The sequence below is a fragment of the Cavia porcellus genome, unplaced genomic scaffold, assembly GCF_034190915.1.
Source record: "Cavia porcellus strain 051 isolate PalLab524CR breed Dunkin Hartley unplaced genomic scaffold, mCavPor4.1 scaffold_6, whole genome shotgun sequence".
NCBI classification, from domain to species: Eukaryota; Metazoa; Chordata; class Mammalia; order Rodentia; family Caviidae; genus Cavia; species Cavia porcellus.
Genome location: NW_026947489.1, coordinates 91,279,977 through 91,484,665, shown reverse-complemented (window position 1 = coordinate 91,484,665; position 204,689 = coordinate 91,279,977). Strand labels below are relative to the sequence as shown.

The 204,689-nt window shown below is 53.9% G+C and overlaps 11 protein-coding genes, 3 long non-coding RNA genes and 1 pseudogene across 30 annotated transcripts; 6 read left to right on the top strand and 9 right to left on the bottom strand.

Annotated features, from left to right (window-relative positions):
* Positions 1–12,885: 12,885 nt before the first annotated feature.
* Positions 12,886–13,911, bottom strand: LOC134476548 (uncharacterized). The gene is made up of 2 exons (XR_010048324.1): positions 13,710–13,911; positions 12,886–13,430 (listed from the first exon to the last, which is right to left on the bottom strand). It is a non-coding gene; the product is annotated as an uncharacterized LOC134476548 (long non-coding RNA).
* Positions 13,912–14,229: 318 nt separating this feature from the next.
* On the top strand, positions 14,230–42,947 carry Kpnb1 (karyopherin subunit beta 1). Its single transcript, XM_003467064.5, has 22 exons — positions 14,230–14,415; positions 14,514–14,572; positions 16,499–16,681; positions 21,732–21,932; positions 22,841–22,993; positions 24,497–24,556; positions 25,122–25,211; positions 25,668–25,778; positions 26,678–26,779; positions 29,566–29,790; positions 30,734–30,925; positions 31,542–31,672; positions 33,409–33,556; positions 33,999–34,070; positions 35,278–35,422; positions 36,355–36,437; positions 36,922–37,029; positions 37,354–37,497; positions 37,607–37,712; positions 38,408–38,522; positions 39,108–39,269; positions 40,066–42,947. Coding segments are annotated over exons 1-22 (2,631 nt in total). The 5' UTR covers positions 14,230–14,375; the 3' UTR covers positions 40,067–42,947.
* A 6,037-nt stretch (positions 42,948–48,984) lies between these two features.
* On the top strand, positions 48,985–62,551 carry Tbkbp1 (TBK1 binding protein 1). 2 transcript variants are annotated; one of them, XM_063251442.1, is made up of 10 exons: positions 48,985–49,122; positions 50,695–50,933; positions 51,197–51,319; positions 51,551–51,655; positions 52,262–52,442; positions 52,897–53,072; positions 53,162–53,223; positions 59,583–59,701; positions 59,842–60,533; positions 61,259–62,551. In XM_063251442.1, the coding sequence occupies exons 2-10, from the start codon at positions 50,724–50,726 to the stop codon at positions 61,385–61,387; spliced, it is 1,797 nt and encodes a 598-aa protein (XP_063107512.1). In that variant the 5' UTR covers positions 48,985–49,122; positions 50,695–50,723; the 3' UTR covers positions 61,388–62,551. The 2 variants fall into 2 exon arrangements, with proteins under 2 accessions (XP_063107512.1, XP_063107511.1); XM_063251441.1 differs by having other exon boundaries at positions 50,695–50,948.
* A 13,292-nt stretch (positions 62,552–75,843) lies between these two features.
* On the top strand, positions 75,844–90,753 carry Tbx21 (T-box transcription factor 21). 3 transcript variants are annotated; one of them, XM_063251439.1, is made up of 7 exons: positions 75,844–76,074; positions 78,677–80,440; positions 88,088–88,242; positions 88,443–88,564; positions 88,927–89,085; positions 89,197–89,258; positions 89,396–90,753. In XM_063251439.1, exons 2-7 carry the CDS (start codon positions 79,947–79,949, stop codon positions 90,012–90,014), a joined length of 1,611 nt encoding a protein of 536 aa, XP_063107509.1. In that variant the 5' UTR covers positions 75,844–76,074; positions 78,677–79,946; the 3' UTR covers positions 90,015–90,753. The 3 variants fall into 3 exon arrangements, with proteins under 3 accessions (XP_063107509.1, XP_063107508.1, XP_013004884.2); XM_063251438.1 differs by lacking the exon at positions 75,844–76,074 and adding an exon at positions 77,506–77,872; XM_013149430.2 differs by lacking the exon at positions 75,844–76,074 and having other exon boundaries at positions 77,986–80,440.
* A 4,979-nt stretch (positions 90,754–95,732) lies between these two features.
* LOC111755934 (F-box/LRR-repeat protein 20-like) lies at positions 95,733–96,914 on the bottom strand (annotated as a pseudogene).
* A 303-nt stretch (positions 96,915–97,217) lies between these two features.
* Positions 97,218–102,407, bottom strand: LOC134476546 (uncharacterized). Its single transcript, XR_010048322.1, has 4 exons — positions 102,280–102,407; positions 101,239–101,389; positions 98,362–98,410; positions 97,218–98,165 (listed from the first exon to the last, which is right to left on the bottom strand). It is a non-coding gene; the product is annotated as an uncharacterized LOC134476546 (long non-coding RNA).
* Positions 102,408–103,835: 1,428 nt separating this feature from the next.
* Positions 103,836–104,959, bottom strand: LOC134476545 (uncharacterized). Of its 2 annotated transcripts, none has more exons than XR_010048321.1 (3): positions 104,804–104,959; positions 104,559–104,661; positions 103,836–104,209 (listed from the first exon to the last, which is right to left on the bottom strand). It is a non-coding gene; the product is annotated as an uncharacterized LOC134476545 (long non-coding RNA). The 2 variants fall into 2 exon arrangements; XR_010048320.1 differs by having other exon boundaries at positions 103,836–104,179; positions 104,804–104,957.
* Positions 104,960–105,092: 133 nt separating this feature from the next.
* LOC100722423 (E3 ubiquitin/ISG15 ligase TRIM25-like) lies at positions 105,093–126,418 on the top strand. Of its 2 annotated transcripts, XM_063251435.1 has the most exons (5): positions 105,094–105,794; positions 109,646–109,741; positions 120,979–121,212; positions 122,986–123,136; positions 125,822–126,418. In XM_063251435.1, exons 1-5 carry the CDS (start codon positions 105,189–105,191, stop codon positions 125,935–125,937), a joined length of 1,203 nt encoding a protein of 400 aa, XP_063107505.1. In that variant the 5' UTR covers positions 105,094–105,188; the 3' UTR covers positions 125,938–126,418. The 2 variants fall into 2 exon arrangements, with proteins under 2 accessions (XP_063107506.1, XP_063107505.1); XM_063251436.1 differs by lacking the exon at positions 109,646–109,741 and having other exon boundaries at positions 105,093–105,794.
* Positions 126,419–141,841: 15,423 nt separating this feature from the next.
* Positions 141,842–143,938, top strand: LOC134476333 (WW domain-binding protein 11-like). Its single transcript, XM_063249768.1, has 4 exons — positions 141,842–141,847; positions 141,966–142,244; positions 142,345–142,444; positions 143,331–143,938. The coding sequence occupies exons 1-4, from the start codon at positions 141,842–141,844 to the stop codon at positions 143,633–143,635; spliced, it is 690 nt and encodes a 229-aa protein (XP_063105838.1). The 3' UTR covers positions 143,636–143,938.
* Positions 143,939–147,166: 3,228 nt separating this feature from the next.
* Positions 147,167–160,029, bottom strand: LOC134476332 (axin interactor, dorsalization-associated protein-like). Its single transcript, XM_063249767.1, has 6 exons — positions 159,976–160,029; positions 159,688–159,720; positions 154,926–155,106; positions 149,066–149,188; positions 148,021–148,138; positions 147,167–147,895 (listed from the first exon to the last, which is right to left on the bottom strand). Exons 1-6 carry the CDS (start codon positions 160,027–160,029, stop codon positions 147,802–147,804), a joined length of 603 nt encoding a protein of 200 aa, XP_063105837.1. The 3' UTR covers positions 147,167–147,801.
* An 860-nt stretch (positions 160,030–160,889) lies between these two features.
* Positions 160,890–171,938, bottom strand: Osbpl7 (oxysterol binding protein like 7). 5 transcript variants are annotated; one of them, XM_023563874.2, is made up of 23 exons: positions 171,742–171,938; positions 170,505–170,643; positions 170,290–170,415; positions 170,093–170,146; positions 169,457–169,570; positions 168,610–168,705; positions 168,404–168,521; positions 168,087–168,190; positions 167,801–167,893; positions 167,593–167,725; positions 167,426–167,520; positions 167,255–167,350; positions 166,582–166,719; positions 166,067–166,178; positions 165,113–165,345; positions 164,874–165,011; positions 163,425–163,488; positions 163,238–163,316; positions 162,549–162,693; positions 162,298–162,442; positions 162,091–162,217; positions 161,867–161,989; positions 160,890–161,780 (listed from the first exon to the last, which is right to left on the bottom strand). In XM_023563874.2, exons 2-23 carry the CDS (start codon positions 170,562–170,564, stop codon positions 161,672–161,674), a joined length of 2,502 nt encoding a protein of 833 aa, XP_023419642.1. In that variant the 5' UTR covers positions 170,565–170,643; positions 171,742–171,938; the 3' UTR covers positions 160,890–161,671. The 5 variants fall into 5 exon arrangements, 4 of the variants coding, with proteins under 4 accessions (XP_023419642.1, XP_063107489.1, XP_063107490.1 ...); XR_010048307.1 differs by having other exon boundaries at positions 161,716–161,780; positions 162,091–162,173; XM_063251419.1 differs by having other exon boundaries at positions 160,890–161,989.
* Positions 171,939–173,883: 1,945 nt separating this feature from the next.
* Mrpl10 (mitochondrial ribosomal protein L10) lies at positions 173,884–179,323 on the bottom strand. Of its 3 annotated transcripts, none has more exons than XM_013149581.3 (5): positions 179,228–179,323; positions 176,731–176,900; positions 175,825–175,989; positions 175,466–175,610; positions 173,884–174,696 (listed from the first exon to the last, which is right to left on the bottom strand). In XM_013149581.3, the coding sequence occupies exons 1-5, from the start codon at positions 179,277–179,279 to the stop codon at positions 174,440–174,442; spliced, it is 789 nt and encodes a 262-aa protein (XP_013005035.1). In that variant the 5' UTR covers positions 179,280–179,323; the 3' UTR covers positions 173,884–174,439. The 3 variants fall into 3 exon arrangements, with proteins under 3 accessions (XP_013005035.1, XP_013005036.1, XP_063107492.1); XM_013149582.3 differs by lacking the exon at positions 179,228–179,323 and adding an exon at positions 179,173–179,193; XM_063251422.1 differs by lacking the exon at positions 179,228–179,323 and adding an exon at positions 177,242–177,264.
* A 233-nt stretch (positions 179,324–179,556) lies between these two features.
* Positions 179,557–184,239, top strand: Lrrc46 (leucine rich repeat containing 46). Its single transcript, XM_003467059.5, has 8 exons — positions 179,557–179,743; positions 179,861–179,963; positions 181,329–181,437; positions 182,431–182,477; positions 182,664–182,773; positions 182,956–183,025; positions 183,409–183,548; positions 183,794–184,239. The coding sequence occupies exons 1-8, from the start codon at positions 179,734–179,736 to the stop codon at positions 184,147–184,149; spliced, it is 945 nt and encodes a 314-aa protein (XP_003467107.1). The 5' UTR covers positions 179,557–179,733; the 3' UTR covers positions 184,150–184,239.
* Positions 184,240–184,522: 283 nt separating this feature from the next.
* Positions 184,523–187,602, bottom strand: Scrn2 (secernin 2). Of its 5 annotated transcripts, none has more exons than XM_013149579.3 (8): positions 187,488–187,602; positions 187,097–187,270; positions 186,657–186,838; positions 185,917–186,116; positions 185,458–185,673; positions 185,215–185,380; positions 184,935–185,115; positions 184,523–184,791 (listed from the first exon to the last, which is right to left on the bottom strand). In XM_013149579.3, the coding sequence occupies exons 2-8, from the start codon at positions 187,268–187,270 to the stop codon at positions 184,630–184,632; spliced, it is 1,281 nt and encodes a 426-aa protein (XP_013005033.1). In that variant the 5' UTR covers positions 187,488–187,602; the 3' UTR covers positions 184,523–184,629. The 5 variants fall into 5 exon arrangements, with proteins under 5 accessions (XP_013005033.1, XP_013005032.1, XP_013005031.1 ...); XM_013149578.3 differs by having other exon boundaries at positions 187,453–187,558; XM_013149577.2 differs by having other exon boundaries at positions 187,396–187,536.
* Positions 187,603–190,752: 3,150 nt separating this feature from the next.
* Positions 190,753–196,151, bottom strand: Sp6 (Sp6 transcription factor). Of its 2 annotated transcripts, none has more exons than XM_013149457.3 (2): positions 195,930–196,151; positions 190,753–194,017 (listed from the first exon to the last, which is right to left on the bottom strand). In XM_013149457.3, the coding sequence occupies exon 2, from the start codon at positions 193,959–193,961 to the stop codon at positions 192,831–192,833; it is 1,131 nt and encodes a 376-aa protein (XP_013004911.1). In that variant the 5' UTR covers positions 193,962–194,017; positions 195,930–196,151; the 3' UTR covers positions 190,753–192,830. The 2 variants fall into 2 exon arrangements, with proteins under 2 accessions (XP_013004911.1, XP_063107488.1); XM_063251418.1 differs by lacking the exon at positions 195,930–196,151 and adding an exon at positions 194,594–195,239.
* Positions 196,152–204,689: the final 8,538 nt, after the last annotated feature.

Here is a 204,689-nt window from a genome sequence, read left to right as displayed (position 1 = left end):
AGGCTCCTGGGAGGGAGAGCATGGGGGTGGTGACAGTGCAGATGGGCCCAAGCTACCTGGGCCATTGCTGCTGTTTTGCTGGGCTCCTCTCCAGGCTGTGGAAGCCGTGTCGCTCGCACTGGGGTGGCATTAATTGTGGAGAAGGAACGGGATTTACTGTTGCAATTTGCACTGTCTCCGGAGGATGGCAGCAGAGACAGCCTGGAGGGAGTGACCGAGCACTGCTGGGATGGCCTGGGTAGGCCAGCTCAGGCCACTGGGACGCTGCCCCCACCTCACACAACTTTAACCTCTCATCGATTTGACACTGCACAGTGATGGAGGTCTTTTATTGAGCCTGGTATCATGCCACACGTCCCTGTAATAGCGCTTGGAGGCTGAGGCAGGAGGATGACAAATTTAGCTTCCAGCCAGGCTACATAATGCGTTCAGAGTCAGCCCTGCACTGGCCAGCCTTCGGGAAGTGGCGAGACCTTTTCTCAAAACAAAACTTACTAGGGCACTGGGTACCTTCCAGTGTTTTCACTAATCTCCACGTTCTGCTCCTTCTCAATGTCTGTGCTTCTAAAGAAGTTGAAGAGAGCCAGGCGTGGTGCCGAACGCCTGTAATTCTAGCTTTTGTGAGGCTGAGGCAGGAGGATCATTTGCAAGTTTGAGACCATCCTGGGCTACAAAGTGAGCTCAAGGTCAGCCTGAACTGCATAGAGAGACCCTGTCTCAAAAAAAAAGAAGACAAAAAGTTGAAGAAGAAAAATCTGTAGACTGAATGGCTCATAGATCAGTGAGCCAAGTCTCGGACAGAAATACAGAATACAAAATACTGGTGGGGACATGGAGAGAGGCTTGCTTTTTGTTTTTTGTTTGGAGGCAGGATTTCACTGTGTAGCCCAGGCTGGCCTCAAACTTTCAGTGACCCTCCTGCCTCAGCCTCCTGAGGGATTATGGCATGGGCCACCATGCCCACACACGTCTCTGCTGACTGGACAGCCCAACAGTACATGACTTTTTGGTTTTGGTCCAGGAGTCAAGCACCCCTGGCCACCACTCTGAGGCTGCCACCCGCCCCAGGGAGGTTCTGTCTGTGCATCCCACACAACAGCTGCTGGCGCTGTGCTCAGTCCCCGCACATGGCTGAGGCCACTGCGTTAGAACGTGTGAAGGAGACCGTACCTGTCACCCGCAAACCAGGGCACCCTGTCCCTCTCCAGCACCTACAGGTTGGTTTCTGTGTGTGGTGGGAAACTGCTGCCACGCTTTGTCGGCTTCAGTGGTTGGCACTGGAGATTGGGCCCAGGCCCTCCCCACTGAGCTGCGTCTCCAGCCCTCTTCCTGGTTTATTTTGAGCCAGGGTCTCATTAAATTGCTAACACACCTAGGCTGGCCTCAAACTCACAGAAGTCCTCCTGCCTCAGCCTTTCCAGTGCTCAGATGACAGAAAGGCCACCACGCCTGGCCCCCTGTGGTTTTCCTCTTCAGCCTCGATGTAAAGAATGGCTCTTCAGGGGCTGGGGATTTAGCTCAGCAGCATAAGCACCTGCCTTGCAAGCAGGCGAGCCCCGGTACCGTTAAAAATAAAAAAGACAAAAAAAAAAAAAAGAATGGCTCTTCCTCCGAGACCATGGCGTCACTAACCCTTCCTGGTTTCAGACCTTCCGAGGGCACAGAGCTGTGGCTGGGGGTGCTCTGGATGGGAAGCGAGGGCCACTGTGCACAAGGCGGTGCAGAGAGGGGCCCTGAGCCACTGCTAGCAAGCGCTTACCGGACAAAGGACAGGGTTGCTGCTGCCCCCAGGGTGAGGCTGATGCTGACCTCACATTAGGATTTGGAGAAGATGGTCCACGAAGTAGGGTGTCGGTGCACCCCAGAAACCCGCCTGGAGGGGCCCAGGTCAAGGATCCGGGGACATCAAGGGTACAGCTGACCCATCGCAGCCTTAGGGCTCAGGATACTCCTGTGCCACTAGGGCCACCACCCAGGATGCCTCAGGTTCTCCCATGGGGTCCCCAGGTCCAACACCCCACATGGTATGCGAAGCTCCGCAGAAGCCCAGTCCAGTGGCCTCCCACGACCTCTCCTGTGGCCACTCTCAGGCCCTTCTGGAGCCCAGGCCCCAGGGGCCCACCCCTCCCCTGGCAGGTCTCATTTTCCTTCCTCCTCACACACCCCCGGTATCTTCTTTTTTCAGACAGGGTCTCGCTATGTAGCCCAGGCTGGCCTCCAGTTTGCTGCAGTCCTCCTGCCTCAGCCTCCTGAGTGCCGAGATAGTGCCACCACCACCACACCTGGCTTCCCCCAGTGTCTTTTCCATCCTTGGTCCAATCTGAGTTGCTGTGGGTTCTCGTGGCCCAGGCACTGACCCTCTCAGGCTTCCCCGCCTCCCCTGTGTGATGGGAATTTTCTCCCAGGATTTTTTTTTGTCTTTTTCCTTTTTATCGGTACCGGGGATCGAACTCACAACTGCCTGCTTGCAAGGCAGGCGCTTATGCTGCTGAGCTAAATCCCCAGCCCCTTCTCCCAGGATTTTTAATGTTGGTCCTAGGTGTCTTTACAGCACAAAGAAAACTGTACTCTATGTTTACAAACAAAATAAAACTTTTAATCTATTTTTCCTCTCCAGTCCTGGGATCAGCGAATCCTCCACCGAGCCACCCTCCCAACCCTTGCATTTTTTTTTTATGTGAGCCAGGGTCTCACTAAATTGCTAGGCTGAATCTTGCAATCCTCCTGCCTCGGCTTCCTGAATAGCTGGGAGGACAGAGTCCCTGCTGCATGAAGTTGTGCCAGGCTCTGACAGGTTCCCCCAGAGCCTGCCAAACACGTGCCTGGGGCCCCACCACCTCCCCATTTTCCCCTCTCTCTCTCCTCCTCTGCTTCCCCCTCCCATGGCGGGGGCGGGCTGCTCTTTCCAGCCGGGCTTCCAGAGACAAACCAGCTGCAATGGAGGGCATTCACCCGAGGCCAACGTGCCAGGCTCAGGTCCTGGGTCGCAGTGTCCCATCTGCTGGCGCCTTGGAAAGGCGACCAGGAGAGCGCCCCCTGGCAGATGTCCTGCTCTGCCAAAAAGCCCTATGACCTGCGCGTGCACTGAAGTCCAAAGAACCTGACATGGGAATTCTCTGGGGAGCTTTAAGTGTCCCTGTCGCCTGGATGTGGTGGTGCACACCTAAAATACAAGGCAGGAGGACTGCGAGTTTGACCCCAGCTAGGTTGCATAACGAGGCAGTCTCAACAAAATACACACCAAACCAGAAACGCCCCTGTCACCTGTGGCTCCTCTTGCCCACGCCCTGCAGACTGCTGGATACAGTGCCTGAGCCATGAGCATGGGAGCAGCACAGCCTTTCTCCTGTCTCTGAGGGATGGGACACGAGCTCATCACCCACCGCTGTGCCCGGCGTGCACCTCGGTCCCTGAGGATGGAGCCTCAGGGTGGCGCAGCTCCAGAGCAGACTCGGGTGCCTCTGCACCCATCTGGCATGGACTATACCGCAGGCAGAGAGAGGGTTAAGTTGGTCCTTCCAGAGCTAAGGATCGAACCCAGGGCCTCGCCCATGGGGGAGAGTAGCTTCCTGCTGAGCCGATCCCAGCCATGGTTAGGTAAGTTTCACTCCAATGTGTCCATTTATTATCTTTAAAAAAAGAGTCTGGTGGAGAGTGGTGGTGCACACATGTAATCCCAGCATTTGGGAGGCTGAGGCAGGAGAATCTCTGAGGTCTAGGTCAGCTTGTGCTACAAGGTAAATTCAAGGCCAACCTGAACTGCATAGGGAAACCTTGTCTCAAAAAGACAACAAAACAAAAACCCAAAATAAAGTAAATAAATTTTTAAAAATGAAAACTAAGGGGGGGCTGGGGATTTAGCTCAGTGGCATAAGTGCCTGCCTTGCAAGCAGGCAGTCGTGAGTTTGATCCCCAGTACCGATAAAAAGGAAAAAGGCAAAAAAAAAAAAAAAAAAAGAAAAAGAAAAGAAAACTAAGGTCTGGCTATGCTGCCTCAGCTAAACTTAGACTTACGGGTTCAAGTGATCCTCCTGCCTCAGCCTCCCCATGAACTGCTGCTATAGGCATGCGGTCATTCACCATGAATGCCTTATACTGAAATTTCAGTTAAACATGAAGTGGGTTTATTTAGTGCATTAATTTACTGAGTTTCATTCATTCAACTCCTATTTAACCACAGGAAAGCCGGGATAGTTGGAACACAGAGGTGGCCAGCCAGTAGGAATGCAGTCATTTGGGCTGGGGTGGGGGCACGCCTGCTGGGGCTGATGGAAACCAGCTCATTCTCTTTACCCAGTTATGTCTCTGACAGCTGAGCAGGTCAGTCTGCCTGCTGTGTTACGCTGTTTCTTTTTCAGATTTTTTTTTCCCCCCAGTAGTGGGGATCTAACCCAGGGCCTCCCAGACCCTAGGAAGTGCTCTACCACTGAGCTACAGCCCAGCCCTGAGTCTCTTTTTGATATCCTGGAGTCAATCATAAATAAAAATAGTGCCAGGCATAGTGGTGCATGCCTGGAATCCCAGCACTTTGGAGGCTGAGGCAGGAAAATCATTTGCAAGTTCGAGACCAGCCTGGGCTACAAGTGAGGCCAAGGCCAGCCTGAACTACATAGTGAGGTTCTATCTAAAAATTAAAAGACAAAAAATAAAAATCTTTCCATGGGGATGTAGCTCAGGGTTAGTACATATGCTTTGCATGTATGAGGCCCATGGTTCAATCCCTGGCATCTCCACTTTAGGAGTCTTGAGGGCATTTTTGCCTGGCATGGTGGTGGCACTTGGGAAGCTGAGGCACTTGGGAAGCTGAGGCAGGAGTATCAAGGCCAGCCTGGGCTACCCACTGAAACTTTCTTTTTTTTTTTTTTTGTCTTTTTCGTTTTTATCGGTACCAGGGATGGAACTCACTATTGCCTGCTTGCAAGGCAGGCGCTTATGTCGCTGAGCTAAATCCCCAGCCCCCCCACTGAAACTTTCAACAAACAAACAAACAAACACATACTTTTTATGCCTATTTTTCAGCTTGACATGGGATTGAAGGGTAGGTAATTCCTTAACTTCCCAACCTCTGGCTGAAGATAATAATGTACTTTTAAAATGTTTCAGCAAGGTCCGGTGGCAAAAACCTGTAATTCTAGCACTCTGGGAGACTGAGGTAGAAGGATTCCAAGTTCAAGCCCAGGCTTGGAAATTTAGTGAGACCTGTCTCAAAACAAAAATCCGGGCTGGGGATTTAGCTCAGCAGCATAAGCGCCTGCCTTGCAAGCAGGCAGTCGTGAGTTCAATCCCTGGTACCGATAAAAAGGAAAAAGACAAAACAAAAAAACAAAAATCCGTTATATGAGCTTGTTATGGCGGGGTCCAAAATAATCCCCCAAAGCCTCACGTGTTGGAGTGTTGGAAGGTGAATGGATGAGGGGAGGCTGCAGGTGAGGGAGGGAGGCATGTGGTGACAGGAGATGGGTGACTGGACCACGCACTGCGGAGGTGTTACCTTGTCCTTGAATTCTCTGTCTCTGCTTTCTGGCTGCCAGGCTCCGACACTTTTTCTCTACTGTGTCCCTCTGCCGCGTTGGGTCGGCCCCAGAGGCAGCCAAGCATGGATTGGAATTGTGAGTGAAATACACATCACCTCCTTTAAACCCTGGTTGTCAGGTATCGTCAGTGCCAAGCAAGTGGTGCACAAGTGGAGGAAGTTTGGAAAGGGCTGGAGGTGCCATCTAGAGAAGCCCTGGCACGCTGTAAACTGAGCCCAATGAGAGATCCTGGCTGCATCTCGGAAAACCAAAATGCTGGTAGCAGTGCAGACAGCAAAGGTCACGCTCCGGAAGTTTCAAACAGAAACCAGGACTGTAGTGGAAGCTGGGCTGGAGCCATGTGCGTTACAGTGCGGGAAGGAACTACCTACACTTCCCCCAGCCCTAAGACTTTGTGGGAGGTTGCACTTAAAGATGCCGACCTCATCTAGTGGAGAAAATTTCCAGGCTGCCCAACATCCAGGCTGCGGCATAAACAATGCTGCTGGCTGCATTTACCCACATCTATAATGAGAAGGGGAGCAAAGGCCAAGTTGATCAGGAGGGTGAGCTGGGATCGTAGTGAGTCTGAGGCTAGCCTGGGTTACATAAATGAGTTCAAGGCCAGCCTGAATTGCATGGTGACAGCTCGTCTTTAAAAAAAAGGGGGGGGGGGAGCTGGGGATTTAGCTCACCGGCATAAGTGCCTGTCTTGCAAGCAGGCAGTCGTGAGTTCGATCCCCGGTACAGAAAAAAAGAAAAAAAAAAGGGGGGGGGGGCTGGGGATTTAGTTCAGCGGTATAAGCGCCTGCCTGGCAAGCAGGTAGTCTTGAGTTCGATCCCCGGTACCGATAAAAAGGAAAAAGACCAAAAAAAAAATGTGAAGGTAGTGGATGAAAATTTGCAGTTTAGCCAGAAAGGAGCTGGCTGTGAAATCTGGGACGTGGAGGGTGCAGCACCAGAAGCTTTACCTTACCAAGTAGTTTGTATCACATTAATAGGAAAGGTGGCCTGGAGGCACCAGCAGTACCCCACCCATCACAAGTTGCAAAAAACCTAAACCTTGCTTTGAGGAGAGAACACCAGGGAGCCTCCCTCACGCAGGCCGGGACCCCCTGCGAAAGTGCTCCCTGGAGTTCAGCCATTTGGGCAATTGGAAACTGCTGCAGCCATGGCCCAAGGGGACCCAGCTACTGCTTTTACTGGCAGTAGATCCTGGCACCATCCCCATCATGCTGATTTTCAGGCGTGCAGAATGCAAGAGGTGTGAAGTTTCCTAGGCTTCCACCCAGGAAAAAAGGCCTGCAAGGCCGGGCAGTCCACCTGCGATAGAAACTCAGGAAGCTGTGAAGCCAAGAGTGCAGTGAAGAGCAGTAGTTGAGAGAATCCGGGCAGGCAGCTAGCAGAGGCAGCCCAGGAGAGGCCAGGAGGGCAGCAACCTCCAGGCCGCAGGGTGGGGCTGTCCAGTTCTTCTGGAACACACTTCAACAATTAGCCAGTGGTGCTGGGCAGGAAGCTACAGGATTTACTCTTTGCTGTGCTGGGTTTTGTTTTGAGGGTTTCACGATGCAGTCCAGGCTGGCCTCAAACTCACTATGTAGCCCATGCTGGGCTCAAACTCACATTGATCCTCCTGCCTCAGCCTCCTGAGTGCTGAGATCACAGGTGTGTGCCACCACACCGGGCCATTTTGTTTTGCTTTGGCCTGATTCTATTCTTATTTCTCCCTTTTGGAATGGAAATCATGACTGTGTGCCATTAAGTATTTATCTGATTTTTACAGGAGCACACAGCTGTGTACCCTTGAGTCTCAGAAGAGACTGAACGTTTTTCAGGAGTGCTGGAACTACTGACTTTGGCAACTCTTAGAGATGGACTATATGTCTTTTTGCATAATGAGATTGACCTGAAACTTTTAGGGGCCAGGGACAGAATTTTTTTTTTCTTTTTGAGACAGGGTTTCACTATGCAGTTCTTGAGCTCCCTTTGTAGCCCAGGTTGGCCTTGGACTTGCAGTGATCCTCCTGCCTCAGTCTCCCAAATGCTTGAATGAAGACATTCACCACTACATCCAGTTCCTGTTCTGTTTTAGAACTAAGATGTCCCCCAAAGATTTAGCTCAGTGGCATAAGCGCCTGCCTTGCAAGCAGGCAGTCTTGAGTTTGATCCCTGGTACTGATAAAAACAAAAAAGACCAAAAAAAAAAAAAAAAAAAAAAAAAAAAAAAAAAAAAAGATGTCCCCCAAAGTCTTACATATTTGAGAAAATGACTGGAATAAGAGGACACTGAACATGAGTGGGGGGCCAGGTCGGGCCTGAGGCGGGGCCCTGGTGTCACCCGGAAGGGGATATTCGCCTCGCCTTTCTGCTTCCTGGCAGCCAGCCAGCCACAGCTGGGAACTGTGGCCAATCCAAGCTGCTCTTCTGTTCAGCTGCAGGTCTGGAGTGGACTAACATACCTCTCTACCTGATGGGCTTTTGTTTTCTTTTTTCCTAGTCATACTGGGGATTGAATCCTGAGTCTCGGCACCATTTTTTTTTTTTTTTAATGTGGGCTTTTTTGAGACAGGGTCTCACTATGTAACCCCAACTGGCCTAAGACCTTCCTGCCTCAGTCTCCTGAGTGCTGGGATTACAGGTGTGTGCTTCCACACCTGGCTCTGAACGCTTTTTTCGAATTCTTTTTCCAGGTAAGCAATCTCCACACCTGAAAGCATCTCCTGTTTGCATTTTTGGTGTTGAGGCTGGCCCATCTGAATGTGGTCTCATCGCTGAGCTACAGCTGCAGCCCTTTCAGTGTGAGCCAATTGAGCCAAGCTTTTCAGGCTGGCTTTGAACCTGTGCTCCAAGGCTGACGATTTGGCTCAGCGGTACAAGCGTCTGCCTGACAAGTGCGAGGCTGAGTTTGATCCTCCAGTTTTAGGTGCCAGTGCAGTTTTTGTGGACTCCAGGCAATCCCAAGACCATATGCCACTTTGCTTTTTCCTTCCTTTTTTTCTTGTACGAAGACTCAAACTCAGGACCTCATGCTTGCCTGGTACGTGCTGTGCCAGGAGATGTACCCCGGTTCCTTGCTCTTTCAAGTACTGGGAATTGAACCCAGGAGTCCTGAGCTACATCTCTATCCTTCTAGTCCTTTCTGCAGTCTTGCTAAGTTGCCCATAGTGATCTCAAGCTTGCAGTCCTCCTGATTTGGCCTCCCAGGTAGTTAGAATGAAAGGCATTCACCAGGTCCTACACATGGAACTCTATCACTTTTATTTTGAAACAGGATCTAAGTGGCCCAGGTTGGGCTCAGACTTGCGGTCCTCCTGCCTCAGCCTCCTAGTGTGGTGGGACTTTATCTGACCACCACCACTCCTGGTTTGTGCTTAGTGATTCATGAACATTTTCTGTGATTAGAGGCTGTGACAGCACTGTATGTATGCTGGACACCAGGGCCTCTCCCCAAGCCGAGACACACCCGATCCCAGCTATAATGGGGTGTGTGTGTGTGTTTTCAGTCCTGAGGTACAAAACCAGGGCCTCACACGTTAGGCAAGTGCATTCCCGTTGAATGCACCCTCATTCACCTCCCTGCACAATTTTTTTTTTTTTGTATTTTTACCGATACCAGGGATTGAACTGACAACCACAGGCTTGCAAGGCAGGTGCTTATGCCACTGAGCTAAATCCCCAGCCCCACCTGCACAATTTTTAATGGCTATAGAAATAGGGCAGTGGGGCTGGGGATTTAGTTCAGTGGTATAAGCGCCTGCCTGGCAAGCACAGGTCATGAGTTTGATCCCCAGTACAAAAAAAAAAAAAAATTGATATCCAGAAAGAGGCAGTAATGTGGCTCAGTGCAAAGGCCTTGGGTTCAATTCCCAGCACCTCAAAACAAAGTTAGGCCTTCATGAGTCTTCTTCTATTTTTTTGAGACAAAGTCTCACTATGCAGTTCAGGCTGGCCTCCAACTTGCAAAGATCCTTCACCTAGACTTCCAAGTGTTGGGTTGGTGCGTTTTTTGAGGCTGAGTCTTGCTATGCAGCTTAGGCTGGTCTCAAACTCACTGCAAACCTCCTGCCTCAGCCTCCCTAGTGCTGGGACTACAGGTATACACCACCACATTAGGCTGCATGATTCTTAAGAAATAGATGTGTATCAACTTATTATTATTTTTGTTTTTGGAGAAAAGGTCTCAATATGTAGCCCAGGCTGGCCTTGTTCGTGGAGATCCTCCTGCCTCAGCCTCCCAAGTGCCGGGATGACAGGCATACAACATCATGCCCTGTTGTATTAGAAATGCCCTGTGGGGTGCTGAGCCACCCAAAAATCAATGGAGTTGAAGGAAAACATTCACCTGACTCTCCAGGGCAGAGAGGAAAAGGTGGGTATTCTAGGCAGGGGGCAGGGCCAGGGTGGACAGACAGTGCTAGCCTGCCTGTCACAGAGCTGCAGTTGACCTCGGAGGCACAGGTCGTACTGTGTGTTCAGCTCTGTTGTGTGCTCGCTGTGTCTCCCAGGGACTGACTGTGAGGGCAGAAGACACACAGGACCTGCCTTCAGGGGGAGGCGCACGTGCACCTGTCCGCAGGTCACTGTGGCCACCCTAAGGCTCAGGGAAGTGGGAGGAAGGACACATGGCTGGCCAGGTGACCACCTGTGGGCGAGCAGGGAATGCCAAGGTCCTGGGGTGACAGGGAACAGAAAGAAGGCTGGAGTGTCCAGGGCAAAGGCAGAGGTGGCAACAGAGAAGGATTTTTGTTTTGCTTTGTTTCTCTTGAGACTGGATCTGTGTAGTTGGGGTGGGGGGTCCGAGTTGCAGTGATGCTCCAGCCTCAACCTCCAGCACCCAAGGAAAATGCTCTACCATTGAGGGGCATCCCAGCTCCACTAGACAACTGCAACAAAGACCCAGGGAGAAAGGCAGGTTAGTCAAGCCGTGAGTCAGACAGGAAGTGACAGTGTCAACAGACTCCAGCAGCAAGGTGACAAATCCCAGGAGTTAAGGAAGTGATAAAGAGCCAGCCAGGTGGCCACATCAAGGCGCCGAACTGCAGACAGAGAGAGTTGAAACTCAAATGGCTCTTCCAGTCCAGAGTCACACAGCAGGCATGGTGGTGGGGTCGGACCAGTCTACAGTCCCAGCACACTGGAGGCTGAGGCAGGAGGATCCAAAGTTCAAGCCCCACTGTGGTAACTTGGAGACTGTTCCTAAATAAGTAAGAGAGTGGGCGATGTAGCTCAGCGTGAAGCCCTGGGATCTGGGGCCAGAAGGGCAGCCAGCCTCCCTGCTTTGGTCTGGGGTCGCCTTCCCGAAGTTTTGCAGGAAGTGTCTAAGCAGCCATGCAGCTCGTCCTATTCCCAAGCAGGTAACTGGGTCTTGAGTCTCATTCCCCCCAGGCTTCCTCTGTGCCTCCTTTCCTGGTCCTCTAGCTTTGTGGGGGCTATCAGGGGCTGGGGCTGGGCTGGGGAGCCATGAGCTTCAGGATTGGGGGGCAGGGGTGCTGTGCTCTTTCCCTAAGGGGCTCCTGTTAAGGTGCAGAATTCCCAGCTCCCTTGGTTCTCCCAGCTCTCCACTCTCCGATGCAAAGGTCAGGCCACTTTCCCACAATCAAGCAGCAGAGGTGGCAGAGAAAGACTGAAATCCAGCCTTTTGCTTCAAAATCAGAATTTGAAGCAGGGTCTCATGATGCAGTCAGGCTGTCCTTGGCACTCCAGCAAGGCCCTGCCTCAGCCTCCTGAGCCCTGGGAGTTGTGCACCATAGTGCACAATTTCGAACTTGTTAGAGATGAGTTGATTGAACTCTAACCTCCCTAATAAGACAAGGACCCCAACTACTAGTTTAGCACAGCGTGCATCTTAAACAGGGCCCAGCAATGTGTGTTCCAAGCACCCCACATATTAATGTCAGATCTCCTGGAAGTCCCTAGGAAGGCACAGCTCTTGGGCCCACCAGGCCTTTCAGGACGGTAAATCCAGCCCACCCAGTCTGGGAGAGCTGGGCAGACTACTGCTGGGGTTGGTGCTCAGTGTGCCCAAGCTGTGCACCCTGCTGGAGGTCAGGGTCAGGGTCAGGTGGGAATGCTATGGGTAGGAGCTAAGCAGCTCCAGCAGTAAACCGCAGGTCACCTGAAAACACCTTTCATTCTGCGTGACCTTAAGGATCTGAGGGTTGAGGGTAACTTTGCTGCTTGACTTTAATCTTCCTGGCATCGTTTCAGCTACTTAGTTTTTTCTTTTTGAGAGTGTCTGGCTATGCAGTCCTGGCTGGCCTTGAACTATGTAGCCTGGAACGGCCTAAAACTCTCAGTCACTCTCTTGTGTCAGCCTCCAGAGCGCTAGAATTCCAGGGGGGTGCCACCATGTCCAGCTCAACCCATCTGGGCCTGGGATATAGCTCAATGGTACAGCACCTGCCAGGCAACTGCAAGGTACTGAGTTCAATTCCCAGTACCAAAACAAAATAAATAAAATACCATTCAAGCCTGTTTGTGGTCAATGTTGCTGTGGTACATGTCTGTCATCACAGCACTCTGGGGGCTGAGACAGGAGGGCTGCATGTTCAAGTCCAGGCTGGGGCTTGAGAGCCTGTCTCAAAATTTTAAAAGGGGAGGGATACAGCTGGGGGCAGTGCTGGTCTGGCGCGCCCGTGGAGCCCTGATTCTGAACCGCAGTGCCTGAGAACACAAAATCCGTTGTAGTCACCGGTGTGTGTGATCCCGACCAACGCCAAGGCAAGAAGAGGTGGCTAGGCAACAGGAGGCCAGCCTGGGGACGCGCTGTGGGTCAGGGTCAGCGGCAGCGTGTGCACATGCACTGCCCGCAGCTTGGAGCCTCAGGCTTGGCTCAGGGCGCCCCAGGGTGTCGGAAACTGCCAGGTCCCAAGGTGGTGTGAGGAGCGGAGCCCAGACCCGTTCCTTCCGCCACACACTGCAGTCTGCAGAGTTATCTAGCATCAAAGGGAGCCGGCCAAGCCCTCTTTCGCAATTCTGGAGTCTCCCGCCCTCAGCAAAGTCGGATTTCCTGCCCCGCCTCCCCAAGACCAGCCAGCGAGTTTCACCAGCTCAGCTGTAACAGTGAGGAGTTCCCAAACCAGCAGCATCTACCTAACCCTGGACCAGTCCGACAAATTCTTTACGTATCTAACTGCTTCAGGGCATTCAAGTAACCGCGGCTTTTACTGGGTATAGTGGTGTATAAGCTTAGCACTCAGGAGGCTGAGGCAGGAGGGTCGCTGACAAGTTTAAGGCCAACCTGGGCTACACAGTGAATTCAAGACCAGGCTGAACTAGTGAGGCCCTGGCTGTCTCAAAAAAATAAAAATAAAAAAAATCGTTCGTGAGTTGACCCAGAGCTCAGAACTAAAAAGGACCATAAACCATGACCCTTTTTGGCAGAACACATTTATTGTGGCTTAGGATCGTGCTTTTATTCCAGCACTCGGGAGGCTGAGGCAGAAGGATCGCTGCAAGTACGAGACCAGCCTGAGCTACAAAGTGAGCTCAAGGCCACCCTGAACGACACAGCGAGAGTCTGTCTCAAAAAGGCAAAATAAAATAAAAAATTGTGTCTTTATAGGAAAGCGGCGCGGGACAAGAGATGAATCATTTCTGTTCCATCAGGTCCCTGATGACAGGGGACGGTGGGTTTAAACCCGGTCCTATGCGGGACTCTACTGTGACAACGCGAGTCGCAGACCCTATGCTCGGGCCCAAGGCGACCGCGTGGGGCGATGCTGCGCGAGGGCCGAGGGCATCGGCAGCGCGGGAGCCCAGGCCGGACCGAGTCACTAACCGGCTGTGTGACCTTGGGCCAGCTGCATACCCTCTCTGGGCGTCCGCACCGCACGCTGGCGGTTGAATCACGTGGTCCTCAAGGTCCTTCCAGCCGACCGCCTGGTACCTAGCCGCCTTCGCCATTCAAGTCGCTTCCTGTGGGCGCGGCCCCAGTCTGTAACGGTCCCCTCCCCCGCGCAGGCCCGCGAAACCTCGCTTCGCACGGCCCCTCCAGTGACGCCGCCCCGACCGAAGCCCGAGCTCAGCTCCACCCTTTCCCGGGGGCGTCCCAGCGTGCCCCGCGCCAGGTTCCGAAAGCGGCCAGGCGCCTCCCGCCTTTGCGCGCCCCGACCCCGAACTCCTCTCAGTTCTCCCGGGCACCCTGACCTATCAACGTCCAAGACCCCAGCCAATCACGAGAGCTCGCAGCCTTACCTCCGGCCCACCCTCTTCCTCGCGCTCAGCCGGTCTGGGCGCAAAGCCCTTACTATACCTACCCAATCGCCGGGCGGCTCTCAGCTGCCCCACCCCAATGTCCCCCCCTCAGCCAATCCCTGCACCCCCATTCCTCGGCCCGCCTAGCCAACCCGGGACCTTGAAACCCACGGGCGAATGGGCGCAGGGCGGTCCTTCAACGCCGGCCGACTGGCCAATTGGGTATTCCGCGTGGCCATGGCGGCAGCCAATCGATGTGGAGCGCGGTGCCGCCGCGGAGAGGTCCGGCCCGAATATCCCTCCGCCTTCCTCCCGCCCTCTCTCCCCGCCTGCGAGCCGCCGCTCACTTACTGCCTCCCTTCTTTCTCCCTCCGCCGCTCAAGCACCAGTCGCGCTCCTAGCTGCCCCCGGGGTCCCTCCCCCGCCGCCAGAGGAGCAGCCGCCGCGCCACCAGCAGTAACTTAGGAGGGCGGAAGGCAGAGAAGAAGGGAGGAAGGGAGCCCGAGCGCCCGCCCGGAGGGAGCCGGTGAATGGGCTTGTGGTGACCCCCGCCCCCCACCCCACCCTCCCTTCCCACCCGACCCCCAACCCCCATCCCCAGTTGGAGCCGCCGCCCGAGAGAGGCCGGGCCGCCGTCTAGGGAGGAGTCGCGTCGCCACCTCCGCCATGGAGCTGATCACCATTCTCGAGAAGACCGTGTCTCCGGGTAGGACGCGGGGGTCGGGGGGTCGGGCCGAGGTGACCGCGGTGGGGGAGGGGGCCGTCCCCTGACCCCGCTCCCGGCCCACTTTCCTCCCCCTCCAGATCGGCTGGAGCTGGAAGCTGCGCAGAAGTTCCTGGAGCGCGCAGCCGTGGAGAACCTGGTGCGTGCGCCCCGCTGCGCCCCATCCCCTGCGTGCGGCCCTTCCCGCCCTCCCGGAGGCCCAGGCCTCGGAACCCACCCCGCCCCATCCCGTCCCCCTCCCCCCTGCCCGGTTCAACCTAACCCCGCCATCGGGAAGCCGGTGGGTGTGTCCCGCCCCGGGCTGCGCGGCTGGCCAATGGTGCGGCACGGCGGGGTGAGCGCCGCCCAATCGGCGCGCGGTCTGAGGGCGGCGGTGCGGCGGGAGGGAGGGAAGGGAAGTTAGGTTGCGCCGCGCTGCGTGTTCAGCAAGGGTGGGGGCGGGGGAGCCGGGCCTAGGGGCCATGTGGGAGCTCGGCCCGGCTACCCGCGCGGTTTGGCCGGGGTCGGCTTCTGCTTTCTGCCCAGGCGCCACTGCAGCTCTCTGCGCCAACTTCGCAGAGAGCTCTCTGGTTTTCTTGATCTGTGCTCATGGCACCCGATTGCCTCTGAACCCATTTCCACTGTTTGTCCCTCGTCCTTCCCGCTCATTCCTCTCTCTGGAGGAGAGAGATGTGTGCAGATTTGGACTTAGGCAGGGACCAGAACACTGAACATCTGCAACCAAACCGCACCCTGAAGCTCATCCTTAAGCTCAGGCCTACTTTACTGATGAAATCACAGAAGAAAGGCCCCCATTTTTCCTAGCTTCCAATGTACAAGGTCCATAAAAAAGTCCCCTAAAGATTGGACCTTAGGGAGCTTGGTGCCACCAGTCCCAGCCATGTCTGGTGTCCCTCTACTCTTGGGCGTGGGTGGGGCGCAGGAGGAGGGTGGAGGATGCTTGAGGTCTTTTTAAGGTAACAATTCTAAATAACATTGTAATCAAACGTGCCCTTTTGGGATATCGTGGCAAGAAAACAACGACAAGGTGTATCTTAGGAAGATTTGTGTGTATGTGTCTATGCTAGTTTTTTCTAACCTTTAATCCTTAACTTCGCTCAGAAAAGATTTTCCTACTAAGCCTGAAGACTGACCCTTCCATTTAGGGTACTTTTTTGCTTCTGGTTTTGTTAACTGGCAAGAAGTCTATTACGTTAGAATTTCTAACATTCTTTAGGGTTACATAATACAATTTGGGAATTACCTTAAGTGATTGTTGTGAGCTGTAAGAAAATACATTTTCTCCTGGTTACCCTAGTTTACTTTCCCGTTTGGGCAGGTCATTTTTGATGGGGAGAAGAACTGTACGTGCTCATGTTTTAACAGAAGGAGAAGCCTTTGAGACCTGTGTGTTAGAAACCTTGAGCACACTTTCAGGGATCCACCATTATTTAGTGGACAGCTCCAGAAATGGTATAGGAAGCTTTAGTGCATTAGCTGTTCACTGTTAAATGTAAAATCTTTTTTTTGGAACAACTTGCCTTACTGTATATTTTTCTTTTAGATTTTCTGTATTTGTAAATATCTCTTTTCCTGCATTAACTCTCTTGGGGTTTCTTTTTGGGGTTTGTTTGTTTGGGTTTTTTTGCTGCATAACCTTTTAAAGTGTGGAAAAAAGATTAAGATTTCTGAATCTGAGGCAAACCTGTGTTTCTTTTTTTGTGAAAGATTATCTGCTTGTTTCATGAGGTCAGAATCACCCTGCATATCATTCTTGAAATAACTTTTTTTAATTTAAAAATATTTTCGCTTTTCTTCCTGTTCGATTAATTCAACAAATACTGAGTGCCAGGCATTGTTTAAGTGCCTGGGACATTTCATTGCCCTTGAAGGAACCCTCTAGCTACTAAGGATGTCAAGCATGCTTTAATTCCAGGAACCTAATTTGAAGATTGAGGTACTAAGTAACCCTGATAGGCACAAGCTACCAAGGCCAGTCAAGTACATTCCTACAGTGTGTGTGCTATGTTCTGCAAACTTTCTCCCCCAGTAATTTCATGCTTTTAACGGAATCTTCTCTCTACAGCCCACTTTTCTTGTGGAACTGTCCAGAGTGCTGGCAAATCCAGGAAACAGTCAGGTTGCCAGAGTTGCTGCTGGTCTACAAATCAAGAACTCTTTGACGTCGAAAGATCCAGATATCAAGGCGCAGTATCAGCAGAGGTGGCTTGCTATCGATGCTAATGCACGGCGGGAGGTCAAGAACTATGTGAGTGACTTTCCCTCGTAGTCATGTTGCCTGGGAACAAGACATGGCTTTGCTAGTGTTTCTGTCATATTTGCCTGGGACAGAGCTTAGGAATGGTAGATTGCTAGGATCTAAGCTTCACATGAAGATAGAAATTATATTTGGTTTATATCTGTCTCCATTGAGCTTGTCCGTTGATGGACTGGAATTTTTTTTTTTTCAGATGACTAAGGCAGCTTGCATGGGTTTGAAGGGAAGCTTTAATTGGATACTTTGATGAGTTAGAATAGGGTGTCAATTGGTTCTGCATATTATCTTTCTGAGGCTGAGGGTTTTAGCTCAGAGTAGAGCATTTGCCTAGCATGGGCAAAATCCTGGGTTAGATCCCCAGCAGCTCAAAAAAGTGTGTGTGTGTGTGTGTGTGTGTGTGTGTGTGTTCATAAATTCACCAGAAACTCTGGTTTGGAGATCCAAAATGGGTGTCAAAGATGTTTTTTATGTTTTGTCTTTCTGAGGCAAGGTTTTACTATGCATTTCAGGCTGGCCTTAAACTCAAGGTGATCCTCCTGCCTTCCAAGTGTAGGCTGATGTCCCCCGGCCTAGGGAGATTTTTCAAGCTGTCCTCCCAAGGTGATCCTGTCACCATCAGCCAGCTCTTGTTTAACCCCTGCTACAGATAATTCTTCTTTCTTGGTGGGTTATGCATGGCACTGTGGAGACAGAAGGAACATTAAATGGTCTTGCTAACCCAAGGAAGTTGAGTAATAGATTTATGACATTAATGGTTTTTGCAACTACTTAACAAATTGTAAAAACGTATTCTTTAGAAGCTTTTTGTCCCCATGATGTCAGCTGAGTGAGGTGATGGACTTGGAGGGCTGTCCTCTGTTGCTGTGTGTTGTGGTTTCTGTGACTTGTTGGAGTAGAGATCTGTATTAAGCTCTTTTTTTTTTTTTTTTCCTTTTGTACTCGGAGTTGAACTCAGGACCTTGTGTTTGCCAGGCAAGTACTGCACCACTAAGCTGTATGCCCAGCCCCTGGATTAGAAATTTGTAATTGCAGCAAAAGAAAGGATTGAAGAGTAAATAAATCAATAGATAGGCAAGTTTGTTTTTTCCTCAGTGAGGGTCTTGAGTAGCCTTGTTACATGTATAAGGCCCAAAGAGAATTTCAGTTAAGGGGCTGGGGATTTAGCTCAGCGGCGTAAGCGCCCGCCTTGCAAGCAGGCAGTCGTGAGTTCGATCCCCGGTACCGATAAAAAGGAAAAAGACTAAAAAAAAAAAAAAAAAAGAATTTCAGTTAAAATCTGTGGTTGGCATTTTGACCTAGGTTTGTGGTATTTTGGTTTGTGTTATTTTGGGGTACTGCAGATGAAACTCATAAAATTGGCACTGAGCTACGTCCTCACCTCTTTTTTATTTTGAGACAGGGTCTCGTGTGTTGCTAAGTTGTGAATACTGGGTTCAAACTCAGGCTCCTCCTGCCTCAGCCTCCCAGATGGCTGGGTTCCAGGCCTGAGCCACCATTCTTTGGTCACCCTGGTATGTAAGGGGAAGCCAGGGGTGCATCCTCCACTTGCACTTGGTCAGTCATGGTTATTCGCATCACATTTGCTGTTTCCTGTGGATGTGGGTGGCAGGCAAATGAGTGCCCTTAGGCAGCTACTTCCCTTTCTGCTCTTCACCAGTCATGCCTGAAGGTACCTATGACAGGAAACTGACTTAGCGTGACCAGGTCTCAAAGTAAAAGAGCCGCCCACTTTTATTTTGGAATAGTTTTTGGAGCATAAAGCAGTTTCTATTGAATGTCTGTGATATCTTCTATCTTTTAATTTTTTTTTTTTTTTTTTTTTTGTCTTTTTCCTTTTTATTGGTACTGGGGATCAAACTCACAACTGCCTGCTTTCAAGGCAGGCGCTTATGCTACTGAGCTAAATCCCCAGCCCCTTAAAATTTTTTGATACAGGATTTCTTTTTATTTATTTATTTTTTGGTACTGGGGATTGAACTCATGACCTTGCATTTTGCCAGGCAGACCCTTGTGCTGCTAAACTAAATCCCCCGGCCTCCATTCTTTTTATTTTTTATTGTTTGGTCTTTTTGACACAATGTCTCTATGCAGTTCAGACTGGCCTTGAGTTTTTGTGACCCAGGCTGGTCTCAGAGCTGCCTTGGTCCCTCCTGCCTCAGCTTCCTGAATGCTGGGATGACAGGTGTGTGCCACCATGCCCAGCTTGATGTGGAATTTCACTATGTAGTGCAAGCTGGCTGTGAATTTGCTTGGTTAGCCCAAGCTGGCCTTGAACTCAGGATCTTTCTGCCTCAGCCTCCCGTGTGCTGGGATTAGAGGTCACCATGTCCAGCTGTGTGATCTTTTTTTGTTGGTGATATTTGGGATTGAACCCTGGGTCGCCACTCTAAGCCCTGGCCTTTTTAATTTTCTTTTTTCCCTTTGAGACAGGGGTCTCCCTGTATCGTCCATGCTGGCCTTGAACTCCTAGACTCAGGTCATGCACCTAGGCATGTGCCACCGCCTGGTTCATCCCTGGAATTGTTCATTGCGGGGAGGGAGGATACCTGGGATTGAGCCCAGGGCCTCCCCACTGAGCTCCATCTCCAGGCTTTTTTTTTTTTTGTACTAGGAATTGAACTCAGAACCTTGCACTTGCCAGGCAGGTGCTGTGTCATTAGCTGTATCGAGACAAGATCATGCTAAGTTGTCCAAGCAGGGTTTGACCTTGTGCTTCTCCTGCCTCAGCCTCTCAGAATGTGGCGATTGCAGGGGCCTCCTGGCTTCTCAATGGAACTCCTGATCCTTGTAATGTCCGTTCAGTTTCTCATATTCCTCTAGTTTCGTAGTGCTTAAGTAAGTAAGATAGGACATAGTTTTTTTTTTTTTTTTTTTTTTTTTTCTTTTTGTACTGGGGATCGAACTCATGACCTTGCACTTGCCAAGCAGGTGCTTATACCACTGAGCTGAATCCCCAGCCCAATAAGACATAATTTGAACTCACTTGTATTTTTTGACACTTTGCTTTTAACACCAAAATTTTTGAGAATTGTGTATTGGCAAGGTTGAGGCCTCTTGGCTTGAAAAATTAGAATGAGCCAGGCCGTGATGTGTGCCTGTAAGTTCCAGCTACTAGGGAAGCCGAGGCAGGGAGATCACTTGAGCCCAGGAGGTAGGGACCAGCCTGAACAGTGCTGCATGACCTTTTATGGTAGATCTGATAGCTAATGTTGTCTCTCAGTGCTTCTGGTCTAATGGGGTTTATTTGAAGTGAGGTCTCACTGGGTAGCTCAGGTTGGCCTCAGCTCATTGTGATCCTCCTGCCTCAGGCTCCCGAGTGCTGGGGTTAGAGGTGTGCACTTGGCTTCACCTGAAATAACATTAACTGAGAGCCTTCTGCAGCGCTTTTAAAGCAAAAGTGAACGGCACTCAGGATGCTACTCAGCGCCACTAGGAGACAGTGTAGGAGACACCCTGGAGGAAGGAGAGTGTGTGCTGGGAGGTCAAGAGGTGGGTGTTAAGTTATGGCTGGATGGGAGAAAGAGAGAGGTCTGAGGTGGTATCGCAGTCGGGTGACTGGATGATGGTAACATTCTGTGCATTTCAAAAAACTAACGAATAGGATTATAGGTGTCTGGACTACAAAGAAATGACAGTGCCTGAGCAGGTGCCACAGACAGGTGTGTACCGATCTGAACCTCACCCATGGTGTGCGTGTGTGAGAGCAGAGCAGCACATGGGAGCTGGCTGTGGTAGCACAGGCCTGGGGTCCCAGCACTGGAGGCTGAGGCAAGAGCTTTGTTATGAGTTCAAGGCCAGCCTGGGCTACAGAGCAAGACCTTCTTTCAAAACAGCAGCAACAAAAAACATCACATGGCCTCTCATATCTATGATTTTTGCCATTTAAAATTTTTAAAATTCATTTCCCCCATCCTCCCCAAAAAAGAAAAGAAACACTCCCAACTTGAGCTTGATTTAGACTTGAGCAGATAGCTGTTCAGCTGCCGGCATTTGGTCAGTTGTCCTCATCCCCCAGCTCTTCACCTTGTCTTGGACATAAAGTTTTTGTTAAGGTGCATCCTGGGTGGAGTCGTGGTTATGGGGCAGGTGGAGAGGGTGACGTTTCACCTGGGACGGAAAGCCCAGGGGTCCGCCGTCTGCTCATAACTGCAAAGCAGAGTGCCAAGCGTCCAGCCCAGTGGGCAGCCCCGGCTGGGTGTCTGGCGCTTCTGTGTCCCGTGTTCCTGCCAGGGACGGTGGAGTTTGAGAGCATGGTGGCTCTTGGTGAGTTCACTGACGGCATTAGCTGCTGGAGGTGATGGAGCTGGGTCGTGTGTGGCTTCCTCTGTCTGGACCGTTCTTTCCACTTACACAAGTGTCTGTGCTTCCCACTGCTGGAGAGACGGGCTGAGTCCCGAGGGTGGTGCCGGAGTGGGTACGTCCTTTGGTTCTCATTCTCGGGCACACAGAGCAAATCCTTGCAGGTTGGAAGCAGAGGGATGAGGGGCTTTAGGTTGGCAGCATTTGTAACTTTGTTTTTATGTTGAGATCTGTTGCCTGAGGGAGGCGTGTCTAAACAAGCCATGGTGGGTACGTGGTGATGACCCCGAAGGTTCTTTTCAGCTGCCAACAGGAGATCTCCTTTGAGTTAGGCAAACCTTGTGTGGATCAAACCCACCTGAGGCTTGACAGTTACCCTTACTCTTAAGTGGGGTGGGGCATCCTTCCAATGCACCCCAACCAGGCGCCTGCAAGCTGGATTTTGTGCGTTCCCCTTTCCAAGCCCACGTACCTCCCACCTGCTGGTTTTCCCTGCTTGTGTTGAATGCAGAATTGGGGTGTGTGTGTTAGGAATTCCCACTGGCAGCAGAGATGGTTGGTTTTACTTTCAGGTTCCAGGAGCTGTTGGTTGTACGGATGATGATAGTAGGCTGGCTTGGGTTTTTTGTTGTTTTGTTTTTCTTTACAGAATTTAGAGCCAGTGATATAAAGGGGGTTGTTTTAGGCAAACTATGCTCAATAATACTTAACATTGATATGCTTTATCCCTGCTTTTTTCCAGGTTTTGCAGACCTTGGGCACAGAGACGTACCGGCCCAGCTCTGCCTCACAGTGTGTGGCTGGTATCGCTTGTGCAGAGATCCCAGTAAACCAGTGGCCAGAACTCATTCCTCAGCTGGTGGCCAATGTCACAAACCCCAACAGCACAGAGCACATGAAAGAATCAACATTGGAAGCTATTGGTTACATTTGCCAAGACATAGTAAGTGCTGAGGAGGTGCATCTGACGTGTGTTTTCTGATTCCTCTAGTAATGTGTGTGGTGTTGATGGCAGTCAGGTCATGAAGAAAGCCAAGTTGCTTAATTTCTGGGGGATCAAACCTAGGGCCTTGCATCCCATGCAGGGGCTTTATCAGTGAGCTGTACCCAGGTGAAAATTTGGAAGCGAGGATGTGCTCACATGGAACACACCTGACCCCATTCTTTTTCTTGGGGTTCTCAGCGTCCCTTGTGTACTATGTGCTTGCTTCATTCACTTGGTTTTTTTTTTTTTTTTTTTTTCTTTTTCCTTTTTATTGGTACCAGGGATCGAACTTACGACTACCTGCTTGCAAGGCAGGCGCTTATGTCGCTGAGCTAAACCCCCAGCCCCGCTTCATTCACTTCGATATCAGCTCACCCTGCATTGGTTTCGTCACTGGAGCTACAGCACAGTGTCCTAGGTGCAGCCCCCCTGGGGCCATAGCTGTGATGGAGAGCCTGCTCTTGAGTTCTGTCTCAGCATGGACTTACGGAGCACAGACCCACAGCACCTGCCCTAGCCCTAGACATGCACAGTATTGTGCTTAGGTGCCAGTCCTTGGCCCTCAGCCAGTTTATTTGGTACAGATGGCCTGGCACAGAACTTCAGACTGCTCTACCCTTTGCACAAAAGGTGTGCAGGGTCCTTGTACAGAGAGGCCAGAGAAGGACTTGATGACTCGTGCCTGTCATGGTTGGGCCTGCCAGCCATGTGGGCACTGTATAGGTCCTTGGCACAGCCGGCCCCTCACGGGTATGTGAGGGCAAGAACACAAAGCCTTGACGCTCACAGTGAATTTTGCAGTTGCAGGACTGCTGATTAGTCATGAACGGATTATCATGTTCACTGCACTTTTTGGCTGGTTGCAGGACCCAGAGCAGCTGCAGGACAAATCCAATGAGATTCTGACTGCCATAATCCAGGGGATGAGGAAAGAAGAGCCGAGCAATAATGTGAAGCTAGCTGCTACTAATGCACTCCTGAACTCGCTGGAGTTCACCAAAGCCAACTTCGACAAAGAGGTTAGATTTCTCCCGTCACGCAGCCCCTGGTCAGAGGGCACAGAGTGAGAGTGCAGTGATGGTAGGGTTTGGAGATGTACAGAAGCATCCCCCTCTGCTCTGGATGTGGGGAGACGTGGCATGAAGTGGGTGTTAGTTTGCCCATCGTTGCCCCCCACTTTGTGACGGGGTCTCAGTAAGTCACGAAGTTGCTGTGTTGGGGTCAGGCTTGGAGTCTCGCCCCAGCCTCCTAGTGCACTGGGACTCGAGGCATGAGCTGCCCTGCCTGGCAGGGTTACTTACCCGTGTGCAGTGAGCTCAGATGCCTGCGGTGTAAACGGCACGGACTCAGCGGAGGCAAGGCACGTACCTGCAGTCCCAGCCACTTGGGAGGCTGAGGCCGCTTTGGAAGCTCCTAGGCAGCTTGGCGGGACCTGATCTCAAATTGGGTGTGGCTCTGATGGATGGTGTCTCTGCTGGCCGTTCCCAGTTCTACCGGCAAAACAGAACCATATTCTGGCACAGAGTTGAGTGGTTTTGCACTGCTGTGGCACTGATCTCCAGCACTGTGAACATCTCCCTGCTTTTTCTTCCCCAGCTGCAGACAGCCCTTCTGGACGCTGCCCCTGTGACTGACTGCGTTAGATGTCACGTATAGAGACCCACAAGCCTACCTTTCTGTGACTGCATAGGTCGCTTAGCATAATGTCCTCAGGGTGGGCCCAGGGTGCTGGATGTGCCACGATCTGTTTTTGAGGCCACGTAGCATTTGTTATGTGTATGCACCATGTTTGTGTGCCGCATCATCTGTGTGCTCCCATTTTTTGGCTATTGGCAATAAGGCTGTTATGAACACGGGGGCACAGATGCCTCTTCAGGTCCTAACGTCACTTCCTGTGGAAGGACAGTGTCCCCAGAAGTGCGGCAGCCAGATCAGAGCCTGCGAGTATTTCAGTGTTCTGTTTGTTGGCACTTCGGCTGGGCTTCACGCTGCTTCTCGGCCTTTAAAGAGGTGATCTGGGAAGGCAGAGCGAAGTACAAGTCTGCTTGCCTGATTTGGAAACAGGAATTTCCTTTTGAACTTCAGAAGATTAGGGAGGACAGCAAATCAAGTCCATTACTCAGCACATTCGGTACAGATTTTCCGTCTTCCACAAAACAGATTTGGTCTCTGAAGTAAAGCAGATGTTTTGAATTCTCATAGTTTTATTAAATATAAGAAAAACAGCTTTTCCTAGATGTAGGTTTTTGTTGTTCTTTTAACTGTTTTTACCTGCCCTTTACGGCCTACATTCTCCTGTTGGCCTCCTCCTGAACCCCGGTAGCGGAGCTGCACTGGGGATTAAGAGCTTAGGGGCTGCCTGCCCAGCTGGCTCTGCAGCAACACCTTGGGGAGAGCCACCGTGCCGGCCGTGCTACACAGGCACAGAGGAGGGACCAGTTTCCTTGTGCAGAGAATCCGGAGGTCTTCAAGGGTATAGCTTGTGCTCGCCTAATTGTCCCTTGTCTTCATTTCTCCTGCAGTCTGAAAGGCACTTTATTATGCAGGTGGTCTGCGAAGCCACCCAGTGTCCAGATACAAGGGTAAGTGTGAGAGCGCGTGGGAAATGTCTGTCTTGCATTTCCCTGGCAGAGGCAGGCTCTGTCATGCAGTCTGAAATGAGGGGAAATCAGTGGGTTAAAGAAACAGGTTTGACAGATTGTCAGCAATTTTTCTTTGATGCATTAGAGAAGATAGAACGGCACTCTCTCAAGAACAGTGCAAATTGCTGTCCTCTGCAAAGGTTTTTCAGGAGGCTGAGGCAGGAGGAACACAAGTTCAAGGCTGGCTGGGATACAGAGCTCAAAAGTGGGGGTGGGGTGGGTCGAGGCATGTGTTTCAGGGGTCATTCAGGTGATCATTCTCAACTGTAACCTTTGACACCGCTGAAAGTATCAATCTAACTAGGGTTAGTGGGTTTAGTCCTGTGGGCTTCCCGGCTCCTTTGAAGGAAAGAACAAATGACATGTAGGAAGACACCGTGGAAATTACGGGGTGAGATTGGCCAGAGAGAAAAATAGCCTGAACCGTGTCTACCGTGAGAGGTGGCTTGGAGTCTACCTGAGGTTGCACTGCTGTCTCAGTGAGCTGTTAATCTCTGCTTAAAAGGTACGAGTGGCTGCTTTACAGAATCTGGTCAAGATAATGTCCCTGTATTACCAGTACATGGAGACCTACATGGGCCCGGCCCTGTTTGCAGTGAGTACCTTACACAATTTATGTTTGTAGCTAATTGCACAGCTGTGTTATCATCCTGTGACTTTGTACTGACTATGAAATGAAAGCTGGGTGCCATGGCTCTCACCTGGAACCCCAGCACTTGGGAGGCTGAGACAAGAGAATTGCTGTGCGTTCAGGGTCAGCCTAGGCTACAGAGTGAGCTCAGGGCCAGCCTGAACCTTGCAGGGAGGCTCTGTCTCAGAACATCAACAACAACAACAGTGAAGTTTCCCTGAGTGTTGAGTGCTGTGGGGTGCCAGAACCAACTTTCTGTCTTGTGTGCTGAAAGGAGTGGGTTTTGAAAATACATGCCTTTTCAGAACTGGTTTTTGCATACTGTGGTTTGGACACTGAATGGAGTATCTGGTTAAGAAGGGGTCTAACGTGAGTCTGTGCTTACTTGGGGCCTGGGGTCTTGTATTTTTTTCTCTGAAGATCACAATCGAAGCAATGAAAAGCGATATAGATGAGGTGGCCCTACAAGGAATAGAATTCTGGTCCAATGTCTGTGACGAGGAGATGGACTTAGCCATCGAGGCTTCCGAGGTGAGTGCAGGAGAGGGTAGGGAGAGCTGTCCTTTGCCTGGTCATTTGGAAGGCTTATTAGTTGGGGCTGAGGGTCATCTGCTGGTAGAGATTCTAGCTTTCTATTAGCTAAAGCTGTTACATTGGAGACAGCTTGGTACAGAGGGAGCCGTTGTTTGCACTGATTTCAGGCATCATTTATCATCCTTGCTGATGCTTGGTCCAGGGGACACCAGGGGGCAGCAGGCAGGCGGTTTGTCCAGGGGACACCTAATGCTGCTGATTTGCTTTCCAGGTCCTAATGCGAGCATCGGATGTATAATTGATAGTTTACTAGTGTTGGGGAAGGGTCTGGTATAGGGAAGAGTTACTTTGTACTTGAAAGTAAGCTTTGTGTGCCACCTTGTCTGTTCCTGCACATTGAAAAGTACAACCTTATTTTTGGCACTCTTACGTAAACTTCGTACATCTCTTGATTTCAAAGAACACTAGATGTCAAATTGTTAATATGCATTGAGCTGGTGAGAAAAGAAACAGAATTATTAAGGTTGCCTTGGTCTTTTAAGGAAGATTATATTATGGTCTGAGAAAATTTCATTGAAGGAGACCAAAAAACAAGGCCCTTATTTGTAAGCTAAGCATGGTGCTGCACGCCTGTAATTTCAGCTACTGGAAGGGCTGAGGCTGGGAGGGCTGCAGGTGGGAGGCTGGCCTCAGCAGCTCCGGTGGCCCCTGCCTGGTGCTCCGAGGTGGAGCCCTTGCCTAACAGGTACAGGGCCAGCGCTGGAGCTCCAGGCCCAGCAGGGAGAGAACACAGCGAGCACCAGCTTTTGCCCTGTGTGTGTTACAGATCCAGGGCAGCTCTGGCTGCACCCCTGAGTTTGCTTCTGTCTGACTGACACCTGCTTTCTCCTTCTCAGGCAGCAGATCAAGGACGGCCCCCTGAGCACACCAGCAAGTTCTATGCCAAGGGAGCGCTGCAGTACCTGGTTCCCATCCTCACACAGACGCTAACGAAGCAGGTGAGGCCACTGCCCCACCTACGCAGGCCAGGGAGCCTCAGGGTGGGTCAGTGGGCTGCGGACTGGTTTCCCTGGAGGACTCTGGCAGCCCATCCCATCCTGTTGCTCCTCCGTGGCAGACGACTTAGGAGTGTTAGGGCCAGGCCTGCAGTTTCCTAGACTCTGGGGGGTCTGGAGGCTAGGGTCTGAGTGGCTCATGAGTCTTCACTGGGAACAGCCAGTCCCTACCCAGTGGTTTGCTGAGGGAGGCCAGTGTGAGCTGTCCAGGGTGTCGTTGTGAATTCATTGGGTGCAACTGCGTTTTTGAATACTGATAAGGTGTTGGGTTTGGGCTATTGGATCCAGTGATGGACCACAGCCCGAGGAAGGGCACCTCTGCTGACCCACAGTGCTCATCTGCATCAGCTGTGAAGATCTGGGACCACGTAAGAACCAAGGCTTCACGCAGCTGCGGGTGGTGAACAGTATAGGAGCTCCTTTGCTAAGAGTGGCTCCTTCTCGCTGCTCTCTTCCCTCTGTGTGTCACATTTTTTCCTGGTGGCATTTGGGGAGGTTTCCTGCCACCACATCTGTCTGGCAGCACCTGGAGAGACAGTGATGATAGTTTGGAGGCTGGAGAATTTCTGTGTACACAGGAGTGTAACTTTAGGCTTGCATGTATTTGAGTATAGTGGTCTCGGAAGATTAGTAGAGTTTGACTTGATTGGAAATGGACCAGGTGTTCTTTTAATTTTCTTTTTTCTCCAACTGCACCTTGTATTTTCATTTCCTTGGTTTTCCGGTGTGTTGTTTTTGTTTTGGTTTTTTTGAGACAAGGTTTCACTAAGCAGTTCAGTCTGACTTGAACTGACTTTATAGACCAGGCCGACCTCGAACTCAGTCCCACGCTCGGCTCTTCTTTCAGTTTTACAGTGACAACTTTTCATCTTTGAGTATTTTTGCTTTTGTATATTTTGTGACACTTGGCCTACTTACGAACAGACCGTTTTTTTATGTGTCTAATTTTCTGGAATTGAATAGGCAGTTTGCCTGTAATTGTTGTGTCTGGAGACTGAGCCGGGCATGGCAGTGCATTGCTAAACCCAGCACTCACCAGGCCGAGGCAGGAGGGTTGCATTGTCTCAGAAAATAGAAGGAGCTAGAGCTGTCAGAGGTAGAGCACTGTGGGCTTGATCCCTATTTTTTATTTATTTATGTATTTTGTCTTTTTTGAGACAGGATCTCTATGCAGTTCAGGCTGGCCTTGAGCTCAAACTCACAACGATCCTCCTGCCTCAGCTTCCTGAGTGCTGGGATTAGCGGTGTGAGCCACCACACCCAGCTGGTTCCTATTTTTTAAGGTGCATCTGGAGCCTAGTGTAAGAAGAATCTGAGTAGAATGTGTTTCGTGTGTTCTTCTTTGTGACGGTACTGGGGATTGAACCCAGGGCCTTGTGCTCTACCATTGGAGAACATCCCTGACCTCTGTGTGTGTGTGTTGTGTGTGTGTGTGGTACTGGGGATCAAACTCACGACTTCGCACTTGCCAGGCAGGTGCAGTCTCACTCAAGTGCTCAGGGTGAGCTAGGGTGTACAGCTCACTGAGGCTTCCTGCCTCAGCCTCTCAGGTAGCTGGGGTTCCAGGCATTCATTACCACACTCAAGTGTTTTTTTGTTTTGTTTTGTTTTTTTGTCTGTTTTTGAGACTGAGTATTGCTGTGCAGTTGAGGCTGGTCCTGGAATCGCTGTGTGGCCCTGGCTGGTCTAGAACCTGTGGCAGTCCTGCCTCAGCCTCCCAGTCCTGGCAGTACTGGAGGTTGAACCCCAGGGAGTCACACACAACAGGCAGGCGTACCAAGCACTGAGCCACATCTCCAGCCCTGGTTTGCTTTTCTTTTCCTTTGTTGTTTAGAGTCAGATGTGTCCCTAAGTTGTCACCAGGGTGGGCTTGCATTTGTCTTTGCTGTCTTTCTGCCTCAGCACCCAGAGTGCTGTGATAAAGAGGAAGGGGAGTGTGCACTGCCACACGCAGCTCTGTTGGCCTTTTTTACGTCATTCTTGCTGTTAAAGTTGAAGTTTGTTCACTCTTGTTATATATCATACTGGGGAGGATCTTCTCTCTGAATCTCAAGTTAACAGAGACAGTGAGGGGCGGAGTCTGTGCCAGCTGGAAACAGCAGTGGTTTTTCATGTTAGTTTCATGGTGCCTGAGTGTTAAGGCTACATGAATACAAGACTTTTGGGAGAGTAGAAATAGTAAGTTGTTTTTGCTTTTGGTTTTTTGTGCCAGAGATCAAATGCACAACCTCACCCTTGGGAGGCAGGTGCTTGTACCACTGAGCTGAATCCCTGGCAATTTTCCTGCTCTTAAAAAAATCACTGAGCCAGGGATTTAGCTCAGTGGCACAAGCACCTGTCTGGCAAGCACAAGGTAGTGAATTCGATCCCCGGTACCAAAAAAAAACCTGAAAATTTCTTGGAACAGAAGGAATGGGGAATAGGATAGCTCCTGAGAGACAGCGAGGGTCCTGAATGGATTTTGCCTTTTTTTTTTTTTTTATTCTTTGATACTGGGAATCGAATGCCATTTTGTTTGGTTTTGGTTTTTTGTTTGTTTTTTCTTTTAGTTTTTTGAGAGTCTTGCTGTGTAGGCTGAACTCCCTGTAGCCCAGGCTGGCCTGAATCTCTCAGCAATGCAGACCCTCCTGCTTCAGCCTCCCGAGTGCTGGGATCATAGGCATGCCCCACACGCCTGGCCAAAACAGTGATTTGAATACCAGCTTCCCTTGTCACAAATTGTCTCACAGGACGAGAACGATGATGATGATGATTGGAACCCCTGCAAGGCAGCCGGTGTGTGCCTCATGCTTCTGTCCACCTGCTGTGAGGACGACATAGTGCCGCATGTCCTCCCCTTTATCAAGGAGCACATCAAGAACCCGGACTGGCGGTACCGGGATGCCGCCGTGATGGCCTTCGGCAGCATCCTAGAAGGCCCAGAGCCCACTCAGCTCAAACCACTAGTCATACAGGTAAAGTAAGCTGTGCCGATTGCTTGAGTGTGTTGTAATTTTGTTAAAAAAAATACTCATCTGTAAAAGTTACTTCCAGAGAGTCATGTGATATTGGTAGGGGCAATGTTTTTATATACTTTTTTCTCACACTATTGGGGATTGAATCTGGGGTCTTCTGCATGCTGTCTGGCAAATGGTCTACCACTGAGCTCCCCTCCAGGTCATTTTTGGGGGTAGGGGTTGATGATGGTCTCACTATGTAGTCCGTGCTATCCTCGAACTTACTATGTAGCCCAGCCTGGCCTCGAACTTGCAGCGATCCTCTTGCCTCAGCCTCCCAAGTACTGGGATTATAGGTGTATGCCACCACATCCAGCCTAAATCTTCTTTCAGACAAGGCATTCCCAAGTTACCCAGGCTGACCTCAGACTTGATTGTTTTTAAATTGCATTTATTGGTACATTTTCCACGTAACATGATGGTCAGTCATCGTGGGGAATTCGGAGTTGTACTGACTTCAAACCTTAAAGCTTGCCTCGCTCAGCCTCCCAAGTAGCAGGGATTATAGGTGCACACCATCTGCCTCACAGTTGTTGATGAGTGCATAATTATTCCGTGCTTTGGATGAGATTGACATTGATGTGATGCTGATTATGTTGCCAGTGTAGGGTGTAAGAATGCATTTTAATTGCATCTCACACATACAGCACTCGGTTTCATGTTGTATCAGCTGCCATCATGACAGGGTCTCGGAGTCTCTACCCGAGTAACTGTGCATAAAGTGCTGAAAATCCGCCCAGGCTTTTACTCGTACTCTGGGGTTGGTGAGGCGTGCGGGGCTCTGCACAGCACACTGCTGAGACTTTGAAGTCTCAGAACCACCTTGGAGTGAACCCCATCTTCCTCTGAGTAGCCGGTGCCCACACACGGTGTCATTGGGGCTCTCTGTGCTGTGTTTCAGGCTATGCCCACCCTAATAGAATTAATGAAGGACCCCAGCGTGGTCGTCCGAGACACAACTGCGTGGACGGTGGGCAGGATCTGTGAGCTGCTCCCCGAAGCTGCCATTAATGATGTCTACTTGGCACCCCTGCTGCAGTGTCTGATCGAGGGCCTCAGTGCCGAGCCCCGCGTGGCTTCCAACGTGTGCTGGGTGAGGGATCCTGCTCTCCTTGGCAGGAGAGGGGGCGGTGCGGGAGGGTGCGATGTGCTCTCCTGGAAGGCCTGTTCGGAGCGGTTGCCTTTCTGAGTCTTGGATTGAGATGTGGGGGAGATGCCAATTGCAGGAGCCCACAGGGGCCGTAGACTCGTGGTGCCCAGTCCCAGAAGCGCTTAGAGCAGTCATAACCCAGCAGGGAGACTTTTCTTCCTTGAATTGCTCAGGGACAAAAAGTCCTGACTGAAGTAAAGTGGTTGGTCACAAGAAGTGCCACTGCTGAGTGAGGGTTGGGAGGAGGACAGTAGGTGGCCAGCCACTGGGCTGGCGTGGGCTGCGTGGAAGGTGGGGTTTGGCTGGTGGCTTCCTACGAGCAGAAGGATGGATGGTGGCTGGCGCTAGGCAAGGTGCTCTGCTGCTTGCGGTTGCAGACTGGCAGGCTCTGTACAAACACTGTAGACGAATAAAGATTCCTGTAAGGTGTCACTTGGATTACCTTGACCAAAAAATTTGTGGGTCCTTTGGAGAAGAGCATTGATGATTGTGCCCTAAGGGACAATGAGGTGACCCTTGGGGCTTCTTGGGAGACTAACACTAATCCGTGTGCATCTAGGCTTTCTCCAGTTTGGCTGAAGCTGCTTATGAGGCTGCTGATGTAGCTGATGATCAAGAAGAACCAGCCACCTATTGCTTGTCCTCTTCTTTTGAGCTCATAGTTCAGAAGCTGCTGGAGACCACGGACAGGTAACTGAGCCCACGGGAGGGAAGGGAGGCAAGGCTGCGAATTCAGGGGCCTTGATGGAGTTTAAATAAAAGAGGGGGAAGACTAAGTGGAAACTATGCCTACCCTGGGATTGTGAGGTCACTGTCACTTGCGACATTGGATGAAGAACTTAAGTGTTCAAGTAGCTGGTTTATAAAGGGACTCGTCTGGGAACGCCCTGTAGTCCTTCCTGTGTGATGGAAGCTGTGGGTAAAGCGAACTCAGGAAGGCCTGAGCGGCAGCCTTTCCATGCTTGGCTAACTCGTCCTTGCTATGCTCGGGACTCCACAGCAACATCTCTTGCAGATCTGCTGCTTGCAGTTGCAGACTGGCAGGCTCTGTACAAACACTGTAGACGAATAAAGATCCCTGTAAGGTGTCACTTGGATTACCTTGACCAAAAAATTTGTGGGTCCTACTTCATAGTTACCATGTTAGCTTTCCATCCCTGTGACCAAGGAACCAAAAGAGACTTAGAAGAGGAGAAAGGCTTGGTCTCCCGATGCAGGGGTCTCAGTCCATGCTTGGTGGCCCCTTGCGTTCAGGCCTGTGGTGAGGCAGGGAGGAGCAGAGACACGGGCGTGGTGGGGAAGAGCTCAGCTCACCACAGCCAGGAGGCAGGGAGCAAGCCAGCCTGGCAGAAGGGGTGGACCAGGTGAAGTCCCTGAGAGTTGCCCCCATGCATACCCTTCAGGAGGCGAGTTTCCGTCGCCTCCTGGTCACAGCAGAACATTATAAATTGACCTTCTGATGAAGTTAAAACCCTGGAGATCCAGTGGCCTCTCTGTGCCCCGCCTGCACTCTTGGGTACATTGGGATCTAGCTCTCAGGATGGGTCCTTCGGAGATGCTGGTATGTGAGCCGAGGCAGCAGCAGTCAGGCAGCCACTTGGCTGTTCCACCTGGGTCCTTTGCCACCTTGGCCCGTTCCACCTTTTAAATACAGTGTTTTCCCCAAGGGGCCGTTCTGAATTTTAATCAGCTCCAGAGACCATTGTAAACATAGCCATTGGCTTAGAGGAATTAAAATTTTGATTCTTGGGCCTGGGGTTTAGCTCAGTGGTGTAAGCACCTGCCTGGCAAATGCAAGGTTGTGAGTTTGATCCCTGGTACACAAAAAATAAAATAAAAATTCAATTCTGGTTCTTAAATCAAGCAATAACAAATGCTGGAGGGGCTATGGGGACAAAGGACCCCTTCTTCACTGTTGGTGGGAGTACAGACTGGTGCAACCACTGGGGAAATCAGTGTAGTATTCCTCAAAAGTCTAGTGGGGGGAGATCCCATTCAACCCAGCTAGTCCCCTTCTGCATGTCTTCCCAGAAGAGTTAAAAACGTCACACCCACTGTGGTGTGTGCACACTCACGTTTACAGCAGCAGTCTGCGATAGCCGGGTCTAGGGAGCAGTCTAAAATGTTCACTGACTGAGGCATGGGTAAAAAAGACGGGGTGTTTCCGTACAGTGGAGGACTGCTAAGCTGTAAAGAAGACTAACTGGGCACTTTGATAGATAAATGGATTCGACTTGAATATACTCAGTGAAATAAACAACACCTGTGTTAAAGAAGATTGATTCTTAGATACTGGGTTGTCAGACTCAAGTCTGTTTGTTTCCTGTTTCTGGAGAGAGAAAAATCTACATTACCACAGCGTTTCCACTCCTCCTGCTCAGTCCTGGCAGTTGAGGCTTTCAGGTTTTGATGTGTGTCCCTTACAGGCCCGACGGCCACCAGAACAACCTAAGGAGCTCCGCATATGAATCGCTCATGGAGATCGTGAAGAATAGCGCCAAGGACTGCTACCCTGCAGTCCAGAAGACGACTCTGGTCATCATGGAGCGGCTGCAGCAGGTGCTGCAGATGGAGGTAAGGCCCGGCTCACGTCCGGGAGCGGAACTCTCCTTGCAGGGCTGCTACTCTTTTTCGGTGTTTTAAGTGTGTATTTTCTCAGGGATTACGTGTGTGAAACAGCCTTGAGGAATGGTCCTGTGTTGACTCCTCAATACTAAAAACCAGATTAAAACAAATCATTGTCTTTGGGCATGGTGATGCACACCTGCAATCCCAGCACTTGGGAGGCAGGGGCAGGAGGATTGATGTGAGCACAAGTCCAGCCTGGGGTACAGGCGAGACACCCTGATTTGGAGAAGAGAGAAAGACCACTGGTGTTTAATATTTACATTTAAGTTGTCACAGTGTGTGTGTTCACTTTCCTACTTTGGCATTGGTGAGGATTTTAAGGCTCCTGGGCAGTCCGGCAGAAGTGGGGAGTTTCGTCAGCCCATGGTGTTTTCTTCTTCCCTTGCAGTCACATATCCAAAGCACATCTGACAGGATCCAGTTTAATGACCTGCAGTCTTTACTCTGCGCCACGCTCCAGGTAGGACAGGTCCTTGCCCTTGACGTTTCTTAGCCGTCCGTCTGAGCGGGGCAGCTCTGGACCATGTGGGTGCTGCTGATGGAGAGAGGCCTTGCCGGGTCCCTTTCCCAGTGCCCAAAAAGCCCTGTGTGTCCTCTGCAGGGCAGCAAGGAGGCCACTCAGATGCTGGGCCCTCCCTGTACGGCCGGGCAGGGCCGGCAGCCTTCAGTCTTGCTTTGGGGAGGCTGTCAGGGCTTGGGTCACATTTGGTTCCCAGCTACAGCTCCTTTAGTTGGAGATGCAACCTGGGCTGCTGCTGTCAGCTTTTGACACGTTTGCTGTCAGGAGCTTTCATATCATGGCACGTACAGTGCCTGGTGTTCACAGCAGAGAGTCTTTTTCAAGTGACACTGGGAAAAAAGGAAAGTGAAATGTGGCTCTTGGCCTAGGAATTAGCTGAGGAACTGTTCCCTTTGCTAGCAAAGGACAAAAGGAAAATTCTGGAGCTGCTTGTCTGAAGCTTGAGTAGGGCCTGGCTTTTCATGTTCAGCGAGCTAACTAGGGCAGCCTACCTGTGCACTCTCTCTGCCCAGACTTTGTGTTTGAAAGCGTGAGCATTCAGAGAGCCTATTTCTCATCAGATAACTGTAGGGACAGTTCGGGGACAGGAGCTGGAGCAGACAGACAGGAGATGAGAGGGAAGTGGGACGAGAATGCATGCACTTGGAAGGGACCAGGTGGTTCCCGTTGGGTGTGGTCACCCAGCTGTGATCCCAGCTGCCAGGAAGCTGAGGCAGGAGGATAGCAAGTTTGAGGCTGCCCTAAAGATAGTGAGAGTTTGTCCAAAATAGAAAGGACTGGCGATGGAGCTCTGTCCCCAGGGCTCTCCATAAACAAGAGCAGCACACTTCATAGACCATCATCTCTAAAGGGGTCAGCACCAAGAAGGGCTGCTTTTTGTTTGCTTTGTAAGATTCTTAAAATGACTTCCTCTAACACTGAGATCACTGAACAGTTGTGCTTGTGAGACTTGGATGCAGGGGTTACAGACAGGGATTTGTCCCACAGACACGGATGCCAAAGTGGTGGCTCCACGCCCTGAGGATTAGATCTCATGTACCTTGGTCGGTTTCTGTCTCTGCAGCGACTTCTGGCCCGGGAGGGACGGGCGCAGTGTTGGGGTGGCGGGTGTGCGGCCAACGGCTGCCATACTGTGCTCCTCCCACAGAACGTCCTGCGGAAGGTGCAGCACCAGGACGCCCTGCAGATCTCTGACGTGGTCATGGCCTCCCTGCTGAGGATGTTCCAGAGCACAGCCGGCTCCGGGGGCGTGCAGGAGGATGCCCTGATGGCTGTCAGCACCCTGGTGGAAGGTGGGCCACGGTGCTAGGTGGGGCAGGTGCAGTCATGCCTTGAAAGCGTCTGCAAAAAATAGTTCTTCACTGGGTTGTGAATGACTTCCTAACCAGATCCAGCTTAACCCCGATCATACGGCTACAGGGCTAAGTCATTGTGGAGCCAGCCTGCCCCTAAGGTTATTGACTTTCTGAGGGGAACTTAGCTATGTGTAGTCCTCCAAAGCCCTCCCCATTAAACGCACCTTGTTTTGGAGGGCTTGGGCTCCTGTCAGGATTGGAGAAGGCAAGATTCTAGGTCTTTCCTGCCACCTGGTACTGCCTGATTTGGTTGTGTTGCTTGGGACTTGGGTTTCCTGACTCGGCGGTGCTTGTGTGGGGTGCAATGCAGCATGGAGTGGTTTCCAGGAATCCAGCGGGTTTGCTGATGGTTCCAGGTCTGGCCATGCACAGCTCAGGGTGGGGATTTGACTTGGATTCTCTGAAGGCCGCTCAATCCCGTTATGGAGCACCTCAGTGGCCTGCTGTCTTCTTCAGGAGGACTCGGGAATGTGTCACTGAGGCCACCACCTAAAGGCAGCTGGCCTGGCAGCGTGAAAAGGACAAGGAAGTTAATTCTGGTTCCTGGGACGGCTGGGGGCCTACGGAGCCCTCTGGGAGGAGCTGCCTGGGGCCCTCAGGCAAAGCTGAAGACCTTGTAACCAGATGGGTTGGGGAAAGAGGCTGTGTCCAGGCCCAGTTCAGAGTGGCCACCCCGCCCTGCCTAAGTCCCTTAGGGCCGTGCTGCTTTGTTTTAGCCAAAATTACATTGCACCCTGTGCAGGGTTGGTATTGTCGGTGTGAGAATTGGGGTCCTGGACGAGGTAGCCACCAAGCTGTCCTGCAGAGAGTGTGTTTTGGGAGATCTGATAGCCTGCATGGGTCATCAGTTAAAGTTTGTTTCACTGCAGTGTTGGGCGGCGAGTTCCTTAAATATATGGATGCCTTCAAACCCTTCCTGGGCATCGGTTTGAAGAATTATGCTGAGTACCAGGTAGGCTGTGCTTTTCAGAATAGGCCGTTTGGTTTTGGTGGTGCTGGGGATCAGCTCTGAGCTATGTCCCAGCCCTCAGTAGACCCTCATTTCTGACTGGTCATCAGGATGGCACAGAGAAGTGGGGTTCTGGTGCACTCCGCAATTATTCCTCTGTGATGTTTGTTGTCTGCCTGTCTGGCCAGTGAGGAGTCTGGAGCGCAGGCTGTGGGGTCCACCAGGAGAGGGACCTGAGGTCACTGCCTGGGCAGTACTGAAGCAAGGGTGGCCACAGAGTTAACACCCTCAGCACCCTGAAAAACCAACGCCTTCTCTAAACTACCACCATACCCCACTTTGGCCCCACTGGTGGCCTCAACGGTGTTTCCACTGGCCCTAGTCCCTGCTCTCCCAGGTCTCGGGGGAGGGGGCTCCTGCTTCTGGGTCTGTTGGTAAAGCAGTGGGGAAAAGGCACGCCTCGAGATGACTTCCTGGTCCCTTGCAGGTTTGCTTGGCAGCCGTGGGCTTGGTAGGAGACCTGTGCCGGGCTCTTCAGTCCAACATCTTACCTTTCTGTGATGAGGTGATGCAGCTACTGCTGGAGAACCTGGGGGTGAGTGTTGTGTGCTGCCATCGAGCCAGGCTTCTGAGCAGGGGTCAGGATCCACCACGGGGAGCCTCAGGGTCCCAGGAAGTTGACTTCGGATTAGGAAGAAGAGAACTATTTGTCTTCACAGTTTATTATAAAGTTTGTGAAGTCATTTAAAAGGACTGTGTGCTCTATTTTAGGGAGGGACAGAAAAAGACAAAGGAAAAGAGAACATTTCACCTCACTATCCAACAATGGCCGTTAATTTTTGTGTACATACACAGTTTCTGGGGTCTGTGGACCAAATGGATTTTGACATTTGTTAATTGAGTGTTTTTATCTTGCCAGAATGAGAATGTCCACAGGTCTGTGAAGCCGCAGATTCTGTCGGTGTTTGGTGATATTGCTCTTGCAATCGGTGGAGAGTTTAAAAAATACCTAGAGGTTGTGCTTAATACTCTGCAGCAGGCCTCCCAAGCCCAGGTGGACAAGGTAAGCGTGGTGCTGTCTGCTCCTCACGAAGTCAGCTCTCTTGGAGGAGTAGGACTCTCGGCTGACAGAGTCCCCAGTACGTGGTGTGATGGAGCTTTCTCTCTTCCAGTCGGACTATGACATGGTGGATTATCTCAACGAGCTCAGAGAAGGCTGCCTGGAAGCTTACACCGGCATCGTGCAGGGACTGAAGGGAGACCAAGAGAATGTACACCGTGAGTGCACAGCCCGCCCCCCCAGTCCCCGGCCCTTGTGCATTGGCCAGATGGGGTGTGTCCTTTGGCGTGGCCTGTTACTCAGGAGGAGAGGGAGGCATGGGCATGGTACAGGTTGTCATGTTTCTTCTCCCCTTTCCTCTGTTTTTCTTCCCATTGCTTTTTTGTTCCTTGAGACAGGGTCTCCCAGTATGGTTCAGGCTGGCCTCAAATTCCCAGTGACCCTCCTGTGTTGGCCCCCCGCAGTGCTGGGAGTACAGGCGTGTGCTGCCACCCCCAGCTATTTTGAACTTTTTTTTTTTAACTTCTTGAGCCTTTGCACAAAAGGAGATCCAGCAAGACTGTTCAGCAAAAACGGCAGCAGAACTGCTGATAGCTTTTGGACCAGCCACGAGTGGCAGTTGTTGAGTGACTGCTCCCGCTGTGTTTCTGTTACCAGTGGGGAGATGCTGGTGCCCTTGCTCCTGATCGTTGAGGACTTGGAGGAAAGCATTGCATTTGTTCTCTTGGAGTGACATCTGCTTATTTCAGAGGGATATTCTTTTCCTCTGCTGGCTTGTGAAATGACATCCTAGGCTGAGGAATCATGCAGTATCTGTCTGGGGGTCCTGTGCCACGGGTAGAGCAGCTGGAGATTGTGAGGAGAGTCTTGCAGACTGCGGAACAAACTTGTTACCCTCCTCTTTCTTCCCTAGCGGATGTGATGCTGGTACAGCCAAGAGTAGAATTTATTCTGTCTTTCATTGACCACATCGCTGGAGACGAAGATCATACGGATGGAGTAGTGGCCTGTGCTGCTGGCCTGATAGGGTAAGCTGTCCCCGCTTCCGGGGGCTGCATAGGGATCAGTGCCCATGGGAAATGAGAAGGCTGGAGCAGTGCAGGGGGCATCACCAGCTCACCCCTGAGGCGTGGAGGGTTTTTGTTGTTGTTGTTGTTGTACTGGGGCTCAGCTCAGGGCCTTAGTGTGCCAGGCAAGTGCTCTATCATTGTGCCACGTTCCAGGCCCCCAGGAAGTGTCCTTCCAGAACCCATAGTGTCATATTTTGGGTACTCTAAAATGATGACTGATTCCTTCATTCTCCCCGCTGGACTGTTTAGTGTCTTTTGAGCATTTCTAGAAAAACACTGGTTTTTAGCTCTCACAGACCTAGATACCAGTTGTGATTCTTTCTTTGTTTTTTACTGTGAATTAGCTGATTAACCTTGGGCAGGCCATCCTGCCCCTCTAAAGTGGCCCTGTGTTTATCTCTAAAGTGCCTTCCGCCTTTACAGAGTAAGTGAATGCTGAATGAGGAAGAAGCCCACAGCCAGCTGCTCAGCACTGGGCAGGCGCAGGCCAGGGCGCCGGTGGGACGGGCGGGAGCTCATCCTCGGGTGTGTTGGTTTATACAGGGACTTGTGTACAGCCTTCGGGAAGGATGTCCTGAAATTAGTAGAAGCTAGGCCAATGATCCATGAACTGTTAACGGAAGGGCGGAGATCGAAGACTAACAAAGCGAAAACTCTTGCGACATGGGCAACTAAAGAACTGAGGAAACTGAAGAACCAAGCTTGGTGAGCGTCTCCATCGCTCGCCCTAGCTGTCTGGGCGGCAGTGGTGTTTTCCTCAGCCCTGCTGTGAGGCTGCCTTCGCGTATTTTTGTATTCTTTCCCACGTAGTTGCCTTTGCTCTAGTGGCAGTCAGGCAACCTCAGTCTTTCCTAGAGCCAAACATTGGATTCATTGTGGTGATGGACAGCAGAACTTACAAGGTCAAGGGTGAAATTCCAAGAATGTGTGGGCCCTAGGAAGACCATTGGCCAAGGCATTCTCCCATAATCCTCCTTTGTGCTTCTGCTTCCTTCCTGTGAACCCAGGACTTTGTCCTTGCCAGTCAAATACTGTACCCAATGCTCTGCCCTTGGCCACTCTCTCCTCTTGGGTTTTATTTTGTGATGGAGGTTGAACCCAGCGCCTTCACCCTGAGCTACATCCCCAGTGCTTTGTTCCATTTTTATTTGGAGACCAGTTCTTGCTACGTTGCCCATGCTGCCCTCCAGCTTTGGCCCTCTTGCCCTAGCGTCCTGAGTGCAGGGGTGCCAGGCCTGTGCTGCCCCAGCTGGCCTTGTCCTTTTACTGCAGAGCTTGTGGACACTGCTGAGCCCACCAGAAGATGCTGTCTAGGGTGTCTAATCTATCTTTGGGACGTAGGGTTTCCCCTACTCTGAGCGACCCTTAGTTAGGCTAAAGGGTCCCGGTACAGCTGGCCGCCTGCGGCCTCTGTGCTGACCGGCGCTGCGGTGTGGACACAGTGAGAGGGTACTGGCATTCCACACTCCCGGCGCTAATCTCCTTCCCTTTCTGTTTCTAGATCTGCTACCGTTGGGATGACAACCTGAGACCCCCACTGGAAATCTCCAATCTTTTGACAAACCCGGAAGTGAGGAGTGTGCACGGATGCTGAGTGTTTGGGAGTGAGAGGGTGAGTGAGTGAGGCTTGAAACACACCACATTGAAATCCTGCCGCAGCAGCCGCCGCCGCAGCCGCAGCGCTGTTGGGGAGCTCAGCGAGCACTGACTTCTAGGAGACCCCGACAGACGAGGCCAGCCTGGAGGAGAGGCGCGGGTGTGCCGGCGACGCTGGCTCTTCGGAGGCTGGGGCTGGCTTCTGTGTCTGCGGCGAGCCGAGCGCCGCGGCTGGGTCGGGCGGAGGCTGGCCCTGCTGCGTGCTGTGCTGCGAGGCGGCCTGGCTGTGCTACTGAGGAGAAGGGAGCTGGTCGCGGGCGCCTCCGCTGTCCCTGTGCGCGGGCCTGTGTGCCTGTGGGAGGAGGGGGCAGGGGCACTAGGGTCTGAGAATGAGTGTGTGTGAGTGCGGCGGGACCCACATTCTCAACTTCAAGTCATTGCGGTTTCTTTTTCCCAGAAAGCGAGGGTTAGATGTTGCATTTCATAAACTAACCGAAGTTCTGTCTACTGATGCAGCACAAGAGATGTTTAAAAGGAAAAAAAGGAAAGACGCTGTTTAGGTTTGGTTTTTGTTTGTTTTTTTAATTACTCTAGGGAAACACTGACCACCATCAGGGCTTCTACCTGGTATCTCCCTCAAAGCGCCTTTCCTGAGAATACGGCTCAACTGTGAATGTAGGAGGGGGGAGAAGGAACTCCGAGGTAGAGGGTAGAGGAAATTAAAACGCAGACTTCAGAGACTAAAGAGCCACAGCCCAACCAAATTCTAAATGCTCAAAATTGGCAGCAGAAAATCAAAGCTCTCTCCTGACTTGTATTGTGGCAGTCTGAATGCCCCCAGCAACAATTGTGCCAAAGACATTAGAAAAGAAATACATGATAAAAGTAAATAGACACACACACAAAACAGCCAACTTCAGGTCACTATTTTGGATTGCAAATGAGGATAAATTTAATGTTCAAACAATCTGATAAAATAACCATTTGGAAACTGCTTGGCCTTCTGTTCTCTTTTCTTTGATTGAGTACAATGCGGTATTGGTCTCTTGCTGCACTTTGAAAACCCTAACCTAACATAAAGGGCCGGAGTGGGCGTGTGTGTCTGCACACCGCCCAGAGCCTAGCGGTGCAGTGGCGCTCGCCCAGGAGTCTGTCTGTCCACTAACGTGGAGGTCATTGAAGCGGTGTCAGACATCCCGACTCACACGCTTTAGTACTTTTTAAAAAGTGTGATGTGCTGTGCTGATCATAAATCAGAATATTTTCCCTTTTACAAGGGGAACAGGGCACCCTAAATTTTAGAATCTTAGCAATAAGAAGGAATGTCAGTGAGCTTTGATCATATCTTTGAGTTGAGCAGATACTAGGTTTTTTGCTGGCATTTTGAATATGCTGCTTTGGAAAACATCACAGAAGTTTTTTCTAAATTGCTTCCTGGTTAATAGGAGGATTAAAATCAGGACCTCATGCTAGCAGAGGCTTGCATTTTCCCCCATGTCTTTCTTTTTGCCCCTCCCCGCAGCCTTCGTTCCTGAGTGGGATTGGCTCGGTTTTGCTCACCTCATGGCAGCATCTCTAATAGCTCTTGTACAGGGTATCAGATATTGTGCCTTTTGGTGCCAGGTTCAAAGTCAAGTGCCGATCTATGAACCAGTGTACAAAAAAAAAAAAAATCCAGGTGTTTGAAGGAGGGCCACTCCATGGTGCCGAGGAAAAGAGCCGAGGACACCAGCTCCCCAGCCCCACTGCACTGTGCTGGGGGCCTGGGCTCTGCTGCCTTGTTTTAGTTTCTCTCAGAAGCAGGTGTTAGACTAAGCATTCCTGATAGTAGATAGGGCTGGAGCGGGCGTAGGGAGGAGGGGCAGGAATCTTGTGAAAGGCAAATAATCTGATCATTCCTCAGTGCTACCTGTGTCTGTCCTGTGTGAGCTGCTTAGCTAGACAGCAGCAGGAGAATAAAGAACACCGAGAACCGCAATGAAAACAAAACCTCGCGTGTGCTTTGTCGTGTGTGGTTCCAGGGGAGCAGCTGGTGCGTGCTGTGGTGCACGCGCGCTCCCAGGGCCCACGGCGGCTGGACAGGAGACCACGGCTGCTTGGATTGTGGTCTTGGTGCCTTGCAGACGTCTGCATTGGTTTTGCATTTAGCCCTCTCTCCTAGCTCCCTGTCCTTAGTCCTCGGCACTGCCCACCGCGCCTGGATGCGGGTGTACCCTGCATGCGCTTGGCCGGGCCCCCCACCCTGTCTCCTCGGCACATTCCTTCAGAATGTCCTGACAGTCTGCTTGGGAAGATGTCGGTGCAAGTGGGAAGAAAACGGGCGTCGGACTAGACTTGGGTTTGTGGCGAGTGGCAGCTGCCTATACAGTTACACTTATTAATTTTGTTCTTCATTCTCTCCAGTTGCCCTCAGCCCTCCTCTGTTGAAATGTTGACATTTTAGCTGTCAGAGGCAACTATCATTGCCCTAGGGACTTGGAGAGAAAGGGCAGGGAATCGCTCAGTGTAGTGTTTTAACTCTCTGAACCAAGCAGTCTCATTTAATCTTCCTATTTAAGAAGCGTGTTAGTCCAACCTTAAGAGAAATCCAAACTCCATCAGCTTTCAATAGCGTCTTGGTTTTGGAAGCATCTTTGATCTGTAATTGGCATTCAGAATGCCTTTGGCATGCCAGTCTGTGTGATGGCATTAAAGACCTGTTAAAACACTTGAGCCCAACTTTATTAACCAAAACTGATCCCACCACCTTTATCTTCTAAATAAAGTCCGCTTTATTTTTATTTTCAACCTTTTGCTGCTGCTTTTCTTCGTTGCAGAAGGTGTTGCCTCTGGAGGTGAAGTGATCGGTTTGAAAGGAGCCAGAGTGCGCTGTGGGTGTGTCTGCTGGCAAGCAGGGCTCTTGACCCTGCGAGTACAGGCAGGTGTGGGTTGGGGTTTGCCGCAGCGGTTCGGGCTTCCTCAGTTCACGCTGGGCGCGCAGGTGAGGGCCAGCCTCGCACACTGGGCCTCGGCCCCTTTGGCCTTGCTGACCACTGTCAGGATGAGACTTGGACCACGTGCTCTGGTGTGCTGTTGCACTTGTACTACTACTGTACTACTGTAATCAAGACAAAGACATTCAAAAGCAATTATGTGAGTTAACTATAAATAGAAGTTCTAGTATTTTTCTGCCCAACTCTGGAGAGACTGGCTTAAGGAAGCAGCTTGCAGTTCTGCGTAGAATCTTGAGCAGCGATAGCACCAGGGTGCCACCACTGTCACTAGCACACACTCAGAAACGCGGTGCCTCAGCCCCACGGCCTCAACCCACCCTGTGCAGCGACTCAGGCCAGGAACACTGGGTGCTGGGCTTCACTAATTCTCAGGACAGCTTAGGGACCACCAGACCCAGGTCACCAGGAAGACACAGACCCCCACCCTGCCTGCCACAACACCTCACACTTCACAAGTGTTGCACACGCTTGCTGTGGGCAATGCTGCAGGCACTGTCACACTGCAACAGGTTCCCCTGAGCTGCTCCAGGCAGTGTCTAAAAGCAGACACTAGACTAGGTGAGTTGGCCCCTGAGGCTACAGTGGCCGTGGCTGTCTTGGCACTACATGCCCTACTCAGAGCTGCACCCAGCATTCGGCAGATTCGGTAAATGTGGGCCGAGCTGACAACCTGGCAGTGCAGCACATCACAGTGCAGGCAGTTTCCAAAACATTGCTTGGTCCCGGAAGAGAGCCACAAGTCCAGAAACCTGGGAATGAGCAGCAGGGCAGGCTCAGGCCCTCATTTGCTGGGGGACTCCTGGGGGTGTTCCTGCTGGCTTCTTAGCCTTGGGTTGACTGGGGAGGGAAGAGGATTAGCCAATCATCAGCCGTTATTTACATGGCAGCCCATTTCTGTACTTAGTGGATGGCAGGTCCAAAATCTGCACACAAAAGTGATGGAGTCTGCCTGCATTTGCCTGATGCCAAGACCTGCCGCCTCAGTTCCATTTTACAGATAAGTGTGCAAGCGAAGGACCCTGCCCAGAGTTGTGCAGCTGGCCCCACCTGGCCTCAGGCTGTGCCCATCCCTCGGGCTCCCTTGTGCAGACCTGGCCATTTTGTCTTAACTCTGGGAGGTCTATGGGGAACCTCTGGGGGACACCTCTCGTATGTATTAGGGATTGAGGCTTTTGCAGAGAGCTATGTCCCCAGCTCCCCCCCCCCCCCCTTTTTTTTTTCCTATCTTTTTGAGACGGTCTCTGTGCAGTTCAGGCTGGCCTTGAGCTCACTTTGTATCCCAGGCTGGTCTTGAACTCAAAATGATTCTCCTGCCTCAGCCTCCCAAGTGCTGGGATTACAGGCATGAGCCACCACTCCTGGCTTCTCCCATATTTGAGACAGGTTTTCATTATTTGCCCAGGCTAGGCTCAAAGTTGGAATCCTCCTGCCTCAGTCTTTCAGAGTGGTGGGGTTACAAGTGAATGCCACTACATCTGACTTGCCAAACTCCTCACTCAGTGGAGGGTGTGTGTGTGTGTGTCTGTCTATGCGTGTGAATTCTCACTTCCTGACTGGAATTTGACCTAGACCATCTTCCTGCACTTACTGGACCAGGCTGGGGGAGGGGTGGCTTCAGGTGCCTGGTGGTTAGAGAGGCCACAGAGCCGCTGAGTAAGCTCCCATTGGATTCCCCTAGCCCATCAGCAGATCCTGTGCCACATGGGCCTGCGAGCCCTGGCAATAGGTCTCTTTCCCAGGTGCCCCCCTGCAGTAAGTCCCCCAGCAGAGCTGACCTCATGTGAAACGGCTCCGCAGGCCTTCAAGGGCTCTGCTGCAGACAGACACGCTCCCCAGGGCTGGGATTGTGGCCTGCTGTTTTACCCACTGCCCTTCCAGGGGCTTTAGCCTTCTAAGTTTGACCTTGGCAAACTCATCAACTTTTTTGATCCTCAGTTTCCTCATTTGTAAAACGCATCCCAGTGAAAGGTAATGCATGTGGGGCCTCCCCCACAGACCAGCGTTCGGGACAGCTATTTGCATCTGCACGTCACAGGCTACAGTGCTACACTAACCCTTTCCTGTGGAGCTCTGGCAGAAAATACATAACAGCTATCCAGTAATCCCTAGTCCTGAGGAACGAACCCAGGACCTTCACTGAGCTACATCCTCAGCCCTTCATAAAATTCTTTTCTTTTCAGGCAGCATCTCACAAAATCACCAAGCTGCCCAGGCTGAGCTCAAACTTGTGACTCTCCTGCCACAGCCTTCCACACTGCAGGGATCACAGCTGTGCACTATCACACCCGCTCACTATAATTTTTAAAAAATGCCACCCGGGCTGGGGATTTAGCTCAGCGGCATAAGCACCTGCCTTGCAAGCAGGTGGTCGTGAGTTTGATCCCTGGTACCGATAAAAATGAAAAAGACAAAAAAAAAAAAAAAATTGCTACTCGGGACTGAGAATGTAGCTTAGTGGTACAGCATTTGCCTAGTATGTGTGAGGTCTGGAGTTCAATTGCCACTTGGCGATTTAGCTCAGAGGCACAAGTGCCTGCCTGGCAGGTACAAGGTCCTGAGTTTGATTCCTGGCACCAAAAAAAAGCCTATATAGAATGATGGAAGAGCAAGCAATGCCTCCCATGTCCTCCCAAGTTCTGCTAATACAGTTAGAAGCTGTACATGACCTCTGTGGGAACTTGGGGTGTTGCTACAGGGGTGAATTCCCCCCACCGTACCAACCCCATCTTGGGTGCTCCTGATGGGCCTCAGTGGCTGTGATTCCTAAGGTCGGGAACCAATGGGGGGGGCCTGGGGGTGATAGGTTGTCACGTGTTAATCTTCTTACCCACTACATTCTGTTTGAGTCTCCTGGTTTTATTTTGATCCAGTCTAATGCCACCACCTACTCCTCAGGCAAGAATGGGTCAGGGAAAAGTTTCTCCAGAGAAGCCAAGAATGTGGAGAGACTCCCTGAGGGTTTCCGTGCAGAAATTTGTCTCTCCTCGATAACAATGGGCAGGGGCTCCCTGCTTCCCCGCTTCCGAGCCTGGAGAGGCCAGCATCCCCTCAACTCTCCCACCTGAGCACCATCTCATCTCCCCTGACACTGCTTTCTACCTTCCTCTGTCTCCTCCATGAGGAGGTCTTAGCTGAGCATGGCAGTGCACGCCTGTAATCCCAGCACTCAGGAGGCTGAGGCAGGAGGATCACCTCATTTGGGACCAGCTGGAACCACATAGAGGGGCCCTGTCTCAAACAAATGTTGGGGATCTTAAGAGATTCACACAATGTCCAGCTTTCGTAGAGATGAACCAACTACTTGTGAACCACTTGGCTTCTTTCCTTTACTCCCTCAGCAAACACCCTTACCTTCTAGGGCAGTGATGGCAAACCTGGCAGAGCGTTCAGTGATAACAAGCAGCTGCTGTAGCACAAGTGCCACCCGGTCTCCACCACCACCTGAGGGTCCCCTCTCAGTGCCTGCTCCTCAGGCATCCTCCTCGTATGACTGAAACAGATCCTGCTCACCTTTACCTCTTTATGTTCCTTCTGAGTTACAGCCCCACTCCTTTTTGCGTTTTTTATTTTTTTGGTCTTTTTTGAGGTAGGGTTTCACTATATGGCTCAGGCTGGCCTTGAGCTCACTTTGTAGCTCAGGTTGACCTTGAACTCACAGCAATCCTGCCTCAGCCTCCGGAGTGCTGGGATGACAGGCATGTGCTACTGCACCCAGCTACATTTTTTTTTCCCCATTGATACTGGGGCTCGAACTCACGACCGCCTGCTTGTAAGGCAGGTGCTTATGCCGCTGAGCTAAATCCCCAGCCCCACCCAGCTACATTTTTAAAATTTTGAGGCAGTGTCTACCTAAATCATTAACTCCCCAGGCTGGGCTCCAACTTTTGATCCTCCTGCCTCAGTCGCCCAGACTGCCGGGAGTCCACCATCCCTAGCCCTTTACCAAAGTCTGTAATTGCCTTACTGGTTCATCCATTTCAGAAACACCGATTCATCTTTTTTCTGTTTCTGACCATGTTTCTGTTCTTTGGGACTGAGGCTGTGACTCAGGTAGAGTGAAATGAGTCGAGGCTCCCTGCTGGCAAGGGAGACACACACATGCACTCATGAGTTCTCAGCACCTGGCCCAGCACAGATGTGGATGGGGCTTGGGGCCACAGCTGGAGGGACACAGGCCCTGCCCTCAGACCTGTCCACCGTGCACAGAACAGAAGCCGGGAGAAAGTTCTGAGGATTCGCCCAGCACAGGGAGGAGAGCAAGGGTGAGTTGGGAGGGACCCAAGCTGGCGTAATCGTTTTGGGCTTTTGCCACCAAGAACCTGGGACTGGCCGGGGGCTGTACCCTGCCAGGCAACTCACTTGGGGCTTTCTGTGAGCAGCCAGGCAGCAACAAGTTTCCAGGACACCCAGACAGCAGCTGAGAGGTCCCTGCCCTGCCTCGGCCTCTCCTAGCAAGGATAGGCTCACTGGTGGGTCCACACCCACCCAAAACAACCCCAACTTCTCCCTTTGGCCCTAGCCTCCAGTCTGATCTGATGTCCTGCTTCATCATTAGGGGAACCCTGCCTTGACTGTGGGGTCAGTGGGTGACAGTTGTCCCCTGCACTCTAGAGGGTAAGAGGCTTGTCCCAAACAGCTCAGGGGCAGTGAGTGCTCCCGACCCTAAAAGGGAGCAGACCAACAGCAAGCAGAGGAAGCCAGGGGACCCCATCCTTAGGAGAGAAGACTCTGGTCCAGGGGGCTCAGCTGACCCAGCCCAGTGTGCCCCCTACAGTGGGCACCCATCATCTGCCGGTGCTTCTTGGAGTTCACAAGGGCAAGAGTCCTTTCCTCCATTCCTCCCTTCTCTCTCAGATGCACCATAGATCCAGAAGAGCCAGAAAGGCTAGCTTCTGCGGGTTCCCAGCAGCTTGGGGTGGGAGTGGGGGCCAGGTGAGCCCTCTCCCAGCCTGTGCCCCTGGGTGGGACTCTCCAGTTTCCTCACCAGGCCCACACACCCGGCTCACCCTGTCTCTGTGCACAGAAGTCATTCACATCCCCAGGCCTTTAGTTCTGACCTCTTGCTCTCCCGAATGAGAGAGACAGTCACCAGGGATGTCCAGGCTAACTCAGAGAAGCAGGGAACTTGCCAAGGTCACTCAGTGGCAAAGTGGCAAAAAACTTGCATCTCCTGCTCAGCAGTTTGGCAGGTGCTGGAATAATTTCTGTGGAAAGGGTGAAACACGCTGTTTACTGTTTGTTCATTTCTCTGGCCTGTGGGAGCTTGCGCGTGATGGGGGCCGGGTGTGTGTGTGGGGGTGTCCTGTCCCTAAATGAACATTTGACCTCTCCACTCAACCTTTCCAAGTTACAAATCGAACTGATCTCCCCCTCCGCACCCCGCATTCAGTGTACAATCGCAGCAGTGCCCCCTTCTCCGCGCGCAGACTACGGAGGTCTAAGGAGCAGATTTTAAAAAATAAAAATAAAAACAAATCAGCATCAAATCATCGTCCCACTTCCTCCCTGGTGGCACAGTCGGGATCGAAGGCGCAGACGCCCCCGCGCAGCCCCCGGCAGCGCCACCACGCCACACTGCGCCGGCCAAGGAGGCGGGCAGGCCTGCAGCCGGTGGGCGCCGGGCGCGCTGCCAGGTCCGGCCGGGCGCACCGCGGGGGGCCGCCGCCCCTCGCCACGTGGCGGTGGCAGCGGCGGGGTCCCGGGTGCCTTCCCAGCCGGAGCAGCCCGGAGCAGCCAGGGAGGAAGAGGCGGAGGAGACGGCGGCGGCGGCGGCGGCGGCGGCGGCGGCGGAGGAGGAGCGGGGCGGGCGGGAGCGGGTGGGGGAGGGGTGGGGGGCGGGGAGAGACCCGGCGGCGGCGACAGGGCGCGGAGCGGAGCGCGGTGCCAGGGGGGTGGGGGCCCGGGGCCCGGCTGGGGCGGGCGCCGGCGGAGGGCGTTCGCTGTGATCGCACGCAGGAAGCGGAGCCGCTGTAAGTGCCCGGCCGGGCCGCGGGGGTCGCGGGGTGGCGGGGGGCTGCCGCGCGGGGCCGGAGAAGCTGGCATCGGGTGGCCCGGCGGACAGGGGCCGGTGCGGGCGGCGCGCAGCCCCCCGGTTCCGCCGCCGCCCAGGCCGCGCCGCCTCGGAGCCCCCGGCCCGGCCGAGAGGGCGCGGGAAGGGGGCTGCGTGGCCCCGGCCGGGAGGGGAGGCCCACACTTTCCTCGGGCGAGCTGGCGGGGTTAAAGGACGGCTCTTAAAGGCGCCGCAGGAGGGGCCCTGGCGGCGGGGCACCCCCTCCCCAGCCGCCTGCCGCGGCGCTCCGCCGGGCCCCAGGCCGGGAGGAGGACGCAAGGGGCGGCGCGGATGCGCTGTCCGGGCCCGGAGCCCGCCAGGGGGTGGCCTGGGGCGGCGGGCAGGGGTCCGGGAGGCGTGGCCAGCGCCCAGCGGGAGGGGGGGTGGCGGCGTGGGCAGCACAGGGTTAAAGGTGGGGCCGGCACTACACACGCGCGCTCCTTACTCAGCCCGGCCACACGCGTCTCCCTGGCTCTCAAGAGTATGCTAGAGCAGGACGGGAGACGTGGGGCCTGCATCCCAGCCCGTGCGCCCCGCGTGGGACCCCCACCGCCGAGCCCCTGGCCCAGGCGCACACATTCCACGCGCACACACCTTGGACATTCCCATAGTTCCTCACGTGACATGCGGCCCGAACGTGCCCATCCGCTCCACACGCTCACGCACGCGTGGTCACACGCGCGCGCACACACTCAGCCTCCCCAGCTGCTTCCCAACTCGACCCCCACCCGCGCCCCGCAAAGGCGCCCATTGACGGTGACACACCTCCACTCATTCACAGACACACTCCCCCACGCCAGCCAGCCTGACACACATTCACAAACAGGGCCCAGAAGTACACATGCACCCCCTCGCTGCCTACTCTCTCTTTAGGAGCCCTGAGTCATCCCTGCCCCCTTCCAGGGCTCCCTGGTGTGCCACCACACAGGGACAGGCTGGGGATGCAGCTCCTCCCCAGCCCCCTTGCCCAGTTTGACACTGCGCCAAGGACTTCCTGTAGGTCCAGGTCAGGGGCTGCGTCTGGACGTTGGCCACAGCCCCATCGCAGGGGAGGCACTTCCCTTTCCTGAACTCAGATCCTGCGAGAGGAAGCAACGTTGGCCATGGGCTGGCAACGCCCGCTCTGCTCCAGGAGCGAGCACTGGGCCTTCTTGCGGAGAAGCTGGGGTGCCAGGGGCCTTGAGAGGGTGGCCTGGTACTCAGGAAGGGGACTGAGGGAGGAAGGCCGCCCTCCTGCGGGTCCACACATCTTCCTTGCTTGCTGCTGGCTGGGCTTCCTTGTCCCTGTGTGTCAGCTGTCCCCCAGGCCTCGCCTAACTCCTGCTCCTTCCGCCCCAGAAAATGGGGCTTGGTGGTCTGAGCTGCGCTGCAGGAGCCCCCCACCGAAAGGTGGACAGGAGGCACCCAGGCCTCGTCAGGGGGAGCTCCTACCGGCTGGGGTCTGTGTGAGGGGTCTGGGCCCAGGTGTTCCTCTCCTGTTCCTGCTCCCCAGGAGGCTCGAAGTGGGCCAAGGCCGCTCCCATGGAGACCATGTTTGAGGATGACATCAGCATCCTGACCCAGGAGGCCCTGGGGCCCAGTGAGGTGTGGCTGGATGGCCCCGGAGACCCCTCGATGGGGGGGGACATGGGCTCAGCCTCCCACTTCGCCCTCATCACGGCTTATGGGGACATCAAGGAGCGACTGGGGGGCCTGGAGAGGGAGAATGCCACCCTCCGCCGCAGACTAAAGGTCTATGAGATCAAGGTCAGGATTGTGGGTGGCAGAGACTGGGGTTCAGCCACAATCCAGGGGTCCAGAGGAGGGAATGGGGCAGCTGCTCTGGAGGCAGAATCAGAGCCCAGCAGCCACTCAGGAGAAACGGCTTTTGGGGCTGTGGATTCTGCCAGAGGACAGGAGGACAGCCGGGGACTTGGGAGATGGGAGATGGACATGGGTGGGGAGCTGGCTCCAGCCTTCCTGAGGACCCGCCCTTCTTCCGTCCCCTCCTGCAGTACCCGCTGATCAGTGACTTCGGTGAGGAGCACGGCTTCTCTCTGTATGAAATCCAGGACGGCTCCCTGCTGGAGGTGGAACAGGTCAGCCTGCAGCAGAGGCTCAACCAGTTCCAGCACGAGGTGAGTCCAGCCTGCTGGCGCCCAGCTCCCGGCGGCCCCCTGCCCAGCCTCAGCCCCGTGCCTGCCCATCTGAGGTGGCCATGGTGCTCCTCCTGCCCCTCCACAGGTTTCTGGGAGTGGGGTGGTTGGGTGTGGTGTGTGTATGTGTGTGTGTGTGTGTGTGTGTGTGCATGCACGTGCACGCACACACGCATGCACCTGACTCTGGAATGCCCAACTCGGCCTATGCAGTTGCAGAAGAACAAGGAACAGGAAGAGCAGCTGGGGGAGATGATCCAGGCTTACGAGAAACTCTGCGTAGAAAAGAGCGACCTGGAGACGGAGCTGGGAGAAATGGTGAGGCCAGGAGGTGGAGGTGCCTTGGGCACCCAGCTCATGCCAGTGTGCCCCCATGAGCACCAAGGGCATCCCACTTGTGCACATGTACACCTGAGTGCCACCTGCACCCTGCTTGTGCGCATGCATCCCTGTGAGTGCCACCTGCACTGCACTCGTGGGCATGCGTCCCCCTGAGTGCCCACTTGGTCTAGGTGTTGTGGTTGCATGTGTCATCCTGGCAGTGGGTGACTGCACAGGATCCATGAGTGAGGATCCATTCCGTCAGGTCGGCCTGTCGCAGTAGGCTGGGTGTTGGCAGGTCCTTGTGGAGCCACGCATGGGAACACAGCCTCTGCCAGTTCCCTACTGTGACCCTGGTCAAATCACTTAGCTTCCATCGCATCTCTGGAAGCAAAGGAAATGAAACGGCCTTCGTGTCGGAGCGCTTTGCTCTATTAGCATCTGCGTCGCAGCTCCTGGGGAAGGAGTCCTCGTGCCCACAGCTGCTTGGAGAGGGGACGGGGGAGGGGCAAGCAAACGGGTGACCTCTGCCCCATGTGGAGGGTGACAGCTGGCCAGAGGTGGGGAGTCCGGGACCATCAGTGCCTGTGCCTTCTCCCGCAGCGGGCTCTGGTAGAGACACATTTGCGGCAGATCTGCGGCTTAGAGCAGCAGCTGCGGCAGCAGCAAGGTCTCCGGGATGCAGCCTTCTCCAGCCTGAGCCCCCCGCCAGCCCCCACCCCACCCTGCACCGACCTAGACCTGCATTACCTGGCTCTGCGAGGGGGATCCACCATGGGTCACGGTGAGTGCTCAGCAACCCCTGTCTTCCTGATGCTGAGTCCCCTCAGGCCTCTTCCCCATTGCAACACCACTGGACACCTCTTGCTGACTGAAGTCCTTGTTGTAATAGCTTAAATGTTTCCCATAGTCACCCGATCCCTGTTCCCAGACCTCAGCCACTCTTTCCCCAGCGTCACCGTCTCACCTCGCCTTGTAACTGGGCCCCTCTCGCCTAGCAAGTCCGGCCGACCCGTTGCAGTTCGCAGGTGTGCCAGCAGAGGGCGCCCCCACCCAGCGTGTGGGGCCTGTCTCGGGGTGCTTAGGGAAGGCCCGAGGATGCTGCAGACCGAGCGGCCCAGGCTGTGTTACCAAAACGAGGCCTCCAGCAGGCAGCCCGTCCTCCTCCTGCGGTCCCCACCCGGCCCGCCTTAGGCAGCCGGGCCGGGGCCTCATGTTGACCTTGTTCCATTGGACAGCGGCCTGGCCGGGGCCCTCGCCGAGTGTGAGCGAGCTGGAGCGGCGGCGGCTGGAGGAGGCGTTGGAGGCGGCCCAGGGCGAGGCACGGGGGGCTCAGCTCCGGGAGGAGCAGCTGCAGGCTGAGTGCGAGCGGCTGCAGGGGGAGCTGAAGCAGCTGCAGGAGACGCGCGCACAGGTACTGAAGGCAGTGGGCACGGGCAGCCTGTAGAGTCCAGCGTGCAGGCACCTGGCAGGGAGCACTCACCTCTCTGTCCACTCCTCCAGGACCTGGCCTCCAACCAGTCAGAGCGGGACATGGCATGGGTGAAGAGAGTTGGTGACGACCAGTAAGTCATGCCTGTAACCCTGGCCATCTTAACCTCTTATGTTTTGTTTTGGGGTTCTGATTGGTTTTGTTTCAAGATAGGGTATCCCTGTGTGGTTCAGGCTTGTCTTAAACTATGTGGCCCACCTGCCCTTGAAGTTGCAATGATCCTCCTGCCTCAGCCTCCCCAGCACTGGGATGGCAGGCGTGTATCACTGTGTTTGACCCTGTCTTAACCTGGGACAGAGGGTTGTGTCCCTATTAAGTTTGCTTTTGTAATTTGTCATTATTTGGTTTTGTTTTCTGAGACAGGGTTTCATTATGCAGTCCAGGCTTGGCCTTGAATTCACTATGTAGCCCAGGCTGGCCTTGAACTTGGGGCGATCCTCCTGCCTCAGCATCCCATGTGCTAGCATTATAGGTGTGTGCCACCGTGGCCAGTGCTCTGTGTTGTTTGCGTGACCTCTCTTCCGGAGCCTCAGGGTAGTAGTGTGTCCGGGTGTCTGTCCCAGAAAGGAGATGAGTTGTGAGATGCTGTCTGCCTTCCTCTGGGATGGAGCCCATCTCTTTTTGAGGTGTTCTGAGGTTTACACAGTGTCATAGTGTATGTGCTATGGTGAGTTTGGGGGAGCCTCTCTGCGGCTCCACTGTCTATACAGGAGCAAGGCTCAGATAGTCAGGCTTACTGTCCCCTCCTGGTGAGGACGGGCCGGGTGTGATGCCTTGTCTGTCTGTGGTCTCAAGGGTGGAACCTTGGAGGCAGGAGGGGCTTCCCTGAGGTCACACAGCAGTGGCTCAGGACACAGATGCACTTAGGGATCCTGCAGGCAAGGGCGGCCTCAGGAGTAGGGCGGGAGGGGACCGTGGGGCCCTGCACCCAAGCTCGTCCTCTCCCACTTTCTGAGAAATAGCTCAAACCTCCTTCCGCCTAAGTCCTTCCCCTCTGAGGAGCCGAGTGGCACACACGTCAGGGTGACTGTGTTCACTGGTGGGGAGACTGAGGCTGGGACCTGCCCTGCATCCCACAGTACCCCACCAGGACCCAAGGGGCCCTCCCAGTGGACAGGTGGCCTCCCCATCCTTCTTGGGCTTCTGACCTGCGCCCCCCCACTCCTGTGCCTCCCTCCCTACCATGGGCCGAGGGCCTGGGTGGAGCTGTGGCAGCTGGGTGAGAACTCAGGCTGCGCGATGGTGGCTGCGACTCCTGTGCTAGGCTGCCGAGGGCCACTGTGGCCTTTGCAGAGAGGGGCTACCCTAGCCCGTGTGCTCAGCGTCGGGGCGCACAGGAATGCCAGCTCCCACCAGGAGCGAGACTGGCCAGCTCAGGGAAGGATTCGGGGTCCCTGAAAAGCCTTGTGTGCTGAGTGGGACAGAACTGCGCCACAGGGGCCTGGGGACCGCCTCATCCCTCCCCACCTGGCATCCTTGGCACCTGGCCCATGGGGTCCCCCAAGGCCGAGCCTCTCTTCCCCAGGCCAGCGCTCAGTACTCGCAGACAACAGAGAGCTGTCAGGAAGTCCTCCCTCCCCCGGAGTTTTATTTTCTCATAAATGCAGCTCCTTTTGGTAACAGGCTCTTCCCGAGGAGGGCTCCCTCTCGTCCTCCCACCCAAGGGAGCCTCAGTCACGTGCACTCCGGGTCCCTGACCCTGTTCCCCGCTCCACCAGCCTGCAGTGCCTTGCAGAGCTGCTGCCCCTGGGCTCAGGCTTTTCCAGGAGCGCAGTGTGGGAGCGGCGGAGGGGTTCACAGTGCTGAGTGTGGCACGTGTATGAGGTCTTCTGGGCCCTGGAAGGTGCCACCCGCTGGTCTCAGCTAGTATCCTGGGGCTGTGGGAACCACTTGGGGAAGCCTCGCTTTAATCCTGGTGCTGGTCCCACCTCTGAGTCCATGCAGCAGCGCTGGATGCCCCCCTCCCTGGCTGCCCAGGTTCCCTGTCTAAGGGTCACTCAGGGGCCAAAGCCATTGCAGAGGAAAGCGAGGTGCAACTCACCTGCCCCCGAAGTGAGGAGCCTATAAGGGTCCCCTGAGGTGAGGTGGGGGCACAAGTGGGACTTTCTGAGGATGGGACCAGTGTGAAGGACTGGGCAAGTGTGAGGGGTGCTGTGGGAGGGACAAGGCCCAGGGGGTCCTGAGAGGGACCTGGGCCCAGAAGGGAGGGTGCCCTTTGGGGTGGCCCTTGGTGAGGAGCCCATGCTCTGTGAGCAGTGACAGGGCGGGACTGTGCACCTCGCACAGGGGGCTCAGTGCTGTGGCCTGGCCCTTTTCCGCCCACCCATCCCCTGCCCCCCTCTCCCCACCCACAAGCCTCTGCGTGGGCTGCGGTTAGCGGTGGGGCTGAAGTGTGAACTCGGAGAGAGAGGGTGGAAACTCTGCTCGGAGGTCAAGGGCAGTGTGAGCTGGGTCAGGACGGAAGTTGGAGACCCCTGCGTACCCCAGCTTAGTCCCATGCCCCAGAACCAGCAGGCGCAGGGCCTCCCCCTCCAGGCTTCTCACCCCCTCTACTTCCTTTCTGTCGAGGCTCCTGTAGCCCCGGCACCCTGTGCACACAGGAATTAACCCCTGAGCACTCACAGCGCAGGGCCCTGGCTCCCCTGAGCAGGGCTGAGACTGGGCACTATGGGGGGGTCTTGACCCTGTGCTAACCAGCCATGGAGCCCTGGCCGGGTTGTCTCCTGGATGAGGAACGCTTCCTCCTCCCCTCCTCTTTTTGTTTTCTTGACATAGTCTGGCTATGCAGTTCAGACTGCCCTTAAACTCACTATGGAGCCCAGGCTGGCCTCCAAATCACAGTGATCCTCCTGCCTCAGCCTCCCCAGTACAGGGCCCTTCCCTCCTTCCTAAGCCAGATCTGAAGCTGGCATCTCCAAAAAATGAGCTTGCTCCTGTCCCCACCAGTCCCCCAAGCTTCCCAGGATTCCTCGTCTATGCAGCAGGGTCCAAGCAGGTGGGGTGAGGGGACTTCGTGGTGTTTTCCCAGCCAGGTTCTCCTGCAGGTAGGAAGCTCTTCTGTGAGGGCAGCCATGTGATCTGTTGACCGAATCAGATCAATCTGAAAGTGAAAGAGGCACTGTTACTAATTACGCTGGGCACCTAAGGAGCATGAGGCCGGACAGTCCTGGGTGAATGGGGAACCCTGGCTCCCATGCCCGCCGTGAGCCCCAGGAGGCCTCTGGACCCCGTTGGCACCTGGTTGTGCTGGAAGCATGGCGGGGAGCGGGCACAGAGAGCCAGCTCTGGGGACTGGGGCTCGGCAGCCGCAGGGGAGCGGAGGGCTCAAGGCGCAAAGGAAGTGGAGGCGAGTGACTTCCTCCTCCCCAGCCCGCAACCTCAAGTCCGCGCCACAGCCCGGTGCCTGTGGTCCCCTCCCCAAGGGTCGGGCAGGCGGGAAGGCCGATGCTGGGTGTGCCTGTGGGTGGTGGAAAGTTCGCCCCCCGAGTTCCCCCACAGGGCACAGGGCGAGGCAGCCGGGCCAGCTGGGGGCAGCGGGGGGCAGCGGGGGGGCAGTGGGGGAATGCTGGGTCCTCTTTCATGCCCAGTTCTGAATCAAATGGTGATTCTCAGCGCCCAGGCTGCTGGAGTCCTGGCCTCAGCCCCGACCCTGAGGCTCAGCCTACCCCCAGCTCTGAGCCATTCCAGGGTGACCCCGCTTCTCCTCACCCTGAGCCCTGGCCCCGCCACATCCTCTAACCTGCCTGCATCAGTCCCTTTTATCAATAATGGCACAGATTATTGTCTCAGGGAGTCTTGGGGAGGTGCCTGTCTTCTGTGGAGAGGATGAATGAAAGGGAGGGTGACTGGAAGCCAAGTGCCCTCCTCCTGCCAGTGCTGCCCACCTCTGGCTGCTCCAGCTCCTCTGAAGGTGTCAGCCTCTCGGGCTCAGGTGCCGAGAGTTCAAATCTCGCTCTGTGCCACCACCACTGTGCCGTGATCTTGAGCCAGCTCTCAGCGGCTCTGGTGTCCTCCTTCCTCCTCCCTCCTCCCCAGACAGGGCCAGCAGTTCTCAGGGCCACTTCAGAGGTCCCCAGCCGCCTGTGCCTCCTCCTCTTCCAGAGCAGGCAGGAGCCAGAACTTCGCCTCCTCCAAGCGGGCACGGCTCTGCCCTTTCAGCTGTAGCGCTGGTGAAGCAGCTTGGCCTGTGAGCCTGTTTCTTCCTCTGTAATACTGAGGTGATGACCATGACAGCATCACAGGGCTGCACTCATGCAGGTCATCTGTGATCCCACTGTCCCGGAGTCCCTCCCCAGGGGAGTGCCACTGTGCCACCTGCAGCTCCCCTGCAGGCTCTTCCCAGAGCCCGGATGGCAGGAAACGCGGCCAGTGGCCAGCGCTCAGGCGGAGGCCCGAATGCAGTGTGTTGAAGTGCAGTGCACATGTGTGAAATTGGCTTTTTCCACTGAATTGGCAGTGAGTCACATGCATCCTCCCTGAGGAGGGGACAGGGCCATGGTGTCAGGTCTCTGCACCCCAAGCTGGGTCTTGGGAGTCTGCCTGCTTCACAGCTAGGAGCCGGGCAGGAGAAACTGGGGCGGCTCCCGATGGGGGAGAGCTGGGGCCTGCAAACCCGGGGTGGCAGGTGAGATCTTGAGACAGAGTGTGAAGGCAGCGACCTGTATCTGTCACCTGAGATGCAGCCCCCAGGCAGACGGCAGCAGCTGTGGCTGGGTGGGGCGGAGGATGGCAGTCTGTCGGTGCCTGGCCCAGAGCACCGTCCATCCCTCCGCACAGCTGAGCATATGGCCTGACCCTCCCTCCTGGAAGCCCTCAGGTCCTGGCTGCAGGTCATCCTGGGTCTGAAGGGGGAGGCTTCCCAGGGGAGTCCCCAGTTAGCAGATAAGGGGTCCAACGACTGGGATCCTGTGAGGTTCCCTCCCCTGATGTAGGCTCCCCGCCCCGCCACCTGGCGCCATCCCACGGTTGGTAAGGGTGGCAGCCAAGGGCCAGGGCGAAGGAACACCGTCACCTGCCTGCTCTACCTGGCTGCTCTCCCCTGTTCCCCTCCTCTCCTGCAACGTTGCAGGTGCACACTCTGCCCTGTCCCTCACTGCCCCTCCCCCTCACATCCTTAGCTAGAATGGGGAGAGACCCGGTCCATGGGGCTGGAGAACTTTGGTGGCATTCTGACCTCTGTCCTGGCACGGGAGGGGAAGCCTGTGGGAGGTGATCTACCTGGGGTGATATCTGCTACTACTGCCCACGACCTCCAGCTTCCAAGGTTCCAGGGTCCCTCTGGCACCAGGGAGACCCAGGGAAACCAGACCCCTGCCCTGAGGGAGGTCTCCGGTTTCCGTCCAAACCCGACACAGAGGTGAAGGCAGCAGGGCCTGAGGACACAGCAGAGGCTTCTAGGGGTGCCGTGATCGGTGCAGAGTACATGGCTTCCTTCCATGGCTCTGGACTCATGGTCACTCTGGGAGAAAGGGCGCCATGAGGTCCCTTGCTGAACTGAGACCCTCCCAGCTCTGTGAGGGTGGGTGCGCCCGGGAGGCCTGAGCTGGCAGGAAGGGAGGAAGTGAAGTGGTCGGACGCAAAGGCTCAGCTTGTGGGCCACTTGCTGACCGTCTCCTGGGCACCAGGAGCTGGGCATTAGCACAGCTCTCTACTCCTGCTCTCAAGGAGCTCGAAGCACAGTTCCAGAGCAGGCACCTGTGAGAGGTCGCATGGGCAGTGCCCCTGCAGGCTCTGGACACAGAGCAGCTCTCTAAGCTCCCCAGGGACCCTGCTCCCTCGAGACCCTGCTCCCTCGAGCCGTGGGCCGGGGTGTGAGGTGGAAAGGAGGCCAGAGGCAGCCTTGGGGTAGAGGCAAGAGCAGTGAGCTGGCACCGCCGACGGGGGGCCAGGTTTATCACTGGGCACCTCTGCTTCATAGGGAGCCAAAAAAACAGGGACAGTGGCGACTATAAATTCAATGCAGCTGCCGGGTGAACAAACCTGTTTCGTCTGCACGAGCCCTGCATGGATCTGGGAAAGGTTACCTCGTACCTGTAGGAGCTGTTTCCCAGCACTCAGTGCACGCAGGGATGCAGGGGCCCCCGGGAATCTCTCTGCACCCCTATTCTGCCCCATTGGGACACAAACCATCTCCCCCAGCTGGGGACTGGTTCTTGGGAAACAGATGGAGGCTGCCTGCAAGAGGTGGTATTTGAGGTGGATTTATTTTTGAGACAAGGTCTTGCTATGTAGTCCAAGTTGGCCTTGAGCTTTCAGAGATCCCCCTGTCTCAGCCTCCCAAGTGCTGGGATTCCAGGCCTGGTGGACCTTAAAACCTTCAAGAAGAGTCCTGCATTTGAAGCAGGGACAGACGATACTGGGCTGAGCTGGTTCTTCTTCCATGGCTGGAATATAAAGCCCCTCATCCCACCTCCTCTGCTCCTACAACCTCAGGGTGAATTTGGCACTGGCCTACACGGAGCTGACGGAGGAGCTGGGCCGCTTGCGGGAGCTGAGTTCCCTGCAGGGGAGGATCCTGAGGACCTTGCTGCAGGAGCAGGCGCGGAGCTGCGGTGAGCTGGGGACATGAGACGGGGATGCCCAGGGGGGAAGGGGGCCAGGCGACTGCCTTGCCAGCCGTCCAAGTTCCAGCCACCACTTCTGACGTCTCCCGCACACCCGGGCCGCCGCGGCCCGCTGCTCTCTCCTGCAGGCCAGAGGCACTCGCCGCTGTCGCAGCGCCACTCCCCGGCCCCGCCATGCCCGTCGCCGTCCCCGCCGGCCCGCGCCCCGCCGCCCTGCCCCCCGTGCCCGTCGCCCGTGCCGCAGCGCCGCTCGCCCGCGCCCCCGTGCCCGTCCCCCCAGCAGCGCCGCTCGCCCGCGCCCCCGTGCCCGCCGCCCAGCCCGCAGCGCCGCTCGCCCGCGCCCCCCGGCGGCCCCGCCCCGCAGCCCCGGCCCCCGCCGCCGCCGCCCCCCGCCGACCGCCCGCCCGCCCCCGAGCGCGCCTACGCGCGGCCGCCCGCGCAGCTGGCCAAGGCCGGCTTCCAGGGCCGCCGCAGCTACTCCGAGCTGCTGGAGGGCGCGGCTCTGGCCGGAGCCGTCCCCGCCTGGCTGCAGGCCGAGGCCGCCACGCTGCCCAAGCCCCGCGCCTACGCCGCCGCCACCGGCGCCGAGCTCTACGGGCCCGGCCGGCCGCTCAGCCCGCGCCGCGCCTTCGAGGGGCTGCGGCTGCGCTTCGAGAAGCAGCCGTCGGAGGAGGACGAGTGGGGGGCCGTGCCCGCCAGCCCGCCCAGCCCCGAGGCCGGCGCCATCCGCTGCGCCTCCTTCTGCGCCGGCTTCCCGATCCCCGAGTCGCCGGCTGCCTACGCCCCCGCCGAGCACGCACAGTCCTGGCCGTCCATCAACGTGAGTGGGCGGCGGGGGCGGAAGCCCTGCTTTCTGGGGGCTCCACACCTCCCAGGCACGGGACCTGCTGCATGCACCCCCAGCTGCAGGACAGACCCCTGCCCTCGTCCCCTCCCTCCAGGCCTGCACCCTTGGGACTTATGAGGCGCTACCATTAAGGTGGTGACGCTGAGTGACAATCCTGGCCCTGATTTCTAGTCCTGACAGTCCCCTCACTGCAGAGTGGCACCCTTGGAGGGTGCTTAGGAGGAGGCGTGAACCAGAAGTGGAGAGCACCCTGTCAGTCTCCGGTACACTGGGCTGGCAGAGGGACAGGCCTACCCACCCTGTGTTGTCCTGCTGGCCAGAGGACAACCCTGCCACGGGTCTGCAGCACCCAGAGCCACAGGGAACTTCCCAACTATCTCCCTGCCCCCTAGAGGGACCTACGTGTATTCCACAGCCAGAGGGAACATGGCAGATTGGAGGGGGTTGCGTACTGTGTAGGGGGCCCCTCCTTGCACTGAGTCTCTCTGCACCCTGGTCTGGGTGTCGGCTACCCTAACTCCTGCAGGCGCCCGAGCAGGCTGGGCAGTGACTAACTCCTGTACACCTTCTGGGGACCCCATATCTGGCGGTGGGGGACCCCTGCTGCATGCTGCAGTGCCCACCCCCCTCCTTGGAAAGGGGGGCAGAGATGCGGGGGCGGAGCAGAGACCATCCCTGACTTCCTTCTCTCCCCACAGCTGCTGATGGAGACGGTGGGCTCCGACATCCGCAGCTGCCCCCTCTGCCAGCTGGGCTTCCCCGTTGGGTACCCGGACGATGCCCTCATCAAACACATTGACTCTCACCTGGAGAACAGCAAGATCTAGGCGCCTCCCCGGCCGTCACCCCGCTCACTCTGAATGCTGCATGAATTTTATGGGGGTCCCTGCTCCTCGCAACCCCCAGATACCTCCACTAGCTCTCGAGTCAATATGTGTGCCATCTTCCCTGGTCCAGGCACACGCAGCTCTGGCTCTTCGGGGCGGCGCTCCCAGCTTCCTGGGGAAGTGGGGAGCTGGGCTGAGACAGAGGGGTGACGCCCCAGCCCCTCCCTCTGCCTTTGTTCTCAAACAGGGTTGGATCCAAGGTGTCTAGTGCTTGGGGAGAGGTGGGGATCAGAGGTTCCCTAAGCCCCTCCCCAAATGCCCACCTTTCTGGGAGCACCGCCCTGTGGGGTGCCAGAGGCTGCCCCAACACTGACGCCAGTTCCTCCATCCCGTGGCCCAGATGGGAGGCTCCTGGCACAGGTGGAAGAGGCGGCAACGTCCCGCAGGCCAGCCTGTTCTCCCCCTCTGCCCACCCTGGGGAGCAGGGAGGGTGGGAGAGGAGAGGGAGGACCCAGCCCAAAGAGGCTGCCAGGGCACTGCACTCCTGCGCCTCCCCCACCCAGGCGCAGATGATCAAGGCAGGTGCCCCTCCACCCTCCCCTACCGGAGCCCACCGGGACCCAGCCTCTGTGTGCTGGGTGGGTGTCATTGGCCCCTGCTGCCTGGGTCAGGACCCCAGAACCGGCCCCGGGTGCTGTGGAGGTCAATTTCAAAAGAGCTAACCCCCTTCCCGCACCTCACGGACCCACATTCCCTCTGTGAAATCTACCTCAGAGTTGTACCCTTAGAAGGGTGGAAGCAGGAGGCTGAGGGGGGGGCCCAGGGCTGAGGTAGGGAGCCTCCTGCCGGGGAGCCTGATGTCCACACCAAATGCACCCCTCACTGCGAGCCTCCCCTAGGCCTCGGCCAGGCTACCGCCTGCGCATGCTCCGTTCTGATCCAACTCTTCCAGGCCTCCCCTCTTCGCACCCCTCCCCTCTTGGTGCCGGGGAGTCAAGGGGTGCGGTGGGCGGGGAAGGGGCCACCGACTCCAGAGACGCGTGTCTGTCCAGTACCTTGAGTGTTCCCCCTGGGAGGGGACATGGGGAAGGGGCCAGGAGGGGGCGGGGCCCGTGCCCTCTGAACAAGAGGGATGTCCGAATAAAGCTGACCTGTCCATCTGCACTCAGCATGCACGCCTCCTCCCTGGCTGTGGTGGGGCCGCAGCACCTGGGACCCCGGGGTGGTGGAAATAGGCTGAGAGCCATTCCCTGCTGTGGGGCTGACAAGCTGGGCACACATGGGACATTTGCATTTACAGCTGGACATGTGGGCAGGTGACAGGTGACCGGCAGGTGGCATTCATTCAGAGCAGGTATAAAGTGGCCACCTGCCTCAAGAGGTGACAGCACCTTTTCTTTCTTTTTTTCTTTTTTGCAGTTCTGGAACTGAACTCAGGGCCTTTGCACTAAGCAACATCTCCAGCCCTTTTAAAATTTTGAGCCAGGGTCTCACTAAATTGCTAGGTTGTCCAGGCTGGGCTCAAACTTGCCATCCTCCTGCCTCAGCTTCACAGAGTGCGGGGTGACAGGTATGTGTCACCACACCTGGTTTAAATGGAGGCAGGGACTTGAACTTTGCTCCCAACACCCTGCTCTTCTTGGTGGCCCCTGTTTCTTCAGTGACTGACTCTGGCGGACCAGATCCCGGCCAGACCTCTCGGAGGAAGGACCTCCAAGGTCTGCACAGGGTGAGCTCAGGTGGGGCTGGCTCCGGGCACTGGGGAGGTCAGAGCTGGGTCATGAACTCCTGACTTCTGCCCCAGCCAGGGTTGTGCCCTCTGCAGAAAGGGCCTGGGTGCCTTGTTCACCAGCTCCAGGTACTCTGGGCGGCCGAAGGTCCGACCCCAGGCCGAGGCTGATGTCCTCCTGTTCTGGGCCCTGTGGTAGCCCCTGTCCCCTGGGCAGTAGCTGACCAGCGCCCATGGTCAAGACCTAAACGCCAGCCCCGGAGGGACCAGCCGGCCCTCAGGCTGGGCTCGTAGGTATGGTCAAGGTTTCAGCCTGTGCCCATGGGATGTTGGGGTTTCCTGTGGCTCCCCCACTTCTGTCAGCTCCCCAGAAGATGGTGGCACTCAGGTTCTCTGGAGCATTTGTTGAGTGGCAGGCATGGGCCCCATGAGGCGAAGAGACACCTTAGCCCTAGAGGAAGGGACAAAGGGTGGGGGTCTAGGGCCCCAGAACCCTGAGCTCAGTCCTCAAAGCGTGCCACAGGTGTGGGAGAACCCAGGCATCCTGCAGCGCGGCATCTCTGTCACCAGAGTGAGGGGAGCGTGGGGACAGAGGGTGCAGGGTCTGGCAGCCTGTCTCCTCGATTTCTAGGGGCCTGGGAAAGAGCTCCAGTGAGGACGCATAGTGCTGGGGGCTGGGAGGGAAGCAGGGAGGGGGAGAAAGGCAGCCAGCCGCGGTCTCTCATCTGCTGTCCCCAAAAGGGGAGGACCGGGCTGAGGACCTGCTCTTGCTGATGCCTCCGCTCTGGCAGGATGGAATGTAATGGGGCAGGACACTTGCTACACGCTCCTCTCTGGAGCCAGGAGGGGCACAAAGGCCGGGAAAGACACACCCCAGGGGGCCAAGCTTGTCCCTAGCAGAGACCCCAAGCCACGTGTGGAAGAAAGGGGGCTGAAACTTCAAAGGGCCTCAGGCTTCCTCAGACCCCTGGCCCCGGACCAAATTAGAGGCCACCGCCCCACCTTTCCCCAGGGTTTCAGGCCTTCCTAAGCCGTGGGAAGCCCTGTCCGGGCCCGGGGCCCCATATAGTCTGCAGCAGGTGACCCTCCTAGAGGGCAGCAGTGACGAGAAGGACCAAGTGGGGGAGTCTCTCGGCAACGTCTTTATGTAGGATGGGGGACCGGACAGCTGCCTTGCTCCCATCTGTCCCTCAGCAATGACAAGACTAGGACACCTTTGGGTGACCACAGGAACGAATGAGGTCAGACACAAATGAGAGGTTGGGGCAGGGAGAGGGGTCCTCCCTGGGCACCTGGGGCAAAGGCCAGAGGGTGGGGAAGACTGAACCCTCCAGTGCCTCACTCCTCCCCTGCTCTCCCCACACCTTTCCTGCCTGGACTCCCGGGAATTTCACAGCACTCTGAGGCTCCTGCAGCTGCCTGGGTGCCCAGGGAGCTGACCTCATCTGCAGACTGCCCGCGGTCTGAGCAGCCTCTGGCTGGGACCCCCGGTGCCCATCGTCCTGCAGCCCAGGCACAGGGCTGAGGCAGCCATGGGTCAGTGGCATTCACTGTCCCTCTAGATGCCACACAGCTCTGTGTTCATGACCCAGGAGGCCTGGCAGAGCTGAGGCAGCCAGGACCTGGGGCAGGGATGGCTGGGCAATGAGAGCCTGGCCCTGGCCCCAGCATCGGCCACCCTCGGTGCCACCTGAGCCCAGCGCAGGGTCTCCAGGCCCTCTGGGCGACGTTCCAGTCCGCTGTGTGAGCGTGGGCACAGGGGAGGCTGGGGAGGAGCAGGATGGGTGTCACCAGCACCTCCAGCATGGCCTCATTTGCATTACCACTGACACCCTTCTTGACCAAGAAAATGGGGCCAGAAATAACAAAGGGGGAGGTGACTCCCAGGCAGTGGGGTTCTCTTTCCCTGCCTCCAACTCTCCCACGGTGCCGGGGGTTAGAAGGTCACCCCACAGCTGGCGCCGGGAGGAGGAAGTGCACCCACTCTTGCACATCCGCCCTCGGCTCGGGCAGACACCCCACTGCAGCAGCCCCCTACTGCCCTGGGTCCCCAGCACCCCAGTGGTCCCCCTCACTCCTCCCAAACCCCCATGTCCTGCCTGCGTCTGGGAGCCGTGATGGCTCCAGCACTGCTCACGTGGGGGGTCACCTCTGCCAGTGTCCAGGCTGTGTCCTCATCAGGGTGGGCATATCCCGGGGTCACCGTCCAAACCTTCCTGGCTGACTCGTTCTGTGTGGGACAAAGTCCGAACTGTAGCAGCTGAGTTTGGGGTCAGGGTCTGGAGATCCCAGCCGGACAAAGAGGGACCTTTTCCCCTGGGACTCCTGGCTGCCAGAGGCCTCCGTCCGCTTCTCCTGGGAGGAGGTGGCCAGTTGTCAGGCCTGGGAGGAGGCCTTGAGGAAAGGAGCAGGGCTGCTCCAGGTGGGCTTTGTTGGGCCGGGATTTAGCTCAGTGGCACAAGCACTTGCCGGGCAAGTCGAGGCTATGAGTTGGACCCCCAGTACCAAGAAAAAAAAAATCACTGAATCAGTTGGACTTTGTTCGGAGGTGCTGGGAATTGAACCCAGGGCCTTAACATGTGCTGGGCCAGGACCTGCACCCCTGGGCTGTACGCCAGCTGGAGCACGGTGTCTTCCTCTCCTGCACCTTCGATGAATACTGCCGAGGCCCTCATGGCCGTTTGAGCTCAGCTTTTGTGCCCTGAAGTCACGGCTGTGCCAGAGAGTGGGGAACAGTGTGCCAGCCTCTGCCACCGGGTGGCAGGGGACAGCGGGCTGTGGCGTGGAGGCTCTGTCCCTGGCAAAGGCTTCCTGGGACCCGGGAGGGCAAGGGGGTGCAGGCTGCGGTGGCCGAGGAGCAGAAGGGCCTGGCAGGGAAACCAGGTCGCGAGAGACAGACAGCGAGGAGAGACAGCGGGAGAGCTGTGAAGACGCCGTGGGAAGCAGCTCCTGCCGCTACCCTCCTGAGATGCTATTTAGGGGGAGAGAAAATATGCAGCGAGGGCTGGGAGTGGGGGTGGATGCTAGCTTTTCAGGGGTCAGCGGGGCCACCTGCCACCACTGCCATGGTCCCCAGCAACTTCATTGCCCTGGCACCCCTCCTGGCCTCCCCACCAGGATGGTCTTGTTCCCTTAAGTGAGAGAGCAGAAAGTAAGAGCCAGGGTCCCTGCAGGTGGCAGCCTCTTGGCACCCTCTGGCCTGTCCCAGGGGCCTCAGACCCAGGGAGATGCTTTATTTTGATCTCTTCCCTGGAATGAAAGGAAGCGGGGCGGCCCAAGCACTTCCGGCCTCTGACTCCATACCTCGGTACTCTGCACACCCCCAGCCCCAAATGCAGGGCCCGAGTCGGGCATCGAAGATGGCCGGAAGCTCACACCCTAGATGGAGAGACTGATCTTGCTCCTTAGACCAGAGGAGGCGGGAGATGGGGTTTGCCATTGAGCAGAGCCCTCGGTTGGCACAAAAGGAAATTCCAGCACCCTCAGTGAGTCCCCGAGGGCCTCCTGACTCATCCTGGGATGCAGGCCCCAGTGCCCCGTGGGTTTCTGTGGTAGCTGGGGGCAGAGGGAGGGTAAGGTGGGTAGAAAGAGCACCCTGGGGATGAGCAGAGACTTTTATTTTCGCTTTTGGAGCTGGGCTGTTTCGGTGCCCACGGCGCCCAAAGGAGAGGATTAGCTGCCGCAGGAGAAGGCCTGACCCCGGCTCTGAGCCCAGCGCAGCAGAAAGAACCTTAGGTTCGAATTTACTTTTTATGTCTATTTTTCTTTTTCTGAGACAGTGTCTCACTAGTAGCCCAGGCTCAAAGGGGCAGTGATCCTCCTGCTTCAGCCTCCTGGGATGACAGCCTTGGGTCACCGTGCACAGCTAGGTTAGACTTTAGGAAGAACTTCACCGTGCAGACAGGGGCATGTTTCAGAGATGGACGGAGTGATTCTAGCCCTGCCTCTGAATGTTCCAGGGTGCTCCCCACGCCCCCCCTGCAAAGCCTGGGAATTTGGCCTGGCTCTGGGTGGGGTAGAACAGAGGTGGGGAGGTGAGCTAGGTGATCCGCTGGCCCTGAAGATCACTGGCAGGAGAGGTAGGTGGGTCCAGGTGGCAGAACTCAGGTCCCCAAGCCAGTGCAGAGGTCAGGAAACCATCACCAGCCCAGGCCCTCTCTAGGTCCTGCCTTCTTCGAGTCTTTCTACTTCCGGCCTTACGGGAGGGGGCAGGAAGGAGCCATTCTGCTGATGGGGACCTTGGACCCAGAGGCCTTCACACTCCCTGACCATGACGAGGTAGGGTGGGGAGGAGCGGAATCCTGGAGCCAGATCCCCCTGGTCAAGGCCGAGCATCACCCGCACGGTCACCATCGAGGCCTCTGCAGAAGCCAAGATGCCCCCTTCCTGGGCTCTCGCCCTCCCCCACATGGCAGAGGCAGCGAGGATGGGAGGTGAGGGGGAGGATCCAGAGATGGTGCGAGCAGATAGCTGCTCCCTGCAGGGGTGCAGCAGGGCAGGGCTGGGACAGTGCCCCCTGGTGCTGACCCAGTGCCCTCTTGGCGGAAACCTGGTCACTCTACGCTCCCCAGAAGGGACAGAGCTGGGTTTCCTCCTCACGGGTGGCCCAGGCAGATGCTTGGTCCTCCACACATATCTGGTTCCACCTCTCCGCCAAGGAACCCTGGAGAGATTCAGCTGTGCCCTCTTTGCACCTCCAGCCTCCCGGGATGCTCACTCCCAGCACATGCACACACGTGCTGCACACTCCCAGTCTCACTCCACAGGACCAGGGTGCCACCCATGGGTGTCCTGGGGGCCACATGGACCTGGGAACAGTGCACACCGATGCACATGGGTATCCCAGGTGCGGGTGCAGCTATGGGCCCAGCACTGCGCACCAGGGGGAGACACAGCCAGGGCTCCCAGCCATCGCAACCGCCAGGGTCTTAGCAGAAATCACGTGAGGAGCAGGGCCCCTGCTTCTTGCCTGCTCTCTCTCCTCCTCTGCCGCCCTGTCCTTCAGGGCCCTGAGCTGTGGCTGGCACTCAGACAGCACTTTCTCTCTAGCTCTCTCCTTTCTGTACCAATGCCCATCGAGGGCCAGGCCCAGAGCTGAACTGAGGGGCAAGGGCCTGGAGGGTGATCCCCAAATACTAGCACTGTGCCTCCCCAGACTGTCCCTGGCTCCTCGAGCCCACCCATCTCTCCTGGGCATCTTCTCCCTGGTCACCAGGACACTGGGTACCCGGGCAGCGAGGCCAGGTAGTTCCAGCTCCGAGTCACCTCTCAGAGCCTCTGCTCGCCAGCAAGAAAACACAAAGAGACTGGACGGACGGAGTGGGTTAATTTCCCTCTCAGTGCTGGCGTTTTGGGATTCTCTTAAACTCCACTCGCTGGGGAGATTTCTTCAGACCAATCTTTGTCTCTTTCCACATAGCTCACAGGGAAGGCGAATGGATGTGGTCTGGTGGTCTGGGAACTGGAGTGTGCCTGCCTCGGAGAGAAGATGGGGAGGGGAGAGAGAGAAAAAAAGCAGAAAGAGAAAGCGAAATGGCATGATCTTAAAGAAAAGAGTGGAGCTGGGCTTAGTGCACACCTGTAATCTCAGCACTTGGGAGGCTGAGGCAGGGGGGTCACCATGCATTCAAGGCCAGCCTGGGCTAAAAAAAAAAAAAAGAGGGATGAGGAAGGGAAGAGAAGAGGAAGGAAAAAGGAAGGGAAGAACCGGGTTGGAGAGAAAGCAGGGGTGTGGGATGCAGTCAAGCTGCAGGCACTTGCAGAGAGGGGAAGAAGTTTCTAGTTGTTATGACTTTATCCTTCCTGTGCATCTCCATGAGGTGGGGCATCCTGGTGGCCGCTAGCTGAGGACCCCAAGGAGATTCAGGACAGAGCCCCCTTCTCTGCCCAGGGCCCAGGCTTTGCTGCTCCTGAAAGCTGAAACCACAGAATTGGCTTGTGGTTGGGTGATTATCAGTCACTGCCACTCAACCTAGCTCGTAGGATGACTAAGGAGTTGGGAGCCCTTCCCATTAGCCCCCCAAATTATCAGAGAGAGACACCAGAGGCCAGGATGGAATTGGTTTTGTTTGTTTGTTGGTTGGCCGGTTGATTGGTACTAGGATTTGAAGCCAAGACCCTCATGTTAGACTACATCCCCAGACCTTTTTTATTTTTAATTTTGGGACAGGGTCTTTCAAAGTAACTAAGTAGCCCAGACTGGGCTTGAACTTGTGATCCTCCTGCCTCAGCCTCCCAGAATGCTGGGACTGTAGGCATGTACCACTACATCAATCAGCTGGAAATTTAAAAAAAGAATGTTTTTTTTTTAAATGCTATTTTCTTTTCTTTCTTCCTTTTTTTTTTTTTCTTCTTTGATCTTTTTCATTTTTATCGGTACCAGGGATCAAACTCACAACTGCCTGCTTGCAAGGCAGGTGCTTATGCCGCTGAGCTAAATCCCCAGCCCCAAAAAGAATGTTTTTAAACTGGGTCAGGTGGCTCATGCCTGTAATCCCAGCACTCAGAAGGCTGAGGCAGGAGGATCCTTTGGAGTTCAAGACCAGCCTGGGTCTCAAAGTGAGCTCAAGGCCAACCTGAACTGCATAGTGAGACCCTGTCTCAAAACACACAAACAAAAATTTTTAAAAAAATTTTTGGAGCCTTTTGCTAGGGGCTGAGTCCTGGGGGCAGAGCTTGCAGGGTCTGCAGCTCAGAGTTTGGGGGGACCCTGGTCGGGTGACATTATTCCTGGGCATCCTCACCAACAGCTTGAAGTAAGGAGGGTCTGGAGTGGGAAACACTTGGATCCCTGAAAAGTTGACTCCAGTCTGCCTCGGCCAGGTCACTGGTAAGGACTGGGCATGGTAGGTCCTGCCTATGGCCTGGGAACCAGCCAGGTGTCCTGGGACTGGAACTCCAGGTTGGAATTCCCCTGCCCCCTTCAGATGGGACCAGGACACATCCCCTCCCCTTTCTGGGTCAGGTCTTGCTGGTGGTCTTCAGGCAGTGTCTCCAGCTTGGGCTTCCCAGCATCTCTCTCTCCATCCTCCCGGAGTTGGGGGGCTGCTGTGTGTAGGGAGGTGGCTAGGAAGAGTCTTTCCTGTGCCCTCCCAGACCCTCAAACACTGTGTGCTCAGACCAGACAGGCGCGCAGAGAAGCGGGGAGCAGCTCCCCGATATCGTAAAAGCACCCTTTGGAAAGTTTGGCGGCTGTTACTGAGCAGTGACCAACCAAGCCCTTGGCGCTTGCTATGCAAATCCAGCCACAAGGCAAAGTCTCCAGTCTGGCCTCCCTGCAGCCCGGACTCCCTCGGAGGCCAGTGGAGCTGCCCCTGGAGGGGAGCCCCGAGGTGGGCCCGCCCGGACTCTTGTTCCCTTTTGGTGACTCTGAGACCAGGTTTAGCCTCAATTTCCCCTTCTGAGAGAATCGGCTTCTTCGGTCCCGCTGACGTTTAGCCTGCTGGTGAGGAAAGGGAAGAACTGGTCCCTGACCCTTCCTCACTGCCCCGTCACCAGCGCGGCACCTGGACTCTGCCTCCCGCCCCCGGCGCTGCCCCGCGCTCTCCTTCTGACTGTGTCTTCCTCTCGGTTTCTCTTGGTCCTTCCTTTCTCTCTCCGTCCTGCTCTCTCGTTCTCTGTCTCTCCATCTCTTTCTGTTTCACCCCTCGCTCCTCTCCCCTCCCCGCCATCCTCCGGTTCTGGGAGGGCACACGGGAGCGCCCCAGGGCTCCAGCTCCGGGGAGCCTTCTGCTGCTCCTGACCCACCCCAGGCTCCAGCCCACCAAGGTGCAAGGTGGGGGGTCCCTGTGTTTGCACCCGTGCTTGGGCGGGAAGACCCAGGGTCTGCAGGGCACGGAGAGGTCAGGGAGCCCCGGGATGGACCCAGAATGTGTGGGGACTGTATATGGGCACAGTGTCTCCTCGCCACTCTCCCCTCCCCTGGGGGGTCCAGGGCTCAAGAGCCCCCTAGGCACTGGCCACACACGTGTTAAGTGTGTACACACGCCCACACACACACACTCACACACCCCTATCAGGCTGCAAGAGCAAGGAGCAGGCTTGGGGGAGGGGAAAGGACCCGAGGGAGGGACAGGAAGGCAGGGAGCCCCTCCCCCGCCGTGCCGATGCCCACCGGGTGCCTCCCCAGGGCTGGCTGGTGAGGGCTCTGCCCCCTAACTTTTCCCAGCTTCGAGGAAACACCCCGCTTTAGGGGAAAGCGAGGCGCTGAGGGAAGCACTGACTCTCGGGCAGAGGCATGAGCCTGATTTTCCAGTCAGGCCGGGAGGAGGGCCTGGCACCGGGGACGCCCGGGCTGGGGGCCCTGACTCAGAGCAGGAACCACAGGGCTCCGCCGCCGTGTTGTCGTCGGGGAACAAGAAGCCACCAGGTTTATAAGAAACTGCAATTCATCTCTGTCCTCTTCCACTCCTCTGCAAGGATCAAGGTTTGACCTGAGGAGGAATTTACAGCCCAGGGCAGGAAGGAACTCACCCAAAGATGGTTTTTTGGTTTTTGGTTTTAAATTTTAGTTTAGACAGAGCCTTGCTGTGTAGTCCAGGCTGGCCTTGAACTCACTATGACCCTCATGCCTCAGCCTTCAGAGACTTCACTGGGCAGAGATAGGGGAGCCTCAATAACCAGCAGGAAATGTCCCTGATGGCTGGGATGTTGGCCAGCATCCTTGGTTGCTAGGCAACAGAGTTGGGAGAAGTGAGGGATGCCTTGCCTGCATCTGGAAACTGGGAACTCCACGTTTCTTCCTGTCTGGGTCAGCTTTCTTCACTGTGCCTGGCCTGGGTTTTGCTGTGCATCTGACCGGCCCCTACCCCTTGAGCACCTCTGTCTGCATTCCCACCCCACCCACTTCATATAGGGGTCCAGTTCTGCACAGCTACCAGTCAGAACAGGACCATGGGAGAGGTGGGAGAAGGGTGTCAGGGAGACTCCTCAGAGCATAGCAGGACCCTCACCAGGAGACCAGGGGAGGCTTGGGGAAGGACGCAGCCAGGGTGGTTTGGGTAAATGGCAACCTGGGCATCTGGTGGCCCCCTGGAGCCTCCCGGCTGTGCAGTAGGAATCACAGCAGTGTCCTGTCCAAACTGGGGCTCGTCCTGTGTCACCAGCTGTGAACTCAGTAAGGTGTTTAACTTCTCAGTGCCTCAGTTTCCTTGTCTGTAAAATGGGAATAGCAGTTCCTGCTCTTTGATCTCAAACCATTGTGAAGGTGCCCAGGATGGGCATTGGTGCCCAGGGTGTGGCTTGCTGGGAGGTGGTCCCTTGTCTGCTCCTTGTCCCCACCCCCCCAAAGTCTCCCAGAAGCAGTGGAGCCTAAGCAGAAGATGGCAACGGATGGAGCAAAGTCCAAGCTAAATGTCCAGGGTAGTGGGACACAGCTTGCTGGGGACCCTGAGCTGTAGGCAGTGGGCCTGAGTCACTGGGTGTGTGCCTGCATGTGTGGGTGACCCAGTATGTCAGCTCCAGCTCCTGGTCTAGGTGCTAAGGACTCACTTGACGCAAACCATCTCTGACCTATCCCCAGGGGGTCAGGTCCTGATGCCCATGACCCTAAGAACTGGACGCAGGTAGTGAGGGGAGGGGCAGCCACATCAGCCCTGTGCCTTCTTTGGCCACAGATGCTGTCCTGGGGCCGACTCAGGGCCCTGCACACAGCGCCAGCTGCCCATGGGCCTGGCGGACAGAGGTTGGTTGGCAGGGCACCTTGTGACACTTGCTGGGTGACAGAAGGGGGAGCAGACAACGTCGGGCTCCCGGGGAAATCACAGGCCTGTGTGTCACAGTGGATCTGCCTCTGAGGTGTAAATGGGGTTAAACTCAAGGTCAGACCCACCTTGTCCATTTTCACTCAGCATGGCCCTGGGTGCTCTCCCCAGTGGTGGTTGGGACCCAGTGCCCATTCAGCATTGGGGGATGCCCAGGGACAGCTGCCCGTCTCTCCAGGGAAGCTGGTCACCTACCTGCTTTCTGCCCGAGACTGGGATTCATGAGGAATAGAGGCTGGGGGGCTCCAGGCCACCCAAGCTCCCAGCCTTGGGTGCTGTCCTCTCCTTGAGCTTAAATGGGGATCTAGCTACAGGGTGAGGGGCCACAGGGAGACACCTGCCTGCCCAGCCTTAAGTGGGTGGCTGGGAGGAGGCTCTAAACTATCGGGGACCTCCGGTTTCTTTTCATTTTCTCTTGAGGTGGTGCTGGGGATTGAACCCAGGACTGTCTCACTCTTTGTAGTTTTTATTTTGAAACAGGGTCCCCTTAAGTCATCAGGCTATCCAAGCTGCTTTCTTTTCTTTTGTGACAGAGTCTCACTGTGCAATTCAGGCTAGACTTGAACTCATTTTGTAGCCCAGGCTGGTCCTGAACTCACAATGATCCTCCTGCCTCAGCCTCCTGAATGTTGAGAGTACAGGAGGGCACCACCACACCTGGTTCAAACTGCTTTTTGAGATCCTCCTGCCTCAGCCACTCTGGATGCTGGGATTACAGGGGTGTATCCCACATCCAGCTCAGGATCTCAGATTTCTGCACAAACCAGTAGTTAGCCCCTATCTGCTGTGTCATGGTCAAGGCACCCAAGGCTCTTGGAGTCCCTGACTTTCCCAAGTCACTGTTGGAAAGTGAAGAAGGCCGGGAGGAGTGAAAAGCTCTGAAAAGCAGCTGGAGGGGGAAGTGGACCCCAAGCAGGATGTGGAGTGGGAAAGGTGGGAAAGGCGGCAAAGGGGAATTGGGCAAGAGTGGGCAAGAAATGCAGGCTGAACTGGGCATAGAGGTGCACACCTGTCATCCCAGCACTTGGGAGGCTGAGACAGGAGGATTGCTGCAAGTTCAAGGCCAGCCTGGGTTACATAAAGAGACCCTTTCTCAAAAAACAAACAAACAAACAGGAGCAAGAAATGTAGCATAAGTCTACAAGTTTGCAGCATAAGAAGCCGAGGCTGGAGGGAAGGTGGGAGGAAAGGGCTTCCAGACAGGCTGCTGGCCTTGCCTGTGTGGCAGGTGGGGCAGGCGTGCTGAGGGTCTGCACGGGGCTGCCTTCGAGGAGGCAGATGGCCAGGCAGGAGGACGGGTGGGGCTCCAGGATGACTCTGCGAGCCAGAGCTGGGGAGGCCAGACCAGCTGCTGGGCCTGCAGCCCTGCTGTACCCACTGCCGGCTCTCCCACCCCTGTGAAGCCTCCCTTGCTCAGCCCCAGGGACACATGGCCCTCTCACTGTGGGCCTTGTGCCCGCTGTGGCTTCTTCGTTCTGACCTAATTTTAATCATTTGATAGGATCCCCCCAAACCCAAGCCCCGGCCCCCGGGCCCGTCAGCTCTGCCACGTGTCAAAACCACCCCTGTCACTTCGTGTTGGTTTCTCGGTCCTGCAGCCCCTCCCCTCGGGGCCCGAGAGCAGCAGCTAATTACCCAGCTGCTGAGCGCCCCCCGCCCCTGCACCCGCACCTCCAGTCCCACCCAGGGGCCCTGGAGGCTTTGAGGAGAAGCTGTGGCCTCCACACCCTCCTCAGCCGGGTGGAAGTCCTTCCTGCAGTCTCACGCCCTTCCTCTGTCCCTCCACCACGATGCCGCTGGCCGAAACTAGGAGAGACATGGGGGGTTGCCTTGAGAGACAGCAAGGGGCCAGCAGCACCTTACCAGAGTTAGGGGTGTTGCTGCCACCCGGGATGTCCCACAGAACTCGCTGGCTCATTGTACAGAGCAGAAAACTGGACCGGGGTAGAAAGGGCCTGGCCTTGGGTCCTCCGGGATGGGCATGGGGCCAGGATCTGAGCTCTGAGTCCAGGCTCCTCCATCCCAGTCCATCTTGGATTCAGAGCGGGCCCCCACCCAGGTCCCCAGGCCCCCTCAGGAACCCGAATCCTCTCTGCCTGCCATGTGCACCTGTTGTCTCCTCCCTGGCCAGGCCAGTGTCAGCGGCGCTAACCCGAAGGACAGTCCAAGGACCCGGGGCTAGGGCCAAGTGGTCCAGAGCAGACTCGCAGGCTGAGACCCAGGCCTGGGCAGACAGACAGACACATGGGACAGCCACACCAAGCACTGACAGACACATCAGACGCTGACAGTGACGTGGAAACACAGAGACAGTCACAAACACAATGGCAGCTCAGAGATAAACGCTGGAGACCAAGAGGCTGGTGCAGAACCTGCCCCCGGGACCTGTGCAGTATCTGCAGCTCCCCAGATGGAGGTGCACAGAGCCCTGGGAGCCCTGGAGAGCAATGAACCCCGATCAGTTCGGCTTGCAGGAAGCAGAGAGGGTCTTGGGCAGAGCCAGGGGCTGCCAGGGGCTGTGCAGGGCTTGCTTGCTGCCCTGGGGCCGGAGGCCCTGGATTACAGGAGCCCTGGCCAGCAGCGCCTCCCTGTGCCAGGAAGCCAGGCCAGGGGCAGGGCGGGAACAGAGGACCTGGCAGTGGGGGTGAAGCCTGCAGTGCTGTCTCCCGCCAGCGCCCTTCCCTGGCTCCCGGGCCCAAAGCCCTGGGAACCCTTCCCACCCTCACCACCTCCCCCCACCCCATCCAGTAGCCAAACCCTGCTTCCTGCCTGAGATTAAGGCCAGTGGGGTGGGGTGGGGATGCCTCTCCCCAGGCCTCCCTGAAGCTTGCCCCTTTGCCGTGTACCCGAAATCTTGATGTCTCTTGGAAGCATTAAAGGGGAGCTGCAGGCTGAGCACTCCCTCCTTGGGGGATGTGCCGTGTGAAGTGGTACATGATGGCACGTGGGTCTCGTGTGAAAAGCTGCTGAGAGAGATATTTATTTATTTTTGCCTTTTTTGAGACAAGGTTTCACTATGCAGTTCAGGCTCGACTCAGACTCACAGCAATCCTCCTGCCTCAGCCTCCCAGAGCATGACAACTGTGCATCACCATACCCCACCTGATGAGAGATTAAGCAAGACGGGAGAGATCTTCAGAGTTAGGGGTGCTGTGGAGAGTGGAGAGGAGGACCAAGCTGTGGTCTGGAGCCCAAGAGTAAGTGCCCTCCAGCTGGGAGTGCCGGAGGGGTGATGGGTGGCCCAGCATGGGAGTGACAGCCTGAGCCCTTGGCCTTGTCCACACTGACCAGCCACCTGGCGCTGGGTGCCAGGGACTCGGAACTCTTGCAGCTGTCATGGTGGGGGGTGACCTACAGGTGCCGGTTTCTCCCTTCCCCCACTCTGGCTGCTAATCCGATGGTTCCGGCCATGCTATCCAAAGGACAGGCAGTCTGGGCCAGGGAGGATCAGTCGGAATGGGTGGATGGATGGACTCCGATGCCCCACGAGCCCTGGCGGCTAGATTTGGGGACCAGGGGACCAAACTTCTGTAGGGCAGCTCTGAGAATGTGTGTGCGAGACCGTGTGTGCCCTGGCAGGTGTGTGCCCGTGAGAACTCTGGCTCCTGGGTGTCACGTCACTAGCAAAAGCTCATTTGAGGGGCAATCTTCATTTATTTGTGGCCACCAGTCCCAGGGAGCTGGTTTGTCTCTGGTTCCATTAAGCTGTAGAGGCTGGAGGCCAGCCTGTCCCTTTCTGAGACCAGAGTCTTGGGGACACTCAGGCTCATCTGAGGCCCACGGCTCTTCGTGAATCTGAGGGACCCTTTGTGGATCAGCCCTGGAGGCCAAGGGCAGAAGAGGCAGGGTGAAGAGGCAGGAACTTCGAGGGGAGGAGAGAGGGACAATTCTCCAGCTGCCTGGGTCAGTGAGTCTGGGCCACTGCTCTCTTAGCTCTTTTGCTGACAGAAGCCAGGGAGTTCCAGCTGCTCCAAAGGCCCAGGGACCCTAGAACTCCCTGCAGGCCTCCCTGCCGTCCGAGTCCCAGAAGTCCACATGCTCATGGCTTAGGCCTGGGCTAGGCTCAGACAGTCTGCAGTGCGCGTGACCTCAGGTGCCCTGTTATTCTGAGTCTCGATGGGAAGCAACTGGAAAGGGAGCCTTGGGCACTCACAGGGGACAGAGGGTGAGGTTTTCTGAACCTGCACCGAGGGACCACTGGGCACCGTGCCCTGTGAGGATTCCTCTCCTGTACGTGGGAGGGGCCTGGCCCAGGAGTCTTCCAGCCCTGGCTCAGTGGCAAGCGGAAGGTGTCACTGTGCTGTCATGTCTGCCATCCAGCCTGCCTGTAAAATCTGTGTGATCGGGGGCCATCTCTGTCACCCTGGGCACCTGCTCCACCAGGGCCACCCGGTAGGGGCTGTGCATGCCGCCGTTGCCACCACCACCGGGAAGCCAGGGGATCCCAGGGGACCTCGCCCCTCTTCTCCCACCTCTCCAGCCTGGGAGTCTGGGAAGGAGGGTGAAGTGGCAGCAGGAAGAGGAGGTGTCACTGCCAGGGTTCTTCTCACCCAAGCTGGCAGAGGGGCGGGACTGGCAGTGGTGACACCAGGGCCACTCAGCCCCCGCTTTTCACAAGCACTTTCTTTTTTGGGTTGAGGAAATTGGAGGGAGGAGGGAGTGTGAGATCTGGGGCTGCTGAGCCTGACTGTGCGACCCTCTAATAGCCGGCCATCAGGCAGCAGAGAGACCACTTCAGCCCCCAGTCCTCCAGAGAGAAGTCCCCAGAGCCTCCTGATGCTGAGACCCACTGTCCCTCCTCCAGGGCTCCAGGGCTCAGTCAGCCCAGGCAGAAGGAGGGGGCTGGAGCCCTTGACCTGGAGGTTGGTGGGGGGAGACTAGGAAGAATCACAGCTTTGGCCTTCCTCAGCCAAGCACTTAGCAAAAATGTCGCCTGAAAAAAAAAGATGGAAGCATTCAACAGTCTCAGGTCTCCAAGGGAGGTCAGTCATTCAGGTGAGTCTTGTGGAAATCTCTTAGGTTTCACCAAAAGACATCCAAGGGAACAAAATCACGTTCCTTCAAGCAAGGCTGCCCTCCTTCCCACAGCAGGGAGAAATTTGCAGGTTCCTCAGGGCCTGGGGAAATGGGTGGTAAAGGGTTGTGTAGGAGCCTAGAGCCTGTTTCTGGTGTTACTATGCATCTGGTCCCCACCCTAGGGGACGCACTGCCCCTCACTCACTCTCTGGGTCGCGCCCGCCTGCTGGGATCCCCTGCTTCAGCTGCCTCTTGTTCAGCTCTAGTTGGGAGCAGAATGTCCCCGTGGGCCCCTATGGGTGAAGCCCTGTTGGGCTAGGAAGAAATGAAGAGATGGGACAGCCCCCAGGGGAGGACCAGAGAGGGCAGATGGGAGAGAGGAGAAGACACCCTGTAACACGGCGAAACTGTCAAAAAGTCTTTCAGAAACACTCTTTAACATGTAAACTTTATACAGGGACATGCAAAAGTCTCTGTGACACCTCACTGAGTGAGAAAAAGGAAAAAAAAATCATGAAATGATGTGTTTGTGTGCATGCAAAAGACAGAGACACAGTGGTGTGACATCTGGAAGTGAGTCCACCACAGTGTTGGTCCTGTCTTGCCTTCCAGGGGTAGTATTCCGGGTCATTTACAGAACTGTGCTTTTGCTTTTCTGTTCTGCTTGCTTAGAGTGTGTGTGCGCTTGTTTTTTTCCGTGTGTACCTGCATGTGTGTGAAGCCTAAGATTTCCATAAGACTCACCTTCTGATTTTTAAAATTTTGTTTTATCTTCACACACAGGAAAACTCCCAAAGGTGCTATTTTCATTCTGGGGGGAGGGGAAAGGATGCTCCTCATCACAAAAGCACGATTGCATCACTCAGCAGAGAAGGAAGATGGAGGCCCCTGTCCTCCCTGCCCGCCAGTTCCAGGTCTTTCTCGAAGCAGTCTTTCACCCGGCTGCTGTAAGCTAAGTGCCAAGTGTGGCACGCTAGCAACTAGGTGTAAGGCTCACGGCTCGCCTGAGAAGTAGATGCATTTGTCTCCCCAGTTCCCTCCAAAGCTCCATAGCTGACCCTCCAAGCCAGGGAAGCGAGTTGCTCTGGACATCTAGACCTGAGTCACCGGCAAAGCCAGGCCCAGAGTGCTGTCCATGCCTGCGGCAGCCCAATACCACATACAGGGCCTGAGTGCTCAGCCCTGTGCCAGAGCTGGCATGGTGGCTGCAGCTCGGCCCAGGCCAGGGCTCTACCACCCCAGCCTTGGGTGGGGGGTCCTGAGGACAGGCTGCTGCGATCCCCTTTAAGGAGCCTGCTGCCCACCCAGTTCTGGTCCACTCAAAGACTGAAAGTGCCAGATATTCAGACATGGCCCAGCGGGCCTCTGGCCTGGAAAAAAAGGGCCAAGCTCTGTGCAGCCACGCAGCACAAGGCTGGAGCACACAGTAGGCCCCAGTGAATATCCATGCCTGCTCGTGCTGCAGCAATGCCCAGCTGGTGCCATCTGGGCCGTCGTCACCCAAGGTTTCCTGTAGGACAGGGCCTTGGAGCTGAGCCCTCAGAGATGAGTGGGACTTCCCCAGGGTGCCAGGGACAGCGACGGGGCCGGGGCTTGAGGCGGCACGGCTGAGTTTCCCAGAAGGCATGCTCTTGGAGCACGAAGGACGCAGGGCACAGAGGCCCAGGGACCGCTTATCTCCACCGCGCGGCTTGGGGGGCGCACTCCTCGACGACCGCGGCGGCCCAGACTTCGCCGGGTATTGGCCAGGAGACAGCGGGCGGGGCGGGGCGAGGCCGTGGAGGCGGGTGGGGACCCGGAGAGCTTCATAAAGCGTCGGCGGAGGTCGGCGGGGCGCTAGTGACAGCGGCCCGCGGGAGAGGGAGCCCAGGAGCCGCGCGCCTGCCGGACGCGGACGCGGGCGCGGGAGCGAGGCGCCCCAGCCCAGGCCGGGGGCGGTGCCCCCTCAGGCCCCGCCCCGGCGCCCCCAAGTCCTCTCGCCCCCTCCTCCCGCGCGGAGAGGACCGGTCCCCGACGGCGGAGCGGAGCGAGGCAGGCGCCCAGCGCGCCCCGGATGGGCGTCGTGGGGCCGGGCTGCCGAGAGATGCTGACAGGCACCGAGCCGATGCCGACGGGCGACGAGGGCCGCGCTCCAGGCGACTCTCAGCCGCGCTACTTCTACCCGGACTCGGGCGCGCCCGACGCGGGGGACCGTCGCGGAGCCGGCGGCCTCGGGGCGCCCTACGCTGGGGGCGCCCTGGTGTCCGCGCCCCCAGGCCGCTTCCTCGGCGCTTACGCGTACCCGCCCCGGGCCCCGGCCGCCGGCTTCCCGGGGGCGCCCGAGCCCTTCCCGCCGCCCGCGGGCGCCGACGGCTTCCAGCCCCCTGCGGACGGCGCCTACGCGGCCCCCGACCCGCGCGCCGGGCTCTATCCCGGGCCGCGCGACGACTTCGCGCTGCCCGCCGGGCTCGAGGTGTCCGGGAAACTGCGAGTCGCGCTCAACAACCACCTGCTGTGGTCCAAGTTCAGCCAGCACCAGACGGAGATGATCATCACCAAGCAGGGCCGGTGAGTGCGGCCGGGGACCGGCTTCTCCGCTCCTCTTGCCTTTCTCTCCAGACCGCGCCGGTGGTTGCGGCCTTCGGCCTGGGCTCGAGCTCCGGCGGGATGGCGAGCGGGCTCGCAGCGAGGCCGGGGAGCCCTCCGGGGGGCTGCAGAGGCGGGGGCAGCCCGAGGGCTCCCGCAGGCTCGCGGGGAGCCAGGGCTAAGAAAGGCCGCGCTGGCGTGCGCCCCGTGCCCTTGTGGGGGTCCCGCGGCATCGGGAGCGCGCATTGGGGTCCGATGGGCTGGGCGCCTCTCAGGACCTTTGAGCCGCGGACTGGAGCGCTGGGGTGACACCCTGACCACCGAGGCCCACCGTACCTTCTGCGTCTCTGCTGCGCGCTGGTCTAGAGCAGAGTTGGTAGTGGTGCTGGGTGGCAGAAGGGGATTTGGTGACATCGAGGGGCAGTTGCCAAGTTGTCTTTCCGGTGTAAGTTTGAGATCATATGTCGTGTGTGTGTGTGTGTGTGTGTGTGTGTGTGTGTGTGTAGTGCGGGGGGGGGGGGACAAGGAAGGTTGTGGAGGACACGGATCCATTTACCCCAAATGGCCCAGGCCTAAGCAGGTGGCCCTCACCCAGGACCCGAAGTGGTGGCCAGCCTGCCAGGGCTCCCTTTGAAGCTGGTCCCTGCAAATGTGCGCACTCCTCTGCCCAGTTGGTCACTGACTCACCCTGGGGAAGTTGGAAGGGGGAGCCCGTGACTCTAGGGGTCCCCGATCCTGGGACATCAGCTGTAGCGTTCAGGGCTGGGGCTGCTGCTTCCGGATAGAGGCTTCTCAGTTAGGCAAGAAGGAGAAACAACCTGCGTGGTGTTTGTTTAGTGAGCAGCACCCCGAATGTGCCTCCACCCTTCCCAGGGGTTCCATGGAGGTAGGGGGCCAGCCGGGCACTCTGGATGCAGGGGTGATGTCCCTGGTGTTGAAGAGCACCAAGGGTGGGGCCAGGGACAGGTGCGGGGAGGCCTTGCCCAGAGGGCACTCATTGTGGGCCTTGCTGGTGCATTGTGGCTCCAGGCAACATCTGGGGGTTCATCCTGGAGAAGGCAGCTCAGCCCCCACCACTGAGGCCTTCTGTGCCAGCCCCACCCAGTCCCTCTCCGGTGTCCCCAGAGACAGGCTAGGTGTCTGGTCCCCGGATGTCCAAATTGGAAGGGACCCGGAAAGATCCTATCCATTCTCCCATTGCACAGACCAGGGAGGCCAAACTCCTGGGAGATTCCCCAGGCTCTGACTGACTCAGAGCCTGGGTTTCTTTCTGTCCCTGAAGCCGCCGGTGAAGACAGCCAACCACGCTGTCGTTGGCCTCAGTCATGGGCTCAGGTGCTTTCACTTCCATTATTTCACTGCACCAGGTACATGATCGTTCTCTCCATTGTAACACCAGGGAGGGACAGCTGGTGGCTTGCATCCCTCAGCAGAGGGCCAGTGTGAGCCCTGCCATGGCCCCAGCAGATGTCCCCACAGCATCACCAGGCCTCTGCCCCTTCCTAGATGGCAGGGTAGATGGGACACCAGCCAGGACTTTGGGTCTGGTCGGGGCTTGATTGGCACCTGTTGGTCCATTCAGGGGCTCCGGGGAGGCACTTCTGGGGCATGTATCATCCCGGCTTTTCATCGGAAGATTCTCACTGCCTCGCTTTTAGATCCATGGGCTTACCCTACCTTCTGGTGGAGCTAAGGATGAAACCTAGGGCCTCATGGACGCTAAATTTTTTATATGAAAAAAAATACATCGGGGAGCGGTGGCGTGCGCCTATAATCCCAGCACTGAGAGGCTGAGGCAGGAGGATTGTTGCAAAGTGAGTTACAAAGTGAGCTCAAGGCCAGCCTGAATTACATAGGGAGACCTTGTCTCAAAAAGACAAAGAAACTCAAAAGACAAAAAAGTCTCAACACATACAAGAGTGGACAGAACAGTTTACCAGGTTTTTGTCTTTGTTAGTACCGGTCCAGCTTTAGTCTTCTTCACTGCTTCTGTGACTGCACATGGATTAGTAATTTAGTGACTAACTGATAAATCTAGGTGTTGTTTCACCCTTAAATCTTTCTCCCTGCACCTGTGGAAATGAATCATAAAAAAATAAACACAGCGACCATCATCTTAGCCCTGCAGAAAGCTGAGGTGGGAGGATCTTGAATTCTAGGTCACCCTGGGTAAGGTAGCAGGATCTTGTCTCAAAAACAAGCAAAGGACAGCCTCTGCGGTCCTTAGCAAATTCAGAAATTCCTGAGCATCACCAAGTTCTCCTGTTTCACAAATGTGTGCCTGTGTCAGTGTGTTTTGTAACTTTTTTATTTTTTATTTTTATCGGTACCAGGCTTTGTAACTTTTGACTTCATTTTTATTTCTTTGGTCCTGGGGATCCGAATCAAGGCCTGTGCACTGAGCTACATCTGCAAGCCCTTTTATTAGTGTTTGTTTGTTTATTTGAGACAAGGTCTCCCTATGCAGTTCAGGCTGGCCTTGAACTCATGCTGATCCTCCTGCCTCACCCCCGCCACCCCCAGTGCTAGCACACATCTGGCCTTCTGTTTTATTTTGAGTCCCTAAATTGCCCAGAATGGACTTGAATTTGCAATCTTCCTGCCTCAGCCTCCCAGAGTGCTGGGATGACGGGTGTGGCTACCCATCAGGCCTTACACTTTAATCCCTTTTATGGGGCCATTTTTGGGTAACATGGGGTCCCAGTTGGAAGGGGCTCACAGATCCTCACCATTTCCTTTGGTATCGCCCTAGTCCGGCCTCAGGGGCTGCTGCTGGGGAGGGGGGAAGGGATAGAGTTCACCCCACCCCCAGCCAGCATGGCCCAGGTCTTCTTAGCTTGGGCTTCTGAGAGCTGGGAAGTCTGTGGCCATTTCCTCCCCACTCAGGCTTTGGGGCTCAGATAACGCTTCCTTTCTGTCCTCCATTTTGGCGGGCTGGCTGGTGCCTCCGTGGGTTCCAGTGACCTGGCAGTCACCACCACGTCACCCACGAACTTTTTCCTTTTTGAAAACTTCCTGCACCCCAGGCCCGGCCGCAACCCTGCAGCCCATGGCCTGGGCTGACTCACCCTGTCCTGGCCCCTCCTCCCCTGCCCACTCGGGCCACCCTGGGCCTGGACCAGCCGGTGGCCTTGGGCCTTGGGTGGGAACAGATGGGGAGCAGAGGAGGATTGGGGTGCAGAGAGGAGCCACCGCCTCAGCTCAAGTCAGGTCAGGGGGGGGGCTAGGCACAAAATGGTAGTGGGGACCCCAGGGAACCCCTGGGACCAAGTGTGTGTGAAGCCTGAGCCTCGAATCTGCACCAGGCAGAGAGCAGCCTTGCTGAGAGGAGGAGGAGCCGTGTGTGGGTGTGGATTAGTGGCTGGTAATCCCCGCTCTTCTGGTGTGATTGGCTGATTATTGTAATTAAGGTAACTTTGAGGAGCTCTGTGTTCAGCAGCTCAGTTTGCACTTGGATTCGTGGATGTGAAGTTGGGGGCTGGGAAAACAGGGGTTCTGGTCCCACAGCGCCCTGGCCAGCTCTGCCACCATCAGTATTTCATTTCCCCCGCCACATTCCCAATTCTGAGAACTGCTTCATGCCTTTAAAAAAGTTATTTTGGGCTTCAGGTTGCTTTCTTTCAGGGCTGATGCCCGTGCTTTCTTTTTCAGCAGGTGGGGAAGTATCAACAGCTTGCTTTCCTTCTTGCTCGCTCTTTCTTTCTTTCTTTCTTTCTTTTTTTCTTTCTTTCTTTCTCTTTCATTTTCTTTTTAAAAGATGGAATCTCAGCCTGGACTCCATAGTGAGTTCAAAGTCAGCCTGAACTATATGTAGTTCATAGCGAGACCGTATCCCAAAAAAACAATAAAAGAGGGCCAGGTGTAGCGGCACAAGTGCTCCCTGGCAAGTTTGAGTCCTGATACAAAAAAAAAAAAAAAAAATCGGGGGAGCAGGGAGATGAGATCTCTGTATGTTGCCCAGCAGGGTGGGAAATCCTGGGCACAAGTGATCCTCCTGCCTCAGCCTCCTTAGCATCTAGGACGGCAGGAGCCTCCCCCTGGGCCCCACTCAGCTTTGATTTTTTTTTTTTTTGTTTTTGGTGGCTGGTTTGCAAATGGCCACTTGATTTCTGTGAAGCAGGTCCAAAGTTGGTTGGAGGAGGAGAAAGACGCCTTGAAGGCCCACTTCCTGGCATTTTGCATTTTGGCAGACACAGAGCATCGGCAAGATGGCTTCTCCTCTCGTTGTTGTACTGTGGCGTGAACTCAGGGCCTTCAGACTACATCCCAGGATTTCTTTCTTTCTTTCTTTTTTAGTTTTTTTTTTTTTTTTTTTTTTTTGGTCTTTTTCCTTTTTATCGGTACCAGGGATCGAACTCAAGGCAGGCGCTTATGCCACTGAGCTAAATCCCCAGCCCCTCTTTTTTAGTTTTGTGATAAGGTCTTGCTAAGTTCTCCAGGCTAGGCACTTTAAAAGGTGGTACCAAATCAGGCATGGTGGTAAACACCTGTAATGATAGCACTCTGGGAGGCTGAGGCAGGAGGATTATAAATTTCACCCCAGTCTGTGTGATTTTTTTTTTTTTTTTTGGTCTTTCTTGAGGCAGGGTCTCATTATGCAGTTCAGGCTGGCCTTGAACTCATTTTGTAGCCGACGGTGGCCTCAAAATTGCAGTGATCCTCCTGCCTCAGGCTAACGAGTACTGGAATTATAGGCATGTGCCACCTCACCAAGCCTTGGCTCAAAATTTAAAAAATAAAAAGGGTGAAGGCCCTAGGTTTAATCCTCAGTACCACACACAAAAAAAGTAGTAAATAAAAATAAGTACCAGTTTATACCCCACCGATAGTCACAAGATGGCTAAGCATTCGGTGAACAAAACTATCTATCTCTTTGTTTAATTCACGCAGAAAAATGGGGACTAGCAGTCGGGCATATTGGTAAATATCTATGATCTCAGCACTCAGGAGGCTGATACAGGAGGAACACTGTGATCCGGCATACACGGTGAAATCCTGTCTGAAAAAAACAACAAAAAAAATTGTGGCTGGGCCAGGGCAGGAGCTGGTGACTCGGGGAGCAGTTATGGTGACCCCGTGAGCAGCTGGAGGTAGAAGCTCTTTTGGGGTCCACAGCAGTTGAAGCCTTGCTCTGTGGGGTGGGGTGGTCAGCAGTTTGGGGGACTCAGATCAGACCCATCTCCATTCTTCCCAGTCAATTACGTAAACCAGAAGCTGTTTTGGGATTCCAGCTGGTAGACTTCTAGGGTGAACCAGAGAACCCCTGTCATCTTCTTGTGTCTCCTCCATCTCATGCTATAGAAATAAAAGAAAGACAAGGACCGCACCCCGACTTTGCTCGTCTACCAAGGGGCTCTCACCAAACCTTTCTGAGCCTCAGTTTTGCCAAATATAAAATAAGAAATCACATCTCGTGTCTCAAAAGCCTGGCTTGATAAACTGGCTGGGCATGAGCAGAGGTTCAACCAGGGAGTTTCAGGGTGGGGGTGCAGCTCTGGGGTACAGCACTAGCCTAGCAGGCTCGAGGCCCTGGGGTCCATCCTTAGTGGTTAAAAAAAAGAATGTTCCCGTCCACTTCTTTTTTTTTTTTTGTCTTTTTCCTTTTTATTGGTACCAGGGATCAAACTCACGACTGCTTGCTTGCAAGGCAGGCACTTACGCCGCTGAGCTAAATCCCCAGCCCCCCTTCCATTTCTTTATTTGTTCCTACAAGTTTGGACAGGAACTGGTTACAAAATAGGAAACAGTGGCTTTACCACTGTCAGAGGTTGAGATGGTTTGAGAAACGGGTGAGAAATATTGTTTTTTGTGTTTTTGAAGCAGAGTCTCAGAGGCCCAGGCTGGCCTTGAACTCAGCTCAGATCTCACCCCTCAGCCTCCCAAGTGCTGGGTTGACTCCCAAGGCCCGGCTAAAAATGTTTAATTTCAAGACACAGTCTTTCCTGTTGAGTCACTTAGGTGCCCAAGCTGGGTTAGAACTTGGGATCTTCCTGCCTCAGCCTCCCAGAGTGCCGGGACTATACGTGTGCACTTGTGTATTTGGCTTGAGTTTTATATCTTTTGAGCTTCAAAACAGTCTGCAGAGGACAGGTGGACCAGAGTTAATTAATATGTGTATTTAGAACCTGGTGTGAGGGCTGAGGCAGGAGAATCACCGTGAGTTTGAGGCCAGCCTGGGCCACATAAGCAAGTTCAAGCCCAGCCTGGACACTATAGCAAGACCCTGTCTTAGAAATAAATAAACAAATAAATAACCATGTAGTTGTAGGTGAAGACACTGAGATCTGGCTTGGGAGTGCTTAGCCAAAGTTGTGGCACCAACATTTCTGTGTTCGGAAATCTCGCAGGAATCTCCCAGGCCCTCCAGGGGGACATTTCAAGATTGACAGGGGTGTGGTTTGGGGCCCTTCTGGGGACTGGCACCCATCAAAAAGTGTTTGGAGACCCTGGAACCTTTCCTCCCAGGATTGCTGACTCAGACACCCGGGCAGGGGGGAGGAGGAGGGGGTGAGGGAGGGAGGAGGGGGGAGGGATGAAAAGCACTTCCCACAAGGCTTTGCTTCTAACGCTCTGAGGACCCTGCTCTTCCTGCTGGGGTTTGAAGAGAAAGGCGGCCACGGGAGCTGGCCACGCTCTGGCACTGGTGGCTGCTTCCAGAGTGGCACGGTGTGGGGCGTGGCTGGAGGGAGGGCCTGGTCAGGTGTTGCAGGCAGGGCATTGTGGAGGTGAGGAGCAATGGCTGGGTTTGGCAAAGTCGGGGGAAGGGGGTTCCTGTAGCCATAGCGACCTGGCAGCCGGCCAGGGTGGCATGGATGGCGGAGATGGCTCCCAGCTGATGGCGGTCGTGATAGTGGAGTGGTGGTTTGGAGGGTGGAGATGACGGGGCAGAGACGGTGGAAGTGGTGGGGCTGGTGGAGGCGGAGGTGGCTTGTTCTCCAGTAAACCGTGGCCCAGTATGGGCTCTGCAGCGTGGCACCCTGGTTGCTGCCCCTGGGAACCAAGTCCCCAAGGCCACCTCCTGGAGGGGCAGATCTCCCTGTCCATGCAGTGACTTCCCCCACAGCCTGGACCTGGGCAGGCCACCGAGTTGGAGGTCACAGGGGGTGGGGGGAACTGGGGCTCCATCCGTGCAGGGCTGCGGTTCACCCTTGTCCACCTGAAAGCACACTATGTTTAGGGGCAGGGTGACACTGTAAGAGGCCAGCACACACAGTGCCCCCAGGGGCTGGGAACGTAGCTCAGGGGCACAGCAGCTGCCCAGCAAGTTCGAGGTCCTGGGTTCCATCCTCGGTAGCAGAAAACAGAAAGGGGGGGGGGGCAAAAACAAAACAAAAACCTAAACCAGGTTTGGTGTCGTGTGCCTATAATCCCACCACCCGGGAGGCTGAGGCAGGAGGGTCAATAAGAGTTTAAGGCCAGCCTGGGCTACAAAGACCTGACCTAAAAAAAAAAGTAAAGTTCGTACCGCATACGTTGTTCCTTATGCCTGCCTTTCCCACCTGGCCAGCTGGCTTCTTGGGCTTCTGCCCTTGGCTCTGGTGAGCAGCAGGAGGCCGGCTCGGGCTTGCCAGGTGGGCCTGGTGACCAGCCACTGCGCGGGGCAATAAGCCGGGGGTCCTCTCCTCACAGGCGGATGTTCCCATTCCTGTCTTTCACCGTGGCCGGGCTGGAGCCCACCAGCCACTACAGGATGTTCGTGGACGTGGTCCTGGTGGACCAGCACCACTGGCGGTACCAGAGCGGCAAGTGGGTGCAGTGCGGCAAGGCTGAGGGCAGCATGCCAGGTAGGGTACGAATGGAGCCCAGGAGTGCTGGACGCCCCCTGGTGGATCCCCAGGCCCACTCCGCTGCCCACCCTGCCCCTCCCCGCCGCTTCCCTTTGGCTTCCCTTTCTCTCCAGCTGGTCCCAGCATGCACCCCGGTGTCACGCCCACCCCTCAGGAGCGGGCTGGCAGGGGCCAACGCTGTTGCCGCCCATCCGCAGGGAACCGCCTCTACGTGCATCCAGACTCCCCCAACACCGGCGCCCACTGGATGCGGCAGGAAGTCTCCTTCGGGAAACTGAAGCTCACCAATAACAAGGGCGCCTCCAACAACGTGACCCAGGTCAGTGTTCCCGCCCTCCAAGGCGGCCATCCCCAGGAATCAGAGACCCCTCTGAGACCACAGGAAGGGTTGGAGGAGGGCCTTGTGACATTGTTAGGTCCATTATATATATATAATTTTGAGAAGAGTCTCGCTATGCAATTCAGGTCTTGAACTCACTTTATAGCCCAGGCTGCTCTCAAACTGGCAAAGATCCTCCCGCTTCAGCCTCCCACATGCAGCACTATGCCCAGTTTAAATGTCCTGGCTCTTATGCTGATAACTTCGGTCACAGTGGACTTCTAGGGATGGGAAAGGGGACCAGAGGGATCCCTTGGGCTGGGAGCAGGACCCGCCATGGTCTGTCGTCCCCCGCTCTGCAGATGATTGTGCTGCAGTCCCTACATAAGTACCAGCCCCGGCTGCACATCGTGGAGGTGAACGACGGGGAGCCCGAGGCCGCCTGTTCTGCATCCAACACGCACATCTTCACCTTCCAGGAGACGCAATTCATCGCCGTCACCGCCTACCAGAACGCGGAGGTGACCCAAGCCAGGGACCCAGGGGCAACCGTGGGCCAGGATCTCCCGTGGGAGGGATCTGGGGAGCTTCTGGACGCAGGGCCCAGGTGACCCTGTGTCCCCTCTCTCCAGATCACGCAGCTGAAAATTGATAACAACCCCTTTGCCAAAGGATTCCGGGAGAACTTCGAGTCGTGAGTGTCACTGGGTGCTTGTTCGAGGGTGCGCCAGGTGGAGGCTGGGGCCAGGAGGGAACCTGCAGCTCTGGGCTGGCTCCTGGGTGGCCAGTTCTGCTTGTGACCCCAGCTTTCTCACGTCCTGTTCTTTTTAGCATGTACACGTCTGTTGACACCAACGTCCCTTCTCCACCTGGACCCAACTGTCAACTCCTCGGGGGAGACCCCTACTCTCCTCTCCTCCCCAACCAGTACCCCGTTCCCGGCCGCTTCTACCCCGACCTGGCTGGCCAGGCCAAGGATGTGGTTTCGCAGCCCTACTGGCTGGGTGCTCCCCGGGACCACGGCTACGACTCGGACTTCCGAGGGGTTGGCGTGAAGCCTGCCTTCCTGCCCCCCGCGCCTGGGCCCACCATGCCCTACTACTGCGGCCAGGAGGTCCTGGCCCCCGGGGCCGGGTGGCCCGTGACCCCCCAGTACTCCCCCAAGATGGGCCCAGCCAGCTGGTTTCGCCCCATGCGGACTCTGCCCATGGAACCGGGACCTGGGGCACCCGAGGGCCGGGGGCCGGACCAGCAGGGCTCCCCGTCCCTGTGGACTGAGGTCACCGCTCTCCGGCCAGAGCCCGGTGGCTCAGGACTGGGTGAAGGAGACTCTAAGAGGAGACGGGTGTCCCCCTACCCTTCCAGCGGTGACAGCTCGTCCCCTGCAGGGGCCCCCTCTCCTTTTGAGAAGGAGGCCGAAGGCCAGTTTTATAACTATTTTCCCAATTGAGTGGAGGGTGCAGGGCCACGAATGGGACAGATCCAGTGCCATCAGATGAGAGGCTACCGTCTCACCTGGGAGACAGACCCCATGGAGAAGCCCCCTCCTTCTGTTGCCTTTCCTTTGGTGATTGGTTGGGGCCCAGGGAGGCCAAGAAGGATTCTGGGGTTCCTCGCTGCATCCTGGAGTATCTGTCCCCAGGTCCTTCCCCTGCCCGAACTGTAGCCCCATGCCCCATGGGGGACAAGAAATGATGCCAGGAGGCCTGGGACCTGGGGAGCTGGGGAGGGGCTGGGACCCGGCCACCAGCTCTCCTCCTCCGTGAGGTGATGCAAGTTCTGTTGTCATGTGTTAGTCTGAGCTGAAGGGAAGGACACATGGACTCTGGAACAGTCAGCCAGCCTGGGCCGGGGACTCAGCTCAATGGAACAGTGCCTACCTTGCAAACCTGAGGTTGTGAGTTCGAATCCCAGTGCCAGAAAAACCCAGAATCTGATAAAACAACCAGCCGGCCAGCCTCAGGGAGGGGCACGGGACTACAGGGAGCTGGCCGGGCCCCTACCTTGGGAGACAAGCCTGGATACAGAGGAAGCATCTGGGCCAGCCAGGGCTTGTTGGTTGTTCATGCGTGTTTCTTTCTCTGTATTTTTCTGAATGGGGGAGGCTATTTATTGTGCGGAGAGTGGTAGCTGGGGACCTTTCCTCTGTCCCCATCACTTTCTGGAAATAAACATCAAGCTGTCAAGTGTCTCAGTCCCTGTCGGTATGGGGGGCTGGGGGGGGGGTGGCTCTTACTGGGGGAGACAGACCCTTCTAGGAACCAGGAGTGGCTTCATTGCTCAGGCTTTAACTGACAGAGAGGCTGCCCATCCTGCCTCAGGGCTCATCGAGAAGGTTGAGGCCTCCTGTCAAGGCTTCTGGGACAGAGGTGACTCTCACCCTGCGTGTGCACCCTGAGCCAGGCCTGAGGACCAGGCCAGGGGACCCAGTTGGGGGTTGGCGGGCTTCTGTAGGGATCATTCTGTATGAATCCACTGCCCCCTGCCTTCGCTTCTAAGGTTGTCCAAGGATTAAAGGGCTAAATAGAAACAACTGTGTCGTTTATTTTTGTTGTTTTGAGACCAGTTCTCACTGTGTAGCCCGGGCTGGCCTTGAACTTGGAGCAACCCTCTTGCCTCAGCCTCCCGGGAACTGGGGTTACAGGTGTGCACTGCCACAGTCAGACAGAAAGGAAGGGGAGTCGTGGTCCAGCCTTATGCTGCCATCTTTTTCCAGAACTCAGGTTGTGTTCTGCAGATGCTGTTATCTGGCTCATGAAAGTTCATTATTTTATTTCTTCACAATTAAAAATCTTTTGGAGTACAATCTTTTATATGCTATACAATTCAAGAACTAAAATGACGTAATGATTACTAACATATTTCCCTATCCTACTGTCTTTCAGAAAAAGTACCTTGAAATTTGCATTTATTATTTTGTTTTTAATATATATAGATATAGATAGACAGACAGGTACTGGGAATTGAACTCAGGACCTCACACTTGACATGCAGACACTGTGCCACTGAGCTGTATCCCCTGTTCCTTGCATTTACTATATTTTTTTTCTTTTAAAATAATGTGATGAATCTGGTGTAGTGGTGCACATCCATCATCTCAGCACTTGGGAGGCTGAGGCAGAAGAATCAAGACCAGCCTGGAATATATAGTCCCTATCTCAAACTTCCTCCCTCAAAAAAAAAAAAAAAATACTGAATGTGATGGTGCTATAATTCCTGCACTGAGAAGGCTGAAACAAGAGGATCACACCAAGTTCAAGGCCAGCCTGAGCTCCATGGTGAGTTCAAGGTCAGCCTAGAATATATAGTGGGTGTAGCTCAGGAGGAAGGCCCTGGATTCAATTCTCCCATCCCCAAAAGAAAGACAGAAAAGAAAAAAAGAGCAGGTGAGCCATGTTTAGGAGAAAACTGAGGGCTCGTAGAATTATGGAAAGGATTTTAATTCCTTAGGCCCAGGGTTGTAACAATCATAGATTGAGAAGTTTCTCTTTTTTTGTACTGGGGATCAAACACCACCTTACAGGCACTTACACCGCTGAGCTAAGTCCCAGCAAGAAGTCTTTTTTTTTTTCTTTTTCTTTTTCTTTTTTCTTTTGGCCTTTCTTGCCAGGCAGCTGCTGTGCCACTGAGCTGCACATCCCTGGCCCTCATTTGGTTAGATTTCAGGGACTTAGTGAGATGTGTGGATCCTGCTCTCTTTCCTATTGTGGAAAGCATAACTCTTGGGGTTCTAGTGTAATTATTAATTCACACTAGTATACAATTTAAAGGATTTCAGTGTGATATTTCCCTGGTTTACTGTTTCTCTTATTTCCAACTTACTCATTTTGAACGTTTCAGTACTTTTTTTTCCCGGTGCTGGCGCTCGAACCTGGGGCTCCCCATGCTCTACCTTGGAGCAGCAGGCCCCGGGCCCCGTCCTTCAGCTCCTCATGAGACTCCTGTGTGACTCCGCTGAGCAATCCCTGGATTTGCCTTGATGTTATTGTTCTTAATTTCTTTTTTTTTTGCCTTTTTGGTTGAGACATGGTCTCGCTTTGTAGTTCAACCCCGCCCTGAACTCTCTATGTAAGCTATGCTGGGCTCAAACTGAAGGCAACCCTCCTTCCTCAGTCTCCCAAGTGCTGGGATGACAGGCGTGCACCACTATGCTGGGGTCCTCTCATTTTGCTAAACAACATCTTCAAGGAGTTCCTAGTGCACAGAAAGCAAAGCGTTCAATGCATCTTTATTTGACATACAGATTGGTACTTTGAGCCAGGATAGACGTCTCGGGTGGAACCAGAATGTGGTGTGGTGTGGCGTGTCTGTAATCATATATAATGTAATCAATCATAGCACTCAGGAGGCTGAGGCAGGAAGACTGCCCTTAACTCCAGGCCAGCCTGGACTACACAGTGAGAGCCTATCTCAAAATAAATAAAATAAATCAAGTAAGTAAGACTTCTTAGGAGACCTGCACATCTCAGGAGGAAAGATCTCTACACCCTAACACTGTGGGAACCCCAGTGACTCCCTTTTAGGTGACCCAGATGTGCTTAGTTTCCTCCCATCCACACAGGTGCTTTCGAGCAGCCTGCCTGCCTTGCTATTAAACCCGAACCAAAATCAAGGATCACTGTGGACTTGGGTAAAGACTGGCATCTGAAAGCGTCTAAAATAAACAAGAAAAAAGGAACTTTGAGAAGACAGTGATCCTTCAAGCAGCAAAAAGAAAAAAAAAACAAAAAAACTTCCCCTTCTAGTGAATATATTTAGAGATATGTAAAAGACATTTCCATTCATAAAACAAGAGCGTGGCTCTCACAAACACTTAGAGGGCACAGGACATGGAATCTGCGGGCAGGGCCACGCTCGGGGGTGGCAGGGCACTTACCCAGCCTGTGCAAGGCCCTGGCTTTGGGGCACAGCATGGGGCAGACAAGGAGACGAGAGGGAAAGGAAGTGGATGTAGGGCGAGAGTGGCCGGGCAGGGTGGTGCCTGGAGTTCCCGCTACTTGGGGGCTGAGGCAGGAGGATTGATGGAGCCCAGGGGTTTGGGAGCATAACGTACCATGCGAACTGGACGTGCACATTGAGTGTGGTGTCAGCACTGTGACCTCCCAGGAGCAGGAGACCAGTAGTCAACCCAGAGGGTGACCACACCCAGGCTGGCACCAAAAAAGTTCAAAACTCATGTGCTAGCCAGGTGCAGAGGCGCACACCTGTGATCTCAGTGTTCTGGGAGGCTGAGGCAGCCTGGCAACACACCGAGACCCCATTGCTTATTTTCTGTAGGGGTACTGAGTATCGAGCTTATGACCTTGATTTGCTATGCTTATGCTGCTGAGCTATATCCCTGCCCCTCCCCCCCATTTCTTTGTTTGTTTGTTTCTTTCTTTTTTTTTTTGTCTTTTTGAGACAGGGTCTCACTATGCAGTTCAGGCTGGCCTTGGGCTCATTTTGTAGCCCAGGCTGGTTTTGAACTTGAAACGATCCTCCTGCCTCAGCCTCCCGAGTGCTGGGATTACAGGTGTGTACCACTATGCCTGGCTCATTTCTTATTTTTTAAAAATGAAAAAACTAAAGAAATTTTCTTTCTTTTCCATTTATTTATTTAGAGACAGGGTCTTGCTGTGTTCTGCAGGTTGTTAGTCACTCTGTAGTCCAGGATGGCCTCAAACTCATGGGGGTCCTCCTGCCTCAGCCTCCCAATAGTTGGAATTATAGGCATGTGCCATGAAATTCCAAGCCTGGCTTTTTTTTTCTCTTTCTTTCTTTCTTTCTTTCTTTCTTTCTTTCTTTCTTTCTTTCTTTCTTTCTTTCTTTCTTTCTTTCAACAGATTTCTTTTATTTCTGCTGAATGGTTCCCTGGAATTTCTTGTTGAATCCTAAAATGCCAAGACAGTTGCACCGGGTAACTTGCTCTGCGCATCCGCACTATTAATTACAGATGAGTGACTAGTTGGGACTCTAACCCTTTTGGGGCGTCTGTCCCCACGCCTCCCTCAAGAAGAGGCCCCGCAGTCCTCCACTCAGCCTCTGCGCGGGGTACGGGGTGGGCGCGCCTGGGCAGGCTGTGGGAGCTTCGTGGTCCCGGGGAGCTCAGCGTCCTCGCAGCGCCGGAGAAGAAATGCAGCGGGAGGGGAGGCCGGGCTGTAGGAGCCAGTGGGGGCGCCAGCATCGCCCTCCGTTCCGTCCCGCGTGCCTTCCCCTGCCTGTGAGCACAGCCTCGCCCGCCCCTTCGCCCTGAGTGTCCTGTCCAGTCCTGACAGGCAAATCACACCGCGCCCTGGCGGCATGCGAGCTCCGCTCAGGCCCAAGGAACAATATGACAAAAGATATATACAAAAGTGAGATGAGTGTGTCTGAGTTGGCATTTATTTTTTTAATTCTCTCCCAATACTGGAGACTGAACACAGAGACTGGGCCAAATTGACATTCCCAACACTTTATTACATTTTTTATTTATAAATTCTATGTGGGGCCAGGATAGAGAAAGGTCCAGAGTTCAACTCCTGGTACCAAAGAAGATGAATTCTGTGTTCAATCATCTTGATGCCAGCACACATGATGCCAAGTCCTCACTGGAGGACTTGCTACATGGACATAGCACCTTAGTTATGTTCACCCCTGCTCCCCACCCCACAATGAACACCTCCTCAGCGAGGGGATGAGTTCCCCCAGGCACCTGAGCGACCTCCAGCTTGCTCCAGGGCCCAGGCCACACCACAGGGCTCCCAGGCCTCAGTCAGTAGCTGGGGTCCTTGGTGTCACGGGCAGCAGGAAGTTCTCCTGTGGACAGATTTCTCCCTGCACACACAGGCCCAGAGCTATTAGATGGGGTATCCATGCCTCATCCACTCTCTGCTTCTCACTGGGTGCCCACTGGACCTCAGCAGAGTCCAGCCCTGCCCACGGGTGCACTAAACTCCCACAGAAGGCAGAGAAGAACATGCATGAGAGCAGGAGAACAGCAGGCCGCTGCAGGGGCATCACAGTCCTCAGGCTGCCCACGCCAGGTCCCCCGACAGCGGCTCCCTGCCTCCAGCAACAGCCAAGTCTGCTGAGCTCATCCAAGGGCTGTGCACGAGCTGCAGCATCAGGAGGCCCTCGGGAAGGTCCCCAGGTTCTCCGCTGCCCAAACTTTTGCTCGCTGGCCCATACCACCACTGCCTCAGCTCCTTTTGAAAGGTTGGCACTGCCAGGTGTGGTGGCTCACGCCTTGAATCCCAACACTCTGGAGACCGAGGGGACAGGATTACTGAGTTGCATGGCAGCCTGGGCTACAGAGCAGATTCGGGGCGAGCACAACTGTCTCAGACAAACAGACCAATAGACACACATTTTGAGGGGAGTCCCCCTCAAAACGGCACATTGCCAGATTGCCTACCCTAGTTGTGAAGTTTCGATCTTCCTGCTTCAGCCTCCCACCAGTGTGACTGGGTGATGCAGCACCACAGAGGCGCCTTCTGCTGCCCCGGACTGACTGGGGTGGAGTGACAGGTGTAAAGCAGATGTGGGCTTTAATGTTGGCTGAGTGAGTCCTGAGTCTCTGCATCCCCACAGGAGTGATCTGCTGACCGTGGCAGAGCTCACCCAGCTCCGCCTTGTGGCAGGTCTTCAGGTACTTCAGGAACACATCTGTGATGAGTGGGCAGTGATCCAGCTGGGTCACCTCCTGCTGGGTGGCTCCTCAGGTGGCAGATGCTGTAGTCTGTGGTGAGCTTACAGTGGGACAGGCTCTGTATCTGAAGTCCAGGACGGTGTGTGGAAAGCTGGAGGAATGTGCCACCATTTATCTGAGCGCGTTCTCTCGCATCCATCTTTTCAAGCTGATGGCAATTCCCTGCCAAACTGATGAGTGAAACCCACACTTGTCACCTGACCTAGGGCATTCATTCAGGATGGCATCTGTGACATTGGAGTGCTCAGAGGGACTGCAGCCTTCAGCACCCTCTGCACGTAGCAGTGAGACCTTCACCTGCAACCGGTAAGCAAGTCTGTGAGTTTGGAGCCACCACTCAGGATAAGGTGCATCTATGTACTGAGACCTTCATCTTCTAGCCATGTGCAGCCTCTTAAGCATATGGCCTTGAGCCTCCAAAGCCTCTCACTAGTGCTTGAATGCCACACTTAGTCTCTCCAAGAATTGTTTGGTTGCTGGAGCCATGGACCCCCCTCACTCGGAGCTCTGAGAGAGAGAGGCATGTTTGTTATCCATGTACAGGAAGCCAAGTCAGATGCTTGAGTTTGGAATGGAACTTGCCAAGGCTAGGACACTTTGCATCTGTCTTCTGTGCACCCCCCATTTAGCTCCTGTACTTCAGGGTCTCTGCAGTTTTGTGCAAAGGTCCTTACTCGAAGACATCCATCAAGACTCACCTCTCCTAAAAACCCTCCGTTTGTTTTAGAGCAGTCTCCACTACCCGGCCCTCTGTAATGCTGTGGAGTTTTTGTTCCCTGATTAATAAGTAATTCACTGGATCTTGTGACACAGCAGTGTAATTGGTTGCGCCCAGCCCGTTAAGTCCAGATATGCATCAGACACCTGGGTGTGTGGACCAGAACATCCAGATCCGCCCTTCCCATAAATGTTCCTATTTTGGGATGCTAGATAAACCGAGGTTAAGGATGCCAGCCCTATGCATTGGTCAGGAGTCCTGCTTCCCCACTGGATCAACGGCAGCTAAGTAACTATACTTGTAATCTTATTGGTGAATTATATATTTTTAAAAATTTTTTATTTTTTTATCTGTACAAGGGGTCGAACTCATGACCGCCCCCTGGCGAGGCAGGCACTTAAGCCACTGAGCTAAATCCCCAGCCCCTTATTGGTGAATTATAACTGAACTCACATTGTGGCTTTGCTATATAAATTACTCCTGATAAAAGGCCTTGGGGGCAACCCATTGAGGACCCTCCTGTCTCTCAGGAGCCATTCCTACTCCCCAGGAAAGCTTTAATGCTCTTTTTTTTTAAACCAGGGATCTAATTCATGACTTTGTGCTTACCAGGCAAGGGTTTGAGCCACTGAACTAAATCCCCACCTCTAAACTTTGCTACTCTTAAACTCCTTTGTCCTTTGGGATTTATTCCTCGAATTGAGGGAACACAAACTTAGCACATCTAACAGCCAGCAAGATGGGAGCTGCATTTCTCCTGTATCAAAACGACCATGTGTACACCGTGGGCTGTCTAAGGGGAGTCAGGCGCTTTGCTTAGAAAAGCATTTCTCAATGGATCACCTGTGAGTGAGCATGTGGATTTTAAATATTGAGGCTTGAGTAAAAGTTTTTTATTTTAAAAATGATCATTTTCTATGCAGTTTTATTTATTTGCTTATTTTTGGGACCAGGAGTCAGACTCAGGACCTTGTGCTTGCAAGGCAGGCACTTGTGCCCTCAGCTCTGGCCGCACTGTGTAGTTTTATTGGAGACAGCTAAGTCAGGTACACATATTGTAGGCAGCCAGACAGGACTCGGACCTTGAGGGAGTCAGTGCAGAGGGTGACAGCACATTACAGCTGTGGCTGGAAGAGCATCTGTCGAAGGTCAGTCCTCCATATAAGACGGAACAACTAAGCCTTGTACTTCCCCAGAGGTAAGATAATTGGTGTCACCTGGTCCAACAGAGTTTAGGCATCAGTCACCCAGGTGGGAGACCACCTCCTCTTCACCCATCCCTTCCTAAAAAGGGCTTTATTCTCTCCATGTATACTTGTCACATGACCTGCTTTCCATTGGATCAGGGTTACCTGGGTGGCTGTACTTGTAATCTTATTGGTTGATCATAGTTTTGACCCACATTGTACTCACCTTGTGATTTTGCTCCATAAAACTTCCTTTGAGCCATTCACGGCCTGTGCTGGGAGAGAACAAGGACTCACCAAGAAGCAAGGCCCCTGTCCCACGAACCAGTGCCATGCACAGGCCCTTGCCAGTGTGGGGACAGCAGACCCAAGCCTTTCCCTGTGAGTCAGCACCATTTGTAGACTGTGAGGGAGAGAGAACAAGGACTCACCAGAAGCAAGCCCTCCCTGTGAACCAGTGCCATGCTGCCAGTGGGGGGACAGCAAGACCCCAGCGTCTCCTAGCCCGCAGGCTTTCAAACGAGAAGAACCAATCCTCCCCTACCCCGTAAGTGACCAGCTGATCCGGAAAAACACAGGCCGTGATGATAGCCATTGAGGTGAAATGCAGTTTGATGCTTGTGGTGTTTGGTGCTTCACTGACCTTGCAGGTCTAGGGCCAGTGGTCAGATCATCTGTTCAGAGAATAGCGGTATGCAGTGTGGCATCTGGGGGAATCTCCTTCTGAGGATGGTGGCCATTGTTAATGCCCTTTTGTCTTGTTTTAAAATCTGTATCAATTTCTTTTGGGTTGGGTTTTGTTCTATTATGTTTTGTGTGATTTTGTTATATCAAGTAGTATGAGAGGCTATTTCAAAGATATCAAGATACATTATGATAGCCATTTTAGATTTACCATTGTCTTGTTTTGAAGTCCTTTATTGTGTTCATTGTTTTTGTTTTTATTGGCTCTATTCTATTCTGTTCTGTTTGATTTTTACTTACTATGTCTGAAGGTATCTGCAGCTCTTTTGAAGACAATAAGAGGCATTATGGTAAACATTTCCTATTTTTTTGAAGTTCTATATCACTTACATTGGTTTGTTTTGATTGGTTTTATTTTCCTTGGTTTTATCTTCTTTAAAATAGAAACAACCTTCTTTGGGGAGTGGGATCATTCGCCAGCCACTTTTGGGCCCCCTCCTTTCCCTTAGGAGCTCACTCTATTTCTCTCAATTTTCCTCTTCTTTTTTTTTTTTTTTTTTGTCTTTTTTTATTTTTATCGGTACCGGGGATCAAACTCACGACCCCCTGCTTTCAAGGCAGGTGCTTATGCCGCTGAGCTAAATCCCCTGCCCCAATTTTCCTATTCTTAACCTGTGTTGCTTCTTAGAATTCGTTCGTTGATTTTGGGGAGCAGGAACTTGGCACATCTGACATCTGACAGGTTGAGAATTCTGTTATTTCCCTTGTATCAGTTTTAAGGCAGTGGACTAGTGCTACATGAGTATTAGTTCCTTAAAAAGGTGTCAGTCTGGGTGCTTTGTAATCCCAGCACTCTGAGGCAGGAGGATCACTGAATTTCAGGCCAGCCTGAGATACATGGTGAGTTCAAGGCCAGCCTGAACTACACAGTGAGACCCAGTCTCAAAAAAACCTAAAAGAGGCAGAGCACCCTGTGGACTCAGCAGAGTGTGGGCACCATCGCGGTGGTGTAGTCTGGCGACTCCTGTAGTCTGGCACTTTCAGCAGCGTGCCCCTGGGCTCTGAGCTGCCACCACCATGTTCCATCATATCAGATGTATGGCCTCATTAAACCTCATTAGTTCGGCAGTGGCATTTTTGATAAACATTGAGTTCTCTGATGGAAGAATTCTCTTGGAGCATGAAACCAAAAAGCAGATGTCTCTACTTGATGACCTGGGCATGGAAACTGGTGATACCTGCACAAGGTGACTCAGTTGCAGGTGAAGAAGACAGCCTCCTCCGGCCATTAAAGCTCAAGACTGATCATACTTGTGGGGCCAAAGCAAGGCCAGCCCTGCAAACACAGTGAGCCCAAAACGAGCCACATAAACAAGCTGTTCCAGCTCCAAGGAGGCACAGGGCCCAGGCCAGCCAGGCAAACAAGTTGCGAGGCAGCAGGGTTAAACCCGACATCCTCACTCTGAGTTATCAATAAACATGCTGCCGTGGTCGAGCACTTCCTTTTCTCCCATCAGGAGAAAGGGCTGCACTTGACCCCAGCTTTGGTCTCTTCCTTATTTTCTCATCCTCTCCTGCTCCTTCACTACAGAAACCTCTGGAGCTGCAGCTGGTTGCTACAGTATATGAGGAACAGGATCGGTTAAGATCTCCAGCTGGGCCCAGCAACTGCTTCCTTGCTGACCCGGGTGGCACCGTAGCACATGAAATCATGCAGAAGTATGGCTTCCCGGAAGGCGAGGGTCTAGGGAAGCATGACAGGGACTGAGCACTGCGTTGTCAGTTCAGAAGACCGGCAACAGGATGGCAAGATCATGGTGGGTGATGCCACTGAGAAGGGTGAGACTCAAGATGCATCAAAGAAGTCAGATTCCAATCCACTAACTGAAATACTGAAGTGTCCCTCTGAAGTGGTCCTACTGAGGAACATGGGTGGTGCAGGAGACGTCTATGAAGACTTGGAAACTGAAACCAAGGAGGAATGTGGAAAATATGGCAAAGTGAGCAAATGTGTGAATTTGACATTCCTAGTGCCCCTGATGATGAAGCAGTATGAATATTTTTAGAATTTGAGAGCCAAATCAGCAATTAAAGGATTGGTTAAATAGCCTCCAAATAGACATCAGAATACATCCGTTTGATGAATTTCTACTCTCAATTATTCTGAAATCAAATGTGTGTTTTTCCACATCAACAAGCGGTTTTGGAACTCTCCAGATGCCAGACGGGCATCCTACAGTCCAATCACTTGTGATGCTACCGAGAGTGCCTGGCAGACACCATAGGTTCAAAGGCTTGGTGCCACAATACCTGAGACAGGCCTGCATACCCAGTGTACCCACACTCATCTCTGCCTTGGCCACTGTATCAGTCAGGGTGTACTAGAGAAAAAGATACAGCTCAGGATATATTGGCTTACCATAGTCAGCTTCAAAGTCAGATGAGATACCTGCAGAGGGTGTCTGCATGCAGGAGCCTGAAGGGTCCAACCCCAGGGCTGGAGCTCATGCAGTGTCCCGTGGAAGTCTGCATCAGGAGGCTGATGGGTCTGCGATGGAACACTGAAGAGTCTATGAAAGAAGGTTGGAGAGTCCCAAGGGGGAGCTGAGCAGTCTGTGCCACAAGCCAGGAGACATCCAAGCTGAAGGCCAATGCCAAGCTCCTCTGAAGGACCAGCAATCAGGCCCCTCCTCATTTGCCTTTTATTGTAAGCAGGCTGCTCCCCTCCTCCCCTCGGGTGGGGGTGGGAGTAGCCCTCACACCATTTGTGCCCCTCCTCTGGCAAAGGCTGAGAGTGTTATACTAAGGCCCCCTGCTGGGTCACTTGGTTAAAAGTGGGGTGTGGCGGCTCACACCTGTAATCCCAGCACTCAGGAGGCTGAGGCTGGAGGATCCTTGGGAGTTCGAGATCAGCCTGGGCTATAAAGTGAGCTCAAGGCCAGAACTGCATAGTGAGACCCAGTCTCAAAAACACACACAAAAAGGGGGTCTTGCTATGCAGTTTTGGCTAGCCTTGAGCTCACTTTGTAGCCCAGCCTGGTCTCGAACTGGCAGTGATCCTTCCCCCTCAGCCTCCTGAGTGCTGGGATTATAGGTGTGAGCCACCACGCCTGGCTCACTTGGTTAAACTTCTGAGCTTCTCAGATTGACACAGTGAACAATATTCTAGAATGGTAATGCTTGTCCTCTATAACCCCTCTCCGCCTTGTACAGCTGCTGAGTTACTTAGTTAAGTTTCTAGACTTCCCAAATTGATACAGTGTATAAACCCTAACAACTACAAAGCCGGAGGTTCCCACATGCAGCTTGTTTCATGTTCAGTAACATGGTGGAGCAGCTCACAAAACTGAAGGAGCTTACTGTTATGTCTGTTTATTATAAAGGATATAACTCAGGAATTGACCCGAGGGAAAGATGCATAGGGTGAAGTAAGTGGAGGTGGAGATGGGCAAATACTTACCAACACAGAAGCTCTCTAAATTCCCTCTCTATGGTGTACAGGGCCGCTTCATTACATAGCTATGAGCACTGGTGAATAACTTAACTCTAACCACTCTCTCTTGGAAGGTCAGTGCTTTGGGCTTGAAATTCCAAAGCTCTAATCATTCCTTGGTCTCTTTGGTCTTTGATCACAGCCTCTCATTCTTACGTCCTCCCTCTCCACCCCATCTCATTGGCAAGGAAATGACATTCTTATTGCTCTGGAGATTCCAAGGAGTTCAGAGCTCTGGGCCGGGAACTGGGATCAAAATCCAAAGGGAATATAAACTTTTTATGGTCTCACAGTCACGCATCCCTGTAAACACATGAGTCCCTGAGGATAAAGGTTCAAACTTGAAGGACTAAGAGTCTACCACAGAGAACCTGTGCCTGGGCTTTACTGTGACCTCACCTTTGGGAAGTGTGAAATGGTACTCTCTTTATCTGGACCTGCTGCTCTTAGATAAAAGTTGGCTCCCAGGGCAGTTAAAGGCCAGGGAGCTAAGTTCACATCTGCTTGACAAGGAAATTAAGGCAGAGAAAAATATAGGCGAAGTTGACTCTCCATCTGCCCAATGAGTCCCACTCCTGGGTCCTCTGGCCCAGGCTGATGCCCACGTGCCCAGTGGTGGTGGTTGGAGAGTGCATGACTCAACCTGTACACTGTGCCCACTACACAGCGGCGGTTCCCAGTATCCATGTTCCCAAGCCAAGTGACAAGATGTGCTCTGAGGCCACAGTCACTTCTTTCTCCCTGGTGTCAGCTCCCTTCAGTATGCAAGACTAAGAAATGATTCTGATTAAAAGAAGAGATGACACAGGAAGAGACATGAAGAGAAGAGAAAGCAAAAGTCCACCACGCCTTTTCACAGCAAAAGAAAAGAAAAAAGAAAGAAAGCAAGGAAACGTATGTGAGGTCAATAAAAGAAAGCATCAGCATTTGTTTCCTCAGGGGGGGTCTCTGCAGTTTTGTACTTCCTGATGCTAGCAGGAGTCCCATCTGTGGGGCTGGCAGTTTCTGTTTTGCTTCGTTGTCTGGTGGGCAGCCAGACAGTAATCAGCAGCGCTGGGCACCACCACCCACCTGCAGGAACCAGCAGCTTCTAGGAAAGGAAAGAAGCAGGAGTGGTAACTCCCTGCCTGCTGCAGGCCAGTGGCTGGAGGTCAGAAGTCCACACTAAACCTGGTGGGGGCTGCACAGCCCTGGTAATCCTAGCTCTTGGGAGGCAGAGGCAGGAGGGTTATCTTGAGTTCAAATCTAGCTACAGTGTCAGCACACAAGCCCAGCTTATTTGAGTATTTTCTTTCTTTTCCTGGAACACAATAAGCCTCGGTGCTTCCCTTCCTCCTGGAAATGAGTCCCCGCAATCTCTTTCGGATTGAAAACAGTCCACCCTCTCCTATGAACAGACTGCTTATCCCGTTAGACCACCTTTGAAGCCATCCAGATGATGTTGTGTTACCGGGTTTTGGGGTGCAGGGGTCTCCTTCTGGAGATGATTTCTAGGTTCCAAAAGTGCTGAGTAAAAGACTTGGTCAAGAAAACCACAAACCAGCAAAGTTTTATTAGAGATAGGAAAAGAAACAGGCTCTGCACAATGAGTTTGTGCCAAATAAAAGCAGGAAAAGAAGAACACGCTACTGCGTGCGGGTGGGCCACCATGCAGGAGAACACAGCGCAAGACCTGGACCTGGACTGTCCTTCGGGTGGCGCCCATCTTCAGAATGAGGTCAGAACTCCACTCTCATGTAGAAAACCTGCAACCTGCTGGAGTTCTCCGAGATGTCCACAGTGCAGGCCTTGGGATCTGCTCTGTGCACGTGCTGGGATCTTGTCCCGACTCCTTTTCCAGACACTTTTGGCAGAGCTGGCTTTTCTGCTATAGAGGATCAAATGCCGCAGATTTCCACTGCCAAAAACGTATCAAAACTTCCAGCTGTGCCTGTCCTGTCGGGGCTCCCAGCTGTGAACTACAGCTGGTCTCCTTTCTCTCATTATCCACATTTCTCTCCTCAGTGAGCCCTAAATCTCCGCTTAGTAAGTCCCTTGCTTAACTGACATTTCCCGATGGAGTCAGTGAACCTAGGACTACTCCAAAAGGGTGGGTTAAAGTCCTCAATTCAGCACATGGCAGGACTTGGGGGACCACAGTAAGAAATAATATGCGTGCCTGGTCTAACACACAGGAGGCATCCCTGAAGTAGTAGCTGTCGTACATAGTCTAGGACATTTGCCCTCTGCTCCTTTTTGTTACTCACCCTGTGCTGATGTCCTCCAATGCAAATTCCAAGGAACCTGCTCCAAATGCTTTGGCCTTGCCATTCACAAATCCTGCACCCAGGCGAGAGGGGGGAAACAGCACTTAGAAAAAAAAAAAGTAAAAGATACGTTAACAATTTTGAGGGGAAAAAAGTTTAGTTTCCCAAGTTGTATGTAAGAGACAGTGAACATTTGTTCAACTTTAGTGACCCCAAAATCCCAGAAAAATAGAAATGTTCTAAACCAGGCTTGGTGTTGCCGGCCAGCAACCGAGGACTTCAGGGAGACTAAGACTGGAGGAAAGCAGTGGCCACAGGAAAACATTGCCTGCAGGGTCAGGGAGTCCTGGGTCTGCAGAGCTGAGCGCCACGCCCTGCCCCGCCCCGCCCCACCTGGCCTCACCCAGGGGAGCTCAGGGCTGTGCGGGTCACAGTCCTGGTCCCCAGCACCTGCAGGTTGTGCAGGTGACCCAGGAGAGGGCCCTTGTGGCCCTGCCCCACGTGACTTCATGAAAGGCTGGCTCTGCCCCGCCTGCTGGGTTTCCTATGGGCTGCTCGGGCTAGGGTCAGTCGCTAGTCTCTCACTCTCAGCAGCTGCTGTTTATATCCTGTCGGGGCTCCGCGAGTGCCATGGCCGAACTGTGCCCGCTGTCCGAGGAGCTGTCGTGCTGCATCTGCCAGGAGCTCTTCAAGGACCCGGTTACCATCCCATGCGGCCACAGCTTCTGCATGTCGTGCCTGGACAGGACCTGGGTCTTCCAGGGCGAGCCCTACTGGTGTCCCCAGTGCCGCACCTCCTATACTGCGCGCCCGCTGCTGCACAAGAGCACGGTGCTGTGCGCTGTGGTGGAGCAGTTAGTGCAGACCAGTCAGGTGCAGGCCGAACAGGAGCAGGCACAGGCGACGGCCTGTGACAGGAAGCCAGCTGGCTGCTCCGAGGACAAGGACTGGCTGCCCTGCAATCAGTGCCCCAGGGAGCAGGCTGTGATGACCTGCCTGGAGTGCAGGGCCTCCTTCTGCCTGGTGCACCTGCAGCCGCACCTCAGCGACCCGGCCTTCCGGGACCACCCTCTGCAGACCCATATCCCTGATCTGCAGCTCCACAAATGCCCCCAGCACTACCGTCTGCAGGAGTTCTTTTGCCCTGAGCACAGCAAGTGCATTTGCCAGAGCTGCCTGGTGGAACACAAGGTCTGCTCACCCATAACCCTGAGCCAGGCCAGCACTGACCTGGAGGTAAGCTGGGGTGGGGAGGTGGCCATGGGCCCGGGACCCTGGGTCAACATGCGATCCTCTAGGGGAAAGGCTCTGCTGATGGGCTCACTGCATGAGATCTGCCTCTTTCCAGGCCACCTGTGGCCGCTGAGCTGGGCTGGGGGACACCATGCGGAAGGGAGGGGCATCCCAGTGAGAGAGCAGAAAGGAGCTGGGAGATTATGCAGCCTTCTCCTCTCCACCTCATCCATTGCCTGCTCTCCACGTGCCCCTTTGGCAGGGCCCAGGTAAAGCTGCCTGCCAAAGCCTGTGTTTGTCTGATGGTGTTTAGGCTTCCGTGCCCCCTTAAATCCTGGTGCCACTCAGGAGGTTCCTATTAGTTCCATTTCATAGTTCAGGGCTCCTGAGGTTCAGAGAGACTAATGTAGCAGAGCTAATGCAGTAAATGGCCAAGGGGACCCTGGGGCCCAGACACTGCATTTTCCCCCCACAGAGCTGACTCCTAACCAGAGTCTAGAACGTGGGACATTCTTGGGCAAAAGGCTTTGTGAAGCTGAAGAGTTGTGGTGGCCAGGGAGGGCAGGCAGAGCCCAGGAATACCCAGATGGGAACCAAGGAGGGCTGGGCTCTTGCACCATAGTGCCCTCAGCCTGGTGTGTGCCTTTGAGCATGGGATTCATCCCTGGGGACCTGGGTAGAGGGATGATGGGGGCTAGCTGGAGTCCTAAGGGTCCAGAAGGTCTGGGGATGCTTGTGGTGTTGGGGCATGTACTTTCCCCGTGGGTTCAAAGCGGAGGCTGGAGAGGTGTAGCCAGCCCCAAAGCCAGCATAGCAGGAAGAGCAAAGTCTGGTCTGGGTGTTGTCACCGCAGACTTAAGCCCGGCTGAGGTCACAGTGGGGGAGGGTGGCTCCAGGACCAGGGTGCAGGCCTTGCTCCCTCTGCCTTGGCCCTGTCCAACCCTTCCTAGCTCTCTGGGGCTGAGCTGGGCTCCTTGGGAGCTTTTCTTCTGGGTGTCAGCAGCTAGACTTCAGGGCAAGGCCTTTGAGCTCTGTGGTCACCGCAACTTGGGCACACACGGTGTGATCCAAAAAGGTGGTGAGTGGATGAATGTGCAAACATTTTATTATGGCAAAAGACACGCTGCTGTTAATCCTCCTCAGAACACCCCCCCACGCACACGCACACACACATGCACACACACACACACACACATACACACTTGTCCCATCACCCTTGCCACTTTCTGGAGCAGTTCTGGAAGTCCTCCTTCACCAGTGTCTTAGTGAGTGTTATCAGAATACAGTGGGTGCTGCTGCTGAGTGCCATCCAACAGAAAGGCAGACTTGGAAAACATGACAGCAGTGTATCCGCATCCAGCTTATTTGCCGGATCTGACACTGTGCGACTTCTGGCTCTTCCCCAAAGTCAAAAGAACCGTGAAAGGTAAACACTGTGAACAGATTCAGGACTCAAGGCAGCCAGGACTGCGCACCTGGAGACAGTCATGAAAGAGGACTCAGAACTGCTTCAGAAAGTGGCAAGAATGTGGGGAGACGTGTGTGCAAGGGGAAGGGGTGTATTTTGGGGGATTAATACCAATATGCCTTTTACTGCCCTGATTATCTCTGGCAGAGTGGAGCATTCACTGTATGTTTGCTGCCTGTTCCAGGAGAGAACCCGCCCAGCCTTTGGGACCTGCAGCCCTGCTTTGCCCCATAGAGCAAAGGGCTTTTGATTGAGTCCCTGCAGTCTCAGCCTGCATTTTCTTATTTGGGACCCCACCTCTAGAGGGGGAGATTAGGGGCTCTGGGGAAGCACCTCAAGGGCAGGATCCAGGGTTTACCAGGACTTCAGCCTGAGGGGCCCTGAATCATTTTTGGTCCTGGGAATGGAACTCAGGACCTGGCACTGGCCAGGCAGGTGTTTATGCAGCTGAACTATATCATTGGACCAGGGGCCTGCATCTTAAGTTGGCTCCCAAGCTGATAAAAAGGCAACACCTTGGGTGTGTGGGGACATTTCTTTAATTCCTTTGGGAGGCTGAGGCAGACTGACTGCAAGTTGAAGCCCAGAGGCAGAAATTTAGCCACTTAGTGAGACCCTGTCTCAAAATAAAAAATTAGAAAGGGCTGGGATGCAGCTCAGTGACAGGGAAAGGAACCTGGGCTCCTGGAGGGACACTCAGGTTCTTCCTCTTGGGCTTCAGTCCCCTTGGGGCTGAGAGGCCTGCATGGCCCTGAAGGACCTCTGTTCCTTGCAGCCTCTGCAGCAGCTCTGGGTGTCACCATTCCTGATTCCTAATCATTGTATCAGGGTTCCCCCTGTTGGGCTGGAGGGGAGAGGCAGCATCACAGAAGTCCATTCAGAAACCTCGGCAGTGACTTGGGCTTTCCTGATCAAGGACCTGTGGCCCTGGGCTCTGCGTTCCGCTCTGACACGTGACTCAGTGGCTTCTTCAACTCCAGATTCAAGGTCAGGGTCGGCCCTGATTGTCTCTGGCACGGGGGGAAAGGAGAGAAGTGGAAGGGAAGGTCAGAACTCGTTAACCAGCTACTTAGAGAGAGGCAATGTCTTTGTTTCTTTTTCTTTTTTCCTTAGAAGTTTCCAGCATGTTCAGTTTGGTCACATGGCTATAATTTTACTTTTTGAAATGGGATCTCATTACAAGCTGGCCTTGAACCACTGTGTACCAGACTGGCCTAAACCCATGCAATCCTCCTGCCTCAGCCTGCCTAGTGCTGGGATTACAGGATTAATACTAGAACCTTAGCTGTGCCAGGAAACAGCACCATGGTCTTGCACAAGGCACCTAGCTGCTCTGTGCTGTGGTGTTCTTTTCTGTAAAGGTTGGAAGATTTCATCCCCACAGTGTTGCTCTTAGCTTGCTTTAAATAAATTAGTATGTACAGGGCACTAGGCCTGTGCCTGGCACACAATAAAAACTACTCGCTGCCCTTCTCATTTCTCTGCCCCAGCACAGAGCACGGAGTGTGGATGTTGGAGCTTCAGATACTGCTAAGACTCTGTGTGTGTGTGTGTGTGTGCGCGTGTGTGTTGCTGGGGACTGAATGCAGGATCTGAGTGACATCCCCGGCCCTTTATCCCTTTATTATACTTATTTTTAAATGCTGAGACAGGGTGTCACTAAGTTGCCAGGTTGCTTGAACCTCTCTTGTGCCTCAGCTTCCCAGAGTGCTTGGCTTATGTCTCCTGGCTGGACGTGACATCTTTGAGAAATAATCCGAGGATGATGTTAAATTCCTGCCTCATTTCCCTCTGGAGTGTCTAGGAGCCAAACTAGCCTGAACCACCTTAGCTGGGGGACTGACTAGATTTGCAGCTGGGCTTCACCCCTGTGGCCTGGCTCATCCTACCTCCAGGCCTTGCGGGTCCCAGCCTGGGGTGGCCGGATGAGTCCAGGGCCCTGATTTCTGCTCCCTGCCCTCCTGAGGCTGATGAAGGGAGTCCTAGCTTCCTCTGGATTGGCAGGGCCCCTGGAGAAGCATCCCAGATTCAGGCGTATCCAAGGGGGTCCCCTTCTCCTGCGTCTTTTTCATTTTGGGCTTCTGGCTGGTGCCCTGCTGTGTAGCAGGAGGGTTGTCCCCGTGGCCGAATGTGCCATCGTGGAAGCAGCCATCCTGGTGTGGGCAGACACGTCACTGTCGGCTGCTCCTTGATTTCAGCAGCTGTCACAGGAGGCGTGGTGAGCACAGTCACCAGCACACCAGCTGTCAATAACTGTGGTCCAGAGCATGGACACCTGTGCTGTTGACTTAGCCTCAGGAGCACCAGAGAGAAAGATTCAAGGGTGGTCTGGATGAGGCTGGGCCAGCCCAGCAGGGGCATCTCACTACTGTTTGCCTCCTCACAGAACAAGCTGAGGCAGAAGCTCAGCATCATGGACAGTGAAATCAGCAGGGCATGCCTTGCACTGGAGGACATGCAAGCCAGGAAGCAAAGAGTGCAGGTGAGCACCACCCCTGCCCCACAGCTCCTCAACCTCCCAGCCAGACAGACAAAGCTGGACCTGGAGGGAGCTGAGGCGCTCCAAGCTTCAGCACTGAAGGGGATCCTGCCAAAGCATGCGGAACGCCCTGTGTCTAAGAAAGATGCATTGCGGACCAAACTGAAAGCCGCCTGGAAACCCAACCTTGCTAGGCATGGTGGTGTACTTGGGAAGCTGAGGTGGGAAGATCGCCATGAGTTCAAAACCAGCCTGGGCCATGTAGCAAGACCCTGGCTCAAAAACACCCAAAACAACAGTAATGTAGAAAGATGGTTATAGTTATGAGGGAGGCGGAATTAGGAGGCCAAAGTTCATGCTCACTAGGGTTGCATCTGTCTATGCAAAGGACACACAGTTTGTCGATGTCCGCTCCCGGCCGGCAGGAAGGACACACGACAAAGTCTGGTAGTGGACAACCTTTTCTTTTTATTTTCCTTCTCCGTACAGCCTGCCCTGGGTTCTCCCAGCTGAAGCCTCCTCTGGTCCGCTCCCCGCGGCTCCTTTTGTGCTTCAGTCTGCCCCAAAGCCTCTACCGGTCCGCTCTCCGCGGCTCCTTTTGGGCTTTTACTTCTGGGCTTCTACCTGGCTTCTTCTTCCGCCCAGGGGTGGCACCGGTATATATACGGGTACAGTGTCCAATCATGTTAAAGTAAGCAAGGCAAGCTGATTGGCTAACATCATCAGTTGCCAGGCAGACTATATTGTTGAGCGGGTTGTTTACGCGGTAAGCAGGAAACTAACATATTCGATGGGAGGGGTAATCTACCTCAGGCTTTGCTCTTTACCACAGGCCGCACGTCCGCCGCGCAAGGCGAGCTATCACAGACGCGGCTCCCAACAACAGTTGTTTCCCAAAGCTGCTGTGAGAAGTTATCACACACTGTGTAGCTTCTAAGAACAGATTTAGATTCTGTCACAGTTCTGGAGGCCGGAAGTCCCCAGCCAAGGTGTTGTAGGGCCACCCTCCCTCTGCCCAGCTCTTCCAGCTTCTGGGCCTTGGACGCTCCTTGGCCCGCAGCTGCCTTGTGCCAGTCCCTGTCTCCATCTCTGCGTGGTCACCTCCTCTCCTGCACCTCTTCTTCTGTCCTTGGATTGAGGGCCCACCTGGATAATCAGGATGGCCTCACTTGAAGATCCTTCATTTAGTTAGCTCTACAAAGGCCCTTATTCTTGCTGATCACCTATAATCCCAGCACTTTGGAAGCTGAGGCAGGGGCATCATCATGAGTTCAAGACCAGCCTGGACTATATAGTGTGTTCAAGGTCAGCCTGGACGACATAGTGAGACCTTGTCTCAAAAACAAAACCAAAGCAAACAACCAAAAGACTCTTGTTCTCGCTGAGGTTAAGATCACAGACTCTGGATTGTGGACTTGTCTTTGAGAGGTCAGCATTAACCATTCCAGAAAGTGTAGGGAAACACTGGGCAGAAGTCTTCTCGGGTAAGGGTGGAAATGGTTTTCTGGATTTGTTTTTGTTTCCCCTTTGTTTCTCTCTCTCTCTCTCTCTCTCTCTCTCTCTCTGTCTGTCTTTTGAGACCGGGTCTTGCTATGCAGTGCTCAGTCTGGCCTTGATCTCACAGTGGTCTTCCTGATTCAGCCTCTTGAGTTCTGGGATTATACGTGTGCACCACCTTGCTTGGCTTCAAAATTTTTTATGATACTAAATTCTCTTCAATTGAAAGAAGCTTGGATTTTTTTTTTTAACATGCTGAGCCGTGGTGTCTCAGCTGTGGTTTACTCAGGGATGCCCGCTGGGTAAGGCTCTAGTGCTGTGGTCAGCTGGTCAGGTCCGGAGCCTTTGTTTTTCCCTCCGCACAATGGAATCTCACCTCCTTTCTGAAGGAGATCTTGAGGCTGAGTGAGGGGGAGGGATGAACATGTAATTGGTTAAACTGCTGCAAGGATAAGTGCCCCCCAACTCAGAGACTGCAACCAGATAGAAGATGACTGTGCTCACGGAGACAGCACAGCCCCCACAGGAGTCACTCAGCCTGGTGGGGTGGCTGTGTTCCTCGTGATCATTCAGGGACCCAGCCCCCTTCCTTCTTGTCATGCTCCTGCTCCATGTCGCATTATCTGTCGCTTTTTGTTTGAAGCTGGGTGTTTTCTAGCTTCACCACAAAGGGAAACGGGCCAGCGGATCAAGCAAGCGGCAGATCCATCAGGGTTGTACAATGTGCGAGGTGTCAGGACCTTGGCACAGAGGAGGGTCCTGCGGCCTCGGCCCACTGGCATGCGCCTGCCTTTTTTGATACCTGTTAGTGTGTCCGGGCTTCAGTGGCCCACATAACACACTCGCTGGCCGGCTTCGTGACTCTTTCTCCTGTGGGGTTTGGGATGTGTGCCCGGGTGACCTGGAGGGTGGACCCTAAGTGATGACCAAGATGGCAGCAGTCGTGTCAGGCTGCGTTTCTTTGCTGGCTCAGTGTTACATCCTTGTTCTAGCTGTGAAAAGGGGGTGAGAAGGAAAACAATGATTTCCTACCTACCTTCCTGCTCCCATCTTCCCTTCCTTCTATCCTTTCCTCTCCTCTTCCTTCTCTTCCTCTTCTTTCTCCTTCTTCTTTTCCCCGTGGTGCTGGGGATGGGACCAGGACCTTCTCACTGAGCTACATCCCCAGCACTTTTAATTTCTTATCAATTTTAAAATTTTTATTTTTAAATAAGTTTATGTTTTTTAAAATTTTTCATTATTTTGAAGGTAGTAAAATACAACAGAACAAGATGGAACAAAGCCAATTTAGACAGTGTAAATGGTACAGAACTTCACAGCAGGTTACTAGCATAAGAGTAATAGGTTCTATAGTATATCGTGGTACTTTTATTTTAAATTTTTTTATTTAAAGAGAAACAAAACAAAACAGTAAAAGGATAAAAGTAATACAGAATTTAAAAAAATAAACAGTAAGGAATCACTAGTTAACAGATTACATATTGTCATCTTAGAAATAGTTGTTCAAGTTACAAAATTAAAGCATACAAAGCGGACATTCAAACAGTGAGACTGCAAACAGTTGTGTTTACAACAAAAACTTAGTAATATGGTTTTTCTATCTTACACACTTAAACATACATGCAGTTGTATCCTTTAGAGCACTTTTTTTTCCTCTCTTTTTTAAAATTACAATTATATATTTTGGGTTTTATTACTCCCACAGTTCTTATTACTATTTTTTAAGAGAATAAAACCAAATGTGACAAAACAAAATGGAGTCAGTCAAAACAAAAGGATGGACATAGTACATGATGTGAAAACAGAATACCAGGTGATCGACAATGGTTACCATAGTGCCTCTTGCTGTCTTAAAAAGAGTTGCCTATATCATCAGGTATAATAAAATTGAACAAAACATACAGAACAAAACCAATAAAACCTAAACATTGGAGACATTACAGGACTTCAAAAGAAGATAATAGTCAAACCAGAATGGGCATCATAGTGAACCTTATTGCCTTCAAAGTAGTTGCCTATACCCTCAAACTTGATACTATCATACAAAACAGAATAGAGTAAAAGGAGTCAATACAAGATGGTGAGAGCAACACAGGGGTTCAAATCAGGGTAATAGGAAAACAAAAAAGTTACTATAATATATCCTGCTATTTTTAAATTTATTTTTCCCTTAATTAAAAAAATAATAAAAAATAATTTGAAAACGAGGGGAGATTGACATAAAAGAGGACATAGCAACACAGGTCAGAACAGAACAATTTAATCAACATAGTGTTTCACCACCAGATAACCTGACATAATAGTAGTTACCATGGTGTCTCTTTCCTTGAAATATTTGAGTATAACTTCATATACTATAGCATCAAATGTATCAAGACAGTGAGAAACCATTCAAAAGAATGAAAGTATTACAGGGTATTTAGAACCAGCTAAAAGAAAACAAACAATGGTTTCTATATTATTTCTTTGCCTATAAAAAATTTTGTTTATACTATCACATATAATAAAATCCAATAAGATACAACATGATAAAACCGATGGAGACAGAAGAACAATAGTTTGATGGGACTTCAAAACAAGAAGATATTAAATCAGCACTAGCTATTATGATGTCTTGTTTTCTTCAAAATAGCTGTTCATACTATCACAGACAATAAAATCAAACAACCCAAAATAAAACCATTCCAATTAATGAGTGAAAACATTATAAGGCTTCAAAGCAATATAATGGGGAATCATGATTACCACATACTTTTATGTATTCTTATCATTTCTTACACTATGGAAACAATTCAGTATTTATACAGGTGAGTTTGATTTATTTCACTTATGAGTATGGTCTCAAGCTGTGCCCATTTATGTATAAATATCTCAATGTGATCCTTCTTTATAGCTGAGTAGTACTCCATTATATAAAAATAGCACAACTTTTTTATCCATTCCTCAGTTGATGGACACTTAGGTTGCTTCCAACTGGCTATTACAAATTGTGCTGCTATAAACATGGGTGCCCATATATCACTGTGGTATGATGCTTTCAATTCTGAGACTATGCCTAGAAGTGGAATAGCTGGAACAAATGGGACTTCCAATCCCAAATTTTTGAGAAATCTCCAGACTGATCTCTACAATGGTTGCACCAGTCTACATTCCCACCAACAGTGCAGGAGAGTTCCTTTTTCCCCACAGCCTCTCCAGAATTTGTTGGTGGTTTTCTTGATCCTGGCCATTCTTTCAGGAGTGAGATGAACTCTCAGTGTGGTTTTAATTTGCATTTCTCTAATGAGTAATGATGATGAACATTTTTTCATGTATTTATTTGCCATTTGTATTTCTTTATCTGAGAATTGTGTATTCATCTCAGATGTCCACTTTTGGATTGGATCTTTGAATTTTGGGGGTCTGATTTTTTAAATTCTTTATATGTTTTCGACAGAAATCCTTTGTCTGAGGGACAGTTCACTAAGATTTTTTCCCAGTTTGTGGGTTTTCTTTTCACTATGCTGGAGATTTCCTTTGATGTGCAGAAACTTTTTAATAAGATGTGATCCCAATTACTGATTCTGGGAAGTATTTTCCGTGCGGTTTGATTCCTGTTCAGGAATTCTCTACCTACTCCTATGTCTTCAAGGTTTTTACCTAATTTGTCTTCCAATAGATTTAGTGTTTCTGTTTTAATATTCAGATCTTTGATCCATTTAGATTTTAATTTAGTACATGGTGATAGTTTTAGTTTTCAGCATATGGAGAGCCAGTTTTTCCAACACCATTTATTAAAGAGACTGTCATTCTTCCAGTGAATCTGTTTGGCCCCTTTATCAAAGATAAGGTGGTTGAGTGTGTTTGTAATTGTGGTTGTATCTTCTAATCTATTCCATTGATCTTCGGCTCTGTTTTGGTTCCAGTACTATGTTGATTTTACTACAGTTGCGTTGTAGTATAACTTAAGTCAGGGATTGTGATGCCTCCTGCCTTGCCTTTGTTGCTTAGAACTGTCCTTGCTATTCTGGGTCTCTTCTCGCTCCAGATGAATTTTAGGAGTGATTTCTCGAGATCTATGAGGTATGTTGATGGCATTTTTATTGGGATTGCATTGAATCTGTATAACACTTTTGGGAGAATGGCCATTTTCACAATATTTATTCTTCCTATCCATGAGCAAGGGGTGTCTTTCCATTTTCTGAGATCATCTTCAGTTTCTTTTTTCAGTGTATTATAATTTTCCCTGTATAGGTCTTTCACTTCTTTAATGAGAGTAATTCCTAAATATCATTTTTTTGGTTGCTAGTGTGAAGGGTGTGGTTTCTCTTATTTCTCTCTTTGTGATTTTCTTGTTAGTGTATAGGAATGCTGTTGATTTTTGAGTATTGATTTTGTACCCAGCTACATTGCTGAATTTATTTATTATATCTAAAAGTCTTTCAATGGAGTTTTGGGGGTCTTCTATGTAGAGTATCATGTCATCTGCAAATAATGATTATTTAACTTCTTCTTTTCCTGTCTTTATCGCTTTCATTTCTCTCTCTTGTCTAATTTCTCTGGCTAGTATTTCCAGTACTATAATAAATAGGAGCAGTGATAAGGGACATCCTTGTCTTGTGCCTGATTTTAAAGTAAAGGCCTTCAATTTTTGACCATTTAATATGATACTGGCTGTTGGTTTGTCATAGATGGCCTCTATTATATTGAGGTAAAGACCATCTATTCCAATTTTCTGTAACATTCTTATCATAAATGAATGTTGGACCTTATCAAAAGCTTTTTCTGCATCTATAGAAATGACCATGTGATTCTTACTTTTGGCTTTATTGATGTGGTGGCTTACATTTATTCGTTTATGTATGTTGAACCATCCCTGCGTGCCTGGGATGAATCCCACTTGGTCATGGTTTATAATCTTCTTGATGATTTGCTGCATCCTATTTGCCAATATTTTATTGAGGATTTTTGCATCTGCGTTCATTAGGGAGATTGGTCTGTAGTTCTCTTTTTTAGTTGGGTTTCTCTCAGGTTTTGGTACTAGAGTAATATTTGCTTCCAGGAATGACTTAGGTAGGATTGCTTCCCTTTCAATTTCATTGAAGAGTTTGAGGAGTGTCGGCACTAGGTCTTCTTTGTATTTCTGTAGAATTCTACAGTGAATCCATCTGGGCCTGGGCTCTTCTTGGTAGGTAAGGACTTACTACATTTTCAATTCATTAATAGAAATTGGGTTATTCAGCAGTTTTACATCTTCTTGACTTAGTTTTGGTACTTCATATGCTTCTAGGAATCTGTCAATTTCTTCTGTGTTATCAAACCTGTGAGAGTAGAGGTTTTCGAAATAGATGTTGATGATCTTCTGTATTTCTACAGAATCTGTAGTGATTTTGCCTTTTTCATTCCTTATTGCATGAATTTGAGCCTTTTCTTTCCTTTTTAAAAAATAAGGTTGACTAGGGGCTTATCGATTTTATTTATTCTTTCAAAGAACCAACTCTTTGATTCTTTGGATTGTTTTCTTAGTGTCTATTGCATTGATTTCTGCTCTGACTTTTATAATTTCCTCTCTTCTTTTGGCTTTGGGCTTGACTTGCTCTTCCTTTTCTAGATGTTTGAGGTGTAGCATCAGGTTATTTATTTGTATTCGTTCTGTTTTCCTGATATGGGAATTCGTGCAATAAATTTTCCTCTGAGGACGGCTTTCATTGCATCCCAGATTCTAGTAAGTTGTATTTGTGTTTTCGTTTGCTTGTAGGTATTGTTTAATTTCTTCTTTAATTTCCTCTGTGACCCACTGATTACTCAAGAGTGTGTTATTCAGTTTCCATGTATTTGTGGGATTTTTGCAGTATCTTTTATCATTAATTTCTAATTTCATAGTGCTATGATCCGATAACATGCAAGGGATAATTTCAACTCTTGCATTTATTTAAATATGTTCTGTGAGTTAATATATGGTCTGTTTTAGAGAATGACTCATGTACTGCTGAAAAGAATGTGTATTCTGTTGTTGTTGGATGGAACACTCTGTATATGTCTATCAAGTCCATTTGTTCACAGGTGTGATTCAGTTCTGTTATTTCTTTGCTGATTTTCTGTCTGGGTGACATGTCCCTTGGTGTCAATGGTGTGTTAAGATCTCCTGTTAGAATTATGTTACTGCTAATTTGGCTTTTCATTTCTGTTAATAGTTGTTTTATATAACTATGTGCTCTGGAATTTGGTGCATATATATTTAAGACAGTTATGTCTTCCTCTTGGAGTTTTCCCCCTAACCAGTATGTAGTGACCTTCTTTATCTCTTCTGATCATTATTGAAGTACACATTGTCTGCAAACAGAATAGCTACCCCTGCTTTTTTTGGGGGGTTCCTGTTACATGAAGTATTGTTTTCCATCCTTTGACTTTCAGTCCATGAGTATCCTTTTGGGTTAGATGGGTTTCTTGTAGATAGCATATGGTTGGATTTTGTTTCTTGATCCATTCTGCCAGTCTGTTTCTTTTAATTGGTGCATTGAGACCATTTACATTAATGGTTATAACTGTTATATGTTGGTTTATTGTTGACATGTTATCTTTCTGCTGTTGCATCTTTATCTTTCTGTTCTGTTTGTCTGTTTTGTTTAGTGTTTTTTCCTAAGTGTATCTAAACTGTCTTTCAATATTTTTTGCAGGGTTGGCTTGGTGATCACGAAGTTCTTCAACTGTTCTTTGTCATGGAAGTATCTTATTTTTCCATCTATTTTGAAGGACAGTTTTGCAGGGCCCATAAGCCTAGGTTGGAAATCATTTTCCTTTAGGATCTGAACTACTTCACTCCATGCTCTTCTTGACTTTATTGTTTGTGCTAAGAAGTCTGATGTGATTCTGATAGGTTTTCCATTATAAATGGTCTGTCTTTTCTGTCTGATAGCTTTTAATATTCTATTCTTTTGTTGGATTTCTGGGATGTTGTATATTATATGTCTGGGTGTAGTTTTATTTTGGTTATGGCTATTTGGAGTTCTATATGCTTCACTGATCCTGATACCAGTTTCCAGTTTCATGTTTCGGAAATTTTCAGCTATTACTTCTCTAAATATCGTCTTGACATCCTTTATGTTGTCTCCTTCTTTTTCATTTATCACTATCAATATTATGTTGTTTTTTTGTGTGTCATTTTGCAGTTGTTGAATTGTTATTTCCTGATTTCTTGTTATTTTAAAAAGATCTTTCCTTTCCTGTTCACTGGCTGCAATCTTGTCTTCAAGGTCTGAAATTCATCTTCACTGTCATTGAGGCAGTTTCTACAATTTCAATGGAATTTTTGATTTCCTGTATATCTCTTTGCATCTGCATTATGTATTCTGTTTGTTTCTTATATTGTTCATCCAGGGATTGTATCTTTTTGTTTACTTCCTCCAATTTTTAACTGTGTCTTCTTTAGGTATGTTCAGCATCTCCTTCATTTCTTTTATCATTTCTTCTTTTACCTGGGAGATTATTTCTAGTTTGGATTCCTTTAACGCTTCCCAGAGTTGCTTCTTTATTTCGGTTACTATTATTTCAGGTATTTCAGGCATATGGCATGTATTTTCTTCTATGTACATGGCTCCTAGGTTTTCTTGGGATGGGGTGGAGGTTTGAGATTGCATTTTGTTGTTTGATTTTGTCATTTTTATATATTTCTGTGTTTCAAGTGTTGTTCCAAAGCTTCCCGTTGGGCATGTTGGAAATTGTCTCCTATGTCCTGGGCTCCTGGGACTCCTCTGGTAGCTTAGCTCCCTCCTTGGGCAGTGAGGCCCCTGGATTAAAAGAAGGTTGCCAGGCTCCTCTCAGGTAGGTCTAAAGCCTCCTCAAGCTGCACAGCTCCCCCCTCTGGCAGCAAAGCTCCCCTGATGGAACGAAGGCCACCCGGGGTGGACGAGGCAGGCCCAAATCCCGCTAAGCCCAATCTAGTGTGGCTGCAAGTCCAGTGGGCCCTCAAACCCCTACAGCAAGGATCTCATACTCTCCTAGGGATTGGATGTTGTGTAACCATCCACCTCCTTGGATGGTAAAGCTCCCTGGGCTGATAGAAGGTCACCCCTACGGCCTAGGTAGGCCTCAAACCTCCTCAGCAGGGCTGCTCCCTCCTCCAGGCAGTGGCAGTAGTGCTGGTGCTCTCCAGGCCGAAAGAAGGTCGCAGGCAAGGCTGGATCAGGTTCCCAGGGCTCGGCCCAGCTCCCTGCTCCAGGCGGGCAGCCTATCGTGTCATCTTCACAATAGTTGTTCTTTCCATCAGGTATAGCAAAAATAAATGAAATACAGAACATTATAGAATTCATCAAAACAGAATATTTAGCAGAGCAACACCATTAATCAGAACAAAGCAAAACAGTGATAAAAATATTTACCTTCAAAGAGATGGTAGAAGGAAATTCCCCTTGTTTGCTATATTGCATATGATCAACCTCCCAAGAGATGCTCAGATCTCTGGCTTCCATTTGCTAATGAAGGTGGGGGGGAGGATGGGATGTTTATTCTCAGCCCACGCACTGGTAGGCTCAAGGCCGCGTACTAGGGTGGGGTGCTGGTTGCTTGGTTCCCCCCTTTTAAATTTTTATTTTGAGTCAGGTTCTCACTAAGTTGTTGAATTGCCCAGGCTGGTCTAGAACTCCTGATCTTCCTGTCTCAGCCTCCCAGAGGGCTGGGAGTACAGCATACACCACTCCTGACTAGCAGTTTCCTTTGCACAAGTGACAGTGCTGCATCTGTCATTCCTGGCTGTGCCTCAGCACTGGGATTTGCTTAGTCAGACCCCAGAGCCTAGTCACAGAGGATTTGGGAGATGCAGTCTTGGCACATTCTGAATCCAGATGGAGCTGGAGCATGAGAATCTGCTGTGTAGACCAGCCTGGGATCCTTAGGGAGTTCAAGGCCAACCTGAACTACATATTGAGACTCTGTCCCAAAAACCCAACTCCTGCCCCCTAATAAAATAAAGCAATTACTTAGGAACAGCTTATAGTTTAATAAATAAAGTGTCTCAGTTGACTGTGATGGTGCATTCCTATAATCCCAGTACCTGGGAGACGGAGAGTCCGCAAGTCCAAGGCCAGCCTGGGCTAGGTAGTGAGACAGTCTCAAAAAATAAAAGTAAAAGAAACAAAGAAAGACCACGAAAACAGTAAGAAGAGGTCTGGGGATGTACGCAGCCCAGTGCGATCCCTAGTACCACAGGGAAAAGGGAATGGAATGTTCTGGCACAGCACCCCCATCCCATCCCCGTCCTGTCCTCCTGAAGCAGCCTCTCCTGAATGCATCCATTCTGTGCATTGCTGGATACCTGCGCCATTTCTGTTCCGGTCTCCTGTTGATAGATGTCCTGCTCATTTTTGATGTTTGTTTTTCAAGCAGTGTTGCTTCTACTGGATGTGTTAGTGCATACCCGTGATCCCAGCACTTGGGAAGCCAAGAAGGGAGGATCACTATGAGTCCGAGGCCAGCTTGGACTATGTAGTGAGACCCTATCTCAGAAAACAAAACAAAACAAAATAAATAAATAAAAGCCAGTACTGCTTATGAATATTTGAGGTGTGTCTCTAAGGAGGTCCGAGAGGTTTGGGGGAGTATATGCCGAGTTGGGAGTCCCTGGGGGCCAAGGTGGCACCTCCACACTCTCTCATTGAGTGTTGCACATGGCTGCTCACAACAACTATGCAGTCCCTGCTTCCACTGAGTTCAGGTGCAGGACCCCGGCCCCCTCTCATGGACACACACCTTCTTGCCTTGGCTTTTAGGATGCTGCAGGACAGAAGATTGAGGAGATGAAACAGGAATACCGGGAAATGAAGGTGCTCATTGACTCCTCTGAGGCCAGCACTATTCACAAGATAAAGGAAGAGGAGAAGAGGATGAGAAGTGAGTTCGACAGTGCTTATCAGATTCTGCTCAAGAAGAGGAATGAGATCCAGACCCTAAAGGATGAGGTCGAGCTCAACCTGGCTGAGAAGGACAAGTTCGAGTTTGTGGAGGTGGGTGTTGAGGAGCGCGCTGCTGAGTACTTTCTGTCCTCCCAGAGCTGGGACTGGAGGAGGCATTAGAAGCATCCCTGATGAGCTGGGCGTGGTGGCACAGACTGTAATGTCAGCACTTGAAAGGCTGAGGCCAGAGGATCACTACAAGTTCAAGACTAATTTGGGCTATATAGTGAGTTCAAGATCAGCCTAAAGTGCCTAGCAAGATGCACACTGTATCAGTTTTCTGTGCAGTGTAAAAACTGGTCCCGGACTTAAGGGCTTAAGAGAACACACCTTTGTTCTTTGTCTCTCTGGCTCAGGATCTTGAGACAGTTTCTTGGGGTCTTGTGTGCCTGGGGTCTGATAAGGCTGTTTCTGTGTTGGGTAGACTGCGCTGGTTTCCGAGCTCAGGCCTGTGCTTTAGGCTCAGCTGGTTTTTGGCAGGATTCAGTTCCCTGGAATTGTGGGATCTAGTTCCCCACATTCTTGCTGGCCATTGCCTGAGGTCTTCTGTGGACCTGGCTGCTTATTTTCTGAAGCCAGGGGGAGAATGTCTTTCCATCTCTCTGTGGAAGAAGTTTGACTTGATTAAGTCTGGCTCCTGCGGGAAAATCACCTGTTGGCTCATTCAGAGTCAATGACGTGGAGTCTGGATTCTACCTGCAGTGTTCCTTCCTCTTTGCAGTGTAATGTAAGCCAGTCAGGGGCGATGCCCCAGCCCACTGCCATCCCGTGTCCTCATGGTTGAGGGATTAGGCAGATTGTGTGCCCAGGAGGGGCAGGAATGTGGGGCCATCCTAGACTGCCACCTCCCATGAGCCTCCCATGAGCCTCCTCCTCCTCCTCCTGTCCTCCCTCTGTGTGACCCTGAAAGTGCCCTGTGGAGCACTGGAGCTCTGCCCTTTCTGGCTTCCTGCCTGTGAGGTCCTTGGTGCCAGGCCGCACTTTGCCTGCAGGCTTGTCTCTTTCCAGTACCTGCAGACCCGCCATGCCCTCACTGCGAGGAGGCATTTTTCATACCCGCACACTCCGTCTGTGGGCCTGAGGCAGCAAGGCCCCCTGCCCTCTGCCCAGTGGATCCTGTCCTGTGCCCAGGCCCAGCTACCATCTTCCTAGGGCCCATTATTGTGCCACCTGTTGATCCAGAGCATGTCCCGCTGCCTTCACTATGATGCTCGGTGATTTTTCAGATGTGCCCGTTTTCGTGTCTCGACCAGAAGCCCATCCATGGCTCTCTGCTACTTCCTCCTCCAGTGCCCCACGAGGAGCTTGTATCTGGTGTGCAGGGGCTGCCACCACCCCGGAGCCCCAGCCTCCTTGTTCTGGGAATTGAGGGTCGGGGGAACCCTCTCTCCTCTCTGCATGATGCTGCCCATGCCAGGGTGGAGCAGGCTGAGAGAGGATTCCGGATCTGGCCTCTGCATGAGATTGGACCCCAGTTAGGCGCAAAGCTGAGACCTTCTGAGAGACCCTTCCTTCCTGTAGGATGTGCCTGTGTGCCGTCCCTGGGGCTGTGGCTTGAGGGAAGCCACAGAGGGTCCTGTGTTCCTGCACTGTCCTAGCCATCACTAAAGAGGTCAGGGGGGCCCATGTTCCAGCTGCTTCTCTGAAACTCACTGGCAGAGTTGTTGGAAGGGCACTGTAAGCCCTGGTGACTTCAGGCCTAAAACTTGAGTGGCTACTTGACCTGAGCACTCGTGGGCGCCAGGATTTGCTATGGGTTGGAATGGACAGAGCCAGGCCCTGGCTTCCCCAGAGGCACCTACTGTAACCCTCTGCCTGTTCCAGAAAGCATCCAAACTGCAAGAAATCTCCATGAAGCCAGTCTATGTCCCTAGGGTGGGGGACGAGCTGATGAAGGACATCTGCCAGGGCACCGTGGACCTCAAGAATAAGCTGAGCCGGGCTGTGCAGCAGCTCCAGGACAAGAAGTTCCCACGTAAGTGATCTGCCTCATTCTTGTGTTTCTGCCCAGCACATTGGCTGGGACATTCTTTTTTTTAAACACAATTTTTTAAAGAAAATCAGTACTGGAGATCGAACTCATGACCTCATGCTTGCAAGGCAGGCGCTTATGCCGTTGAGCTAAATTCCCAGCCCTGGCTGGGACATCCTGGGGTTCTTGTTCCTTCTAGCCAGACACAGCCCATCCAGGTCAATTTAGGAGCCACAGACTCCATGGTGGGCACCACACAGGGCTTTTGTGGGCTCCCCTTGGTCATAATGGAAGACTTGCCCACCTCACAGGCTGAATTCTGCACACCCAAGTTCTAGTCCCTGAGCAGTGCCCTGCTGGAGGTGTGTGGGTGTCAGTGGCCAGGGTCAACACCTCAGTAGCTGTGTGGATGAGGGTCTTTGCACTGGGAATTCACTTCTTTTTTGTTGTTGTTTTGAGACACGGTCTTGCTGTGCAATTCAGACTGGCCTTGACCTCAGTTTGTAGGCCATGCTGATCGTGAAATTGCAATGATTGTCCTGCCTCAGCCTTACCAAGTACTGGGATCACAGGTGTGCACCACCATGCCTTCCTGGGAATCACTTGTGCTTTCCCCTTGTTTCTTGAATTGTCCTTTTTCAGTTTTTTTTTTTTTTTTTATCAGTACTGGAGATCGAACTCACGACCGCCTGCTTGCAAGGCAGGTGCTTATACTGCTGAGCTAAATCCCCAGCCCCGAATTGTCCTTTTTCAAGACTGTCATTTCCCTCTCCCCTGGGACACTTTAGAAAAATTATTTCCCTGTCCCCTTGTCCTTCCCACGGAATTTTAATACAAATGTCCAGTACAGTGGCCTATATACTGTGCTTTTCTACATACAAAGAGTAGATTATTGATAGCCTCCTAAACACATTTTGTCCTTTCAGGGTGACATTACCCACATTCTTACAGGTTTTTGGGTAACTCGGATGCTGCTGATTTGGGGCCTCTACATGGAGAGCGACTTCTGACTCATATACACTCTGGATATTGTTTAGCAACTGCTGTGATAATTCAGACATTTGCTTTCTTTTGTGTTGCAATTGATTGTGACAGGAGTTTCATGTTAATCCAAAATGAGGTCACCAGTCAGTAATAATACCAAAATTATATGAAATTTAAGTATGTCACAAGAATGTCATATGATTGTCATGCTACATTATTATCTATGGTTTTGGTTTTTTTGTTTGTTTGTTTCGTTTTTATCTGTACCAGGGATTGAACTCACGACTGCCTGCTTGCAAGTCAGGCGCTTATGCCGCTGAGCTAAATCCCCAGCCCCTATGGTTTTGTTTTTAAATTTTCTGGGTAAAAATTATATAACTGTTGCCTGTTAGCATTCTAAAGAGATTCAACCTTTAGAACACCCAGGGTTGTTAAAATATAATGGCTGTGGGGCTGGGGATATAGCTCAGCGGCATAAGCACCTGCCTTGCAAGCAGGTGGTCGTGAATTCAATCCCCGGTACTGATAAAAAAAAATAATGGCTGTATGTTATGTTCTAAGGTGCTTAATATTCAGATAACACAGTAATAGTAAGCTAAGTGTCCTCATTACAAAATGCCATGTCATTAACCTGCTCTTCTGGATGTTCAACCGAGGTAGAGAGACAAGAAACTAGAAAGATAGATGGGCAGCAAATATTTTGGTCCCAGCCCTCAGAGGTTAATAAGGCAAGAAGGAACCTTTTCAGCAACATCCTAAAACTCTGGTGAGTACTACAAACTCCTGATCAAGGAGATTGTATGACCACAGAGGTTAAAGATCTGTGATCTATAGTATGTCTAAAGAGAGTCACCAGGAGAGAAAACTCTCCCAAGATTTCACAGAAAGCAAGTTGGTCAAGCAATGGCCGTGACTCATCCAGAGCGCTGACACTGACAAAAGTCCTAGGAAGTGCTGTGCATAGTACCAAGGTAATTCTTGAGGAAACTTAAGTGACCTTGATAAATAACATGAGATTGATTGAAGTTAATACAGGCCTCACCCTAACTTGGTCTTGAACAACTTGGAAATAAAATACCACAAGAAGTATAAAACAATGCCAAAAAGAAACTTAAACTTAAATCACTAATACCTTCTGACAATTTTCAGCCACACTGTTCACTGACTACTGTTGTGGATTTATGGACTGTAGGAGGTTAAATTACTAAATGCAGAGACTCAGAATCTTTGGACTGGAAATCTTTAGCTTCAACAAGTTCACTCAAAGTAAAAAGATACAAGAATAAAAAGATCTACAGATTTCTTCAAACACAGCTCCTCCAGCCTCAGCTAACTTCCCATCACTTACAACTATAAAATAGAAAAGGGGAGATGTGGGGAACAGCTGATGATCAGTCACCAACATGGCAGGGCTGGAGCAAGGCTGGTCTCAAGATCAGAGCACCTGAGGCAAATCACATGGATAAGCTGCTCCAATCTCAAGAACACTGGTGCCTGAGACGAGGCATGAGGGTAATCTCTTAGGTGGAGAGGTTCCAGCCAGTACAGTCTCCCAACTGTGTTACTAAAGGTACTGCAGCCATTGGAGCTCTCTTGTTCCTTAGTTCCTTCCTTCCTTCCTTCCTCCATCCTTCCTTCCCATTAGGAGAGAGGGCTCGCTGTGGTCTCAGTTCTCTGTATTCTGACTCTTGCCCTTTTTTCTAGATCCTTTTACCAGCGTCACCCTGGGAGCATCTAGAACTGCGAGGGCTGTGGCAGTGAATGTCATTAATGAAGCCATATGTGATAGTGATATGTTTCTGACAATATCTGATTGTTGAGAACTTTCTTTCTGAAAAGAAAACAAGCCCAAGGAAATTCAAATGTTTGCATTTTTATTTCTTTTGGCTTTTGAGACTTCTCCAAACCTAAAACTAAAAACTGGCACCAAACCCGGCCTGGTGGCACCCGCTTAAAATCCTGGGGTTCAGGGAAGCTGAGGCAGGAAGATCAAAAGGAATTTCTGCCCATGTGAAGCACTGCCAACCTCAGCATGGTGCCTGCCCACCATGGTACTGGACAGCAGCTCCCTCCAACACTGACCTCAGGGTTCTTCCAAACTAGAAAACTGAACTCCTCACTTTTTTCATGCATGCTGATACTCCCACAATCCTCTGTGAAAACCACGGGCTGCCTGCCCCTTCAAACTCCACTGCCTGTCGAACTGAATAAAAGCTTTCAGCTTCGTGTCTGCGCCCTTGGGATCGTGCAGTCTCCCGCAGCTGTCCCTTGTCCACAATAAAGGCCTTTCTCTTTTGTGCATTCTCTGCTCTTACCTTTCTATAGCACCACAGAAAAACCTATCAAAAATTTGGAGCCCAACCTGGACTACTTTGCAAGTTAGTAAGACCTTGACTCAAAATAAAAATTAATAAAAGACTGGGGATATAGCTCAGTACAAAGGCTCTAGATCAAATCCACAGTACGCCAAACAAAACAGTAAAAAACTGGCAGCAACAGGTGACTTATTTTATTGAGGTTCTGGGGTGGGCCGAGTCTTAGGACTATTCGGAAAGACTGGGAGCACTGAGTGAGCAGTGTAGTGGTAGGACACTTGTGTAGCATGAGTGAGGCCCTGGCTTTCACCTCCGTATCACTAAATGAATAAACAGAGCCAGGCACGCAGGTACACATCTCTAATCCCAGCCCTCAGGAGGCTGAAGCAGGGGCACCGCTATGAGTCCAAGACCATCTTGAACTACATAGTGAGACCTCAGCTCAAAAAATCAAATGAATGAAAAGAAAGAAGATATGATTGTAAGCCAGAGGGACTGGTTCACATCTGTAATCTTAGCAGTCTCAGGAAGTTGAGGGAGGAAGATTGCCCTGAGCTCAAGGCCAGGCTGGGCTAAGTGGAAAGACCCCGCCTCAAAAACAAAACAGTAGGTGACTGCAGCATATTGGCATTTGCACATCCCTTGCATTTCAAGTGTGTTCAAGGACATTCTCTAGTGCAAAGCTGAGAGGTGAGTAGAGGCTGGCGAGTTGGGTGCCAGGTGGGTCCGCTCTGGGCTCAGGAAGATGGCAGGGAGAGGCGCTGGGGGAGGAAGGATGGGAAGGGGAGGCGGATCCCCAGGGAGAGAAGCAGCAGCCAGAGTTGGGTGCCTTGTTGCCTGGGCCCTCAAGTGCCCGGAGGGCCGAGCCTGTCTGACCTGCTGCCCTCCCTCCTCTGGGTCTCGGTCTCCCCAGCTCAGCCATGGCCAGCAGCGCTGGCTTGGGCCAAGGCAGACGCGCCTGGTGGACGCGGCCCGAGCTCTTCCGCAAGTCGCTGGTCTTCTACGTGGACCCGGAGCAGGAGGAGGCGTGTTCTGCTCAAGGGACACACACGGGGAAGGCCAGCTTCGGCGCCTGGAGGAGCACAGCCCCACGCTGATCCAGCTGGAGGCCTGGGCCATGGAGGATGGCCGCGTGAGCGTGGGGAGGCCGGCGGGGGCGCGGTGCTGGCTGCTGGAGTTGGTGCGCAGCCTGGGCAGCGGGGAGCGAGCCAAGCCACGGGCTCTGGCCATGCTGCGGGGTGTGTACAGCCACCCGCTCCACCCAGGCGACCTGACTGCTGCAGCCTGGGGGCAGCCCCTGCACGCCCACCTGGCCCTGCACGTCGTCCTCAGTGTGCCCTGCGGCCTGTGGCTGCCCGCGCTCTTGCCCCTCCTGTGGATTGGTCGCTCTACTTTCTGGGGCTCCTTGCGCCTGTGAGCAGGGCCCAACTGCTCTGGGGTCCACTGGGCGCCCCACAGACATAGTGGGAGCCAGACAGACAGGCGACTTGCACCACCATCTTCCATCTCGCAGCTGCCAAGCAGCTGTGCTCAGAGATGTCTGCCCGCCAGGCAACAGCCTGCTGCCCGCCACCACACCACCCAGGATGCCACTCACCTAGGAGGCCTGGAGCCCTCAGGTGCGGCCTGCGCCCTACAGCAAAGTGGAGGCCAGCCCGGGCCCTGGTGGCGGGGGACACCTGCTCCCCACACTCAGGACAATTCAGTGCTACGCGAGGGGTGGGGGTGTGGTTGGGGTGGGGTGGGAGCTCTGACCATGCTCCAGGCCTTCGGGTCCTCTATGAAGTCTTGCCACTCAGGCTCCTCACCATGTGTTGGCATCGGGCACTATGTCAAGTGGAACAGTCTATTGGGGATGTCCATTTGGCCTGGCTTCTGAATTCAAGCTGCACTACCAGGAGGCAATTCAACAAATAGATGCTGCCTTTCTCTTCTACCCTCGTCTCTACAATTTTGTGTTTATTCGTTCATTCACTCATTTACTCCTTTATTTACTTATATATTTATTTATGTGATTCTACTGCAGCGCAGGCTGGTACTGAACTCACCCTGGAGGCTAAGCGGCTCTCCCACTTCTCACAACCCTCCTACCTCAGCCTCCACACTGCTGCCTGTACAGGCCAGCACCACCGTCACCGCCATGTCCGCCTCTTTCTTCCTTTGCACATGGGCTCTCGACACCTAGTGCGGCTGGTCTGGACATTGTGGCCATCCTCTGGCCTCAGCCTCCCAGCGTGCGGGGAGTAGAGGCCAGCTCTGTCACTGCTGGCTGCTCACCTTTCTCCCTGTAGAGCCTCAAATGCAGGCCACCACTTGGACTTCCACAGCTGCCTCTGCTTCCAAGAGCATGAGGGTCCCGTCCCACGCCCTGCAACACTCAGCCTTCCCCCAGTGGGCTGAAATGGGAAGCCCCTTCTTTGAGCACACCCAGAGCCAAGAAAGGGAAAGATGGAAAGGCTGGCAGGGAGAGCTCTCACTGGCTTCAACTCACCAGCCTCCCCTGGCCTGCAACTCCCAGCAGTCCTTGGGCCTCAGCATCCCAGCGCTGGGGTGACACCCATCAGACACCTCGCCCTGCTTGAGTGGGAGGAGAAATCATGATTGGAGCTGGGCGTGCTGATCCAACCATGGAAACCCAGCTCTCAGAGGCTGAGGCAGGAGGAACTCAATGAGTTTCAGGCCCGCATGGACTCCATAGTGACATCCAGGCCAGCCTGAACTGCATAGCCAGAGCCTCTCTCAAAGAAAGAGCGCCATTTGCTGGAGCTTGGGGGGAGGGGGGCGGTGTCGGGTAGTGGGTAGGCGTGGGGAGAGCCACTGCTCTGGGTGTCCTGCCCTCCAGCTTGTCTGCATCTCTCAGTCTCCCCCCACGCACAGGAAACGCCCTCCATGAGGCTCTGGTTTCCTCAGTACCTCCCAGGATTACAATTTCTTGCCTAGATTTCTCACCACACAGGACAGGGGGAGATGCAGACTAACACCGAGCATGGACTATGTCCTTGTCCTTCCTCCTCCACAAAGCAACCTTTCCAGATGCTTCAGTGAGAGGCATAGGCAGTGTCATAAGATAGCGGCTAAAGTCCGGCAGGTTGGTGCTCCCCTGGTGTTCCGGGAGGCTGAGGCAGGAGGATTCAACTTTCCATGAAAAGACAAAAAAACAAAAACAAAACAAACAAAAGAAAAAAAAAAAAAACAAGAAGCAGAAAGCAGACTGGCGCTTGCCATGCACAAAAAAAAAGAGCTATAGGGGGCTGGGGATTTAGCTCAGCAGCATAAGTACCTGCTTGCAAGCAGACGGTCGTGAGTTCGATCCCCGGTACCGATAAAAATGAAAAAGACAAAAAAAGAAAAAAGAAAAAGAAAAAAAAAGAGCTATACTACGAGTTTCAACACAGAATGATGACAATTATAGTCATGAGTAAATCAAAGGTGACAAAACATTAATGAAATTTAATTGTACAGCTACAGAGTCGACTAGTTTCCTAACACTCCCCTGCTCAGGCAACAAAATTCAAAGTGTGATCAATACCATTGGGTTCTGATTTGCAACCCTTCGGTACTTTTCAGCCTGGAAGAACACACAAGGATAAGAACTAAGAACATTCACCCAAGGGGAGGGAGGGAGGGAGCCAAGAAGCGATGCGCGCCAAGCCTGATATCCTGGTCCAGCGCTGAGGGCGCCTCAGACTGGTGCCCTAGCGCGGTTACCCGCCTGGCATTGCTCAGCGGACACGGGGCCCCGCCCCCGGCCTCGCTCATTGGGCGCTCCAGACCCCGGCCTCGTTCATTGGACGCTCGCGCCCCGCCCCCTCTCTGCAAGCACGTGGCGGCATCGCTCTGGAGACGGTCTGTGTGTGATAAGGGATCATAGCACAGCATGAAGCAAAAGGTGTAGCTGTGCAGTCTCGGCCCCTGCTGCCTCTGGGAAGGACTCTTTGCCACTGCCGGTCAGGCCCCGGCCGCCCAGGTCCGCGGGAGCGGTCCTTCGCGATGGACACGGTGTCAGCCCCTGGGCCCGTGATCACAGTGTCCCCGGTCTTACGCGGCCCTCGAAGCCCGGCTGCTGAGGGTGAGGCCGGGAACCAGGGCCGGGCGAGGGGCGCGGGTCGCCCGCCAGGGGGAGCCGGGCTGCGGGTCCCCTCGGAAGAGCAGTACCCGACCAGCAGGCAGGAGCGCGGTGTGGACGGCAGAGGGGCGGGCTGTCCTGAGGAAGCGGCTGGGGCGAAGGCAGCCATCGCCTTGGGAGCCGCGTTCACGCCCCACCTGTGTGTGCAGCCTAAGGGTGCAGCGAATTGAGACACAGCATCCTGGACGAGTGATGCCTGATTTGTGATCATCGTCATGGTGGTTTTGTTTGCAGCCACATAAACCGATGGCTTCTATCATGTATTTACAATGTGTGGGGTGTGTGCGTGTGTGCAGTAATAGAAAACAGCTCACCTAAGCATGATCCGGACACATTCTGGCCATGTGTGAGACACCGCGATGAAGAAGGGCCTGTCGCCAACTGGGAAACAGGCTCAACTCACTCCCTAAGTTTAGAGACTCCACATACCCGACAACAACGCGAGCCTGCCTGTATCCCCTTTCCTGCAGTTTCTTCAGGGCACCTGGAAGTTGGTTTACACTACTGAGAGGAGATTGAGAGTGTCTGCGATGATCCTTTGTGATTGCCCTGCCAGTTCTGTTAATGTTTCCGTTATTTGTGCGCTTCCTTTTCAGCTGGTTGCTACATTGTCTAAGGATAGTCAGCCCCGGCCTGACTTTTATGGGCTCCCCTGGAGGTGTGTGTTGTGCACTGCCTGTTTGGGAATCGTTTCGCTTGCCGTTTTCTTCTTCACTGCCTATTTGGGAATCATTTTGTTTGTCATTTTCTTCTGTGTTGGGAGCCGCAGCCCCGAGCCCGGTCGCCTCACTTGGCGGACGTGAGGCCTGTAGTAAAGAGTGAGGCCTGAGGTAGATTACCCCTCCCATCGAGCACGTTAGTTTCCTGCTTACCGCGTAAGCAACCCGCTCAACAATATAGTCTGCCTGGCAACTGATGATGTTAGCCAATCAGCTTGCCTTGCTTACTTTAACATGATTGGACACTGTACCCGTATATATACCGGTGCCACCCCTGGGCGGAAGAAGAAGCCAGGTAGAAGCCCGAAAGTAGAAGCCCAGAAGGAGCCGCGGAGAGCGGACCGGTAGAGGCTTCGGAGCGAAGCCCGGAAGGAGCCGCGGGGAGCGGACCAGAGGAGGCTTCGGCTGGGAGAGAACCCAGGGCAGGCTGTACGGAGAAGGAAAATAAAAAGAAAAGGTTGTCCACTACCAGACTTTGTCGTGTGTCCTTCCTGCCGGCCGGGAGCGGACATCGACATTTGGAGGCCCGCCCGGGGACTGATCACCCCCGAGACGTGGAAGTGGACAACGCTCCAGTACAGAGCTGCGAGACAGGTGAGTTGGGGATAAGCCTGGGCTCTGGGTGGCGCGCACCTACAGGGCTTTTAGACTCCCCTCAGGCTCACGCGTAAGTGGCGGATTCCTTGGGCCTCACGCGGTGAGTAACATATTAAAAGATGGGAAACATGTTAGGTAGCAACACTAAGAGCGAGGGTGGTTGTGGAGAAAGCTCTCAAGAGCTTACAAAAGTACGCAGGGTATTTGAGCAGGCCCAGTCAGGGAGCTCCCGAGAGGGGTCCGTCAAGGGGAACAAAGATGCTAAGGAGAAGGACGGGGCTCTAGCCTCGGAGTCGTCTGACTCCGAGGACGAGGGAAAGTTGAATGGCAAGGAGGCCAAAGAGACCAGCTGTCAGGAGCCTAAGTCGCTCAATAAGGAGTCGCAGGGTTCTTTTCCAGCGTCACGCCGCGAATTGCGCTCTGCTCAACCTGGTCTGCGGAGGAGTAGAGAGCTCCTGAGTGCGCCCCGGCGCGAGAGGGAGGCGATCCCTCGCCACGAGGCGGCCGCCTGGGAGCTCTCTCCCCTTTCGCCAGAACAGGAAGTGATGCATGGGCCCCCATTTTCCGCCCAATCACGGCCGCTGTCTTATGCTCCGCTGCCGGCGGGTCGGTATTTTTACAGGCGGCTTTGGCAGGGGGGACGCTTGTCTCATGAGGTACATCCACCTGGGATAGATAGTGGCCCCTACGGGATATTTCCTGTACAAGTAGCTATGGGCCAGGGACGCAATGTATGGGAGCCTTTTGAGATAAAGCAGATTAGAGAACTTAAAAATGCAGTTACAACCTTTGGGCCGACTGCGCCTTACACCATTGCCATGCTGGAGAATCTGTCTTCTGGGCCCCTCACCCCCGCGGACTGGATTCAGCTGACAAAGGCGTGTCTGCCCTCGGGCAGTTACCTGGATTGGCGAGCCTGGTACGCAGAGTTCTCTGCAGAGCAGGCTGAGAGAAACGCCAATCGGGGAAACCGGGGGTGGAACAAGGAAATGCTTATGGGAGAAGGTCGGCACGCTGATGACCAGACCCAGTTCCCCGGCGCTCTCTGGCGGGGAGGAGATAGAGAGCCATCCGCTCCGCCCTGGAGCTCTTCTCCAGAAGCGGCTCCCCACCGAGAGGCCGCTACAGGGAACCCTCCCTTCTCTCAGCCGGCACAGGAAGTGACGCCCCGTTCCACTCTGTCGCGACCGCCGTCCTATGATTTTCATGGGCGGCTACTCTGCCGAGCAGGCTGAGAAAAACGCCGGTCGAGGAAACGGGGGCTGGGGATTTAGCTTAGCGGCATAAGCGCCTGCCTTGTAAGCAGGCAATCGCCAGTTCGATCCCTGGTACCAATAAAAAAAAAAAAAAAAAAAAAAAAAAAAAAAACGAAAAAGATAAAAATAAAAAATAAAAAACAAAAAGGGGGAGTAAGCCAAGGCCTGCCTCCAAAGGCGCGGTTATCTATGGCATGACAATGGATGGGCCCGGATCCAGTGGTCAGCTGGAACCGAGGCGCGGTTTGTGTTTTCCCACAGGAACCGGGACGAGAACCACTGTGGATACCGGAGAGACTGACACGGGCAACAAAGCCCTCGACTGAAGATCAGACCTGCCCTACTGGAGATCCATCACAGACCAACCAACAAGATGAATAGAAATAGCGGTAGCCCGAAATGGACAAGAAGATCCTCAGGCATATGCATGGCTTGCTCAATTGGCCCACGACCGAGTCTAGATATGGCGGGCATCCCTCATTCTCCTCCATAAGGTGACAATACACAGCAGGGTAGGTGAGTCAATGACGGGTAAGAGCGTGCCTCCCCAGCACGACTCGACCTAAGCCAGGCCCTACCCCATCCTGCACGTAAGCCGCTGGACTGTTAGATGCTGCCTAGGTCTAAATTTCTCTCCGAGGGGATTTCTTTACGGAGAGAAAATGAGTGCAAGCTTGTGTGCATCCAGGTTCCGTCCAGTTTGTGCCTGGCCCTAGAAAAAGGACGAGGGCCTCAGGGCCTTGGCAGACCATGGGACGGCCGACCAGGGTCTAAGCCAAGGACCTACGGTGGGCCTACGCATAGGGCATAAGCCTCTGCACCCAGTCCAGGAAGGGCTACGATGCGCACATTCATAAAAAATAAAAAAGGGGGAGATGTTGGGAGCCGCAGCCCCGAGCCCGGTCGCCTCACTTGGCGGACGTGAGGCCTGTAGTAAAGAGTGAGGCCTGAGGTAGATTACCCCTCCCATCGAGCACGTTAGTTTCCTGCTTACCGCGTAAGCAACCCGCTCAACAATATAGTCTGCCTGGCAACTGATGATGTTAGCCAATCAGCTTGCCTTGCTTACTTTAACATGATTGGACACTGTACCCGTATATATACCGGTGCCACCCCTGGGCGGAAGAAGAAGCCAGGTAGAAGCCCGAAAGTAGAAGCCCAGAAGGAGCCGCGGAGAGCGGACCGGTAGAGGCTTCGGAGCGAAGCCCGGAAGGAGCCGCGGGGAGCGGACCAGAGGAGGCTTCGGCTGGGAGAGAACCCAGGGCAGGCTGTACGGAGAAGGAAAATAAAAAGAAAAGGTTGTCCACTACCAGACTTTGTCGTGTGTCCTTCCTGCCGGCCGGGAGCGGACATCGACACTTCTGGAGGACTGTTTGTGCTGTGAGTGAATTAACTTGTTCTTTGACTTCTGAATACATCGAGCATTCTATTATCACTGACCCTTTCAGTTATTAACATAAACAAGTCAGTAGTTTTAATTCAAGCTAGTTTTCTGAAATAATTTAATGTAATCTTGGGATTGGCAAGCAATTAAGAGCAAGCTAACCATATCCACTTGTTAGCAGAGTTGGGGACTCAGACAGCCATCCTGAAAAGCAGTTTAATAATTCTATATATCACAAATCTTTAAAATGGGATACAAAACAGGATAAGAAATATACATTGTTTTCATTTGGTATGATAATGTCAGTAAACCATCTTAAAGAAATAAATTACATGTTAAGATTTTATACAAAAGTATTAGATGAAATAGTATTTAATAGAGTAAACTTGGCGTTTGAAACCTAAATGATCTATATTAGGGAATATCATGTTTCATCTTATTTATATCCACAGATCAGAATATTAGGCTGCTGTGTGGATTTCAAAGGCAGGGGGCAAAGAAGGTGTTCACAATTTAATGTGAAGTGGGAAAAGTGGAAACAGACCGTGAGGTGTTGATAAACTGTGTTGTAGGAACATACAAGGCAAGAAACACAGTAAGATGGTAGAAACTTCGAGGCAAGACCAGGCATAGTGGTGCGTGTATTCCTGCAGCCAGAGGGAGGCTGAGGCAGGAGAAGTGCAAGTGTGAGCCCCGCCTGGGCACCTTGGTCACTTACCAAGAGCCTGTCTCCAGAATTAATGGGAAGGCTGAGAATGTAGTTCGTTGTGAAGGCCCTGTCCCCGGTACCCAAAACAACCCCAAAACAGCACTTTATTAAAGATTCCTGTGAGGACTTCTCGAATCTCACTGAACAGCTTCATGGATGAAAGAACGCCTGGAAGGGTAAGCAGGAGTGTGTGGGGGTGAAAACGTGCTGCTCCCCTGCTCCTCTCCTTCTGCTCCCCTGCAGCTGCTCCCCAGCAGGGCTCTCAGGCTCAGCCCTGCAGCTTCACACCCTGCACCTGGGCTCACTTCCTCCCACTCCCTGAGCTCGCGTGGCTCTGAGGCACTACTCCTCATCCTGGAGAGGACAGTCGTCCCCCACACCCCACCCCGTGGCCACTGCGCTCTGCTGTCCTACACATTTTTATAGCACTCGGAAGGAGAAGACAAAGTCTGTATTACAGAGAAGTGCAGTGATCGCTGCTGTGGTCTTTAGTTAGTTACAGTTTAGGATTTATGACCCCAGAAGTCACTGGGAGGAAGAACTGGGTCTGTGCTCTTCCTGGAAGCCGTTAGCTGTCATTTCTCTGTGTTCTTCCGGTGTCTTCCCTTCCGCCTAGATTTATTACTGTTTTTGTGGTCTGGGGAAATCAGATGATGAGGGCTATTAGATTATTTCTTAACTTAGTCAATAGATCACTTGAAATAGGGTTTCTGAGGTATCTTCCAGTGAGTGAGAGGCGTATCTTAGGGCAAAGGTTATGCTGGTAATCTCGCTCCCCAGTCTTCCTTATGGTCACCATTTCTAGACTGCATGCTTGCTGTTAGGGATTGTCAGGTAATTCTGAGTAAGTAAATCAATAATGTGTGTATTATAAAAACAAGCATTTCACTGTTGAAGACAAAAGCTCATCTCATAAGCTTGTTGTTCACTTGGTACTGGCACATAAACCTGTGTGTAGCTGTGAATTAAGACACACTCCTTACTATTCTTCTGTATCAGAGGCTATTTATAATACATTTTTAATTGTATGGATTTATCCTGAACTAAATAGTTGCTAAATTTTCATTTGGTTATGATCCTGACTTGTGTTTTAATCAAATGTTTGACATCAAATTTAATTCTCTCTTTCTCTTCTAGGTCAAGGAGAGAATATACCAAGGTAAATCTCTTCGTGTTGGTGTTTGGCAGGACTTTTAGGCAGGCTAGGGGAGATAGTGACTTTGGTGTCTGATTTGACTTACTAACTGCTCCACATTTTACTGTTGCTACTAACCATGGTATAGCGGGGAGGATGATGGTACTGGCTGAGGTAGGAGATGTGGGGGCAGGGGGGTGACTGCTTACATGGAGCAGACCGAGCGTGGCTGGACCACACAGGTGTGGAGAGAGGACAGTGTGTCTGTGCTAGGGACACCTCGGTTCCTATAGGTTTATCAGCACAGGCGCACGAGAGACAGCAGTGAAGATCAGTAGCCTGAAGTTGCTGTTTCTCTTTGCAAATGACATTCATTTGAAGTGATTCCGTTTTCAGAGAACAAGTGCCTTGTGTGAAGGGAGCCTCTCCAACTCTGTAACATTTTACTGTACCTCCTGCCTTTGCAGTAAATTGCTATCTCATCAAAACAAGTGTTACTACAGTTTTCTTAAAGTTTAACAGTGTCCTGTGCACTCTGGCTGTTAGCTGCGGTCTCTCTGGAAAGGCAGGTAGCTGTGCGAAGCTCTGTCTCTCACGGAGCCTCACACGAGTCCTTGCTGCTGAGACACTGTGCAGCTCAGTTCCATTTAGTGCTCCTAATACTGGCTTTTTCCTCTTTTTAGTCGCTGAACAGCAGATTGCTGAGAAGGTGAAGAATACCACAAAGGACAATGCACTTGTCCAAAAAGCGTCCAGTTATGAACAGAAGGTAGAACCTGTTTCACGGCCCCTCCTCTAGCTGTATGTGCTGTAGCTCAGTTATTACGGTATTTTGAAGGCTTACGTTCTGGCTTCATCATTTCCCCTGAGTCCTCCAGATCTTACGCACCATCATGTATAAAGCGAACGCTCTGCTCGCTTCCTTGGAACAAGCTTTTAGTAGCACAGTGACTTCTGTTACTTAGTTCTGAATGTGTTTTTTACATAGATCGAGGAATCGAAGAAGCTTATTGAGGAGACCAAGGAAAAAAATTCAATTCCCTGTAATCAAACAGTAAAATACAAGGTAAAAGTCCTTCACTTTTTGGGATTATAGTCTAAAAACAAAAGCAAGCATTAATGCGTATTGTTACTTTTAATATCTTTTAATATCTTTTCTTGTAGGCTGAAATCAAGATGCTTAAAGAAAGCAATAAATTTCTGAGTGATATTGCCAAAACTCTTCGTGTTTTATTCACATCTGAGAGGAAATGAAACGTGCAAAATCAGGATTTGGTGAGTTCTACTGCTGCGTTGTTTTTAGCTATTTCATAAATTAGCTGAACTGTTCCCATGCTGTTACCTCCTTAAGATTAGGAATAACAGAACTGAACATGCCTGTACCCATTTTGTGGGATTTTTAGTACTAACCCAGTAGGACTTTTGTATAGGCACGGGAAGTGTTTTGATCCTGAAACTTGGATAATTTCATAGCTGAGTCCTCCAGAACACACAGAGTCACTAAAAAACTGGTCCAGTTGAGTAGTCTGTGTAAACTGGTTTTATTTCACAGTAGACTCTGTGCCTTTTGAATAGTTTTCAAATCTCCTAAGTGGAAATGTAGTGAGGAGAGTTCTCATGCTTCCCGCCTCCTGTGTGGCCTGGTCCTTTGCTCAGCACAGAGCTGGAAAGTTGCCCATTTTCAGTCCTTTGTGCACCATGCTCTTTGGCAGGAAGTCACGACACACAACCTGCAGTTAAAAGAACGGTGAGTTAGGGTCACCCCTTGAGCCTGGATTGTCACAAATATTGAGAAATTCTGCACATGAGACTTTTTTGTGTTGTTTTGTTTTGGTCTTGTGTTTTTGAAACTGGGTTTTGTTACGCAGTTCAGGCTGGCTGTGAACTCACTTTGTATCGTAGGTGGGCCTTAAACTCTCCTCTCCTGCCTCAGCCTCCCAAGTGCTGGGATTACAGGCATCCACCATACCCAGCATTCTTACGTTCATACAAGAAAATGTTTAAAGTGATTTTGGAGCTTTTTTTTTTTTTTTTGGTTCAAGGGATCAAACTCATGACCCAGTGCTTGGCGGGCAGGCACGTATGCTGCTGAGCTAAATCTCCAGCCCTTTTGGGGCTTTTTTGTTTTCATGCCACCAGAAAAGCTGTTCATTTTCCGTGGTATGCTTGAACATTTCTTTATACTATGTTGTGTGTTCACCCTGAAGCTTGAGGGTACCATGAAACTCTTGACTTCAGTTTTTCCCCTCAGCTCTTTTTTTTAATTTAAAGAAAGACTAAACAAAACAGAAAATGGGTAGAAATAATACATAATTTCAAGGAAAACATAAACACTAAAAATCATTAGTTGATGATTACAGATTGTCTCCTTACAAATAGTTATTGAAGATACTAAAGTGGAGCTTATAAAATGGGGCTTCAAACAGTGAGATTGCAACCAGTTCTGTTCAGCTATCCAACAAAAACTTAGAAAATATGGTTATCAACCCCACACACTTAAACATACATGCAGTTATCCATCTCTTCAATTATGCTGAGATTGAATAAACCCAAGCAGGCTAATATCACTCTGAACAAAGAATAATACTATTGCTGGGTTTCACATTATGACACTCCAGGATCGGCACTTGGTATTTTAGTGTCTCTTTTTCTTCAAAGTTTCTGTTCATTTCATCATGTGTCATATGTTCAGTTCTCAGACACTGTTTATAGATTCTACACATGCATGAGTCTTAACATGTATTTCTATCCTTTTTTTATTAGAGGGAGAAACAAAACAAAGCAAGGCAAAACAAAACATATTCCTATAAACACATGAAACAAAAAAAAAAATATAAGACCATTGTACAAGTCATTCTACCATAGTTTCTGTGTTGTCTCTTGTTATCTCCAATAGAACTGGCTATATCATCAGACATAGTATGATTGAATATGTCAGTACATAACAGTATTAATAAACACACAACTTTGTATATAGAATAGAACTCCAAAAACTGGCAGTTATCAACCAGAATGTATATCATAGAGCCTTGTCATCTTCAGTGTAGTTGCCTATACTGTCAGACTTGATATTATCAATCATATCAGTTTTGAATAAAACCTTCTCTGCCTCATTTCTGTTTTGCTCTTTTTTTGCCATCAGTTGTCTGTTTATCTTCTTCATTCTGTTTTCTGCTCCATTCATTGAGGCCTCTCTGCCACTGTTCCTGGAGTCCTAGTACTTTTCTCTCTCTCTAGAATGCCCTGGAGTATTCTCTGTAAAGTTGGATTGGTGGTTGCAAATTTCCCAAGTTCCTCTTTGTGTTGGAAGCATCTTGTTTCTCCATTAATTTCTAGAGACAGTTTATTGGGGTATATCAATCTGGGTTGGAAGTTATTTTCTTTCAGGGCTTGGAATATTTCGCTCCAGGCTTTTCTTGACTTGATGGTTTATGTCGAGAAGTCTGCCGTTATTCTGATGGGCCTCCCTCTATAGGTTATCTGTTTTCTGTCTCTAACAGCTTTTAATATTCTGTTCTTACATTGAATTTCTGGGACCCTGATTATTATATGCCTGGGTGTAGCTCTGTTTTGGTTGTAGGTGGCTGGAGTTCTATATGCCTCATATATCAGAATATCATTTCTTTTTCCTATGTTTGGGAAGTTTTCCTTAATTATTTCTGTGAATAAACTTTGTAGTTCCTTTGTTTGCATCCCAGCTTCTTCACTTACATTCTTTATTCTCAAGTTATAGATCCTTTTGTCATCTTCTAGCCTTTGTATTGTTACTGCTTGTTTCCTTGTTATTTTAAAAAAGTTTTCCCTTTCATACTCCCACATTGCAAAATTGTCCTCCAGTTTGGATAATCTACCCTTAGTTTCTTTCAAGCTGATTTGCCATCTTTCCATAGAGTTTTTAATTTCTAGTGATCTCTTTGAATCTGCTTCATGTATTCTATATTTGTATATTCTTCTCCAAATGGTTCTCTCCTGTGTTTGAGTTCCTCCCTTCTTCTGTCTGTGTCTGCCTGAGGAGTGCTTGGTATCTCTTTTATTAATCTTCTTATAGCTTGCTTTATTGGCTAAATGTTTCACTTTTGAATCATCTATGAGGTCCCGAATGTATCTCTTTATGTTCACTGGTGCTGTGTCTGATATTGCATGTTTGCTGTTCTCATTCTCCTTTGTATTTACCTGTCCTGGGTCAGTGTTCTCAGGGTTGGGGCCTGGGGCTTTTTGTTGTTGCTTCATCTTCCCATCTTTTTGCTTCTTCCAGGAGGCCCCAGTTTCCTTCTTTATTGGTTACAATTCTTCTGAAGCGTGTTGGCTAGATGACCCTTCACACTGCAGTGTGCTAGTGAGTTGCAGACAGGAACAGCGTATTCTGGCTCCTCCCCTCCAGATCAGTCAAGCTGCTGTGGCCTGCACTGCTGTATTACTTTGCGTGGCCTCCCTCCAGACCAGCCAAACCTCCGAGGCCCCACTGGGCCAGTGTGGTTAGAGTGCGACACCGCTGCAGGGACTTGACCTCAGATAACATATTGGGTCTCAGCCGGTTCAGGTGACCCAGGCCTAGCTCACTCCACCAATCCTGTTCAGGAAGGGGACAATTGACTGAAGTCACTGCTGCCCCTTGTACTTGCCAGTCCTGCCAGATCCCAGAATGTCATCCACCAGAGCCCCCCTATTTATGGGATGGCTCCACTCCCGTCACTCACCACAGGTCGATGGAGGTTCCCCGTCAACTCAGCTCTCCGTGCAGCTCGCTGACCTTCCAACTCATCGTAACTGTGACTCCAGTGAGTCGAAGCAACGGGACCTCCAACGGCTTGGCAAGTCACGGCAGGACCCTGGCCAGTGGCGGTGGAATTCCGGCAAGGCTTGGTGGGGACCTGGCAAGGTGTGGCAGGGACCCGGCAAGCCTCGGCAGGGACCCGGCAAGGCACAGCAGGACCCAGCAGGGCACGGCGGGACCCAGGTAAGTCAGGACGGGACACTGGCAGAAGGGCCCCAGCAAGTCACAGCATCAGCCAGTCGCAACAGGACCTCAGATGGTTGGCAAGTCACCTTAATTTCTTCTTGGGATGAGAGAATTCATCTCCCTCTGTTTGGGGCTCCCCACTCTGTATTATGTTGAATTCTAAGTTGACTATCTCATGGAGCTTCCGTAGCCAGTTGTTATCTATCCGCCATCTTTGCTCCAGGATCTCCCTCAGCTCTTTAAGCTGATTTTTTTTTCCCTAGAACACATTGAATCCCAATTTTACCTAAAACATAGTGGATGGCTTTGCTAAGCCTCCTCTGATAGTTACTGCCTCACATTGGCCATTGGAAGGTTAGATCAGGGATCTCGGTTCAACACACCCACAATGAGGCCAGAATTCCCATGGCTAGCTGCCGGCAAGCTCCCATTTGAATGGGACACACACGTCCCCCTGCTAGGGGGACACACAGGATAGTCCCATTAGGTGGTATGGACAGTCCTGCATGCCCTGCAGTGGTTCATGCCAGTGGGAATTTGTTAAGCCCCAGCAATACATGCCCACGTGTGCCATCTGGAAGTCAGGCATTTGAGTCAGCAGGCATTTTTGAGAAGGACTTGATGGATGGGGTCAGCTTCCTTGACAGCTCAGGGTAGAAGCCACGCTCCACGGTCCTGAACCAAGTCTTAGCCTCTGCGATGGGGCAAGGAGGGACACGACTCCTGCTTCCCCATCCCTCTTGCATGGTCCTGTGTCTCTGTGGAGTCCCCAGTCCACAGGGACCCTTGCATGTGACTTTCAGCTAGAGCAGGAAGCTGAAGATCAGAAGAACTTGCATGCTGAACTCAGCGAGGAAATTAGATCCTTAGAGAAGTCTCAGAGGCATCTGGAAGCCGCTCTCGCTCATAAGGATGATAGGATCAGTGTAAGTTATCCTGGCCAACCCAGCCTGTTCATGAACACTCGGGAAACACACTCACTGTGAGGAAGGAGAGGCTTTTAACTGCCTCTTGCTTCTCTGCTAGGCTCTGACCAAATGCATCATACAACTGAATCAGTTTGAGAGTGGATCTCCAGGTCCAGGCAGATGTGAGCCAGGTGAATTAGCCAATGCAGAAGTGGGAGGTAAGACCGGCCCTAGCCCAAGGGCCTTTTTTTTTTGAACCAGGGATCAAACTGGACCTAGTACTCACCAGGCAGGTGCTTGTGCCACTGAGCTAAATCCCCAGCCCTTCAAGGCCCCTGTTTTTGTCTTCTTCTCTTTACTATGATTTTAAACAAGGCCTGTATGTAGTGGCTGGTCTTGAACTCACTGTGTAGCCCACACTGGCCTCAAACCCACAGCAAATCTTCTACCTCAGCCTCCTAAGCCTTCTTGTCTTTAATTCCATACACGGATGCTGCTTCTCAGCTGACTTTCCTCTTGCCCCGACCCATGCAGCTCTTTAGGTTCTTAGTGTGAAGGACCACGAGAGGATGAGAAAATAGACAGACAAATCTGGGGTCCTGTGGAGCCCTTACCCTCCTGATGGGAAGAAAGGAACTGGTCCCTCACTGCAGGGGTGTTCATTTATACCTTTTAGCAACTTAATGTCATGTGACACCCTGTTGTCCTAGCAGCCCACTGTTCAGATTGTCTTGGGTCTTGGTGTTCTCTGGGCTGAGGTAGCTTCTTCACGTGGCAGCCCCAGGGGCTCATTGTTCTTGGGACAGCCATGCCCTGGCCCCGCACGTGTGGTCGGTTTCCAGCCTCCACAGCTGCTCGGACCAGAAGGGTCCTTCCCGCAGAGCCGAAGTGCCAGTCCCACCTGGGTGCTCACCCGGGCCACCGCAGGCGTGTGGCAGTGGGAGAAGGGAGGTCAGAGTGTAGTTGAGCTGTGCTGAGCCTCAGTTTCCCTTATCTATAAAGTCTGATGCATCACTCGGCTTCCTGGCTCAGGGGAAGGGAAACGCTTTGAGCAGACTTGGGTTGCTCCTCAGGACGTGTCCGCATGTCCCTCTTGCTTTCCAGTCCCATGCATGGGCCCACCACTGGGCTTCAGAGAGTACGCGCCCGGCATGCTGCCCGGACGCCGCGACCTGCTGCTGCATCCCTGCGAGTTCTTGCCAGGACCTGTGCCATTCAGGCCTCCAGGCCCACTCGGCCCCCGAGAGTACTTCATTCCTGCTCCTCGAAGGCCACCACCGCCCACCAGGCCCCAGGACTACCCACTGCCGCCTGCCGCAGGGGGGCCCCTGCTCTCGGAGCCCAAAGAGGCCCCAGCCTCGCCGCAAAGCAGCCGAGAACCTGCCCACACTCTGAGGCAGAACGCATAATGGCCCCACTAATCAGAGGGCCAAGGTTTTTATTGGTTTTGGAGGCCCAGTGCATTTTATCTAATATAGCATAGCTAAGTGTAAAATGATTAAGAATGTCATAAAAGTGACTATTTCCTGTGAAATGCTCTAAGAACACATATTTCCATGACTGTTGTTTAGTGTACCAGCTGAATACAGAGCCGTGGTATTTATAAGCTTTACCCCTCCTGCCCCATCCTGGTCAAAAAGACTGTTACTTAAAGATGTCTGTTCAAAGGTCACCCGTTATCCCCTCCCGCCCTGCTCATGTCCTTTGTAGTAATAGCTAATAAAAACTTGTTTGTTAATACTCCCAGCCTCCCCTGTCTCACTGCTTGCTGTGAGAGCTGCTGGAACTCTGGCTCCCTGGACTGGAGGTGCCAGGCTTGCAGCTTGCAGGCTGTGTCACTCAGTGGGGAGCCCATGACCTCTGACCCCACCGGTGACTGCTGGCACAAGAGGAAGAGTTTACAATAGAAACAACAATCCTTTGACCTCAGGCTCTATTATTTTTCTTTTACCGTGATTGCTATAACAAAAGTAAAGTAGTGTCATGATTGTAAAAGTAAATTTCTTTATAAAATGCATGTCTTTCTCACATCCTACAACGGACTTTCAAGGAACAGGAACCAAAAAGTGGGAAGAATATAATAACATAACCTGAGAAAAAGTGATTGAGGAGCGTGAGGCTTCTACCCTGCTTGCGGTCAGCTGCACAGCTATAGGCTGAGCTCCGTTTTGTCCTGGCAGGTGCTGCCCTGAGGTTGGTGTCAATGCCAACCCATGACGTCTCCGAAGATGCAAGTGGGCCTGCCACACCAGTGGGGGACCTGTCACTACACTGTCTGCGTACTTTTCTGAGGCTTCACTCTGCAAACACTAAGCACAGTAATTTTTAAAAGCGCTTTCTGAATCAATTTTACTGGTTTGGTTTCTGACCTAAGAGCAAGCCTAGAAAATAACTTACAACTAATCAGATAGTGAGCTGATTCCAAACTTTGGCCAAAAGATGCTCAAAGCCTCACAGTCATTTCTGAGCTATAAAACAATATACTAAAAAAGAAAAAGAAAACAAAGAAACTTAACATACTGCTTTTAGTTTTTGCTTCAGAGACTTATTTTCATGTCAAAAGGGAAGGGTGAGAATCTTTCCCATCTGATCTCTAATGATTGGCACTTTTTTCTTTTTGGGTACCAGGAACCGAACACAACCTTTTGCTTGGCAGGAAGGAGCTTATACACTGAGCTAAATCCTTGGCCCAGGAGGTGCTTTTTGTAAACAAAAGAAATTTATGTTTCTCTGCAACTCACAGCGAACCCTCCACCTGCACAAGGTGCTATTTTCTGTCTGGTTCTCCAGTGGCACTTGATGGGGATGCTGGGTGTGGGGAACCAAGGTCTCCAATGTTTCTTCTGCTCTTGGTTTTTCGGAGAGTTTAAAAAGAGATCTAAGCTGGATGTTGTGGCACACACCTGTAATCCCAGCTCGGGAAGGTGAGGCAGGAGTGAGTTCAAGGCCAGCCTACGCTACCATACTGAGTCTAGACCTGCATAAACTACATAATGACACACTATCTCAAAACAAAATATTTCTGATCCAAAACGCTTGTGGAGCACAGTAGTGTAAACTGCACATTTAATGTTAAGGTCAGGCTCCAGGGGAAGCTGGGATTATACAAGGCCCCTTGAGCTTTGGATTACTGTGACGCTCTCCTATCCCTTCCTTCATTTCGGGATGACCTTGGGGAGCCCAGAGTCCAGCCTCACAGCTGTCTCTGTGTGAGATGAACCTCTGCCTCATGTACACACACACATACATTCACACTGCCTCTGAAGTCAGGGAGACTCAGCTTGAAGGCGATGAAGGAATCCTTCAGGAAAAGAACGCCATCCACCAGCCTCCATCTCAGTTCATGTCAGGAGACCACCACGGACTCCAGCAACACCATTGGCTGTCCTCAACCCAAGCACAGAGGCACAGAATCACCAATGTGCCCTCTGAATGTGATCTGTCAACCTCTTTGCGACCCACAGTCCACTTCCACTTCTAGATAGCCTGTAAATAGTGTGCGGCCAGGAACCAGGCATGGAAAGTTTTTTTTCAAAACATGCCAATTGGGGTAAATCTACATTTTTATTCGGAATTACCCTCCTGTGCAAAGCCCTATGGGTACTTCATCCTGCCTCCACCGGCAGCCAGGTCTGGAGGCCCCAGAAGGCCCAGCAGTCAGGGCCGGCCTGTCGTCATCACCACATTCACCCACCGCACCCCGCGTGGCAAAGGATGCCAGGGTAGGCAAGGCACGGCGGGCCAAGCAACCCACCCTCGGCAGCACCTCTACGTGAGAAGTCAGTTTCTGGCTTCTTCCGGGTTTGCCTGCCACCTGCCTCGCTGAGGGTGCACCCTGGGCTGGCTGCCCTCGCTGGAGCGCGAATTCCGGCGCCCGATGATGCGCACTCACTTTATGACACCTCGCCGTCTGCAGCCCAGCTCTGCTGAGCACATGCTGCCCCACCCCGCCGACATGTTCAGTGTGCAGGACCCAGCTCTGCCCTGCTGCAGGACCCAGCTCTGCCCTGCGCCTTGCAGCCCGCAATGAAGGAGCATGACACAGCCAATCAGCTACATTTTAATAATGGGTTCCCAAGCTTATGTTTTTAGGTCTCAACAACATCAAATCAAAGGAAGTGAGGACCCCACAGGGCAGAGACTGCACCACGCTCCTCAGAGGGCGTGTGGAGACAACACCGATGGCTTTCGCTCCACCCCGGGGAGCCCACAGCCTGGGGATCGGCCGACACTTGAGCGTTTAAGAACTGCGTGAAAAAAAAAGCAACTTATTAAGGCTAGTTGTCATCCCCTGGAGGTACTGTGGACTGGATCGCTGTGGTGGTTGCCTTTTATCCCCGCAAGATGAAAGGCAAGGCTGAAGTGGGCTAAGCATTCTTCCAGGCCCTCCCATTTGGTCAGCACCCACCCAGTGAGTGGAGGGCCTCACGGGCACCAGAGTGGAGCAGAGCTCTGAGGCACGTGGGCCACGGTCACCTCAGTCGGAGGCAAACACACTGAACAGCGTGAGCAGGGTCAGGACACGAGCTTCACACAGGCAGGAACCAGGGGTGCACCCTTACGCACCATGGGTTTAAAATAGTGAATATCAAAATCTCAATTGTGTGTGTCTAGTATTTACCTCATGTGTGCTATGAAAGTTTCATTTATGCCTCTTAATTCCAATGTAATGTAAACCGTCAAAACTGTAAAACACTGCTGACCTACGCATTTTTGTATGGATGAATGCCAATATATCTAAACAGGAAATAAATGGCAATCCTAGCTACTTAAATTAAAAAAATTTAAAATGTCTACTGATTTTCCATACTCATCACTAAGAAAAGGTATGCAGCTTTGAAGTTTCACAATCACTTGTCAGATAAACAGCGTTTATTCCTGCAGTATCTCATTTGTACTGGACACAGTTATTTTCAGATGACAAGACTTAAGACACTGTAAACCCATCTAAAAAGGTGTGTTTATTGAGATGCTTCCAATATTAACTCTAAAATCATCAGAAGAAATAACAATGTGATGTAAAATAGGTAATCAACATGATTAAAATATGTCACTTTCAGAAAAATAATCTGGTTATCTGGGGAAAAAATCACAGCCACCACTTGGAGACACTGATTTAGGCAAGGCACACTATTCCACACGGAACATCAGAGCCGGAAGTCCAGCAGCCCGTCCCACTCGGGGGGCCTCTCCACACAGCCCGGCCCCAGGGAGCAGGAGTGTAAACTCAAGCACATTCTTGTTGCTGGGTGGGGTCTGAAGATGAGCATGCCTCCCACAACAGCACTGTTCTGGGAAGCCGGGTAGGGGCAGAGGCAAATTATAAAACAGACTATGGATAGCACACTTAACAGAGAAGAGCATGTTCCCACACCTACAGTAAGCCTAGGCCCAAAGGGGACTTGCTCTGCAACACGCCAGACTCGGTTCCACACTGTGGCCATGCCAGGTACTCAGTGGCCTGCTGGGTGGGCACGGCCCACTTCCTGCCCAAGAGAGTGAAGATCCTACTGAGCTGTGGCACTTGCTACTGGCTGGTAAGATTCACAGGAGTTCCAGGGTGCTCAGGTAAGGATCAGTCCTTGTGCAAAGTTTGATGCAGGTGAAGATAAAGTGGTTTCTTGGTAATAACTAATTTTTTTCTTTTAAAGTCACTGGGTTTCCTGTAGCTGTAATCACAAAAGACAGCATTGTTTAGAATACCTGGTGACTGATCTGCAAGGTCATCCAACAGGGAAGTGGGGCTGGGAGGACACCTGAGAGCAGCGCTCAGCCATCCACACGCCACTTACACAGTTCAATCACAATCAGCCTGGGTTTGAGCTCATCCATCTCCATGAAGGTGAAGCACTTGGTGCTGGTGAACCTCTTCTTGGGCTTGAAGTGCTTGAATTCAAAGAAGACGGCTGCACCTGAGGGGGGAAACACAGAAGCTGGTGAACCATGGCCAGCTCGTCCTCCTGGATCCATGTGTTCTCACTGACCACCGCAGGGAACAGAGGGACAGGCAGGATTTGACAAAGTGACCTGTGTCCAGTGTGGTGCAGTGCTGCGACTCTAACCTAGTGGCAGCCCCCAAACTGCTGCTGGGTCCAAGCGCTGCTTCTGACCGCACCACCTCGCTGTATGAGCACAGCCAGGTCTCTGAGCCAGGCTGACCCGAGTCAGTTACTTGCATAAGCGCAGTCACTGAGGAGTATAGATGTCAAATACAAGAAGAGGAACACGAAGGCGTCACAGCTCAGCAGAGCCCAAAGCACTGTGTAACACATGCAACAGGCATTAGAGAGTTTCTCACAGTGAAGCATCTCTTTCTCCTCAAACAAAATTCTCCAAATTCAGTATTTTTGAGGCTGGGATTTGAACTGTTTATCCCGTTCTAATTTTTCCAGTAAACACGAGTCTGGCCGGCAGCAGCACTGCACTCTAGTGAACACTGAACACGGAAACGTAATCTGGGTGCTTCAGAAATGTGTGCTGTCTTCACCCAGCTTCCCACCAACGACCTGCCAGGGCAGCAGCCCCAGGACAGGCCAGTGAGGCCATAAGGACCTGCAGAAGTGCCCTCTGTCCTGCTGTCAACGTGAGGAGACCTCCCACTCTGCTGAAGAAGGCAATGAAATCTCACATCAAGGAGCATTTCCAGGGTGTTTCCTGGATCACGTGATTCCTAGTTCCCACGATTTTACAAAGTACTCACAGATTCAACTTTCTCAAGTTAGTGTCTCCTGACACCCACGGGACACAGCTCTGCCAGGCACGACCTGTGCCGCATGCACCACACCGTGCTCAGACACCAGGGTGTGCCAGCCGGCCAGATCCCCGCATCCCACAGATACCTTTGGTCAGCTTCTCCACATGCTTCTGGAGCTCAATGTCCACGTTGAAATGGACATATGTGTCCTCCTTTCTTGAAGCCACAGGCGTGTCCTGCACAGGCATCAAATCTATGCCGTTCAGATCTAGAGAAATACAGGTTTCTATGTCAGGACGCTTGCAGGCACACACTGAGTGTCAAGAAACCACAGAGGCCTGCAGGGGCTCCTGGAGAACAGACTCCCACTTGCTGCTGGTGTGCAGGAAACTGCATGGGTCGGGGCAGGAGACTTCTGGAGTAGGGAGCACAGCCTGCCTGGCCCGATGAGTGCAGAGCAGGAGGCAGACATGGCATGGTCTGCACGGTTAAGAGCTGATGCCCCTAAAGGACAGCCCACCACTTCTGGTGCAATAAAAACCTGCAGTGCATATGATTTGTGAAAATGTAGCTCTGTCCCTAATTTCTAATATTGATCACGTACATGACTTGGAAAGAGCTTTATCATTTTCAGAATTTTTTGTTATATTTCAGTCAAGAACCAAAAATGGACATGAGAACACTAACCCTAAACCTAAACCTAACCCTAACCCTAGAAGCCAGAGGTTATAGAAATTTGAAGAGGTTCTTTCTTGTAATCAATTTCTGCCAGATATTACAGCAGAGATTTAGGGCCTTTCTTTCCTGCAGGCATCTTGGGTGTCGTTGATCATACGTGCAGGGATATTTTGTGTGGGGAAACTAGTGAGGTCGGCTGTAAGGGCTTCTCCAAAGAGGTTAAACAAGCTTTTGAACCCCTGGGAAGTTGAGTCCAGATCAGTTGAGATTTGAGTTCAGAACTGGGATTTTGCCATTTAAAGGTGAAGAAGGGTTGGCTGACAGGAGCCAACTGAAGACAGAGGAAAACATTCAATCATGGTAACATTTGGCAGCTCAGAGGTCCTGAACTGGTTTTACAGGAGGAGGGATTCATTTTAGCAGTTGACAGTCTAGAAACCTGAAGCCTCATTTATTCTTTCATTCTTGGGTAACCATGACGGTGTTGGAAGTGACAGAGAGCCAGGCCATCTCAAGGAAAAGGTGCTGGTGGCTTGGCTGTTGCTAGAACCTCCCTGAAAATAATGGGAATTTCCCAAACATTTGTAGCAATTGAGTTCAGATGAGTTGGTATTTTTATTAGGCATCATTTTTTTTCTTTTCATTTTCAAGAAGAATATAATGGGTTGGGAAACACAGTGCAGAGTTGTGGTGGTGGAGTTGATGTCCAGGTGGGAGGTAAGTCTTTGATCTTTATCTCTGGAAGGAGAGTTTACAGAATTTCAGGATTATGGTTATCTGCCTCAGGCTGATGCAAGCATCAGCTTCTTCCTGGGGAAAGTGCGGGGTTGAAAGAGAGAGAGGCTGACTGGCTTGGTGCAAAGAGATGGTCACTTTTAATTTGAAGAGGAGGTCTCTTCTCAGATAATAAGAGGACTCTCTGATATAAGAATTCATGTTTGTTATTCCAGGCTCTAAGGTTGTGCTTGGCATAAAAGACAAGAAGCAAGGGTCTCATAGCCCTTGTGGTAGTAAATTTTTGACTGAAGGGACTTTTGAATGCAGGGACATCATTTCTGTAAACCACCACAAAAGTCATAGATTGATACCAAATATAGACATGGAAGCTTTTGAGAGCCTTTATCTCTTAATCAGAAAGGAAAATTATTTTTTAATGTCCATAGTACTTATACCAGGCTTCTGGGTAACACTGGTAACGTTTGACATGTTGATGGGCTTTTTGTTCTCCTTATTTGATGTTCTTGAAAAACACTTGACTGATATATAGCTTCTTGATGTGGTAATTTTTGGGAAAGATCATGCAAGCTCATTCATAAGAGCTGACAGTCCAATTTTTCCTTGTCGAAATGTGGAACTCAGAAGGAGTTGCTGACAGTCATCTCGAGTGGGCATTAGATGACATCATGTGATCATGATGGGCATGTCTGGAGCAGGGGTTCATGGACAAATGCAGGTAATGACTGATCAAACTGCAACCCGTTCAACTGGCTGGCAGCAGATGTGTGGAAAGGGTTGGCAGGGACTGTGGTAGCAGACAAAGGTGCCGAAGTGGAATTCTCAGGAAGAATGGGCCTTTTCCCCTTTTATTTGTTTGAGTTGTTTGGTTTCATTTTAAACTCTGTACTCTCAGAAAGGCCCTCTTTTCCTGCAGTCAGAGACTGTGAGTTTTGACTAATTAGTTCTCATTTCTGGCTCTCTGCACGTGTTGTGTTCCCCTGAACAATGACGTGATGGACAAATGGTGGGTGCCCCTCAGCAAGAGACTATTTGAACGCTGACCCGGTGACACTGCTCACAGGGACTTAAGGAGGGGGCAAGGCAGCTGTTATGCCATATGTTAGTCATATGTTTTTACAGTATGCATCACAGTGACCAGCTGTTTCTAGGAGACAGTAGTAACAGGAACTGGAACAGGAACTTTTACCTGAGCAGCTAACAGACTGGCTGGGGGCATTTTCTGTTACACTCAGATCTCATCCACTGATGACTTCCCCATCAGAGGTCTTCCCTGAACACCTCAGCTAAACCAGCTCACACATCGATCACACTCCTGATTTTACCCATTTGGGGAGTGAATCCAGGGCTGTCACACCAGACCCCACACCCCCAGCTTTTTTATTTTGAATTTTGACAGGGGTTCCTGCTAAGTCATTAAGGGACCAGGCTAGACTTGAACTTCCCATCTTCTTGTCACAGGCTGTATGTGAGTGTCCTGGATGCTGAAATAAACACCTTAGCCCACCCCTTTCCAAATATATGTGGAGGGCACTGTTCACCGTTGAGGAAAAACAATTTTCAGGGTGTGCCCCAAAAAGGAGACAGAGAAGGACTCATTAGAGGGGATCCTGGGTGCACATAGTGTAGGGTGCGGGTGCTCAAGGAAACAGGTGGCCTATGGCTGGAAACTGGGAATCCTTTATGGGTTTGGAGAGTTGGAAACCTGTGGAAAACCAGTGATCTAGAGTCTGTCTCACTCTCAGTCGTGGAGGGTGAGAGAGGGTGGCCTGACCTGGGTGAGGGATCCCTAGGGCAAATGCCAAAAGCACAGTCCTTTCCTCAGTGGTAGAGGCCCCGGGGGAGAGTTAAAGGGAGCTGGCAGACCTGTTGTGTGCTGAAAGGGAGTTGCCCAGGTTTGCTGTCTGGGGAGAAGGCAGTCTTTCTTGTAAATAGGTTTTGAACTGCTTTCCCTTCTGGTCTCGTCTCCACCTCACCTTTTATTTCCTCTGTCCTGCCTCGCTCCTGCCTCAGCCTCCCAGAGTGCCAGTAGGCCCGATGCACACTACACTCCTGGCTGGCTTCATTTGCCTTACAGACCTCTCCCCCAGCGAGTCCTTAGATGCCCACCGTGTGTTCCCTGCAGAACACAGGCCCCAGGTGGGGCTCTGGACCCTGCGTGCCAACCCCACAAGGCTCAGAGTTGTTCCTCAAGGCCCATTTGCTGAAGGTTGGAGCCAACAGTGGTGTTTCCCAAGCAGAGGCAGGCGGACTCCCAGCAGGGCCCACAGAGGCGCGGGAGTGGGGTGGGGTGGGAGGGAGCAGCTGGTCCAGAAACAGCAGGTGGCAGTGGCCTTGTGGGGGGAGCCACCTGCATGGCTTCACTTTCAGCCAGGTCAAGGGGGCAAAAGTAGCAGCAGGTGAAGGGAGGGAACACCCCTAGAAAGGGGAGAACCAAAGTACAAAGGAGGCTGGGTGTGGGGTGCAGGCCTGCAATCCCAGCCCTCTGAGGCTGAGGCTGGTGCGTTGTGAAGGTCTGAGGCCGCCTCGACTACACAGTGAGTTCAACGCCAGCCTGAATTACAGAGTGAGACCCTGTGTCAAAAAATAAAAACAACAACGTAAAGCTGCGGGGCAGGATGGGCCGGCCAGCACAGCCCCAGGCTGCTTCTGTGCCCTTATTTTCCTGTCCACCGAAAGACTGCCTGCTATTCTGAGGTCTTGAGTTTGAGAAGACTTTTGTTTTGTTTTGGGTACCAGGAATTGAACTCAGGACCCCACGCTTGCCAGGCAGGCGCTGTGCCACTGGGCTAATTCCCCAGCTGTCAGATGTTAATAATTGTTTGTAGGTTTGAATTTTTTAAAAATTAAAACATGTCAGAATGAAGTCCCAGCATGTCACAAGACTCCAGGGCCTGGTGACATAGAGGCCCCCGTGGAGGAGGCCTCTGGTCCCCATGGAGCTGCTGTCAGCTCACAGATTTGGCTCCATCTGCATGGACTCAGTCTTCTCTACCAGGCAACCTAGTGCAGGGCGTGGTCACACACACACCTCTGATTCCAGCTTCTCAGAAAGCTGAGGCAGGAGGATCTCAAGTTTGAGATCAGCCTGGGCAATTAAGATCCTGTGTCTCCTCCCCCAAAAAAGCAAATAGAAATGGCCAGAGATGTTGCTCAGAGGTGGAGCCCATGCCTGGCATGTGTGACACCCTGGGGTGAACCCCATCCAGGGTTCGGGGAGGGTGGCCAGTGGTCACACTGAGGTCGCAGACCACCCAGTGACCTGAAGCTCTGAGTACCTTGACTGTTGTCGGTCAGGAGGCAGCCGTGGCTCTGACCCGCTGCTCTGGATCATGGCTGATACAGGATGTATCTGTATAAGTCAGATTAGTCTTGAACTCAATATGCAGCCACCAGCTTTTCACTGTTAGTGATTCTCCTGCCTCAGCCTGCCGAATGCTGAGCTCATGGAGTCAACCACCATATCGGCCTATTGATCACTCTCATCTTTTAAGTTTGTGATCAGTAATTGGCTGGAGCTTTGCTACTCAGCTTGAACCTACCCCATAAAACTTCTCAAACTAAGGCCGGGGATTTAGCTCAGTGGCCCTTTCATTCCAGTGTATCTCACAGTAATCATGAATGTCATGACGCCTCACCTCTGAATGTATCCACCCGAGTCTCCTAAAAACAAAGGCAAAAGGGCATTTTCTTACATGACCACAATGCCACTACCCCCACATCCCACAAAATCAACAGCCACTTCTAGTGTCCTCTTACTGAATTCTTACCTAAGTGTCCCCTAAATATCTTTCACCACTGATTCGTTTGCACAGATTCTAAGCAAAGTCTGATTTTTTTCTTTTCTTTTTTTTTTTTTTCTTTCTTTCTTTTTGAGACAGGGTCTCACTCTTGGCTGACCTCAAGAGTTGTTTTACTTTTTTTTTTGGATTTTTTTTTTTTTGTCTTTTTGAGACAGGATCTCACTACACAGTTCAGGCTGGACTTGGACTCACATTGTAGCCCAGGCTGGTCTCGAATTTGCAATGATCCCCCTGCCTCAGCCTCCTGAAGTCTCGGATTACAGGAGTGCCACCACACCTGGCCATTGGTTGACTTCAAACTCTCGGTTCTCCTCCTGCCTCAGCCTCCCTAGTCCTGGGATTATAGGTGTACGCCCTGACGTTTGGCCAGCAAGTTCTGTAGAGCAATGTTTCATTGACTTTCTGAAGGCAAATTGCTTTCTCTGTGGTGTCGTTTCCCTTGTTCTTCTACCCCCTTTATGTCCTACAAACGCACACACATGCACTGTATATACATATACATACTCTACACGCATACACAGTAAATGAGCGTGTACAGATCCACATGTGTACCCTTACATAATATATACACGTGTACATGTGTTTAGGTGCTGTTACAAAGAAGGCTCAGAATGCAGTAAGGCCGAAGCGTCACTCTTGCTTGGCGATCTCTCGATTTAGGGCTGTGCGTCCCTGGAGTCCGGTGTTTGGCGCTATGACGTCACTTCCGGCGGAAGTGCTGCTCCTGCGCCTTCTCCCTCTAGAGCAGGTGGAAGGGGGTGCAAGCTGCGGCCTCCATGCCACCTTCACCGGCGAGGCTGCCCTCGGGACCAGCCTTCCCTGACATGCCACCCTGGGTGGGTGTGAGGGAGGTGAGGGTCCAGCCCCGTCCCAGCGGCGGGAAGTCCGGCCCCGCAGCTGAGCTGCGTGTGCTGCGGTGCGAGGCTGCAGCTGAGGCCTGGCCGGTGGTCGCAGGATCTCGGCCTGGGATCTGTGGGGCAGAAGGAAACTCGAGAATCCCCCACCAGGTCAGGTTTTAGGGCCCAGCGGACCTAAGTCAGTCTGTTCTCCCCTCCTGAGTCCTCATATATTTTCTTTTTCTTTCTTTTCTTGAGACAGAGTCTTCATAGGTAGCCCAGGCTGGCCTTGAACTTGGAGCGATCCTTCTGCCTCAGCCTCCTGAGTGCTCGGATGACAGCCATGCTCCACCACGCCTGGCCAGTTTAATGTTTTCTGTGCAGTGCTCAGGCTTCAGTTGTGCTTTTCAGGAGGAATAGGGGAGAAAGGTGGGCTTTCCTATCCTGGAAGTTGCTTTCTTCCCGATGAACTTCACACTTAATATTTCAAATGGCCTTTAAAAATCCCACTAGAGCTGGGTGTGGTGGCACACGCCTGTAATGCTACCACTTGGGAAGTTGAGGCAGGAGGATTTTGAGTTTGAGACCAGCCTGTACTACTTAGTGAGACCCTGTCTCAAACCACCCTAAGTAAAATAAATATAAAAATCTAAAATTCCATTGGGATTTTGACAGATTAAATTTATTGATTAATTGGAAGGAAGAGTACCACCTAAGAAGAGATTCATTTCCTCTAAAACCAGTGTCTTGCATTTATTCATGCTGTATTTTATGCTTATATAGAAGATTCCTTACAACTTTTTGTTAGATTCATTCTTACACAGAAGATCCGTAAAAATTGTAAATTGCATGTATAACCTAGGACTTTTCAATTAGTGATTGTCAGGGACTGTAACTACTGGTTTCTGTGATGTCTTAACCACTTGTTATGGTTTGTGTCTGAAGGTCCCCCCAAAGCCTCATACAGTCATGGGCTTCTAAAATTTGTGATTGATTCATGGTCTAGTGCTGGGATTATGGGGGTGAGTGCTACACTCACCCTAGGATGGGTGTGGCCTACATGTAATGTAAGGCACAGAACGAGGATTCTTTTGCACTCCTCCCTTTTCTTCTTTTGCTTTTGTTGTCTTACGCCTCTGTGAACTGTTGCCCTTGTGCCATCCTGCCTTGGAGCCAGCTGAGTATGGCCTGAAACCTCCACAAACTGTGAGCGAAATAAATCTCTCCTTTAATTTTGGGTGTTGGATATTTTGTCCCAGCCCCATGCCCCAGCTGCCCACTTCCATCTCCATAGTCACAATGTGTGTGTGTGTGTGTGTGTGTGTGTGTGTGTGTGTGTGTGTGTGTGCATGCACGCACTTTGAGACAGGGTTAAGCTATGCAGTGCAGGTCTTGAAATCACTATGGAGCACAGGCTGTTTGCAAATTCACAGAGATCCTACTGTCTCAGCCTCCTGAGTGCTGGGATGACAGGTGTCACCATTGGCTCCAGTTCATCTGCCCCTTTGGTCTAAATTGGTCACAGTGGCACAGACTCATCAAGAACTGCAGGGAGGGCCTCTGCATCTGACCCCTTGCCCCAATGAGTTCCCTGTGTCCCCTGTCCCTACTGGTCCCTGCCTCAGTTTCCAAAAGTCCGCCAACTGCTTAGCCCTGGCTTACCCACCTTGGAGTGCTCAACCCCTTCCCTTGGGTGTCACCTCCACCATCTGTGCTGAGCCAACATCACTGGCGACTTATGTGTCCCACCCCTGCAAACCGGGGTCCTAGGATGTGGAGCTGGCCTGGTCCACCTTTGTGCCCAGGCTCTGCACACCCCCAGATTGCAGTCAGCATCGGCACTGCCCATGCCCACAACCTACAAACCTGTGGCCCCCGGAGACACTGTCTGACTGTGGCCTGTGGGCTCCAGGCCCCTTCAAGATGCAACCATGTTTCTCAGAGTCTTCGTCTCCCACAACACCAGCCTCAGCCTCTGCACTGCTGCCCAGCTCTGGGCCCACCTTCTGGAAGTGGCTGAAAGAACCAATATGGTATACACCAGCTACTCCGGAGGCTGAAGCAGGAGGTCCCAAGCTCGAAGCCAGCATGGAGAACTTGGTCAAATCTTGTTTTAAAATAAAAATAATAAGGGCTGTAGTTGTAGCTCAATAGCCAAACTCTTGCCGAGCATGTGCAAGGTCCTGGGTTCCATGCCCAGCACCATTAACAAAACAAAAACGAACAAATTTGTGACTGTGACCCTTTGAGGTCCCATAGCAGTGCAAAGGCCCACGGGGGAGCCCAGAACCGGGAACGCAGAGCAGCTGTGTGGCCTCAGGCAGGTTGCTCAGCTTTCCCATCTGTAACATAGGGGAGGAGCGTACTTAGCTCCCGGGGAGCTGCGAGGAGACGGTAACATTTATAAAGTACAGAACGGCTGCTCCTGTATACAGCGTTAGGCTTTGTGTGTAGAAATTCCATCTTGGGACCCCAGAACCTTTTATGTCCTTAACAAAGGACTCTCCCTCCTTGGGTCTCTGGGTGGACTACTTGGGTGGACCGAGTGAAATTCTTCTAGCATCCACAAGAGGGCCCCCCAGTTCCCCCGCTGGAGCCCGAGACTCCTGGCTGCCTCCTGATTCTCCTGTAGTTGGTTATCAGCACCACTGTCAAGGCCACAGGGGCCTGTGCCTGCCGATGCTGTCGCCCTTGATGGTCTGCAACTCCTGCAGAAGCCGGGCGCAGTGATACACGCCTGAGGCAATAGGGTCGCCTGAGCTACACAGCGAGACCATGTCACCAACAGCAGTGACAACCACTGGACATCGGGGTCAGGGGAGCAGCAGAGCCAGAATGGACTCTAAGGCTCGTGTCCACCCTCCCAAAGTCGGGGGCCAGAGGAAAAGAAAAGGCCTGCCGCCAGCCCCTGTGAGGGCATGGGCGGAGGTGGTCGGGGACACGCGGCCCCTGGGGGTGCAGCAGGGCCGGGGACCTGGAGGCACCGCGTGTCTACGTCCTCCCCATGCACTGGCTCTCCGTTGCTAGTCTGCACCCCATTCGCAAGCCCAGACAGGGACAAGGTCTGGGGACAGGAAAGGAGCTCCCGGGCCCCTTTCTGTCTTCCTCCTCCTCTTTTCTCTTTCCTTTGTTTTTCCTTTTCTTCTCTTTCTTTCTTGCTTGCTTTCTTCTCTTGTTTGAGGCAAGCTCCTGCTATGTAGCCCAGGCTGGCGTCAAACTCACAGCGATCCTCTTGCCTCAGTCTCCTGAGTGCTGGGGTTACAGGTGTGTGCCACCAGACCTGGTTTTAAGTTTAATTTTTGATCATTCATTGATCACATACAAAGATAGCCTACTTTAAGCGGGGTGTGGAGGTGCATGCCTGTAATCCCAGCACTTGGGAGGCTGAGGCGGGAGGATCACAAATTCCAGCCCCACCTGGGCAATTTAGTGATTTAACAAGACTCTGCCTCTAAAAAGTAAACACTGCTGGGGATGCAGCTGAGGGCAGAGGCCCCAGGAATCCCTTAGTACCACACAACCCCCCCCCAAAAACAAACAAAAAAGAAAACTCCACAAAAACCCCTGTAAAGTGTGCCTCGGCTCCACTGTCTTAAGCGTCTTTCTGTTAATTTGTTCATTTCCTCACAAAATTGCAAGGAGAACAATCTCTGATTAGGTGACTACCAAGTGCTCTTCTCAGAAGCGGGGTTCACACCTCAACACCTCAGAGGTGACAGCCTGAGTGGCATGGGGCTTCTGCCCCCCCCCGGGGGGGGGGTCCAAGCAATCTGCTTTATTAGGGCAAAGTTGCCACCTGCATTACAATTTAACCTAAACTCATTTTAACAAAAGAAGCCTTCCAGAAGTTTGCTTTTCATGGTGCTGGGGACTGAACCCTGAACCTTCGCAATGACCCACAGCCCCAGCCTGTTTTTTTGTTGTTGTTTTTGATTTTTTGAAACAGGATCTTAGTAATTGATTTCAGTCACTCAGTGTACATGTGGTCTTGAACAGTGTACACTCAGTCTTGAACTCCATGATCTTCCTGCTTCGGCCTCCCCAAATTCTGGGAGTATAGGCATGTGCCACCACACCCACTCCCTCTTTTGTTCTTATTTTCAGGTTTAATTATTATTCTATTATTTTTTCAGTGCTGGGGAGTGAACCTGGGGCCTGGTGCATTTTAGGCTGAGTTAAACCTTTTTTGATCTCAGGACGGGTTCTCACCACACTGTTGAACTGCCCAGGTTGGGCTTGGACTCCAGCCCTCCTGTCTCACCCCTCAGAATCCTGTGGTTACAGCCATGCATCATCATACCTGGTTTAGAACTTTAAAAAAAAGTAAAGAAATGCGGGGAGGCTGAGGCAGGGGATCCCTGTGACCCAAGGCCAGCCTGAGCTACACAGCCCCCTGGCCAATTCCAGACCCCAAGGAGATGCTGGTATCCTTACTCCTTAGTGTTATTTTAGGGCCCTCACCCCATCGGGCTGGACTCCGAGGCTGCAGCGGAGGAGAGGGCCAGGGCGTGGAGGTCCTAGGTGGGGATCTGCGGCTGACCACCCTTCTGCAGCGTCTGGGGGAAGCTGGGGACACCCAGGCCCTAGAAATGGGCTGTGCCCCTGCTCAGCGCCAGGAAGGTGGCCATGGTGAGTGGCTGGGAATTGGCAGGACTCGGGGCTGTAAAAGATGGCTGCACTACCATCTGTCACTCCAGACCTGGACCACAACTCACCCACAGGCCAGGAACGCGATGGGGTGCAGCCACCTGCGGGGGGGGGGGGTGGCACACAGGCGGAGGGATGGGTCCTTTCTAGGGCGCGCGCGCCCTCTTGAGGCTACTCAGAGAATCGCGCCACCTCATAGGGAGCTGAAGGGTGCAGAAGGGGCGCCCCCTGTTCTGCGCCTCTAGCCATGCCTCCCCCCCCCCCCCGCCCTCTTCCCTCCTCCTCCGGTACCCTTCCTGCTTTCCACCCTGGGCCTGGATCCTGCATTCTGAGGGCTGCTCACACTAGGGGCTTACCAGGCCTGGCCAGCAGGGGTCCAGAGCTTCCAAGCTCTGTCCTTTGCCCACCATGGTGGCGAATGCCTGTAATCCAAGCCCTCAGGAGGCTGAGACAGGAGAATCTCTGTGCATTCAAAGCCAGCCTGCTCCGTGGACATTCTTAAGACACCTAAGAAGCCCAGTGAGAAATCACCGTATCTAAACCAAAAAGGTGAGGGAGCATGAGAGCCAGCATGAGAGTGGAAGGGACAGTGACAGCCAGGACACTGGCAAGTGAGGCCGGGTGCCGTGGAGAGAAGGGCTGAGTGGGGACACTTGAGAAGGGACAGGGAGGCGAAGCCGGGGCAGTGACGGAGGATTTGGGGCCTCTGATCGCGTGAGTGGGAGGCCGTGTTTGCCCCCTAGGACGGCCATAACAAAGTCAGGTCACCGGTTGGTGACCTAAAACCACAGAAATGTGCCTCACAGCTGAGCCACGGTGTCCGCAGCTCCAGCACCCTTGGCATTCGTTCCACGCCTCACTCCAGTCTCTGCCACCTGTCCACGAATGCCACTTCTGTGTTTTCTGTGTTTCTGTCTTTTGGGACAGTATTCAGGCTGGCTTCAAAGCTGCAGAGATCCTCCTGCCTCAGCCTCGAGAGTGCTGGAATACTAGCTGTGTGGTGCCACGCCCGGCTCTCCCATGGTCCTCTTCTCTTTGCATGTGTCTGTGCGCCCAATTTCCCTCCTCTTGTAAACACATCCAGCATTGCATGAGGGGCCACCCTAATGCCACAGGACCTCGGTCTGACTTCATTATATCCGCAAAGGCCATTTCCAAATAAGCCCACCTTTCCAGGGGCTGGGGACCCATCTGTTGGGGACACAATTCAAGCCGCAGTGGTGGCTCTGGTCCTTGCATGGAGCCTCAGTGCATGTTTTTCAACAAAGAGTCACAGGTCAAACTTTTTATTGGAGCTTAGAATGTCACAGCAATTCACCTTAGAGAGGCAAACTGAGAAAATGAGCAAACATAGCGGACAGCCTGGAGCCGTGGCATCCGGGGTGTAGCTGACTCCCCTGCGAGCAAGCAGGACGCAGCACACACGCACCTACGTACGTACGCGTGTACACACGCACGCACCTAGGCACGCATGCGCACTGGCTCCCTTGCCATGGGTCTGTGCCTGGCCCTCGGCTGTACCCTCTTGGAAGAGGGCGCCTCCAGAAGGGAGCCCCTCGTGTACTGGGGAGGAAAGAGCTGGAAGCTGCAGGAGGAGGACATGGGTGGCCTAGGACCAGGAAGCTGGAGAAAGGCCTGCTGGCCAGGGCCCGGGAGGAGAGGCTGGGCGGGCTGCAGAAGAAAAGTTGCTTCCTTTCCCTGCCTGCAGCTTGGCTACCGCTCTGGGCACAGAGGCCGGGGAGCATCAGGGGGTCCCCTGTGTCCTAGGAAGGCACTGAATGGGGAGCAGATCCTGGGAGCCTGGAGTCCCCCAGCACCCGGGAGGCCAGGAAGGGGGAGACAACAGGAAGAGGCTTACATGCCGACTGTAGGCTGTCGGGGTGACAAGACTGGGAAGTGCGGTTCCGCTTGTCACCCCCATCATGGTCACGGCCTTGCTGAGCCCTCTGACCGGCAGAGGGGACAGGCTGCCCCAGGGCAGCGAGGGGAGCCTGGCCTCACCCCAGTGTCCGGGCCCAGGCCGAGGGCAGCAGGGTGAGGCCCGGGCCGGGGCTACCAGAGCACAGCCCCGTCCAGGTTCCCGTAGCCCGGCTCTGCCCGCAGCCGCCAGTACGTGTTGTTGGTCACCCACCACTCCTTGCCGCTGCTGTCCGTCTGCCGCCTGCGGGAAGGGGGCGATGGGCAGAGGGGCCTGGCCTGGTCTGACTGCCACCCCTACCCCCAGGACGGCAGGGATGGGGCAGGCACCTGAAGAAGCGAGCCTGGTGCACGATGTTGTTCTCCTCCATCACCCGCCGCCTGTCCCGCTGCAGCTGCTCGATCCTCCGCTTCTGCGCCTCCGCTGCCTGGATGTTACCCTCCTCCAGGTACCTGGCGGTCAGGCAACCCAAGCTGCAGTCAGGGGTGCGGCCCTGCGCAGACCCCCCACAGCCAGAGTCCCGCCCCCCACAGCCTGCTCCTCGGGCACGGACCTCTGGTCTGGCCGCAGCCGCGTATCAGTAGACGGCAGCGTCCGCTTCAGCTCGGCAGTCAGCTCGTTCAGCTCCAAGGCGAACTGGGTGAAGCCGAAGTTGCGCTCATGGTCTGGGGGCATTGAGTCTGGGGGAGGCGAGGCGCTGGGGCCGGTGGGCTGCCACGGCTGCCGCACCCTGCCCAGGCCGCCCAGCCGCCCAGCTTACTGGGTTTCCAGATGCACTGGCCACTTGGCGGGAGGCCCCGGTACAGGCCTTGGTGCCACTTCCCGAACAGGCGGTGGAGCACGCGGCCACTGCGGCTCAGCACGGCGCCCTGCACCTCGTGCACATTGGAGCTCCAGTACTTGGCCTAGGACAGGCAAGCTGGCCTCAGCGAGGGTCCCTGGTGGTCCCCCACCAAGCTGGCCCCAGAGGCAAACGCCGCTGGGGTGGGATGCAGGGCAGGCAGTGCCCACCTTGCAGAAGGTAATCTTGCAGTGGCAGGAGCTGTCCCGCGTGTTTCGGATCAGCACCTCCCCGTAGTGCTCGATCCAGCGCTGGCCACTCAGGATGTTGTGAATGCAGGATGTCACCTTGTTCCACTCGAAGTGGTCCCCAAACCTGAGAGAGACAGAGTGCAGGAAGTGGGGGAGGAGCATGTGGTGGGCTGATATATGGCTTGGAGGCTGGAGGGGGGGTGGGAGTCCCAGTGGTGGCTCCACTTTGAGGGGTGGTCACATTTTCTTTTTGGAGACAGGGTCTCAGTATATTCCATGCTAGCCACAAACTTGTGGTGATACTCCTGCCTCGGCCTCCCCAGGGCCAGGATCCCAGGTGTGCACCACCACCCCCAGCTCTCTATTTTTCAGAGGTGATTCATGAGACATTAGTCCTGACATCCTTTCAGTCGTGTGTGTGTCTGTGTGTGTGTGTGTGTGTGTGTGTGTTAGCTTGAAATCTCAACATTTCTTACTGTGAGTCACAGTCAAAAAGTCAAAAAAAGGACTGAGTCAGATGACCGGGAGGAGCCTTGCCTGCTGTACCGTTCTAAGCTTCTCGCCTCTCTTTATTGCAGCTGCTACAAATACAGGTGTAAAATGTGCAAATGCTTCCACCTTGTCCTTAAGGGCCACCCATCCTGCAGGAGGTGACAGCCCTCACCCACCTGGGCAGGCTGACATTGACGGTGCCCACTGGCACGATCTCCAGAGATTTGCCCCAGAACTTGTTCTTCCACTTCATGTCTGGAGGTGGGGAGTGGAGGTCACAGCAGAGATGAGACCGGAGCTTCCAGCCACGCCCGGTGCCCTTTGCCCCCCAGCCAAGCCCCACCTGCCCCACCTGCCCCGCACCTTGCCAGAAGACAAAATTCTCAGACTCCGCATGGCACGCCGAGATGGGGGGGTGATGGGAGACCTTGGCAAACAGAGGAGCTTTCTCGAGGCTGCCCTAAAGGCCCCCCAACGCCCCTCACTGGTGAAACAGACCAGCTAGTTCCGGATCTCTCCTCCCTTCACCTTTGGCCACCACCAGTCCTCCTTCCCCCTCCATTAGGTCCCCATTTCCTTTCTCACTCCACTCAGGAGCTCCCCCATCAGCCCTGCCCAGGCTGCCTCCTAGAAGGCCTCCTCAGACCCCCACAACTGTGCCCCAAGGGACCCTGGCTCTGCCTTTCCTGAGGATCCCTGTACCCACCTCTCCCCACAGCCTGGAAACCCCTGGCTTGTCCTCCCTCCCCCAGTGCCCCTGCAAGACCCTGGGACTGGAACCTCCACGTCCCCAGCCTTCCCTCCAGGCCTCTCTCCCAGTTCCCTGTCACCCACAGCTCGGGGCAAGGCCTGGGTCTCCAGAACTGGGCTACTTTCCTCTGCTCTTGGGATCCAACCCCTCCACTCTACAGTCTCTGTGATCCAACCTTTGCCCCTTCTTACCCGGAGACCCACCTTGCCCAGGGAGCCAGTGATGCCCCCGGGCCCCACAGACTAGGCTCTCCTGCCCAACACCTCTCTAGGGGTCCCTGACTTTTCCCTGATGGGCTGTCCTGCCCCACAGCTCAGGCTCCTTGCCTCAGTTTCCTCCCTCATACACTGTGGTGCCGACTGGCCTCTCCACTGACCACAGGATCCTCGGGTCAGAAAGGTGAGGCCATCCGGACCCCTCCCCTACCCACCACACTCCATTCCTTGGTAAGAACCATGAAGGCCACCAGGTCCACCAAGGGCATCATGTAAACAGCTCTACTACCTAAGGGTGGACCACTGTCAGCAGACGACCTCAGCAGTCTCCAAACCACCCCCGACTGCCACAGTCCCCCACCACCAAGAGTTCTTTACAAAGTACAGTTCAGAACCTGCCACTCTGCCACTTCATCTCCTCCAGGCCTCCTGCTGGCTTCAGGGTTTTGGGCGTTTTTTAGTTTCCTGAGACAGAATCTCACTAGGTAGCCCAGCCTGGCCTGGAACTGGAGATATTCTCCTGCCTCAGCCTCCCAAGTGCTGGGATTACACCTGCCTTCACGATTTAAAAACCAACTGCCAGACCCTCCTTCCCCTGCCCTGGGCTCTGCAGGGTCTGGCCTGCCAGGCCCTCCAGCCCCAGGGTGCTCCAGGCTGCCGGACTGGTGGAATCTCCCAGCCCTGGGCTCCAGGCCCCTCCAGCTAACCCATCCTTCCTGAGCCAACTCGAGTGCGCCCTCTAGAGCAGCTTCCGGGTGCCGCCTCCAGGACGAGCTTGAGCCTTATCCGAGGGGGGTGCGGGGCTGGCAGGAACCCTCTAGCTCCCCAGGCCCGCCCTGGCCTCACCTGCTCGCTGATGAAACGGAAGCCACGGTCGGGCCGCTCGCACTCGTAGGTCTCCCCGAGGACCGGATTGAAGGGCTTGCAACCGGCGCGATGGTAGGTGGAGCAGTAGGCCGATACCGCGAAGGCCGCGATGTACACCTGCGGGGGTGGGGTGGGCAGGGCACCAACCAGCTGGAGAGGGGTCGCCGTCCCCGTCAGCGGCAATGCCCCCAGCCCTGCCCGGGGCGGCGCCCGCCTACCATGCGCTCGCAGGGGTCGGCCAGGCGGCTGGCCTGGTCCAGCAGGCTGCTGTACTCCAGCTCCTCGCACAGCCGCTGCAGCGTGTTGAGCGGCTCGTTGAGCTGCACTGGCATGGACACCTTGGACAGGTCCTTGCCGATGTTGTTGCGCAGGATGTTCCACAGGCTCACGTCGGCCCCGGGGCCGCTGGCGGCGGGTAGGCAGCGGCGGCGCGGGGGGCCCGGGGCTCGCCCTGCAACACAGCCCCCTGTGACTGTCCAGGTCACTCCCTCCGGTGCAGACAGCCTGCCGCCCTGGCCCCGTCTCCGCCCTGGGGAGGGCAAGGTGACTGCCGGTGTAAGTGACAACGACGAGCCCCCACTTCGGGGGACTTCGGTGCCCCCCACAGCTAAGAACTATCGGGAAAGGAAGTGCCATGCCCGCCGATGCCACCCTCACTCTGGCCCTTATAAACGGAAGCAGATGCCAGGAGGCTGAGGGTGCGGCCTCTTTTAGAAAGGGAGAAATAAACCGATGGGCCTGAAGGCACTCTGTTAAAAGTCACAAACTTGGACCTGTTTTTCTTTTTGGGTTTCTGAGAGAGTCTTGCTAGAGCTCAGCCTAGCCTTGAACTTGCTGTGTGGCCCAGGCTTGAATGTGTGGCAATCCTCCTGCCTCAGCCTCCCCAGTACTGGAATTTAGGCATGTACCACCCTACACACTGGGGCCTTTTGCCTATCCAGTGCTGTGTGTCTGTCTGCTTGACAGAAGTCAGACTCTATGCTAGGCTCCCAGCCTGCTGGACCAGAGACCCAGTGCCAAGCCCAAGCATGGCCCACATCCTAGACCTGCACCTGCAAGCTGCCCAACTCAGCCTTCCTCAGCTGCAGGCCCATGCATTAGCTCACTGGTCACAAGGGACCCCCACTTTCCCAAGGCTCCAGGCCTGGTGCCCACCCACTGCCACCTGGCACCTTCCTGACAGCGATCAGCTGCCCTGAGCTGTAGCCTCTCCTCCGAAAGGCTGGCGGTGACTTCACTGGGGCAGGACTCCTCCTCCTCCTCCTCTTCCTCCTCCTCTGAGCCCTGGGCCGGGACAGATGATAGATGGGCAAACCCAGCCTCCCCCAAGCGGCTGGTGGTGCCTGGGGCCTGCACAGCCCTGCCCAGCCAGGCCTTTGGTGGAAAGGGGCAGAGGAGGCACTGCCTGTGGGGCCTGGCAGCATGGGGCGTCCCCATCACTTGGGGTGAGGCTCAGCAGGACCCTGGGATAAACTGGCCTGCTGAGCTCAGGGTTTGGGGAAACAAGGTTGGGAGCACAGAAGCTGAAATGGGGTCACAGGAAGGCAATGGGGGCTGAAAGTACAGCCGAGGCCCCCACAGGGATTTCCAAGCCAGGCCACCCAGGCCCCAGCAATGCTCCCAGAGACATGGAGGGAGGAGGGAGGGAGGGCGCTCCACCACTCTGCCACAGTGCCCCTGCCCTCACCTCATTCTCAGAAGAGCTGGCGGAGAGGAGGACCTCGCAGGCATCAAAGAACTCCGTGTGGGAATCAGCCAGGGACAGGACACTGCTCTGCGACAGCTGTGGGGTCAGCTCCTGCCCCTTCATGTACAGAGCTTCCTGCTGTGGGGGCCACAAGGGCATCAGGCCCACGGGCCCCCCCTGGGGAGCAGGCCTCCGAGTCCCGCTCCAAGCCCCTGTCCTCTAACTCATTCCATCTTGCTCTGCAGCCCAGCCTGGCCTTGAACTCCAGGCAGTCCTTAGCCTCTTACTGGTGGATGCTGTCACACCAGGCAAGCCCATTCCAGCCTGACACACACCCTGGGGCAGTACATCTACTGCCCGACTCTGCAAATCAGGACACTGAAGTGAGGCCCTGTCACATAGCTGGCAGGCAGTAGCCCAGGGCCCAGCCTCAAGGGCAGTCCAGCCAAGCCTCCATGTGATTCTGTGGTCCTAGTTTTGCTCTCTGGCGGGTCAGAATGCATCACGGGTGCTGAGTGAATAGCAGTGCACCCTAGAGGGGCCCCCAGCTGTTCCAGGAGCGGCTGCACCCAGGTCGTGGGAGCCCAGACTTCCGGGGTCAGTTTCCAGTCTATCAACTGCAGTGCCCACCCCTGGGGAAAGAGGGCACAGAGAAGCCATGCTGGTGCCTCACCTCCTCGGGGTTGAGGGAGCTGAAGGAGTCCGCCGTGGTGTCGGAGGACATGGACAGCGAGTGGAGACGTGGCTGCCCGGCGGGGGTCGCTGCAACCTGCAGGAGCAGTGGGTGAGGAGCTGGGGTCCTCCGTCTGCGCCCAGCCCTGCCTGGTTCTGTCCCCAAACTCACCCCGAATCTGGCTGGTTGGGAGCCCCGGTGCAGATCCCACAGTCGGTCCCTCTCCACGGTGAGGGCGGCCAGGACACTGCTGAGTGAGCTGTGCACTGTGGGCAGGGGACGTGTCACTCTCCCACCTCCTACCCTGCGTCCCCTCGACTCCCCCAACTCACACTCACCCTTCTGTGCCAGGGCCCAGAAACTGCGCTGCACGTGGGCGTAATCTGGGGGTGGCAGCCCCCGGGAGCCCGAAGGGTCCCGGGAATCCAGGTAGCGAGATAGGTTGGGGACAGAGCCGTGGAGACGACCAACCTGGGAGGAAAGGGCGGGTGAGGGGACAGTGTATTCTCCATCCCGCCCTGCAGCCTAGGCCCCGAGGCCGCTCACCCGCCCCATGGTGTCATCCTTGGCAAAGCTCTGCGTGCACCATATGCGAGTGGTCCGCTTGCCCTTCTTGGGTCTCTCGGTGGTCCCCGAGGCCTGGAGAGTCAAGGGGTGCGACTTCACTCACAGCATGAGGGGAAGAGACGCCAAGCGCTGTCTGGCAGAGGCATGGGCACGGGAAGGGGCAGAGCCGGTCCCCAGCAGCTGGGCCAATGGTGGTTCCCTGGGAAAATGTGGCAGGGCAGAGGAAGCGCACCCACCCCAGGGAGTGCCCGGGACACACCCTTACCTGGTGCGTGGGGATCACAGGGGCCGAGGGGATGCGGTGCAGGGACTCCAGGCTCTGCAGGAGCCTGTGTAGCTCCTGGAGTTTCCCCTGGCATTCAGAGAGCACTGGGAGAGGAAAGAGGATGCCAGTCCCCACACAGGCTGGGACCATCTGTCTCTACCTCCTCCCTCCACCAAAGACGGCACCAAGCAGGACCCGGGGCACTTGCAGTTCCATGCATGGCTGCCGCATCTCAGCCCTCACCCTGTCTGTGATCGCCCCCCACCTCTGCCGCCTGCACCCAGCCCAAGCCCCGGCCCGCTCTGTCTGCCCCTCACTGTGGGAGCAGCGGTCCAGCCCGTCGCTGTCCCTCAGCCAGGATGACACCTTCTCCTGAGCTCCAACTCCAGGCAGAGCCGAGGTGCTGCCCACTGTTAGGAGTTGGGTGCCAGGAACCTGTGGGCAAGCTGGGGGTCAGGGAGAGTCCCTCAAGTGCCACCCCTGAACAGTCACACCACTGGCCCCACCTCAGGTCCCACCCTACCTTGCGATTTGTGGGTCCAGGCACATCCAGCTGCTGGGCTAGGCGGTGAGCACGGAGCTGGGCCAGCCAGCTTTGGAAGAGGTCCTGGGATTTGATCTGCAGAAGGGATGGGGGTGCGGGCAGCTGAAGGTAAGGGCTGCTGGCCAGGAGCAGGGTCTCTCCCTGTAGCACCTGGGCTGTGAAGAGGGCAGGCAGACGGAGCACAACACCCCAAGACTCCCACCCTATTCACGAGACAACCCACAGGGCAAGTGGCCCTTGGCTTTTTTTTTGAGGCAGGGCTGCACTATGCAGTTCATGCTGGCCTCAAACTCACTTTGTAGACCAGATTGGCCTTGAACTCCCAGTGATTCTCCTGCCTCCGCCTACGTATGAGTGCTGAGATTACAGGCATGCACCACCACGCCCAGAGCCCTTGGCTGTCATACACAATGGCAACTCCCTTCCTCCTTCCTTTCCTCCCCGCTTCTTTTTCTCCCTGCCTTCCTTCTTCCTTTCCTTCTTTTCTTCCTTCTGAGACACTGGAGGTTTAACCCAGGATTTTCCACTAAGCTACATCTCTGGCTGTTATTTTAACTTTTTATTTTGAGACCGAAATTGCTACATTTCCCAGGCTGAGTTGAATTTGCCATTTTCCTGCCTCGGCCTTCCAGAGTGTTGGAATTTACAGGTCCCATCATGCCCACCTACGAAGGCATTTTTATGCCAACTCAGGAAAGACCCTCAGCCTCTATGGGCAGGCCAGTAACCTGGCTCCCCAGATGGCTGCCCCAGGGATCGAACCCTGGACCTCACTCCTTGGGCAAATGTCTGCCCTGAGCCACATTGCCAGCCCCTGCCGCGGCACCTTGAGGTGATAGATGTTGTCTTCGGTGTCGAGGTCGATGCGCTGGGCCTTCCTGTTGACGGACATGACTGACAGCCGGACGTTGATGGAGCCATGGGGCTTCCCCTTGGTGATCTGACGAGGGATTGGTGGGAAACAGGACCGAGCTTAGGTCCCCAGGACCACAGAGCCACCACTGCCTACTCAAGGCGCAAGGGCCGGGTAACAATTCGCCCCGAGGACCAAGTGACACCATCAGAGGGGACTCGTCAGTCACCTGCTACCACAGGAGGCAGATGACACCAGAGACTGTAAACACTTCCACCTCAGTGAGTGTTGTGTGGTGTTCAACAGTGAGTGAGGGTTAGGGTTAGGGTTAGAGATAAAAATCTGTTCCATGTTCTGCACAGAAGCAACTTTAAAAAAATAAGTGTGGGCAGGGGAAATAGCTCAGTGGCCTGCCTGGCAAGCACAAGGTCGTGAGTTCAACCCCCAGGACTGAGGAAATACAATGTTTGTGTTTTGGATCTGCAGTTGGTGGGATCTACAGAAGTGGGGCCCGAAGGAGGGGCCCAAGTGCTGACTGTAGGTGCCCGTGCTGACCCTGCCCTGGCTCCGGGCAGGCCCCTCCGCACCCCAGCCCTGGCCCCGACTCACATCTTGCCGGGTCGTTGCATAGTGCAGGATCCCATCCTCGAGCACGAAGTACCTCTGTGACAGTGGCAGGGAGGGACAGGATGGCAAGGCCATGAGGACAGGGGCCAGAGAGAGTGGACACTTAGACCCTTCTCCCAGCACAGAGGCGCACCACCCAGCAGCCTCCTGCTGCGGCCCCACCCTGGATACCACCCTACCTTGTGCCAGCCCTTCAGGGGCCACTTCCTCTTCTTGAGCAGGTGACCCTCCTGCCGCTGGGCCTTGACACCCTCCGCTGCCAGCCTGCCTGGGGGCTCCTCTACCACCTCCCACAGCTCAGAGCCCTGCAGTCCAGAGGAAGGGAAGCAGTGGTGGCTGCTCCCCATCCATCCCTGAGGCCCAGGCCCACCCATTTCTGCCGCTTCCCCCAGACCTGCTGGCCATTGCTGGGCTTCGAGGACTGAGTGCTCTCAGCCAGGGATGGGATGTCCATGGAAGAGGGAGAGGCCACTCCCTGCAGAGGATGTGGGGCGTGGCGGATGGGTCAGATGTCACCTGGTCCTGATGGGGTCCTTGGAAAGGTGAAAGCCCTCCTGCTAGAGACCGTGCCATGTGCTGCCCCTGATCCACCCTGTGCCACCCTGGGTGGGTCCCTTTGCCCACACCCTGGCACTATAGCCCGCTCACTGAGGTGACACAGGGCACCCAGGCAGGCTGGGGCCAAGGGGACACTAGAGAATGCCCAGCCCACCTTAGGCACACTGCAGGGCTCGAGAGGCCTGGGGGGTCACTAGGAGCCAGGGATGGGGACTGTCAAGAGCTCCTCCATCCGTGTTCCCCTCCCTGCAGGGCTTCCCCCCCCCCCGCCATGGCTCAGCTACCTCACCCTGCACCCCGCAGGCCCCTCGGTTGGTCCCCATATCCTCACGGCCCCATTTCTCACATGGGGACACTGAGGCCCAAGACAGCCTGCCACACATGCCCCGAGGTCCCCCCAACTTGTCCTTTCAGTCTCCCAAAGCCTCATGACTCCCCTTTTCCCATCCCAGTCCTCTTGGCTCCTGAGAAGTGATGCCCACCCAAAGAGAGCAGGCCATGGGGCCGACAGGGACACCATGGACAAGGGAGAGATGGCCAGGGAAGTGCTGAGGTCCATAGGCAGTATGCCCACAGCGCCCTCGGCATGGGCCCTGGCTGTCCTGACTCTGCCAGGACATCAGTAATGTGCAGGGCTGCATGTGGGCAGTGGAGGGCACTGGAGGAGTGCGGCTGGCCCGGGGCTGGGGGAGCAGCTCAGGTCTTCCTGTGGAATGGGGGCACCTAGGAGCCAGGCTAGGAGATGACAGGGATGTGGCAGGGAAGGGTGGCCAGGAGGTTGCAGTGGAGGAGCTGGGCTGCAAGAGGCTGCCCCAGGGGAAACTCCTGCTGTCCGCCATGCAAAGTTCCCAAACTGTCCCAGTGTTCGGGCTTCCCGGTGCCCTTGTTCCCCCAACCCCTGGCCCTCAGTGCTGGCTACCAGACGGGGGCTGCATCAGGAAAGACGGGCCAAGGTGAGCCAGGTGGGAACCCCTATCACCTCCACGCCCTCCCTGGGATCTGGAGGAGTAGCACCCGCTGGGGTTGGGGGAGCCCTCCCCACGATGGCACCCCTGCCCTTGCGGCCCCCTTACCCCAGGGTCCATGCACACTGGTGCTCCGGGCTGGGCGCCCTCTGAGTCACCCTCAGCGAGTCGCCGACTCTGTCCACGCGGAGCCGAGTAGTGGCAGCAGCTGCCGCGGCTGCAGGAACCAGGAAGGAAGGCGACGTTGGAGCTTCCCCTCCCGCCGCCGGATCTCCCCACCTTCCCCTCCCGTCACCTCCTCCGCCCAGCGCAGGGCAGACGCTCAGCTCTGCCCCCCTGCTCCCCGGAGGACTCAGGGCCCAGCCGCTGCTGTGGCTGTGGCTGTGGCTGTGGAACAGGGACACGTCTCCACCAGGCACGGCTCCAGCGGGCTGGGAAGACTGGCCCTGGCCAGGGGTGGGGATTTCTCCCGACCTGGACCTGCACAGGCTTGACCTCAGGGAGCTGGCGGCCAAGGCCATTTCCCAGAGCCCCCACCCCTCTCACTTTATATCTGAAAATAGATTGCAAAATTTGGATGAGCAAAGGTATCAGATTGAAGGGGAAGGGACAAATTCCCCCTGGGACACCACACTGCCAGAAGCAGAGTAAGCAGGGCAGTCAAGGGAACAGGAGGGCCCAGGACCACACCCAGAGGCCACTCACAGCAGGTCTGGATCAGCTACAGCCTATTAAAAAGGGGCACCAACCTGGGAACCCCCACCTGCCTTTCTGCGTACTGTTTTTTTTTTTGTTTTGTTTTTTGTCTTTTTCATTGGTACCGGGGATCGAACTCACGACCGCCTGCTTGCAAGGCAGGTGCTTATGCCGCTGAGCTAAATCCCCAGCCCCCTTTCTGCGTACTGTTAACTGTTCAATTGCTCAAGTCTGCAGGAAAATTGGCTTTTCAGAGATCCGCACCAGGCGTGGTGGAACACATCTGTAATTCCAGGGCCAGAAGGCTGAGGAAGGAGGAGCAGCCCAAGTCTGAGGTCAGCTTGAAACTGAGTTGAAGCCCAGCCTGAAAACCTTGACTTAAAAAGATAAAGAACAAAAAACCACTTTCCAGAAAACAGCTTCATTGTGCCTAAACCTGTCAGGGTGCATGACATCCATTTAAAGGAATTTTAGCGGTTTTTGAGATAGGATCTTACTAGGTAGTCCAGGCTGAGATTGAGCTCAGTTTGTAGCCCAGGCTTGTCTCAGATTGGCAGCAATCCTCCTGCCTCAGCCTCCCCAGTGCTGGAATTATAAGCATGTGCTACCATGCCTGGCCAAGAAATGGGTTTTAGTGGGGGCTTCAGGCACTATCACCACAGGGACAGGATGTGGTGAGGCCCTTCCAGAACCCCACGAATCAAGTAGGGTACCTGTCCACAGCCCCAGCCCCACACAGCACAGCAGGAGGTCAGGGTTGTCCACATAGCTCTGGGACACTGTGGTCCCATCTCAGCACAGCTCTGCCTCCCCAGGGGAGGGCAGTGTGGACACCAACACTGGCCCCGGGAAGCCTTGAAGATCTTTTTTTTCTTTTAGTGGTACCAGGGATCAAACTCATAGTTTGCGCTTGCCAGGAAGGCGCCTATGCCACTGAACTAAATCCCCAACCCTGGTCTTTTTGTTTTTGAGGCAGGGTCTCCCTATGTAGTTCAGGTTGACCTCAAATCTGTGGCAATTCTTCTGCCTCAGCCTCCCATGTGCTGGGATTACTGGTGTGCACCGCCATGCCTGGCCCCAGGGCCTTTTCACTCACATCATGCTGACTGAGCACCCCTGGTCACTGCATAGAGCTGGGCACCATGAGAAGCCAGTCCTGACCCAGGCCACGGTGACAGCCTTGCTCTGAAACAGGCCAAGGATGCTGGGATCCCACCCCTAGTCCAAAAGAGCGGCTGAGGAGCCTCCCTCCGGGCACAGACTTGACGCTGGGAGGCCACTAGCTCAGCGGCTCCACCCACTCCTCTCCTGGAGGCCCCTGCTCTTGGGACTGGGAAGCAGCTGCCTGCAGCCCCCTCACCCTTGACAGCAGAGACACCGAGCTCCCCTGGCTTTTTGTGCAGCACTCATGTGACACAGATGTACCAGTCACAGCTGCCAGAGGCCTTCAAAGGGACCAGAAGTGGTGCAGCGAGGACGGGGAGGAGGAGAGGTTTTCTGGGAAGGGAGGTAGGCAGGCATGAGGACGGGCCGAGAATAATTGCAGACACCAAGTGACACAGCAGAGGCGCTTTGCTTTATCAGAGAGCCCTAGGGCAGCGGGTGCAGCCGGAGGGGACATAGCCGACTTCCACTGGAGACCTCGAGGGTAACCCCATGTCTCTGTCCTGCCTCTGCTACCTGCATGACTTTCGGACGGACCATTTATGTCCTCTGCCTGTTTCTTATGTGTGTCCAGGGACTGACTATACAGTGCTGAACCCAGCCACTCCACACCATCGCTTGGTTGGGATTCCGGGGCTGCTGGGTCCCCCAAGGAGGGTGGGGAGCCGTCAGCAAGGAACAGTGGACCAGGAGGCGGAAGGCCAGGGCAAGAGTCGCAGCCTCCCAGCTGTGTAACTGGGAATGGAAGAGACTGCATCTATCAGGTCCCCAGCTGGGAACGCGGGGACAGAGACAGAGTGACAGCCTCTGCCTGTATTCTGAGTGGCAGGCCCTGTACTCAAGGAGGGGGCCACTGACAGAAGCCAGGTCACCCATGCCATGCCGAGTTCGTTTGTGTCATGGACAGAGGCTGGCACAGTCACAGGTAGGCCAGATGCACGGGCAGCTAGGAGTCCAGGGCAGGCTCTCGAGGGCCCGGCTCCCCACCGGCTGTCTCAGGCGACGACTCTTCCTGTCGCTGTCTGATGTGCTGGTCCAGCAGGGCCGTCAGCTGGCCAGACTGGCGCTGGAGCAGGGCAGGGGTCTGGTGCAGCAGGAGGCTGAAGCTTCCGATTAGCTCCTCCTGCAGCAGCCTCTGGCTCGGCAGCTTGGCGTAATCCAGGAAGCCCTGTCTGCTCAGGATGGTGTCATCTACGCAGCCGCCTGCAGGACACAGGCTCTGCTGTTACCCCTTTCTCTGGAAATGGTGCCCTCAACCCTACCCTCATCCTCGCCAACTGCTCAGAACTTGTTCCACCTGCACCCCCCATCTGCACTGCTGGGGTCCACCCCCTCAGCCTTGCTCTGAAACTCGCCCAGCGTACCCACCTGCCCCGCTCCCCCGGAAGCCCATGCTCCCTAAACTGCCTTTCCTCTCAAACCCAGGACCTCTGTGCTAAGCTGTAGTCCCAGCCCTTCGTTTGGTATGTCTGTTTTGGAACAGGATCTCATGAAGTCACAAAGTCACCTAGGCTGGGCTCAAACTTGGCATTCTTTTGCCTCAATCCCCGAGTACTGGGATGACAGGCATGTGCCACCACACCTGGTGTGCTAAACTTTCCTGAAGACAGAATCATGGAGTGGAGGAATGAAACCAGAAGTTATTTTTGCTGGGTACAGAATTTCAATTTTGCAAGACAAAAAAAGATTTATGCAAACAGATAAGGGTGAGGGTTATACATTGTGAAGGTATCTAAAATGCCCAGTGTGGTGGCACATGCCACTCATCCCAGCACTCTGGAGGCTGAGGCAGGAGGTTCACCATGAATCAAAGCCAGCCTGTACTACCCAAAGAGACCCTGTCTCAAAAAACAAACTGAAGAACAAAAGCTGTTGACTCTGGCCCCTCCCTGGAGAGGAGGCCCTCTACAGAAAGCACCGGGCCCTGGGGCACTTGCCCTCTCCCCACAGCCCTCGGTGGTGGGGCACTCACCCAGCAGCGGTAGGAAGGGCACCGTCCTTAAGATCCGCACCATCTCCTTAACCCTGGGCTCCTCGCTCACCAGCAGCATGTTGTGGCCCACGAACAGGGGCAGCAGGCTTCGGTATTTGGAGTCCTCTAGGAAGGGCTTCAGGACCTGGGGGGGGGCGGGGAGTAAGGCGGGGGAGGGAAGGACCCACACTGGGATCACAGGAGGCTGTGGTACCACGCTGGGGGGCCTCGGCCCCAGGCCACAGCCTGGGCACTGGAGGAGGGAGCTGCCAGCCAACAGCGAACCCACGGGGAGGGCCGAGCTGGGCCCGGCTGGTGACATGGGGCACGTGGCTCCCTGGTGGGCAGAGCGGCCCTACCTGGCTGGGGAAGACCTTCACAAGGATCTTGTGCCTGCGGAGCTGGTGCCGCAGGATGAGCTTGTCCTCAGCGCTGATGGCCACGTTCTGGCACACAGCGATCATGCGGTGGTCACGGAACACCTCCTCGATCTCCCGCCGCAGGAGCCGGACAAGGCCTGACTCCTAAGGAAAGGAGAATATGCAACAGCTTGGGGGCCGGGGGGAATAGTCGGGCCCTAATGCTGGGAGATGCAGGACATCAGCTACTTCGACATTCCCGTTTCCATTAGTCCATCACAGGCTCTGGAACCCGAGCTGCTCCTCCCAGGTCTGACGATAATTTGTGAAAGTGATCTTAATTATGAGCCCGGCCCCACCCATGCTGGATTATTTTACCAATCACAAATCCAAGACAGGGCTGTTGGGTCCTGGGCTCAGCGGTATAGCACACGCGTGGCAAGCATGAGGGCCTTGGTTCAATCCCCAGCACCAATAAATAAATACAGATAAAAAGAAATAAAAGGTGACACTTTGGCTGGACATGGTGGTGCATGCCTGTAATTCCAGCAGTAGGGAGGCTGAGACAGGAGGACTGCGGAAGTCTACAGCCCAAATACACTACATGGTACATTCAAGGCCAACCTGAAGTATATAGCAAAACTCTGGCTCAAAAAAACGCTCCCCCCTTAAAGTAACTTTGGCAACACTAGCTTCAAATTGACACATTTTCACCAAACAAGCTTTCTTTTATTGGAAATTGAACCCAGGACCTGAGTTATGTCCCCAGACCCCACCCCCCACACTGTTCTTTTTAATTTTTTAATCTGAGCCAGGGCCTTGCCCAGGGCAACTTCAGGACCTCACTCTAAGCTCACTCCAGTGCGCCATCCCATCACCCAGCCTGGTGCACCCTGCGTGCCTTACCTCCTTAGGAGGCTTGGGGGGAGGCGGCAGGCATCTGGGGTTCACAGCCGGCCGGGGCGGGATGTACTCAGTCACGGCCATCAGTTTCTGCCGTTCATGGTGCATGACACGCCAGTGTCGGGTCACTGCCTTGGAGCCATGGCGCACGCTCTGGAGGATGGGCAGACGGCCTGGGAAGGAGATGATGATGGAGAAGCAGCCTTTTGCAAACCCTCGTTTATTTTACTTATTTATTTTTTGGTCTTTTTGAGACAGGGTCTCGCTATGTAGCTGAGGCTGGCCTTGAACAGTGGCTATTTTCCTGCCTCAGCCTCCTGAGTGCTAAGATTACAGGCCATGCACCAATACACCCGGCTACCTTATGTTTTTTACTAAGTGACTTTAGGTCAGTTGCTTGGTCCCTCAAGGCCCCCATCTCTCCATGGTTTCTTCTTCAGTACGGGAGACTGAACTCAAGGCCTTCACATTAAGCTGCATCCCTAGCCCCCTCCTGAGACAGGGTTTCAATAACCTGCTCAGGCTGAGCTCAATCTTGTGACTTTCCTGCCTCAGCCTCACAGTGCTGGATTACAGGACTGTGCCACCATGCCTGGCGTCCAACTCTTCTTTCTGTGCAAAGATAGGATGCAAAATAAGAACAAAGGAGAAAGTATTCTGAACACACGATGCAAGGCCCAATGGGGAGGGGCAAACCTCTTCTTAAATGGCCGAAGAGTAAATATTTCATGTCCAAAGCCCTGGGCTTCCTCCCCAGTACTGCAATCAAAAACAAAAAACAAAACAAAAAAACCAATCACATAGTGACCAACGCTGCCATGTACAGCAATCACTGGTTTAAGACAGTGGCTCTTGAATTATACTCCAGCACCACCCAGCCAGAAATAGCAGCAACACCAAGGCAGCTGTGAGAAGTATGAATTCTCATGCTTGCGCTACATTTACTGACTCCAAATCCCTGGAGCAGGCCCAATAAACAGTCCTTTAAAAAGTTCTCTTGGTAAACTGGGTATAGTGGTGCACACCTGTAGTCCCAGCACTTGGGAGACTGAAGCAGGAGGATCATCACTGCAAGTTCGAGATCAGCCTGGGCTACAAAGTGAGCTCAAGGCCAGCCTGCACTGCATAGAGAGACCCTGTCTCAAGAAGATTAAAAAATAAAAATAAAAAAGACCTCTCAGTGATACTGATGCCTGCTACATCCTAACCACTGCTCTAAAGCTGCTCCTGTGACATGAAGAATGGGGAAAAAAATGACATCTGCTTAATACCTCTTCCAAGATGTACTCCCCTCTTTCCTTCTTGTGCACAAGCACCAGCAGCAGCCCTCAGAAACAAGAGACACAGAGCCACAGTGACCCCTTCATCCTTGACCCAGGGGCTGAGATGGGAGCCTCTCCCCAACGCTGAGATGGGACCTCAGGAAAAGGGTCAGCTAGAACATCAGACAGCAGATTTGCTGGGGTGAGACGTTTTGCTGCCAGTTGTCACAAAAAGCTAAATATTAAGAACAGCTTTGAAGCCAGGTGTGGTGACTCATGCCCAGTGCTCAAGAGGCTGAAGGAGTTCAAGGCCAGCCTGGACCATATAGCAATACCCTGTCTAAAAAAAAGAGCAGCTTTGAAATCAGATGCAACTGGGTTTTAACCTGCCTTCTGCTATTTACTGTGACCTGGTCCAGTCCCTCAACTGGGCCAAAGTTCACTTCCCTCGTGTGAAGGAGTAATGTCTTCCCTATAGGGCGCTCTAAAGTTTACACGAGGCAATACATATAAAAGATTTATCAGGGCTGGAGATTTAGCTCAGCGGCATAAGCACCTGCCTTGCAAGGAGGCAGTCGTGAGTTGGATCCCCGGTACCGATAAAAAGGAAAAAGACCAAAAAAAGAAAAAAGAAAAAAAAATTTATCATAGTCCCTGGCCCATAGTCGGGGCTGGAATACATTAAACAAAACCACTGCGTGCCTGTCAATAATAGACACCGTGCCACCTGCTGGCTGTGCAGGAGGAATACAGCTCTGCCCTTAAAATCTCAGAGACAAGCGAATAAACAAAACGCAAAAATAACAGATTGCGATGGGACCATGGGGTGACCAATACAAGAAAGACTGAACCTGTTTCACAAAGGGTGGGGAGGAAAGGCCTGAGGGGACGACATTCAGGCTGAGGCTCAGAGCAGTCATACAGCAAAAACTGCGCGCAAGGAGAGGTCTGAGTAAAGAAAACCGGCCTGCGGCAAGAGCTGCGCGGTGCATTAGAGAAACGCAGAGCCGGCGCACTGGAACGTAGGCCATATAAAATGCTGCTGTTGGTAACATCGCTGCTGTGGTTATCAGTCTGGAGTCACCGAAGGTATCAGAAGGCCAGCGATCTAGCTGGTGTTGGAGATCACCCCAGGTCTGGTGTCAGAAATTACGAAAAGGATCGGAAGTAGAGGAGGGGATACCGAGGACCAGGGAGCGCTAGTCAGATGCGCAGCGAGGTCCTGGATTACTCCTTACCCGCTTGGGGCAGGAGAATCCCTCGTAGCACACCAGCCACGGCCGCGGCCATCGCCACCGGAAGAACAAACGGGAGCCGAACGGAGCCGGAAGCAGCTAAGGATTGTGGGGCAGAAAACCGGAAGTAGTAGGCGGACCCGCCCCCATGAAGCCGTATTCCGCATGCGCAGAACCCGATCATTGAGCCCGCCTCCCTCCACCCCCGCCCAACCTGGCGTCCAGTTTCCTAGCAACGAGGCAGTTCTCCGGGGAATCTCTTGGTCCCTCCTGCCCACAACCCCTGCTTGCTGCAGTAAAGCCCCTCGACATCCCGCTAACTCCAGACCCTCCATCCTTATTTACTTCTGTCTTCAAATTTACCCCTAACAAGTTACTGTGAATCAACCCCCTCCTTTGTTTCCCAGGGGTGAGCTTCTTTCACCTCTGTCTTCCGGAGGTCAGCCATTCCTAAAGACCGTTAAAATTCTTGTCATCTGCCTTAGGCCAGCACCTGTTTATTTTAGCTGATGTCCGGAGGTGAGTAGGGAGGTGGGTTTTGGAGTAGAACATCACAGTAGAGTCAACAGTAGAATCAACAGTGGGCCCCGGGCCTCCGAGAATGAAGAAATGACAACCAGAATCATTGTTTCACAGATAAGCTTGCTCAGAGCCCAGAGGAAGATGTCTGCATCACAGAAGCACTTATCATTAAGCGCAACCTAACTTTCGATGAAGATGAGGATCTGTCCGAGAAGATGTGAGTGGGTCGGGGAAGGAAGGGGCAATCGTTTCCCTCCGCTCTACCCACCTGTCCAATCATTGTGGCCTCTTCTTTACTTACCCCACACTCCAACCAATGATAGTGCCAGTTGAGTCCCCTCTTCAGAAATCCTTCTGGAAGTCGTGCGTGGTGGCTCACACCTGTAATCCCAGCACTCTGGAGGCTGAGGCAGGAGGATCGTTTCGAGTTCGAGACCAGCCTGGGCTACAAAGTGAGCTCAAGGCCAGCCTGAACTGCATAGTGAGACCTTGTCTCAAAAAGACAAAAAAAAAATCCTTCTGAAGCCGGGCATGGTGGCTCATGCCTTTGGGAACTTAAGGCAGGAGAAACCCTGCAAGTTTGAGGCAGTCTGAGCTACACGATGAGTTCACAACCAGCCTGAAGGTCCCAGGGATACAGCTTAGCAGCACAGTGCCTGCAGGCAAACTCAAAGTCGTGAGTTTGATTCCCCATACGAAAACAAACAAACAAACAAAAAAAAAACAGAAAACCCTGAACTAAATAGTAAGACCTTTTATCAAAAAAATACATTAAAAAATAAGAAGAAATAAAATTTGAGGGGGATATAGCTCAGTGGCACAGCACCTACTTGGTAAGCACAAGGTCCTGAGTTCAGTTCCCAGTACCAAAATAATAAATAAAATTTGAGAAAGATCGAGTTAGCATGTACACGTACCATTCACTCTGCTTGAAACAGCTCTGCTCTGTCCCCTCCATCTTTGTTGCTAACTCCAGCAGGAAGCAGTTCTGAGCCCTCTGTGCTGGACCTAAACCCCCCCTACCCTGTGACTTCATCAGCTGTCCCTATCTGTCTGTCTCCCCCTTGTAAGTGTTTGCCCTGCTTCCCTCACAGTGATGAGCAGGGACACTTTTGTCTGTAGGCAACTGGTAAATGATGTGGAATTAAGAGATACATGGCAGGAATCCGTGCTGGTCCCCCTCACAGACCACTCAAAAGGAAGATGAGGAAGGTTCTTCCTGTGTGCATGGTCTCGTCTCTGCCTCGACGGGCAAGCTGGCCTAAGGGAGCCTTCTCTTGTCTCTGAATCTGTTTAAGAACCATGAGCTGCCATCACCCCACCCCACCCCCATTTCCCAGGGGGCTCCTACCCCTCTGATCCCAATCCTGCCCACTGACAAAGATCCTGGTCTCCACAGCAAGCCAGTTTCATGACCCAGACGCCACTTCATCGGTCCAGAAGCTGTTCCTTACGTCTGATCAAGTTAGCCGTCTTCCCCTCCTCAAAACCCCTCTCCTCGTCCCTCCTTCCCATTTCCTTGGTGAGGAGGCCACAGAAGTGAGCTCTGTCACATATACCGCACTACCAATCCTGGTTCCAGGTTTTACACCCTTGCTGACCTGCAGACTGTGCGGCTGGACCGGGAGGGGATCACCACCATTGAGAACCTAGAGGGTCTCCGGAATATTCACAGCCTCTACCTGCAAGAGGTAACTTCATGCCCCATCCCCTTCTACTAAAGGTCTGTGTAATCTGAAAGCACCCAGCCTGGCATTTCCTGCCTTCTCTCGAGTTCAGGCAGGCATTTAAACCACTCCCAGATGAATCAGGCATGATGGTGCACACATTGTAATCCAAGCATTTTGGGAGGCTGAGGCAGGAGGAGTCTAAATTCAACTCAGCCTGGGCAATTTAACAACTTAGTGAGATCATGTCTCAAAAATAAAAAGGACTGGGGATCTAGCTTTAGTTCAAAGACTCTGATTTAGTCCCCAGTATTGAAAAAAAAAAAAGTGACTCTGAAAACACTGTTGAACGATGGTTCTTTAGCTGCACAATTCTCTTGGTCTACAAATCTTTCTTGGTGTCTACTCTAAACTTTTCATGTTGTGCAGCTCAGGCCCATTTTATGTTTTGAAGAAGAGGAGGACTATGGCTTTCAGAATCTTGAAAGCTATTTGGTGGTGGTGACTGGGTGATCTTCAGCCTTCCCTGAACCTCCCTAACTTTCCCAGGGTCTCACTATGCAGTTCAGGCTGGCCTTGACCTCACTGTGGAGCCCAGGTTGGTCACAAACTCATGGTGATCCTCCTGCTTCAGCCTCCTGAGTGCTGGGACAGAGGCATGCAGTACAACATCCAGCTCCCAAAGAAACTTTACAAATCAGATGAACACATGCTCATTGTCCCCTCTGGATATGAAAGCCACCTAGTGGCTCCTGGTTTCTTCCTCTGATTCCCAGGTCCCTCTTTAGTTGAAGGTCAGAAAAGTATACTTTAATCCAGTTTAGCCAGCCCCAAGTTTAAACTTTTATCCACCCACCTGGAGAAAGCCACTGGTCTTCCTCAAGCTAATGACTCCCTCTGCAGTCAGGGGTGGGTGGTCATCCACAAAGGACACTCTATCTCCATGGGGTCAGTGGATGTGGTCTTGGAGCTCTGTCCCCCTCAGCTTGGCTTCCCTACCTTGGTCTCTTCTTGCAGAACATGATCCAGCGGATCCAGAACCTGGCCTGTATCCCCTCCTTGCGGTAGGCGGGCTTGGGCGACACCCCAGAGGTCTGTCCGTGCAGGCTCAGCTGCAGGCGGAAGCCCAGCTCTGCTTTCCTGCTCCCAAATGCAGGGTTGCTGCTTGTCACCCCGTGCCCGGTACCCTCCTCCTTTCCTGTCAGCTGTGCTGTGTTCAGCTCCCTCTCTGTCCCCTTCCCTCCCCTCAGCTTCCTGTCCCTGGCAGGAAACCGCATCAGGCAGGTGGAAAACCTCCTCACGCTCCCATACCTCCAGTTTCTGGACCTTTCTGAGAACCTGATAGATTCGCTGGCGCTGGGTAGGGGCACCCTGATTACCCTCATCTTGGCTCACAGATGTCCCCGGGATGGAGGTGGGGGTGGGGGTTCCCTCTGCCTGTCTCCCTGCTGGTGTCCCCCACACCCTGCTTGTGCTTACTTCATATGGGGGGGCGAGGTGTGAAAGTGGGTGTGGCACCTCACTGCCCTCCTGTGTGTTCAGATGAGCTCCCCCAGAGCCTTCTCATCCTCAACCTCAGTGGAAACAAATGCACCACCCGGAAGGGGTACAGGTGAGGAAGGATGGAGGGCGGGCAGGGGGCGCTGGCTAAGACCGGGTGGTGGCCCACACCTATCATCTCAGCACTCAGGAGGCTGAGTCAGGAGACTTGCCGTGCATTGAGGCCAGCCCGGCTTCCATTGTGAATTCAAGGCCAGCCTAAACTATATAGCACTGCCCTGCCTCCATACAAAAAGTTGCTGGGGGCTCTCTGAGCCTGCAAACCCCGCACTGCCCTTGGCCCCTTCTTTCCCACCCATCTCCCACATACCACACAGCCAGCCCTTGGCACTCTGACTGATGCCAGGTCCCCTCAGCTGCAGGGCTGTGGCAGCACTGGTGTCTGGTGTCCTCCCAGGTTCCTGCCACGGCTCCCTCTGCTCTTTCCACCCACAGGGAGACGGTGACTGCCGCACTGCCCCTGCTGCTGGACCTGGATAGGCAGCCTGTGACCGAGCGCTGGACCTCAGAGGAAGAGGCCTCGGGGGAGGAGGATGAGTTCCCAGAGCTGAGCGGGCCCTTCTGCTCAGAGCGAGGTGACCCTGCTTCCTAAAGCTGCAGCTCCCCCAAAGCCTACCCTGCTCTGTGGGGCTGGGGACAATGGCAGTGGGGTCCAGGGAATGACCAGCAGCCCAGGCAGCCTCTGGGCACAAGTAACAGGCAGCAATGGCCCTAGGCAGCCAGAGGACCTAGCCTTCCCCAGGGGCAGCCACAGGCTCCACCCCTCTAGGGATGACAGGAGATCATCCTGTCATCAGACCTGCTGCTGTGGCCCCTCTAGGCTTCTTCAAGGAGCTGTCACAGGAGATGAGCAGGCACCAGGAGCGCCGGCAGCAGGAGGCCCTGACAGAGCACCTTCTGCGGATGGAGATGCAGCCTGGCATCACCGAGCTGTCCCCTGCCACCACTGCTGGGGACAGCAGCCCTTCTGTCATTCTGGAGCAAGGCGGGGAGCCATGCCCTGCCTCTGTACCCCAGGCCTCCTCTTCTACCACCAAATCTAGCACACTGGCCCCTGGGGGCCAGAAAAGCTGTGTCCAGGTCAGGAAGGGGACCCAAGCCACCACCACCCCTGTGACCTCTGTGGTCAGGGCCCCTAGCACAACCAAAACAATGACCAAGAAAGCCAAGAAGTGAGACTCAGCCTCTGTCTGTGGCTTCCCTGCTCCCCACACCCCTCGCCTGTGCCCAGATCCCCTCCTCAATAAAATGACAGTAGGCCCGAAATATCTTTTGTGTCACCGGGACATCTCAAGGGAAGGAACCAGCCCCAAAACCAGGAAGGAGACACAGTGCAAGCCAAGGACCAGACCTCCTGTCCTGATTGTCCCCAAACAGTGGCCGGCTGCGTGAGGTAGGGTCTTAGATCACAGCACACCCGTGCGTACATACACACAGGGACACTCTGTCCTTGTCCTCATGCTCCATCACGGTGTTGTGCATGCGGCCAGCTCGGGGCTGCCCTTTGCTTCCCCTTGGCTCTTTTACCCCTACGGGACCTGGGATCCAATTCACTGAACCAGAAAACAGCACACTTTTATTGAGGTAAAGGCTGCAAGGGTCACTGTGCTCTGCCCACAGTGGCTTGGGCTGGTGCAGTCTCAGCTGGTGCCCGTGCTAGGAGTAGGCCCAGTGCTCTCTCTCCACGAAGGTCTGGAAAAGGCTGCCCAGCTGTGGGGGTGGCGCAGTCCCCTCACTGGCAGTCAGCAGCCCCCGCAGGACCTCCAGGCCCTCCCGCTCCAGGTCTTGCTGCTTCTGCCGGAGCTGCCTTCCCCACGCCTGCAGGGAGAGTAGCAGGGGTGGGCAGATGTGTCCCCTCTTGCATAACCATGAGAGTCAGAAACCCAGATGCTGTCCCAGGCAGCAAGTGCTGCCACTCCCAGCCCCTTGTGGTTCTGGGGTGCCAGGCCACCTGGGATTACCTGCTCAGCCTCCATCCGCCCCAGGGCTGCCTGGTGTCCCCAATAGAGCACGTGTCTGCGATCCACCTGAGTCTGGAATCGGGGCAGGGTCCGAACAGGGTCCTGGGCTCCAAAAGTGGGGGACAGTACCTGGGGGGCTTGGGCCGCCCCCACCCCGAAGATGAAAGGCTTGAACACCGACCTAAGGGGACAGGGATGGAGGACCAAGGAGGATGGAATCCCATCGTGGCCCTTGCTTGCTATACCATCCCCCTCCCCCTACTCACTCGCTGGTCCCCACCTGGATGGGTCCGGGGTGGCAGTGAGGAAGTGGACACAGGGCCGTGTGGGGTCCTGGGGCAGGACGGACACCATGCTGGCCGTGGTGCGGAAGCCCCCAGAGTCCATGCAGATGCCACTGTCCTTGTCCCTGAGAATGTCCATCATCACCTCTGCTGTGATGTCCCCTGCCAAGGAGGACAGGGTGAGGCCCAGTGGGGCCAGAGCTGGTGGCTCAGGGCCCTCCCCTCTCCAACCTGCCAACCTTGCCATCGCTGCAGCAGCTCGCAGCCTGCCCGGAAGCGTGCCTTGGCCGCCTCCATGCGCACTGGCTGCTGGGACAGCGAGAAGACCTGGGCGAAGTCAAAGGAGCCCTCTCCGCCCCACCAGCCCTGGGCCTGGGCATGGCTCCGAAGCTCTGGGTGTTCAGCCGAGATGTCCATTCCAATGCTCAGCTGGTTGGAGAGGTTCCGGGCCCCCGCTGTGGAAGAGGGGGCCCTTCCTTTACCACAGAGCACCCATTCTGTGCCAGGCACTGAGCTGGGCATCTGCTTCTTATGAGGTAAGGGAGCTCACTACCCAGGGAAGCCCAGGAAGACTTCCTGGAGGAGGTGGCAGGCTGAAGCAAGCCGAGATTTCCTAAGTGGGCTGATTTCCCGTCTGCCCCGTGCCCCAGCTCCCCAGCTCTCCCCTGGCAGAGGGGGTGCATCTCCAGGCCCCTCACCCTGGATCCTTTGAGCTGCCCACAGCCTCCCCGCCGTCTCCAGCACCCACGCCTCTGTCCGGTCGGCCAGCAGGAAGGTGTTGTGGTAGGAGAATGGCGCCGGGGCCTCCCGGCAGCTGCCACCTTGCCCATAGCGCTCCAGCAGGCCTGTGATCACCAGCATGGCGTCCTGGGCTGTGCTGCCCCGCTCTAATGCCAGCCTGGCAAAGAGGGAGAGCAGAGGGCGATGGCACTGAGGGCACCAAGGGGCAGAAGCTCCGCTGGACAGAAAGGGCCCACACAGGCCTGCCTGGCGACAAACCCAAGTCACACAGCTGATTTGCTGCGTAGGGCACATTGCACTCGGAGAGCCCAGGAAAGGCCCAAATCCAGCCTCACGGACGGAAATGTCCTCCAGATAGAAGTGCCCTGAGCCACCTCCATTCTCACTTTTATGAATTGGAACTCTACAGATTTTGATTGAAAAACAGTTTACAAATTGGGTGTAGTAACACACACCCATCATCCCAACTCTCAGGAGGCTGAGGCAGGAACATCACCACAAATTCAAAAAATTTACAACTATTAACCAAAGCCAAGTGCAGTCAGCCTGTCTCCAGGTCAAGCCAGGTGCTTTATCTGCCCCAGGAGACAGTGCTGGGAGGGAGGAGGAGCCAGGCAGCCTCTGTGGCCAGGCACAAGGACAAGGTCAGTCGGGGGAGGAGGCCACCAGAAAGCGGACCCAGGAAGGCAGAGCGCACCTGAGCAGGTCCATGCCCAGCAGGGCCTCCCCGTCCTGGACCGGCTCCTTGGTCCACACGGCTTCGTTGCCAATACAGACCCCGTGCTCGTTGGCACCCATCTCAGCCCCCCACAGCCAGGAGGGTCGGCTCAGAACCACAGCGTGGGTCTGGGGCACCTGGTCCACCTCGATGTAGGTGCACTGGACAGAAAGGGAACGACCACTCAGCAGGGAGCAGCGCTTACTCCAGCCTGCACCCTGCCGGTCACTTTCCACCCGAAGTCTTCGTCCTATTTTACAGATGAGGAAAACAAGGCCACAGAGGCTAAATGCTAGGCTCCAGCCTTCAGGTTTGAGGAAGGGAAACTCATCCTCTTCTCTGCAGCTGGGAGCTCTCAGGGGCCGGGAGCAGAGGAAGGGGGTCTTAGAAGACTATCCGCCGTGCCTCCCTGCGCCCACCTGTAGCCGGCTTCCCGGGGCATGCGTAGCCGCGGGCACGAACACCACCTCCTGCACCTCGTCCCGGGGTCGGTCTGAATTCTTGGCAAAGATCACTGCTGGGATGGCAGAGGCCGGGGGCACAGAGACAAAGCAGTCGCAGGAACAAGGAGCATCAGGGCTCATCGACGCCATCTGCAAAGAGGCAGACAGAGGACCGTGTCCCCCTAACCCGGACCACCTCTCAGGGGTTCGGCCCCTGTGCTCACCACCCCAGGAATCCCACGCTTCTGCGCGTGCGCAGAAAACTTCTCCCCCACCCCTTCCGTCAGCCACTTTTCTGGTCCGCAGTATGGTGTGCCCCTCCCCTCTCCTGCCTCCAAGACGCCCTCAGTTTGGGCCCGGGCGCCACCTTCTCTGTCTCAGGTCAAGTTTGGCCCTCATTGGACAGAGGCTCCCGGGTGACCAGGAAGCGCCTTTGGCCCCAGGGGCGGAGCCGGGACAGAACACCTGCCGTTCCGCCGGTTGCCACCAGAGCGTGCTAGCGTCACTTCTTGGAAATCAACGGCTTTTCAAGTCCCTGCCTCGCTCCCTGTCCCTGGGTCTCAAGCTCCCTTTTATTAGGCCTAATAAAAGCTGGGACAAACCCACAGGCTCATAGGATGGCGTCAGGGGCAGGAGCTGGAGCCTGTGTTATAAGGGGGATTTGCAAGACAGCACGGACTGCTGGGACATTGGGAGATTAAGCACCCCAGCTCTTTGAGTTCTGTCCTAAATTCCAAAGACATAGTCCCCATGAGCTATGTGACAGTCACAAGCCAGGAGGCTAACTTAATGCATTCAAAAGGCATGGGACACAGATGCACAAAACCCATCCCATCCCCAAGTCCTATTCGGCTCTCATTGTGCTCAAGCCTGTAGGAGGATAGCGTTGAAACAGGAACTCCAAATCCAGATTTGGTGCCTTGACATACAGTGAAACTCAAAGGGCAGAGGGGGAGTCCTGGCCGAGGAGGACCCACAGTGCTGGATTTTGACCCAAACATTCAGCTTTCTGGCTGGCATTTTATCAAATACATCGATACACTTCTGCCCCCTGCAACCTTCCAGAAACCCGGAAACGAGGTAGGAGATGCTGCATAGCTGACTTCTAGACTTCTAGGGCTTGTGTTGAATCTGTAAGTCTCTTTCATTTATTTGCTTATTTGTTCATTTTTTTAAAGACAGGGTCTCACTATATAGTTTAGGCTGCCCTTGAGTTATGTAGCCCAAGCTGGCCTCAAACTTGCAGCGATCCTCCTGCCTCAGCTTCCCCAGTGCTGGGATGACAGGTGGGCACCACCTGGAAATTTTAGCAATATGAATCCTTCCAGTTTGTGAATCTTACTGCTTTTCGGGTACAGATCTTTGCCCTCCTTGGTTAATTTTATGTGACAGAGGCAGGGGATTTAGCTCAGCGGCATAAGCGCCTGCCTTGCAAGTGTGTGGTCCTGAGTTTGATCCCTGGTATCAATAAAAAAGAACAAGGAAAAAAGAAAAAAAAAATTGTATCTGACAACACGATTTATAACTATGCATTTGGGGAGGTGGCTTTGTAAGTAAGAGTGTCTTCTTCATTTCTTTGCCCGGTGTCTTGTGGTTCATGGGGGCTCCCCAACTACTGAGACACTGGCTAGGTGGGGGCTGCTTGAGCCCAGGTATGGCAGCCACACTGAGCAATAGAGACTCTAAGAAAGAAAATACTGATCTTTATGTCCTGTAACTTTGATCATTGATTAGTTCTATTTTCGAGTGGCATTTGGTTCCTGAGATTTGTTTTATTTTTTTATTTATTTATTTTTGGTACTGGAGATGGAACTCAGGACTTTGTGCTTACCAGGCAAGTACTTGAGCCACTGAGCTAAATCCCCCGCCCTCTTTGTTGTACTTTTTGAAACAGGGTCTGGCTGTGTAGTTTAAGGCTGGCCTTGAACTCACCGAGTAGCCCAGGCTGGCCTCAACTCATGGTGATCCTCCGGTGCCTCAGCCTCCTGCCTAGTGCTGGGATGACAGGTGTGTGTCACCATGCCTGGCTGGTGGCTGAGATTCTTTCGAAGCCTACACTGCCAGGATGGAAAGTGACCATCGCCTCTGGTCCATCATTGGAAAGGCGTTGGGAGGCTGTCATTAGGCTGCCACTAGATCTCATTTCAGCGAAGTGTCCCCAGGCACCTACAGCCCAAGGCGGCCTGTGGGAGCGCCGCTCCGTTCTGCACTTCCCGGACTGCCCGCTGTGGGGCGGCTGCAGACAGGAAGGACCCAGCTGCAGGCTGCTGCCCTGCGCTGCCCCGGCCGCATTCGCAAGCTGCCTTCTCTCTCGTTTCCATTGCTAACTGCTTTCCCCCACCCTGGGGGTATTCTGCACAGTTCCCGGGCCTGGAGCGAGCTCGGAGAGGTCACCCCGAGGATCAGGGAAATGTGCCACTTTCCCCAACTTCCTCTTCAGGGTCATCTTCCTGGGCGCCATATCTGAGGGTTCCGAGGGGCTCCCTGGGCCAGCCAGGCAGCATTGCAGGCTAGCGTGCAAAGCTGGAGCCCCACCAAGGCCCCCGCTAAGAATGCAGGTCAACGGGAGGAGCTGCTAGGGGAGGAGGGCGGCCGGCCCTGCCCAGACTGGCCCAGCCGGCACTGCGGCTGCCCTGGTGTCCCCGGGAGCGGCAACAGGGAAGACAGAGGGGATGCGACAGGTTCCGAGAAGCAGGAAGACAAAAGAGGTGCCCAGCAGGAGGCCCCCCCACCCAGGCTGGCCAGGCTGGAGGCCACAGAGAGACAGTCCCATTCTCCTCTTGGGCTGTACCCCCTGCCAGATTTGGCTGGAGAAATTGGTTGGGGTAGAGAGTGGGGGAGGCAGGACCACCACTAGGGGAAGAGAAGAAATTCGGCTTAAAAAATATAGGAAGGAAAGGTGAGAAAATACAACCACCTACGCCCTCCACTTCCTTTGGTGCCCAAACCAGATCCTCCGACCAAACTTCCTAGGTTGGGGGTTCGAATCCTGAGGCTTGGCATGAATGAGGCACCAAGTACACGCGTGCTGGTCCTTGGGCAGCCTGGGAAGCTTGCAGGAGAGCCCTGCATGTCACCCCGGGTGGCGCACTGGGTCTGAGCGCCACTGTTGTGTAACCCTGGCAGGTCTCTGGCTGCTGCGAGGCAGCACTCTCTCCCTCAGACTTCCCAGCTGGGCAGGAGCCGATCAGATAGTGCGGCTGCCTTTCATCGCCTTGTCCCTGATAGGGATCACCCTATGTGAAGAAATCGCGCCCCCGCGTCACTCACAGCCAGAGGGATCGGCGGGCTCGCCTGTCCCCGTGCACCCGTGACTGCGGCCCCCAAGGGAGGAAACCGCAGTGCTGGGAAACAGAGGGAAAGAAAACTCTGGAAAGTTCTCATCCCTCTAGGTGAAACCAATCGGGGAAAGGACAGCCAAGCCGTCACCCTCCCTTCCTCTGTCCCTCGGGGCAGGGTCAGACTCCGCTCTCACCAGACCAAATGGATGGCCCTAAGGCCACCCAGGGGCTGCAGGATCAAAGCGAGTGTCCATCTCCCCCTGCATCCCTGGGTTCTGCTCCTCGATGGCTGCCCAGAGACACCGAGTCCAAAAGGAGGGGGAAAAAAAAGCTGGAAGACAAACGAGGCCATGATGCTGCTGAGGACTTTATTGTTGCATGAAAAACAGAGGCTGTTTCTTCTTCCTCCTCTTCCTCCCCCCAAAGTGGGTTCACAGCAAAGAACAAAAATCCTACATTTTTCTCTAGGGGGGCTGCCTACAAGGGCAAGCAGCTGAGAAACCTAGATCTATCCAACAAGGGAGCAGAAGAAAACCTATCCAAAGCCCCCACCTGTAAACCTGCGGGCCAGGCCCTCTAGAAGGGGGAGCATGCATACCCCCACGCCAACACCCATCTGGCAGATCCCCTTAGAATGGTCACTGGAAAGGCCATAGTGGTGGCACAGCGGGGGCGATCGGTTTCGATGGGTGGAGGGGAAGGCACCCCACGCCCACACCCACGGTGCCCGGTGCCCTCCTTTCTCCCCTCCCGCTGGCCGGCCGGGCAGCATGCATGCATAGGGCTCAACACCTCTCCCTGCCCATCCTCTCTTCCAGGAAGGGAACTCGGGTGGATGAGCAGGAGCTGGGGAAAAAAAAGGGAGCACAAAGAAAGAAGCTTACTTCTTACACTATCCCAGGCCGGAGTCCCACAGGGAATGCAGTGCCACCCTGTCCCTTTTCAAGAGGGGCCTTTGACACAGACACATTTCCTACCCCCATTGCAGCCCCTGCTTCCTGTGGAGCTTGTAGTCCTTGGACAGGGTCCCAGCACCCCCAGTGGACAGAGTGGACAAAATGGAGTCTCAGGAGACCCCAGGCTCAGTAGAGAAACATGCACACACATTCACACACACACTCACACACATGCCCTAATATTAAATAAAATACCCTTCGCTCATAACTTAAAACTCAATACACAGCTAATCCCTGCAGAGGGCTCTAGGTGGAGAGGGGAGCAAGGGGACCGGAAGGTCAGAGGGACCAGAGGCCTGGGCGGCAGGCCCGGGATGTCCCCAGCTCCAGGGTCCCCTGGCCTGCCAGTCCCTCCTGTATCCTCTTCCTTCCCCTCACCTGGCTCAGCCTCCGCCAGGGCTTCTCCCCTCCCTGTCCCGCCCCCCATCAGAATCTATATGTATTTCTAAAACCTAAAGGGCCAGGGAGGGACGGGGCAGCTTCCTGAATCCCTGGGGGGGGGGGGTCCTTCATACAGAAGGGGCAGGGCAGATCTTCAGCGGGGGCAGGAGGCCTTGGCTTAGCTGGTGGGGAGGGGAGGGAGCAGGAGAAGCCTGCCCCCTCCTCCCATCTGTCTGGGGGAAGGTAGAGCGTGGGAACCTAGTGTAAAGACCGACACCAATTTCAGAGCCTTAAACACCGACCTGGGGGCATAGATGGGGAATGTGAATTTGATCAGAACCCAAGAGCTAAGGGCTGAGTCAGAGTCGGTGAAGGAGAGGGTTCCTTCCTTCCATTTCCCCGCCAAATCCCTTCTCTTGTTTGTTTTTAGAAGGGGACCTGCCGCTCAGCCGCTTCTGCCTCCCATCTAACTCTGTCCTGCACCCATCGTGCTGGTTGGACAACTGTCCCCTCTTCCCACGGTGCTCCATCACAAAGATCCGGAAGAATTAACAGGGTGGCGACACCAAAAGACCTACTTCTACATCCACCACCCTCCAAGCCACAAAGCCACCCCTCCTAAGAGGACCCAGGCAGGCGGACCCCAAGGCGCCCAGCTCTCCCTCTGCAAACCCCAGGGGCGGGAGCTGGGGGAGGGGATGAAAGGGGCCAGGCCGCAAGGCAGCTCCGCAGGCGCTTTTAAGTCGGGGTTCCCAGGCGCTGAGGACGTGTCCAGACAGCTGCCCCAGCGCCCCAGACCGGCCCCACTCAGCTCGGGGACGCGCCATCCTCTCTCCCGCCGGCCCTGCCAGCCCTAGGCGCGCAGGGGGGGCGGGGGCGGGCGGTGCCCATTCCCAGCTCCCAGCCCCTAGGGACCGACCGAGGGGTCTGGCAGCCCAGCCCCCCACGTCCCAAAAGCTAACAACCCCCCTGCGTCCATCCCCGCCCCTGCTCAATAAATAACCATCTCCCCCTTACGTAAGCATCACCCCCCACACCAGGCTCTCTGGATGCGCCCACGGAGCCCGCGGGGAGATGGCCGCCAGGGGCAGCTCAGTTGGAGGGCGCCGCGCTGCCCTCGGCCTCCCGCTTGCCTTTGCCCCCCGGCGGCTCCACCGTGCCCCCGGCCTTGGCCTCGCCCGGGCCCGCCCCCGCCGCCTCCTCCTTGGCGCCCTCGTGGGTCTTCATGTGCTTGGCCAGGTGGTCGCTGCGCATGAACACGCGGCTGCACACGGCGCAGGGAAACTTCTTGGTGCCCGTGTGCGTCTGCAGGTGGCGCTGCAGCTCGTCGGAGCGCGTGAAGCGCTTGCCGCAGAAGAGCCAGTTGCACACGAAGGGACGGTCGCCGCTGTGCCAGCGCAGGTGCGCCTTCAGGTGCGACGTCTTGGCGTAGGCTTTCCCGCAGCCCGGGATGTGGCAGTTGTGCAAATGTTTCTTCTTGCTCCCGTCGGGCCCGCACGGGGTCCCCAGTCGCTCGGCCTCCATGCAGTTGGGGCAGCGACACACGGTCTGGCCCGAGCTGCGGGGCACAGATCGCCGGGAGCCTTTGGGTCGGGCCGCCGCATCCAGACTGGAATCCAGCCCTTGGGACTCGGGCGCCGCCGCTTCCAAGGCCTTAGCTCCGTCGGGCGGCCCCAAGAGATGCTGCCCCCCGGCGGCCGGGAGGAGGTGGTGCGGGTGCGGGTGGGGCGGCGGGGCGCAAAGCTGGTGGTCGCCGACGTAGCCCCCCAAGCCTGCCTGGAGCGCCCCCGGGTGGCCAGGGGAAGTGAGGGCGCCCTGGGTGTGGGAGAGGTCCATCCAGCTGGTGCCCGGATGAAGGTCCCACCACGAGCCGTCCTCCGTGCCCGGGTGGGTCGGCCGGAACCACGATTCGTAATGGTGCGACATGTCCGGTTGCAGGAGCTTGGAAAAGGGTCCCGGAGTTAAGGGACTGTCACTTTCCAGGTCCTCGCAGGTCACCCGCGAGGAGACCCCCGGCAGCTCATAGCCTTGGGAGAAGTCCACCTCCGGGCCCAGCGGGAGGCTCTGCAGCTCTGCCGGCTGCAGCGGGGAGGGGTAGTCCCCGGCCTCCGGGCTCGTGTGGCCCTGGTACGTCTGGAGCGGCTGCAGGTCGAGGCGCGGCGGGGAGGCGTGAGGCGCGTCCGGGTGCTGGCTGCCCAGAGAGCCGCAGACAGCGGTTAGCATTGCCGGGATCCGGGGTGGGGTGGGGCAGGGACGGTCAGGGGCACCTCAGGAGGGACCTGCAGGAGGCAAAGAGGAGGCGACGTGAAAACACAAAGTGATGAGCTCCTCCGGTCCCAACTCACGTCCTCTCTCCTAGCTTGCTAAAGACTCATCTCTGGCCCCCAAGTGCTAAAAGAGGGTGGGGCTCTGAGCAGGGACTAGACCTCCAAGAGGGGTGCAAATCCGAGTTTTCACCAGGGCAGCAGGACGGCCTTCCTCCTGGCCATCCTGTCCGTCCCCTCACGGTCGTAGGTCACAGTACTAGAAACACCTCCAGCCCAACTGGCAGGCCAGCGCCGAGCGCTGCCCGCTCCAGGGAAGGTTCCAGACCCCTCGGCATGCCCAGCTCAACTCGGGGCACAGCTGGAGAGGGCGCGAGCCAGGGCAAGCCTCTCATTTCGCACGAACCAAGGGGGCGGTGTGCTTCGGAAACCGAAGCGGAAGGTGACTTGCTCTTCGGAAGCCCAGAGCAGGGCCCTAGTGTGTGTGTGGGGAGCCCTCGGTGCCGTGAGGAAGGGCGTCTCATCTCTCACACGACCCCCCCCCCCAGCTCCCACGCCTCACCACCCCCTTCCCTTGGGCAGGGACTTCACCTCCTTGGGTTGCAGCTGCAGTGCCGGTTTCTGGGGACGTCGCCTCCACCCCAGGCTGGAGAAAACCGAGTTCCCCTTCCCTCTCCCTATCCACACTACACTAGCCACTCTCGGGCTGCTATCCGCGCCCTTCTCCAAGCTGGGGGAAACTCGCATAGGACGGGAGAGAGGTCGGGTTCTCCAGAGAAACGCCTGCGCTCGCCCAGGAGCTCAGGCAGCAACTGCCACCACCACCACCACCACCCAGAGGGACGCAGGGTCGCCGCTGGGGCAGAGGAAGGCGGCGAGAAAAGCCGTCAGCTCGCAACTTCAGCGCAGGAATTGCCCAAAGAGATTACATAAGGTGGTGCGCCTCAGTCCTGGAGACTTAGAGGCTCTCCAGATGATTCTAATACGCAGTCAAGCTTTGAGAACCACGGTTCTGGGCCAACCCTCTAATTGTATTATTATTATTTCCCCAGCCCTCTTATTTTAAAGAAAACGTGCCAGAGGTGGCGTTTGGAGCCGCGGTTGGGACTGCTATGTCCCTTTACTGTTCGGTAGGCAGCCAGGTGCCGCGCAGCCTACGGGAGCCGGGCCTCCACACTGGGCTCCGTCCCTGCGCCCCCAACCCGTCGGGATCCCAAAGCCTCCGGGCCCTTTCTCGACAGACCTGCACTTAAGCCCCCCACCCCTTCTCATCACCTCTCCCCCGACCTGGTCGCTTTCACCGCTCAGTTTGTGCGAGGCTGGGAGGAGGAGGAGGCCGGCGGTTTAGGCGCCGTCTTCCCTGCACGCAGCCGGCTCTGCTCCTGCAGCCGCCTTCTGGCCCTGGCCCGGGGGTGGCGGGCCGTCTGGGAGAGGCCGGGAGAGCAGGGCTGGGCGCCTACTCAGGCTCGGGCAGCCTCACCACAAGAAAGGAGCAGGGGGTGAAGCAGCGGGAGCCGAGCCTGTGCTGGGGCGGGGCGGCCCGAAGGGGCTGGGCGGGCGCGGGGAGGCCTGGGACCCTGGATGGCTTTTGGCGCCTGGGAGCTGCCCCGGGGGCTGGGGGAGGGGACGGCTGGGCGGCCGAGGCTGGGGGGGCCTCGATCGGCGAGGAGCCCGGTTACCAGGCCAGGGGTGCAATGCCTGCCCCCGAGCTGCAGGGCGCGCAGGGAAGGGGCAGAGGTTCGGCCACCGCCCGCATCCCCGCCGCGCCTCGGTCCCCAAGTACCGAGGCTCGGGTCGTCCCCGTCGCTCCAGTTTCCCCAGTTTTAGCCTCTGCGATGCCTCCGGTTTGGCCCGCCCGCCCGGTTTTCCCCGGGTCCGGGCTCTAGGTCCCCCAGCCTTTCGGGGCCATCCCCCAGCCGGCTCCTACCTGGGGCTGCGCTTGGGCTCCGCGGGCGCGCCTTACAGAGCTGCGCGCATCGGTGTCGCGCGCCGGACGGCGCAGGAGGCGAGAGGCAAAGCCGGGGGCGAGGGGCGCTGGGGGCCGTGGGGAGCCGGCGGGAGGCGAGGGCGGGCGGTAGCCGGCGGGCGGGCGGGCGAGCGAGGCCAGCTCCCCGTGACTCACCGCGCGCTCTGCCGCGTCCGCGCCCTGCGCTGCTTTTTCCCCGGCCGCGGCCCCGCCCCCTCACCTGCAGCCTTCTTAACCCTTGCGGGCTCGGGGGCCCGGAGGGAGGGGCGGGATGGGCGGGATGGGCGGGCTGGCGATCGAGGCTCCTCCCTAGCCCTGGCCATGTCCAGTCCTCTCCACTTGCTGGACTAAGGGCCCCTACGGGTGGGAAACTAACCTCCAGCAAGCTCAGTCTGCTCCCGGACGCGATGCAGAGCTTGGGTGGGGGGCCCCTGGGGTGCTCCTGGGCCACACATTTTAGGGCTCCCATTGCTTCGCCCGATCCGGGGAGTTAAGAAGGAAACAGGATGAGCGCCAAGAATGTGTCTGGTCCACTCGCAGGCCTGGACCGTGGAGAATTTGTCCTCAGCCCCGTTTCTCTCCAACAACACCCTCCCCGCCCTTCCTCCTGAGGCTTTCTGTGCTCCGTCTCTGGCCTCCCCCTTTTCTAGGTGCCCCCCATTTCTTCCCCGACTCGCGGGTCTCTGCCGGCCTCCCACCCCAGTCTCTCAGACCCCTCTGAGTTCGCGCTCCACCTCCCCTTGGACCGAACCCCTGAGCCTCCCGCTGGGTCCCTGCGGTGCAGGACTGGAGGCTGGCGCGGGGGTCCGCGAGGCCCCGGGCAGGGACATTTCTGGGGAGCCCTTGCGGCCGGTTCTTCCCCGTTCTCACGGGAATATCTAACGTTGGAGAGAGGTCCCGGATTTCTCTAAGAAAAACCGAGGCATGGGCACAAGGCGACACCGAGGTGAAGTTGCGGGGCGTGCCCGGCGCTCACCTGAAAACCTCTCCCAAGATCCCGATTGGCTGAGGTCCCCACCCCCAGATGCTGGCGCAAGAGAGACCCCTGTTCCCTGCGTGTTCCCCTGTGTCTGAAGGTGTCTTCCCCGTACTGAGCTCCCGAGGTGACCCTCCACGCAGGTGGCCTCGGATCAGTTTATATTTTCTCTCCTGGCTGGAGTGAGTTTTCCCTAGGCGCTTGACCACTGGCTTTTTATATTTTCAGGACTTTTCCTTTCGACCTTAGGCTCTGGCCGCCTCCTCTCACCCATCCTGGTCTACCTGGCCTGCGTTCCCTTTTTCGGACGCACTAAAGACTCAAAACAAAAAACGAAGACAAAAACAAAAAACTAAACTCCACAAAGCATTTGAAAGCCAATCTCTGTGTGTGTGGTCGCCCCCTCCTCCGCCCCCAAAATCCTGCATTTGTTTTTAGCCAGAGTCAGTATCTGATCAATTCGTGCATCTCCCTCTTTTCTAAAGTTCCCTTCCTCTTGACAACCAGGGTACAAGTTGGGAGGGTTTCCTGGGGCTCACAGGAAGGATGTGTAGGGCAGGGGACAGACAGGCGTCCTTGTGGTGATTGTTAAGTACATCGGTTCCCAGGGTTGCTTGGCGCATTCCCAAGGATCTTCGGGTTAGATGTCACAGACCTAGGTTCTAGCCCCTGTCCTGCACACTTGCTAAACTGTCCCTAGCAGAGCAGGGTGCTCTGAGGCCCCCTTGTCCCCTGCTGCCCTGCTGGGTGAGGAGTGGACATTGGTAAATCAGGAGGAGGCATCGCCCCAGTATCAGGATTTCTGCTATCATCCCGACATCAAGATTTCTTTCTTCACCAAACTTAGGGCACCTCGGGGCAGTCACAAGAACAGCTCTGAGCTGGGGATACAGCTCAGCGGCACAGCGCCCACCTGCCAAGCTGAGATCCTGAGTTCCATTCCTTTTACAAAAAAAAAAAAATAAGAACTGCTCAGCATCCTTGTGACCATGGCTGAGTGAGCCTGTGTGACACAGCTTCGTCTGTTTGGGTTCTGCCTGCAAACCCTCCCAGCACCTCCCAGCTGCTCCCCCGAGACAGGGCTGGGCACGCACCCAGGTCTAGAGCAGAATCCCCTCACCCAGCCAGTGTGACTCGGGGTCCTGAGTTAGGACTAAGCAGACCCTCCTTTGTTCACCCCTCCCCAGCTGCCTGCCCTTGCCGAGCCTGACCTGTGACTCTTGGAAACTAAAGTTGGGGTGGGAGCTCTGACACCTGGTGGGGGACCCAGTTTCTTCTCCATTTATGGGCACCACGGTGCCTTAATCTTCCCTGTGCTGCCCATCTTTTCCTGGAAAGCAACAGGGAAGATGAGCGCAGACACCATATCCCACTTCCACCATCGTGCCCCTGTGGTCCCAGGCCACTCTGATCCATGGCAACCTGCACGTTGTCCCTGGAAGCGCTCAGCAGTAGGGAGCCCTGCCTTCTCCCAGGCTCCCCTCCACTTCCTCTCTCTGCTTCCAGCCCTCTGGGTTCCTCACTTGCTAGAAGTTTTCTTACAAAGTGATGACTGTGATCGCATAGGGACACCAGTGCCAAGGTTACCATGGCCTCAAAACAAGACGCTACGCATCACACAGACTGGCCCAGAACTTGGGCCACTTCTGCCCGCTCCCTCCTCCCTGCAAACACAGATTCCCCTGTGAGTGGCCACCCCACACCTGTCCCTGCCCAGGGCTCCCCTTCTCCAGCCTCATCCATCCGGTTTGTGGCAGGAGCAGAGCAGCTGTCTTCCCCTGCCAGGTCATCAGAGGCAGCATACTGAGCACCTACTAGGTGCCTGCCAGGCACTTTCCATAGACCTAGATCATTCTCATGAGCATGCAACAAAGTAATTATTATTATTATTCCCACTGTACAGATGAGGAAGCCAGGGATCAAAGACATTAAATGACTTGCCCAAGATTACAGAGCTGTTAAGGGACAGGAGGAAACTGAGTCTAGATCTCAGACTCTGCAGCCCACGTTCTGCCTGTTTTTTCCACGCAGCCTGACTTTAGCAGAAGCCGCCCCTCAGGGGCTCTGGCTCCTGCACACTGAAGGTGGAGGACACAGGAGTCTTTTTTTTTTTTTTTTTTTTTTATTGGTACCAGGGATCGAACTCACGACTGCCTGCTTGCAAGGCAGGTGCTTATGCCCCTGAGCTAAATCCCCAGCCCCAAGGGCACAGGATTCTTAAACAATGCCCAGATCCCAGCCACCCAGCATCTCAGGGCTCACAGGCCAAACTGATCAGATCTCGCATGGCCAGGACAAATGACAGCCCACACAAGACTAGCCCCTTTCCAGCCTGCACTGTCCAGCAAAAATGGCACTAGGACAGTGTCACAGCTGCCCGCACTCTCCAAGCCCTCATTGGCTCTAGGGGAAACTGAACCCCAGAACAAGGGCATCCTGCTGCGGGGGGGGGGGCTGAGCTCCCAATTCCTGGCCCCCTAACTACTCTCTCTTCTCTGCCCCCCACTCCCACCTCCAGGCTGCACTTCCAAAACAGGACGCTGCTGCCTCTGGACGCCAACAGGGTCTTGCTTCTTCATTCCACCTCCCAGGTTCCTGAAAACCTGGTGGAGTACCCAGAACGGGGGTCAAATAGTTTCTGGGTTCTTTATCCTTCATTCATTCAACAAACACTTCCTGAGGGTCGAACTGGGGCCAGGCACCATGCCAGACACTTTTTAGCAATTCTTTTTAGCAGGCCAAGGGTCACAAGCATCTACCCCAACCCTCATCAATGATCAATGTAGATGGTGAGCCCCTGAGGTAGCATGTGTGTGTGCGTGTGTGTGCACTGACACACGTGTGTGCATGCTGTGCCCATATCATCCGCTCCCCTCTGTCAGAAAGCCCTGTGTTCTATTTGTTTGTCCTTTTTTTTTTTTTTTGAGTCAGGGTCTCCCTGTGCACCCCCAGCTGGCCTTGAACTCATGTGGATCCCCCTGCTTCAGCCTCCAGCCTGCGGGATGACAGGCCAGTGCCACCAGGCCCTGCTGCTCTGCTGTTTGTGAACCGTGCCATAGGCATGCGCCCGGCACAGCCCTCCTCCCTCTCAGAGTGAGGCTCCCCAGCCTGGTGCGGGCCAAGCAGCCCAACCTGACCTCCCGGGGACCCCTGTGACTAGCTGTGCAGACCCTGTCCAGTGCCTCCAGGGTTAGGGGAGTCCAGCCTCCCTGACCCTTCTCCGCGGCCCCCTCTGAGTGGGGAGCCAGTCCTCAGCGGGGGTCCCCTGGCAGGGCCGGTGTCGCCTCTCTTACCCGTCCATGGAGCCCCGAGCTGGCAGCAGACGTGAGGGCCAAGTGGGGGCGACTAGAGAGGCAGCCTTTATAAAGGGGGCGACAGACAGCCGGGCCCGAGGGGGAGGTGAAAGACACAGGCAGGGGACTCTGCCAAGTCCTGGCGGCCTCGGAAGCTTTTAGGATAATCCAGGAAACAGTGGCCCGGCTCTCCCAGCCCGGGGGAGTGGCAGGGGTGCGAGGAGCCTCCCGGGGCTGCCAGGGGAGGGGGTTTCCGCCCGGGGAGCAGCTGCGGCGGGGGGGCGGCGTGGGCCTGAGGGAGCCGTCTTGCTGCCCCCGGGAGGGTTTTCACAGTAGGGCTTGGTGGGAAGAGAGGAGTTCGAAACACACCCGGCCCCCAAGCCCGCACTGCTCGGCGGAGCTCCCAGCTGCCCGACCTCTCCCTGCCCTCGGTGCCTTTGCGGAGGCTTCCCCCGACTCGTTCCCCCACAGAGACCCTGGGATTCCTCCTTGGGGATGGGGAGGCCATTGGGCGACCGCCTGGCGGGGGTGCAGAGTGAGAGAAGGGGCCCGGCCCTCTGGTCAGCCAAGTCCCCAGCTGCTTCTAGGAGCCCAGCTGGAGGGCGGCACGGGGGCAGCGGGGCTGGCCCTGCAGCAAAGGGGGCCGCAGGGGCACAGGAGTGACCGCTCCCCAGCGCTCCGAAGTTGGGGATTCCGGCCACAGGGGGAAGTGGCCCGGGAGCTCCTCACCACCGGGCTCCTCCCTTCCTCGCCTCGGCCTAGCGCCCCGTGCCCTGCTCCCCAGCCCCCAGCAGTCGGCACTGGGGATTCCCGGCCTCCTCATTAGCTGTGCAGTAATTACCCCGCGGTGGCGCCCACAGTCTCCTTTCCCCCCATTTCCGAGAGGGACCATCGAGGCCCCTCAGACTGATGCTCAGCGGGGTGCAGGGGCCTGAGCGGAGACAGCCACGCGTCTCTCAGTCCCGGGCGACACCGCGGACAGAGCCAGCGGGGGTGGGGATCCAGGCGTCAGGACCCAGGCTGGCTCCAGGGAGGGGCTTCCCTGGCCCCCCACCTTCCACCTTCCAGCCCAGAGAAACCCGGAGAGGGATGGGGGACGGGAGACCACACAGGTGGAGTAAATAATGTTAATACGGGAGCATTATCACTAGGGTATTTCCTCATGGATAAATGTCTCGGATACCAAAGGATGCCTCCAAATTACAGTTAATTACAGAGTTGATTTGCATAAATTATAAGGTGAGCATACAAATTCTTTCAATCGGTTCCATATGCTTAGGTAGCAGGTCCAGTGCAGAAGATGGGAGAATCTTGGGGATCAGGGTTGGGGGTGGGGGAAGATAAAGACCCAGCCCTGGGCCTGGACCTGCGCCCTCGGGATTGGTAGAGGGGATGCGAACAGGGCCGGGCCCCAGCTTGGCGTGGAGAGGGGGGGACACCCCCTTTCCTCCTGTTTCCACCTCCTCCACCAAAGAGAGCAGCCGGGAGCTGCAGATTGGGGGGTGAACCCCGGATCCTGGCTCCGGTCTGTGGAAGAAAAAGAGGCCCAGGGGAGCCTGTAGACACAGCAGAGCTCGGGCAGGGCCGGTCCCTCCATTTTATGTTCAGCTCCCCCCAACTCACACACACACACACACACACACACACACACACATGCACACTCGCGCACACTGGCTCTCCTGAGCCAAGCCTTGGATCTCAGGTTTGAAGTTGCCGCTGCTTGCACCCCGCAGCGTCCAGGTGTCTCGGGGAGCTCAGACTCCCAGACTCTGGGCTCCAGCACCCGGCCGCTTCCTCTGCCCCTCCCCCGCATGGAGCCGCTAAGACTGTGCTTCCTTCCCGGCTCTCTAATTTGTCCCTCTTCCCTCGTCCTCATCCTCTGGGCGTCCCCCACCTTCCTTTCTTCTGCTCTCAGTGGTCAAGTTCCCTTTCCCACCCTCAAGGGCCCAAAGGATGCCCAAGCCACTCTCTGTCCCACCTCCCCATCCCCAATTCTGTCCCAGAATCCCTCTCCTGGTGTGTCCCCTTAGGCAGGAGGTCCAGGGAGGGCTGGGCCACGAGGTCCTCAGATGGGCAGTTACTGTGGTCCTGTCTCTAAAGTCACAGGGACGGAGGTGAATACACAGCTAAAAGGGTCCTTTACCAGTGTTTGTTGAATAAATGACTGAGGTGGAAATGGACAGCGGTCTGTGGAACGCCAGGACACCTGCTCACAGGGATCACTTCTCACCTGGCTTCCTGCTACACCTGTGCCCACCACCTACACTGTCCTGCAAACCCGCCATGAACTGACCAACTAAAACGCCCTCCCGCCTTGGCACCCACTCCAATGGCTCTCCTTCCGCCTGGCCCCTGGCTCCTTCTCAGGGTTCACTTCCACTGGCCTAGCCAGCCAGACAGACAGACGTGATGGTCCTCAGCACACCCGGTCTTTGCTTCTGCTCCGGGTGATTTCCACCCTGCCGCCCCATCCGCACGGGAAAGCCAGGGCCTCCACCCTCCCGCTGCGGGCTGGGCTCTGAGGCTGCTTTCCTAGGAATCCGCTCTTATCTGCCCATCGCTGGCTCGCTCCTGGGATTTCCTCTGCACCTGTCGCTCTGGCCTTTCTGTGGGTTCCCCGCTTATCTCCCCGTTAGCTGAAGTTCCTTCAGGCAAGGACCATCTCCCTCATACACCTGCGGTCCCAGCACCCCACTTTGCCAAGGGCTGGTTAAGCCCAGAGTTAGAGAAATGATCTGTACAGCCACTTAAGAGGCTGAGGCAGAAGGATCACAAGTGTGAGTCTGGCCTGGCTGACCTAGAGAGACATTGCTCAAAACTAAAAAAGCGCAGGGCTGTGGCTCAGTGGAGGAGCACCCTTGGGTTCCCTCTGTAGTAGGGGGAGAAGAGTCTCCCTGGAATCCAAGCTGCTAAAAGTGGGGTCAGGTCTGGGGGCTGGAGACAAAACAGGAGCCTTGGCACATGAAGGGCACAAGGGGAGTGGGCACAATCTCCAGCTGCCCCCCAGGGTGCCCACACCGGTATCTGGGACATGCAGGCGCAAGCTGAGGGCTGAGAGGGAAGGAGAAGCCTCCAGCTGTCCAGGCTGCTTGGAGGTTTGGGACAGAAGGATCCGGGATATGGGTGGGATCTGGGAGAAAGGGCTGGCATGGTGGCAGCCGTGGGGAATGGTAGAAGCAGAAACAGCAGAGTCCTTTTCCTCCTCTGTGGAACGTTAAAATTCTCCTTGTAAGGGGAAAGGATCCTTGATCATGCCACACTTCTGCTTCAAAACATCAGTACTGGCTCACCATTGCCTGCAGGAGGAAATCTATACTCTGACTGGAATTCAAATTCCATTCCCTATCTAACGCTGGGCTACCTTTGTAGCCATTTCCCTTCCTCCTCACAGGGACACCAACATCTACTCAGCCCTCACTATTTACAAACTTTCCCACCTCGTTGTTCCATGTGTGAAACCCTCTCCCCTAATTTTCTGCCCCCATGAACTCTTGTTTTTTTGAGTTTTTTTGTGCCCCCATGAACTCTTATGGATCTTTTGAAACCCTACTCATTTGTCCCCTCCTCTGTGAAGTCTTCTCTTGTTCTCCGCTTTACATTTTGTGCTTCCAGAGTCCTGAAATACAGAGGGGTTTGATGCTGCTCCACGGGAGATGTGATTATTTGGGTGACCCCTTTGGGGAGCTGGAGGCTGGTGGGTTCTCTGTGAATCCTTTTATCAGAGACATCCAGGGTTTATAAAACAAGCTTCCAGCGCCTGCACCAAACCTGCTCTTTCCCCTGGACACAGTGCCAAGGCCACCAGGGTCAGCATGAGTTTCCACAAGAGGCCCTGCATCCCGGGACCTGCCCAGCTGGGTGACACCATCCCCCGCAGGTCAGCCAGGACCCTCAGCTGGAGCCCATGACGGAGGTGCACATAGAGGGGCACTGGGCATCAGGACCTGGTGGGCACAGGGGCTGGGTGGGAGGGGGTGGGCAGTGCCCGGGAGGGGGCCGGTCTCATTGTTGTGGTCTGTCTGGGAGATTCCTCCCCTTTTTAATTTGCTTCCTGATTGCGGGGTTGGCTCTGCCTGCCCAGCTCCTCCGTCATTATCTGCTGCCGGTGGCTCAGGTGCTGGCGAGCCTGGCGTGGCCCAGGGGTTATTACCTGAGGCTCCGGGGGTGGCAGAGGCTGCCCCTCTGGCCAGGGTGGGGTCCTGTCTGGAGTCTGCTGGGTGCTGCCACCCACGGGGCAGCAATGTAGCCGGTGGACACCGTGGAGGGGCTGGCGGATGGGGATGGCATGAGGCTGCTTCCCGGGGGAGCCCCTGAGTCTGGGAGATCTTTCCTCCCTCAGCGTGTCCAGTCCAGTGGATTCAAGAACCCGAGACAGAAACTTGAGCCACAGGGCAGCCAGTGCCCTGAGGGTTCCTCCCAGATAGTGAAAGGCAAAGCCAGACATTGGGAAGG

What these genes read in the sequence shown, in the direction of transcription:
- Kpnb1 (XM_003467064.5), top strand. Translation starts at nt 14,376, where the DNA reads ATGGAGCTGATCACCATTCTCGAGAAGACCGTGTCTCCGG. An exon ending in TACTCTGCGCCACGCTCCAG is followed by an intron (nt 34,071 to 35,277) that starts GTAGGACAGGTC and finishes CTCCTCCCACAG; the next exon opens with AACGTCCTGCGGAAGGTGCA. An exon ending in TGTCAGCACCCTGGTGGAAG is followed by an intron (nt 35,423 to 36,354) that starts GTGGGCCACGGT and finishes GTTTCACTGCAG; the next exon opens with TGTTGGGCGGCGAGTTCCTT.
- Tbkbp1 (XM_063251441.1), top strand. Translation starts at nt 50,724, where the DNA reads ATGGAGACCATGTTTGAGGATGACATCAGCATCCTGACCCAGGAGGCC. An exon ending in GGGATCCACCATGGGTCACG is followed by an intron (nt 52,443 to 52,896) that starts GTGAGTGCTCAG and finishes TCCATTGGACAG; the next exon opens with CGGCCTGGCCGGGGCCCTCG. An exon ending in GGAGCAGGCGCGGAGCTGCG is followed by an intron (nt 59,702 to 59,841) that starts GTGAGCTGGGGA and finishes TCTCTCCTGCAG; the next exon opens with GCCAGAGGCACTCGCCGCTG.
- Tbx21 (XM_063251439.1), top strand. Translation starts at nt 79,947, where the DNA reads ATGGGCGTCGTGGGGCCGGGCTGCCGAGAGATGCTGACAGGCACCGAG. An exon ending in ATCATCACCAAGCAGGGCCG is followed by an intron (nt 80,441 to 88,087) that starts GTGAGTGCGGCC and finishes CTCTCCTCACAG; the next exon opens with GCGGATGTTCCCATTCCTGT. An exon ending in CCTCCAACAACGTGACCCAG is followed by an intron (nt 88,565 to 88,926) that starts GTCAGTGTTCCC and finishes CCCGCTCTGCAG; the next exon opens with ATGATTGTGCTGCAGTCCCT.
- LOC100722423 (XM_063251435.1), top strand. Translation starts at nt 105,189, where the DNA reads ATGGCCGAACTGTGCCCGCTGTCCGAGGAGCTGTCGTGCTGCATCTGC. An exon ending in CCAGGAAGCAAAGAGTGCAG is followed by an intron (nt 109,742 to 120,978) that starts GTGAGCACCACC and finishes CTTGGCTTTTAG; the next exon opens with GATGCTGCAGGACAGAAGAT. An exon ending in CCAGGACAAGAAGTTCCCAC is followed by an intron (nt 123,137 to 125,821) that starts GTAAGTGATCTG and finishes CCTTTTTTCTAG; the next exon opens with ATCCTTTTACCAGCGTCACC.
- LOC134476333 (XM_063249768.1), top strand. An exon ending in ATAAGGATGATAGGATCAGT is followed by an intron (nt 142,245 to 142,344) that starts GTAAGTTATCCT and finishes CTTCTCTGCTAG; the next exon opens with GCTCTGACCAAATGCATCAT. An exon ending in AGCCAATGCAGAAGTGGGAG is followed by an intron (nt 142,445 to 143,330) that starts GTAAGACCGGCC and finishes CTTGCTTTCCAG; the next exon opens with TCCCATGCATGGGCCCACCA.
- LOC134476332 (XM_063249767.1), bottom strand. Translation starts at nt 160,029, where the DNA reads ATGGTGGGCAAAGGACAGAGCTTGGAAGCTCTGGACCCCTGCTGGCCA. An exon ending in TCCCGAGGGCAGCCTCGCCG is followed by an intron (nt 149,189 to 154,925) that starts GTGAAGGTGGCA and finishes GTATTTCTCTAG; the next exon opens with ATCTGAACGGCATAGATTTG. An exon ending in TGTGGAGAAGCTGACCAAAG is followed by an intron (nt 148,139 to 149,065) that starts GTATCTGTGGGA and finishes TTCCCCCCTCAG; the next exon opens with GTGCAGCCGTCTTCTTTGAA.
- Osbpl7 (XM_063251419.1), bottom strand. Translation starts at nt 170,564, where the DNA reads ATGGACATCCCATCCCTGGCTGAGAGCACTCAGTCCTCGAAGCCCAGC. An exon ending in CTGGGCCCTGGCACAGAAGG is followed by an intron (nt 167,521 to 167,592) that starts GTGAGTGTGAGT and finishes CCCTGCCCACAG; the next exon opens with TGCACAGCTCACTCAGCAGT. An exon ending in CCCAACCAGCCAGATTCGGG is followed by an intron (nt 167,351 to 167,425) that starts GTGAGTTTGGGG and finishes CTGCTCCTGCAG; the next exon opens with GTTGCAGCGACCCCCGCCGG.
- Mrpl10 (XM_013149581.3), bottom strand. Translation starts at nt 179,279, where the DNA reads ATGGCCGCGGCCGTGGCTGGTGTGCTACGAGGGATTCTCCTGCCCCAA. An exon ending in GATTCTCCTGCCCCAAGCGG is followed by an intron (nt 176,901 to 179,227) that starts GTAAGGAGTAAT and finishes TCTCCTTCCCAG; the next exon opens with GCCGTCTGCCCATCCTCCAG. An exon ending in TGAAGGTCTTCCCCAGCCAG is followed by an intron (nt 175,611 to 175,824) that starts GTAGGGCCGCTC and finishes GCCCCCCCCCAG; the next exon opens with GTCCTGAAGCCCTTCCTAGA.
- Lrrc46 (XM_003467059.5), top strand. An exon ending in GAGGATCTGTCCGAGAAGAT is followed by an intron (nt 179,964 to 181,328) that starts GTGAGTGGGTCG and finishes TCCTGGTTCCAG; the next exon opens with GTTTTACACCCTTGCTGACC. An exon ending in GCCTGTATCCCCTCCTTGCG is followed by an intron (nt 182,478 to 182,663) that starts GTAGGCGGGCTT and finishes CCCTCCCCTCAG; the next exon opens with CTTCCTGTCCCTGGCAGGAA.
- Scrn2 (XM_013149579.3), bottom strand. Translation starts at nt 187,270, where the DNA reads ATGGCGTCGATGAGCCCTGATGCTCCTTGTTCCTGCGACTGCTTTGTC. An exon ending in CCCCGGGAAGCCGGCTACAG is followed by an intron (nt 186,839 to 187,096) that starts GTGGGCGCAGGG and finishes CTTTCTGTCCAG; the next exon opens with TGCACCTACATCGAGGTGGA. An exon ending in GGCGGATGGAGGCTGAGCAG is followed by an intron (nt 184,792 to 184,934) that starts GTAATCCCAGGT and finishes CTCTCCCTGCAG; the next exon opens with GCGTGGGGAAGGCAGCTCCG.
- Sp6 (XM_013149457.3), bottom strand. Translation starts at nt 193,961, where the DNA reads ATGCTAACCGCTGTCTGCGGCTCTCTGGGCAGCCAGCACCCGGACGCG.